General features: G+C 39.9%; 3 long non-coding RNA genes across 3 annotated transcripts; all 3 read left to right on the top strand.

Annotated features, from left to right (window-relative positions):
* Window positions 1-16,542: 16,542 nt before the first annotated feature.
* LOC118686731 (uncharacterized) lies at window positions 16,543-18,095 on the top strand. The gene is made up of 3 exons (XR_004980222.1): window positions 16,543-16,640; window positions 17,473-17,588; window positions 17,941-18,095. It is a non-coding gene; the product is annotated as an uncharacterized LOC118686731 (long non-coding RNA).
* Window positions 18,096-19,003: 908 nt separating this feature from the next.
* Window positions 19,004-124,155, top strand: LOC118686348 (uncharacterized). The gene is made up of 3 exons (XR_004980146.2): window positions 19,004-19,073; window positions 34,569-34,632; window positions 124,020-124,155. It is a non-coding gene; the product is annotated as an uncharacterized LOC118686348 (long non-coding RNA).
* A 9,455-nt stretch (window positions 124,156-133,610) lies between these two features.
* LOC129046681 (uncharacterized) lies at window positions 133,611-206,694 on the top strand. Its single transcript, XR_008508351.1, has 2 exons — window positions 133,611-133,691; window positions 206,125-206,694. It is a non-coding gene; the product is annotated as an uncharacterized LOC129046681 (long non-coding RNA).
* The last annotated feature ends 67,326 nt before the right edge of the window (window positions 206,695-274,020 follow it).

Below are 274,020 nucleotides of genomic sequence, written 5' to 3' on the forward strand. Positions count from 1 at the left end.
CTCTTGGGGTATCTTTTTTTTTTTCATTTAACTAATAACCGAAATATTTTTTTTCTTTTTTTCTTTTTTTGTAGCTAGGGTTTTTAGCACCAGAAACTTTGTGTGTCCTTCAATATAGTATTCAGCTTAGTGCAGACCAGGTTCTCCAGTTTCCAGTTTTGAATTTATAAGGAAATTCCTCAAATTGAATTAATTGTACTCTATGGAGCAGATACCTATCTGCCTACTCATGGCAGGCAGATAGAAGTACAAGGTACCATTCAAAATTCATGCAACAGGTTGCATGATAGAAAGCCTTAAAAAAGCAGATCAAAATTTGAATTTGCAGCCATTTTGAAACATCAAACAGTGTATTTTTAAAAAATACTGCCATGAAGTTAAGGCAGTTTCTTTGGGAGACTGCCAGACACCCCAGTAATGTCTATATATAATACACCCATGCATAAGAAAAACAAGAAATAGAAAATCTGATACATCAACCACTGCCAGCCAGTAATGACCAGTGGAATTCAGCTAACGTAGACAATTTAATTTCAATGCCTAGTGGGAATTTGATTAAAGCAATTAGAGAAAATTCTGAACATAGTCCAAATCATGCGTGTCTCTATTTCATTTTATTTTCTTTAAGAGCCGTCAGCATTCTTGGCCTCTGAAAATATAGGTAGTAAGTCTCCTGAAAACCTTTAAGCAGGGTTATAACTTTGTTCACATAATGGTGACATTGAAGTGAGTGAGGCTACTTGCAAAAGGGAAATTATATATGTGTTTAAGTGTTTGCAGGGTCTCACGCTAAGTGCTTGGGACAAAAAGTTCTTCCATAGCCTGCCCAAACCCTAACCCTAAATACAGCTGTTCCTTTCCAGCAAAGTGTGGAGGCAAAGACTGATCAGCCCTGAGGAACAGAGAAGTTCAGGGGCACAGCTGCAGACCCTGAGTTCAGGGTGAAGTTGATGGGGCTGAGACACTCCATTCAGCAAGAAAATTTAGTGATTTCTTAGGAACAGTCTGCTTTTGAGTGTCTGATTGTTATTATGAGATAGGTGGAAATTAAGGGGAATAAACCTCTTGTAAATATATATGGGGCTGCAGCCGTGGCTATGACATCACAGGCAGCCAATGGAGTAACTAACTCCATCTTGGTCCATCAACTTCTAGAGCCATTTAAAAATTTTTTATTATTCTACCACATGAATCTGGACTGCAGCCACTCACCATAAGACAGACTGGACTAATAAATCTTTGGCACATATAACCACCATGTTTAATATAAAACAACCCCTACACTTTTTTTAATATGATTTATAAAACAGAACACGAAGCTACCTACACGGTCTTTGCTAGCTACAGCAGATACTGTTATTTATTGCACATTTAATTACTAACAGCAATTCAGTCATGCTACCTGACCTTAAGGCCTTTTGATTACCTGATCCAACATATTTCACATGATAAAAATGTCAGGCTTGGAGAAACCCACCAGTCTGGTTTTCTGTGAAATCTAATTATAAGCAGCAATGTTAGAAAAAGGTTACCAGTTTAAATAGTCAAGGCAGTTATTCATGTTTGGTAAGAGTTAGTTTTGATTGAAATGATAGCTGAGAGGGCACTGTGCAGCTTGGTAGGATGCTATGAACTGTGCAGCCTCACCTCACCCACACTCATTTTGGCTGCTCAGCTTGAACTTGGGAAGCTCAGCTGGGACCCTGGGAACAGAGTGCCACAAATAAGAACATCCCTCTCCCTGTACAGCCAGGAGCTGGGCTTGATGATCCTCATGGGTCCATTCCAGCTCAGGATATTATGATTCTCTGATTATGGGAAAGAGGAGCCAATGAATCCATTCGTGGGAATGGGCTCATCCCTTCCCTTAACTCCACCGTGCCTTAAATGCTCTGTTAAACTGTAGGTATTGAGGTGGGAATTTGGATACAGCAGACCCTGTGGATGGCTGGGGAAACTGACAGGGTTAAATCTCATTGATACTGTGAGCTTAGAATTTGTCCCATGTCACCATGATACTTTCTGAAAAATCCTCTTTGTCCAGGATTTTCTCCTGGGAGGCTGAGAAGCCTCAGAAAGGAATGAAAACAATAATTATCTGATTGCTGCTCCTGTGTTTGCTGCTTTGGAATGTGGTCTGGACATATTTTACCAACAGGTGAATGTTTGATTGGTTCCATGTGAATTGTTTTTAATCAATGACCAATCACAGCCAGTTGTGTTGGACTCTCTGGGTCAGTCACGAGTTTTTATTATTCATTCTTGTTAAGCTTTCTGATGTATCCTTTCTCTTTCTTTGGTATAGTTTTATTATAGCATTCTTTAATATAAAAGAATATCATGAAATAGTAAATCCGCCTTCTGAGAACAAGGAGTCAGATTGTCATCTCTCTCCTCGTCCTGGGGACCTCACAAACACCACAGTCCCAGTCTAAGAATTTTGGAATGCTTTCCTGTGCCTTAGACCTTTGTCTTGCCCCATTTTTGTATTTCAGTCAAAGTGGAAAGGCTCAGGAGCACAGCAGAGGAAAGGGAGGAGCATCTGCTTGTGGGAAACTCTCCTACACTGCCAGTGACAATAATAATAACAAGAGTAATGACAATTTCTCCAATTTCTATGGTGAGTAAGAGCTTTAGCAGGAAGCCTGGATGATACTGTGTCTGTACAAGGCAGGTCTTGCATAAACAAAATTAAAGATAAAGAATTTTGGAAAAGATAAATAATTTCCTGAGAGTGTTGTTTTAAGCTATGTGACACCATGCCTTAGAATAAAGATGAGAGATGCATTTTAGCATATTCATTGTATGACTTTTCATCCAAACTGAATTTGATTTTGCTGCCTGTTATGTTGCATAAAACTGGAAAGAATGATCACATAATATGCTGGGTATTAATTCTGTAGTTATAAATCAATGCATTATATTTTTTCTCCTGAGAAATGAATAAACACAATTTTTATATATCATAATATGCCCCACATTATGAGTCTAAGTATGCTCTAAGGTACATCAATACTGCCTGTAGTACACTAGCTCTTCCCAGTCTTTCTTTTTTTGTGGGATAGCAGATGAACCAAGATGACCTCATGCTACAGCTTTGCTTCTCTGAAAAAATGAAGCTGTCAACAACAGAGGAAAAGTCTCGTAACCACAGGAAACAAAATGTTCGCAGGAGCTGGGCTGAGGCTGTGGAGCTTGCTGCCAGAAAAAATAAGAGTGACCAGCACATGTGCCACTCTAAACACTCAATGCAAGAACCCAATTATTCAGAGTAGCTTTCCCTTGATAGTCCTTTCAAGCACCCTTAGACTAAGTGCTCTTTTGGTTGTAAGACAGTGAAAAGCTCAAAAATGTTCAGAGGTTAAAAAAAAAGGCAAGCTCACACATAATTTCCCTGGAAAAAGGCTAGACATTACAGCAACAGTCTGATACAATCCTGGATAAATAGATGGTTGCTAAAAAAATAAATAAGGCAGATAATTTCTTCCTGCCTGTAGGAGTGGCAGGCAGCACTTTGAAACATTTCTAAAGCCATATATGATCTCTCAAGCCCATTATAATCCATTTATATGTATTATTATTGCTTATTACCTCTCCAGAAAATATGAATCAAATGTGCATTGGCCAGTAAACAGTGTGTCTGTAGTAACTTCATGCCATGTGTTTCTCCTAAAAAATGCTGCATATGCACACCTGCAGCTGATGATCTTCTATACCTTTAATTTTTCATACCTCTTGTATGGTTGTGTGCTAAACCCACAGCTCCAATTAAGTTAATTGAATTTAATGACCAACAGGAATATTTCCATGTATTTATATTTTAAGCTTCATGCCAATCTTCAGTAAAGTTCACTGAAGCACTGACTTGTGATGAAGATGGCCCCTAAAAAAAAAGTGTTGAAATAAACATTGAGTTTAAAAGATGCTTTTCCATTTCCCAAACTGGCTTGTGGAAACAGCTGCTAAAAGTATTCAGATAAAGATTGCTGTCATGATCCCTGTGTGGTTGATATTAGAGAGTGGAAGAGGGCTAAATCTTCCCAAGAGATGCTTTTGCCTGAAATAATCTAAACACAGGAATATCTGATTTCACTCATTCCATCGAGTGTGGAAGACATATGCTGCAAGATGTGCATGGTATTTGGATGTTAGTTTGGGGTTAGCCTAACTCTCCTTCTTCCTGAGTCTCATACCAAAACCTTTGTGTGAGCAGAAGCCTCAGAAGATGCAGACTCTGTGCTGAGGGCAATGGGAGCTGCTGGAGCCATTGATGGACAGTAGCTGACAAAGCTCCCAGCAGAGCCATTCATTTCTGGTGGAGCAGGTCTAGCTCATGCCAGCCCTGATGCTGCATCCCTGAGCAGCCCATTGATTTTTGGCTTTAGCAGCTGCTGCTGGCTCTTTTCCTTCCATGGCCAGACACTTGAATTCCTCTTCCTTTTCTTGCCAGCACAGTCTTCTGACTGGCCACGTGATTCAGCTGTTGACTTGGGCCAGTGCTTAACCATTTGTGCAGGGCCACTCTTGGTGTGTCTGCAGTTCCAGAAGGATGTAGGCTACTCCTGTGCAACTGATGACCCTGTTGGGTTTATAACTCTTTATATCTATTTTTATTATTATCATCATTTATTCTAGATGTTCTATTCCATATTCTATATTATATAATTATTATAGGCTATCTATTATAGATATCCATTTTTATCTATTCCAAGACAGATAGGGATCCAGCCAACAGAATGGTCATGTACTTTATCCTGTCAGGAAAAAGTGAGTATATTCCTTTCCTGAAACAAACTAATTGTGCTTTTTGTTGTTACCAACAAGGATATAATTGCAGCTGCACAAATCGATTTTTTCTTAAGACCAAAGAAAGCTGGCAGGGAATTCTGGAAAGTCGCTTCTGATCTGTGCAAAGCTGACCAAACCCCAGCAGTGAAGAACTTGAAGGCAAATGGCACATAATTCTGTGGTAGTCTAGACCTGGAAAGAAAGAAAGAATTGAACTTTAAAAAAATCAACTCTGACATAAACAGTGTAAAAGCGTAACTTTTAAATAAGTAATGTCTCAGTTTATTTGGTTATATACGTTTTCATTTGTCTATTTATATTTTTCCATATACACAGACACAGACACACACACACATATATATATATAGAGAGAGAGAGAGAGAGACTAATCTGAAATACCTTTGAGGACTGAAAGCTTCCTCAGTGGTGGTAGAACCAGACAGGCAGTCTCCAACTTCTGGCTCTACTTAAAATAAGAAATCTTCAAAAGATGCAGTGGTGTGAGGCAGTACAAAATATCAGGGGAAAAACATAAGTAGACGTGATATGTTTTCCAATTTGCTGGCCAGCAGACTACCTGAGGAGAGATCCCTGCTGAAAGGATCCTCAAATATTTTGTGCTCCTCCTCCTTTCGGGAGGGAATGCACAGGGACCTGAGCCGGAGTGGAGCTTTTAAGAGGCTCACCTTCATCCTGACCTGCTTTTTCCCTGGCTTCAGGCAATAAAACAGAAGAGTTCAAGTGAGCCAGAGCTTGAAATCTGGAGACCCTTAGGCACTGGATAAACTTGGGATAAACGACTGCTAATGGCACAATTATCACTCGCAGTCACAGGAGATAATCCTTGTTTAACTTTTAAAAGCCGATGCTTTGTGTTGCTCCCCACAAAAAAGGAAAAAAAAGTTAATAATTCATCTATTCAGGCCTGTATTGTAAAAACTCCAGTGTGGTTAAGCAGTGCTTACAGAGTAAAAATGGTGAACTAAAGAAAGAAGAGTTATTTAATAGCTGGGGACAAGGTTTCGGCTCCCCAGACTCCCTGTGGTAACACCAAGAGGGGAGAAAGTGATTTTTGACAACAGCAGTTCCTGAAACAGCTTGTGCAAACTAGAAACACAAAAAGAGAATTTAAGATAAAGAGAACAAAGACATCTCACAGCTACACACACACACACACACACAAAGCGTTTCCAGCTACTTCAGACCTGGAAATCAAGTGTTCTGTCTCTAAAGGTGTTAAATTGCAGCGTGAAGCAAAAAGTTAATATGAGGCAAAATTAAATGAAAGAGAGAGGCTTTTCTGGGCATTGGCTATAAAATCTGAACACTAAAAATACCCTGTTATCTTTTCCAAATCTTTCATGATTTTAAGAATGCGAGCAGCTAATTTTAATGTTGAGTTAATTTGACTAACCACATTTGAGGACTAGAATCTCAGCATTATCTGTCAATGTTTGAAGCACAGAGTTTTTATATTAATGGTGGTTTGGATTAATGAGCCTCTGATGAATTGAAGGTGTAACAATGGCAGATCAGTAGAACTGTGGTAGAGATAAGGGATTATTTGTAAGAACAAGGTGATAAAGATTTTCGGTCAGGTTCATGCAGACTAAACTGGTGTGACAATTTAACATGAAAACTTTTCACTTTGCATGTTCCAGATCTTATCCACTCTACTTTGAAAGGTGTAATAGCAGGATAGAGACATGAAGCACTGGGTTTGCTCCGGGCACTGTGGGAATACTAGCAAAGCTCATGCAGCTAATACTGGAATGTAAAGGCACATTTTACCCAAAGGATGGCTTTTAAATGGGCAAATTTGTCCCGGTTTTACTGGCACCCAAGCTAGCTGGGTTAAAACTCAGTTGTGTTGGTTCTGTCCACAGGTGTTGGAATGAGGCCTTTGCTGGCTGCACAGTGACATGTTTGAGATAAGGACAAGCCCTTTCTCTCTGCCTGTGCACAGACAGGCAAGAATTAACGTCTGTTTCTGTAGTGCACAGCAGGTATGTTTGTGGCACTGGTTCTTTATCAGATATCTGTTTGTAAATAGGATTCTTTCCATTATAACAAAATAATTCTTTCCATGATAACAATTTAAAATGCATTAAAAAATCCCAACCACGCAAACAAAGAAATCACCCAAAAAATCACGGCCCAAACCCAAACAAACTACCAAAAAATAGGACAGTTATAGAATCTGATAGAAGTGATGAATGTACTACTCAGTGTTTATCTGCTTACTGTATAGCCATTGATTTTTTTGGTGAGGACAATTATCCACTACAGTGGAGCTTTATTTAAAGACTTTTAACTTAGATTTCTGGAAACTGAGTGATATATAAATCTTGGAATCCTTCTCAATGATTTATTGTAATGTAACATTTGCTGCAATAAACTACGCCCTCAATTAGACCTGAGCAACTCCATTAACTTTAATTATATCATGGTTGTAACTGAGAGTATAATTTAGCCCTCTGGGAACAGAATATACAATTAAAGCTCCACAGTGCAGAACAGGCAGAAGAAATTTGCCCTTCAGCTGGAGCTGTCAGGGAAATTATAGGTTGTTTTGGTTATTCTCTCCAACCTTAACAAATCCCATTAATGACATAGTTGCAGTGCATGGTGGTTGGTAGAACAAGTACTGTTTGTCCTTTTTCTCTTGGTATCTTGCAGGTGAGCAGAGAGCAGGAATTTAAGCTCTTGGGCACTGACTTTTTGCTCAGGGAATAGGAGAACAGGAGCTGAGTGAAAAAGATGAGTGCCTTAACAGTTCTACAGAAATTGTCAGCTGTGGTTCAGGACCAAGCCCAGCCAGAGGATGTGGAGGGCTTGGAATTGAGGGACTAAGAAATAATATGTGGTTATTTGACATAATCCCACAGTAACAAACTTTAATGTTGCAGAGGGGAAAGCAAACCAGATCCTGTGATAAGAATGAACCAGTTTTTCATGCCAACTGCTTCAGCAGAAAGCAAAGAGTTGACAGTGTTATTAAGCTATGCTGATAGCCTGTTCAACTTCTTTCTATGTGACTGAGGAAAATTAATTTAGCTTGTAAGAATAAGAAAGGAGAATTTCTGTCTTGCATTTCTTATTTCCAAAGAGGGACGCCAGAGGGAACTTTTAGCCAACATGCAGGGTTGTTTTCCTGTTTGCTTTTGGTTCATCTTCCCAAGATAAATGGGTTTGTTTGTCAGTATTCACATCTGGTGGATTTCGAGGGCTTGAAATCAGTGCAAGATAAACCATGAGGGCATTGGAAGTTGAAGTCCCCATGGAAAGGCTACAGAACAGTTGGGGACCATCATGAAAAGCAAGCCAAAAGCACTCAGGCTATGCTAGACCCTAAATGACAGTGCCCAGGAGACATCAAAGCCCATGGTGTTCCTGCAGGCTTGGCACTTGGGTTTCATAATGCTTTCCATGGCAATCTCAGCTCAGTCTCAGTCCATGAGCCCCCAAGTTCTTGCAGTTTTCATGTCAGAAAACTCCTCAGGGAAGGCTCTTTGTTATTTCTGACAACTGGCACTGGCAGCTCAGGCAGGTCAACACAGTGTCCCCCCATTGCAGAGTGTAATCTCCCCCCACTGGAGAGTGTAATCTACACTCTCCACACCCAGATCCCACTGACATGCATTTGCAAAGGAGCATGATAAAGGATTTCCCTCTGTGCCCAAACATAGCAGCCTGGCTGCTTCAGCAGTGAAATGTTTTCAATGTTGGCACCCAACTCCTGTACTGAAAGTATTTTCTACTTTCTTTGTCAAGTGAGGAGCTACTTTCCACATCAGTGCAATTTGTGTGTACCTACCACCCTTGAGTTTAAGGCTTTCCTCAAGTAAGTTCCAAGTTTAGCTGAAGTCCTGCTAAAATGATTAACAAAACACAGCTCCTTGTGCTGTCCTCTTTTCAGTCTTCTATGACTTGGGCAAATGTGCTTCACTACTTGCATCTGAAAGTCCTGAAGAGTCAGATTGGCTCATATTGAGATCTAAGTCTTGAGAGGAAGCCTAAAATGATGAGAGGGCTGAAGAAAGCAACATCTAAGTTAAAGACAAACCTCACAAACCCATCTAAAATGTGAATATCTCCACTATATAGAAAATGTATGTGGCAATGTAATCAATAGGGAAAAAAGGATTTATTTAGGAGTAGAACTTCCACCCATTGGTTTAAATTATGTGGTGGAAAGGAAACAAGGGGAAAAGAGAAAATATTGATGAGGCAAAGAAAAACTTAAAATTTGTGAGTCTATGGAAACTTTTCAGTTATTATATTTAACGGAATTGGCCTGAAAATTTGTAATGAAAAAGGCCATTTGTAAAATTTGAAATGAGCTGTGAAAATAGCACTGTGCTGAATAACACTTAGGAAATCCAGGCTGCATTTTTTTTTCTGGAATAAGATCCAATTTATTTCTCTTTTCATACCATTAATCTTCCAATTAAAAAAAAAATACATAAAGAAAAAGTACAACAGGCATATTCAATGTTCTTGCCTATTAAACTGAGTACATAATTTCCTGCAACATATGAATTTTTACATGTTCTTAATATAATAGTTAAATGGGGAACTTGTCATTGCTAACTTCTCTTGCTTTCTTTCATGGCAGTGCATCTCTTGGTGAGGACCAACACAGAATAACTGTGCTCTGGTACAGAAGAAGAGGAGAATGGTGTGAGTATGCCTTTTAATTGCAATTTGTACCCTCTAGTTCATGTGTTGAAAGGGACAGCAGCTTCTTCATGCTACTTGTAATACTGTGAGGGTGGCTGACCACTCCAAACTGAAGTGCCAAACTGAAAGAAACCCCACAAACTTTGTAATTAGGGTAAGAATGCTTAATAGCATTTTGTGGATGGGCTTCTTCACTGCCTTGTACTTGCTGACTGTGTGAAATGCTGTAAAAGTGGAAGGGGCTGTGTCCCCTCTGTGTAAATGACTCTCCAAGCTGAAAGCCCTGCTGTTTGCATGCTGCAGCCTCACCTGCAGTGTTTAAAGACAAGGCTGGATACTGCCTTGCAGAGCCAGGCCAGGGAATGTTTGAGAGAAGAAATGTCTCTAGCAGTGTTGTGTGGCCTTGTGATCCTTGTTGTCTTTATTGTGGCTGATTGGAAAATGCCCTGTAGATGTTCCAGAGCCACTGCTAGACTGATTATCATAGAATCAAGGAATGCTTTGGGTTGGAAGGGACCTTAAAGATCATTTAATTCCAGCTTCCTGCCATGGACACCCTTTGCAGAACCAGGGTGCTCAGAGCTCCACTCAACCTGGCTTTAACACTTCCAGGAATGGGGCAAATTCTCTGGACAGCCTGTTCCAGTGCCTCACCACCCCCACAGCAAACAACTTCTGTATATCTAACCTAAATTTCCCCTCTCTCAGTTTGAAGCCGTTCTCCCTTGTCCCATCACTAAAGCTCCTGATGAAGGGTCCCTCTCCCATTTCCCTGCAGCCCCTTCAGATACCGGAATGTTCTCTGAGGTCTCCACTCAGGTTGAACACCTGTAACTTTCTTAGCCTGTCCTCACAGGGCAGGTGTTCCAGTCCTCATCAACCTTGTGGCCCTCCTCTGGACTTGCTCCAACAGTCCTGTGTCCTTCTTATGTTGGGGACACCAGAATTGTACTCAGTGCTCCAGGTGGGATCTGACCAGAACAGTACATAAGACTTTTAGGAAAGAGGCTCATTGCTGTAGATATACTCTAGATATGTTTAAAAAACCAAACAAAATCCAGAAAACAAAACCCCAAACCCTTCTTACAATAAAGTGTTGAAAGTGATCCTTTCAAACAGTGTTTGAAATAATTTCTCCTTCTAAATGTTCAAAACTTTACCTATTTTAAGATATATAATGGGAGATAAGCCCCTGTGAAAGTGAATGCTGTTTTTTTTTTTTTCCTTGGGAATTTATCTTTGTTGTTTTTTCATGACATTTTGTCTAGGTTAATGGTATCCTTGCAAGAGAGCAATGTGCATGTTCCTCAACATGGGTGGGGAGTCAGATTGCCAATTATTTAAATGGAACAACAGTTGAATTAGCAGGTTAGATGAAAACCAGATTATCATAATATATAAATTACATGACCACTTCAGAGTGCGTGATGCTGAATTGCTGTTTGGATCTGCTATCAGGTTCTGAGACATTTTGTGTAAAATGCTGATTTGTGCTTGGCTGCTGGCTATGATGCTTGCACATGGGGAGAGGAACACAGAGTACTCCCATGCTCAGAGCACTGTGCTTCTCTAATTCTGTGGTCTTTTCTTGGATGTGACACCTAGAGTGGGGCAGATTACGTTTCCACTTAATGATCTGCAGGATGATATGCTGTGCCTTTTTGGCTAGTCTCCTTTCTGATGCTTAACAACTCTATACACACAAAACTGGGACAAGAATTTAACCTACTCTTTGCCATCCATCAAAAGAACATGAATTGCATCTATTGAGGGTAGGAAGATTTGACAGGGGAAAAAGGAAATGGTAGAAATTATAAACCAGCCAGGTGCAAGCTGGCTGCCTAAATGAATGTGGCTCATGCCTAAGTGGGCATGAGAGTTTGCAGACATATTGGGTGGTCAGACCCTCACCTGAATTATATGGCTTGGAATCAGAAATATCTCCATTTTCCTCCCTGAATTTACTCCAGACTCATGCAAGTGTAACTGAGATAAAATGTTAATTATAGACTCTCAGGATCTTTCTTATTTCAGGGCATCCAGGAGCTGGGACATGGGTTTGCTCATGTTGGAAAATGAGACTGTGCTAGCAGTCTGGGCTGGTTAACAACAGTGAAAGGGCTCTGTGCTGATTTAATTAACTGGCTATTACTAAGAGAACTTAAGACTCTGTCTAGGTGGAGCAGTAAATCTGATCTGTATGAAGTCTGGAGGCAAGGCTTGTTAATTGTTTTTCCCTTGGAAATCATGTTGTCTGGCAGGTGGCATGTGCTCAACCCTCATCCTGACATGGATCCTGGGCAGAGTGGAGTCAGGATACATCTGGGACTGGTGAGTGATTCCAGGTCCTATACTTCAGACACAGACCTTCAGGAACTTCATCTTCTAATATCAGGCTTGTGATATGCTTTTGGCCTCCAAAAGTCTATTTTTGGCTGTGTCAGGTTTAGCAGCTCTCCCCTGCCCTGTTCATATGCTGTAATTCTTTTGACTTGCTAATTCAGACCAGCTGATAAAGAGGAATTTTTTGAGCATAGGGGTGGAAGCTACTATTCATGTATTCAACTTCATCTCCAAGGATACTAGTTTGATTTTAATTCTCTTAAAACATGTGAAAGCCTAAGAAGGGCCTTGTTGGATCAGATAAGAAGAGAAAGAAATTCTGCTTTGGGCAGTCATGGGGCCCTCTGAAAACCATCCCTCTCCTGTCAACATTCACAGTTGTTTCACTAGGAATTCTATGGGATACAGCCATGACATCTGTGCCAGTTGTAGTGATATTCCTTCTTGTATTTGGTAGCACAAAATGTTTCAATTATAGTTTCAAATTTGACTAGATATATCACAGTGAGTGTAGGTGGTGTTTGGGATATGCCCTTTCATTCTCAAATTCTATGCAAATTGCTTAATTTTGTGTTATAACTGTTATAAAATGTTATTTAAACACTTTATTTGGACTCTGAGCACTCACCAAATATGTCATACTCAACTCTAGACCTCTGTTAGCAAAATGCAATTGAGCTGCACTGTTGGCATTGTTAGGCAACTGTGCCTTTCTCATCTCATCCTCTTTCTCCTGTGTAACAATGCAATGGCTTTCCTTTAGGTTTATCAGCTGTGTTTCCCATGGCTCTCTCTCTCTCTCTCTCTCTCTCTCTCTCCCAGAGTCAAATGTTGCCTCCACTGAAAGATGTGAGAAGAGGGAAAAGAGGTTGACAGTTAAGAGTTCCTGAAAAGGTGAAATCTCACAGCCTGTATGAACTTTCTCTCTGTGCTGTTTTCCTTGCCTGTTCATGACAATTCTGTCTTTTCCCATAAGTACCTCCAAATGGGTGTCTGCAGTGTGTTTTGTACATCGGGTTTTGTTTGTCTGTAGCACTGACTTGTTGCTTCTCTTTTAAACAGACAGGGAAACTTCAAGAAGACTCATTGCCATATGTACACAGGCTAATTTTTGCAAGCCTTCTGATTCTTCAACCCTGCAGCTTTCTACTCCTCTCTCTAAGTAGTGATGTGCTTGATTATTTAGTTAGTTGAGGCATTTGCTTTGTTATGATTTCATCTTTTGGACCAGAGGCAGCCTGAAGCAGCAAGGCAAAACAGCTTGCTATAATTTGACCTTTTTATCTCCCAGAGGAAGAAAGTGTTGTCCATTACCAAAAATAACAGTACTGGACTTGTTCCAATCCAAAATATAGCTTTACTCCTGAATTAATGTTGAAAAAGAGTAACAGAAACATTTTTTGCAGGAACACTTCTAGTGACACAAGGAAAACTTGGTATCATAGACATGAGGGAGATTAAAACCTGAAGTGTTTCAAAATAGTTTGCAGAGGCAATTAATGCAACAGTTGCTTAAGCTTATTTAATGAATATTTCACAGGGCACACAGCATTGCAAGAAAAGAAAAGAAGCACTAATGCATTAAACTGTCTCAGGAGGTAGGTCTTGATGAAGAACCTCTGGCTCTGGCACAGAAATAAATGTTGAGGGGTAAAAGCAAAGCAAAAGGAAAGGGAAGGAATCTGTCCCAGAAAAACTGGGATTCAGCACTGAAACTGGCACTCTGTGTCCAAAGGAGGAAAAAAGAAAGGAAAAATTATCAAGAGAGAATGTTTGTGAAATAGGAATAGGAACTAGTATTGTTGTGGAGGGTGAAGAGGATTGATAAGTATTTGAAAGCATCAGTATGAATGCAAGATGCATGACAAAAACAGAGATTAGGAATACACAAAAAGCATTGGCATCATTAACTGGAACTGAGAGGGGAAACAAAAAATGTGCTAGGGATGGTTGTTTAACATAGCATATAGATCATGCAGGAGGGAAGAGATGGGAGAGAAGGTTTGGAAAGAAATAAAACTGAGGATTGTGGAAGAAGATGTCAATTGCTTGAAAAAGACGTGCATGCTTAGAAACTCTGCCTAGCTTTAGCTCCCACTGTCTGTAAGAATGTTTCCAGTTTTTTAATGGTTTTCTAGGGCATCTGAATAGGATGGCTTGGAGAATGCTTTTCCCTGTAAAAGAGCTATCTCAGAAAAGCTACAGGTGTCCTCACAAGTGCATGGTATTTCTGATCTATCAGCCCTGTTCTTTGTGTCTGCTGAGCTTCCCAGGGACTTGTGGCACCCCCAGTTTATCAGAGGGCAGGTGAGGGACTCATAAATAGCAGATCACTGACTGCTGAAGGTTTTGGTGAGGAACACACAAATGGGAAAAGCCTGGGGGCCATCATGTATCATGAGAGCTGAAGTCCACCTGAGGCCTTTAAGAGGATAAAAAGCACATGAGGGTTTCTGTCATAGCACTTGGGTGTTTTTCAGTATCCTGGTAGCATACTTCTGTGATAGTATTTCAGAATCAAAGTGGTTTTCTTCTCATGTAGTCAGCTTTTAGAAAATACTGAATCAAGTATTCAAAGAAACAGTGAACATTTCTTGGAACAAAATACAGATGAATCTAAGAGCATCCAGTCACATCAAATTATAAGGAGCTACTTCTTTTAGAAAGGATGTTTAAAGTTGATTAAGCTTAACTGACTGCTGAGCTGTGTTGCATCCTCCCCACTGGAAGCTGAAGAAGCAACTCAGTTTAAAAGCTTTTCATTTTCATCAATTCAAAGAAATGGGTGAAAGTTCCAGACAACTTTCAAAGAGCTGGACCTGAATTGTCACCAAAGGATTTATTAGTGTGGGTGGAGCACCATGCTAATGCACTTCTTGACATAGTTTTAAGTCTAAACTCTCCATCTAGTCCTTAGCTTCCCATTCCAGCTGAAACTCCTCTAAACCTGACCCTTAGCCATGTCTTCAGACTTGGAGGAATTGCCCTGTGCTGTGGGCAATTTTTACCTTTTGGGTAATAATGTAATATTTATATATTGGTATATATAAATATTACCTTACATTACCTATAATATTTATATATATTTTGGGTAAGAAGGTAATATTTACCTCCTGGGTCACCAGTGGGGCACAGACTTTCCCACTCCTTATTCCCCATCTCTGCTCCCAGCTCCTGATGTGGCCTTGTCTTATCTTCTTCACACTCAGCTTTGTGACATTTGTGGTTCTGCTTTTCCTGGAATAACTGAAATTTGGCTTTGTGGCTTTTTTTTTTTTTGTTCTTGTTTGTTTGTTTGTTGGTTTTTGTTTTGTTTTGTTTTTTTTTTAATTTATGCTCATCTTTCATGCCTGTGGTTTTGCATGCTTAGCTATGCAGAGCAGTTTCCTTTGTCTGCAGTTGCAAAGGCTTCCACCAGGTCAGAGGTTAATGAAATACTTGCTATTGATGTGGTATTTTTCTTAATGCACTGAGGAATATGTAACATGAGTCTTAAAAAGATCCAGCATTCTCTGATTGCTAAGGCTGCAACAATCATTGTAATATTTGCCACTTTTTATTTTTAACAGTGAAATAAGCATAATTGTGGCAGATGCTGCATCCTTTTGCCAAGAGAAATGGCAAACAATGTTCTCATCTTTTTGTCTCTAACTCATTTTATTTCCCTTCCGAGAAGCCATATTTAGCAAATTGTTTGAGCATTACAGCTCCAATAAGGTTTTTACCTTTTATAGGTTTTAGCTTTTCTAGTTAGACAGACTATTTTCTGGGGGATTTCAGCTGCTAGAGAATGTTTCAGGTTTTAAGCATAACAAAACAAAGACATATTTTCTATATCTTGAGAATACTGTAACTCTCCAACAATCTTAAAATAATTGTTGCACCTCATATTTTCAAGTAACTGGCAGGAACAATAATCTTCTACAGCTTAGTACACTCTATTAAAAATGAGTAATATACATATTGATCATAATGCTTCTCTTAGCTGATGAGGCATCTCTTGGGGATGAAACCACAGTACCATATGGCTTTAATGTACTCAATATAGTTCTCCAAATAACCACTATAAATTATATTTCAGAATTATGCTGGGCAGCCATAGATTTAGTCTTCCAAGCTGTCAATAATACATCATGATTGTAGGTAAGAAATTCATTATGCACAGGATGCAGTATTTAAATAATTAACAGCTAACCAATCTGTTTTGTAGCTGTGGTTTGTGACACTTGGAGTTGCACTAACTTTAACATTCCATGATAAAAATGGGTGAGTAATGCACCCAGATAATTGAAACTGATACAGGAAGCAGAATGCATTTCTCTAGAAATGTAGCTAATGTCATGCAATACAATTCCCTCCAAAAGAATGAGATCCAGCATTTTATTGCAATTTTAAATGTAAATTTTAAATGGAAACATTCTTCTGAATATGAAAGTGGTTTACTGCCCAATTCTGGCAAAGGGTGATGTAATAAATAGCTGAATTCAAATTTAAAGCAAAGCTAAAGTTGTGGTGGTGTAGTTTGCCAGGATTATATTATACATTTTTTGTCAAATGTTTATTTGTCAACAAGTTGAGTCATTAAAACAAATAAATTGAAATCCCTGTCTGGAACAAAACCCATTTCATGAAGTAAGCAGTATTACCTGTTAAACACTAACAGCAGTACTCGTGTTTCTGACATTACCAGCTGGCAGAGACCACAGTGGCCTTTTAAAATCTAAACCCGGAGGGAATAATTCTGAGACTGAGTCATCAAATTTGGAATACATGCCATATCTGGACTCAAATACCAGTTTCTGGCTCTGCTCTCTCTCGTTGAGAAGGTAAGGAAATTGGGTAAGGAGGCAGGCAAACATCTGCCTCATGATGAAAGTTCCTATGGCATTTTCCTGGGGTAGAAGTTCAGCATTTTGATGAACAAACTGCTGGCCAAAATCTCTCCTCCACCTTATTACGCACACATTGTCACAAATTGTCCCAGTCCTTTTTGTGCACATTTGCAGTATGGATGGAGCCACCACTGAAGGTGCTGCATGCCAAGTCTGGCCTGGCAACAAAAATTCAGGATGGGAGGTTGTCCTGGTTTAGGGGAGGATAGAGTAAATTTTATTCCTGGTGCTGTGTTTTGGATTTAGCATGAGAATGGCATTGGTAGCAGGTTGCTGGTTTAGTTGTTGCTGAGTCAAGGATTTTTCCAGTGCTCTGCCAGCCAGCAGGTACACAAGGACTGGGGAGGGAGCATAGCCAGGACAGCTGATCTGAGCTGCTCAAGGGGCTATTCCATAGACTGTCCCACACCATGGATCATCACACTCAGTGTGTAAACTGGGCAAGTTTGGTGGAAGTTGCTGATCAGTGCTTGGGGATGGGCTGGGCATCACTCAGCATTGTGTTGTGAATCACTTGTCTGCCTTGATTGCCCTCTTTCTTTTTGTTATTCTCCCTTTTCATGACTATTATGATGATTATTGTTGAATTTATTGCAATTATTAAACTTCTCTTTTCTCAGCCTGTGGGCTTTACTTTTTTTCCGATTTTCCTCCTCTTTGCACCAGGGGAGGGGTGGAGTTGCTGGCTGGGCTTAAACCATGACAGAGATAAAAACAAATGAAGAAAAGAAATGAAATTCATGCAGAAATTTTTTTTTCTTTCCAGGAATGTCATGGAAGCCTTTGCAGTTTTTCACAGGAAATGCAAGAGTCACTGTTTCAGTATAATCACTAGCCCAAATAACAAATATAATGATGCACTTGGAGCTTGATTTTCACAAGGTAAGTAGCTTCTGCAGTAGGCAGTCAGCTGTGCTCAGATTTTCTCTTCAGACTCCTTTGAAAAAAATTTATTTGAGTAACTATTTGGGGGGGTTCAGAGAGACAAAGTGCAGCCAGTAGAGCTATGCTTTAGTCATTACATAGGTTGTCAATCATCATTTTCTCCTAAGTGAAAGATTCAAGTGTGGCTGCTGTCAGAAGTGTGAGCCTCAGAGATTTGCTGAACTCATCCAAATAACAAGGTCTCCAAGGTCTCAGACACTTGAATAGAAAATGTAATTGCATATAGATTTAAGAAGCAGAACAAGACACAGTCAATTTGGATTAAAGCATGCTATGGTTGTCTTGACAGGGATTTTAGTTGGAGCTGTACATGATGGATGACAAGGACTATGAGTCTCTGTCATAAAAGTTTGAGCAGAAGATGATTGTGAGCTTTCGTCTCCTGGTAGGCCCCTCCTCTTAGTGGAAGTACAAAAGATGCAAGCAAATACCAAATGCAGGAATTTGAAGGTGGGTGTCCCACTTCTGCCTTTCAAGTATTTCACAAGTACAGTATACAACCCTTGCACAAGGCCTTTAAAATAACCTATGACTAAATTCAGGTGTAAAGGGAAAGTTGTCTTTCCCCCTCCTCATTGCCGTCCTTGTTGTAACTTTGCTCTCCGCAGACTACTCAGTGCCATGGTAGCAAAGAGTGGAAGCCCTCTGATGGTGCTGGCAGTGATTTAATTGCTATTTTCCAAAGGCTGCCAATTTCTGCAATATTGAAATAGAGGTATTGAGCGCCTGTTATTATAATGGAATAAATTTTGGAATTGCACCCTGGGGTGGAGAGGAAAACATGAATTCATGTGAATCCATGAAGGGAATATAAGTTTTCCCTTCCCTCAGTGAATTATGCACCTCTAAGATGATGTAAACCAAACGTGCACCTATTCATTTTCTGGCTCTTGCTTATGGCAGCTTTTTAAAATATAAGATAATGTTTTAGAAATCCATATGCATGTATGTTGGGTGGTAGTATTGCATTAGAACAGAAATACCAAGCTAAAAATAAATTATCCTTGTTCTACACATGGTCACAATCAGTATTCTCCAACTTTGCCCTCTCTAATGTTACAGTACTTGTTGTAGGAGGGTATTTAAAGTGAGTTTATAGTGTATAAATGTCATGCATTTGATGCTATGATCTGTGCTTGCTACCCTCATGGATAGTTTACTGTCTCTCCCTCCTGATATATCAAATAGACTGTGGAAGACTTGAGGCATTCAAGACTTGCTTGGCAAACCCCTGGAAAATAGCGAGTTTTACTAGACTAATGGCGTACAGACCTCTGTCTCCTCACCAGCAAAACAATATTTTACAACATCCAGCATTCATGAGATCACACATATTTTCCCCAAAGCTGATGAATTACAGGTTACTTCTTGGAGTTGGAGAGCAGAAGTGAAGAAGAGAGCCTGATCCAAATGGCACAAAAGGTAAGGAGCAGTAAGCGTTGGCAGCCGTCACTTGGCAGGCGTGGTGGTCAGCTGTGGCTGCTCTCAGGAAGGTGTGCCTCAAAGATTTGCTGAGCTCATGCAAATGACACTTCATGGGCTCAGCAAGCTGAAGCAGAGGCCTAATTACACAGATGTGAGGAAGCAGAGATAGAATCAGATATACTGACTTGAGTAAATTTGTATTCAGGCCCACTGTTCTCTGCTGTTGGTTTGGTTATCTGTGTTAGTGGGAAGAGCTGGACTAGCTGAGTGTCTGTGCCACGGGCTGGTTGTAACTTTTAATAATTTCCAGTCCTCACAAAATCTGAGTATGGGCTTGTGCTATTTGAAGCATGCCATACCCTCCTTGTCTCACATCATCCACAGACCTTCTGGCCTACGTTTGTCCCTTTCTTTCCACAGCAGCCAGGACAGGAAGGTCAGGGAAGTGATGCACCCTAGGTTTTCCCCCAGTACAAAGTCAGGAAATGGTTCTGGCTAGGTATTCATGATCCTACATTAGTCATAGCCAAAGGAATCATCCTTTTCTCACTTAAAGTGCTCCTAAAAAAGTTCCTTTTGTCCCATGGTAACAGCAATCTGCAGAACTATTAAGCAGCAAATGCACGGAACCGTGCACAAAACCAGTGTGAATGATCCCATCCCGCAGATTCCTGGTGCGTTCTGGCTCCTCTGAGTCTGGCTGATAGAGCTTACATCCCAGACTGCCTCTGTGCTTTTGCAGTGAGGAGAGCACTTTTAGGACTAATAAAGGATGGTCAAATGAATAATCCATGTATTGCAGCTACGTAAAGGACAAATGTACTGAATATAAGTCATTTGGGTAGTGTTTGGTGTACAAGTCCAAAATTCTCTCCCACCTTTTTTTCTTTATATATCTTTTTTTTTTTTTTTCCTGAGGTACTGCTAATTGCCTCTCCTATGCAGGAACATCTACAAATCTAATTCAATCTACTCGTAATTGGCATTACACTTGGCACCAGAAATATGAATGTATTTACTTAACACCTATGTCTTGGGAATCAATTACCAGCAGGTTTCAGAAGAGTGTCAATATCTCATTTGCTATTCTTGACAATATGACCATGCCTGGTAATTTTAGGGTGTTTTCCATGCTTTCTTTATCTCTAATCCTGAATTCATGTGTATCTTTCACAGACTCATGCCAGTGAACATTCTGAGTTGCTGGCATTAATTACTTTCATCACACGGCATTAGGCTGTGAGTGCACAAAAACTTTCAAGTGCCAACAAAATGGAGCAACACTCAAATAGGAATTTGTGGAATGCTATAGCACAGGCTTTTCCCAAAGCAAGTAAAGAACAACAATTTCTCCCTAGCTATTTTTTTTTTCACATGACATATGAAATTGGGAGAGTATTATTTGTGCCTGTAAATTGCAAGGCCCTGGGCACCCAGAACTAACTTTGGCATTGGCTCTGGTTTGACCAGGTGATTAGATTACATGAATTCCTGAGGACCCTTCCAGATTAAACTGCTCTAAGAATCACGAGTTCCTCAGTTGGCTTCATGCATTACCAAGTCCTCCAAGGAGATTTTCTTACTATGCTCTTTGTGAGTAAGAAACTAACTTCAAAGAAGAAGTAACACGGGGCTTAAAAAAAAAAAAAGAATGTGATTCCAGCACAATATGCTGTAATCTTTTTTTTTTATTTAACACTAGAACATGAGTGAACTCACCTCTTGAGTAGAATTTTGTAATTCCTTATAGTAATACTTCATGAAACTTAATAGGGAGGAAATGAAAGAAAATGCTGTATCCACTCCAGACTGCCAGGATATTTGTTGTATTATAATTATCTACTATGAAATTTCGCTACATGGACATCATTAATTTTCAAAATACTGTTGAGGGACTTTTAATAAGCTCTAGGAGCTAGGGTTCAAAGATTTGAGTTTCTTTCTACAGCCTCAGTCCTGTGTTGTTGGCATCATGCAAGCACCTTAGCTCAGTAGTAACTCAGACAGACAGGGACTACCAGCACTGTTTCCTTCAGCACATGCACTCAGTTTTCCTTGGAGGGTCTCCTATTTAAATTCACACTTGGCTCAGTACTGCTTAACTTGGGAGGTCTGACTGGCTCATGAGGCAAAATGATGAGGCTACAAGCCACTGTATTTATTTGGTTTCCACATATTTGGAGTCACCTTTGGTTAATCAGATATATTTGATTATAGTTCATCAGGCACCTCAAGAACATCATCTGGCACAGAAGTCATTTGAGAGCCTTCTTTATTAATTTTTTGTTGCCTATGAACTTTCTGTCTTCCATCTTCTCCCAAAGATCATGGATCTTCTTGAGGGTCCTAAGTGATTTCAGGGAGCCAGACTGCCTACAGAAGGGGTGGATATGCACACTTTTTGGTGATTGTGATGGAATTGTGCCTGCTGCAGTGCTCCCCAAACTGATTCCTGTGATGACACAGCTCTGTATGAATTTTGACATGTATAGGTGTCAGTTTCTTATATTAACCAGTGAAGCAGGCAATGTGCTATAAATTGTTGCTCATTCCTGTCAAGCATACAAGTGTGTTGGCTGCTTGAAATGAGACTTTTGCCTGGCAAGAAAGATATTTAAAATTTGTCACTCAGTGAGTAATCTCATGAGGATTCACTTCTGAAAGTTCCTGCTGAAGAGATGCCTTTTAGGCCATTGAGCAGGTGTTCTTTGCTAATGTCTGCACATGCAGAATGGTTAAAGTACACAAAGAATTTCCTGGGTGACTGTCAAATAAGTCTTTAAATGTAGAGATTAATCTGAATTTAGATTTTTTCCGTGTAAAAAGGCAAAGAATTATCAGAAAGAACACTTGGACATTTGGCTATGAAATACAGAAGAAAAAAGAGAATTGCGAGCTCTCTAGGATCTAATTACACAAAGTCCAAAGATGACAGTGATCATCTTCATTTCTTTTGTGGCAGGCTTTAGAGGGCTTCAGGTGTTCTGGGGCAGATGCAGCAGCATATTCAGGAAGTAAAGCTTTTCCAGGAAATACATGGGAAAATTCAGTGCTCTGAATTTGCTCTGAATTAAGGAAAGCTGTCTTGACATATGTTTCCTGAACCTTTAGGAGGAGTTAGCAAGAAAATGTGATAGGAACAATCTTTCCCTTTCTGAAAAGGAGCTCATGAAGACCATGCTCACACATGTTGCATAATTTCTGGTTGGCTTTTCTCTGTGTGGTTATGTGCAAAACTGCTATGGCTGTGGGAGAAGTCTCTTGATTCTGCAAATCCACTCTGACATTAATGATGAATAGTAAAGACCTCTGCGTTGCACTTTGCACGCTAATCAGTTTTTGTGCTCCTTCACATCTTGCACCATATGTACACTGTGACTTGGCTGGGATGGAAAACTGGAACTGGCAGCACTTACCCTGATTGTTCTTAGCATGATCAAACAGTAACATGGTTTGACAGGAATTTTATAAACCATCATGTCGTAAAACAAAACCAGCAGAAACTAGCTCGAGCAAAGAAGGTGTGTTTAAAAAGAAAAAAAGTTAATGAAAAGCACATGAAACTGCCCATCTGTGCAATTGTTGTACGTTTTCATGTGTATGATGGCAAATAAATGCCATAAACCTTTTGTACAGTCAATTTGAATGTCTCAAAAGAAGGTTTTTTTTGAAAGTTTAGAAGCAAATTACAGCAAGTGCTCTATAATTCACACTGTGAATCCACTGGTGGTAGTCAGGGAAGGATTTGTCAGGCAATATATACCTTGCCCTTTCTCCTTTTATATCCATAAGAATTGTCTCTTACACATCCTTGGCCTTTGCTTGTTTGCTTTTTTTATGTCAGCACATGTGAGTTACAACATGAAAAAGGAAGTTTTGCAAACTCAGGGGATCAGGCAGTGAGATACATGTCACCATTTTGCACTACAGAAGACAGCATGTCATATTGGAAATGTTTTTATTTCCAAAATTAATACCTTCCCCCATCCTTAATAAGTATTTATCCCCATCCTAAAAAAAAAAAAAGAAATGTAAATCATCAGAATCAGACAGTTCAGGGATTCAAGAAAGCCTCTCTTAGCAAGATTTGGGCTCCAGTGTTCCAGGTCTATGAAAGGAAAATAAGGACAAGGAGCCAGGAGAAAACACAAGCACTCTGGCAAGTAAACCTTAATCTCAAAAGTGACAAGAAGAGGAAGTGTCTGTAATAAATCATGGTCCTGAAAATCCAAAAGGAACCATGAAAAAATACAGGAGCAGGGTTCTAGGAATAAAATCAGATGACCTAGCATGAGTCAATTGATTGGGAAAATGTACATACAAGGCATAAAGCAATGGTTCTGTAAATAGATCAGGAGTTAGTTAAGGTAGTGGAAGTAACAGCAAAAAAAAAGTTAGGTCTAATATTTTTTATCTAATACTATGGGATACTGTAGGCACAGAGTTTGTGGTAATTGGGGTGGGGCTGTGGACAAACCTCATCCCCAATGGGCTGCAGGTGTGAGCAGCATTGAAGGTAAGGAGTGCCCAGGGGCACTGAGCAAGCACCAAAGGGAGCAGAGGGCACACAGGTGCAGGGCATCAACAGGAGGGGATAAAAGGCTGGGCTGAGCGACAAGAAGGGCAGATGCCTGCGGCCTTCTGAAGAGACAGGTGTGGGGAGATATCGCGAGGTCTCGAGATATCGCGAGGTTTCAAGATATCGCGAGGTCTCAAGATATCGCGAGGTTACGCTCAGGCGGAACCCCTCCCCTTTTACCGTTACTGACCGTTACTGACCGTTACCCCCTGTTATAAAAGACCCTCCCTATCCATTAATAAAGGCCAGTTACCGTCCACCACATTGGTGTGTGCGTGTGCTTGGCCCCTGTGGCAGAGGCGCCGCCACTGAACTGTCCTCGACCCGGGACGCCACGCCCCAAGCGGTGGCAACAGACAGGGTGTTATTCTCTGTGGGTGAATACTTGAAACCTTCTGAAGTTGTGTGGTGGTGCTCTGTGCATTGTGGTCATCTCAACTGTGACAGGACACCGAGTAAGGTAGCAAGAATTTTTTCTTGACTTTATCAGCAAGGATCAGTGTGTCCCTATGGTTAATGCAGTGATATAAATGAGGGGCAAAAGGGGGAAAAGCCAAAATGTCAGCCACGTGTCTAGATGATAATAAATGACACAAAGTGTCTCCCACCTGGATTTCTGTGGACAACTATGCATATAATTAAGCTTTTAACCAATCCTTAATGAAAGACTGTAGGATTTTACCCCTTGGAGATTTTTCAGAGGATCAGTATGTGTGAAGGGTGAACAAAATACACCTCACAGTATTCCTGAACTAAAGACTGGTTGAGTCCTTGACATTTCTGAGTCCATGACAGTGAAAGATCGTTTGGCACTTTTATGCTTCTGTTTGCCAAATTATACATGTGGTTTGTGTTGAGTCTTTGTTGTTTATTTTTCCTACTAATGTCTGCAGCAAATGCTGCTTGGTCTGTGATCTCTGTGGCTTTTTCACTGCAGGGTCACAGGTGCACTGGCCTACAGGTAGCCACTGTCAGTGTTCTGAGCAGAACTGGCTGCTGTCATTGATCCCTGGGTCATGAATTACTGTCCCATGAAAGTCAGCTAAAAGCTGCAGGAGGTCTGCTTTCAAAGCTGAGATCATATGACTGCTTTAAAATGAGCAGAAAATTCATTTTCTGTTGGCTTTCATTTTTGCTCTGTTGTTCTTGATATCGTGTCAAAACTGTCTTTTTAATTCAAGTAGGTCAGTGGCTGCATCTGATGACATTAATTCACACTTTCTGACTCACATTTCCACTGAGTTACAAAGTCCAAAATCCTCTGTTTATATGCTTTTTTTATGAACACAAGTTAAATGAATTCTCTTTCCATGTGCAAGTATTTTATTTGGGTCTTTCCACTGGGCTTGGGCACTAATTTCTTGCTTTCATTCATGCAATGAAATCTATTCACTCATTTCAAACTTTTTCCCAAATAATTCCCTCTTCTTCCTCTCAAAGCAGTCAAGAAGCAACAAAATATTTCCCATCAGTGTCTTCTGATATTTGTAATTAACTGATCTGGTCAAACTTACTGATGTTATTTTCCTCCAGGATAATTGTTGAAGTTCCTATAATTAATTTTTTTTTTTCTGGCTAAATGCATTGACTCAATGACTCCAGAATAAACTCTCATGTGGAAAGATAAGTACAAGGTATAATTTAAAAAGTGTAGATGAACAGATCAGAAAAATCCTTAAACAGCTTCATGTGATATTTCTTGAAGTGGGAGATAGAGTCATTGATGCTGGAGAGGGATGCTTAAAGGAGCTTATTTAAGCCAACCTTCAAATCTGTGTGACTGAAGTTCCTGAGTCAGGGGGAGGTGGGAGCAGGAAGGTAACCGAGGATGAGCAGGGAGGATTGCAGAGCAAAGGAAGATCTGCATTGACCTGTGGCCAATGTTTGCTTTAGCTGGCATTGTTAACCTTGAACATGACGATTTGGTCGAGCAGTACTCCCCAGATCAGTTGGGTGGTATGTGCAGGCGTGATTTAAGAGCTTGGAAAATGACTTTTCTTTGGAATGAACCATCTGAAAAGACAAACTCAATGCAGTGTTGGCAATACAGAAGGGATTTATGGGAACAGAAATGATTTCAGGGAACGTGGATGCAAATAGCAAGAGGAACGTCAAAACCAGTAAAAGCTAACAGGGCTGGAAAAAGAGAAAAGCTGAGATATTTGGATTGCTGTTATATGTGTATATGCCCCACCAGTTTTAGAGTTTGCTAACTCAAACTGGCCTTGGTGCTGCCCACCTTGGGTTTCTGTGTTTCAGAATTTACAAATACAAGCACCACGTTCCTTTGTCGTGGCCCTTGAAGCACATGGCAGCACAAAGAGCCACGGCAATCCCCCACCAGTTCTATGGCTTTTGTTTGTGGCTGCAAGTATGCAGCACACTCAGTAAAATCAGGCACATCAAAACAAAACAGTGCAAAAAAAGGAGAGAAAAAAAAAAGTCAGTTGAAATTCATGTGAACTTTGGGGAGAAACATGATTTCAAGCTAAACCAAATGTTTCAGTTTGCTCTGCTTCAAATAAATAAAATAACCCAGTGGGACTACATCCCTGTAGTGAGACACAAACTTTACCTGCCAGTGATTTGAGGCAGATGTAGGCTCAGCTGGCTTGGCTGCAGTATGATGTGAAAGAAACACAAGCTTTTCAGGGTTTTATAGCTGGAGTTTTGCTGAGTGCAGCTGCTCCCTCAGCATATTATTAACTCAAAAACATGTTCATTAAAAAAAAAAAAAAGAAAAGAAGAAGAAGAAAAAGATTCCTGGCACTTCTTTATCATGCAGGGGGATCTCTTGGGCTGTTCTGAGGGGGTGCATTTGAAAATTGCTGGAGTGGAGGATGTGATGCACTAAGATTAGCATAAACAAAATGGAATCTAAATAATCGTAGTGAGGGTAAAAAAGAAGACAAAATGGGAAATATTAGACTTGTATCCATCTGGAGATTTCCTTAATAGGCACCCAGGAGCCTATCAGGGACTCACATCCATCACAAGAAACTTATTAAAAAAACTCATCACCTCCTCTTCTCCCTTTATTTTATTTCAGTAGTGGCTGCATAGTTTCTAAAGAGATGAATAATACTGTGATGGCAATGGTTTTGTAGAAGCACAGGATAATTGACTGTAAGGCTGGAAAGTGCCTGCTGAGGTCTCTGCTGCCCCAGTGGGAGAATCAAGTGCATCTGTGTCTCTTAACACATTTGTCTTCAGGGCTTCCAGTGATGGAGGGCCCTTGCTTTCCCTGGGCCTGCCTGATAGCTTTATTAGCCTCCCCCCAGTGGACAACTCATCTTTGCTGCTGAAGTTTAATTCCATAACTTCATGGCTGTTTGCTCCTGGAAGTCCACATGGTTTAGGAGCTGTTCTCATTTCTGTTATTTGAACACTGCTCTCGCCCTCATCCTGCTTTCTTTTAATTAAGAAGCTTCAGCCTTTCCTTTCTCCCCCTCCCCTGTCTCCTCATCTCCCTCCCCTTATCACTTATTCTCACTCTCACCACCCCTTTGCAGACTCTCTAAATGGTGAACTTTGTTCCTGGTTTGGTGTTTCCAGGGCAGGCACCCAGAAGCCTCCTGGCACAGTGACAGGAAGGGCTCCATCTCCATCCTTTCTCAGGCAATATTGTAAAACACATCCCAATGTGATGCCTGCTCTCTCCACAGAGCACAACTTTGATTTATGTTCAGCTGGTGATCCATGGTGCTCCTTAAAGCCTCTTAGCAGCTGCTACTTAATCATTCTTCATTCTGGCTTTGTGCATATAATTTCCCTGATTTAAGCTAAGAATTTTGCACCTGACTTTATTTGATGCTAAGCAACTTCTGTAATTGTCTAGGTTGATACTGAATTTTTATCACACCCCAACAGACTAACAGTTCCTTCCAATTTAATATTTTCCGAATGCTTAGAAAATTTACTGGAAGTACAGGTTTCCTTCTACCAAAGTTATACTAAATGCTTTACTAGACTCTGCCTGTTATGGACTGGAAAACATTTGGAAAATGCTATTTCAGGATGATTATTGGATTTAGCTCAAAATGTACTGTCTGGGACAAATTTCTATGGAGGAAGGTGCTGCAGTGATAATATCAGCAAGTATTGGCTTGGAGTTGGCTTTGCCACAAGAATCATATTCCAGACTGCTGTTACAAAGTTTTTAGGGGCAAGGGGACATTCATATGTACTCTGTCTTAAGAGATCTGTGAAGTAAAAAATAGGTTTGTGTGCTACCTACTTGTTCTGTGTTTATTTATTTAACATGGAATAGAATAAGGCTCTGGCCTTATTCCACTGTAATGCATCAGCATGGAATGAGAAGAGTTGGAAAAAGTGTGATTTTACTGAGTAAATCTTTCTGCTGGGTGAACACTAAGCATTGTGGTACACTACAGCACATTGTGCAGTGCCTTTCAAATTTACCTAAACTAAAGTATTATGTGTTGTCAGAGAGCAAGCCTGTTTTCTCTACTATTTCCACCATTTTTTGTAACAAAAACCCAAGTCTGGCATATTTGAATAATTAAACTGACAAAACCATCTTAAAATATTCCAGGACAGATATTCTGATACATGAATGAAGACCACTGATTTACCAATGGACTCCTGAAGCACTCTTGGGATAATGTGGGTGGCTCTTGCAGCATTTCCTGTGGTAGTTTTCTCTATATCTGCTGGCAAGCTGAGTATCACTTGGAAAAAACAGTTTTCTGTGGAGTTCCCTCATGCCATGGACAGGAGAGGAAAGATGAGATTTAGGGCTTTACTTGCTTTTAATTTTCCTAAGTAAGCTGGTCATCTTTTTGTCCTGTCCATCATTTTTCTTTGATGGTGGTTCAGTGATACATTATTCTGTCTTAAGTGAGAAAATGTCCTAAATGTGAGCACTAAACAGTCTTTGATGTTTCCTGGAAACTCTTGACTGATCCACCTTGATAAACACTCATGCATTTATCTGTTACCAGTGTACTGCATCAAAACTCACCAAATATTACATGCATGTTATGCTGGCACATTTTGTGCAAGCCACATGTCCAAGGGTGTTTTACTGTGTTCTTACAAGAAGGTAGAACAAATGTCATCCTGCTTTAGGGATTTACAGGACACAGTTCAGCTGATTTCGTTCAGTCTAACACAAGCCACACTGTTCTCTCACATGAAACACCTATTCAGTACTAGAATCCACACACCTGCTTTCTAAACCAGCTTCATTCACTCTTTGATTTATTGATCCATTAAGTGAGTTTTCAGACCTTACAAATAGCCTCAGATAATCATTTCACTCCCTTTTTTCCTCTGGGACAGCAAAGGTCAGTTTCTGTTGTAAGCTCTTAACTCCAATCTGGAATTAGCTGGAGATCATTAGCACTCAATATAAATTCAGCAGAAAGCTTGAAATGAGCTGGTAGTCCAGCTGGGCTTAAACAGGACTTCCATCCTGACAGTGGAGGTAACTTGACCTCAGCTTTTTTTTTAGTGTCAGAATTATCTAATGCTATTGTTGCTGCTGTAACTTGGAGATATTCATAGAAAGTTAACACTGCTGGTTGCTTTTGGGGCTCCAAAAAAAAAAAAAAAAAGGACCATTGCCTCATGAAAATCACCCATGGTGTACTTCTGCTTTCTTCTCTGCCCATACAGACACCAGTTGTGCCTGTGCTTTGGAGGTGACTGATGAAATGAGAGCCTTATCTTTCATGCTCTGAGGTTTGTTAGCATGAAAAACCACTAAATCAATGAATAGAGTGGCAGTTCCTCAGAAATCTACAATTCATCTTAGTGACTCTGAAAAGGTTCGTGGCTTTTCCTGGCTAACCATCTGAATTTTTCAGATAACAGCATTCTCTTCTGGCAATTTTTTTTTCCCTTTTAACAAGTGATAGCTATTAATCTAAAGTTGCTTTCTAGGTATTCTGCTTATTTCATATAGTCCTGATTTCTGGGGAATACCTTCTTCCTATTGATCATCAGTGCTTTAAAATGCATTATTAAACATAGTAAAGATTATTTAAATGTAAGAAACAAAATAAGGAAAAGAAACTCTATAGCTAAAACTAAGTTTCCTGAAAGCCTAAAAGAATTAGTGAATCAATTCAATTTTAGGGCCTTAAAGGAAATTAAACAGTTGTAAAGGTGTTGCTGCCACTCCAAAGGGTGACATGCAGTCACCCATACAGGGTGTCAGGATGCAGGAAAGGCTCACTGAAGGCCATTGGAAGCAAGAACAGTTCTCCCAGCCTCTGTTTTTTGGTTGCTTACCTATCTGTGGGAGAGATGAGGAAAAGATGAAAGAATCTGATGTAGGAGCTGGTAAAAGGACAGGAGACAGAGCTTAGTGTGGCGTGGAGAAGGTGTCCCTGAGGAAACAGCTGTTGGACTAAGAGACGCTTGGAAAAGTGAGTGGAAAACCGTCTCTTGTTTCTTGATTTCATTTGTGCTCAAGAAAAGAACACCTTATACGTTTCTAAATAAAAGTAAAGAAATTAGGCAGTGTTGGAGAACACCTACCACTTTCCCTCTGGAACGGAAGGGAAAAAAGTTGTTCAGCTTTACAAAAAGTTGTTCAGCTTTTCCACCCAGTTTTGGGCACAATACCTGGTACTTGTTCTCTCCGTCACCTTCCCTGCAGTGCAAGCCATTGCTACCATAAACTCGGGGCTGCTGTGAAAGAAAATCTTACTCCAGGCAGACATTTCCTGTTGAAAGATGAAACCTTACATTTTAGCAGTGCTCTTACTTTGCTGACCCAAAAATAAGTGGCTCAGAGAACAGCTTAACCTTTTCTGATTGTAGGGATGGGAATAGAGTGCCTGTACTTTGAGAAGAAAACTCATATATTTCTTCCTAACTTCCAAGGACTTACAGAATTAGCTATATATCATTTGTAATGCCCAATAGCAACTTATTTTTTTTAATTTTTAAATGCAAGTTAGCTTTTTCAGAATCTGAAATGGTATCTGAAATGAGCCGTAGCACTAGTAAATAGTTATTTTTCTCCATCATAACATTACTCTTTTGTGAGGATTTTAAAATTTCTTCTGGAATTTGAAAATGGCTTGGCAAAAATGGAATGGATAGAACTGAATTTTGAACTCAGAGGTGGTCTTGGGCTGCAATTTGTGTCAATTTAATTCCAGGGTTTACCTGCAGATGGTATCTGCAGACTATTTCTCAAGTGTAATGACATAAGAATCAATAAGAATAATCTCATATTTGATTCCTCACTCTTTGCTGTTGGTCACTACAGAGGGCTCATTAATATGAGTATTTTACTTTATGAAAGTGCTATTCTGTTTAATGGGAAAATGGAAGCTATTTAAAAATAACTATTTTTTCCCAGCATAAGAAATGTTTTCACATTTCATAAGAAATGTGTTCTATTGATTTAGAGGCAATCCAAATGCTGAAAACTTCAGTTGAAATCTCTGTTTTGGCTGCAGTTCATGCGAGGATTGCTTAAGAGAACTGTCTGTGGTAAATGTGCTGGCCTAAATGTACTGCCACTGGTGGCCCCCTCCTGAAGGTTTCCAGTAACTTTTATTTTTCAGTGTAGCTGAGAACCTGATCCTTGGGAATACAAACCAACCAACTTAACTTACGTGGGACACCAGGACAGGTGAAAGAAAATGATGGAATATTAATGGGTTTTGCTGTTTTTTAAGAAAGCCAACGTTTTATGTGGAGAGAAAACACTGAGAACTAACATCCTTTTTATGTGAAACTTCTGTTTTATTAATAAATAACAGGAAATAGAAATGCTTGGCAATGTTAGTTCTCAGGAGTAACTCTGTGAAAAGTCATAACCTGTTTCAGAATATGAAGGTTAGCTGTGAATTAAGAGAGAAGTGATGATAAGGGTAGGAAAAGAATGTCCAAACAAATAACTTTAATTGTGCATTTTCCCAAGTCCTGTGTGATAAAGAGGTCACACTGCAGAGCACTGTGAGCTGTGCCTTCAGAAGTGAAGGGCAGACTTCTTCAAGGCAGTTTCACAGCTAGATACATCTCCATTTAGAAATGGTGACAATTTTCCAGGTCAGAACACACATCTAGGGATATAAACCAGTGATATTTGTGTGTGTCTGTGACAGCCATGGGAACTGGTTAATTGGGGAGCATGCTCATACGTGAAAATAATCTTTTATTCCTTCAGCAAATATGATGAATTGTCCATCTTGGTGTTCCTGTAAGAAAGAATATGAAAGGGAAATTATTTCACTGGCTGAGATCCTAAACATGGACAATTTCTTTGTAAGCCTCCTTGAGAAACAACATGGGCCCAAACTATTTATTTCATCATAGATGAACCTGAAAGAAGAGCAGTCTAAAAAGGCATAGCCCTCTAAACTCTGCTCTCTCACAGCTTGAATGAGTGCACTGAGCTTTCATGAATCCTGACAAGCATAACTGGGATTAGAATGAAGTAAAATATAATGGATGTTCTTTGTGTATGGGAAAGTTTCCACAACAGAGAACATAATGTGAAAGATATCCTTATAAAAATGAATGTAATTTATGTATGGTTTGCAATATTCTGTGCAAAATAGTCACATAGGGAAAAAGCCTGAGATGATGCCAGTAAGGTTTTTTGACTGAAGATATATTTTAAATCTTTTAAACTTGGTTAACTTAACTTTAATTTGTCCCTGCCACAGTCAGGGATACATTCTACTTGAGCAAACCTGATCTAGAGGAAGGTGTCCCTGCCCATGGCCAGGAGCCTAGAACTGGCTGATCTTAAAGGTGCCTTCCAACCCAAACCATTCTGTGATTCAACATGGATTATAGTAAAATCATTTTCAGATATAATGACTCATTAAGGAAACTGATGTTGAAACTTAATCACTGTGAAACTTGGAATAAGAAAACAGAGTAAGACTGCAGGATTGCAGCTCTGAAAAGGTGTTTTATGTTTCATGTGCATAAATATATTTCTAAGGGTTTCAAATACATCCTGAAAATGTTCAAGACACCAAGATAAGTGTAATCTTGGGAAAGTGAGAAGGGTCCTTCAGCATTAATTAACACAGCTTGTCATAATTACATGAATAAACACTTCCAAAACACTTTTTGAGAGTGTCAAGCCTTCTGCTTTGTCATTGCTTATTGGAGATGCCAAAATATTATCATGACACTTGAGCAGTCCTGCAGCCTGCTTGGCCACACTGCTGATATATGAGAAATAACCTGAGGGGGATTTAGCAAGAGCAAAAGGACTGACTGGTGTTCCCATGTGTTTATTTGATTTACTTTTAATAACTTAGCACATAAATCATTCAGACCCAGCTACTCAGATTTAATAGTGAGCCACAGTAGCAACTCTAAAGATTTTTTTTTTTTTCACTAAGCAAATGTTACTGAACACATATTCTGAGTTTACATTCTTTCTTCACTCAGGGATTGCTCACTTCAGAAATACTTTAAATTATGACTAGAAATTAGAGTACCTAGTACTATTTAGTCTGCTTAGTCATGATTTAAAATGTGATTTTATTCCAAAGGGAAACCTGGTATAAATATGCAAGATCTATGTTTTTGAGATTGTGATTAATTTTGGTTTAGATTTTATAAGTAAAATGATTGTTTTAAGTTGATTTTTACCACCTCTCAAAAAGGTCCATCTCTTTTTCTTTCCACTTCTCCCTTCCCTTTTCCCTTCCCCTTCTTCCTCATGCTTAACGCTATGATTTTGATTCCTTGGTTTGTGTGGTGGGTTGACCCTGAGCTAGACAACAAGTGCCCACCAAATCTGCTCTGTCACTTCCCTCCCTTAGCAGGTCAGGGGAGAGGAAATATAAGGAAAAACTCAGTCTGAGCTGAAAGAGGGAAAATTCCCTTCTTTAAGTAGAAAAATTACAAGTAGCTGATTGGGAGGAGCCCAAAATCTGGTGTATTCCACATTTTTAGGAAGAGCAGCTCTGTGCTTTAAATAGAAGGTCTTTTATTTCTGCACTGTATCAAACAGTATCCACAATCAAACCTGGATTTTTGTGATGTTTCCTTGATTTCCTGACATAGCTGTCAAAGAGAGGGGCAGTATAGAGAATAAATACTGGGACTTGGTCATATCTGAATATATACAAATTAAACTTGCAGCAGGATTTCTAACATCCCATAGGAGCACAGGGCAAGGCTGTTTCCTAAAAGCCTTTCTTGCCTCCTGAAAACATTCCCATGCCTTGGAAAAATCCATGCAGTTGCATTTATACCATCAAGCACAAACCAAGGTAGAGTTTCTAGACCCAGAGTCATGGAGCACTCTCTCCTTGAATCCAGATTGCATCAGGATTAAAATTCTCCATTCCACATTTGTCTTGAAGAGAGCTGGCTGAAAGACTCCAAAGTGGAGCCAGGGAAGGAACTAAAAACTATGTGGACAACCAGAAGGTTCAGTACTCAACTGAGACTTCTGGTCCTCTTTTCCTAAGCAGTAAAGGTAAAGATGATGATTTGTTAAGCAGCAAAGGTATGCCTTTGATTCCTGTCCCAAGCTGCCAAGGAAAATGTGGATCCCTCTAAATATATACCTGACACTCCCTACAAAGGGAGACTCGAGTTTGGCTTTCTCCACTTGTGTATTATTTTTAGCTTAAGTGAAATTAGTCCATCTGCTTGTTTTACTAGGAATTTTTTAAGAAAAGCCTTTTTAAAAAAAAGAAAAAAAGTGGTCTTTTCTCTTTCATAGTGAGCACACATTCACCCAGCCCATTTTTTCTTATTTTAAACCAAAATTAATTACATACCTTTTCCATATATAAAAGAAACATATGCATTTTATTATATTTTCATATGATTGAGGCAGTCTTTCTTCACAATATACCATGGGATGAAAAAAGAGAGCAGTGGATGCTCTTTAGACCTGCAGCCATCTTTATGAACCCTATTTATTAATTTCCTTTCCTTCTTTTCTCCAGGGAGCCTTGAAGGTGGCCAGGGTCATCACAGCAGACTGAAAACTGATTTGAAGCCTCAGAGGAGGTAGTAATACTTTCTTATTCCTCTCTTGTTTAATCCTGACAAACTAGCTGTGGCTCTCTGCAGATTAGTAACATGCAATATGGCATGGTAGGACAGACCAGGCTTCACTGTGTCCTTAAACTTCATTAAGGATCTTCCCATTTGATTACAAAGAGTTTTGTTTGGATCAGAGCTGCAGTAAAATCTGGGTCACTGGGTTAATGGACAATAAGAAACAACTAATTTATAAATCTGTCAAGTGATGATAAGGATGTGGAATAGATTTTTAAGTCTGTAAGGATTTGGAGGATGCTGTTTTCCCTTTTTGTCTCTTGCTAAGGTAGAACACACTTTGCTCGTTCCAGTTTTGGAGACATTTTAACTCCCTAAATAACCAGCCATGCTTTCACTTGCCCACATTTTGTATTTTTTTTAGCTGACTGTGTAAATCCTTTGGCTGCTCAGTGAGTATTTGTGAGCATGAGCAGCAAACCTCCCTCTGAAAGTGAGTGGCCAATTTTATGAGTGTTGAATGGGTAACCAAAACAATAATGTTTCTCTTCCACTTCTCAAGAGGGAGCAGAGGGTTTGCATTCAAGCCATTTTAATCATATCACTATCATACTGTGCCCTTTATCTAGAACTAAATATCAGCCAAAGTTTACTTGAAAACGAGCCTGGGTTTTGCTCAAATAAGCTAATGAACCTTTGTGAACTTCCAAGACTGGGCTGAATTTCAACTTTGGAACAATACTTGAAGCCAGGTGAGTTTTACTGTAAATATTTCCACTGTGGTTCCAGCAACAATCTGAACTTGTTTAACTAGTTTAACTAAATGCTTTTGTAACAGTGAGGACTGGATGACAGACTTTTTGTTATGAAAAAACCTGAAAAGTAAGAGCAGTGATAATATGCTACTGGTGAAACTGTGTGCTGCATTTCTAAAAGTGCAGATTGAAATGTTAAATATAAATGTTCTCTTTCTTCATCTGTACATATTCATATATAGGAACCAATAGAAGAAAATGTCCTCAAATTAATTGCATACCTACAAAAATACTGAATCTGCTCTCTGTAGGTATATAGATTTATAAAATCTAAGACAAAATGAATGTAACTAGTTAGACCATTTCTAGTCTCTATAAACCTCTTTTTAAGAGTTTGAACTTAAATTTAACTCCTTACAGAAAGGAAAGAGAATAAATGGGGGGATTCAGTGCAAGAACTAGATATCACCTCAGATGCAACAGCAAATTTTGTGTACTTCTGGTAAACAGACAAGAGCGTAGAAATCTGTGTCCATCCATAAATGCCCCTCTGTCCCTACCCTCCTGCCCCAAAACACTGCTTGGTTTCATAAGCAGATGGAGCTAGCATGGAGATGCCTTCACACAGCAATGCAATTGCTTCAAGATGGACCACAGTGCTTGACAAAAATAAATAATGAATAAATAACAGTATATGCTGGGCTCTTGACTAGCCTGAAACATAGGGATTTACAGAGTGATCACCCACCATTTTTCTGAAAAGCATTTGAAGTTTGTTCCAAACAGTCAAAAATGCAGTAAATACACGCAGCCAATTCCCTAATTTAAGGTCTGTGAGTATGGAGGCAAAAGAATGGAACAGTATTGGGGTAAGTACCCTCACAGTGGAGCAAAACTGGTGTGACTTGATGAAGAAACAGGTAATTATCAGAGTAACATCCACTTGGAGCTCTTACTAGGTGGTGGTGTTGTGGTATTCCAAGGGTTAAAGTTTTGTAAGCTTCTTTTAATTGTTGAGTAAAGATTGTGTAAAAGTTTTCTTTCTATAGCATTAATCTGTAGATTAATGTTTCCTGTGTTTTAATGACATGTTCCCCAGCCACAGATGAGTGGTATAAAAAATGTTTAATTAGAGTCAGTCATAGCCTGCTGGCAAGCAGTGACCTTACCTTCAACCCAACATGCTGGATAAAGAACTTGCAGTCCTTTTTGTTCTCTTCATGTCAGTTTCAAGCCTAAAAGGCATAAAGTGTATTATTTTGCATATTCTGCTGAATGTTGACCATAATAAGAGAACAGTAATATCTGTGTTTTCCAAGCAATTTTTTGTTATTTCCTGCTTGGAATTTACTGAGAGGGTTGTGTGTTTGTGGAAAGGGAGACAGAGACACAGAGGGCTGAAAGTTCAGCAGATTTTTTTGAGTTTTGGACTGCAGCTTCTGTTTTGTTGCCTGTACCTAAAAGCAAAGCTAGTCTAGGCTGATTTTAGTGTAGCCACTGCACTTAAGGCTTCCACTCACCACTAACTATTCCCTGAGGCGTTTATTAGTTCAGGCATGTATTCCATAAATTACACAGGGGGCACGATACTGTGTTTCAGTTTATCATCTAGATATGTCTGTGTTTTTAATCTCTCCTGGATGATGGAAGCAGGGGGTTTACTTCTTTTACCATGCACTCTCCTGTTTCCTAGTAAAAAACAAGCTTTCCTAGGAAAGCTTATGCTGCAGTGCAGAAAGGAAGAAAAATCTGTCTGCCATTATATGCTGATACAATTAAATACATGAGCTGGCTTGCATTGACATGGCTTGGCTGCAAGTCAAGAAGGTACCCATAAAAAACCCTAAAATCTATGTGTGCATGCATTCATCTGTGCCTGTGTATAAAAAACAACTGGGACATGCCAATTATTTTTCTCCAGGTTTTAAAATGGGACTCCACTCTCTTATCACTGCCAAAGTAAAAGAAAATAAACCAAGTGTTTCTTTCGATCCGCCTTGCAGCCTTTATCAGCTTGGTAAACATACACCGGGAAACCAAAGAGAAACTATTGGTGTTCTTTAGCAGAAAGAGTGAACCAAAACCAGACTTTCTGAGAGTTTATGAGAGCATGTAAAAAGATCATTTCCTGCCAAAGTCCCTAGATATAACTGGAAGATCAAAATGTCCTGATTGGGAGATTGTGTTAGTCACAAAATATGATATACATGTTGCATTTTGGAGCTATCATCTACTTAACACTTACTGTTGCTGGACTGGGAAAAAACAGCACATATGTTGCTACCTTACTGAGTGCAGCAATAATAATGAAAAGGGCAGAGGAGGTGGAGGGGAGAGGAAAGTTACTGCTGGAAGTAGCCAGGATTGTGCTGAGAGGACAATGCTGGGGTGTGAGTGAAATCCCCTCCAGTTACCTCTGGATCAACTCAGCCCCACTACCTATGAACTTCTGGCTCACTGACAGGAAAACAAGCCATGCACCATTCTGCTCATGCAGAGAATTAAACCAGCTCAGCCTGCCAGCACACACTGTCTTGCTCTACTGCCCTGGTGCCTCTGATGCTTTTATTTTCCAGTTGCTAGTCTCGGAAACAGGGTCTGCTGCAGCTCCTGGCTTATTTGCCAGCCTGTCTCAGCTCTCCTGCAGATGCTGAAGGTGCAGTGATGTATTTCAGTGCATGTATGATTAAGCCAGGTATAATATCAGCTCCTCAGCACGCATGGAAATCCTAAGTGTGTAATAATGAGTAGGGCAGGTTGAAAGTTGTTTATCAAGGCTGTTTTTAAATGTAAAACTGTTCGTTTCATGTTTTACTTGGATATTCAATTATCTATGGAAAGAAACCCGAAAGGTGCCCCAATGAAAAATCTGTCTGGGAGTGTGGCTATGATGAAAAGGGAAAACTACATTGGGTTTTTTATGCTCCCCTGTGGGCTAGGGCTCAGACAGCTCTCATGAAGCACCAGGTTCAACAAGAGAAGGCATTGTAAAGCAGGAAAAAAGAAGGTGCTTGATCAAGACCCCTAATCAAGAGATGATAATACAGTGACAAAAGGCATTTTTACCATGATTGGGCTAATATTGTCTCAATCAATTTTTTTAAACAAATGTCATACTTTTATTTTTTAATGCAATTTTTAATGAAATCAAAAGTTTGTCTAAGAAACATGGATTAAAACATCTGACTTTTATAAAAAAAATTCCTGACTTAATAGTAACCAACAAAGCAGAGCTTAATTTCTGTTAGAGTTTTAACTGGAAATACTAATATTTCTGCTCTGGTGCATATAAATGTGATGCATTCCTACTGTGAGGAAGACAAACTAGAGGGAGTAGGGGAGCTGCTACATTAAATCAGCCCCATCCTTGTCCTCGCAGCTGCTGCTGTTTGGTGGTAGTCCACAAAGAAGTGTGTAATATTAAGGAAGCAAAAGAATCATGAGCTACATTGAGTGTGATGCTGATAAAAGCCAAGCATTTTTAACATTACTTTCAAATCTATATTTTTTTTAATGTTCATACATCCTGCAATAACTTTTTATTATCAGGTTTTGTCTCCACATCTTCCTGTGACACTAATGTCTACAGCTGCATCTTGATGGTAGAAACAGATTTTAGTTTGCTTTCACTTTTTTTTCTTATTTTAGTTCCTGTCTTGAGTTTATCACACTTGTATTGTTGCTGATCTCATCCATCAGTGTTTTGTGTGAGAATTTCTTAGGGGTCCTGTCCAGCTTAGATGCCAATCCCTATATCTTTCTCTGCATGTATTTGCAAGTAGGGTGGTAAAATCCTCCCTTCTTTATGAAGGAAAGAGAGGGACTTGGCATGTAAAGGGCAGCTTAATATTGCCAGCCCTACAGCAAGATGTGGCTGGCTGGCTGGCAAAGGCTGTGACAGCCTTCCTCAGCCAACCCACCTTGTTCTGCTTTCAGTCTGGGTTCACTTCCCATTTTGCTTGGAAGACAGAAATGTGCTAAACTACAGGAGCCTTGAAAATCATTTTGTCAGAGATTCGTGCATGCAGACTGCTCTTTTTGCTTGCAATATTGAGAGGACAATAGAAGTGCTGACATTGTAAAACCAGAGAATCGTTTAAGTTGGAAAAGACCTTTAAGACCATCAAGTCCAACTGTTGTATCTGTTTTACTGTTTTAACTGTTTAACCACTTTATCCTTGTGTAATCTCAGTCTTAAATTTAAGGAGGACCCCAGCATTAAGGAGCAGAGCACAGGTTACAAAAGATTTGTTTCAACATAAACAGCATCTTGAGAAATGTTCTTTGTAATCTATTGGTCACTCACACTCATAGTGCAATTCTAAATAGAGTTTATCTTCTTTAATCAGTAATGTACATTTTCATGCCTTGTTCCCATTAATCCAGCTGAGATGCCCATTAATCTGGTATTCCTATTATCACCATACTTTGAAACAGACCAGATTCCCACCAGAAATCATGATATCTATGTAAGTCTTCTCTGAGTTAGGAAAAAACCCAAAACACTTTGGTGTCTATAGGTTAACTGTGTGTTCTATAAAACAAGGTTTGGTGTGGTTGAGACAAGCAGAAAACAATTTCATCAATCCATTTAAAAGGAAGTGGCTTTTTTATTCAACGTCCTTTTGATTCAAATCTGTGACTTAATGCCCTTCTTGACATGTGAGCACTGAGGAAGACAGTTTATTTGTGTGTGAACTAAGGAGTGGCTGCAGACTATTTCAGATCATGTGGCTTCATCACTGAAATGCCCACCTCTGCTTTCAGCAGGGGAAGAGGGGAGAAAAACCTACTTAGTACTGCATTTTTCTGCTCCTATGGCATTTGTTCATCATAGAAGGTACAGATTAAGAGTGTTGTTTGTGGGGCTCTGTGAAGACACTACAGGTAATGCTCTGTGCTTCCCAGTTATCCTCCAGAGTCCAGACTGTTCCCTCTCTGCCAGCCCCTGTGGGACCCTGGGGTCAAGGTGGCTGTGGTGATGGCATTGCCACAGACCACCTGTGTATTTCCTCCTGAGAGTAAGCTGCTCCCCAGGCTCTGGTGTTAAAGTCTTGGGTGCTGGATTTGCTCAAATTGACTGCCAAAGTTGTAGGCCATAGAATTATTTGGCTTGGAAGGGACCTTAAAGATCATCTTGTCCAACTTCCCTGCCATGGCCACGGATAATTTTCACTAGAGCAGCTTGTTTAGATCCCCATCCACTCTGGTCTGCAATGTTTCCAGGGATAGCATATCCACAACTTCTTTTGGCAAGCTGTTCCAGTGTTTCACCACCCTGACAGTAAAGAATTTCTTCCTAATATCTAAGCTAAGTCTACCCTCTTTCAGCTTGTAGCCATTTCCTCTTGTCCTGTCACTCTAGGCTCTTGTAAATAGTCTCTCTCCATCTTTCTTGTAGGCTCCCTGGTCCTGGAAGGCTCTGATTAGGTCACCCTGAAGCCTTCCCTTTTCCAGACCAAACAACCCCAATTCTCCCAGCCTTTGCTCACAGGAAAGGTGCTCCATCCCCCTAATTATCTTGCTGCTCTCCTCTGGACTTGCTCCATCAGGTCAGCAGAGATGGGGTGGGGGTACACAGTTTGTGGTGATCGGGAGTGGCTGATGGGCCGCAGCTGTGGGAGCAGGTGAATAATATTGAAGGTAACGAGTGCCCAGGGGCACTGACCAATCACCAAAGGGAGCAGAGGGCACACAGGTGCAGTGCATCAACAGGAGGGGATAAAAGGCTGGGCTGAAGAACGAGATGAGCAGATGCCTGCAGCCTTCTGAAGTGGTAGGATGTTGCTCTGTGTGGGCTCAAACCTTCTGGAATTTTATGGAACTCTGTGTGTTGTGGCCACCTCAACTGTGCCATGTGCCACCACTGACCAGCTGGGAATACTGGGAAGCCAAATCACCTCTTCCACCCTTGGCTGCTGTGGTTACCAGACATGTAAGTCAGAAGTGACTTGATTTGTTCCTGGGTCATTTGTGGGGAAGAGGAATGCAGAAAGGTTTGTGTTTCTAAAACTGTTACTTTATAATAGGTAATGTATAATTCAGATTAGTAAATAAGACAAAAGGAAGGAATATTGTAACTGCATTAAAGATTTTGGGTTTTTTTTCTCCACGTAGATGGATCCATTTTATGGTTTAGTGAGAGACCCAGTAGGTTTCATGTGGATTATAATCTAGATGGTTTTATCTGGTCTTGAAGACATCTGTTGGACTTTGTCAGCTGTGTGTTACAATTACTTGCTGTTTTATTTCTGTTAGCTGTTTTAAGGTACAGATATTGCTCAGATGCTCTGACTGAACTTTGGTGTAGGCACAGAGTTTGTGGTGATTGGGAGTGGCTGATGGGCCGCAGCTGTGGGAGCAGGTGAATAATATTGAAGGTAACGAGTGCCCAGGGGTACTGACCAATCACCAAAGGGAGCAGAGGGCACACAGGTGCAGGGCATCAACAGGAGGGGATAAAAGGCTGGGCTGAAGGGCAAGAAGGGCAGATACTTGAAGTTTTTTGGAATGGTATGATATTACTTTGTGTGGGTTGAAGCTTTCTGGAATTCTATGGTGATGCTCTTTCTGTGTGTCGTGGCCATCTCAACTACAACAATGGGGTTTGCTGTGAGTAATTTTGTTAGAACTTCGTAATGATTTAATTAGAGCAAAGAATTTTTTTAAGCTGCAAAATATGGGACTAAATGCAGTGCAGAGTCTTCACACCTCTGTGTGGGAAATGGTTTTCCGTGTCACACAAAAATGCTGCTGGCTGACAAAAGAAGTCTAATTCTCCACACAACCTGACACATAAATTTGCAAGATGGTTTTTTGGAAGAGGAAGGGTGGCCATGCCTCAGCGGGATGTTGCTGAGATATTGCAATAATGTTGGTGTCTGACAGTTGTGGCATTTTTGGTAGAGTCTGTATTTAGAATCTAGGGCCTTCAATATTGAGGTAATGTAGAAAGAAACTGTTGTAATTCTTTGAAAAATAGCGAGTATTTTCTGAAAATATTTTATTCCTTTATATTTTGAAATGTCAAAAGTAATTTTTAAAATACATTGTGTTAGTCAATATTTTGGTGAGGCTTTTCCAAATAACTGTGCTTTGCATTATTTTAAAATTGATAGAGTTTGCAAAACAATTCCTAAATTTATTGAAATTTGGTTTTTTATTTGCTTACTTCTTTGTTCATTGCATAGCATGCTGACAATTAACAGTTGGCACTGCAAAGTGTGTCCACTCATGTGATTCTAGCTTTGGTGCACGTATGTAGAGAGAAAGTTATAAAGACACATTCAGGGTGTTCCTATTGAAAATGTCTTCCAGGAAATATGTTTTTCAGGTAGATAATTCCAAAAGGAAACATATGATCATATTAGAATGGCATTAAAGTACTGTTATTTGCTATCAACAAAGAATGTGTTCAATCCAGATGCTCTTAACTAGAGGAAGGTCTTTTCAAAGAGAAAGTGTTTTGAGATGGAGCTGTTTCTTTTTGAGGGAAACTTCTCCTTTTCCATTAGGTGATTGGAAACTAAGGGCTATTATCATTATTGCTTTTATTTTATTCCCCAGCCATGACTGGGAGTCAGGAGCCACACCTGCAGCAACGTGAGTGCTGAAATATGTGTGTGCAAGTGACGTTTATGGCCAAAGCTTCCTTCATTAGAGCTCTTCTGCCTAAGGAGTAGCCAGTCTGGTTGGCTGACAGATTGGACATCATCAAAACTATTAAAATTCCTCTTCAGCCAGCCAAGTGGATGCGTATTCCCACTTCATCCACACCCCAAATTTCCCTGTCTTTTTCCCGGACATCAGAAACTGGTCTGTCAGAAGTGCAGCCCAGCCACATCTGCACATAACAAGGATTCAGATTAATAATAAAACACACCTCAGTTGAGGTTTTCTTCCCTAGTATAGGATTTTCTAGCCCAGTGTTTCTCTTTAGCAGCTCATTTGACACTGGTCGCCTGACCTCTGCTACCATAATAGCTGTTAATGGAAACTTCACCTCATGCAACGATAAGATGGATTTTTGGCAGCTGTGAGAGATTATGAAGAGTAAGAACAATCTTAGCTGGAATCAGAAGAAAAGAAGGCATCTGTACCTTGAGAAACACTCAGCTGGTTTTCATTACACACCAAGCCTGTATTTATTACAAAGACTAGCCAAGAGACAGAAAATGATCGGTCTCTGCGCTCAGGGCAGGGAGACAGTGTCAGCTTGATAAATTCTTCCTTTCTTCTTGCTTGTGTGACTACAAGTGACCAGAGCTGTTCAAAACTTACTGGCTTTCTGTCTCATAGGCCATCTTCTGAGGCTGCTCTTCATCATAGCTTTCTTTCAGTGTTGCCCCCTCATCTCCAGCTGAGATTTGTTTTTTCCCCTTCTAGAATGGAAAGCAAAGGAAATGAGGAAAAGCAAGAGGGGAAAGCTACTTCTTTGTTTATGCAGGAGTTTTACTACATCAGACATCAAATAAATTAATAATTCCTTTAAGGTCTTTGTCACTGGAAACCTCTTTTCCTAAGCATGAGTATATGATGAGAAGCATTGGCCACAGAGATTGATTAAAATCCAGAATTTGAAAGCTCAGTCATTAAAAGTGAAGAGCAGAAAACCTCTGTTGTAGAGAGTGTTTGGTAAAAAAAAAAAGAGGAAAAATGTCAGTGAATATAAGAAAAAAAAAGATACTTATTTTTCTGTCTTCTATCCAAGCCTGGAAAACACCAGATTGAGCTGAGCTGTCACTAAAGATTAGGAGACAACAGCTACCAACCACAAAACATTTGGATGTGTCACTAAAGGCACTGTGAAGGGAGCCAAGTGAGTGGAGTAAACAGAATGCTGTGGCAGCAAACTTTGATTTAGTTATAACTGGGTAAACATGGGGCTTAACTTCTGTAAACAAGTGTGGAGTTTTGCCACAGACCCTTTAAATCTGAAGTGAGAATTAAGTTATAGAAGGCGGAGGGGAGGGCCCTTCAGGATCCTTCTCTTTTTTCTGCTGAAATTAATTTGTAAATTGCAAGGGTGGGAGACAGGAGTTGTCTTTTTAGCCCTTCCAAAAAGGATGAGAGTTAGAGGCTCCCACTACTTGTTTGATCTGTTGCAGCTGCTCCTGGAGAAACTTGTTCCCTTGAGATGGTAGGAGATGTAGTAGTATTTTCTACATTCTTCTGCAAAAACCTGGAAAGAAAGCACAGCACGCAACATGCCTGCCACCATCACAACCCTCTCCTTTTTTTTTTTTTTTGTTTAACTGTCTGCTAAGGTTTTTGCACAAGGACTCTCTAAAATAATGAAATTTAGGTTGTGTAGAAATTAATACTGCTGTAGTTGACAGAGGTGCTGAAATTCAGTTCAGAACTTCAGGGATGATTTAAAACCGGCCTGTTCTTTAAGTGTCAGATGATGGTGTTTTAGATAGGGGACTTCATCAACAGTTTATATATAAGGTAGATATAAACTGGTGGCAGACAGAGACAGAATTTTCAGAATTTTCCCTTGTACAGCTGCAGCTGAGCTCCTCTCTTCTCTCTAGGCATATTCATGTATAGGAAATATTAATTCCTGAGATTAATTAATTCTACATGTCTTCTACCCGCTAAATGTCATGACCAGTTACCAATATTGAGAAATTTAGCCTTCCACTATATTTAAACCAGAATTTAAACCTGAAAACTTCATTTGATTAATGGTTCCATACTTAAAAACATCGCAAATCACCAAACCTGGTTTTGATAGACTGTTTTAGTCATGCTTCACAAGGGGTTTTTTTGTAACATGAGCATTGAATGAAGTAAAAGGTGTCTTGAAATGCAATCAGAGTTATAGAATTGGAGAGGACTTTAAAAGTCACCTAGTTGCAAGCCTCCTGCCCTGGGCAGGGATGCCACTCACTAGGTCAGGTTACTGATCCAACCTGGTTTTGAACACTTCCAGAGATGGGGCATCCACATATTCTCTGGACAAATAGACAGTTTTCAAATCAGTGAAAATATCTTTTGTGTTTTCACAAGAAGTGGTTGCTATAAACAATAAACAGCTTAGACACATATCTGTAAAAACACCCAATTCCTTTTAGGATGTCTTACTCCCTCTTATCCACCTATGTGGATCTGGAGTCTTGTTTGTTGAGGTTTTCTGCTGACAGCCTAGTTGGATTTTCCAGGCAGAGATATAAGGAGGAAGTTACATCTACTGGAACTGGAGCTACTTCAGAGAAGTAGCTGTGCAAGAGATGACTGCTGGCACCTGTGCTTGAAATTGCTGAAAGGAAGGAAATCCTTTACAGACTTCAAAGATTTGTTTATTTAAAATGGGACTCCATTTTGCTCTTTGGCACCCTTCTAAATTGTGTTTGGAATTCGAAGGGAGTACTTTTTGTTGTTGGGTCTACGAGAGCAGTCCAGTGTATTTTTAGAATACAAGATAAAAAGCTTTAATGGGATTTTTAAAGAAGTTTGTTCCACTGGATCAAGTGAGGAGGAAAAGTGTTGCCCTGCAATTAGTCTGGAATAATTTATGGAATAGTGATTACTCTGTTGGTAAAATGTATGTCAAAGAATGTCTCCATTATGTAAATTCTACTGGAACTGTTGAACAGTTATTTGCATGTCACAGTATAAAGAATGGTGTAGTGTGATGTCATAGCATAAGAAAAAAATCACCCAGGAAATCCTGAAATGTTTGTGTGCAAATGAGGTTTAAGAACTATATGTGATTCATAAGGATGAATTTTATCCTACACAGAGACCCAAAGTACTGCTTTAATTTGCAGTGTATTTCACGTTTTTATCCACCTAAATAGCTACTTTATAAAGGCATATATCAAATCTTGCTTTTTACTCAAAGCCAAGAGACAGACACGCTTTAGAGACCACATTGACTTCATTCAGAAACCATTTTTAAAAGGCATGAACAGCCATTGGAGGTTCCTCTCCAATCTTGCATTCCCCTCAGCCTTTCCCAAAAACATCTAGACCTAGAAGCCCTCAGAAAGATAAACCCATCCTCAAGCACAGAGGCAGTGAGGCTCAATTCTAACCTTGCTTGTGCGCAAGAGAATGAATGCAGCAAAGTAAAAAAACCCCACCTATCCATTTGCATGATGAATTCTTTGTCTCTGGACAACTTGTTTAAGAAGCTTTTATACACACCCAACAATCTCTCGTGGCCTATGGGTTTAATTTTTGGTCTGACTTGAATAGCCAGGGTGTGAGACCAGACATAACGAAAGCTTTGGAGTGGTTCAATATTTGTTATTTTTGGCTGCTAGTGATGAAAATTTCTCTGAGCAGGTGTGTGTCATGATATGGCAATCCATGTGTCAATGTCTCAAACAGAATCTAGGAACAAGACCAAACTCCTCTGTACCAATTATTCCAGCATATATTGGTTTTTATTTTTAGTTTCAAATACAGCTGCAAGTTTTTGTCCCAGCTAAGATCTGGCGAAAGCAAGAGATATTAAATTAAAAAAACAACAAGATGCTTTCCAAGGAGCAGAAGCAGAATCTCATTTGGATTATACAAATGAGACAATCCACTAAATGAAAGCAGGAGCAGTTTAAAATCAAACTTTCCATTTTGGAAGAGCAGTGTAAAAGTAGCTTTGGAAATGACTATAAACAGCTTTTGGAAAGGGTTGGTAGTGGGGGGGAAGAGGGCTGTCATTTGGTATGAACAATCCTATTAATAAGAGCATTTCTAAAGTCTTTGTAAATTTTCCTGTTCTTGTCTTCTTTCTTGTTTTCTTATATTTCATACTTGAGCAATAGAACTTGCAAGAAAAGTATAATTTTTCTTGAGCTTGAAGCTTTTATTTTGCTCCAGCTGAAGCTTATCAGTGGAAGGGAAAGATGTAAGGAAAGGTGAGGGGTTGTGACAGCTGGGTTAAATGCCCTCTCAATAATTCCTTCTGTGTCCCACGGACACAATGGATAAGAAACCTCTGTGTTACAGCAGTGAAGAAGCAGGGACAGCAACCCTGACATTACTTGTGGGGTTATGCTTGTGCCCTGTCCTGCACAAATGCAGGAATTTGTACTAACGTGTCTAGGTCATCCTCCTTATATATCTAATCTATAGTAAATATTTGTAGCTGCAGTTTGAAGTTTACATTCTTTGAATATACAGCATGCTGCTTACTGTAAATATTAGATGCTAAGAGAAGAGCTTTGTAAACCTTGTAATATCACTTTGTATTTGAAGCTTTCTCAACTAGAAACAAGCACAGATCACCTTATGTATAATCTCCAAGATTTCTTAAATGTGTTCTTTGTACTTAGGTTTTTAATGCATGTGTTTGATGTAACATAGCCCCATTGTTTAATGCTGAATAACATAAACCACCATTCACTTCGTGAAAGAGTTACATTCTAAACCAGCTGTTCAGCAGTTATATGAATTTTAGCTGAATTTATAAAGTGGTAAGGGTTTCTTAATTTTCTGATCTGTGTGGTGAGTCAAAGGGGAACTCATTATTTGAAGAACTGGTTATCTACCAGTACTGACTTTGCTAAGCCAGGAATTGTAAAGACAAAACCCCTACAAACTTTTTTTTTGCTAAGAATGCCTCTGTATTGAAACAGAAAGTATATACAGAATGCAAATAAACCAAACCTAGATTAGATTACTAGTTTAGTAATCTTCCCCCAAAAAAATACAGGATTGGAGGAAGAGTTAAGAAAGACCACAGTAACAAATGCAAGAAACCATGAGGGCATAAATTAATGATGCAGAATCAACTGCTCACAGATAATAAATATCTAGTTTAGAAGAGAAATGTCTGATAGGGGAAAAAAGAGATTTCTGATAACAAATGTCTATTGTAATACACAAAATGTCCATCTGGCAGGGTTGTCTAAAGGCAAAGTAAGAATTGAGCTAAATCTGGAGTAAAATTTAAATGTGCCAAGTAAAAGAACAAAATCTTTTAATGAGTCTTGAAATGCTTTCACAATTTAAGTGTCAGAGAACGTGTTGAGGGGAGAGGAGCCACAGAGAAGGCAGAGCTACAGATGTGTGCGTAGACATGGCTCCCTGATGCTTCAGCAGATCTGCTTTCATTCATACCAGCTGAAAATCTGACCCCTGGCACTTCCAGGCTTCCTTGTGGAGCTTTATTTGATTAGAAAACAGAATTAATGACTGTGAAGTGTTTGAAGAGAATGAGAGAAAAATTGTATTACTAATAAATGTTGTGCATAATGCAGGGTTAGAGCAGCCCTGTTGTGACAGTGCTGCACATCAAGGATGATTCCCCCAGCCTCAGTGGAACTGAGTTACCTCAGGGTAAAAGAAAAAAGAAATACTGATACATTATGGATTTGAATTTTATTCAGCTATGTAAACAACACTAGTCCACTGGGCCATGCTGTATTCATCCTTTTGGTTTCTATTTTCTTCTTAAATAGAATAAGAAAATAATTCTCCAAGGTGAGTAATTAATTGCTTTGTGGAAGACTGAGATTCTTTGCTGTCTCCTCCATCACATTTTTGTTGTCAAAAAGGTTTCTGAGGATTGAGAACTTGTAAGCAGCTTTCAAAAATAAATATAAATAGTGATTTAGAAGAGTGGCAACCAAGTAAGAGTTTGAAGTATTGTCTTTGAACATACAATGATTATTAGGATACCTGCAAGTTGGAGAAAAAAATATCTCCCATTTTAAAAACCAAGCAAACCTAATATACTGAGGAAGACAATCTGAGATTTTATTTGCACTTTTGCTTCCACAAAAGGACTTGTACAGTATTATTTCTAGTATAAGTCTCTACTCCAATTTCTGTGCTTTGGAGAGAGCACTACAGAGAAGGTGCTGCGTGTGTGTGGCTCTGAATACAGTCTTTTCCTTTAAAAGCCTAGTATAGATTTAACTGGAAAATGAAGCTCTGTTTTGTCTACTTTGGGGACATAATAGCATAATTACCTGAGCTTTGCAGCTGGCAGACTTTTCCCATGCAAATCTGGAGAGCCCTTGCAGGGCTTAATGAAGATTTTGTGCTCTGATCAATTATCTGCAGGAAATAGCCCTGCTGTACTTGGCAGCCTAAAAGGGAGTCAATTAGCACCATCTTTGTGGGACAGCAGCCCTCCTTGGTGGGCAAAGCTAAGGCAATAGCATGTTTTCTTTGGAGAACACCATTACAGATCTGATCTAGCCTTGCACTGCTTTTATCACGAGCAAAAGAAATGTAGGTGCACCAAAGAAAAAGAACAAATTACCCATAGCCACATTCCTAGGCTGAAAAATGCCTAATGGTTCCATGGGGTGAGGAGCAGACAGACCTAACCCATGGCAGAGGACACAGAGAGCTGGATGTGACAGTGATAGGGATGGCATAAAGTGAGAGCTAGGAGTGAGAGATGCAGTAGATTTTAATTTCATTGCAATTTATTGGCTGCTAGGGGTATCTCCCGTGCAATTCTTCACTGAATTTAGTGTTTTACAAGGAGGTTTGATTTGTCTCTGTAGTAAAAGCCACTGTTTAAAAGCTTCAGTAATCTTTGACTATTGCAGAGCTTTGGATGATTGCTTGTTGCATATGTGATGAAATGAAACAAAAAAGAAAAATAGTGCCAAACTGTGGCCTGTGTTCAGCTTAAACAAGTTATATTGAGAAATAAATAGGATTTAGTGTTAAAAGGCTGTTGTGGGTTTAATTTTCAGATTTCATGAGGGGTAAGTATTTGTACAAGTCTTTTTGTTTCTGTAGTGAAGTATCGAATTGGCAGTTTTCCAGGCTGCTCTCCATAACACACAAAATTGATTGTGCTGCTAAAGCACTTACTCTAATTTGTAGAAAAGAGGAGCAATAAAAACTCCACCTAAAAGTCAAAATGGGGGTGGATGGTGGGAAGATACTTGTAATATAAATAAAATAACAAGTGGGTTTTTTTTAATTGCCTTTTCATTTTAGATGATGAAAAGATGCCCATTTTCTAGAATCCATCAGGAAATGTTGAGTTACTGCATTTGTATTTACTTTGGAGAAGTAAAGCCAAAAGAAAGGAGATCAATTAAAAACTATAACACCAATCTTTAAAAGTAAATAGATGAAGAATCATCTAAAGAGTCTGGATAGCTGCTGGTTGTTATGTTAAAATCATAATTAGGTTAAATTAGTGCATCAAGTAGAAGTTTAATCATTAAACCATAAATAAATTTTGAAAAATGTCATAAAGCCACATGTAAGGAGATATCCCAGGGGATCTGTAAGAGAGCTGGTCCTTGTGGGCAGTACTGTGTAAAAGCACAAGTAGTACAGTAAATAAGAAACATTTTTGCCTATGATGTGAAATGCAGTTCTGACACATTCTGGGCAGCTCTGATGTGAGGTTTCTTTGAAAGAAGTGCTTGCTGTTTTGCAAAGCAGCTTGGATCTGACTGGATGGCAGAGAAATACCTTATTTATTTCTCTCCTAGATGAATAGCAGTTAGCATCTGAAGAGAAAACAAAGGTGGCTAGGGATTTATAAGTCCCACTGCAGATATTCTCCAGGCAAATCAACTGGCTTTGGTAAATTTGGGAGAGAACTTTTGAAGGGGTTTCTTTAGAAAGTAGATTTAAGTGGTTTTTCTTTTAATTGGGAAAAGATTTTTTTTTTTGAGGAAAGTGGAAAAAATGTCTATTTAATACATAAAGTATTTATTAGCATAAAAATGAATAATATGAAATAATAAAATTTCTTGTTTTTAAAAGAGATGATAAATTTAGAAAGTTTTGGTTTTTGGGTTGTAGCTTGGCTTATTTAGTTTGTTATTACTCTCTTTAGCTCTGGAAATGTTGTGGCCCAGGCCTGGCTTGGTGGGTCGCAGGGACAAGTTGTTGGTCTTCTTTTGGGTGTTCAGTCTCGAGTAGGTTTAAATCAGTTTAAAGAAAAAGCTATAGTCTAGGGACATTTTTGCTTTAGTTAGCTAAAAATTAATTAAAAGTAAATAAGAGCTCTGTCTTGTTGTCTGTCTGCCTGTAGATAACACAGTTTAGGAGTGGGAATGTGGCGGAGCGAGCGTAGTTTTTGATAATAAATTGTGCACTTCTTCTCCTCCTTCACTTCCAGAACCAATTCTAAAGGTGTAAAACTTATTTCTGGGCTAAGCAGACAAATGGGGATATGAGCATCCTAAAGTCACCCCAGGGCAGTAATTCCAAGCTGCCTGTGCCAAAGGAGCCTGGCAGCTCTGTACAGAGGTGCTTGGTGTGGAGGATCTCAGTGCAGGGATCCTAGAGTGGGCTCTAGGGACAAGCACAGCCAGACCTGAGGGCTGAGCCAGTCCATCACACTGGTGGGGGATGTTCCAGAATTAGGCACAGATCACTGTGGTTTCTCCTTTGGAGAAATCACGTGAAGATATTTCCATTCACCTATGCAGATCCTGAACCTTCAGGCTCAGGCACCTAGAACTCTGTCAAAAGTTAGAATTCTGTCAAATGTGCTTTTTAGGGATTGATATAACTTTTAAAGGGTGGAATCCCTGCTGGCCCCCTGTTGTTGTTTGAGCAGAGCAGGGAATGCATCTCTGTGCAAGTGCATCCAATGGGGGTCATAGCTCTGTATCTTGGTGGTTGTAGCATCCGGTTTGGGATGGGAAGGTTATGTCCCTGCTCTACTGAAGCCTGTTTCTGGGTTTAGCTGGTTGTAGACAAGGTATAAAATAGTCTTTGAGCTGATCTCCCCCATCACAGCTGCAGTCTTTCCTTTTCTCTTTGTTTTGCCACATTAGGGTAAATCCTGAACAAGAGTACTCAGAGAAACACAGAATGGTGAGGTTGGAAGAGACCTCTAAGATCATCGAGTCCAACCCATGCCCTAACACCTCAACTAGACTGTAGCACCCAGTGCCATGCCCAGGCTATTTTTAAACACACCCAGAGATGGTGATTCTACCACCTCCCTGGGAAGAGCTTTCCAGCACTTTATTCTTCTTTGGGTGAAAAATTTCTTCCTAATATCCAACCTATACCTTCTCTGACGAAGCTTGAGACTGTGTCCTCTAAGTGATACCCCTTGACATCCTTCTCCTTCATCCTTTCACTCCCTCCTTTCCATCCTGAGCTTCCAATTGCACTGAAGATGTGGAGCATCCCCCTCCCCAGGCCCCGGCATTGCACCTCTGGTGTGGCAGCATCAGCAAGAAATTTTACTTGTGGGCACTTGTATCTTGTTATTACACTATGAAAAATATATTTTGGGTGGATAAAGATCAACCCAAAGACCTTGAGAAAATATCAAGCTTATTTTCAGTGCTTTCTGGTCAAATATGCCTGTGAGTGGAGAGTTTAGATGTTTTCAGTCTGCTAGATGGCAGCCAAAGCAGTTTTGGCTTGTTGTTTGTCTCAGTGTTTGCATGCAGGTGGCCCAATTTTGCTGTAATGGCTTGATTATTTTGCTGAGCGTAACTGTAAATAATTCAGTCCATCTTCCCATAAAAAGAATGGCAGGAGCAGGAAATTGTTATCTCTTGCTCTGGGCTATAATTAAAGACAATTGAACGGCAGATGAGCAATCCCTTTTGAAAATCCTTCTTTTAGAATTCTAGAATGTTATTTTAGATATAAGCTCACTTCCAATTTGGATTGCAAAGATGAAAATGTTGTTTAAAAAAATCTATTGGAACACAAAGATGTAGTTGCTCAAAGTTCTTAAAAATTTTTAGACATTTTGGGGAAAAGCTGAATATTTCCTTTTGTCATATGTTTTTCTTCTTCCTTCTATGCTCTTACTGAAAAGCAAGAAGTGGGAAAATGAGTCTATTCCTCTTAAGCTCAGAAGATTCCCTTTCAAAATTGCTAAAATGACTTAAAACCAAAGGCCTGTATGATTTTTGGTTTTGGTAAATAGAATTTTTTTTCTGTGGGTTAAAAAAAAAACAACATGGAAAACCTGACTTGAAAGTTCGTAAACTCCTGTGTAAAGCAAGACGTGGTCTTGGCTCTAAACAGATAAATGAAAGTGACTGTTCCATCTATCACTGAATTATTTTGTTAAAAGCTGCTATGTCCTAAAGCAAGAGATAAGCATTTGCATCCTATGGAAGTCTTGTAACTCTAGGAATTTTAAATGGGTGGGATTTTTTTTTTATGTCAAAGCAATGTAAAACCTCCCGTGCACTTGTCTGTCTGTGTTTTGTCTGGAAGTGCCAAAGGCTGAAAGAGGAAAATGTCATTTGCTTGGTAGCTATTGCCACCAGAGAGGAGTCCATTGGCTTAGGGAGTAAAAAACTAATTAAAAGAAAGGCAATATTGTGTTGTGTTCTATCAGCCCAAGGCTGGGTATGTAGTAATTGATTAATAGTCTATTAACTGATGAACTGAATAGAATTACTGACAATGTATTGGGAGCTGGGACCCACACAGTGAGTGACTTCATGTCAAAGTCTAACCAGATTTCTCTCCTCATACAGTGCTAAGTCTATCTTCAGTAGCTAAAATGTTCAAAAATCTCTTCCCAAATTTAGTTCACTGATTCAGTGGCCAAAGCCAGACTTATTTTTTTTACTCTATTCCCACTTCTTGCTTTTATAAAGCATAATACACCCTGCAGAAAAATATGCTAGAAATCTTCTAATGCACTTAGACTCATTTCATGGGCTCTAAAGTTTAATCATTCATGGAGTCATATCCTACAGCTGTAGCACAACTTTGGTGCTGCATCAAATAAGGGTGAGCTAAATCAAAGTGTAGACCAAAGCATGTGCCAAAATATGGTTTGTGGGTTTTTTTGTTTTGGTTTTTTTTGGGTTTTGTTTGTTTGGTTGTTGTTGTTGTTCTTGTTTTTGGTTTTATTTTTTTTTCCTTGAATTCAAGGATGATATGAGTTCTAAAGATTAAAGGGAAAAAAGAGAAAAGAGAGAGACAGTATTTTTGCATTGGGTATAAACTGAGGACTCAAGGAGACAAAATTTATGATATGATGCTCTTTGGCTCTCTGTCTTCATCTCTCTATGACATGGTTGACAATGTCAGGAACGTGTTAAAGTGGAAGAAAATTCTCATTCATTTTTTAATTAATAAAGAGAACAATTAGTGTGTGTGGAAGGGATAAAATTAGGGGGGAAAACCTAAAAATGGTGTGAGAAAAAGGAACTGAGGTGTAGGGGTCAAGGGCTGAAGACAGTTACACACAAATGCACAGTAAATCAGGGCTCATTTTTGGATTTACCTTATTATGGAAATGTAAACTTTCATTTTACATGAAATTTCAATATTTATAGACAGTTTATAAATTATCTTGGTCACACATGCCTGCATATTTAACACACTTTGAAATTAGTCTGCTCTACAATACCAAGGAAGTTTTTTAGACCCCAGGTTTCTTTAATGTGCCAGCCTGACCCCAGCAAGGAGAGTGAGCTGTCAAGCCACAAAAGTAAAAGTTAGTGAGATTTTTCCTGCATGTCATGCATTTCCCTCCAAGGAAAAGCCTTTCCCCTTTCCTTTGGGTCTTGCTGTCCCTGTTGATGCTTGGTGCTGCCTCCCCCTGTGTTCTCCTGCACCCTCCTCCCTTTCCTTTGCTCCTGGCTTCCCTGTGCCTCCAGCAGCCATCAGGACCCCGTGTGCTGAGCTGATTTATGGACCTGTAGGTGGTGGGAGGGAAGGGGGAAGGAGAGAGAGTGTGGGAGTGGTGTGGATGGGCGGGGAAGAGGGTCCTGTGGAGAAAGGAGGGAATCTGCCATAGCTCTTGCCTGCTGCCTGGAGCCAGATGCTCCCTGCACATTTTCTGGGGGTTATCTCCTCACTGTTCTTCCAGGGGATGCTGGTTTATCCAGGGGGTGGGTGATTTATGAAAAACTGGGTAATTCGTCTTTTATCAGTTACAAGCAGTCCAAATACTTACTGCAGAAGATCAGGCTGGAAGATAATCATACTTCAGGTCATTCCAGTGTTAAAATCTATTACGTGTTGGGTTCGGTGCCTTTTTAGCTGCGAGATGATAATTTATAACATTTAGAAAACTCTCTTATGTTTTGCCATTTGCTGTCTGTGACCTTCAGCATATGTCAAGCATATGGTGAGTTTCTGAATGTTTAAATTGCATCAGCAAGGTGCTGTATTCCTATGTAATTGTTTTTAACTGCCAGCTGTGGCATGAGAGCGCTGTAGATGGGTTGCTCTCTACTCATTTAGCTTATTAAGAAAAATAAATGTTCCCTTGTGGTTTTGTTGGCATATTCACTTTGTTTCTGGAGCAGCAGCAATAGATCTGGTGACAGTAAAATAGTTGAAAACAGGTAAAATTGCTTTCTACTCAAATGAAGAACAACCCCTTCGCATTTCTAAGTAATCTAGGCAATCTGATGTAACAATACTCATAAAATACCTAGTTTACATATATAGTGGTATTTTGTCAAGGTAAAAGTTTCAGATTATAATTTTTCACACAGTGTTCTGTACTTAGATTCTTATTTCCCAGTGTTTCCTCTAAGATTGGGTAATATGCCTTGGGTGACTGCTTGAGGCGTATCAAACCTGGCTGTGACACAGCACTTTATTTGGAACTGTAAATATTCAGCTCTGAGAGCAGGCTCTGGAAGACCCAAGGCAAGCATTCAGCAATGAGATGTAGGAAAGAAATGAAGTAAAATTAAAAGAAAAACAAATTGTCTTAATAGTTTCATGAGGATCAAACAAACAGTGTCCCTTTTGTCTTTTTATTTTTTTACATATACTTTTCCATTGGTTCACCTAACCTAACTATTCCTCATTAACTTTCTCTGTATGTTCTGTGGCTGCAAAGAAGTTGATGACCTGCTAATTTACTCCTTGTGTTCTTTATGAATTTCGTAGCTTGCCAAAAATTGCCCTCAAATGAGGGTAGTCAAACAAGAGAGTTTTCACATCTCTCTTAAGCACCCTGCATGTGTTCGGCTTTAAAAAAAAAAAAAAAGAACTTTTATTTTACGAGGGTTTTCCCTAAATTCACAGAACTGTGAAGCTTACTATAATTTGCAGAAAGCTTTATGACTGGGGGTAGGTGGGAGGAAAAAGAAGGGGAAAAAAACAAGGCAAGGAAAGGTGAGAAGGTCTTTGAATGAAATAAATAAAAGGAGACTATGCCAATTCTTCCCTGATAATGCTGGGAAAAGGAGACAGAGAAGTGCTAACAACTTGTTTCCGAGGTTTCACCAAATTAAAATTAGAAACAATCTTGGCAGCAGGTAACCAGCAAAATTGCCATGTCTGTTCCCTTAAATCTGCATATTCATCTCTATAAATGGAATTCACACCTTTCATTTAATTAAGACATGAAAGTGAAAAATAAGTTTTTTTCGTCACGCATTTTTGATAAAATCTTGACTAGAAAAGAAAAAATTAAAGGGATGTTAGCTGGACCAAGAAACGTGTCTGGCGCAGAGCAGTATGTGAAGTTTTTCTCAAAATTCACATAAATGAAGAAGTGTGAATCAATTTTGGCCTTTATTTTGAGATTGTTATGTCAAGAGTTATACTGGTTGTGCTTGGTTTATCTACAGTAAGATACCAGACTAAGATATTGTTATAATTTTTATGCTAATATGACTGTGAGAGAATGTAACCTGGCAGCTATTCTCTCTAGTAAATGCAGCAATTACTTTTAAAAGTAGTGGAAAGCCTAATAATCAGGACTAACACAGATTTACAGAACATACACTTTTCCTCTAAGGAAAATTTTAGGGACTTTTGGAAAAAAAATTAATTTGAAGTAATTTTTGTCACACTGCACTTATAAACGTAAATTGCCCTCATGGCTATGGGACCAAATGTACTAAAAGGTAAGGAAAAAAGTGAGTTACTTCCAGTAGATTTTAATTTGTAATTAAGTTTTGCATCAATATTGATTGCCTTATGCCTACAAGCAAGAGCTAAAAACTTCCGAGACCTTGTACCTTTTAATCTGCCCACGAGGCATCTAAAAATGAAATTATCTGAGTTTCACTGGAGAAAAATAGGGATCTACAGCAACTCAGGAGCTGGTGCCCTGCTCTAGTACATAGAAATCTAAGGTATGGGGCGTGGGTTTGCATGTTGTAGCCAAATGTGCCCCTAGATCAGGAGAATTCCTACCAGATGTTGGTGGAAATAAGATCACGGACTGGGCCTCCTTTTATAGCTCTGGTGAGATACAAGATTGCTAAACTTACCCAAGAGACAGTGCCAGCTCAAAAATCTGCCTCTTGTTTGTTTGTTTGCTCTTTTTTGTTTGTTTTGTTGAGTTGGTTGGTTGGTTTTTGTGGTTTTTTTTCCAACAAGAAGTTGTCCACTTGGCTCATGCCAGGCCATAGACCTTCATCCCAAGAGCATGCTCAGAGGTCAGGTGTGGTTCTTTTGGCTGTAGGCACAGCAGTGGAGCATCCATGTGCTGGGGACACAGAGTGAAAGGAAAAATCAAGGATGTCTTTGGAGGAACCAAGAGCAGCTTGATTGACTCCCTGCTGGTCCACCACCAGTCTGTGAACAGCCATGGCTGTTTTCTTTCCCAACATGACACAATTTCTGCACGTTGTCCGTGGAGGTCTATGTGTGCTTTTTATGATTGGTAGAACATACTTCAAATTAATTTTGCACATTTTTGGACTGAAATGACATTTTAAAAGTACGTAATAAAATTGATGCGGGATGGAGCTTTAGTTTATGGGGAAAGGAATTGCACTCTGGGATGAAAATGGGGAAAACCTATGGGTGTTAAGTTCTGAAGCCACAAGCAAGGAGATTATTATTCATTGGGGGTCATTTTTTCAACCCAGAAAGCACTAGTTTTCTTTATGAACTGAAAACGAGGGTGCATGGAATTTTATTTTTTTCTTAAAAAGGACTCTTTTAGAAAAGTGCAGCACCTCTACATATCCACTGTGAGAACTTTTCTGTTAGATCAAAAGGGCCTGATTCTGTCCCATTGGGAGGGGTAGGGAATGAAATCAGTGGGACTCCTCGTGGGGTGAGTTACTCATGGCAGAAAGACAGACCTGGTCTCTGAGGTGTGTGGCTACCAAGAGCAGCAGTCATGGGACAGTTCCAGGAATAATAGTGGCAGCCATTTAAATAAGTGGAAAATTGTCCTCCATTTTTACAATTTCTGTCCCTCAGATGTCTGCATTTAATAATCACGTTCTAGTATTCTCATTATTACTCATGAAAATGGTACAACTTTCTGGTCTACTGAGAATGCAAGTGGGGCAATTACTTAGGTAAGAGACATCTTGACATTTTTGCTGGGACAAACTGCCTTTTGATGGAACAGAAAGTGCAGGAAATTCTCACTTCTGAAAAACCCAAGAACCGCCTCTCCCATATTATATATATATATATATATAATTTTTTTTCTTCTTTTTCTTCAGCCCTGCTGTAATTGACACCAAATGTTCCTGGCAGTGACTGCCTTCCAATTGCTTTCTGCATTTTTATCATGCAAATTGAACACTACACCTCTCTCAAACTCTGTTTTAGTATGAGGGAAGCAGTTTTGAAAAGTTTTTTCTTAAAGGTATATCTTGATGCATATCATGCTTACTTGCAGTCATTTTATGAAGGCAAGATATAGCTGCAAAACAGAATATATTTTCAAAGATGACTGAAGGAAAAAAATTTATTTTTAATAAATTGTACATTACTAGTGCTCTTAACAATTCTTATTACAAGAAAGAGTAACCTGCAATGGAAAACATCATAAATACACAATTCCACCTTAAAAATACAATTGCCCCTGGGAATTAAAATCTTGACCTCTGCAATGAAACCACAGGGAATGTACCTCAGTCAAAATTTAAGGACCTTGACATTTGTCTGGTATATAACCACATAATCTCCCAGAAATACTAAGCAGGAATGCCAATGTCAGATCACATATATCATATTAGGGCACTTTAATATGGCTGGTCTAGACCTTGAAAAGAATGAAATAAATTGGTTAAAGATGAAAAATTTCAGTTATGCCTTTTTTTTCCTTTGTTTTTGTTCATTACAATTCTTTTTAAAGGTTGGGGTAACATACTTAAAAAGCAAAGTATTCCTCAAAGCTGATTAGCACCTTAATGTAGTGTGAAAAACCAAGTAATGAAAGCTAAATGTGCTATTTTGTCTGCAGTTATTGATCACTTACTGATGGCTGGCTTTGGATATTTTTGTTATTTTGTTTGCTTCTATTCATGTGAGAAAAATCAACACAAGACCATTAAACTGAAAAGGGAAAGCTTTCTCTTTTTTATTGTTGATTGCTCTATATTTAGGTGGAACTTAAGGATATGGTACCTGATATGCTCCTGAGATGCCTGTGTCAGTTTCTTGGGTTAACCTATACCTGCCCATACCTTCATTTCTATCATCTGACCACTGCTGGAAACCAAGAGTTGGTAGCTGAATGTGTGCTTTTCTGTATCTTTTCAGTCTTTCTCTCGTCTCTTTTTTCTTCTCCTCATTTCCTTTTCTCAGAATTTTTGAGGGACATAAAATCGAACGGGCTTAGAGTTTGTTGAGTTAAATGGGCTAAACAAATGCTTTCAGAAACATTTTATGTTGATAGAATGTTGCACTAAACCTTTTGCCAAACACTGATTTTCTAAAGTTGCCAGAAAAGTCTCTCTATTTTTTGTTGGTTTTTTGTTTGTGTTTTTTTTGTTTGTTTGTTTGTTTTTGACCTCGAGGGAATATCTTGTTGGTATTTCTCCGTGTCTAACTCAGAGTACAAAACCAAAGAAACCCCTTTTAAAAGCTTCATTGAGTAAGTTTTTGGGGGCGTTGCAGTCCTTTTTAGCTGTATCTGAACTGTCAGACTGGATCACAGAATCCTAGAATAGCCTGGGTTGGAAGGGACCATGAAGACCATCTTCATGAAGACCATGTCCCTGCCATGGGCAGGGACACCTTCCACTATCCCAGTTTTCTCAGAGCTCTATCCAACCTGGCATTGAACACTTCCAGAGCTGGGGCTGCCACAGCTTCTCTGGGCAACCTGTGCCAGGGCCTCACCACCCTCACAATAATAATTTCTTCCTAATATCCAATCTGAACCTACCCTTTCCAGTTTAAAGCCATTGCCTCATGTCCTTTGGCACCATCTTGTCCCCTTATGACCACAGAGGGGAGCAAAGCAATGTTAGCTTTCTTTATACTTCTCCATGCAAAGCAGATCACTCCTCAAAGCAGGAGAGTAGGCCTGGAGTGTGTTGGAAATTTGTGAGATCAGGACCTTAATACCATTTGTGTGCAGATTAGACAGATTTGGCATAGCCCTGTTGTCACATTTTCCTTAGGAGGTAGGAACATAGATCCTTTCTGATGGTTTCTTGCTGTTCATCATCTGACAATATTTTGCATTAGCAGATGTCCTCAGCAACATGGTACTGTCAATTATACAGAAATACTGTGACTGAAAGAAAACAGCTGGAAGACATTTGAAATAACAAGGAATTCTGTGATCTGGATATTCTTAAATTTGCTTAGCCCATGTGCAGAGTTCCTTGCCAGTGAGAGCTCCTCTGCTGATTGCCAAGACTGCCTGTACCAGGTTGAGGAACTATTTTGGGGGATGCACCCAGCAAATGGGATGAGGCACACACAACAAATCCACTCTCACCTTAAGGAATCACTAGAGCCAAGTGTCCCCAGGGTCCTTCCCACCTACCTGCTGCACCAAGTGCTGATCAGTAGGTGAAAGCATCCAGTCTATCACTTCTGAACAAGATTCTCTTTCCCTGTGAACATTCTGTGAGACAACTCTGGACTTTTTCTCACTACTGGTTTGATTGAAACAGATACCTAACATCCTGCAGGAATTTTAGAGCTATGGGATTAGTGGTTAGAACATGTGTTGGTTAATTTTCTGCTTGGCTGAGTCCATTATTGAACTAGATGCATCCCAGATTTTATTCATGTCCTGTGATACTATAGGAAGTTGTTTTCCACAAGGGAAACACTCTATAGTCTCAATAGTAATTGTGGCTAATGTGACCTAGTTATTGGATATTAATGTCACTGCTGAATGAGGCTGGCTTTTGTTGCTTGACTAATCCATAGTTAAATTAATTAGGAATAATTTCTCCTGTTGCTATCTAGCTGGTGATGAGCAAAAATATAGGAAAAATGCTAAAAGAAGTCTTCAACATAAACTTTGAAGGTACCTCATCTCCATCTTTGCTCTCACTGGCAAAGCACTCAAGCCCAACTCAGTCTTCTACTCCCTCACAGAAAGCTCCTGGTGAATGGATATGGCTGTTATGGCTACTTCTTGTATTGTGGCACTGAATTCTAAACTGACTTTGCAACAAGAAGAATGAAAGGATTGCTTGTATCAAATCAGATAGTCAAGTATCTATTTTGCCTTTAATTTTTTTTTAAAAACCTTGAATCTTCAATTAGTTTTCAACCAAATGCATTACAAATGCATGCTATTTGCACATATTACTTTAGCTTCCTCTGGAAAATGTTAATCCTTCTTTTTCCCAGCACCTTTGGGCACAAACCACAGCAGCTCTTTAAAATGGCCTTCTGAAACAATAAACAATGTTTTTTCCTTCTAAGTCAGTAGATCTCAGTTATGTCAAGTAAAACAGAAACCTTGAGGTCTTCAGGCACTTGTTTGGATTTCAAAACCTCCATTTATAAATTTGATCTTTAGTTTTATGGTTTCTCTAACACAGGATCAATGACAATTTGTGGTTACCTTTTCATTATAAATGTTAAAATAATCTTTTTACCCCACCTCACTGAAGATACTTGCAGCAAACTGTTTAACAGGCATTGACAATGGCACGTCTAAAGAGTTAATACAAATATTGAGTTCACTTATGTAACTCTCCTATAGTTTCTGATGTTTTTATTCATTCAAGAAGTAGCTCTAGATTCATAACTGGATTACACTGACCTTTCCCCAACCCCCATGCATAAAATTGTCTTTATCAGGTTTCCTCAAAAAACAGAGGAGATGTGGAGATATCTCATTTCCATGTCTCCTGAACCTTTTTGTGTTTCTTTCTTAAGAGCTCTTTTGAATGTTGTGAGCTACTCAACATTTAAAGCTTCTCAAAACCATCTCTTCAACACTTTCCCATTTCTTTTTCCACAATAGCTATAAAAAACCAAGTAAGTAAATAGCAACGGTTTTATGGCTGCAATTACTACCTACCAGGCTGTTTATAATAATTTTGTTGCTTTTACTGCTCCCTTCTTGTGCTTATTGAAGCCACCTTTTCTCCTGCTGTAAGTTCACTTTCTGGCAGATGACAGGAGCTTTCCTGGCACACATTCAGAAGGCCACAACTTTCTGTTTGTTTCTCATTTCAATGAAAAAATAAATATTTTTAGGGATTTCTGTGAGTACAGATTTGGGATTAATTTCTTAGAAGTTTAGTTTTGTGGTTTTATCCTGTGGAGGAAAGGTGTTCTTGGGTTTTGGTGGGTTTTAGGATTTTTTTCTGGCGGGAAGTAGATGCCCTATCCCTAAAAACATTGAAAGTCAGGTTGAACAGGACTCCGAGCAACCTGATCTAGGTGAAGATATCCCTGCTTATGGCAGGGGGTTAGACTAGATGGCCTTTAAAGGCCCTTTCCAACCCAAACCATTCTTTATTCTATGATTACTGTTTCTCACTAGTTCTGCTCTAGGGTATTTCAGTTGGTGTCAAGGCATCAACTCGGGTACTTAAAATTCAGTATATATTTAAGTGTTCTGTTGGATTAGAACCCTCCATTAACTGCTAGAAATAAATTCTTCTAGCTTTGTTAGAAAAATTAGCAGAACACATAAACCCATGAATTTATTAGGATGAAAATTGTGTAAGTAGGTTAACAAGCACAGTTTGGTTCACTTCTTTCTCTTGTAATACTGTTATGGGCACAAACAAAAGGAAAAATGGTTAAATTTGCAATCTGGACAATAATGCGTTTAAAATACAATAACCAAACCCTCCAAACTCCAGGCTGATTTTATTAAAGGGACTGTAGCAGGATGTAAAAATCAACACATTAAACTATTCTTGTTTCTGGTGGAAAAAATTATATTTTGTGGCTACACAGCCAGAGTATTATTCTGGTTTGCATTATCCTATTTTACTGAAAGTGAGAGCATATCATTACATTCAGGTAACACTTTCTTAGTTAACCCATAGGCAGAGCCCTCCCTTGTTAACTCCCTACCCATAAAAAATTCAGAGCAGCCGTTCAGTATTGTGTGTTTTGTGGTAAGTACACACCATCCCTATTCTCCCAGCTGCAGGGAGATTCTCCTGAACAGGCTGCATCTAAAGGCCTCTTATGCTGTTCAGAGTTGCACAGATCAAAAAAAGAGACCAAAAGAGCTCAAGAATGCAGAGATATTCCAGCATATTTGTTCCCATTGTATATTATTTTTGTTAGGGTTTTTTGGGTCCTTTTTAACTGTTACGGTGATCAAAGTCAATTCACCTACTAAATGGTTCAGGTACAAATTAAGTGTTGGCATTCCTTGTCAGGGCTGGTATTTCCAAACATAAAACAGCAGTGGTCCTTCAAGGGCAACTTTCATTGCCAATTACTGCAAGCATACCAGTTCTCTAGTCAGAGCACAGTGTTAGACAGATATAACAAGTACAAAATTACAGCGAGTGGGACTAAGGAAGGAGGAATTCCAGCAAGAAGGAAACCTGAGGTTCACATCCCAAGCACTGAAAGAGTTGGTTATGCACAAACTGGATGGAAGAAACTGGAAGGAGAAGTCAGAGGAGTGAGTTAGTAAGCCAGGAGAATAAATGTGTGTGGGTTGGAGTTTCCCACTGTCAGCCAAGTCCTTGCTAAGTGAGAGTTGTTAGTCCATGGAACTGGCAGAGCAATTCCTCTCCATCCAACAGAAAGCTCAGGGATGATGCTGGACATCAATTACTGATGGAGTTTTTTTTTTTGTTTTTGTTGTAGAGGAAGCTGAGGTAAATTGATGTAGCTGCATACAAGATAGGGTGATCTGCAAGCCTTCCTTAAAAAAAAGTCAGTTTGCTCTGAAACTGGTGCCATCCATCTAAAAATAGCCATTACAGCTCCACTTGTTCATCATGTGTTTATGACAGTCTGTTTAAAAGGCAGCATCCATTTATGCACTGTGGTTTTGCAGGGTTGGGGTCACTGAACATTTTCAAGACAGATTTTGGGAGCTAGAGGCAGAAGCAATAGGAGAGCTGGTTTTCCTGGTTGCTTGTTCTGCAAACTCAGCTCAAAATGAATGTGAACTTTGATGTTTCATGGCTTGCACAGTAGTAAAAGTTGCAAGGACTCAGTAAAAGGAGCTCAGTTAATAATTGTACAGCCCTGATGTTGGTTCTGACTGACAAATGACACTGCTAAGGTGAAATTAAAGGCAGGTAATTGAAATTCATCCATCCCCACTTTTTGGCTCCTTTTGTAGTAGCAAGGAGAAGGAATTCTTGACAGCTTTGCTTTGTAGAACTGTAAATTGGAGGACTTTGTTTCAGAAAGGTCGTTTTTCTTAAAAATGACCTTTCTCAAAAATTCCATGTTGTTTTCACTTTTCACCTTAAAAATCTCATCTGACTTGTCCCATGTTTTCTTTGGGATATATCTAATATGTAATTTTTAGAGCAAGCTGAAAACTGACATCTCAAAGCATTTAAAAATATTTTAGAGATGGATCCACATCCATGGTGTGCTTAATAAGAATATTTATTAGACAATGAGAATAACTTTATTCAGAATCAATTTATTCAGATGCAGTTTTCTTTAGCTATGTTGGCTTTCAGGGAAAATATGTGTAAAAGTATGAAGATGTTCACGACTAATATTAAAAGTCAATTTTAATAGAATCATGTATGAATACACACTCAGCTTGTTTGGCTAATAATGTTACAGAACACTTTAGGGAAAACCCCAAGCTGACTGTCTCTGACCTGTCTTTGAGATCATCCAAAGATGTTTCTTTGGGGAAATCTGTTTTTGAGGCAAATGACACTGAAATCCTGCAGAGTGTGTGGACTGGCCACAAGCATTTCTTGAGCAGACCAAACCAGGGATATTGTCTACTTACAGATGTTACATGAAGGGGACTGAGAATTCAGAAACACATTTTAAGGTTCCAGGCAGGAGGAATGGGAATGTTTTGTGCTGGAACGTTTGGCTAGGGCTTATTATTGGGAATTTGGCAACACCTTGGTACACCTATGTGAGCAAACCACAGTCTGGGTGCTCAGTGAATCAGTTCTCACATGAAATAGAAACTCATTTAACTTCCAACAAAATGCACCTTTTTCTAACCTTAAAGGTATATAAGGCTGGTTTGTTGTGGGTTTTTTTTGTTTTGTTTCTTTTTCTTTTTTTTTTTTTTTCAGGGGTCTGTTATTTCTGTTTCTAAAAAAAAAGATCAGAAATCTAAATGCTACTGTAGCATCAGAAAGGAAAAATTTTGGACATACTTCTAAGGCCTAGACTCACAGATAAAGGACACAGTGGAAATCTTACCAGGAAGGTCACTCCTGAGATTCAGTCCAGTTCTTCATTCTCAGGGTGATTACGTACTTTGGACAAGTCTAACATAAACATCCACTCACTGGAGTTGCTATTCAAACCAAAACTCTGAACCTTTGTGTTTTTTTCATCAGCAGATCTCTTCTTGAAGTTTCCTACCCCATTAATTACAGCCAGACATGTTTTTTGCATAGCACTTGATATAATGAGATATAATCCCCATCTGGGCACTTGCAAAGAGTAATTGCACTTGCAAGATACTACAAGATTTATAGTAGCATCTCCTAATATCTTGCAACATGAATAACTCTATCTTACTGTGAGAGGTAAATTGGCACAATCACACAATACAGCAAAGTTTTGCAAAATATCATATGTTATCTCACATGAAAACTATGAAATTATTGCCTGTCACATTTGTATGTTTATTACTGATTATTCTGCAAGGCTGTATTTCAAATCCATTGCTTGTGAACATGAACAAATCCAGATTTAACAGAGTATGGTTAGGAATGAAATATTGTGTTTGCTGAGATATCAGCATGGAGACCTCAGTAATATTTTAAATGGGGACATTGAATTATAGGTGCCAAGGGCTTAGAAGCCAGAAGTAAATGTAGTAATATAACCTACATCTTAAGAGAAAAAATGGTCTCGCTGAAGATAATGATGCCTCAGAATCTGAAAACTATGCACCTTTCAGTGAATATGAGAAGAGTTTTCCTGTCCATTCTCATTTATGTCTTTGCCAGATGCTGAGGCTTTATGTAGCTTCCAGGAATCCAATATGTCCATAAATGCCTTTCAGTTGGTTACAGAAGACTGCTACCATCTGTGTCCAATGAGAGAACCATGCCCATTGATCCTGCAGCCCTGTGAGGCACCTGGTGAGCCCAGGAAACCAGGGCAAGGGTGGCTGGCTACAGCAGGAACACCACTGGGCTCAGCCAGCAGCCCATAGCAAGGTTAAACTCTATTATATTTACACTGCTCTGGTTTACAGGGGCAAGAGAACCTGTCTGGTTATCCATGATACTCCACAGCCAGGAAACTCACATCTAGCCCATGCAGAAGAGGGCTATATTACTTTATCTTCCATGAGCCTCAATGTCTGTTGGTTTTTACTCCATCTTCATGTTCTGTGATTGGGCCCAGTCTCGTATCTTTATTGAAGACTGCTTTGGTCCTATTTTCTTCCCAAGATTTAGTGCAAGAAGGAAAGGTTGGTCTCATTGCACATCTCATCCCCTCCCATGTGTGGGCCACAGCTCTTCGAGCACCTCTTGCCTCCTGGCTGGCTGCATGCATCAAGGATGCAGCCTGCACACTGCAGATGTGGCTTTAGGAGGATCTGCTGCCCTTTCCCCACCACTTCCCCCCAGAGATGCCACTCTGCTTGAGAAGGACTTTGAAGCTATTACAGCTTGCTTATTAGGGAAAAGAAGTCATCTGGCAGAATGAGAGAACTCATGCCCTCAGTGATATGACTGCAAATAACCACACTTAAAATGGAATCAAAGACTGTATCTTGGGACAAGTATGCCAGCTTCCAAGGGAAGATGGAATTTTTTTCATGGCAGACTTATCACTGGTTTCCTAAATGTACCAAGATAAACAGAATAAACCCTTTCATGTGGTTGCTGTGATTAAAGCAAGGTCCTCAAGCTGGCAGCCTATGATGGGTGGGTTCAAAGTGGAAATGGGAGCTGGCTTTTTTCTTCCTTTCAGAAGATCCTGCTGCTGTTTGTACATAGTCCATCTTGGTGACTGGCATAGGCTGGAAATACATGCCTCTGTGGGCTTGGAAATCTCATGGCAGTAATCAGGAGCGCTCTGGTCCTTATGGCAGGCATCAAATGGGCTACTGCCAGGTCTTTGAACTACAAAAATAAATAGAGAATAGAACTGCATTGTTTTGGCGAGGCCCGGTCGTCTGTCTTGGAGCATGCTTTGGTGAGAGTGTTTAACTTGGATTTTGTCCATCACATGTGGTAGCTGCAAGAGTGGAAGAATAGAACAATGTCAGACCATACATTTAATGGTGTGCTGGCTTAGAGGTCCTCAGGAAACTGTTACTCCCATTTTCTCTCCTAGGTCTCAGAGCTTTTCCCTTTCTGCTGAGCTTCTGTGTAAGTGAATGAGTAGTGAAGCAACATTGCAACTTTTATGTATTGCTATCTTATTTCTTCAGTAAAAGTTTGGTAATGTTGTTTTGTTGGGGTTTTTTTGTTTGCTTTTTTGTTGGTTTTTTTTTGTTGTTTGTTTGGGGGGGGTTTTAGTTTTTGTTGGTTTTTTTTTTTTTGTGTAGTAGTTATTTGAAATACAGGCATGAGAAGAGTACTTAAGAAAGGATTAATTCCCTGGTACAACCAACTCATTTTCTGCCACTTTGGGAATGTAAAGAAGCTGTGAACTCAATTCCTGACTATTCCAAGTTATCAGAATGGCACAAACCACTGGAAAGGCTGCTTTGCATTCCGGATCTTTGCAAAGTAATTCAAAGTAATTGTGTTCATGATTGAGGTACATTTCCTGCTTTTTTTTTTAATGAGCAGGCCATGTTCTGAAGTGGAAAGATTGGTTTGAAAACTGAATTCTCAACCAAGCCCTTGGCCATATTAAAAACATTTTATTTAGATTTAAAGCAGTGAAATTTGATTTGTTGTGAAAATCAGTTTGTCATGAGTGTCCAAAGCAGGACACAGCAGTGTGCACATTCTTTCAGGCTGTTAATTACAAAACAAAAAGGAGGATACTGTAGGCTTTGTTGAAAAAAAGTTACGGTGGAGAGGGGTAACTCATGATGTTGCTTGCTTGGCATAGTGTCTGACTTCTCCATACAACAAGTGATCCATATTTTGGTAAAAAAAACATTAACTTAGGCAAAATGCAGGTCAATGCCACAAATTGTGCCATTTAGATATTTGTATCAGAGAGCTTTAAGTAGAACTCACAACTCTGTCTTTACTAAGGTCCATGGCATTGGGAAGAGCTTCAGACAGAGCTGATGCTATTTCCCATTTGCAATAACAGTTCACTGGGCTGGGTTTTTGCATTTAGCATTAAAAGAAAGCATGCTGATCACATCTGATTAAAGTTACATTTACATAAATACTCATTGAAATGGAAGAAGTAACTCACTCTTGTTTATGCTCCAGATGCTTATTGTACTGCTGTGCTCTGTTTCTCTGCTATGGTTTACTTCTGAGGTACAATGGCAAGAGAAATACATGGGAAAATACATTTAAAAAGCTATGTTTTTGTGATTTCTCTCCTAACTGAAACCAGGAAATACTAAAAATATCATGTGTATGAGGTGGTGTTGGAAAGCCTGACTCCTAGAAGAAATCACTGCAGATGTCTGTGGCTGCAGAGGGCGACTTTTGGGATTTCATCTTCAATTACTCACCCTTTACACATAAATCAAAGTTACATGCATGGAGTGAAACTCCATGGGCTGGGAGGCAGAATGCTCATCCTCTGAACTTCTGTTGCTTTTTTTTTTTTTGTTCTCTTTGTGTGTAACAGTTACAAAAGCCATCTCCCTGTTGGAGTATATGAGGTGAAGGAGCAGAATACTTGACATGAGCCTTCAGGCTCATAAACAGATGTTGAATGACAAAACTTTAAATCCTTCCTTAAGGAGGTGGATTTATGTGGCTGGTATGATGCATAGCTCTGTTTCTGGCAGTTTTCTATGATATTTAAATGATAAAAAGCAGTCTGCTGGTATCAGGCTGGGGCCTTGCTGATGAAATACTCTGGCACACTTCCTTCTTTTTCTTCTTAAACTCCCTCAAATAAGTTGGTTTCTTCTAAAATCCAGAACACGATTTCTAAACTGAAATGTTTTTACCTCCTTCTAGAGTTTATAGTGTGCAGATGCAATATCCATCCTCCATTATTTTGATTTGCACACTATCTTCTCTTAAAAAGCTTTACCCTCAGAACCTGGTGCATCTTGATAGTATTCATACCCAAAGAGTCATTTTTATGTATCTGAGTGGTTTGTGTTGGCTTATTAAATAGCTTGTTAAATAGCTTTTTCAGTAAACGAGATAATTTTTTTACCACCCATATATTCCGTTTTCTGTGAATCCACCGTGCCAGCTAGTCCAGAGATTTCCTCAGATATTCGAGTTTGCAAGCAGCCACTTGGTTAATTAATATTACTCAGCTGCACAGGAGGAGTAATTTAGAGCAATCACTTTGCCTAGCTAGAGGAAAATTATGTGGCACAAGATTTACCTTGGCTTGTGAGGGCACAAGGTTACTGTTGTAGCATCTTTGGAAAATAGAAATAAACTGCGTAAGTTTAAAAATCTTTATTCCATGTAAGAAAGGTTGAAGTGACGTGATTTCATTTTAAATAGTAGGCCACTGTGTGTTATCACAAGATGATCTGAGTTGCTTTATATTTTATATTTAATTCCCCTCAATGCAAAGGATTGTAGTGAAGGAAGAGACTGGACTGGAATATTAATATCCACCCTGTTCTTACTTCAGATAAAAAGCATCTTTAGAATAAATTTGAAGAGAAAATGTAATTAAAATCTCAAATATAGACATAAATGTTTTCAGCAAATCACAGATCCACCCCTCACAGTCTCTGCCTGTATTTTCCCAGGAACTCATGTACTGTATTATTAAATAACCCAAAATATACTTCTTGGAACTCATAGGAGGCTTGTTAGTTCAAAGACCACTACAGAGCCAACATGCACACTTTGTTGTTTCATGTTTTTCAATCTCAGGAAATGAAAATTAATAACTGAGAATAAATTAAGTTACTAATAAATCTTCAAAGCATCTCCACTCTTCTGATTTTAATTATGTAATTGATAATTGTGCAGATCAAAGATTCCCTCGGTACTGATGTAGTTTCTACAAACTAGTGTTGGGATAAGATATGCATTTGTGTAAAGAAGAAGTAAAGATTTGTTTAAAAATGGATGCAAAAGAGGTTTACATTACATTTTCAATCTATTTCCTAAATCATGTTATTGACAGTGGAGTGCAAATATTTGTAGTTAAACATAATTTATTCTGCCAGCTACCTGATGATGTTTTAATTCTTGAAGAGAGTGATTTGTAATTTTTTAATATTAGACAATGTTAATTAGACAATTAATTTTAGACAATTAGTTTAAGGAATTTATTAGACAATTTTAGACAATTTGCATAAGGAATTAGATTCCATTACCTCATTTTGGGATTAAGAAAGTGTCCTTTACATAAGGTACATCTATGAAAGTTTACCAGGCCACTGAAACTCAGAGCTAACTGAAAAAGCGAGAGATGTAGGTAGTGAGGTTGAGAGAATTATTTGCTCGTGTTAGGAAGGTCAAAGAAAAGAGACATGTAAAAGACTCAGATTTGCAGATGCAGAGACAGGGAGGGTTGTGTCACATACAAACCCTTTTTAACAGCACATGCCAGCCCTAAACCATGTTGTTATTGGAACATTTAACTTGATGTGCTGTAAAAGAGAACACTTAGACATACCAGATAAGTCCGGTATCTTAAGTCTTACTTCACTTGGTTTTCATTGTTGTTAAAATAGTTTAATGGTTGTAGATAGCTTTCTCTGCAAATTATAGAACTTAGAAGTTGAGATTCATAGCTCTCACTGGTTTTGGGGTGCTTTGAGATTGATGTGGGGATCTAGGAGATCCCATTAAAAGAGTGCCCGTCATAGCATAATGCCTTGCAGCCAAGAAAGAAATTGTTTGGAAACTGGGAGCAGAAATTATGTAACATTGAGCATATAAACCCCTGAAGATCAGTTTACTTAGGATTGTTAATGGTGTATCTAAAGGGAGGGGAAAGAAAATTTCAGAGATAGGAAGGAGAATGATGAGAATTGCTCGAGCAGAAACCAGACTTGGAACATGAAAGAGTGAAGTGCTGTGCCAAAGTAATTAGATGATATAAGCATAAGGCAGGAAAGTCAGCCAGCACTTATCGTCATTTATAAATAATGCTTCTGAACACTTCTTCCCATCCCTTTTGGAGATGAATATTGTGCTGTAAACCAGACCTGCTCCAAACATCAGAGTCTCACTTAGCCTGGATTAACCTGGTGGTTCTCAGCAGGATGTGACGAGGTCAGAGCAGCACAGAATGTCTCTCTGGTTTGGATACATCAGGTGTCAGTGCTCTGGGGTTACACTCTTTGATAAAGTTTGAACAGAGAACAATAGGAAGACATGAATCCTGGTTAGTCCCCTCTCATGAAGGAAACTAATCCTGCTGAAGTGAACACAAAATCTGGTTTTACTCAACTGAGGCAGAAGAGACCCTCTAAAAATGAAACAGGAATTTGAACAAATACCCCTCATCAACTTTGAAATTTTCAAAGCTAATGTGGGGTCTGGATGCCTTAAAACCTAATAATGGGAAAGGGGTTATCTGTGGTCCTTATGAGGCTCTGGAAATGTCTCCTGCAGTGTGTAACTTGACAGAAATCACTTGTATTTGATGCAACATTTCAGCATGACGCAATACTTCATTTTGCAAAGTAGCTTAATTTTTTCCTAAAGAATTAATACCACAGACGTGATTCTTTATTTTTCAGACGAAAATTGGTTGGTGGGGTTTTTTGTGTTTGTTTTTTTGATTGATTGGGTTGGGGTTTTTTTCCCAAAGAATTAATACCACAGCCCTGATGTGGTTCAGAGATTCCCACATTGTGTTGAGATGACTGCTTGCTGGGAACTCAGCCTGCTAACCTGTGGAGAAATTGTCTGGAGCAGCAGGATTTTCTAGAATTCCCTTCTGATTGCAATGACACAGACTATGGAAGTGGGTCTACCTGTTCTTTATCAGCTACCCCAGCTGACATCTTCCCCTGTATTTACCTTTGATTGGCATTCATGGCAGACATAATCTTCTGTCTGAGGTGTTATTGAATGTTTTATACCTTTCATTTACTTTAATTAATTTATTTTGCCTTTATATTACTTTAAAACTAGCAATAGGAAGGAATCCCATGATCTAGAAAAATTTCTCTCTAATGGGAGGTAGCTAAGGAAGCGTGAGGCCTCCTCAGCTTTTGTTTAATAAAGAATTTTTTTATTTCAATCTAGCAAGATATCTTTACTCAGAATGTGCACAAAGTATTGTAGCAGGGCATTTAATTTCTTATAATGAAATAAGAAATTCACAGAAATTCCATGTTACTTGTATCTTGTTTTTGATCTTCAAATTCACTCCGAATGCTGCAAAGTGCTCAATATTCAGGCAGGGCATTTTTCTTAATGAACTGAATATCACAAAAAATGCAAGCTGATAAAAGGACTGTATCTATATACACATATATATAATATATTCCTGCCTAAATGCTTGGTTACTGAAAGACATAATTTTAAACCACTAAAGAGATTATCCCAATAATTAATTCTGCTATGAGAGAAGAATTTTCATCTCAATTTAGAAGGGGAATGAGAAAGATATAGAATTGTAATATGAGGCTACTTTTCAAACAAATGGAAGACTTTGTTTTTTTTTTTAATCAGCCCTTTGCCCTGTTTAATTCCATCTGATTTTAACCAGAGGGTTCTCCTGGGATGTGACAGCTTGAAGTCCATGAATTGGAAAGATGCAGGAGTTTCTAAAAGGCCTTCTAAAGAAATACAAGTTGTCTGAATCACCATAAGAAGGTGCTTGGAGTGGCTTGTCTTCCAATACAAGTGCTTCATCTGAGGTGGGAAAAGGAGGGATAAACTTTGTGCAAACTCTGTGCAAACGTTATCTGATGTTTTATAGAAATGCAGCCATGAGTCCTTGAACGATTTATTGTCATGGGATTATCCAAGTGTGTAATCCTGCAGATGCATAAAAAGAGTTGAAACAATCACTGAGCAGTATGTGACAAAATATCAGCTCCTTGCAACAGTCCTGGTCAACCTTTACTTCCTTCATTCAACAATTAAGGACTATTCTGAGAATATGACAGATTTTTAATTTAAACTAATATTGATCTTTAAACCACAATGAACTCTGCTCATAACCAAATAATTGGAAGATCAAGCTGAGAATCTCAGCAGCATTTCATTAAGAAAGGCCTAATGCAAAGAATTGGGTTTTTAGAATGGCTATGACAAAAGCCATATTATATGCTTAAATACTTGATTTGATTTCAGAAGTGGAAAGAAGCCAATACTGTTTCGTGATAGTAGCATTTATTTAGAATGCAATTTTGCAGGCAGATTCTTCTAAGTCTTACTTGCAAATGTTATCCTTTTTATTTTCTGGAGAAGATAACATAGAAGTTGCTGTTTTCATTTTGACCTGTAGATGTTACCATAATTGTCATAATTTCTCTTGTTATTTAAAAGGAACAGTAATTTCTAATGGTAAAGAAGTTGGATTTATTCTGTATCTCTTTTTAAAGGAAACTTACAACTTGAATTGTGTACCTCAGGCTGTTTTTCCTTACTTTTCTTCTCTACTAGTGTTCTTTTTGATTGCTCGGATACCATATGGTACTGTAGCCCCTTTATCTTTTATATGACTATCACCTGCAGGCAGTTGCATCTGAGCTCCTGATCCCTGACCACAGCTTCTCCTAAACCTCTGTGGAGCATCAAAAAAATTTAACAGAAGGCCAGAGAAATGAACTATTTTTTTTTTCTTTTATTCTTGGTAAAGGATCTTAGTTGACTGTCCAGGTTATCACCCTGCTCATAAATGAAAAATGTATTTACTGAATTTTGTCTAGTCTCTTGGGCTTGTGCTCCTTATACAGTAATAAATGTCCTCTGGATCAGACCACCGTGGTAGGCTTTCAGTTGGATATCACTGATTCCAGCAACTCTCTCAGGTTCCATAATCTCAGTTTAGCTGCAGTCATTTTCTTTCTTTTGTTATATCCAGCAGCATGTACTGTACCATGGTGCCTTGCAAGTTGAACTTGATGTGAACTCAGGGGTGATATCCTGCTTCTTCATGGTGGAATTCTGTTTGAAATAGTGAAATTCTAGTAAATGTGAGCCATTAGCTATGTTGGGACTTTGACAACTAATTAATGTTCAGTAATTCTCCTGTGTTCTTCAGTCATTAATGAAAGAGGGTGCAAGGGCTATCAATGGAACAATTTGCTATGACTCCATGACTTTGACTATTTTTGGTTGACCACCTGACACCTTTGTGCCACTGAGCAAGTTTAAGTTAAAGTGGTATCTTAACAATGCTTGTTTTACCAAAAATATCCAAGAGTGGTGTAACAGCCCTGGTGTTTAATCCTCTCATGCCTGTTGGATCCAGTTCCAAGCTCAGAACTCTTGCTCCCTAGCTGATCTTCAGGAGCAATTCAGCAATGGCTTGGTGTGATCAGAATTGTCTCTCACCTCCCTGGGGCAGTTCCCTGGCATCCCTGCTCTGCTGGCTGAGAGGTCAGAGCATCAAAGCCCATACAACTGCAATTTTTGTACATTTGGGATATGGACCAGCACAGAGGGGTCCATCTTTTTTCGTGGAGAGAAGTTTTGAAATGCAATGACTAACAAATATGGGCAATCTGGGATGAGTGATGAAAGCATTACTTAGACCTGCCTATCCTGTTCATGAGTTAGACCTGTTTGATCTGCTTGCGTATTCCAGTCACAAGCATGTAACTTCGTCCAGTTTGTTTTGCCTCCAAACATTTGTCCTAAAACACACTACAAACTGCAACAATTTTGGAATCTGCATATCTGGCAGCTTAGACCAATGCCATGGAGTCAGGAATGAATTCTTGTTAGTTGGGTCCCCACCTGGGTGCTTGGTCCTACTATTGCTGGTTTGCGTCTTCACCACCTAAGGCTACTTTGGGAATTATCATTTTAAGTGGCAAATTTAACTGCAAACCCAGAGGTGGTTGCATTGAATGGAAAATTTTATGTTAATGAAAAATATGCTTCTAAAAAGCTTTCCCATTGTATTTAATGTTGGAACATTCAGCATCAGGGAAAAATGAAAATAGATGTATTATTCTTACCCTAATCCTTCCATATATTGCAAGGAATCTGTTGCTTTTTCCACTTGTTCTTGGACTATATTTATAAAACTATCATGGTAAGGTACCACAATAAAACACTCTCCAGCTGACAACAAAATCTTTCGCAGTATTATTGGAGATTTACTCTGATATGTTGAACTTTGACAAGACTATAACTGAATAATACTGGTGACATTTCATTCTTCATCTACTAAAAGAAACAGAAGAGAAAGAGGGCCAAGTAATTATTTTATCTTGTGTATTGAAACAATACATATTTTTATATGAGAGGCTCACTGGTGTGACTTTCTGCTTTGTATTATCAGAAGCATTGAATCATTTCCCTGGCTTTTCCTCTGCAGAGCATTCTTGTTTTCTTGTTTAGACCATTCTCAGAACAGTCTCTCAGGCTGGAGATTCGTCTTGGCTGGTATCAGTCCAGTTTTAAAGCTGTGTGTCAAGGAAAGTGTCCTGGTTTGTTTGCTATAAACACTTGAGCATGTCCTTGGCAGAGCAGGTATTTCAAGAAACCAAAACCCTCTCACGTTGCAAAGCTCTGTTTAGTTAATGGCAATCCTCTCTTTGCTTCCTCTTCTGAACCTCCACCAGACACCAAACATAAATAAAGCTCTTAACTGAAGTTTATAATGTGGTGGTGGCCAAAGATAAGAGAGGCAGCTTTGAGTCCATCCCGTGTGTGCCTGGTTATCTGAATCCAATGTGGAATGCATGCCGAAATGGAAGAGACTTCACAAAAATTATGTTACTTGTCTCACAAAAGGGTGGGAAAAAAAATCCTTCAGTTTTTAGTTTTTTTCTTCATCTGATTTAATGGGATAGTATAATGATTATTTATTTGGTATTTCTAATACTGTACTTTTCCCTGAAAAATGCATACCTAGACGTTTCCAATGGTGCTTTCTTTTTCAAATCACCGCTATTCCAGTGGATAAAAACCTGCTCCCTATTGAAGTTACTATCATAACTTTAAATAGTTTAATTCCAAGTGTCATGGGGAAAAAAACTTTTCCAGCCTAAAATTTGATTTTGTAAAATGGCTGAAGTCTTCATTTTAATGTCCGGAGTAAACAGTCTTCACATACTTCAGGCCACAGTCATTCTTCCAGAAAACAAAAGTAAATGTACAACAGAACATGTAATACTGTAATTGTTTACAGTCATTAAAGAAAATAAAATCAAAATTGAACTTCACCTTTTGAAGGAGGCTCACTGACCTGAAGCTAATGCTGGAAAGTCATCACATAGACAGGACAGCGTTAATGTGTCTGTGTAGGCAATACTGTACATCTATCTGTCTGGATATATGATCATGAGCTGGAGATTGTTTATTGTCAGAGGCTGAGTGGCTAATAAATGCTGGCAATGGCTTGGATTCACTGGAATGCTGCACAGCTGCAGCATTAGTCAGACTTTCCCTTTTCTGAATTCTGTAATCCCTTCAATATTGCATTAAATATGTTTTCAATATTTATCTGGATAGAAATGTGCTGAATATTGCAACTGTTTAATTCTGATGTTCGTCACGTAGCAAATCTATGTAAGGCAGAAGGTAACAAGGTTTTTATTGCTAAAACCTAATGCAGCTGCTTCTTGTGTCCTTTGCTCACTCAGAGCCTTGTGCTTGGGCTATTTATGGTGCTTGGTAAACCTTTGCAATCCCTTGGAGGTGGAGGCATGTCAGAAATCCCAAAGCCAAATTCAGACCTTAGTGCTTGGCTGAACTCACTGAACTGACCCGTCACCCTATACAAGAATCAAGAGTTCCTATAGATTTCAGTGTCAGTAGAATTTAGCAGATGGATTTTGGATTTGTTGTAGTTTATAGACCAAATACTTGATGAGCCAGGAGTCTGAATGGTTTATTAATATGTCACTATTATTTTATTAGTTTTCCTAAATGATTAGCCAGTCTATTGTTAGCTGATCTATGGTCTTTCTTCCAACGTTTTTTTGAAACAGTTTTTATCTATGAACCAGATTATTTGGATAACAGTGATTGCAAATAATGATGTGGGAGCAGGGGAATATGCTCCCCTTATGTTGTGGGTTCAGAATTAAGACAGGGAATCCAAACCCATGCAGCTCCAGTTAACCACATGGCCTAATGCAGTCCTGGCGGTGCTGAAGCTCACTGTGTCCATGTGTTCCCACCAGCAATTGCTTTCCCAGCTGCCGTTGGGGAAAAAAAAAGGGAAGCTCACCGTGTGGAAAGGTTTGTAGGTACCAAAGATAACCCATTGCTGCTTGGGAGTATTGCTTTAGACATTAGTCTGACCTGGAAGCAAGTGGGCTGAAGGCATTAGGAATAGAGGAGATCGTTAAAAGATCCTATATGTATTTAAACTATTTTTTGTACTTTTTTTTTTTGCCCATCTGTGTTAGTAATTGCATGGTCAGACTGGAGCAGAAGGGCTATTGAATGCATTAGCTGTAGGTCACTGATTCAGGCAGATTAACTGCAGCAGGAATGTGCACTAAGAGTGGGGTGAATTCCTGGTGTCCCTCTGTCTGCTCCTGGCCTTTGCCTGGCACTTAAAGCCCACGTCTGTCACTTTTTGGCAGTCACAGTGGCACCACTGAACGAGGGGGTCATGGAGACTAAACCATCCATTCATCCCAAATTGCTCCCTTAAGGAAAAGGTGGGAGTATGTCGAGCAGGCTTGAAAGAAAGTTGCTTCCATTCTGTGGAAATGCAGGAAGCTTCAGGAAAAAGAACTGCTAACACCATTTGGGACATAGAAAAAAAGCCCATGTTTGACAGAATTATTGTGAGCAGACATTGCAAAAGAGTCCTAGTATGTTGAAATTCCTACATAATAATCTGCAACGTAAACTTGCATTGCTTTGTTGCATTATCTCTTGATGATTAAGGTTTTTCATCTAGTCTCTTGACAGTGACTCATTGGCGAAACATTTTATGTGATTCAAATAAGCAGAAAAATTGAATACTAGTTTCTTTGTTCAAGAAGGAACCCACAAAAAAAAAGACAGAAAGGACCTAAACTTTGTAATCTGTGTTTGAATTTTGGCTTTCCAGTACTTTCAAGTACAAAAAGCAGTTTCTCATTGCATGCTTTACAAAATATTTATATATAGTGTGTTCTACCCACCCAGTTTTTGATCAGCGTGTCAATATCTGGTCTTTTTAGACAAACCAGTAATTTTTTGTTTTAGTAATACCTCAAAAAGCATATAGAAACAGGTGAAGCCCATTCCATTGCAGGCACTTCATATTCCTGCAAAAGAGAAGACTGGTGGCAGTAGATGTGCTCTCAATAGTAAAAAGGTACAGATATTTTATTCAATTCTTGCAGAATTGAAAATCATAGCACAGTCAATCTAACACTTTCCTTGTCTGTCAGAATTAATTGCATATCAGTGGTTTGGGGTTCTTTTGTTTTGTTGTGGTTTTTTTTCTTTGTGGTTTTGGTTTTTTTTTTTGGTTATGTGGTTTGATTGGGGTTTTTTTAAAGATTGGTGTAAAGAAGAACAAGAAGAAATCCAGGGAATGGAGACTATTAGATAAATATCAGGTGAGAGTGGCTAGATGTGTTTTTAACTTACCCTCATAGCATGAGATGTCTGATCAACTGGAAATCTGAGAGATTTAATGAATTATTGTAATAATTATAAAAGGACGATGCACAGAATCTGAGGAATACAGATATTTCCCCCCACCCTTGACAGGACCCCTGTGCTGCCGTCACAGTTAGAGCTCAGTGAGGCAGTTGTACATCCCTGTCCCCTCTGGTAACGTCACAGACCCAAATCCACACGGACTCTTTTGCTGCCATGTCACATTTACTTAATTGGTTTTCGACTGTCGCACCACAGCTGCTTTTGATATTGCCCAAGCAACTTTTTTCTCACTCAGCAAACATGTTTCACATTATGTTTGCTCCAGATCAACAGGCATTCATTTTCTTCTATCAGATGGAACTTTCAGCCCCTAGTCTCAAGTGCTGTAGGCTCCTTTCTCTCAGCTCTTGCTTTCTGGCTGCATGATATTTTTCCAAGCAAGCCTTGCTTCCGGCCTTTATTCAGAAGCTAAGTGCAAGTCACTGTGAGATATGGGAAATGAAGTTTAGGTTCTTACTGAGCATCATAGCTTTCCTTGAGGCATCCCTTCCCTTCCCCATACAAATTTACATGTTAATATCAATCATTATCATTTGTTTACGGTCAAGGAGACGCTGACCTCCGCTGGGATTTACAATCCTTGTCTCAAGCAGCCTGTTTTGTTTGGCAGGATTTGCTGCTTTTCTATCTGTGCTGCTATTGTATGGCTCTGTCAGCACGTAGCAGGGGCTGGGAGGGGGCTCCCTCTATCCCAGGATGGTCCATGGGCCTGGGAAGGAGCAGTCTGCACTCCCTGCCTTGCCAGGCTGGCCCTGTGGAGGCTCTGCTCAGGCAGACACCCATGGTTTGACCTCAGCAGAGGAGCCCACCAATTATCCAGCAATGGAAAAACATTGTGCAAGGGTAACGTGGAGGAATGGTGTGTCACAGAAATGCTGTTATTCCGAGATAGGTATCTGCAATGTTTTTGTTCAGTTTGAGGCCACTTTCACAGATACACAAAGCAGCTGGTCTGCACCTGGTTTGCATCTAAAAAAACCCGTTGCTCGTGAATAACTACACAACTAAAAATAACATTGCAGGTCTAATCTACTTACACTCATAAAACCTCAGCCTTGCTATAGGTGCCCTGGAATAAGCAATGAAGCAATTTTGTCAAGTTTTAATGCAGAATAATTGTATATTTACATTATTAAAAGCAGAAAATAAGGCCAAGAATGTGTATAGCCAGACATTGTTTGAGGGGTTTGAAAACACAATTTCATGTTTATTTTTCTGTCTGGAAGGTCGTTGATAATCCTGACAATCACCACACATTCTGGCTGTTGGGTTTGCAGTGGTAGCTGTTCTTATTGCCAATCTGGATGTTCATTAACTAGATTCAAGCTTCAATTAAGAAAAAACAGGAGATGTTCAACAGCAGGAAGAGGGTTCCAGAAAAATAAAGCCATTAGGGTTAGATACCTCCTCACAGAGCTGGTTTTCTGGTGTCTTATTTTTGGGTTTGTGTGTCTTCTGCTTTTCTGAAAGACAGAAGCCACAAGTTTACGGTCACTCTACTCAGTAATGTAGTCCTTCAACAATTCTATTTGCTGTGACAGTAGTCAGAAATGAAACGCCTTTTTATTGGAGTCCATCTGCTTTATTTAAAATACTGATAGCAATTTGGGTTTTTTTTTTTATTTTTTGCTCAATCCTCAAAAATATCTCTTCCATCCTGGGTATGAGAAGGAAATTATGGACTTAAGCAGAGGTCTTTAATAGGAAAAGTACATTTTACTTAGGAGAATAACATCATGTGGCAGGGCTATGGCAACAATAACACCTCTACAGCCAGAAAACACTTAACCTGGGTGGCTCAGATGGCCCCAAATATTTAAGAGCATTTTTCTTATACTGTAAATTCCCTGTGGTACATTATTTTCTACTGAGAGCTAATAACTACCCTCTCTGTAAAGCAACTGGTCTTAAGTTTATTAGCTTGCAAGACAGAAAAATAACAGACACATATCACTGACATTTAACAAAGATATCTTTCATGGGTTTCTGTATTTTTTCATATGCTCCACACATTTCTCTTTAGTTAGAAAAACACATTTTGAACCACATTCTGAGTAACTTCTTACGAAGCAAAGCACATTTTCCAAAGAGTCCTTAATGCTTCACCAAATACTGAGTTCCTTTGCAGAAAGTCCTGAGGGTTTTTGCAAAAGAAATAACACGTCAGCTTCCCCTGGGAAAGCTGTTTCAACCTTGCCACAGCAGCCATTCTCTTCCTTGGCATCATGGGGGGACATCACCCTGTTCCTGCACTGAAGAGGAAATGGTTGAACAAAGAACTTTTGTCTGAAAGTGACTTTTCCAGGCAGCATAAATCCCCATCCAAACTTCTTTAAATGTATCCTCTTGTGATAACAGCAAGTTACACCTGAACCTTCCCAGGTCACAGTAAAGTGCAGGTACCATGGAAAAAATGGAAGAAAAAAGCACGGCATGTTTGGCAAAATTATTTCTATTTTAAACTGGCCTCTACAATTTTTGGAATGTGCATTTCAGCATGCAAAGATTCAAGAAATTGCTCCTTCCCAGCAACTCGACTTTTGGGTTGAGCCCTGTGGAACTTCAAAAGCTGAAGCTGGATGTTGAGAAAGTTCCCCTTGAGGGCCTGGCACTCTCCCGAAGTCATGGCAAATGTTTTGTTAGCTTGAATGAGAATGGGAATGAGCTTGGGATTGTTCTTTTTTTAAAGTCCATGCAGAAGTCCAAATACCAGTTGCCCTGGCAAATAATAAGAAAAATCCAAAGGAGAACAATAGTTTTACATCCTGGAATATAAAGATTAAAAGCATGGACTGCAGTCCCAAGATCTCAATAAGATGAAAAGCAGAGGGTCTAATTTTCTTTTTGTGTGACCCAAACACACACAAGGTTGCCCAAAAGCCTGAATTGGTGGTACCTTAGAGGACAAGGAACTGGGATAAAAAAATCGAGAAATTATCCAAACTTCACACTGAAGGGAAGCTTTGACATATCAAAATGTTAACTTTATTTTTTTGGATGAGTGGCTTTTGCTAATTTGTAAAGGGCTTTTGCTAATTTATTTGGCTGCCATACTTGTGGAAAAAAGCACAGAACATTGTGAAGTGTTTGCAAAATGTGGATGGTACAATCTCGGGTTTTATTTGGAGAGTTTCCCAGGCATTCCAGAAATGAAAGCTTTTATATCTTGAATTTGAAATGAGATGGCTTTTAATGAGCCTATTTCCAAGTGCCACATCTAGAATTTAGCATTCAGGGCGCTTAGGAAAATTTGCTTGTCCCTTACAATCTGCCACTAGACCAAAGTTTCCAAACAGCAAAAAAGATTTCCTAAGATGTTGCGAATATTCATGTAAGAAATGCAAAGTAGAATTGTACGTAGAATTAACCCACTGAAGGTGTTCCAGGCAGCCTTATAGGATTTATCTGCCATTCTCCATTCTTTAATTGCTGCCAGATAACACAGTGGATCCTGCATTTCCCTAGTTTTGGGTTATTTTATGACTACACCAATTTCAGTGTGTCTTGCATGAGTTTAGAGTGTCTTTTGTCGTAGATTCTCTTTTATCTTAAAACCATCAAGGACTGTGGTGATGTAAACTGTTGTAATGAATAAACACTGCTGCTATTTACAGTATTTTATCTCTGAATATGACCCTTAAATTAAGAATTACTGTCTGAGTTTGTCCCAAGGACAAACATGTAGAAATTTATAAATTTTGATAAAAGAGCACATTGGATGTTGAAAGCTTTTGCGTTGTTTTTCCACAGAGAAAAATAACAGCAACAAAACAGTGGTGGCTGTTAAACAGGGTGGGGATGTGTTCCCAGGTTCACGTGCATTTTGTCCCCATCCACTTTGCATTAGCTGCTTCAATCAGGGGAGGGTTCTTTTCTCTAGCATTGCAGGGTCATTTCCATCTAGCTCCTGATTCTGCTGCAGACAATGACAGGAGAAGAAAAAAGGATATTTGGGTGTATAATGTAAAAAGCTTCTGCCCTCCTTTCTTGCCAGTTTCTGAAGAATTTCTTTTTTTGTGGTTTTTCATGGGCTTTCAACAATAATTTGGAAGGTCTATTGATTTAGAATTAAATGTAACTGGTACTTTTTCCACAGTGCTTTGAGTTTATGGTGCCAAGTTTCTTCTGCTTTATGTAGTCACTAAATGAACACAGAAAATTTTGCGTCCTTTGGCCCACTCAGGCAGCAGTAAGATCAACACAGCTGGGAAGGAGAAGGTGTCAAAAACAGCTTAAAAAATCTGGGGAGCTGGTTCTTTAGTATTGAGAGTCGATCTGCCCTTCCATCTCTTTGTGCTCTTGTGTGGTTGACTGGAGAAAATTTACAGATCGTGGAGGTAAAACTTGGGGCTTGCAGTCAGCCCCGGCTCTGTCTGCACGTCCCGCTCGCACGTGATTCATGTGTGCTCCATTAACTGTGGGTAAACACTCCTGGATGTGTGGTTCACCAAACAGCTCTGCTTTAACCAGTACACATCCTAGGCCAATAAAAAAATAACTTAATACTGCCACCAAGCACAGTGGTTTCCTGTAAAAGCTAGAGAATGCAGTTCTGTAATCTGAAACTGTTGTGCAAACACAGACATGAATTTGTTGAAGGGTTTTCCCGTATCATCTGAAGGGGAAGAAAAATGCATTTTTTTTTGATGTTTCCCTGTTTGTTTTAAAAATCATGTCATAGTCTTACAGTCAAAATTATGAACTTTAAAGAAAATACAATTCAGAGTTCATAAATATATTTCTGCTTTCATTTTTTAATTTGCTTCATTTATCCCTTTTCAAACATAAATTGATCTTTACTAAAATGCCAATTATGCTATGTTTAGTGTATAAACATAAGGAATATGGGCTTTAGTTTCAAAATTCTGAAGTTTTAAATATTTATTCAGTTGAGTCTCTTTAGCAGAACATATTTTTAATTAACTTTTTGAAATGTTAAAATATGGCAAAATCTACCTGTTGAAGGTCAGCAATCTACTTCAAATCCTTTTTCACTCTCTGGGAAATGAAAAGACATTTAAAAGACATTTAAACTGTTATTGAGATATATTTATGCCATTCCTGGCCTCTGAGATGGGCCAAAATTCATGCAGTGCTGAGTGAGTAATCTATATGGAAAAAAACATAGAAAAAAGTCTCTGCACTTGAAAAAGGCAGAAAAAAGACCTAAAATTTTTAGCATTTCTGTCTTTTGGTGTCATTAAGCATAAGATTTTACACATAAAACCTTCCTGTGAGGAATCAGTTTTAAACTTTTAACAAGGCAATGAAAAATGGTGTGGGCTACAGTAAAGTAATATTTACTTTACCGTCTCTATTTGATGACATTTAAAGCATATTTGACTGGTTCTACAGGAGTCTGGATTCCCTTAATTTTATCATTAGAGGAAAATAATTGTTTCCTAAAATTGGAAAAGTTTCAATATCCAAAGACTCCTGTCTTGACTCTACTTGCAGCAAAAAGATTTATAAAAATATGTCATTACAGTTTTCTTTTCCTGCAGAATTGTCCCATAAATGACATTATCACTATACTTGGAACTGCAATTTGCACATTATATCAGCCTAAAACAATTTGGGACATTCATTTTCCCTCACTATTGTAGTCTGTAAATGGAGTGACACCATGAATGGAAGATCCTATAAATGACTACTAATTATGTGACCAGACTGAGTCAGAAGAGATGAGTTCTCATTTTACTTTAATTGATAACTTCACTTAGCCAACAGGAACAAATAATTCATGATGACAGCAACAGTTAATAATTTGGAAATACGCATTTTAAATGATACTTCCTGGGTTTATACATGTGATACAAATTTACAGTGTGATAAATCATTTCTAGGGAAAATGATTTCTTTAAGTTTTTGTTCTATTTTTAAATAAACTCTTTAGTTAAATTGGACTGGGTTTGAATTTAATGATACCTATAATGGAATATTATTATATATTTAAACTAAAAATGGAATAAACACGTCATAACCTGTACTTAAGCTGAAAAGTCATCTATAAATGTTACTCAATGCAGTTCAGTTTGATACTGATGTAAAAGTCAAGTTGCTAATTTGAAAAGAAGAAAAAAACTTTGCATATTTTTGGATTTAATACGGTTTCAGGAACTGCAGGCTTCTTTATGATTTGTTTTTGTCTGATAGAAAATGAAAGTATGAAAGAGGATAAAACTTTGTCATACAAAAGACTTCATTTAGAGGTCTTGTGTAGGCTGCACCAAGATGAACTTAGAACTGAGCTTTTTCTGATGATCAGGAAGATGCAATATTTGAAAGGTTTAACATGAAAACAAGATGAGCAAAGCAAACCTAATAGACCCCTCAACTTCTACATCCCTTGTCTCCTGCTTCACCAGTTCTGTCTGTTCTCATTTAGGTGAGCTTCATCCCAGGAAAAGAGTCTGTCTCACCAGGGATTTTAAGATGCTATGAGTGCTATCATCAGATGTACATGCAGGCAACACAAAATAACTGAGAGAAGAGCAATAACTTTCAAAAACTGATAGCAATTTTTATTCCAGTAATAGTCACTTATTTTTAGGAGCCATTTAATACAGATATTTACAGTATAAAGATATTACAAATTACAATGAATCACTGGTAAAAGCTGTTTATATTTTTTCTCAAGGAAAGGGTTCTCACAGTAAATAGAGATAAATATGTGTATGCAAAGATATTTTGGAGGAATTGTAAGCTGGATAAAGTCTGTACCAGAGAAATTAGACTCTTCTTCCTGTCTAGGAATAATAGAGCAAATCCCTTGAGGCTTTGTTTGAACAAATTCATCTCTTGTAATGACTCTGAAAGTGAAATCTCATGAAGTATAGGAAAAACACCACAGACACCACTGAGCTCTTTAGTCCCTTCACTGTTAGTCCTTTCTTGATTTACTGCTGGACTAAACTCATTAACTACTGGCTCTTAATAGTCCCCAGACCAAATTTTACAGCTTCCATTTCAGCTTCTGTTCCTCAGCTCGGTGTTTGACCCGCTGTCCTTGTGAAACCCTTACAGGAGTGCTGGCTCAATTTCAGGGGGAACACTGGGGCGTTTGATCTGGGGAAGATGGGGAGACTTTTGCAGTATTTCATGAGCCTTACATCCATCGTCCACAAGTATTAAAGCAAAATCTTAGAAACAACAGATTCTTTGAAAACAAGAGTAATGCTCTTCTGTCAAAAATCTAATCCATACCCAGTATTTAAATAACCCAGTTTCTGAAATTAGGCTCCTCTTATTAAAAAACTGCAGCACCAGATTCCTTGGCAATCAGTCTCTCTTCCACAAACCAGTTTCTTTCACTCTTGCCTCTGCCTATGCTGCCACACCAGTGCAAATTTTCATGATGACATTCTCTAAACTACATCTCAGAATGGCACTTGTAGCTTAGGAAAGGGAAACTTAATGGGAAAATAATTATGGTATGTTTATATGAAAATGGTCTGCAAAAATAACTATAAGCAAAATCTTTGGATGTGGGTGACAGAATCAGAATGATTTATACTCAATTTATTTTTTTTTTCTTTTTTTTGTAAATGGATACATTGATATTTCCAGCTAACTGAAAATACGTTATTTTGAAAGTTATCTGACAGTTAGGAGTAGGTTTGCCCAACAAGTCAAGCTTTGGCAATAAGATGTAAAAATGCTTTGTTATTTGTATTTAAAATTTCATTGTTAGTATTGAGTACCAGGACTTTGATAATGGATTTGGCTTGCAGAAAATGATTGTAACTTTTGCTACAGAAACCATGAAACAAGATTACTTTGACCTGTATAGTTCAATTTGTTGTATCCTAACCCAATGTTAGGAAATAAAGACATGGTGTTTTATATCATTAAGTTTGCTGTATAATAGAACTCCAAGGTAAAAACTTATATCTTAAAAATATCTTCACAGATTTTGACCAGAAGTTGTTTTTTTTTTACTGGTGGAAGCGTGGTACAGAAAGGATGAATGTAAGGGATGAGTAAAGCACTGTTTTGTTTTATACATTATTATATGTCAGTTTTAGCTGCTCATAGGTAGACCTGAGGAATATAGTTGAAAAATTGCCAGAAAGAGAGAGCAAAAAGCAAAAACTCTAGATGTAACCAGTGTGTCTATCTGCATCAAGACAATTGGTAACATTTAATAACATCAAATGTTTCTACTTCTGTGCAGTAACAGCACAGGCTGACTCTCAGCCCCCCTGCACGTGCACAGGGATGCTTTGTGTTAGAAAAACCTTTCCTCCCCTTGGGAACAGTCAGGGTCTAATTACAGTTTCATTACAGGATTGCAGGGTTTATGTCCTTTCAGTGCTAGTCCCAAGCATTTTGTGCAGCTGGTACCAAGAGACCTGTTTGACTAGGAATTGTTACTGCTTTATGGATTTTTTTTTTTTTTGCCCCCACAAATGGATAAAACTGATTCCGTGAAATTTACTAAATATTAAATAAGTGGTAAATAAGCTGGTAATTTTCAATGATATTTATACAATACTTAATGATACCAAAATCTCTTCTATCTAAGGTATTATAATTACTAAGAAAAATTTGGGAACATTTATACATAAATAAAAACATTTTTACCAATCTCACCTTGACTATTCAGAAAGAACTTTGAAGCAGAGTTTGATTTATGAGCTTAAACTTTTTGGGGACTTTTGTCACAGATTGGTGAGGATAATAATCCTCAGCAATGTTTTTTTTTTTGCTTTTCAACAACAGCAAGGCCTCTGGGGATCTATTATAGAAGTGAGGGTATTATACTGCATTTCAGTCCATTTCTATATCTGTTTGTGTTATTAGCCTTGTTGTACTTTAGTTTGTGGCTCAACAGATTTAAACTTTAGAGAGCTTGAATTAGGGTTTTCTCTGGAAAAAGTTCTCACCAAAATACACAACTTGGCTCCTTTAGACCTTTGGTTGCTTTGGTAGAGGTACAAGTACAAGAAGAAGAGATCACCAAAGCTGAAAAATAGCCACCAGTCCTCTCAATGCTCCTTCTTTAGAGAAGTAGGAAAAATAAGAAAAAGCTCTGAAAGTGGAAGATCAAATTGTTGTGTTTTTAGGTCTGTCTGCTCACTGGCAGTAGCTTAGGCAACACAGAGTCCTGTAATACTTTCCAAACATCACTTTGTATGTCATCCACCCCACTCCTTCTCAAATAGTTGGTGGGGAAGTGGGTTCTACAGTCAATTTATATGATGGCCATTAAGAAACACATCTGTTAAATTATCATATTTTCAAGGAACCAAAGCATGTCTGTCCAAAAACATAGGCAGACTACTTCATACAAAACCTGACCAAGAAAATATTATTCTTAAATTATGAATTGTAAAATGGAACAATGAACATTGTGTATGAAAGAAGATCTTGTCCAAGGTAGAAAATTTTGTGGAGCTGGATACAGATATAATTTTTTGCTCCAGTTCTATGCTGTCTCTGTACCTACCAACATCTCTCCTACCTATCTTTCATGGTATAATGGACATAAAATAAATGCATTCCATCTTTCAATGGAATGCATTTATTTTATGTCCTAGACTTGGATGGTTGTTTAACCCCCCCCCCCCCCCATGATTCCTCAAGAAATTTGCACTCCAAATGAAGCCACCACAGGACATGAGACTAACAAACAAATGGAAGGGTAGGAAATTAGGTACAGGAGGTAAAGTGAATTAAAAATGTAGAACCAGAACTCCAGCTGCTGGAAATTAGTGTAGTCCTATTGAAGCCTATGCAATTACTAACTGAGCAATTGCTTCATTATTTTTTACTTATTTTACCCTTTGTTCCCTCCCTCTGTTTGAGCTTTGAGTCAACTGAGCTGAATTAACATCAGCTGAGTGTGCACCCTGTTATGGGTCTGTGGGGAGGGGGAAGGGGCAGGCTGGGGAGCTTCTGAGGAAGCCCTGCAGAGAGAAGAGGCAGTGTGTACCAAGACTGTAGCTGTGCAGGCTCTCAGGTTTGGTTTGTGTTTGTCTCCTTTTCACCTTTCCCCCCCTGCACAAGACTCATTGTTGGTGTGGGTAAGAGGGCGCCACATCTTCAGGGCAGGCAAGGAAGCCATCAAATAAAGTATTAGAATGGGTGATAGGGTCATAGCCACACTCCATAAAAACACAAAAAATCAAGTGGCTTTCCCTTCCCTGTGAATTTCTCAACCCTGCCTGCAGTGAGCCTCAGAGCAGGACTCGAGTGTGCATCACTGTGCAGGGTGGGTAGTGGGTGAAACAGATCTGAACTCTGCCATCAGGACATCACCAAGAGGAAAAGGGAGAGGAACCCAGAGGGAATGCATGTTGAGGGGTGGCAGCTGTGTAAATTATCACAGTAGTGGGGAAATAACGATGGCTGCAAAGCTACAGTTTGTAATAAATGGAATTTTTGACTGAGTTGGTTAGAGTGGGTTTAAGGTAATGGTGAGGATTGTTGTTTTTTTTAATAATGACTTTTCTAATTTTAACTTGGAAAGCAAAATTTATCCTTTTCATTAGAGCTCCATGAATAAATTGATGACTGTTTTGAAATTAATTTCCAGTACAAATGACATTTCTCTTCCAGATTTTATTTCCTGTAGTTGTTACACAGTAAATCTCTCCTGAGTCAGACTTGATCCATTGCTCATTCAATACTTAACTATATATAGGCTTGTACATCATTGCTCATAAATACATTAAAAGTACATTAATCTGTGAAGTTCTATGAAGCAAGGAGTGTTAACACTAAGTGGATTTACAGTTCTAATTCATCTGCCTTTTGCATTAAGGTGCAGTCTTTAATTACGTGTTCACACGTACTCCAGACAGCTTCCAACTTTTGTCCTTCTTTTCATTATTCACTGCAGAGTCCTTTCTGTTTTTAAGGCTGGAATTAAATGTGGAATTGTCCATTTACTTTTAGCCTCATTTAGGACATCCATCAATGTAACAGCAAAGTACCTGGAGAATATTAAGGCATTTATCTCCTCTTGACGTACAGGGCTGCTATTTCCATCTTACAGAGGGAGAATTTTAAGAGAGGAAGGAGAGATGTTTAATGATATCAAGGTGGATTTAACCTGACTAAAAAAAAAATAGGGAGAGGGCACTTAGAGAGTAGTATCTTAAATTCAGGACTGATCTTGATTTCATGGGATGACACAGCATCTATTTAGAAGTGTGTAGTTTTGAGTAGAAAAAAAACAACTCAGGCTGGACAAAATGCCGTTATCTGCAAATGTAACAATGTCACTATAAATCTTGTGAGGGATTTTCCTGTGAAGAATTTTTGCAAAGATGTTAACCAACTGATCTGTAAAGCTGCCCTTTCTAAGGCTCAGTCCCAGGGGATGTGGCTGTTGCTGAGGTTGGCTGTGAGACCGAGGAGCTCATTGCCCTCCTGCTGATGAGCACTAGAACTTGTGGGCTTCCTGACTGAGGTCACAGCCCCATGAGCTCAGGGATTTTTTTCAGACCCAAATGAAATTTCACAGTAGAGGGGAAAGACACTTTTGTGACCTGTTGACTCTCTGTATGCCAAAGTTACAGTGAACAATGAAGGTGTTGAACTTGAAATAATTTTGTATGATGTCTTAATAGCCTTCATTTGATATCAGGTGCCTGATTCAAAATGCATTTTGTTATCAGGACAACACAAGCAAAATTAAATATAATAAAGAATACTAGGAAGTAAAGCAAGATAATATTAATCACTAGATTTTCTCAATGACCTATGGTCTTTTTTAACTCTTCAGGTATTTGATGAAGTAGGTAATAAGCAGGTATTTATTTTATGCATCAAACATCTAAATTTGATTGGAAAACCTAGATAAGCTGTTACAGTAAAAGGTGCTGCTTGGTGAGGTTTCTACACATACTGAAATATGAATTGCAAACATCCCTCTTTAAATATATTGTCTCAAGGCTTTCTATTCTTATTCGTCTTCTTATGCTACTCAACCTACCATGTTTCTGTGAAGAGGTTGGCATTGAAAATCATGTCACTGGTAGAGGGTTCAGATTTTTCATTATTCATTCTCACTTTGTCTCTGGAATTATAGCCAGATACTTTTGTTGCCTCCATGAAAGTGGAGAGATTTTTAGCAAATATTGTTTTCCTGTGATGTACATCTCTTGCAGAGAAAACCACCAACTTGATTGCATGTAGGATAATTTAATAGAAGATGCAACAAATAGTAGCTATCATGTGTGATGATTATCAACACAACCTGCCAGCAGCTGGGGAAAGAAAAGAGTGCCTTAATTAATGAAATAAGTAAGTAAAACATTGGGCTGTATTTTACATATGGATCCCATTCACATATTTTTCCCATTCTGTTGAAAACCATGATTATATCTGATATGTACTAACGAGAAAGAAATGCATAATCTAACTGGAAAGCAGGTGGAGACATGAGTTTTTCACATGTGTGGCATAAAGTAGAGAAGAAAGCAGTGCAGTGGTAAAAATCCTAGAATGACAAAATTGTTAAGTTTGGAAAAGACCTCTGAGATCATTGAGTCCAACCATAAGTGTGAGGCTTTGGTGAGGAATGGAGTGAGAGAAAGAGAAAAAAGATGAGGGAAGGAGCCCAGGAGGGAACTCAGGAAGGGAAAGTGAAAGATGTTATCAGATTTTTATTGGTCTAAGTGTCCCTTTACTTCAAAGCCCTTTTTGAAGCTGGCAGTGATTTTTCATGGGCCAGCGACTGCCGTCAGTGACAGCCTCGTGCTTCTGCAGAGGATTTTCTTTAGTGTGACCAGGGGAAAGTGGTCCTGGAGAGCCAGGTGTCAGCTACAGCAGGGCTCTGCTTTCATCCCACGTGCAGACCTGCAGCTCCCACTCCTTGCAGCCAGCCCACGGGCTGCCCTAATTGCTACCATGCTCCGGTAGCTGCGCGCGGAGGGCCAGGAGCAAAACCCTGCCTGGGATCCCAGAAAGATAAAGTGCAAGGGGGCAGATGCATGAAGTAAAGCTTCAGGAATTCTAGTAAAACCAGGTGAAAACTAAGAAAAGATGAAATGAGAGCTGAAGTGAAATTGTGCCTAAACCTGAAACGTTGAGACACGTGAAAATGTGTTTCTTCTCTCTCAAAAGCAGAGGTATGTGGAAGAATACTCGGAGTTCCTCCTCTTATTAGCTTTATTATTTTCCAATCAGAATTACAAGTAAGTGGTAGTCCTCCTGATTCAGCCTGGAAATTGGGAGGGTTAAACTTTGGTTCTTTGTGTAGAATTATTTTAAAATCCCTAGAGGAACATGCAGCAAATCTGATGAGCAGGATTCATGGAGCAGCTGCAGAAAAGTGCACTGCAGGCTTGCTGTATCCCCAGCACACATAAAATGCAGACCTCATTTCACACTTGGATCAGCAGTGTGAGTACCTGGTGCATCAATCTGTCCAGGATCAAATCCTGCCCATTGACTTGTATCACTTGGAAAAGAAATATTCTGTAAAAGTCAATATTAGTTCTCATGTGAGACTGAGTTCCTTAATTCCCTGATGTGGTACGGGTTGGATCGTGTCCTGAGACTTCTGGTTCCTTTTATAGCCCTAGCCAAATTTGGTTTTTTTTCTCATTCATTATGAAGGTGACTCTTGGTGTCTTTTAACTCTCCAGTCCTGTCTGACTGACTCTCTTAAGAGCATTTTCTGGAATGCTCTTAAATTCTTAGTTTTGATGCTATCTGGCTGCAAATAAAGACTGTTTGTGCACTGCTTTAAGAAGTGTTTACTTTTGTCTGTAAAGCTCCATCATATGGGCAGTCTAATAAAGTTCTGTCTCCAAAACAGTTTGATTTGGAAAAAAAGAGAAGTTATTGGGTTTTTGGTTGATTTTGCTCTTTTACGATCTGGAGGAAAATAGCTAAGAAAAAAGTTATGGAAGCACATAGGGGAATTGCTTAGGAAATTCTATACTGTGACTCGTATTTTTAATGTATCAACCTCAAAACATAGTAAAAAATCAGATTTATTGGTAGGTGTTGATATTTGCATCTCTAATTCCAGTTTGTTTCTTTGCTTGTCTCCTCCTGGAGCTCATGGTGGCCCAGAACACCATTTCTGAACCCTGTGGCTTCCCTGGGAAGGAATTAGAAGACCAGAAGTTTGATTACCTCACTCCAGCTTATTCGGAAAATTTTATTTTAAATTTTTGTGTTTCATTTTGGAGCATTATGGAAAGAAAATCAGCTTCCCTTGGCCCCTCCTCACCTTTACTGCCAGCATAGTGAAACATTGCCGTTACTTAGGGTTAACATAGTAGTTGTGTAGGAAAGGGACATGGCCTTTGTACCTAAAATAAAGTTCAAATTATTGAAATCATGTTTCTTCTTGCAAAAAAAAAAGTGAATGTATTGTTGAATAGCTCTCATATATTTTTAAAGAATTAAACCTCTCATAATTGTCCTCAAGAACATTAAGCTAGAGCATTATTTTTGTAATTAAGTGGCAAACCCCACTTTTAATATAATTTTTATTAACTTTTTTAAAGTTAAAGCTTAGATAGTCCTAAGGGCACTTGCAATGGGTTAATGCAGAGGATAAATGTACATTGCTTTTAAAGCATAAAATTAAAACTATTTTTCATTTAATAGCAAAGAAGAATTATATGGCTTTTTCCAACTGATACAGCTGGAGAGAGAAATTATAGAGAAGAAAAGAAAGAAGAGCACACTTCCTGCTATCTTACCTGTATTGTGTTCTGGATTCCCCTAAATGCTCAGTAGCCAGAGATAGCTTTGTAACAAAGGCAGCTTTCATATTCACTAATATGATTGTAATCATCATCACTTAATTGAGATAGCTGCAGGATGAGTGGAGTCAGGGAAACTGTGTGTGTGACAGATAGCAGGGCGGTTTCTGTGGTGCAGAGTTAGTTGAGTATTAAAATATAGCATGTCTCTCTAGAAAGGCTTCTGCTAGTGTTGCATGATACAACAACTTCAGAGCAGTATTTTTTGTATTATTATATTATTACACTTGAAAACAGTACATGCTCCAGAAAATTTTATATAGGGTAAAGTTTGGCTGTTGAGTTCTGCCTTTCTGTCTGATGTAAGCACATTTTATCCCATGGATTAATTATTTATGGTCTGGCCTTTCTATAAAACTACTGTTGTATTTATATTTACTGGTTTTAAAACCCTGTCTATGTGGGTGGGCAAAGTGATACTGCAATGCTTACCTCCCGTGCCAGCTGGCCACCTAAATGTCTGTCTGTGTGTGTTCAGCTTTGCTCACAAGTTGTCACATGACATGAAGCAGGGCTGTGACCCCGCTGGTACTCCTGCTTGTAAATGTAAGCTCAGCCATAAAAATTGCTGTGATTCCGTCAACAGTAGGTTCCTCTGTGATGTTTGCTGAGCTCCTCTGTTTGCTGAGACTAGTGGAAATAAAGGGTTTTTTTGCATCTAGAAAAACACAATGCGTTTGGAACGGGACCAAAAATTGCCGTGGTTAGACCTGAATGTGAAAACTTTTATGTCCTGCATATGGTCTGCCTAAAGGGATAACAGCTACTGGAGACAACAGCTGATCTCAGGGATTGGCTCAAGGTGTTCAGGAGTAATTTATGCCACCTGAGGTTGTGCTTGTTCCCAGTTGGTGCAACAAACAAAGGATGGAAGTCACATGGTATTTATACATAGAATTACTGATCCTTCTCATAAAACAGTTTTTACTTACATCACTACGGAATTTCTGTTCTTCTTGTCAATGTGGTTTTTTTCCTAGAATCAGTGGAGGACATTCTGTATTGATTTCTAAGAAGTCAGGGATGTACAGTGCACATCTTAATAGGTATTCCTCTTTATACTTATACACTTTTACATATATTACATATATACTTTTAAAATGTGGAAAATCATCGGTGGTGAAAAAATATTTCTGGGGAAGCCTTGATATTGAGGTGGTACTCTATCTCTTCTTTCTGTGTCTGAATCTTCTTGTTGCTGTATAGACATGTCAAGAGCATTAACTGAGGCATCTGTGCACCGATGTCTTTGCACACTTGCATAAGAAATTCTACCACGGCATAAGAAAATGTGTACAATATTAGGAAAGAAACAAGATTCCCATCCTGTGGAAGCCCATTACTGTTTCCTGTTCCCAGGAGTAACAGAGAGAGAAAACTCCATGTCTTTAAGTAGTAATCAGTGTCTCAGGGTCAAGTAGGAAACCTTTTGAAGTGTACTCAGAGAGGTCTTCCTCTCTTTTTTGGATCTTCTGGCATTTGCTTTATTTTACTTGTGTTTTCTGTTTCTCTTGTTTGGGAAGACAACCAGACCCAAACTGCCTAGGCGAGGTGACTCCTCGTCCATACTCTATGTTCTCCATCTCTCTTCCCTGCCCTTCCCAGCTCTCCTTGCATCCCAGGACAGGCTGCCATGCTTTAGAGCAGTTTGGTTTATGTCAATTCAGTGTCAGATCTGGGCAATCAGTGTGTGACATTCCGGTGACATTCCGGCGGCGCCCGAGGGATCGATGGCGGCTGCCCAGTGCCATCCTGATGAGTTTCTCATCTGTCAGTCTGTTCAGACCCTCCTTCAGAGCTCAGGTCCTGATCCCAATTAGTCTCAGCAATCCTAAACACTCGGGGCTGGCTGATGATTGCTGCAGCACGGGAATTAGGGGTGGTGCTGGGGCTTTGTGGCGCTGCTGTGCGTGTCTTTAAACTCCTGTGGGACATTAGACATGGAAGAGTGGGTGACTGCAACACAGCCAAAAAAACCCTAAAGCTCTATCCAGCTTTAGTGGGTTTAGAGTCTCCTCCATGACTTTTAAATGCTGCTTGACATTAGAGATTCTATACCCTTTTGGATCCATAGCTCCTCTCCCTGCCTGAAATCTGCCTGTGTTCAGTCACTCAGAGTTTGATGTGAATTAATCACTATTACCTAACTATTGAGAAATTTAAATGTTTAAATTAATGCTTAATATTAATTAAATTATTATTATTAAATTATTATTAAAGACAAATAAATGTATAATTTAAATTTTAATGTTTAAATTAAAAGTTTGATGTGAATTAATCACTATTACCTAACTATTGAGAAATTTAAATGCAGACCCATTTAGCTGCATTGTTGTCACTGGGGTGTTATTCCATTTTGATTTCTGAAACACAAAGAGGCAACTGCCCAATCAGACTGCTGAGGAAATAAAAATACCCTAATTGAACATAGATTTCAGGAAAGCTTCTACTTGTATTTCTTGACATGAGATCTTCCTCAGTGCTTAGCTTTACTGCACTCTACTGCTGAGCAACGATCAATCTTCTGTGGCTTTCTTTAAAAATGAATCTTTCCTATATGAGGCTTGAAAACAGCTTTGAAATCTTTTGAGAAAGCAGCAAGTAAGCATGAATATATTCAGGCATTGGAAATTGACATAAAATGGAGTTTCACCATGTGTTCACAAGAATAAAATGGCTGAATTGGAAAGTATTACAGTTGAATATAGCAGAAATGATAATGAAAGAAAAAAGAATATTTAGGGTCTTCTTAGATTATTAATGTGGCACTTGGTGTGAGCTGAAGGAGGTATGTTCTTAAAGAGTTTAGGGGAAGTATATGTCCCACCAGAGATTGCAGAGAATTCGGCATTTCATTCTGGACCTCACAAGTTTTGTAAAATTACAGATTTAATAAACAAACCATTTTATGTCTCTGTAAGGAACTTAGAGGGGATTTGGAAAGTCAAACACTGAAGACCCTTGCTTTGACTGTGGTGGTAAAAGTAACATCTGCCTCAGACATTTTAACAGCAGACTGTGCAGATCATTTTTTTCAGCTATGGTAGGAGACTTGACAGACATAAGCCATCCTACCCCTCTTTTCTGCACTTCTATCTCTCAGCTAAACTAAACATTACATCAAAGCACTCCTACCAAGGACATTCAGATTCAATTTTACCTTTCTCTTTCAGATGTCCAGTTGTCCTAATTAAAACAATAACAATGAAATAAAAGAAAAACAATGATTATTTTTGGTGGCATCCCTGGGATGCCACAAAATCTTTTTTGTTCTCCAAGTCTGAGACAAAAGCCCTGTCAGAAATTCATGCCACAGTCATGCACATTTACCAGTGCTGACCCAGGGCCCTGTGAGATGAGGCTCTGAGTGGTACCCACAAGTAAATTATCCCAGTGATTCTGGTGCGTGTGCTGCGTCTTCTTGTGAAGACTCTGCAAATCATCAAGTAAAAAGTATTTACCCCCAGGATGGGTAGTCAACATGAGGTCATAGAAAAGCCTTTTCTTTTAAAAACATGGGGTTATATGTCCATAATGACATAAGCCTGGGGTAAATGCAAATTAAAAGAACCAAGAGTCTTCTGTGCTGCTTCAGCCAGTGAGGCTCCTTCACCCATTGCTCTATTTCTTTGTCTTCTCTTGGGCATGCAGCTCTGCCCAGTGTTAACCCAACACCAGAGACCTGCCAATTCCTCCAGGTTTGCTGATGCCCTTGGTGCCAGGCATGTTTGTAGGATTCTTCTGATTCCCAAAATGTACAGGAACATTAGCTTCATGTCATCTTTCAGTTTAAAATTTTGTTAAAGGTTTCACGTTCACGGTTGCGAGAGTTTTGTGAAAGCTCTACTCTACAAGATTTCCTGAGGAAAGTTAATAGACAAGTCTCGGAAAAGGCACTCAAAGTAAAAAGCCAAGCAAGGAAAAGGCAGAAACAGCTTGAGGAGCATTGAAACCTGTGTTTCTCTCTTTAGTATAAGAGATAATAAACAATAGCCTTCAGTCAGGGTCTTATCACTATGTATTGCGTCTATTTCAACACATGGTCTTTGTAAAGTGGACAAAACTGGTTTTATTAAAACATCAGTGACAACAATTAATGCATTTCCTCAAATCATCTCTTCCCTTTGCCAGAATTCCTTGTGCCTGCCAGGTGTAGCCCATTTACTGCAACAAAATGTGAAAGGTTTTGTGTTGTGATTGCAGAATCTTGGGGAGACAGCACTCAGCTGAGCACTCTTACTCTGAAAATCTGAGAAAGTTTTCCTTGCAATCTGCTTCCCAGATTTTGCATCCACAGCTTTATTTAGCATTATGGTGGCTCATGACCCTGTTTCATGTGGAAAATATCTACTCCACCACAAAGAGGTGAAGTAAAGAGTTTCTTTACTGTGGGGTCCCTTGAAGTTCCAACCATGGGTGTATTTGTTTAGTAACTTTTAAACCTCATGTTTGATCCACAGATGCAGATGCCTATGCTCTGTCCATTTTAGTTTATTAGAGAGACAGGCATATACTCTGAAAAGGTCTCTAATCTTTGATGTAGTTGATAAAATATTTATCTTGGTACCCAAAGTTGTTAGTGATATTATTTCCAAGTCCCAGGGCATATATTTAGTGAAGCATCATGAATTTGGTCCAAGAAAATGATTAATTCTGGTCCTAAGGTAGTGCATAAAACCCACCATAAGAGTTAATTTAAACTGGAGTCACAAAACCCCATCCATGATCAGCAAGAGACTCCCTACAGATAAAGAGAATAATAAGAATATTAAGAGGGTGATACTCTTAATATGATTCCACTCTGGAGCTTAGGTTCCCTAAGCTGGATCCCAAAAACATCTTCTGTTGTTCAACTCCTCTTTAAAAACCTCAGCAGCTTATTCACTCTTCCTTCTTAAGGCTATGAACTGGGTGATGCTGTGCTGTGTGACCAGCAAATTGTTGACCAGTGCATCCACAGTCCTGGGCTCCTGAACTGAGCCTCATGGAAGGGCTTCACAGCTCCCTGCTTCCCTGACCCAGCGGCACTGTGGCAGCTGTGCTTTCCCTGTCCTTCTCCTCTTCTTCTTCCCGTCTCAGTCCGCATTTCAAGTACAGGTAGCTGCAGTATTTTGTTTCTATTCCTCCATACTAGTTCAGCTCCTGCAATTGTTGTCATTTGTACTGTCTCCCCAGTTCTTGGGATTACATGTTTGGCAGCCATCCATACGCAGGACATTGCAAGTGATGCCCTTGCTTTCTCATCAGGCTCGTGTCCAGTCCTGATAAAAGAAAGGCAGGTGATCTGTGTGCCAGTTATTCAGGCTCCTGACACCTCCTGAGGTCCAGAGAGGAGTGAAAAGCATCCTACAGTGATTCATAAAGTTTTTTCCTCAGAACCACTGACTCCGGGGAAAATCAGGTATTATTGCAGACATCTACCAGGTCATTTTCTACAAGTGATGCAAAGCCACAAAGAAAAGATTTTTTAGTGACTCAAGGAGGTTTGATGGGTGACATAAGCCTGCTGAGGGTTTTTGCTGCTGGCCATCCTGACAGTGGTTTCACTTGATACCACAGTTCCTCACAAATATCCTCAGTGCTGGAGGGGGGGTCAGGACCAAATGACTCACACAGCAGAGAGGGGAGCTCAGCCTGGGAAAGGGTAAGGGGCTTTCTCTGCTGATGTGGCATTTTAAGCTTCATCCTATACTTTTAATTCTTTATTTCATGCTTTCACACTCTTTTGTTTCTGGCATATCCAGTGATCTTGGGACAATATTTTCTTTATGCAAATTTCTTTCAGTACGGAATATTAATCTCTGCCATTGGCACTGATGGACAAGAGTTAAAGTTTCATTTTAAATATAAAGCTCTGGCAGAGCACACTTAATTCTCTGCTGTGTTTATAAGATAGTTTTACCTAATGGCATTTCACTGTAAAAGTTGCAAACTCTAGGCATGCTGGTCTCTTCCATGGTGTTGGCCTAAGAGAACAACCATGTAGGAATAATAACCTTTCTTCCCAAAATACTTTAGTAGCAGATATTTTGCTGCAAGGTTGTTTTACCTTATTGGATTTCAGCTTGAAACTGGAGTCTGTTATTATCTCAGAAGAAAGTAGTTATTTGTTACCATAACCAAAATGAACCTCCTACAAACAGTAGCTGCCAGCTGGTACAGGGTTTAAAAACTCTTATAAATTGAGATTTCCAATTATTTTGGCAAAAGCTCAGGAGAGTCTTATTTTTTTATATGCTACTGTGCCTGTGGGAATTCACAGGAAGGCATTCCACCCCCAGTAGAATTTTACATTTGGTCACAGGTGTAGAGCAGACACAACCAATTTAAAAAAAATAAAAATCAAAGCCTCACAGCTTTCAGGCATTGTCCATTTTTCATGGCTTTCAGTGCTGGCAGGGAGGGTATGTTTTAGACCAGCATTGGGCAAGATGTCCAGTTCACTTCCATAGGAAGAAGTGATCAGTTTTAGCTGATAAGCACAGATAGATTATCTATTCTCCAATTGCTTGGAGGGAGATGCTGCATCACTGCACAGGTTAAAAGGGCACTGGGAGTCAACCCAACAGGCTCATCTCCAGAACCATCCAGCCAAGTCCCACAGAGAAATAAATCTCTGCACAAGCAGCAGATACAGGCTTGGTGTTTCCTAAGGGGCTGAGGCTGTGATTCCAGCTCTCCTCACCCCGGGAGAGGGCTGAGCACAATTTCTGCTAAAGGTTATGGCTATCTGAATACTTCCTAGCTCCAGAGCTAGATAGTGAAAAGGGCTCCCCACTCCCGCTTTGCTGTCTTGAGAGAAAGGGTGTTACCTTAGTGAATTTTTACTTTCTGTGCTGCTCTTTCCTCCTCTCAGTTTCCACATGGAATACCAAAAGAGGGGCAGGCATTAGCTTTCAACAGCTTTATAAAAACAGGGCAGCATATATTATTTATAAATTGTTCAGTGAGAAGCTGTAAATTAGCCAGAATTTTAAAAAAGGAGATTGACAGGGTACCTAGATTTAGTGTTTGACTAAGTGCACAAAATTGGAATTAAAATTGCCCGTGAGTAGAAAAGAACCAACATTCACTTGACTGCCAGCTATTCAATGTTTGCTTTTTCCAAATTTCTTGTTTTCTTTAGATTTCCATTAATTGCTTCGTTAACGTGAGCCACTTCTAAGGAAATAATTGGTCAAGAATTCCCCAACAAGGGCTTTCCAGGTATTTTTTGCAGGGTTTTGGGCTTTAACATAGTTCATACTTTTTAGCAAATCACAGGAGAGAGAAGCACAGCTGCTTTCTCCCAGGAAATGTCACACCAGTAAATTAAGCAGGGCTCTAAAAGGAGCTGTGCTCTTAAAAGAGTATTTCCATTACCCTTCATGGAAACCCCAGGCCTCAGCACCAGGGAGGCACAGCCTGTGAGTCATGGGGAGCTGCAAGGAGATTTTCATGTTGAAAATGCTCTCTCTCTCTCTCTCTCTCTCTCTCTAAGAAAACTCCCTCCATCTCAGCAGGGTGGAGCCTGGGAACTGATAAGAGTGGCAAGGGAAAAAACAGCCTCCAGAGTCTGGGGAGGAAAAGGGAAAGGAGGGGCAGGATTGGTGACTTTCACCTTTTGAAAAACAGCATGTCGAGATTGCATTGGACCTCTCTTTCTTTTCCCTCCAGTTGCAAATCCACACACAAGAGATTTTTTTCCCTACTCTGAAGTTTACCCTCCTTCATTAGCATGGTGAGGTGATCATTGTTCAATCTGTCAAGGACACAGAGCCAAATCTAAAGCATTTGATAGTGGTGCTCTTGTAAAATACATGATTTACCAGCAGCTGCAGCGATTCTACAACAAACATGCTAGTGTGTCAGAGGCCTGGGACACAAGTTTGTTTAAACAAATCCAATGAAGTTATCATGGAAAAATGATAGAAGGGGGGTCACCATTTTCCTGATAACAGTTACAATCCGTAGATAAGAGGACTGAGAAGAAGACCCCTCTTACCTCCATAGTTTATCACACAGTTAATGCAGAAAGAAAAATTGTTGCAGGATAAACTCTGATGTGGTGTAGGATAAACTCTGATGTGATACACTAGTTTTGTCATTCAGACTGTGCTGAAACATGCATAATGGTGTGGAATTTGGGGCAAACACATGATGTGTAAGATTCTGAAGGAAAGAAGCAAGGAGAAGGATACATTTATGCAACATGCATTCCGAAGGCAGAAGGGAACTTGTGAACAAAGAGCTTTGTACTCTCAGACCTAAGAATTATTTGATGTAGCTCCTCTGGCTCAAATGTGCAGAACCATCAGGCAATTGAATTCAAGGTCTGAAACAAAGACAGCCCTGATGGTTCTGGACTTTGAAATGCTCTATGTACTTTACTGTGAACACAAGTGGTGTAGGTGCCTTCAGCAGAAAAAATGTCAGTTTTGAGGAGAAGTACTTCTCATGCCAAATGTTAATTTTAAAAAGAAGTAGCACTGATGCCAACAGCAATAGAGACTGACATTAACAGTGGTGATTTTCTCCTCCTTTTCATATATGCAGCCTTGTGCAGAAGTGTTGGGCCATGAGCGAGCAGCATACACACCCCATTATGCACCACACAGAATCTGGGAAGCCTAGGAACAATTTTAATGAAATAACAATAGTGTCTAAGCTACTAAAAGTACAAATTTTTGCTTCCCTAATGGAAATGAGCTATGGGCTGGGAAGTAGATGGCTCCAGTTTTTCCTGGCTTCCAGTTCCTTCCGTGTTCCTATGGCAAGGTGACACAAACTGTGCACTTACCTTATTTTTGGTTAGCAACGTAAACAGGCACAGCTACTGCTCAGCTCAGTGGGTATGTCTTAGAAAGACAATCTCAGATGTGTCTAATTTAATGATAGCAAAGGTTAATTAGGGGATAGAAAGGCCCTGCTGGAATTTGATCTACCTATTATTCTGCGTTTAAATAATGCAAATTTAATCAGCTGGAGTTAGAGAGATGGTATAATGAGCAGTGCCCCATGGTGAGGGTAAATGGGTTTGAACTGCAAATACAATTTTTTTGGTCTCCAGGCCTAGGGAGACTAGTGGTGGCCTCTCTGTGGAGAAGGACACTGTGTCATTTTTAAGGAATACACAGAGAAAAAGTAGGACATGAGCCTTGTGTAGATTTCATTTTTGTTAACCCTTGTCTGCTGTAAGTTTTCGTGAGTCTCCACATGGCTTTGATTTCAGATCTTCAAAACATATTTTGAGCTCCTTCCCTGGGCTCCTTTGCAAGACTTTGTTATGCAAAACAGAAAATATTTCCTGAGTTGATGTCTTTGTCAGTAGCTTGAAGTGAGGAAGGTCCTTTTCAAAAAGCTCGGCACTTGTAGGAAGGACAGCTCATTTCTGATTGTTTTCCATGACAGGGTGTCTCTCCTCTCTGCTTGTGGCCCAGAAAGTCTCACACTTTTGTCTGTGTTAATTGTTTGCTTTCATTGCTCTCTTTCTTTGTTTAAACCCTTAATCAATGCTGAAGTTGCATCCATCAACAGAGGCCTTGTTTAGCCCATGCTAAAGGGCTTTGTGCAGAGCTGGCTTAGTGCTGTCACACACTTCAGGCATGAGGAGGACCTGCTCCCAAGCCTTCTTCTGGCCACTGGAAACCTCCTGGCCACAAAGCAGTGCCTGCCCTGTCCAGAAGAAAATTTTCCTGACTGAGGAAAATTGTGTCATAAAACCAATTTTATTTCTCTCGGCCTTCTCAGGCCTTGCGTGGCGGAGCAGGCAATGTGGTGGGAAACCAGAAATCTCCCAGGGCCTCTCCGTACGAGCTGTTCTTGGCTGCCAGAGCTGTCCCTGTGGCTGCCCTTGGTCAAGCTGAGGCATAAAGCAGTTCTTGAGTCACCTGGGGTTTGAGAAGCAGCAGAGTTTGTGTAAAGCCCCCCATCTCCCCTCTGTTCCACACTGTGGAAAGTGGAGTGGACCAGAAATAAGTGCCAGGTTGGTTGTTGGTGTGTCTCCATCAGGTCTCCAAGCGAGCTATTGCGAAGTCAGGCACCCAAAATTTATTGCTTTAGCACTCCTACATGACAATACACTTGGGGTAACTTTGCAGCCCTGTTTCAGTGTTGAAGAAAACCTGGAGGAGGCTGCAGTAATCTGAAAACTGCCCACGGGTGTGCTGCAGGGAGGAGAGGAGAAGCTAAGGTTTGGAAGAGAGAAAAAAAAATGATGAAAGCAAACATGAGCCAAGACCTAAAGTCTCATTTTGCTCCCATGTGCTAGTGCTTGAGCAGACTATTGTTCTGGACTCAGAGATTGGTTCTTAATTATGCTGAGCAGTGAATGGTTCAAATTACAGGCGCATAGTTTGAGGAGCACAGAGCTGTTAAGAATTTTGGCTGGAGAGCAGCTGCAGGGCTGCTCTGAGATCTCAGGAGGTGGCTGTAGCTGGAGGTGTTCTCCAGAGTTAGGAGGTCTGCACGCTGCCACCTGAAGTCCCATGCTTGAATGCTTTATCTAAATCTGCCCTCGTCTTTATTCTGCTATTTCAAGCTAAAATAAAACATCTTGTATTTATTGTATCATCACATTTAGACACTACCATTTTGGAATCTCCTGTGGACATCATCAGATCCAGATGTTTGCAAATGTCATCATCCATACACTAAAATGATTACAAATGGAGATATATTTCTGTAAGCTGTTGCTGCTCGGTGGAGATTGCCAGCTTCCACTGGCTTGGAGGAGACTTTTCTTTTTAATGGGGTAGGGATGGCCCCAAGTTCAATATTGCAGATTTTTAAATTACACATATTGTTACATGAAGCACAAGTGGTTGCAGTCTCTATTCACTCATAAATTTGGACTGATTTCCTAAGAGATTACTAATTTTAACATGTGGAGGATGATTTTAATATTGGGATTACAAAATCTGATTACCTGTCTTTATCTGTAAAGAGTGTGATGTGAGTTCATTATGCTCTCTGATCAAAATATTAAAAATAAAATTAATTTCCAGAGAAGGACTGCTTTTCCTTCAACACACTCCCTTTGCCTAAATTGTCTGACAACTGCACTGGTAGTTATATGTACTGTACACAGCTCTGTCTGGCTTGTGAATGAATACTACTGCCCTCTACTGCAATGAACACACTCTCCATTCTAAATGTACACTAAATATGAGGAAATTATTTGTATGGAAGCTCAGAGACAAGCGGAGACACACCCAACACCTCACAAGGGGCAAGGGTTTCTGCTGGCCTCCTTGGTGTTGCTCTGGATGTCAGGGTAAGATTGAAGGTTCTACAGGAGGGAAAAGAAATCACATGCCATAACTTGCTCTTATTGTGCCCTAATTAGTAAAGTCAGGCTACATTTAAGATTTTCCCATCCTTTTACTGATTTGGGAACTATAGTAACAAGTTAGAGATTTAAAATTCATAGCTTTGGCTGTGAGAATGATAGCACAGAGCTAAAACTTTTGATACTCTCTTTTGAAAATGGCAACTCTGTGTTAGGTAGCACAGCTTTCAGACACAATTAATAAAGTTAATTATGCACTCAAGAGCGAGACTCTTAATCCAGGATTCTGGGGGAAAGATTTCCTGGTTTGACTCTTGGGAACACAAAAGAAATGGTGTTTCCAAACAACAGGAGAGCTCTGTCTTTCATAAAGTTTTGTGCTATGTGCAAATTGCATTGTGGGAAAACCCTTATATTTGCTATGAAATTATACTCCTGTAGTTTCACTGGGAGGAATATGTCTTGCTCTTTCTCCATTAAAAAAAAAAAAAAGTAATTATTTTCAGGAAATAGAATGAGAAATGGTAATGTATGTTAGACTTTGTTTTGGAATTTAAAGAAGTGGTGCTTCAATTCTATTGAGTGGAATGGAAGTTTGATTTGGTAGTCTGGCTGATGTTAATAGTTTCAATACCTCAATGTATTAAATTTTTTTAATGGCTGAAAAATGAAAGTCAGAATAGATCCAGATAAAGTTAATATGTAGTTAGATTTTTTTACTAGCACATATTATGTACTATTTCCAGTGTATTTTCTTATGGCTCTTGTGATGAATCTATGGCAAACTTGTGCAACTTCAACAACTAAAAATCTCAGAAATATGAGGAGCTGCCAGATTCCAAAAGCAACTGATCCTTCTAAATTGCAAGAAATTGGAAATGGGGTGTAATTGTTATCACAATTATATGTGCCATAAAGATATTGTTTTCATGAGTAGTTACTGCCAGGTCGGCTAAACTACGCTCAATAAACCCTGGGCCCAGGGGACTCATGAAATTGTTCTTCATGAGTGGTCTTGGTGTTGTTATTGGACAAGGTATTAAAGCTCTTTGGGAGGAATGGCTGTTGATACTGAGAAAAAGATTTCTTTCAGCATCCTATGTATGCATCATACAGTGCTGTGAGAAAAGAGTTTGTGTCAATATATTAGTGAAGTAATACTGTGGATATGTTGAAAATCATATTCAAGGTTAATTGCAATTAGGATGTTAAGAAACATCCCTTGCTGAATTAGACCTGAAGTAAGAGAAACAGAGGTTTTCTCTGGAATAATTGACTAAGTCATCTTTTGGGGAGTATTCATCATGTGACAAAATGAAATTACCCGTCATGTCTTTGCTGGAGATTAGATTTCTTTCAGTTGGTCTTGGGTAGCAATGAATAAAAACAAGAAACTGTTTGCTGAATCTCTTTGTAAACTCTCAAGCTTAAAGACTCAAGCTAAAACCTGACTTGGGTTTTCTGTTAATGCGGCACATGATTTATTTACTATAAACAATCCTGAAGCATGGGAAATGACTTCCAGAGAACAGAACATGGGTTTTCTGGACAACTTGAAAAATCTTTTTCTAATGAAACCTGTGGATTGAAATTGTTAAAGGATATTTTGTTTCCAATTTAGGTATCTGGCTTGATGGGATCAGTCGCTCTTCTCAATCCAGTCCAAAAACACGAATCACTGAGCAGACATACATTAATCAAAGCTTATGTGTTTAGTAGCTCATAAGGCTGTAAAAGGAACATTTCTTTCCTTTTTGGACACTGAAGCACAAAAAGTAGGTGAACTGTGGTTTCCTCTCACCAGCCATGAGCTTCCTGTGTTCCAGCCATAGTGATGGTGAATTGGGTACTGCCAAATTTAGCAGCATCATTCTGGCTACACAGGTCAGGCAAGCTGTAGAATTTGGTAGGTGATTAAAGAAAAGAAAATTCAAATGCCTTTGATTCCCCTGCTTTCTTTGAAAAATGTCATCTGAACAAAGCACTTGAAGAATGCTCTAAAAAAGACTAGGATGACTTTCTTTTGTAGTCATGCATTCAAGTTTTAACTGGGGAAGTAATAATTTAACCAGTAGGCTCAATGACTAACACAGAAACAGACATGGATATTTGGAAAATTATCTTAGTGACAATTAGATGGAGACATCACTTCCTGTGGCATTGAAAATTGTAGTAAAAGCCATATTCTGCAAGACACACTGGGATTGCACTCCAGGAGATGATACAGTAGATTGTAAACATTGCTTTCAAGAATGAAATACTCAGTCTATGCTGATCAAAGTAAGATAAACAATGTACAGCTTAATAATTTGTTTTTAGTGAAAATATCTTAATTGAGAAAGACTTTTAAGATCTAGAGCTCTGCTAGACAGGCTGAATGACCATTATAACAAGGCAGCCACAGTGGTTTCTGAAACAGATGATAACATTTTTAAACATCTCTTCTGTTGATACAATAGTACTGTTTCTCTGCTCTAGTATTATAACTGAAATTTTTCTGGATATATTTCCACAAGAATCAATGGTTTATTGTCATTATTAGGCAATGTAGAATTTTCAGTCTTCTCTGCTTTCTCTCTCTTTCAAATGCTGCCCTCCCAGTTATTTTGGACCATTTCTTACACATAAATGCATGATTAGAAAAAACATCCAAGGCTGTGTACTTGTGCATAATCTGCTCAGTAGAATCATAATCCTGTTCCTTCCATTTCTTGACCTGTGTTGTTTCATTTCTTCCTGGGAGTTCATTGCCTAGCTCTGAAGAGAGCGGTTAGGAATGTTGATGTAAAGTGAGTTTGATGTTTAATGGACCTTTCTTCTTTCTCTTTAAGCAACTGCTTCCTTAGAATTTTGAACAGATTGCAGCTTATCTGGCTAACGAATGTGTGAAACTGAGCTTAGAGCACGGCACCAAAATTCAGCAGTGATGTCCTCACCCGTGTGGGTCAGTCAGTGTGACATGAAACAGAACATTGTGTGTCACCTGCAAGGCGTTTGGTACCTCAGGTGGCTTTTAGACAGCTCTAGGAAAAATGTGTAAAGTTTGCACTGGCACACGTATGTGACTCTAAATAAGTATCCAGACCAAAACTAGGTAGAAGAACTTGAGCTGTTCTGATAGTGGCATGGAGCAGAGAAATCTTGGCAGTCCCACCACTCTGGACCCGCCCAAGGCATGTGGATGCTCATGGAGGATCAGTTCCGACTTGAGCTCCTTTTGTGATGCCAACTGTTACACAAATGCTACAACCCCCATGTAAGCATAAGGCATAAAAGTGATAGATTCAGTTTTGAATTAAGGCTGTAAGGGGGATTTCAGCTTAATATTTAAGATGAAGTCAAGTATTTGTACAGGAAGCTGGCCATTTACCTTCCTCTGTTTATCCCTCCTTACTGCCTGGTTGTGTGCAGCACACATGGAGTTGGCAAACTGCAGTTTTTCAGAATTTTTAAGTGAACTTACTTTGGCACTAAAATGCTATATTGCTTCATTTTGCATGCTTGAGTTGTACAATTCCTGGCGGTAAAAATTGCACTTTGGGTTTTTTTTGGGTTTTTTTTTTTTGTATTCATTCTACTTAAGAAACTGAAATCTTAAGTGGTTATGTCTCGCCTGGAAAAGTGTAAGCCAAGTGCCTGATTTCCTGTCTTTCATACACCACCAGAAGGTCTCCACTGACCTCCAATTAATAGGATTCTGTTGATGTAAAAGTGGTGCAAGAATGGATTGAATCTCAGATGTATTTGTGAGTTTCATTGAGATTCATCAGACTTGGGTCTAATGAACAAAAATAATTATGTGTATGTTTGGCAACATTTGTCTCCTGATTAATATTTTTACATTGAGATGTTAGATTACTTACAGATGCTTTCTTTTTGCTTGTTTAGCAGATTTCCATTTTTAAGCGATTTTGTGCAATTTTGCAAATATTTACTGAACATTACAGTACTGTGATTTTACAAGTGGGGCAAAACTAAAATTGCTCACTTAAGTTAAAATCTTACTGCACTGTAAAGTGCCCTACTCCTCGTTGTTTTTAATTAGCATAATGTCCTTCAATTTAATGCAATTAGGTATTTTCTTGCAGATAAATTACACAGAAAAAGCACTGCTAAGTTCTTTGCTTCCATTATGGTTTACAAGATTATTCCTAGTGCCATAGGGTAAATATTTCAACTTTGTGTTCAGAAAAAATGAAATAGTAATCATCACTCAATCTTATACAAATATTTGGATTTGTCCATTGTAATACCCTACAAAGTTTTACTAATCTCAGTATGTAAATGCAGGTTGTTAATTTATTAAGAACTGTGGCAGCCTGGTTGTTTAGCCGGTGGTTTTGTTAAGACACATTGTGTGTATCTGAGTGATTAAACCAGCACTAAAATCACATCTCTCTCTATCAAGACTTTCAGGTTGAGTGCATTTGGGATTCATTCTCAACTCTACCATGGTTTTTTCACTTGAGCATTAACATGTCAGATAAGAAGAAAATAATTCACAGCTGTCTTGGGGCTCAATTCACCCGTCCCTGACATCAAATTTACGCCAGCGTAACTCTATTGAAAACCATGATATTGCTCTGGTGCTACACTGGTTTAATAGAGTCACAAATCGGGCCTTAGGGGGATTTCTTGGTTACTTCTAATTTTCTGATTAAAGCAGAGTTATTGAAACTCATAAAATCCATGGAACATTGTTGCTCCACTGTGGGCTATCTGCATCAGAAACCTCACTTCATTCCGGGCCTTAAGCAAATTCCCAGCTGGCCTCAGCTCAGTGAAGGTACATTCAGTCAAATGTTTCAGCAGGAATTTATTTTTCAATTTGCATACTATTTCAACCACATTCCAGAGCCTTGCAACCACAGAAGTTCAAAATATTCCATAGATTTTGGATTCTTAGGCAGATGTGAGGCACCATCTCCAAATTCATGCTTCTCTTCCCTACCTCATCATTCCTCGTCATACAGCCAACAAAACTGCAGATTGCTACCCAAAATATGTTCAGGATCAACCCTTTGGGCAGGAGAATTTCCTATTCCCTCACTGTCTATGGTCTGTAGGGCTCAGCTTTCCAGCAAAGCATCCAAACCTCCAGTACAGCAAGGAGAGAAAGGAATGGAGAGAAACAGAAGTGGAGAAATGACGAGCGGAATGATCACAGGGCGTCATTTCACATCTCAGAGGAGGTGCAGTCAGGTCTGGTCTGACTCACTGCTGTGGTTTGCAGCCCTCTCTGTGCCATTTGGCAGAGGAAAGGGGTCTGAGGGCTTGGTTCAGCTTGCAGGCAGTTTGAAAGATGCTGATGGCCTCGAGTTCTGTAGATTAGTGTAGTGACAGGACCCAAGGAAACGGCAGGAAGCTGAGTCAGGGGAGGTTTAGGTTGGACATCAGGAAAAGATTTTCACCCAGATGGTGGCTGACACTGGAACAGGCTCCTCAGGGCAGTGGTCACAGCAGCAAGCCTGACAGAGCTCAAGAAGTGTTTAGAAAATGCTCTCAGGCACAGGGTGTGACTCTTGGGGATGGTCCTGTGCAGGGCCAGGAGTTTGGCTCCTCAATGGTTGCTTCCCACTCAGGATATTCCTTAAGAAAAGAAATTGTGAGAACTGCTACCTTTGCTGCAGGGCTATAGAGGTTGTCTGCTTCAGGAAAACAGTCTAAAAGAGCCCTTGAAGTGTGCAGTGCAGGAACAATATCATGCATAACTAAAATGGGGTTTTTTTGATTACTCCTTACTCTTTACATACAATCCAAATGGCAGTCAGAGAGTTCTTTTATTTCCTAAGAGGTTAAAATTTAGCAGTGCAGAGACCAAGGAAATACAGAAAAAAGCCCCTCCAAACAAAACACTTAGGGGAGAAAGTAATAGAAGAAAGAAAAAAGCTTATTTAATTTCAGAATAGTTCTTGGTATTCTTAAAGCCCTGAATGAAGATTTATGTTGGTCTTTCTTGATCCAAACGGGTTACCTCTCTTTAATAACAAAGATTTCTTTGAGAATGTTTAATACTTATTGCTGCTGCCAGATACAACCTCCTACTTTTTCAAGGTTTTGAAATATACTGGGCAGTTCCTAAGCTTTCTTTGGCATGTGGAGATAATTCATGTGCTGGACTACAAACCAACTGCTCACCCAAAAGCACAGGAGGCCCGGATGATGTAGATTAGGAATAAACAAAAGGAACTGGAAAATTCTGTAGAGGTAACATTTGAAAAACTGTGCTCCCACATTATATGGTGGAAAATAGCTTGTGAACATGAATGGTCTGCAGAGGATCCTCTGCCTTTTGCTATAAAAAGGTTTGTTCTCTTGTCCCCTTACATGTGTACTCAGCAGATAACACAGAAAATGCTAATCCCAGTTGTAGGCTGGTGAGAGGGGAAGAAAAGGAGCGAGACTAAAGCAATAAATCTGGATCACATACTCAGAGAGCATTGGCACAGTGATGGCAGCAGATGCCCAGGAGAGAGGGTGTTCAATCTGTATTGCATCACACAGAAAATAGCACACATGGTGGGTTTTTCCAGAACTTAGCAGTCCTTCTGGAGTGCCAGGGGCTGCAGTGCCCCAGAAATACCCTCTACAAGTCCCAGGCATCATTGCTGCTCTCAAAGCATTGTGCCAGTGCTGATGTGAATGGAAGAGATTCCAGCAATATGCCCATTTCCATGGAGTAGGTCAAAGAACAATGGAGCAGAAGACAGAACTTGGATGAAGCTACCCCTGTCAAGAAAGCTTTGGTTTTGTTTGAAAACTGAGACAAAGTGTACCTAAATGGATAAACTGAAATGGCTGTAAATAGCCTCTGAAGGCGTGCTACAATAAAGTAGTGCAGAACTCTTCTTCATTATCCCACTTCACATTCGAGGGGATGACTGGAAAAGAAGATCCTGTGTTTTTTTAAGAAATCCACAGGCCTTACAGCAAACGAGCATGTTTTCCAGTTCAAATATTATGAGTATTCTTTAGTGTTTGCACAGGCTCGGGGTTTCTGAGCCCATGTAATAATCTGCAAAAAAGTCCCACTTTTTTTTGTGCTGCTGAGGCTCCCACATGGCACGGAGTGGAAAACACTTTGCTGTGGCATGTTTAATGGGTTGCAGAGTAGGCAGTGTGTGGTTCCTTGGAGCAACTGGGATGAGAGAAGATAAAATATGTCCTGCTTTCCCAAAGCAGATTGTATGGCTCTGTGGCTACCTGAAAGGAAAGACCACTTCCAGTTTAGCCACACAGACGTAATCCGTGTGTATTCTTAGATTTATGAGTGGCTGCATTACCCTGCAATTAGTCTGGATTACCAAAATGTGGGATAAGAAGGGGGGAAAAAAGGTTTGCTTCTCATTATTTTTTCCTCTGAGTATTCATCTGCTTTACTCAGAGTTTCCTATACCTGATTCTTCGGTGTCTGTGGCCACCAACAGAGTTTCCCCCAGCCCTAGCAGTCTGGTTTAAATGTGTGTGCTGTACATTCTCCTTGTCCTGAGGGCTCTGCTAAAGGCATTTATCTGTTGAATGACGTGCAGACTGCCAGATTCAACAGATGACAGCTTAAGCACAGCACTAGTGACCACCAATGGTGAGGTTTTTATTTTGGGATCCTGCTTTTTCTTAAAAAAAAAATGTTGCCATTATTGACTTTTTTTTAAATTCCTTTTTTCAAGCTGTTTCTTGTGTTTTGATGTATTCTTCTGCTCTGTCCCATATTAAGGACTGATCTTGATTTCATGTGCCCTAATTTTGTGCTGCCCCTCCTCTAGCCTTCAGCAGTTGCTTGTGGTTTGTGCAGGAGTTTGGGAACAGATGCGAACAAACAGGCACAGACACAAATAGATGGTACTGACTCCCTCCCTCCCTCCCTCTCTCTCTCTCACCTGTTGGCCATTTGCTGTCCTCTGATAAATTGAAGGCATAAGGCAGTTCAGAAAACACACAGATCATGACTCTTTTTTGTTTTTCTTACCCTTTTTTTTTTCAAGTAGAGGTTTGTACAAAGGCAAGACAGGGACATAAAACAGGCAGAGGGAAAGCACAATCCTGAGTCTTCCAACTTTGGTTAACTTTGCTATCAGCAGCAACCTGATCATGAGGGTCCTGCCTATGTGTGCACTGCTCTGGGACCTGCTTGGCAGTGTTGTTTTGGGATGAACACTGTCCTATACTGGTGAAATGGAATGTAGTTCAAGGTCATTTCTTCAGGGGTGTCACACCATTCCCCAAGGAAGGGTTTAGAGACCCAGGAAATTAAAAAGTCAGATGGATGCCAATGGGTAGAGGGCAAATGCATCCTAATGCAATTCTGCATACCACCACAATGGTCCTTAACAGGGATTTTCTTAGGAAACAACATATGCAAAGATAATAACCTCCCTGCTGGTCCTGGCAGATATCTGCCTTTCTGGCCGACTGAGATCCATTCATATGCACAACAGGGGGGAAAGGATTATTTTAGCCTACTTATTTTCTTTCCTAGTTCACATCATTCCCTGAGTATGTACAAATAGGAAGGATGCCAAGTTGTTTACAAGAAGATCAGCGATGATTTGAGCCAAAACTATCAGTCCAAGTGCCCTCAAACTGTAGGGATTTTCTCATGTGGCTGTGACTCCAAAAGCTGTGACTCAGCTCCATCTCTGCACTGGAGTGAATGTCAAAATGAATATCTAAGCAAAAGCCCCATTCTGAGCTCTACTGAGAGCTCCCACTGAGTGTCAGACATGAGAAATCACCCTGACTCTGTCAGTATAAAACTTCCAAGACACAGGTAATGTACATCATAAATTTGAGCTGAGAAATTCTCTTTTAAGCGGTTTTCCTTTGAAAATCTTACTGAGCTCCTATCTCCTTCCCCTTGCAGACCACCCGCAGATACCACCCACAGACCAGTCACCCCATGGTCTTGAGGGGTCATCTGTCATTCTCACTATCTTAATCCTGAGAGCATAGGTGCTCAATCAGAAAAATAACTTTAAACAGGTGCTTGTTGTCAAAACCACAGTTCATATCCTCAGAATATGATTAGAATGAATATTGACATCTAAGTGTTTGCTTCCTGCTAAGTGTTTGGATGTTGAATATGTGTGTAATAACAAAGGAATGACTGCAGAGAGGTATGGAGATTGGACATTTGAGAGGAGGAGTTCTTGCTGTAAAGAAATCAACAGGAGGTACAGCATCAGCTCTGAAACACCAGTGTGGTACCAGGAATGTTTATATTAAGCAGTCAGACCAGAATCATCCTCGAAAATGATGCTGTGAATCATTTTGTATTTTGTACTATATACAGGGTATTTTGTAACAACATTTTCAGTTCTTCTTGTTTTCTTTTCTCTTTTTAAATCTTCCCTTCAGATATTATATGTTGATTGAAACTGCAAAGTAGATGAGTGGCAAGGAAGAATTTTCCACTCAATCAAAGTGAAAGAAGAGATTTTGGCGATTTCTAATTATATTCATCCTCAGTCTTACACTGCTGTATTTGTTTCCAAGTTTTTTGGGTGTTTTGTGTTTTTTTGTGTGAAGTGTTTTGAGGTACTCTTGGGTGTGATACTTCTGTGCTGAGAGAGCTGAGAAGTTCATCTATGCCCTTACTGTCTGTGGCATTGACAATGGGCACCCCTGATCTCTAATGCTCATTCAGATACAGATGCCATGGGTGGCCCTCCTTCCTTCACTGTGGTTAAGGTCACCTCCCCGCTGCATCCACACATGGGATCTTCATTGCAGCCCTGGGGCAGCTTGCTGCTTGTCCTGTTTCAAGAGACAAATTCACATTCACCTCTTCTCGATTGTTTGGTCATCTCTCATACAACTCCTCTTTACTTTCTTAACACCTTTGCTATGGAGCTGCTAAAATTTTGAGTTGTTATTTCTGTATTTTGTAGTGAGCATGATCTTTGAAGGGTTATTTTTCAACAGCTTTTCTAAAAGCCTGCTTTCTCCTCATTTGACTCCATCCTTAAGGCTTAGCCCCTGTGCATTGAGGTATCCCACTCTAAGAAGAGAAAATGATTTTTTTATTTGGAATACATTGTTATTTTAATTTTTTAAATTTCAGATGCAATGTAATGATGGTCATGATACACACGTGTCTGAGGTTGACTTCATGACATTATTGCTGTTTATTGCTCCTGTCATCTTTGATTTCCCCTTCTCTTGCAGTTTTCACTTCTTTGAAGCTTGTCTTAATTTCAGACCCGAATCCCCAAGTTCCACATCTGCTTACCTTTAGTCATCTGCCTATTCCCATTGATTCCACTGAGAATACACACACACTTTAAATTAGGCACATGTGCAAGATTTTTGGAATTAAATCATGGGAAATGTAGTCTACTTGTTGTTATTTTTCCCAATTTCAACAGCTAGTGGCTTCTGCAGGTGGTCAGACCTGCAGAGATTTAAACACCATGATTAGTAAAGAAAAGGCAGTTGGCCAGAAATCTGTAGGAAAAAAAAGGTTTTGACAATATTAAGAAGAGATTTTTTTTTTTTTTTGCAGCAATAATAATGGTGTGAGCTTTCATAGCAAGGGTTGCTCCAAGACAGTAGAGCTGGCAAAGACCCAGGATTTTATTTTTATTTCTTGAGGCGATTCTCAGATGAGAGACAGTTTTCATCAGACACAATTTTGCTCCTTTCCTTAAGTAAATCAGTGTCATCACATCATGGGGCAGGAGGGATAGGGAAGTGGTAATTTGTAATTTCTGTTGGGGAAACACCTCCAGTATAACTGATGTTGTGTTGTTTAGCAGTTGGGAACAACAGGAAAAAAAAAAACAAAAAACAAAAAGAACCAAAACACCAGAAGGATCACAGAAGTTTCTGGGAAAAACTGAGGAGGAAAACCAGACTGAAGGAAAATCTGTACTGTCAAGATTGACTACACTCTTACAATTTGGTTTTCTTATTTTGTTTTTTTTTTTTTTTTTTATATTTAAACTGTTGCAACAAGAGCTGAAAATAACTCCTATTTCAGTTTGCATTAAGTAGTACTGTAAATGCAATTTCATTAAAAAAAAGAGAAGCTGTGGTGTTCTAAATCACATGCCTTATGATATCTGAAATTATTAGAATGAATTTAAACCATTAAAATAATTGCATTTATTTGAAAAAAATCTGTATTTTTACTTTTACTTCCATTGATGATACAGACTAGTTTTGGCAGAGAAAAAATGAGAGAAAATGAAAACTGTAGGAAGACAATAAAATGACAGCTTAATTTTCATTTAAAAATTCATTCCTCTAGAAATGCAACTTTCAAAACATTATTGAAGATGTGTGGAGGATCAAAATGATTGTTTAACTCCAGCACACCTTAAACACAAGTCTAAAAATAACACCATTCCCAAAAGGCAGAAATTCGGAGCTGCCACCATCTCTGCAGCTCTGTTGCCAATATCTGCATTGTTTATTTACCCTGGGACAAAAACCTCCGTGGATCAGGAGCAGGATCTCAGGGCAGCTCAGATGGAGCCAGATGGGAGGAGGTGGGAGGTCAAGCTTTGGCTCCAGCTCATCCCTCCTGGCTTTCCCCTGGAGGCTGCTCTTGTGATGGAAAGGTCCCTGTAGGGAGGAGGAACCCAAAAGACAGAGAAAAAGTGAGATAAGGAGAAAAGCAGGCAGAGCAAAGAGTGTAACCTAGTGCTTCCTGGCATTGCCTCCTGAAAAGAGCCCCTCAGTCTCCATCTTCTGCTGCACAGAAGGGCATGAGGTGATCTCATCTTTGGAAATGACATAATTAGATAAGCTAATTCATTTTTCTGCTGATTTAGAATCATTTTTGCCCGTGTTTCATTTGCCAGTTTTATTCTTATAATCTATTGGTAACTTGATACCTTTATGTTTTAAGAAAAAAAAAAATCCTCCCTTTCTACATTTCAGCTGTTAAATAAAAAAGCAGCAATTCATAAGGAGCACAAAATCCTACAGAGGTGAATGCACTGGAGATCCAGAGCAAAATTTTTTCACAGTTAAATTTTTGGCCTCTTCCCTGCTATCTTGCAGGCAGGGCAAAAGTGATCAGGATGATCTGTTCTTTCTTCAGAGTATATTTATGTTTCCTCTGCAGCAATACACATCTTTTCATTATTCTTTGGACTCAGAACTATCTGCAAATCATGATTGTTCTGCCTGATATTTGCTAAATATTGACAGAGAAACAAAGAAAATATGTGTGTTGAAACGAGCTGACCTCTAGTACAAGCAGAGCAAACAAGTGAATGCCCTGGGATGTGTCTTTTATTATTGCTATTTTTTTTTTAATAAATAAATAAATCCATGAAGAGATGAGTCAGGCTAGGATAGCAGCTCAGGTTTTACTGGAGCTGATGGCTTTTGGAGGGTTTTCTTCTACCCAGCATCACTCATCCATATCATGTGTCAGGGAGAGCTGACTATGTACTCAGATATGAGGTAGTACCTGAAAGTATTCAGCTGGTTTGGATGGTCTCTGGAACCTGCCTCTTCATAAAAATCATCTTCAACCAGGCCAAAGAATCTTCCTGTATGGTGTATCCAGAAACTGCCCATGAGCCAAGAAGTTCAGAACACCCTACAGCATCAAATATAATTAAAAGTGCACATGGATGCTGTACAGGAAGGGTCTCAGGAATTGTGAGGCTGACAGGAACATAAGCATCTTGCCCCATGTTCAGGGCATTTGGAAGGTTTGTTTGACCTTCATCCTGGCTATTTGCACACAATTCCTTGTTATTATTTACAATAGCATTGAATCAAAATGTGAATTTGCCATGGCAACCCAGGATTCAAATGGGGCCAACATTGCTTCCCCAAATTACAACACCTCCTTAAAAAAGGAGTAAAGAAGAGTGCACCATGTAATCTGAACTCTTGCAAAATGCTATAAGAAAAGCATGGCTTTAATAAACAACACATTTTCTGCAATTCTTAGAAAGCATTTTAGAAGAAAAAAATCACAATTACAAAAAAACCCATAAATATGTACATGCAAAATGAGCTATTTCAGCTTAATCAATTTTTCAGGAAAATATTAACTCTGGGAACGTACTGGCAACAGTAAGACCAGTGTAGGACATTGACATGATGTGGGTGAGGAATTCTGTGTCACTGCCTTGTTTTTTTACTGTAAGGAAAACAAAACAGTGACAAGCTGTATGTTCATTCATGCATTTTACTTTCCATTTCTTTGGCCCTTTTGCCAGAAAAATAACGAAGCATCCAGCAGATGACATAGCTGTACATAAATAAATATTTATTCAAATCCCCTGCTTGCAGTCACTACCCACTAACAAAATACCAGAGTCAGCTGGACTTCTGGAAAGCAGAATGCATCCAGAAATTTTGCTTAGGTTATTCAAAATAATGCTCGTTTAACTGCAGCTTTGAAAGTCCCATGTGGTTGTAAATGTTTTTGTGTGAGTACCTGTGTGTCTGATGATGTTATGTGATAATCCTGGTGCGTACATATATATATATGTATGTATAAAATATATGTATTATATATTATATATTAGTATATATATAATATATATACACACTATATATATTATATATACTAATATGTCTGTTGATGTTATGTGATAATCTTGGTATATATATTTATATATGTACAAAAATATACATTATGTATGTATTGTATAATATATATGTGTTATATATAATATATAGTATATATTGTATATAATTATATTATATAGTATAGTTATTTTATCTGCATTATTATATATATATTATTTGTAATTATTTTTAATATATATAAAATATGATATCTTGGACTAATATATATAAAATATCTTGGACTTCTCCCATCCATTTCACTTTTCTTCCTGTTATTCTCAGGTGCATATTACTGACAAGATTTGCCCTAAGCACACCTGAGGTTTTCTATTGTACATATCAGTTTTATAGGACTGATGCACATCTTTTTTATTTTTCCTAATCAGAGTTTGAAGAGGTTCAGCCACTGTGTCTGGCTTGAGAAAAACTTTATTAATAGGACAATCTTCTCACCTTTATAAATTATTCAAGTGACTATGAAAATAAGAAAAAAAACAGTTATTTGTTACTATTTTTTAAAGCAAGTCCAAAACCCAAGCCCTGTAGCTAACAAGGAGTACAACAGGTGAGACAATCCATGTCTTTCCACACATTTCTACAGATGTTTAAGAGTTGGTTTTCCTTAGGAGATAAGTGGGAGCTACCTAACAGAAGCAGCAGCCCCAAATCTCTATTTTTTAAAAAATTTTTATCCTACTTTCACAGCACAGGCGCCATTAACTTATGGTGGACACACCAGCCCTGCTGGATATCCACAGAGACTTTGTCTGGTCCAAGTCATTTGCTTTCAAGATTTTTGTTCCTTGTGAACAGACTCCTGGAAATCTGGGCACAGTATTCTTGCAGATAATCCCTGTCTTTGCCACTTTATTGCTAGTTGTCTCTTTCAGGACCTTTCAGCCTTGAATATCAGCTTTCCATTTGCAGTTCATGATACTAGCTGGAAATTTCACAGGACAAAAGCAGATCCTATGCATTGGCTTAGTTCCACTATCCTTATTTTAGATTCTTGTGAATTAAGGAAAACCACAGCAGGTTTGAATTTTGTTTTGCTTTTTAATCTAAAGATACTGTTTGTTTTGGCTCAAAGGGAATTGTGAGAAATACCAATATATTTAAAGGGAGCACATTTAAGTGCTTTCTGAGGACAGCAAGTGAACCCTAGCAGTGAAATCCTGCTGTATGTGAGGTTCTAAAATTGCAATGTGCAAATGCTTTACTGGGATGTAAATGTACAAGTATGTGTAGTCCAGGATGATATCCAGTCAAAAAATGGCTAATGTATAAGCAGAAATTATTCTCAAAATTTAAAGGAATCGGTTTATACTCACATCCAAAATTTCTAGTGACCTCACACACCATGAAACAATGAAATCTAATAAGCTGTTCTCTTCAACAGAAGTTTTAAAATATGTTCAGAAAGACTTTACCTCACCTCTGCTGCCTGACTTCAGCCTTAAAATCTTAAATCTGACAGTTGGCCACTTCTCTTTTACTTCTTTTTCTACCACAGAACAGCATCTTGGCTTCGCCTTCCCGGCCTGCATCAGCCCTACCAACACTCTGAAATGCTTCATATGGAGCATGCCCTGTATTCACTGGGAAATACTAGAAGTCCTGATGTAATTTCTCAATAAAATAATGAAATTAGATCCTAGTGAGCTAGGGACACTGGACATTTGATTTCAGAGCTCCACACTGCCATGGCTGCAGGCAGTATAATTTCATAGTTCTTGGAATATGTGTAACTCAGGAGTTACTCAGAAACATAAACTGCAATTCCTGGAGGTAAAGTGAAATATCCATTAGTTTCATATATTCAGATTTGTCTACTCTAAAAGAATATACTTTACAGACAGATACCCCTGATACCTGACACGTGGTTTTCTTTTGGGCAATCAGTGCTGTGTAATTATTAAAAAAACTGTTCCATTCTCAGCCTTATGCAAAGACTGAGTCTATTATTTGCCTTGGTCTTCACAGAGAAAATTCATTAGTTTGAATTGTGTTTTTATTAATCTTAAAAGTCAGGGAAAAGAAAAAAAAAGCTAAGGCTAAACTCCATAATGCCTTGTTGTACCCCTTGGAAAAATTTGCTTGTCTGTACTTTAAGCTCCCTGTGACAAAGTCTGTCTTTCCAGTGGTTTCAGACTGTGTACAAGACAATAGAAACAATGTGGGAATATAACAAATTCTTAGTGATATTAACAGTGCCAGGGGATGCAGTTCCAGTCCATGGAATTGCAAAGTGTGTCCAGATGCTGCAAGGATGCGTATATTATATGCATCCTTGTTTATCAACATCCTTGTTTATTAGCATTTACAATGCTTATAATGTTAAACAGATAATAAAAGGTTGAATTAAACAAGTCAGTGGTTTTGGCCTTACTGACTGCAGGTTCTGGAGTGTACATGAAATAAATCCTCTCCACAATAAGCACTGGTTGGCTCTATACCAGCTCCAAGGACATTCAGGATACTGACTCTCCCTTCTGGGAATAGTTCCTCTGGGGCTGCTTTTCAAAAACTGACAAGTTGGAGCAAGTTTCAATGTGTAGTGCCCAAATCTTATATGATTTGACAATTTCATCTTTGGTAGGTGGCAGTTCAGCCCTCTTTTTTCAAAATGTAGAGGAGAGAAGGGTTTGTTTGAATGGTTTTGTCAGAAAATAATTGCAGAAGGGTGGCCAGTTCCAACACAAACCCCAGGGACAGCTCTGCTAGGTACTTTACAGGAGATATTGATCATCCTCCTAATTTACCATCAATGTGTTTACTTATTGCATGGTGTCCAACATCTCAGGCACTGCTTAGACCAGCTTCTAAGATATCAACCCTGGAGAAAGCTTTTAAACTCTATTCAATTACAATTCATTTATAAAAACCAGTTTAGCTTGAAGGAAAGAAATGTAAGGTAACTGCACGGTAGGAATTATTTTGGCTGTGCCAAAGGATTTCCTGTCTGTTTCTCAACTCTTCATATTTTGAATTTCTTCTGTCAGAAAATTTGTCTGTTACTCTGAAACTATAGAGGACAGGGTTTCCTTCAAGGTGTATCAGTACCTACATAATGTTAAAGATGACCATCAGTGTTTTGTGAGCATGTAATGCACTCGATCCATGCACTTTATTGATGTTCCTAATGAGGTCCAAAGATCCTGTGATGGAAGGTGTGATGACATTTCAAGGTATTAGTGATAATCACTTGGCAGTATTCCCAATGTCCCAATATTTCCAATTTTCCCAATCTTTGAATTCCAGCAAATGAAGGTCTATTTGAAATTAAATTCTGATATGGGAGCGTGCTTTCCTCCTAAGGCTGGGCATTGATGGGTGGGAATCTGTTACCATAAAGGGAGCTAGAAGGCAGCTGAATGAAACCTTAGACAAAAAGGAAGGGGTTTTTTGTGCTAAATGACTAAAACTAAGGCACGTGGCCAAGGCATGCATGCATCATAACCCACTACTTATTTGGGTGAAGAAATGCCCCAGCATTCCCACTTGCAGCACACTGACAGCTCAGCCCTGAGCCATCAATTATCCACAGCAGCGTGCCCAGGACTGGTGCTGCCACATGCACAGTAAAGCCTGCTGCCCACAGAGGCCCAGCTTTGGATCTGGATGCTGCTTTCTCCCAGAATTCTGTATTTGGATGTGTGTTGCTCAACAAACTGCATGGCAATGACTGCACGCTTCATAAATTGGCACCGATGGCCGCTCTTCTTCCAAAGTCAAGTGTAAAGTCTTAGGGACTTGTTGATGAAAAAGCCATCTGATCTGGCTGGATCACAGAAAAAGGAGGGCCCCAAATTATGAGCAGGATCTGTTCTAAAAAGCCCATGTGCTCATGTAAAAATGTGATGGAATATGGGCACGGAAAGTTCCGTGTGGATTTCACTAGATGCACAGGGATTCCTGGTGTGCACATAAATTTATATGTTGTACTCAGAGACATGATGCAAAGGGCCAGGAGGTTGTAAATATGTTTCCTTGCTGCATAAAGTAGGGTGATAAACAGTGACATGTCAGAAGCCCTGGGAAAAAAAAAAGATATCATGGGGTCAAGCATGATATCTAACAAGTCTCACTTTTCTTTGCCCTGCCTACATGTTTTTATTTCTACAGTGTGAAACCAGTAACTCTTGTTTGACATAGCAACTGTGCTCCCTGAACAACCTGGGAAACTCTTAATGGCTGTACCTGTCTGAGTATTTGACATAAGCTGCAGGAGTAGTAGTCAGCACCTGTTATTTGTAGAAAAGGCAGTGAAACAGTCCTAAAATACAGGAGTAAAAAGCATACTAGGAGTATATTATAGTTCTCAGAAAAAATAGTTGTTTTCAAATTATTTCAGTCAGTTGACATGCTTACTTTTATTTATTTTTACTGTTTGTAATCAAAGTGTTCAGGAAAAGATAAAGCTGAATAATTTTCCACCAGAAAATATCTCTGTATTATTATTAGCCAGTTTATGCAAAGCAGACTCTATTCCTTTTTGCAATATGCTTAATTTCCCGTAGACTTGGATTACAATAATTTTTTTGAAGTTTTGTCAGGTTTTGCTGTATTTCTTTAAATAAAAATGCAGGCTGCATTCATGCTGCTCACTTTCTGCAGGTTGTACTTGCAGTTTAACTGCCTTAGCTCCTTTCTCTCACAGCTGCTTGTGTGCAAAGGCTTTGCTCACCATTAATCCCAAGTGTGATGGGCTTTGTAAAAGTGGCTGTGCAGAAGCCTTGAGAGGGCTCTCTGGGAAGATTTGGCTTTTGTAAGGCTGCCTTCAGGCCAGTTCCTTCTCCTTAGGAAGTTCATCATCCTGTCAGGAAGGCATGGAGAGGAGTGAGGCCAGGTCCTTTGGCAGTTCTGGATTAAAGCTTTAATCTTTGGACTACTTGAATGTGCCCTAATTTATGCCATACCAAAGCTCCTAAATTATGTCTAAAGCAGCTCTATCCTCTTAGGTTCTCTTTAGTTTTAATGTTTCTCATTAAAAATGATGAAACATGAACCACTGTTACTGAATACTCATCTTTCTCACCAACAGAAAAACCTCAGCTCTTCTGGACATGAGACACATGGTGGCAGGTTTTGGCTTTTTCCAGCATGAGCAGGGCATGGCTGATTCAAGCAAGGACATCCAGGATCTACACAGATCTCCATCATTGCTGATGCTGCTTAGATTTTACAGGTGAGTATGAGGACAAATTTCAGAGGCAGAGCTTCACATTGTGTCATGGCAGCTCTGCAGCCAAATGCTGCTGGTAAAAAATCAATTTAATGCTATGGAATTGTTTGTGTCCAAGTATAAAGGCCTTCAAGAAAGGAAAATGGTAAAAAAAGCACCTTTGCTCAGATTTTACTTACATATTCTTTCAACAGCATGTGTGAAGGAAAAATCTTGGGAGCTGAGAAATATTGGGCATAGAAACAGTTGTCATAGTAATTGTCTTCCATATATATAGAGTTCATTAAGTGGCCTATTAATTGCTGATGCCAGTATAACAGGCAAGTGAATGAAAAACTGTCAGTCTGTCTAAAAGGGCAGTCAAAGAGAAGGAAAATAAATACCTCCAAAGAATCACAAAATGTTCAGAAAAAGTAAGTTTCCAGGGGAGGAGAAGGTTTCAATAAAATTATGACTTTAGCTCTGGAAAATAATTCAGTTAGAGCACAAGTGGTTGTCATAAAATATGTGTATATTAGGAAAAAAAGCACTGTTGTCTCTTTCAAAATAGAAATAATACCTTCTAAGCATCTCAAATGTCAGCTTTTATTTAATAAACTTGGGTAAGAAATACACTGTATTTCTTGGGTAAGTTATACATGGTATAACCACATGATGTTTGTGGAATGTTACTTTACATGTAAAAGATGCTGTAAACATAAGGGGCTTTGTGTGTGTGTTACTCTGTGAGAAACCCACTCCATTCTCTGAGAAAGCTTATCATTGAAAAGACAAGATAGGTTACAACAGAGTGACATAAAGTCAGTTCTGCAAGCTGTCACAGAGCATTCTATTTTGCTATCATAGGGACTGCAAATTCCCTGTAAAAGTCACTTAAGCACTTTGCAGGAGATAAGTGTTCCTTACATCCTTAGAAAGATTTCAGAAAAGAGAAATGAGCATGTATTTCCATGGACAAATGGCTCAGACAACATAGCTAATGGTGTTTGGGGTTTGTGTGGGACAGCAGGATAGATGAGTTCCCTTCATAGAAAAGCTAGGAAAAATGTAAAGTTGGTGAGGGGCTCATCTTGAATAGGAGATAAGAGTGAGCAGTTGGTGCTGTTGGGCTTTTCTGCTAAATGCAACTGCAGGCAGGCTGGAAAACTGCTGCTTTTTCATGTGCATTGATGAACACATGTGCACATTTTTGCCTCACTTACTAGGTAGGTGCTAACAAAGCAGCTGAACCGTGTACAGGATTGGTTTTGGTCTATTTTTAGTTCTGCCTTGCACAAGGTCTGGACATTCTGTTCTGCACGCTGCCGACGTTTCAGCCACGGCACAGCTCACACTTCTCTTCTGAAAGCTGCTCCAACATTGTGCCATTGCTGCCAGGAGGTCCTAAATGGGAAACAAAACCAAACCAATAAATCAACTGTGATAAAAAACAACAACAACAAAACAAGCAAGAGCGCTCTGCTCTTTCCATCTTGCAAAACAAAATCCTTCAGGCATGATTTATTAGTAAAGCCAGCTATGGACAGTGAATAATGTACATCTGGATCTAATGAACAAATGCACAGCCAAAATATCCTCCTTTTTTTAATTTTTTTTTCCAGAGTTTAAGTGAAGTAATTCATCTGTACTTTAACAAAAGCTTTTATTTCCACATGAAGAGGAGGGCAGCCATTCAATCAGACATGACTGAGATTGTTTCAGTCAGTTCAACTGCCCAATATTTTCACATTACCTTGAAAAAAGAATAATAAAGAAGGACACGTGTGTGCTATTTGGACCTAAGAAAGTCTCTACCTACAAGATGTCTAATATATATAAATCTATGTACAAATATTTATGGTTCTATTATACACAGGAAAAGTAATACCTTTGCATTAACATGAAACATCACAACAAATTAGGATCATAAATAATAGAAAGTGCATGTGAAACAAAAAGTCTGGGAAATTCTTTACTCATCTCCGTAGCCTTCTGGGCAGAAAAGTTCGTTTTGAAAGCAGATGCCCCTGAATTGAAGTTTTGCAGTGGGTGTTCACTGCTTTCAGCTGGCAGTGAGGGTTTTTAGCAATGCCTCCAATTCTGAAATGCCCAGATTGTGATCCACGAGCAAGTGCAGAAATGGGTGGGCACATTCTTGAGGAAAAAGCTCAGTAAGGCTTTCTCTCAAGCATGTGTACAACACTTCAGTACCTCTAAGTGATGCAAGCCAATAGAACTACTGGCACATTTAAAGAAAAACATAACATGTGTGTGATTGCCTGGAGAACTGGAGTCCATGATTTTAATTCTGTTTAACAGTGGTTTAACTCTTAGTGTCATGCAGCTATCAGGCTGCTTTTCTTTTACTCCTGTTTTCTTATATTGGAAGCAGGTCTTGATCCTTTTCAAGGAGCTTTTGATTTAGTTTAAAATCACTGCTAAGCAGCAGAGCAGGAAAACAAGCAGCGTTGTGGGGTTTTTCCAATTAATTTGGGATTTGCAGTTAAATATAGGTGTCACAATTTAACATATGAATAATTCATAAACCATCAAACAGCACTATTTCAGTGGAGGAGTTTTCTTGAAAAAATAAGAAAAAGAGTCAAACATATGCCAAACATTTGCAGGATTGTTAGCAGCAAGTGGCTGAAGGAAAGTTGAAAAAACTGCAAATAAAGCAACCTAGCTGATGGGTTGTTTAAATTCTCAGATAGCAGCTGATGACTTCTTCCTATTCAGGGGGAATTTCCTGACTTACAGCTTTGCGTTCATTTTTGTTTCTGAAAATCCTTTACAATAGGAAAGCAATTATCTCTGAAGGAGATGGACTGAATTGGTTTCTTGTTCGGGAACTTAATCTGACATATTTTTCCATGCAAGAAAATCTGTTAGAGCTTGCAACTGTATGGGGAAAATAAGACATATTTGTGTTGGTAATTGGCATGACTCTTCTTGCATGTTATTAATTTTCTGTAAAGAATAAATCTTTAGGTTAAGAAAAGCTAGTTGAAAGTCCTTTCATCATTTTAGTTTAGCTTCCACACTTTGTGAAGTGACCAGATATGGTGACAATTGAAATTAAGAGAAGTGGCAACATAATGAGGTATTTGTATCCATCTGCATAATAAGATAAATGGGTTAAATACTGACTTCACTGTCTTTATTCTGTCTAAATCATCCCCAGAGGTGACACACAAGACCAAGAATGATTCAGTGGTCTGATAAGGGGAGTTCTGCATGCCTCCAGCCAGTCTCCCTTTGTGAGCCAGTAACTAAAATGGATTGCATTTGGGCACTATATTTAGTTTTGCCCATAATTTATTATCTGATCTTGGCTGGCACCCCAAATCTATTTTTTTGTTAGCACAGTTTTTATGGTATATTGAAAAAGCCTGCAATGTAGCTTTCCCTGCCACTCAAAATGAAATTAAACCTAAGAGTAGTATTTAAGAGGAGCTACTACCACTCAGATGACTGTGGATGGAGAAGCCTTCCTTGTTCCCAGACTGACATTGTACAGAATTTCCTTAGGTTATATTTTACTTCCTTTATCATACAGCTCAGTAGCTGAGATGTGAATCTCTCAGGTATATGAAATATCCGATCCACATCTTATTTGAAACACATGAAGGTCCTCAAATGCTGCAGTAGGTAGGATGTGGTAACTGCTTCTGGCCACTGCTCAGGCATCCAGTGATCATGAAATCATCCAGTGCTCTCATGGAAGTTCATTTATAATGAATCCCCAAAATTATGCAACATAATTTATTTTACTCTTTATTTATATTATATATTTATATTACTCTTTATTTAATAATGAGAAAGAAAAATATCAATGATTTTATAGATCAATGGGCTTTATTTTTTTCTCCTTTTTTTCTCCTTTTTTAAAAAAAAAGAATCTTTTGCATCATTTTCAGTTCTGATTGCTTGAAGGGCTAAATTAAGCATGGCAGGTATTTTAGCGGGGGCTCAGCTCATGGTCTATCTGGAGATGTAATGAAGCACTGACATACTTTTTCCCCTGGGAGGTGAGAGTGCTGGCTGTTACAATACCTCACTTCTCTCCTGCTTGACAGTTGAATGCCTACTTTAAATAATGGCAGGAAGTCCAGAGCTTTTCTACATTCTCCTTTCCTTTCAGTGTGCCGGATGCCCTGGCACCAGAGAGCCTTTGAAACCTTCTCCTGTTTCTTCCACACCTGATGGTGATTGTTTGACTGGAGATTTATAGCTGGCCTGAAACTCAAGGCTTCCAAGGAGCTGAAGTTACAGGAGCTTGCAGTGATGCTGGATTCCCTGGAGGGGTGGTGCTGCAGTCATCTGATGGCTGCCAAGCAGTAAAATGAGATGGTAATTTCTGCATTCCAGTGGTCCAGAGCTTCTACCACCAAAACCACCAGCAGGACTCAAAGAAAAAGCAGTTTAGAGATCTTATCTTCTGGTCATGTTTTGTGTGTGCTCGGGCTCTAACCACATCAGTGGCATCGCTGGCATCAATGGAATATCTCCTCTGATAGTTTATCCCAGGCATAAGGACTTCCAGGGTGGAGACTCAGTTACTTATCTCTGTGAGGAAGCCACCAAGAAACCATGCTCAGGCAGGAAAAGTGACTTCCACACCTGCTCCCGTCCCATCAGCACTGAGAAGAACTAATAAAGCCAATAGCTTCATGGGGGCATTTCTAAAACACGTCTGTGGCCCGAGTAGTGATTTCTTCCACAGAATGTCAGAATCACAGAGTAGCTGAGGGTGTGTAGTCTGGTCTCTTGCTCAAGCAGAGCCAGCTAGAGCAGATTGCTGAGGACCTTGTCCACTTGTTTTGAATATCTCCAAGGATGGAGACCCTACCAACTCACTGGAAAATCTGTGCCACTGTTCAGTCACCCTGACTGCAGGGCAGATTTTTCTCATGTTCAGAAGGAACCTTCTGTGCTTCAGTTTGTGCCCATTGCCCCTTGGCCTGTCACTGGGCACCAGAGAGAAGATTCTGGATCTGTCTTCTTTGCTCCATTAGATATTGATCAGATCCCTTGAGCCCTCTCTCCTCCAGGCCGATCAGTTCCAGCTCTCTCAGCCTCTCACAGGAAAGATGTTCCAACCCCTTCATCATCCCTGTCCTTTGGAGGCTGTGCTTGCTCCAGCACTATGAAGGTCTGAAATCACACACAAAACTCTAAAACACCCCCTTCTCTGCCCCCTTGTTGCCTCCTTCTTAAGAAACAAGCAGTATGGGAGAGCCAAGAAAAAAAATGCAAGTTCTTTATAGGAATTTGAGGGAATTGAAGCAATTGAAGGTTTCGTTCCTGCTTGCTCCTTTCCAACCACAACACAACATTTAAAATGACACTGCAAAATTACAAAACAAGTGTTCCTGCCAATGTAAATAAAAGGGGAGATAAAGTTGGAGATGATTGATGGCTGTGAGAAGGAGAAGCTACTAGAGATACCTGAAAGGAGAGCCATCAAGCTTTATTAACCAAGACATAAAAATATCTCGCCAGGGATAAAGCTCCCTGATGTAATAACAGTGAAAAAGAGAAATTTATTCCAGAGATGAAATTAGTTCAACATCTGAACAATATTTTCAAACTGTGGAATACTCCCTCAGTAGTGATTCTTCCTCTCATTAGCCTTTTGCTCATTCTTCTTTCTCTTACTGTCATCATCAGTGTCTCTGTTTAGAGGTAAACCTGTACTGATAGTAATTCTCAGACAAGTAAGAAAAGGATTTATGTGGAAAAGGGAGGAATTAGGAAAATCCTTTGGCAGCAAATGTCTTCTATTTTTTCCTTAAGAATAGAAAAAAAGGAGAATAGTGGAATTACACTGTCAAACAACCAGCCCAAATCTGAGCAAAGATAGAGTATAATTTATTTTGTAAAATGCTAATAAGGAATAAGCTAGAGGAAAAAGAGATTAGGAATGTCTTTGACAATATTAAATTACATTATTAGGTATTGAATGATCTCCTTGAAATTGTTAGGAACAGTACATATGCACATTAGCTTTTGGGTGCCTTATATCCTGGAAAAATAGAATGTTCTAGCATAGCCTTATACATAAAAGTTTTCCTGTTCTTCTTTGGTTTTTTTCACTAAGACACCCAACCCAAACCTTACAAATTATTTTCACTTTAAAGCTTTTTGCAGTTTAGCAGATTGTACTGAGAGGAATGTTTTTACTGCTATTTTATGAGTCCCTAAAAGAGTTTTATAAGACAATTTTGAACTAAAGCATCTTCAATAAAGTATAAAATAACGACTTTGTAGGATCAAAAACTCTATAAATAATGGCTACTTCTACAATGGCTGTGAACAGGTGTAATGTATCAATTGTGAACATAGACAGGCCAGTCAGTAAAAGAGGGAGCCTTTTACTTTTTCATGCTCAAAAATTGTAAATGTTGCTTTTTCATAGCATTTGACTCTTAATTTCTCTCCTCACTCCTGTTTAAGGGATAGAAGCTGCTTTATTAATTGCTCTTAGAAGAACAGAGTAGGGCTGTCATAAATGACTCACTCAAAGATCTATTGAAACAATAATTTGTGACTAATATATCCAATTATTTGCTCAGCTATAGCCATGACAGTTCCAACCTCCTGTGTTGCTTAAAATTTATGACTTTAATAGCGCTACAGATTAAACTTAAATATTCATTGTAATACCAATTCTATCTATTCTATCAAAAATGTCATTAGATCACAGCAGTGAATTAAAAAGCAGATATAATTCTAAGAAAGTCCTACATAATTCCTTAAAAATTTTTAAAAATGTAAAAAGAATGTAAAAAAATACTTTAACAATTAACCAAGCAACAAATTACTTCTTTTGTCTTCTTTTGATGACCTTCATATAGAATGTAATAAGTTGCTGAATATCTATGGTAAGATTCTGAAGAATGACTCAAAAAAAAAAACACAGAAAAAAAATATTCACCATTATAACTATTTGCACATTTTACAAGAATATCTATGAAACTCTAAAGACTTTTTCTCCTTTACATTCTACAGAAACTTATTGATAATGGATATTAGATTTGATACATGTATTTATATGTGTTTGTTCATACACATATTTGTGTGTTTATGTGTATTTATGCATTGCCTTGTGGATTTACACTGGAACATGTTTGCTTTAAGAGATTAAATACTTACACAGGAGTCATGAAAGCCTTATCATGGACTCACTCACCATCTGTTCAGTGCAACTGACTTCCAAGAGAAAGCAGAGGGCAGCATGGAAAAGGTTTATTGCAAAGAAATCTTGCATTTCATTAATCATATGAGCAGTGTTCCTTTGTTTAGAGCTTTAGTGTAGTACACAAAATAAAGGGTTAGTTGAGTATAGAAGCTATTACTGAGCTACAAGATAAAGTAGCTGGTTTTCTCATTTTGTTCTCTGTAGACAGTTGCACTTTTTCATACTTGAAGAAGAACACTTTCCTCTGGCATCCTGACACTATAGAAACTTCCTTCAAGCATGTGGAACCTTGTTTTTCTATTTCATCTCTCTGCTCCATGAAAAAAAGAGTAATTTTTCATTCCAAGGAGAGCTTTTCTTTGGAGAAGGAAGTTTTCTGTCTGCTCATCTGAGCAGATAGAAAACTCATAATGCAAGAGATTTGTATGATAAACAGTATTTGGAATGAAAAATTTAATGAGCACAGATATTATCAGAGTTGTTCTTTAGCCCCAAGTGAAGATTAATGACATGTGTTTTGCATTTCATGATACACTTTTGGAGAACTCCTAATTAATGGAAAATACTTCCATTCTCAGAAATTCACAGTCCTTGCTGTTGAGTAAGGTTTTTCTGTAAAACTAACAAGATTGAATAATTATTTCTTGGCTGTCACTTTGTAGTTATTTAGATGACCTCAGCTGGTTACTTCATGCATTCAGTCCTTATTGTTTCAAAGCTTTTCCTGTCTTCAGGCAGCCTTCCATATCTAAGGACACCTTAAAAAATGAGGTGAAAAGCAAGAAACATGAACAAACAGGAATGTTTTGCTGTCAATATCTAATAACCCTACTTTTATTGGATGTTGAGTTCAAAACAGGCTCTAATACTCTATTTGCTAAGTAAGCTCAAGTTCATCAAATGGTCCTCCAGTCATGCATTCCTCTAGGAACAGTTTGCTTTTGTTCACTGTTGGGTTGTTTTCCCCTTACAGCCAGAGTCATGTTTTTATAGATCATATCTATTTTCTGAATAAGCACAGCATTACCAAATGCTTCTCTTTACTATGGGTTCTGAGAACGTGTAGATTGCAATAACAAATAAGAGGGTTTTTTAAACACAACAGCAGAGAGTGATGAAGGGGTGGGATGAGTTGGAACAAATCTGTGCCACTGACAGCACAAATAAGGATGTGGGAGCTCAACTCAGGCAGACACTGTGACAGCAAGAGAGAACAAAGGTGTTATAAAGGCCCTCTCCTAATCAATGGATCACTTTGCTTTTGAATAAAATCTGTGAAAGAAATGGGAAAAAAAGGCCACAAACTACACCTAGAAACATATTTTATGACAAAGCAACAGGTCAAGATTCCTTTTTTTTTTTCTTTCATGTTTGAAGAAAATTATTTTCCTTAATTACTTTCAATAGAGATCTTAAAATCTCTACTTACATTTTAAATAAGATAGCTTCTATTGCTTCAACATGAAAAATACATCTAGGATTAATCAGAGTGGTGCAGTTCATAGCATTAAAGTGGGGTTTATCTATTTCCCTGGTTTTGCAGTACAACGTTGTGAAGATCCATGAGCTTCTCCTTGCCTTGACTGGTGTTTTAGTACATTCAACAAACTCCACTAAAAAAGTTCATCTAACTCACTTTCTGAATTCCCTCTTACTTGTCATTGGTGGTGAGGAAGTTCAGAAAAGTTACTCTAAAACATTCTTGCCTATTTCTAGGTTTTTCAAACTAATTTGGCAAAACATAACCAGAAGGTATCGAGGCCAAAATGACTCACATTAAACAAACCTTATTCCACAGTGCCTGACTCATTTTGAAAAGTCCTTCCACCACAGGGAACTCCACAGAAGGGAAGTGCTTTGTCAGGAATTATGTCTGCTCAAGACAGCTGCAACCCTGACTTTTGATAACAGGGGCACAACAGCACTCTCTACCTGGATACCAGATAACCAGGACTGTCCCCAAATCCAAGCACAGCAAATTAAATTGGTGTGTGTGCATGCACACATGAACACACAAAAATGGGCAATAGTTCACCCCAAACAGTTTAAAAATTAACACTTTTCTCCCTGGTTTACTTTCCATTCAAATTATGTTAAAGTTTCTTAGTTAAATCATTATCTGTGGCTCCTGTACTTGGGCAACTCAACCTCTGCAAGCTGCCCAAAGACAATTAGAAAATGCTAAACCTGTACACCATTTTCCTTTATTTATTCTGCACTATACTCTTTTACAGATGCACCAAACCCAGACTTCAGTGAGAAAAGATGGTGTGAGTGAACACATACAAAGTTTTCAGGCAGATTCTGTGGTGGCAGACTGTCACATCCCTTAGTGGCCACAATTCCACGTAAGTAAAGTATGATAGACAAGTTGCCAGTGTGTATCTGCTGGAGAACCATGCTAAGTTTTATATTCTATTCCTAAGGCACTGCCTGTAAAATAGCAGCAGCAGCACAGAGAGCCATTAAACTAGAGCAGTGTGACAAGAATTTCTTTCATGAAGATGAAAGGGTGATGCTATCTGTATCATTCATCAAACAATAGCTCTCTGTAGTCAATTATAATAGATACTCCCAGACTAGTAGAAGAAGTAGAGGGTTGGAAAGTAAGATAGGATTGAAATGCCTTTATCCTCACATTTTCAGAAGGAAAATTTGGAGGTCTCTCAATCCTCAAATGGAATTAAATTGATGATTGAAAAACAGAGTTTTCTTTTTTAGGGAAGAAGTATTCAGTTTCCTAACCATACACCTATTGGAAACTAAAACTGGAAAAGGCCTCCTAGATGTCAGCCTCCTCTTTGGTGCAAAAAGAGAGGCAGCCAAGCTGTGGCCATGGCCTGCCCCTTGGCATCCTGCTGGCTGGCTTTGCAGTGGTGCTTTTGGAAGAGACTGATCATTGCCTGGTGTCTGCCCTGGGGCTCTGTGCTGCCTCAGGCTGCGCATGGGGGATGAATCAAAGTTAAACAGAGCGTCTAGCAGGAGGCAGACCCCACAGTGGAGCTGCTCCTGGCCACCAGTCCCTGCAGTGTGACAGCAGGAGCAGAGGAAGCTTGGGAAGCTGTGAACTGCCCCTCAGAGACCCAAAAACACCTTTATAATAGCTCTGGTTTTCTACCATCCCCTGCTGTGCAGGCTAATGGAGGCTGCTCAAACAAACAGAAATATTTTTATGGGCTGTGAAGTTAGACTTGTGCTACAAGGAGGAGAAATGGGGGAATATTCCAGAAACGGGGAGGTTTCAAGAAGCTGCAGCTGATTATCTGTTCATTATCACATTTTCCAGCGGTTTCTCTCCATAAGTGTGAAAATGTCTGAAGGGTTGTGGCTCTTCCAGCTCCTAGATACTGAAGCTCATGATAAACTGCATGGCTTCTCCCTCACTTTCCCAAATTTTCTCTCCACATTTACACCAGCCAATTTGAGGGCCATTCTTTGTTTGCAGCAAAGACTCTAAAGCTCCAGGTTATGTTTGTGGAGTGCAGCCAGGAATAGAGAGCAAGGAAAGACAACATTCATGCCTGGGAGTTTTTTGCTTTCGAAGTCTTACACAGGCACAAAAATTAAAGTACTGATAGATATTTAATTTTTTTTTTAAAGATGCTGTAAGCATACCAATGGCATTTTATCATCAAAACACAAAGATGTATGTTGCAGCAGTGATATAAAAATGCTGACATATGTAAGAAATCCTTTACTGTTTGTACCAATCCAAAAGTCAAAACTTTTGAAGTTTCTTTATGTTAATACTTAGAGTAGTTGAAATTCAACAGGTTCAGTCACACCAGTGAAAGTGCTGGGTGATTTCTCTTATGCAATTTTAAAACTGATTATTGGAATATAACTAAGCCTCAAAGTGTAGAATGTCTGAGCAGTTGGAGTACATAATACAGGGTGTGTATATATATAGTCTTTGGCTATATCACTACAGCTTTTTGCAGTTCTGAGATGACAGAAGGAAAAGACTCTGTAAAGCAACCACTGATGAAAAGTCTACATTAACATTACTTGGAACACATACACAAAAAAAAGAATTTTTAAAAGTGATATGAAGAAGAAGAAGTTAATGCAGCATTTTTTTTCTGAATACACAACTCTGAGGGATGTCTTTGCTAATCAAAGCTCCTTCCCACTTCTCTCACACACAAAATTCCACTCCTATAACCCTTCATTTGGGCCAGATTGACACTAGACGAATGCAGAATTACCTCTTGAATTTACTGAGAGACAGCAGAACTTGCTGATTGAATCATCTTCACCCAGTCTCGCACCTCTGCGTGGCAGATACTGCTGCAAACTCAAAAATGTTCCTCAGGGTATCCCTTGTGCAAGATGCTGTGCTAAAGGAGCTGAGGAATTAGCACAGGGTGTGTTAGGCAGTACATGGTTGGTGTAGCACACATTTTTCAGACTCTCAGTACTTTTCCCTGTAAGCCTCATGCCACATTACTCGTGTGCTCCTGCTGAGACAGACAGGCTGGGGGATTTTTCCCTCCTCCACCCCCTACCTGGCAAGATATTCTTTGCTGAGCTTTGTGTCATGTGGCATTAGGAGAGCTTTGTTCTCAGAGCTTAATTCTCTTCTCCAAGTCTGCACTGGGGTGACATTTACAAGCTAATGCACTTGCCCTTTAGGTAGCCCCCAACAGACATCTCACGTCCAGCAGGAATTACAGATCATTTTGCTCTGAGAAGGAGCTTCAGCTGGGCTCAAGGAAATTCAGGAATAAACATGCACCACAAGACTTAGTCCCTTTTTCAGGGAGAGCTGAGTCCTTTTTTCAGCAACAGCTTTCTCCATGTATGCAACATTTCACCTCTTCCTACTAATGTGTATGTTCAACATAGAATTTAGACTTTAGCTGAGGAGTAAAGGGTTTTTTCTGTCTTCTAGTTACAGATTGTGTTTAAAAAGTTTTATAATAAAATTGATAAGATATTTCTGTATGTCAAGGCCAACAACAGGCTCATCCAATCAAGCTTCTGTAAAAAATATTTTAATTTCACTACTAACAACTACTCACTTTCCCCACCTGAGTTCTTTTATACTTCTCTGAACAACATGGTTATAATATGCTACTGGTATTTATTTAGTTTGTACCAGTGTAACTTCCTATTTAAAACAAGAGCCCTTAAATAGCAGTAATTAATGAAAAAATTTCTCACACAAACTTTCACTTGGCTATTCTGACGATATTACTTACATGTATGACATAATGCTTTGTGTCATTAGAAATTAAGAAATGAAAGGGTGAAGCATGTACAATACCATAGCCAGAGAGAAATTCCTAACACTGTTCCCTTCCACATAATGTCATTCCCATAACTAGAAAAACAAAAAAGAAAGAAGTGTTTTATTTTAAAAATATACAGAAATAGGATAGAGGAGTGAATCATTGTACAAACAAATGGAAATGCTTCTTGGAAATTAAACACTCTGGCTGCATTTGAAACCTGATTGTTTGAAAGAAGAAGCAAACTGTGTTTAACAAATGTTTATCCACAAAGCCATGGTGAGTCTCCTCAAACATGATATTAAATAGCAGGACAGCTATTAAAGATTGATAAATTGCTGTAAGTACATTTTTTTCATTTGAGAGTTTGGATTTATTCCTCCTTGTAAATGTCTCCTAGAGAGATCACTGTAGAATAAGTAGTTTATATCTGATTCTTATAACCCACAATGCACAATGACGACTTGTGATACAACTTACAAGTAACCTCCATATGGAAATCTTCCTTTGATGTTTTCCACTGATTTTTTGCTGAAAAAGCAATTGGAATTTTTTTCCTCTTTTCTGCTGTTACAGTAGAAACTCGACAATAGGTAACTACAGAGATTTTTCCTGCTGTGGAAAATGCACAGCTTCAAAAGAAAATAACAAAGGTCTCATAAAAGTGGTCTGTTCAAATAAATCACTAGATCAAGACCCCATAGCATTTCTAGGTCATTTGTGAATAGCAATGTTAATCAAGCAATATTGAAAAAAAATAAATTGTTCAACTTAAAGAGAGCCTCCCCAAAGCCATCACCAGGCTTGGAAACACTGGTGCCTCCAGCAGAAAAGACCTGCTACTTCCAGAGCTGTTATGACATTAAAATCCCCTTCCATGATTTGTTGTAGCCACCTATGAGTGGAGTTAGACTGCTGAGGCACAAAGCTGAGCCCTGTCCCGTGACAGATCACTGGTGTAAAGAGGCTCTCTGGCCATGCAGGGATGGATGGCAGCTCACAGCCAGTCTCAGGTTCCACCAGCTGAAATGGACAGCTTGGACAGAGGCACAGCTACTGTGGGAGGAGGACAGGGCTCAGCTGAGCTGCTGGTTAGGATTTAAACACCTAAAAGTTGAACCAGCATGTGCCACATCAGCCTGAGTGTCCCTGAGGCTGGAGTTGCTGTCACCATGCCTGGGAATGTGACTCTGGTTTGCTGAGACCAGGCTCCTGTGAGCAGAGAGGGAGGCAGTGAATGGGGATCTAGGGCTGCTCAGTTTGGTTTATTTTTGTTGGTACCCCGACCTTCCTGAGGTTCTCCTTGCATCTGTGTTTGCTGCTGCTTTTATCAGAGGGTTTAATGTCACAGACTAAGTCAGGAGTAGGCTGCCCAGGGAAATGCTGAAATTGCCATCCCTGGAAATGTTCAAAGGTCCTGTGGATGTGGCACTTTGAGACAGGGTCAGTGGTGAGCACACTGGTGATGAGTGAATGATTGCAATCAATGATCACAGAGGTCTTTAATAACCTTAGTAACTCAATGATTCTGTATTTGTGCATGCTTGGTTTTATAAAGGTGCATTTTTCAATGGAGGTAAGAACTTCTAGTCATGACACAGAGAGTGCTAAAAGTAGCATTAAAGATCTGCTCAGTGTTTACCTCTCAATTCTGTCACCTTCGCTAAATTTCTAAATATTTTTCTTTACTGCTGTGTCCAATTCTTTTTCTGGTTCAGTCCTGGTGACCCCAATGGGAAAGAGAACAGGGACAATGTGAGAAAACCTTGTACCCTGACTCAGTTATTCTGATTTATACTCTGTGAAAATGAGTAAGGGATGCAGAACCCTCAAAGGGTGTCATGAGGCTTTTGGTGTGACTTTTGGAGAAAGAGGAGACCTAAAGCACAGTACTGATGCGGGTGTTATTTAATGTTGCAAGTATGAGTTTCTGATCAGTTTTATTTGTTTCTATAAAGACAAAAACCCCAGTAACTTCCTAATAATTAGCATTCACTAATTATTTCCTCCATATAAATATAGTGTCCTTCAGAAAGTCTCTGCTCCCACGCTTGAGATGATGACTATTTTCCGCTCTGATAATGCTGCTTCCATTCTCTCACTCATTCATATGCACATGCCATTTGGTATCAGTTTTCCATTTGACTGCACAATAAAAGTCACCTAATTAGGTAACAACAACTTAATGTATTAACTACATCCTTGTAAAACCACGAGAAATTTGCGGGACAGGTTTACTGCTGATGTTTTACTACCGTGTGCTCCCATTTCCTTCAGTTGTGTTTTGACCCTGAGCAGCACTAAAGGTGAAACTCTGATCCACTGTGGAAATCAGTTGTGAACCTGAAATGAATTTAAGAGCCTTGGGATTCCTCATCCAGATCTCCCCAGGGCCATAACAGGAGTAGTTCTCATGAGAAAGCCTGGCTAAAGCAGCCCTCTGTGGGCAGTAATATTTTATACACAGGATGTGTGGATACACTCCTCTTTTAAACAAATTTGGAAGAACAATAGCAGCCTAACTCAAGGACTCAGAATATGGGAAATGCCAGAAAGGAGATTCTCCATATAACTTCATTTCAGCCCCCTTGTATGCTTTGGTAGTCAAACCTGTTGGCTCCTGGGATATTTTTGTTTTCCCTCAGACCTCAGTGAATCACAGGAACTCTGACAGAATGGCAAGTTGTTCAGTATATCACTGAGTGGACTCCAGTGTCCCTCCCATCTCTAATGCTATTTAAACACAGTTGAGAGAACTATTTCTTTCCTCAGATATTGTATCATGGCACTAGTCATTTTTTTCAGTGTATTTATTCTCACAGGACCCATTATTCTCAATTTGCTCTCAGAATCTGGACATGCAGAATTAAGAATGTCAGGGGTGATAATTTAGGGCGTAGGCTCTGAAATACCTATTCCAAGATATCAAGGCCCTGGTTATTAGAGTTCAACAGCACATGGCAAAAAAAACCCCAAAACAACCCAAAACCAAAACAAAAACAAACAAAAACCCCAACAAAACAACAACAAAACCAACAAACCCCCCCCCCCCCCCAAAAAAAACCCAACAAAACCAACCAACCAAAAACCCACCAGCTCTCAATTAACAGGTTCAGTGACTTCTGATGTGAATAAGGTCCCTGATACTCTACACTGTATAGCTGAGCTCAGTTGAAATAATTAATATCATACTAGAAGCCAGTTAATAAGTAGGATAGAGTGCAGCAGCTTCTGTGTTATTCTTAGTAAATTTTACAATCTGTCTTTTGAGTAAAATGGTAGAAATGAAAGTTTTGTGCAAGCAGATCTGTAGAACCAGACACCTTGTAAATATGTCCTTATAGAGACAGTAATTCTTGAGGAAGAATGAAGCATCAGTAGGAGAGAAAAACCCTCTCAAGAGTTCTCAGTAATTCTTGTGACTCATTATGTCTTCTTGTGGGGATGTTTTGACTCTCTAGAGTGCCTCTCTAGCAATTAGAATGTGTTTCCCTTACCCATCCATTTGTCAAGCTGTTGTGCTTGATGAATATCAGACATGGCATTGGCTGGATATGTGATGGATATCTAAGCGTTGGCAGTTCCTCCTCCAGCACACTGGGATGTGGAGATGGCAACAAAAGTGTTCTATTTGCCTTGGGAGAGGTCAGAGGGGTCAGCCAGGCTGCTGATGGGGAAGGACAGCTCTGTGTGAGCTCAGTGTCCTGAGGATGTTCAGCCTTAAATGTGCCTTTTGTGAAGATCCAAGAGCATTTCAGACACCTGCAATGGATACTCTCAGGTCCTAATGTAGGACCACAAGAAAAGATGGATTTTCTAAGGGGTATTGCCTATAAATATCTCTGGTATTTCACATATAATGATATATTTAACATTTAAATGTAAAGTTGTAGGATTTTTTATTTTCTATAAACATTGCAGTCAAGTTTTGGAATGAAAGATCTACAGCAAGAACCGAAAATAAAACAAAATGAACTTTAGTAAAGTACTTTCCTGAGTAATAAAGCCAAGTGAATTACAGAGAATAAACATGTCATAAGTAGCATGAAGTAAATTAGATTATAATAGGATTACTGATATCATTTATGGACAAGAAAGATTTTTTTTTTATGTTTACCAGAAATACAAGGAAAAGGAATGCAAGAATGAAGACCAAAACCCCAGTCACTGTATAAATATAGTTTAACATTCATTTAACTCTCACACAACTGGATGGTCCCTTGGTTTGCCATTTGGTTTCAGGTCTTCAGCACATCTGAATGCTATTTAGTTGAATGCTGTGCAAGGGTGGGAAGGAGGAGGATTTCAAGGCACTTATAATGAATATGATCTTCATGTTAAAAGAGTTCACTTAAGGGCAGATTGAGTGGGAACCTGAGTCCATTCCCACGGAAATCTCAGCCTACATCCCTCTGACATTAGGAGCAGAGAAGTGACCTGGTAGCCATCCTGCAGAATTCAAATATACCTGTACACCTTGGATCCTGTTTATCATAACCTCTTTTTATTTTGGGTTACCAGCGCTCCACTTTCTCAGATCTGACATTCTCAGCACAAAGGATGGCATCATAAGGCCTGAAGATGCTGAAGACAGAGTAGCTTCCTTAAAACATAGTTTATCACAGATGCCTTCAACATGTTACCCCTTCAATCCACTGATAAATTCCTACTGAGTTTTCCCTGAACCTTGAATGTAGTCTGGCCACTCATTTCAGGCATCTGGGTAAAATAAATCTTAAATTGAAAGTTGACCTCATCAGCAAATGTCATTTGTTTACATTGGATCCCATCCGTTCAAGTGGCCTCTCTGTACGTATTAGAGGATGAACAATTAAAGCCTTTGGTTCAGGGAAAGGAAGGGCATTGGAGGTCTCCAGCACTGTGTATCAGATTTTAGCCAAGAAAACTTCTTTAAGCATGTTATTAAATCACAAAAATTACAGATTAATGCTCCACTAAGCAGGCAAAAAAAAAAAATGCTGAGCTTGCTTCTGGACTGTTCTCTGATGCAGGGGAAGTAAGGCTGGAGAATGGAGACAATCTTGGGAGTGAAATTTAAGGGAAAATATTTATGTGAAGGACCCTTAAGACACATTTCTCTAGGTCTTTTTTTAACTCCTCCAGAAGTTCTTGTAATACTCAGAAAAGTCTTTAAAAATGATCTTTCTTGTCTTATACAGCTGTAAAATTATTTTGTTCCTCTTGGACTGCATAGAGGAAAAGTGTCTTCAGCATCAATAAGAATTTGATTACAGGGCTATTGTATAAAATTGCCCTTCCCAAACTTCTTTCCATTCAGTGAATTCTCTAATCTTTAGGGAGAAAATAATGCAGATAATCTTACAGGGTACTATTTCTGCTCAGTAGATGAGCTGCAGGATTGGGGTGGTGAATGACCAACACATTTGACAATTACACTGAACGTTTTTTCCACACTGTCACAAGTGAAGTTCCAAAAACCTTAGGACAAGCCTTGGAGCCATGAGGAACTGGCTCCCAACTCAGCCTACAGGTACTCAAACCACTGGGTGGGAATAAATGTCTGCTTGCAGCATTTAGATTTTTATTTGCTGCTGACCATGGCTGAGGAGGCCACCTGTGGAGCTCCTGGAACACGCTGCTGTGGGTAGAAAATGTTAACTGAGCGTGGTGATGAGCATGGTTTCACAGCTCACTGGCATTCTGCATTATGACAATGAAAGAAATTAACATCCCACCAGTCAGAAGTCAAACTTCACAGGGAACAAGTGGGCACGCTGCCTCAGGACACAAGAGACTCTGCTGTAAGACATATGTGATGTCTCTTGAGGACTGGAGAATGACCTTTACACATCAATGAGTTGTGCAAAGAGACATATCCTAGGGGTAGGGCTCATTAGCAGAACAAGGAATTGAACCCAAATCTGATTTGTCTCGCTTTTGATGACTTGCTACGCACAGAAAGCCAACAGAAAAGGGAAGGCTGGAAAATTTAGCTGATTTTCAACCACAAGGACTTGTTCTTCAGGACCATAATTATGGTAAACTTGGCCTCATGTGAGTAGATTTAAACAGCTAAGTACTCACCTCTGAGCTGTCATAAGCTGTTTTGCTTCTGAGCCTCTTCATCTTTGTCATATACAAGTCAGAGAGGCTGTGCAACTATTTCACTACAGGAAAAATAGACATATTCAGATAATCCTATCAAATAATATTGAGAACAATGTTTTTCCTGAAGGTCCTTCTTGTTCTATTATTTCTAGAGTTCCATATTGTTGTTCTATCAGATTTCTAAAGTCCATACCTCCTTGGTGTATTCTCATGGCTGCAGATCCTCACAGCACAGACTCCTGCATGCTGTTCTCTCTCAGCTCAGGGCTCCTCCAAGGCTCTCCCTGCCTGGCTAACCCACCCCCTTTTATCCCAGTTATCGTCATTGGTCACAGCTGCAGCCCAGTGAAGGATATCACAGCTGCAGCCCAGTGAAGGATAACCAGGACCTCTGGGGCAAAGCCTCTATGCAGATATTCAAATACATTTCCTCTACTATATTTCCCCCTTTTCTTTTACATGAGTTAACAGTTGTACAGATGTTCAATTACAATACATACATTTCCCCATGGCTCACAGGCCATGTACAACCCCCATATTTTCCCATGACTCACGGGCCATGTACAACCCCCATAGCTCCTTGCTCAAAGGCCATACTCTTTCACAGCTCCTTGACCCAAAGGCTATGTTCTGTCACAGCTCTCAGCTGTCTTATCTTCCACCAAATATCACTACAGCTCTTGGCTGCCTCATCTTCTGCTAACTATCACATCGGGATCACCAATTGTTGTCATTCTATTATTTCTCGAGTCCCATATTGTTGTTATCATATTTCTAAAGTCCATACCTCCTCAGTGTGTTCTCATGGCTGCAGATCTTCACAGCACAGACTCCTTCTGCATGCTGTTCTCTCTCAGGTCAAGGCTCCTCCAAGGCCTTCCCTGCCTGGCTAACCCACCCCCTTTTATCCCAGTTATCCTCATTGGTCACAGCTAATTAGCAGCCCAATTAGAACATCACAGCTGCAGCCCATCAAAGACAACCAGGACCTCCCAGGGCAAAGCCTCTATACAGATATTCAAATACAATACATTTCCTCTACTACACCTTCTGGTACTGGAATACTTTTGATAGACAATATATTAGTTTATTGTGTAGCCCTGTTAGTCCTTTTAGGCACTGTGGCAGCGAAACAGCTTACTTTCTAAACTTGAAAAAGTGTGTTAAAAAAATGTTATACTTGGTGAAAATGATCACTCAGAACCTGAGTGCAGAGACTGTGCCTTCAGTTTATGTAAGTCACCAGCTACTAAACCATTCTCTTCCCTGTCCAAATGTGCAAGGTCTTCAATAAATAATAACAACTTGCTCTTTGTTCTTCCTAGACTGGTAAAAAAAAATTAAAAAAAAAAATCTTCCAGTCTTTATAAAATAGACACATTGCTGGCAGAAATCCTGACTGTCTTATACTGAACTCTGCTCCAGGACCTAACCTTAAAATGATAAAAAATAGGAGAAAAAAAGACTTAAAGGTTTCTTTATATCAACTTAAACAAACAAATCCTCATAACTGACTTGTGGAGGAATATGTAAAGGACTCCTGTGCATGTCAACTAGACACAAAATTGCTGTCAGCACTAGACAATCTCTTGGACTTTATACATAATGATGTAGATGTACATGAAAGCCACTTGAAAATCGAAGGAGTTTGAGAACGGTACAGTTTGTCCATATAAATGTAGCTGATGTGAAGCTAAAGCTGAGAATGTACTTTTGGACTGAATCTGTGCTCAAGCTTTCGAAGAAAACAAAAAAAAGCAGTGAAGAGCTTCAGAGAATTATTGTAGTTATTCAAGGCTTGAAGCCAACTCATCTTTAAAGTGGCCTAAAACCTGATCTGTCTCTCATGAGATAAGAGTTTTCAGAACTCTGCTGTGGCTTTTAGATGACATGAAGTCAACTTTTTTAACAGTGAAAGGAATTACCAGGCTGATTACATCTCTAATTAGGACCCAGCACATGGAGGTACCACATGGGATCTCTCTGTCCCTGCACAACCAATTTAATGCACTTAACTGAGCCCCAGTGTGTACCAAACCAAAGAGGAATACAGAATTTAGTGGCTGCAGATTGTCTGTCCACAACATTTGTATAATGGCCAGAATTAAGCAGCAAATAACTAAGGCATTATGTGTGTTAAAGCTGCCACAGGCAGATCCTATTTCAGTTTAAGCACTGCTCACATCTCACATGAGCAGGTCTGAGTGTTCAGTGGAAAACTGAAGGTGTGGAGTCCTGGCCCCACAGACATACTGGGAAATTTGCCATTGCTTTAGTGGAGCCTTTATCTCGCCCCAGATCTTGAAAGCATTTGCTAGACACTGTATTTCCCAATGTGTTCTTTGGGGCCAGGCAGCACACTGAAACATTCCACAGCTTTAGCAGGAATAGATAGCTCTTGTGGGGCAGCTGCTCCTTCAGACTCACTGGAACAGCCTGAAGCTCCACCAGAATGGAGCTACAAATGGCTGCTCCGGTAATGGGCAAGATCCATTTTCTGGTGATAAAGATCCATTTTTACCAGGCAGAGTGTACCATACTCTCATACTTCTCATGTTTTGACTGCTGTGAAGAGAGCACTCAGAATGATGATGCAGCTACATGGTTGTAGCTTAAAGGAGGAATGAGTGAGAAATGCCACTTTCTCCTTCACAGAATATCAGAATGGTTTGGGTTAGAAGGGACCTTGAAGATCATGCAGTTCCAAGCCCCCTGCCATGGGCAGGAACACCTCATATGTCTCTACTGGGATAAAGGGGGGCATTCATTTGGTTTTTCTCCTTTTACTCCAAAGGTAGCAATTTATAAATCACAGTTCTTAGCTGAATAACTTATTTTCCTGAATTCTTATAAATAACATATGAATCGATATGAACAGATAAGTAAAGCAAAAGGAGAATGTAAACCTTACTTCCTCCTTGGCAATTTAGATTTTACAGCTATTTTTACTTAACAATGTGCAGTTCCCTATTTTAACATTGATTGGCATATCCCATTCATCATCAGAACTTTATTACAAACAACACAAATGTCCCTGGATACCTGGGAAAAGTTGTGATCTGTTGGTCCCTTCAGTTCTCCAGCATGAGCAAAAATATACCAAACTCCTCCAATGCTCATGGCAGTGGCTCTTGGAGCAGCTGTTAAACAGCACTTAATTAAAACAAAATACTAACTCTGCTCATCCCCCAACCCTCCATGCCCCTTTTCCCCCTTAGGAAAATTCAGTTAACAGGACAATCAGACACATGAAAAAACTGCCATGCAAAAGCAGCTGCAGCTGCAGAAGGGAATGTAAGTGTGCCTTGCCTGTCAGTCCTGCACAGCCTCAGACTCGATTTATGCACTGACCCTCTGAGTATTATCCAGAGAATCCTACTTTTTTGGGCATCCAGCCTTGATTTCACTTGATTGACAGAATATAGATTTCTAAGATATTCCTGGATCCACGGAGGATCTGTGGCTGCAGCACGTGCAGAGGGAGGGGGAGGTATGAGGTAATTAGAGACAGGGAAAGCCACTTTCTCCTTCCTCATGCCTGTGATGGGATCAGTGAGCACAGCACTGAGATGTTTCTTGTTTCTCCCAAAGCTTCAACTTTCTCCCTCTGTGCATGGCTGTGCACTAGGATTTATGGGTGTCCATGGAGCTCTGCTCCTCTAGAGGAACATGAATTCCCTATTTTTTCTGTCTGCTCAATGTGCACATCTGGGAAGCTTGAGTTTTCTGAGCTGGTGGCTAAGAATGGAAGCAGAGACCAAGGAAATAATGTTAGGAATTGGGAGTGGATTTAAGGAAACACAGACTTGATCTGCTGTGCTCCCACATACCAGTAGTGAGAGAGAGAAATGTGAGAATTATTTGTTGAAAGGAAAAGAGCAGTTTTTAACTATAATTTATTCATTTTAGTCTAATAGTTTTCTGGGTCAGAACACATGCCTTGAGGAAAGTGGGCAAGTTCACACATCTCATGGAGCAATCTTCCAAAGTGCTGGGCAATTCTCTCCTGGGGGTTTCTGCAAGATAAACGTGGGGAAGTTATCAAATCCCTGCCTGGAGACATTTTGAGGCAGGACACCTCAAGACAAACCCATCATTCTTAAGGTGCACACATGCTGCCAGCGAATTCACTGCTGGAGAAAAGGTCTTAACCCAAATCTCGAAACAGGCCTGAAGGTTTGTCCAACACTTACTCAGGATAACAAATGACTCCTCTGGGAGGGAAATGCTTATCGTAGAATCAAACTCACAGTGTTGTGTGCCAGATTTACTGATCAGCCCTTCTGCTCTCTCAGGTACAGAGGGAAAAGTGTGTGTGAAAGTCTGTTTATAGCCAAACTTGGGAATGCAAGAGATACCACAAGGAAAGTGCTTGATAATGAGATTCATTCTGATAATGAGGCTGTAAATTCAATATATATTTTCTTAATTCACTCTTCATTCCAAAGGAGTCAACTGACCATTCAGAGTTAAAACAACAAACTAGGGAAAAAATCCCATGATTTTTTAATTCAGCATGGCTTAAGACTATTGTTTGAGTTAAAATTTGTGATTTGGGCTGGGTTTTCATTTCTTAATTTCCAACAGGAAGCTGAAAACAACCTCACCCCCATATTGTTACTTTGGCTATGTAACAACAAAGGACTTGAATTGCTCCATCTTGGTGCTGAAAAATGGGTGTAGGCTCTGATGTTACCACAGGCATCATTTTCAATACTTTCAAAGAAAACAGATCTGGATTTTAGTTGAAACTTGGGTCAATCTGACAAAAGACAGGTAATCTTTGTGGCTTTAATACATACCTTTGGCCTACATTTCAAACAAATATGAGGCAGCTCAAGGTTTGCATTTAAGTGGTTTCATATGTCTCTCAAGTGCAGGTCATTTTCCTCAAATTTCAGTTGAGAGTCTGAGTTTTCTCAATTCTGAAAGTCAAAGTTAAATTTAGGGGTGTGAACCCATCTGGACTAAAACCGAAGGAAATATTGGCACAAAACCTCAGCAAAATGAAACTGCCAAAATTGAAACATCTCTGATATATACATATATATATATATATATATATATATATATATATATACACTCAGAAAGAGTTTTTAAAAAGTCAGTGGTTTGTCAGAATAATAATCAATTTAATCTGGTTTATTCAATTTTTGAGGCAAAGGAAGTAAATATAAGTTGCTTGTGGCTTTAGGAATACTTCAACAAATTTAAGGAAAGCAGAAATTAAAAAATTTAAATTTTTGCTAAGGTTTCCTATGCACTAATCAACCTCAGATGAGGTCAGGGAAAATTAAGAAGCATTTGCTCAGGGAATAGAAAGCAGAGAGAAGAGAGGAGAGGAAAGAAAAGGACAAAAGACAGAGGAAAGAAGAAAAGAAGCCTAACGTTAAACAGACTTTAAAATCCATTAAAATACAGGTCATGAATGTCTGAACTGGAAGAATTTTGATGGGCATTGTTAAGTTTGAAGGAATTTTATGTCTTGCATAGGTTAATTTGCTTGTCATTTGAACTGTGAGCTCAACCCATGGAAAACATGAGACCGAACTGGGTTATTAATGTCACGAATTCTTTCTACTTCAAATTTCTTTGTAGGGGTTAGGGAGCATTACCCATAATATAATAATGCATTAAATAATACTATTTATCAACCAATAGTGCTATTTATCAACAACACAGTGGTTGATAAAGTGATCTAAATAACTGTTTAAAACTAAAATGGATTGCAGAGACTGAATAGACTGTCTGATAAAGCAGTGTAGGTAACAAACAGCTCTAACTGAGCTTTTTTACCCAAAAAACCCCCCACCATCCTCCTTGCAGAAATGTCTGTGTTATAATGTGATCATTGTTTCTCTGGCTAATTACTGCTGTCTATGCCAGTGGGAAGCCTTGCTGTAAAGCAGCAGGAGCATGCACCTCCCATCTGCACTAACTATTTAGAGATTGTAGAACAAAAAAAAAAAAAAAAAGAGCAGGGAAAAAATACCAAACCAACAAATGAAAACAGAGGTCTAAGTTTATTTTTCTAGGGAAAAAAAAATCAGTGGAGTACACTGATTTTTTTCTGTGTGCGTGTTGAGTTGCAGTGACACACGAGTCACTGATCATGGGCAGCAGTGCCCATGTGATAACCAATGTGCCTGGTGCCACTCAAAATAGCCCCTCTGAACCCTGGGCCATTTCCAGAATGCTCAAACACAAACATGTTGTAACTCAGGCCATTTTCATCCTATGCTTTAAAAGTTTTGTTCCATTTCAGAGCTGAGCCAGTCACATGAAGTTTACAGATAGGTAGAGGAGAAAGTGAGCAAAACCTCAATGAAGCACAAAGAAAAAATACACACGGGGAAAAATTCAATTCACATCACTGGAAACAGGAATATTTTAGAGATTTAAATGTGTTTGTTAGAACTTGGAAAGATATTTCCACATAGCAACAGAAAGATCACACACTTCTTGCTCTTCAAGCAGCAGCAGAGCTTTCCAATTTTACCTTTGGTATATTTATGGTGTTTGCTCTCTACTGCAGCTCTACAATAGCACTGGCAAAATGGCAAAAATAACTCCTCAGAATGAGCATTTCCCTGAATAGGCTTCATTGCAGTTGGAATTTGAGAGAAACTTTCCATGGAAAAATAGGGGGTGAGACTGAATCCTTTTAAAATGCAAACCCCACAGTAGTGAAATAAAACAAGCTTTAAAGGCTTTAAAATGAAAATGACAGAAAAGCCTGATCATTGAAATATAAACCCTGTTTTTATGTTACTTGTATTCATTAAATTATGTATGAAATATAATTTTGAGGGGAAAACCAAGAAGTTAATAATATTACAAGACCATAGATTCCAAAAGCTGCCAATTAGGGGAGACACAAATCATCAGCTTTACCAATTTATTTTGATCCCTTCCTGCTGACATCAACATAAATGTTGACATAAACTCTGCTGGGAAAAGGAATAGGACACACACAGAAGTACAGAAGTTTAGCAAAATTCCTGAAGACCACAGAACATATTTGTTTTAGAACTTAGCACATTTTTCTTGAGCATGCATTAAAAACATATTTTATAGTTCATTATTAATTCAATCAGCTCACTATTTATTTTTGCAATGGAATCTTCTGCAGTGCTCTTTGTCATAAACTCTACAATTTTGCTGCTTTTTGCTCCATAAGGAAAATGTTACTTTTGAAAAAGTGCTGCAAGTTAATAACAACTAAAAAATCTCTTCAAAGTTTAAAAGTGCTACTTCAAACCTGCTAAAACTTTAAGCAAATCAAGTTTAGCAACCTAGTGATGTTGATAAGAGAAGGGCTGGTTGATTTGATTCTCAGAGGATCATCTTTGAAATCCCACTGTAGGCAAACTTAGAAAAAATTGCCCCATTTTTATCATTACAATCCCCTAGCTAAAAGCTTAACGTAAATTTTAATGAAATAATTTGTAAAGGCAGAGATAGAGAGAAAATTTGTCCAAGACACTTAGTAATTTGGGCCTTGGTATATTTTTTTCCCCAAAAGTAAGCTATCCTTATTTCATCCCAAGCAGTAAGAAGGAATAACCCTCACAACACTATTTTTTATGATTATCACAGCAGTGAAGAATTGTCATGAATATATATCCTCTTATAAAAAGTCCACTTGCCAGAAGATTAGCACCAGTTTTTGGAATTTAATGCCTGGTCACCCTGCACTAGCAGCATTTTTCAAGGCCAAAATATTTGTCCAACAATTATGGTGTACATAAGCCATACAAGATGACATGTTCCCTGAATATAAGTTCCCTGTTTAAGGGATGAATAAGAATGCAATCAATAAATCAGTTTCCTGTGTAGCTTGGTGAGGTTGGATTAACAGAAGACAATTTTGAAAAGTTAACCGAAAGAGCTGTAGTCCAATACTTGGTGCATGAAGGAGTTTCTAAAGCACAGCAGAAGAAAAAATAGAATAAAAAAGATGGAGAGGAGATGAAATACATATTTATAGCAAAGTGACAAAGAAGAAATTAGATAATTACCAAACAAGAGAAGAACTTGAGAGCCTTGAGAGGCAAGAGTAACAATAGGAAAACTGTAGGAAAGAAAGAAGAAAGTGAAATAATCAGAGTTGGGTTTTTTTTTACTGAAATGCAGAGTGAAAATTGCAGTCCATCTAAATAGAAGAGTACTAAATGTGGCAATAATTCTGATAACAATGAATAAATACCACAGCCACAAGTGTAATTGTCTGTCAGACCCCTGCTGTCGTGCTCAGCCTAGGTTAGATGTCTCAGAAAACTCTTTAAAGCCATGTGAAACTCTATTTGCAGTTAATATACTGATATAGATGTGTGTTTATTTTAAACTGATCAAAAATGCCCTTAAAAAGAAAAGTATCTTTTTAACCTCAGTGCCTGGTTGGCAATGGCACTGTTGTAGCACACGGTGGTGTCTGCTGGTTGCTTTCTCTCCAGCACTAGCAGAAATTATTTCAGGAGTAAGGGCTCTGATCATGCAGTTCCCAGCCTTTCTCCTCTGGCATGGCCCAGAATAATCTAAAAGCTCTAATCCAAACAGCCTGACCACACAAAGCAAGTGTGCATTTCAGCTCACACTCAAGGAATAGCAGAAATCCATCCATTCACTGCTGGAGGCTTTCAAACACTTTGGGGTGTCCCCCCAGAGATTCTGTAAATAAGCCCTGGAGCTGTGTTTTACATGGAAAATATTATGGAGACTTGCTTTTCACACCAAAGGAAAGAGGCTGGGCTTTATGGGCTCCTGTGGCAGTTGAATTTTACTGAAACACACACATGAATAAAGATATGAAATCTTTAATAAGTCTAATACCCTTAAAATATACTTTTTTCTTCCTTGGTATTTTACTTTCTGCATGTCTTCACAATGGGCAGAAATTATCTCATCCTTAAAACTCTTGTTTGTTTGTGTATGAAAATATTTTAGGCCTATTCCAACAGTATCTCAGCATGTAAAACTGCAAATAAAATCATGTATACCATTTAAATTTGATCAAAAGTGGGAACAGTGTGCTTGAGGATGTGCTGAAAACCTAAATCAACACCAGGCTTTGCCATATTGCTTCTCGTTATTTTTAAACCATTTTGCCCCTTTTTCATTTATGATTTTATAAACCATCAGCTCAGATATATGATCAGTTATGGAATTAACCCCAAATCCACTGGTGTGCTTAGCAAAACTGTGTAATTTGAATTAATTTAAGTGGTATTGTAACTCAGTAAGGGTGCAACTAATATTTGTGTCAATTTCTGTGGCTACTGGTAATATAAACCTTGTCATCTTTGTTGGTAGATTATGCTGTTGTATACACAAAAGGAATGGGAAATACAAATTTTCCCCAAGGGAGCACAAGTAAATCCCCCCTATTTCTGTGTTTTGTTTTTCAAGGTGTTTCTTTAGATGGAGAATATGTTCATTTTCTCAAACCATAATAAGGAAAGTGGGGGGGGGAGAAATATAAATTTATTATTATTATTATTATTATTATTATTATTATTATTATTATTATTATTATTATTATTATTATTATTATTATTATTATTATTGTTATTATTATTATTATCATCATCATCATCATCATCATCATCATCATCATCATCATTATTTTATTTATTTATTTATTTATTTATTTATTTATTTATTTATGTAAATAGGTATAACTGATTTTTAAGAAAGGTATCAAGTATTTATGGCTGACATTCATACACCAAGGCAAAAAAACCCCACAATAACAACAAAATCAACCCACACCAGTGGCAGATCTCAAATAAGCATTGTACATGAAGATTACCATGTATTTCTAGATTAATCCTCTTGTTTCACTGTGTTTTGTCCCATGTCCTTTAATCATTCAGGGAATGTAATGCTAAGATTTTTAGGCATCATATTGTTGACATAATCAGATGAAATTATGCTCAAAAATATTAGTGACCTTTCCTTCTTTGATACAAAGAAGATGCTTTTAACAGTTGCATAGGAAGGTGGAATAACTGACAAATAATTGCTGAGAAATGAAATTCAAAGAATACAGAGTTTACAAATCTCCTGCTGAGCTCTCTCTGGGCATCCAAGGGCAGCAACTATAGCAACTTTAAACCATATATTTAATGATATGCAGGAATTTTGGCTGATTCAACCAAGGTAGCTTATTCCATTTTATTTTCTTCTCTAGTGTTGCTTTGTTATCCCACATGCAATGTGTATTTTTCTTCTCCTCCAGCATTTGATATTCCAGTTAAAATGAAAAATAAATTAATTCCCACTGTGCCTAATTTTCAAAATGAAATTGAAGAAAAGTGCTCTCATTCCACACCCCCATCACACTAATGGTGACTTTGGGGAATCGCCACAGCAAAAGTTGGGAAGTTTGTGTGGAAAACAGCAAATCCCTTGCCAAGTGTGTGGGGTATGAAGGAATGCTCACAGGTGAGAAGAGCTGAGCAGAGATAACAACTATTTTTCACTGAAGGGATTCTTGCTGCTCCTTCAGCAGGAGAGGATGATCAGCTTAGGTATGGGAAAGCAGGGAGTGGAAAAATATCTCATATAGCTTTCAAACCTAGGCACTTCCTCTTCTTCCCCATCTGTTCTTTTCCACAAGAGGATTCCATTCTCAATTACGAAAAGCAGCTAATATCCAGAAACTGAGCATCTTGACAGAACTCATTAATGTACAGACTTCTATCACACAGCCCTGCTTTGTTTCCTCTTTCTCAGCAGAATTCCATTTCACTGTTTTCCTCTGAATATTATTCATTTTGCTTAGAACCTAGTTACCTTACAAAACTTTCTTTTGTGGAAGACATTTTTGGGTTTGGTCATAGCTGTTATCTTCTTTATGCCTTCCTAGCTTTACTAGAGCATTTTGGACATAGGATTCCAGAGCCTGAAGTTTCACGCTTAAATTCATTCATAAATTTTATTCATGTTTTGGCTTTTTTTTATTTCCTTTTCATAATTAAAAAATAATTATTTCCTCACATTTTCCTTTCAGAAAAAAGTATAAAGGATATCTTTGAGCATCTGAGAACCTCTAGAAAATCAGCTTTTATAGCAAGGTGACATCCAAAAAAGCTTTACCTTTTCTATGGCTTCTTCCGTCATTCTTGTATTTGCTGGTTTCAATGGATCAACTCTTTCTGCTACCACAACCTGGGAAAAATTTAGACATAAAGTCTCTTCATTGGTTAAAATAGTTCTTCAGGTGGGTCTGTTTTTTGGAGACTCAGCCAAGTGGCATGAATTTAGCAGATTTTCTTCCTAACTTGTAGTGTAATTCCATTTCAAGGAAGTTGTACAGGAAAATTCAGTTGACATCTGCTTTATTAGTACAGCAAAAGAGTTTCAGCTACAGCACTATTAATCCTCACTATCGGGATTAATTTAAGTAATTCCATTAGTTCCTCTATCAAGATACAACTGAAGAGAGACAGAAGCAAAGCATTCCTTTTTCCAAGTTTTAAACTGAAGCTTTTTACTGCTGTGATCTTAGCCACTGATCTGACAGCTGCTGATAACCAGCCTGTCATTGAAGCATGCAAAAATTCTGATCTAAATCACAAAATCACAGAAGGGATCAGGCTGGAAGGGAGCCCAGGATGTCCCTGGCCTTCCTGGCCACCAGGCCACTGCTGGCCTAAAAATGGTTGACTAAAGCACATATGTGTTGAAAAGTAGCAACTTTTCAACATATAGAAATAGAAATCATTTTTCTGTAAGTAGAAAAATTAGAAATGAAGTAACCTGGAGTTTATTGCTTTTTTTGGGCTGGATTTGAATTTGGAATCCAGATCAGAGAATAATTCAATCTGAGTTTCATTTCATTTGAGCAAAAGTTTCATGATCAGGAGACAAGATAAACATCTTATGGTTTTTGCTCATCCCTATGTAGTGAAAGATAGCAAACAAACAAAAAAAAAAAACCAAACACAAGACAGAACCCCAAGGTCCCCCTTTTAGTTGTCAGATTGCACATTCCAGAATTGTTGGCCCTGTCTGAATTGATCCAGTTGCTTTTTAATGCCTCATATTCAAAAGAAATGAGAGAAAAATGGATCTCCCTGCCTTGATAAAATCTCAGAGGCCATTTGTGCCAACTACTGAAGTGCATCTCATCAGGTTTAAATTATTTTATTTTAATCTCCCCAGCTCAGCTTCACAAATAAATCTCTGATTCTTTTATTCTAAAGAAGGAATTGAAAAAAAAAATAAAGAATAGGGGGAAAAAAACCCCAACAACAAAGAATCTCAACAATTCATCCCATAAGGCTCTTTGTCAAAGCTTCTGTGTCCTGTAAACTTATGTAAGAATGGTACACAGTCATCAATTCATAGTCCAGAAGCAAAAAATTTAAAAAAAACCCCAAACCTTGGGAAGGTTTGGAAAAAGACATAATAAACTTAGGACAAAGGAAAAAAAAACAACAACTCATGCTAAGTTAAGGGCATTAAAAACCTTTTACTTGAATATGTTATAATTACTATCAGTTAAAGCCTCACATGGTATTTTATCTTCCATGGAGAAAAGTATTCTTTCATTTTATGCTCTCTTTCTTTTTTTTTTATTTATTTTAATCTCCAAACCATGATCAAAAGCTGTGTATCTGTCAACTTCAAACCATATCTATGAATTAGAATAAGAGAATAGAAGTCATCACCCCTGGGAGTTTTTCAATGAGAAAGAGCAGATCAGAGAAGTAAGATGGGAATACATGCACATACTTTCCAGGATCTCTGGCTTTAAATCTGCATGATAATTTAAATTATTAAATGCACAGAGAGTATTAAATCATGGTGGTTTACTTAGGAGTGTTTTTAACTTTGAATTCATGGGAATACAAGGCCTGATACCTTCGTTTATCTGCAGATGCTGATAATTCTCAAGATGTGCAAGGAAAATGGAATAATTGTTTGATTTTAAAAGAGTCTTTAGCAGTCCATCCTAGTAAATCAATTCTGTGCAGTGAGAGGAAAATGACAGCACTTGAATTTACTTCCCAAATATTCCATTCCAGCTTGGTATCTCAGAAGGGAGGATATTTCAGTGTGGCTTTGCAGATGTAAGTTACTCACATTTTTCATATGTACTTTGTTTGTGGTTGGAAACTTCCTTCCCTAGGAATGGCTAGAAAAGGCCATAAAGAGTTTTCACTGGAAGCTAGACATCCCTAATGTAGCTCTGTGGCTACAAAGAGAACAGAACTTTTTTCTTCAAAAGTTGCCACGTAGATAAAAAGATTTTATGGTAGGTTTTGCTCTTTGGAAAGATGTGACTGATTTTGAACCTTTCCTTAGGATGTTCAGCGCTGAGATTCAACACCCCAGGTTGATTCCCTGGGCAGATTGATTGTGCAGAGGAAAAAAATACCTCTAAGAAGGTTTTCCTCTTCCTTAAAACCAAATCCCAGTTACACCTTAATTCTAATATATCTTCCTGTTTATTATGAGTTAAATTTATGAGATTAAGAAAATAACAGAGGATTTTCTCTTTTTTTCCTCACAATTTACCCCTATTAAAGCGAAAACCTCCTGATTTTTCACACCTTCTGAAGGAGCTTGATTTAGCAGACAGATTGCTATAAAATTATTTGAACCCAGTAATTCCTCCAAGTAACAGAAGTGATCTTTGAATTATTTTGAGTAGAAAGGTTGAGGCTTGACCACGGACACAGTGAGGGTGGTAGATGGTTTTTTTCATTAAATGATAAAAAGTGAAATGCATAAGGAACAGTACTGAAATGCTCCAACATCAGGTAACACTGATATTGTTTTGAAGAAACACAAAGAGGCTTAACAAGCATGTGGCAAAGATATGCAGATTTTTATAAAATTTTTATAAAGAAATCAGGAAAAAATGCTGCAACATTTAAAAAAATTAAACCAATGAATCTTTACAGACAACTGAACCAAACCCTGCCTGCCCATTGTAAAATATAAAATATATATTCATGTTTTAGCAAATTCATGTCTACACTTGCATGCATTATCTGTAGCAGATGTTGCCCGTGTGACTGACCATACTGCTGGTATTTGGCTGGAGTGAACATTCACAAAAGTTTCCTTGTGCCACGTCAGAAATGCCATACATGCACATTTTGAGCTACTCAGAGTAGACAATCAGGGTAATCATGAAATTAAGGTAGAAGGCAGGAAAAAAGTAGTGACTGGGAGAGAAATGTGGGTAATTAAAATGTGGTTATCACTGCAGAGGCCTCCCAGTCAAGCATCTCAAATGTGATCAGATGATGGCTTAGAACTTGCATTGGGTTCATGTTTGCCACCTTCCTTGGGTTGGTGGCTCCTTCAGATCCCTGCCTCTTACAAGGAGTGCATAACTTAAAATGGTATCTCAGTGACAACAGGCTGTGGGCTCAGTAAAAAGCCAAGTGGTAACAGGGTCTCCTCCAAGCAGTGTCAGGGCAGAACCAAACTCTGGGTGATATCTGGACCAAATATCACTGACTTTGTAAAATAAAAGAGCAGACAAGAAACCAAGTGTGTTGTTCTGAAGTGATGCAGTTGCCTGTAAAAGAGTTACAAGTTTTTCATTATCACGCAGTCATCATCAAAATATGTGCCTTGGCTTGGAAAAGCAGCCCACCAGCAAAATAAATTTTAAAAAAAGGGAAGGGGAGAAAAAAACCCTCTCCATTCCTCAAATTCAGTGTCTTTGTGGTTGTGTCCCTGGCTGTCAACACTTTCCTTCCCTATTGAAAGGCGATTAGAAAAGCAGTGTTCTGCCAGTGCCAGTGGCCTCAAGAGCCTCATTATAGCACAAGGATAACCCCAGGGTGAGCAGAAAGCCTCAGCACAGAGTGGCCATTGAGTCCTTCATAGCCAGGCTAGGCACACATGCTCCAGCCAGGCTTACCAGCAGATGAAGCTCACGTAGCAGCACACAGGCAGAATTAAGAAAAGAATAAGAAATTTGGCAGCTTTAATCAGTTTCTCTACAAAAACAAAGCTGAGCGCAGGCAGCAGAAAGGATCTGGACCCAAATTCACTCCCTGTGTTCCCTTTTTCTTCTGGAAGGGGGGAATTGAGACCCATGAGAGGTGAAAAATGGGGATGAGGATGGACTCACTGGAAGCTTTCCTCATGAGATAATGAAAGGTCTTGTGGTCGTATCTTAACCCCATCCCTTTGGAGGAAAAAAGCTTAGAATGCTTTTATGGTTTTTTACTCTTGGACTAAAAGACTACAGCTGTTTTGAAGCCTGACATAGTTCTAGCATATAATTAATACCATTTCCATTTAACTCACCAGCTAAATCTTAAACAGAAAGCACAAGCTGTGACATATTACTGAGAAGAAGCAATGCACATTGGACAATTGACTTGGTGGTGGCCTTTAATGCTGTGCCCCGTTGGTGGGGTGTCTGTGGTTATCATTTTTCATTGGAGAAATGTCAAACAGTTCATGGGCCTGGTAAACATAACTATCACAGGCAGTCCTGCCTCTGCTGGCTTTCATCTTGTGAAGCAGTTGCATTTCCTGGCAGAGCATCCATGGATTTATAGGCATACATGCAACTTACACTCTGCATACATCCATATCTATTTTTATAGAAATATACATTAGGATATAGATCAGGTCTGGGATATCACAGAATCATGGAATGGTTGGGGTTGGAAGGGACCTTAAAGAGGATCCCATTCCAACTCCTCTGCAGTAGGCAGGGACATCTTCCCCTAGACCAGGTGGCTCAGAGCCCCATCCAACCTGGCCTTGGACACTCCAGGGATTTGTAGTTTATCCCTACTAGACAGCCAAAAAAGAAGTGAATTAGTGTGCTCCAAAACCAGTTATTTTTTACCTCCCTTGGCTACCTGCATTACTGGAAGTCACTGCAGCGTTGCCACACTCTACAAGTGACAGATTCATTGTGAGCACTGGTTCACAAATGTGCAACTTTATGTCTTACACAAATCTGTCTCTATTTGGCAAAATTGTTTCTGTGATCACTTCTGTCTCTCAGTTGTTTGGGGTTTTTTTTGTGTATTAATGGCAAACAGTCATGAAAAGCAAAACAAGCACAAGGAAAATGTTGAGTAAATAGTGCAACTTTTGGGGTTTGTTGTTTCCACAACTCTAGACTACCAAATTTACTGTAAATTGCCCTATGTATTTGAATCACAATTAAGGTTTCTCCAGTGAAAGCTGCTCCTTGCAGAATTCCTGGTTGGTGCAGGTTAGAAGTACCACTTAATGTCATTAATCAATTCTCACTAACACCAAGCAAACAGCTGGCACAGCCTATATCACTGGTAGGCAAATTTGTAACTCCTGTGCTGAAAGCAGCAGCAAACCAGAACCTCCCAGGCAAAACAGGAGGGATGAAAAATGCATCAGCAATACCTTCCACCACAGGGAAACCTTAAGAAACCTAATGAGGAAAGTTTGTTGATTCCCACTGTTTCTTTTGGCACTTTTTATTGTGAGTGTACTGTTTGAGAGAGCTTTTCCTCTCCCCAAACCTTTGATGGGGGTATGTCAGCGACTGGAATGGAATCAGCGTGCAAGTGCTGCTCTGAGCCACTGTAACCACATTATGCTCCCCTTATGTTCTTTCCATCAGCCTGCTGCAGTGTGGCTGCTTGGCTTTCAATTGGGATTATTAGTTTTGAAAGCCTTGAAGGTGTTGGGCCTGGCTGGGTTTTAGACAGGGGGTAACACAATACCTGCTCTTTCAAGAATCTGCTATCACTTCTGAAATTGGCAGGTGATGGTATTTATAACTGTGGGGGGCACTACAATCCCCCTAAAAACTGATTTTACTTATTCCCTTCTAACTTTCTAAAACCTACCTCTACATCTTTTCTTTAATTTCCAAAGGTGTTCTCAGATTGACTACTGTTGGCTCTACATTATTACTCCCCTCTCCAGTAGTTTTTTATTATTTTTCTTACTGGATCTCACACTGTTTTTCATGTTTCTGTCTGGAGAACCTGGCATTATATTTTCCTTTTACTGTTTATAAATTTATACGATTTTTGTTCTGTTGTGCACTATCACGAGGGCTGAGTAAATGTGGTATGCTGAAAATAATGTTGGGATTAGGTAATTAGGGACTTTCCAATATTACCTTCTCTGTTGGGTTCCAATATAAATCTATGTATTGTTTCAAACATGAATTATTTAACATATCCAGACACAAATCCATGTGTAGGGGCTTGAGAATTGTCCCTCTTTACCTCTATGCTGCCACAGCCAGAAAATGCCTCTCTGAACAACCCAGCCCACATAACTGCATTATTTTAAATGTTTATTGGTCTTTAGTGTGAGGCCAATACTGAAACAATGACAAATGTCCTTCAATCTGTTTATGCATGCCTGCTGCACACAACAGAGCTGGCACTGCTGGCTTTGTTTTTTAAGTGGTTGAACTCCTGAGCTCCAAGTGGATGGTTTTGGTTGGTTCTGGGTGCAAGCTGGAGTAGGATTTGAAACAAATGGTTTCCCACAAAGAAATGAATTGAGAAAAGCAGTGTTTGTCAAGGAAGCCCCAACATCTGGGAAAATACACACTGGTTAGCTAGTTTTACTTGAAATGGGGAATTCATAGCTTTTGGGGCTTTTCTCCCTTTGGCAGAAGGCCCAATCACAATTTTTGTGTTGAGAAGTTTCTTATTACATGATAAAAATGTTCAAATTCAGCATAAAATTAATGTGTCATAGAAATATTGCTCGGAAGGGACTTCTGGTCACCATCTACTCCAGCCTTCTCTCCTAAACAGGATTAAAACCAACCTTAAACTGAGTCAGTGGTGGCTTTGTCCAGAAAAGCCTTGTAAACCTCAGAGGAAAGGGTGTGTGTGAGCAGCCATGAGTGGGGACAGTAGATATCACCCACAAAAAAAAAAACCCCACAAAAACCCAAAACCCAACTCAAAACCACCCAACAACTTATAGAACACTATGAGAAAATCAGCCCTTTCCTACAACCTTGTTCTCTCCACCCCCTCAGCCTCTGGGAAATGCTTTTTCTACTGAAAACCACAGATTTTTTCTTCTGGTGTGCCACCATTTTGCCACCAAGAAAAGAATGCAGCAGCAGCACAAAGTGGTTACTACTGTTTTATTAAATAGAGGTCTTCATAAATTCCAGCTGCTGACCATGTGTTCCATCTTTTTATGCCCAAACTCACACTCATTTTAAGAAATTCTGAGCACTCATGTGAGTAAATGCTCTTGCAAGGCCCCAGGCTTGATACCTGTGTTGCACATAAACCCTCAATGTGTGGCTTTAGCTTGAAAAGTCTGTTTAGATCTGTTGAACATGCCCCTTCCACTTCATAATTGCTCTATGTTTTTTTTTCTCTGAGGATGAATCTGACTTTAGAAACTGATCAGATGATCATTAGACTATTTTACCCAAGCTTTATCTGGCATGGATAATCTGTGGAGATAAAATGAGGAGCTAGAGATTTCAGCCTGTAATCATAGCAATTTGAAGGGGAAGGGATTTTGCCCTGACATCTGTGGCAGTGCAGGATTGGAACTCAGAGGGAATGGTGGAGGGAAAGTAGAGCTTTGTTAAGAAAAGCCATCAAGCTTTTCACAGGGCTTGTGGAGTGATGGTTAAAACCCAGCAGGCATGGCATTAAACCTAATATCTAGCTAGTATTGCTTGTGAATGCTAACAACTGTTATCCCTCAGGAGTCACACAGGAATTTTTTTCCTAGTTAACTTCAGTGGAATTTGGAGGAGATCTTTTGTAAGGGGATTTGATTCATTTATTAGTTTAACATTTCTAAATCCACCTAAAGTCACAAAATCCCGTATTTGGATATTGCCTCCCCCGTGAGAACAGGGAGAGCACTTTGGGAGTTGTGTTGTTTTGACTCCTGTGTTGATATTGGGCTGTAGACAACTGTGATATCTTAAAGGCAACCTGGAGGAAGTGGCAATGAACAACTGAGGTATGAGAGCCTCAGTCTGAGGAGCTGGACTGCAATTCAGAGAAATTGTTGAATCAGAGTGAAACAGATTAAATCAGAGAAACTGTTCATTTTATTCCTCCACCTATTGCTAGGAAAAGAAAGCCTGCTTCAATCTTATCCTTGCACTCACTCAGAGAAGTCATGTGTGTTAGAGGACATCAAAGAAAGAAGGGAGACACTGAGATAGGGAATCATCTGCAGGCCTCCATGGCTGGAGCAGACACAGCCACAAGCAGCTCCAATGCCAAAATAAACTGCTGCTTTTAGTACCCCAAAGAATACAGATGGAATATGAGTGTGTATAAGGAAGGGAAAATGTTGCAACTCTTGTGTAAGCCATTAAATTATTGCTTGCCAGCTTTCTAATTCAGTATCAAACAACCCATATGATCAGAACATGATTAAACCAGACACTCAGTACTAGCAGGGCTTCTAAAAGAAGGGAGATAAAATTAGACTTCTCCTGGGAATAGACCAGAAAATTTAGAACGAAAGCTACATTCATATAAGTGACAACCTGACAGAGAGAATTTGCTGTTTGTCTCATGAAAATTATTTAAAAGTAAGGGCAGTATTCTTCTTGAAGGTTGCAATACTGACATTGAGAAAGTGTTGGATAGTAAAATGCAGCAAATTTCTCAGAAAGCTATTTAAAGATCTGCTCCTGTACTACTGATACCTTGTTTATATCCCAAAGACCAAGGCATTGTGGTTAAATTAACCTCTACAAAAGAAATATTGAAATACTTCAGACTGCATAACTTTCAACAGGACTTATTTAGGATAAGGTGGAGTGTTGGTTCTTACAAGGAAAATATATTTCAAGAAGAAAAAAAGAGGTAGAGACACCCTTCTGATTAATACTAGTAGAACTGAAGCTAGGCCAAAGTTCTGTCATTCTGTGATAGTAGCAGGGTTAGACAGGATTGAAATACAATCTTTTCTGAGGAGAAAAACAAAACATTTATACAAAAAGCTGGTTTTGGTTTTCAGTCTTAGAGTGGGGTTTCAAGCAAGGGTATTTTCTGTGCAGCATGACCCTGTTGGTTGTCGGACCCCCAAGGGACAATGTTGTGGGACCCAGGATATTTCTCATTTCTTGTGGAAAGGTGTATCCACCAGCCCTTTTTTGACTCCTAACTGTAGTGGGGCAAGGTCAGCAGTACACAGGGAGCAGGAGAGCAGCACAAAGGCCTGAAGGGAGTGGATTAGGGCACGTCCCAGCCACTCCACAGGGACCAGCTACACTGGGGACTCACCAGTCCTGCTCAATGTACCCAAAGCTTTAAGCAAACTTAGCTCTTAACACCTGCGGAGTAGAAATATTTTAATTAATACTTGAAGGAATTAAATATTCCTTCATTCATTAATTAATTAATGCCTGAAGAAATAGGTAAGATCCCACATAGTGACCAGCCTAGGTGAGGTCAGCTTTGGATAAGGAGTAACAAAGTCCAGCCATTTAAAGCAGCTCCTTCTGCTCCATCCTGAATTATTGCTCTGTTCTGGAAAGGGAGGTGATTTTCTGGCTCTTCAGAGTGGCGAGGTCAGAAGTCCAAGGAAAAGAAACAATATCTAACTGCAGTGTAAACTTTTGGCATGTAAACCAGAGCTGAAATAATTTAACGCGGATGCGATGCGAGGGCTTTTCTTCTTCTCATTATTTGCCAGAGAGATTTGTACAATCTGTGACTCTTTGTCTGCCAAAACCATGTGCATCTGTGACAGAAATCACATTGTGTTGTGCCTTTCACATGGACTCACAAATATAACCTTCCTCATTGCTTTTTCTATAATAAAAAATTAAGTTGATCAGTATTTTTTAAAAACCTGAGACAGCCCCATATCTGTTTTCATATTAAAAAAAAATTGCAGACAGATTTTTTTTTTTACAAATGTATTTTTTCCTTCTCACCAATTATGTGTGATTTCACTAATTAGCTCTTATTTTTACAGAAGTGCAAAGGAAACCTCAGTAACTTCTACACCTGTGCTGACTTTTAAGCATGGTTATTTCTGTCCTTTAACTTATAAGCTGAGGTAAATATTTTTGTTTAAAAAAGAGGAGAATCTTAGACAATTTCTAAAATTTTAAGTGTAAATTTCCTAGAGAAATCTATGTCTGAAAAACATACAACTCAACCAAATAGTTTTGGGTTTTTTTAATCAATGAAATAAAGAAACAAAACTAATATGAGGGGATTCCCTTTTCCATATTTCTCCTTTCAAATATGGTTGGACAACAAAACATTACTGTCCTACTTTGCTCCTGTTAAACTAAATCAGAGTTCAGGCTTGTTATCTCTTTGCTTTTATTTCTCTTAAAAACATGAAAGTTTTCAACAACTTGCTTTGGAGACTGAGGTATCTTTTGCATTAATTTTTCAATCTTGAGGCATTGTAAGCATGAGCACCACTGGCATTTGTTTCTCAGACTGAGCTCCCCTTACAGATTTGTGCAAACTTGTTTAGCCTTGAAATGGGAGTGCTAATTTAGCCTGAGTGCTAATTCCTTTTGCTTTCCTGATATGCCCTGAAGAAGAGCCTGATTAATGAACAATTCCTTAGGTCTCTAGAAGGGAAATCCCTCTAAAACAGATCATATCAGAAAACACAGCTAGAACTGCTGTTAACCCCCAGCAAATTCCCCGAGACTTGGCTGACATCCTCACATTCCAAAAATCTTTAAGAAATTTGTTCTCTCTTCCCCTGCAGAGTACTAACTTGTTTAGGAGACCCCTCATATGAACCAGAATAATAAAAACAATAGACAGATCTTTATTTACTGGAAAAACTGAAAAACACAGGAAAAGAGGTGCCAATATAAAAGAAAGCTTAGAAAACATGAAAAAAAAATTGAAATAAATGTGCATCCTGTTAACCCTCCCTTATTCTAGAATAACATGATTTCCCTTTGTAGGAATTTTGCTGAGAAAGAAAAGGTTAGTATAGCACAGCTGGGCACTCTATAGGGTTGTGAAGGCTCAGGACTCAGGATGTTTTTAGCTGAACTTAGAACAGGTAATTTCCAAACAGTGATCAGTAAATAATATTAATAAGTACATAAAAACATAGCTTGTTTTATGTATAGTTTAATAAAAACATAGCTTGCATGTGTGTGTTGCTACCAAGGCAGCTTCTAAAATTTTGGGGTTGTCACATATTCTGATTACTGAAGCAAACCCATCATGTCCATGGATCTTTTTGTAAGAAATGACATCTCTGTACAGGGGTTGTTTTTCATCAAAGCTGCACTTTTGTATTGCCATCAATAATGGTACAATTGACTTCAGAATTTCAGGAGACCTTGAAGTGAGGGTTCCTATCTTGCCTCAAAATGGAAATCTCACTCCAGTTACTGAGATTTGGTTTAAAGTTTTGAGAAGATCACCTGGACATCCAAAAGATGCAACAAAATGTGGCTTGACAAGAAAGAGGGAAAGTGTATGAAAACACACACATGTAATTTATACTGGGAGAGGAAATATTCCTGTAGTGCACATAAGACATCTGATTGCATCTTTCAAACTTATTGCACTATCTTAATTTCCAAGATTCTAGCTTGAAGAAACTGGGAGAGGTATCATCATCTTTTTTATTTATTACTTCTTTAATTGGGAACCACTTCTCTGTTCCTTTTTTAAAGTGATTTAGTGCTCAAATGACAGCAGAGACTAAGCATAGTCTTGAAGAGAAAAGTACTGACAATCAGTTGTTGTTGGCATCATTCTTCCTGCTGTACAGGAGTTTAACTAATGAATCCAGTTCTCCTGCTCTTGGAATAACAAATTCAACTTGAAAAAATTACTGGGGGAACTTACGAGCCAGAGTTACAACATACAAGGCAAAAGACTAGGAGGAATCTAAATGAAGATGGTAATCATTAAATGATCCCTTCTTTGAGGGTTTACATTGGAAAGCCTTAACTGGCTCAGATATTTGAGCCAAGCCCCTTCAGCATAAAACTCTCTGGTGGCTGTGAGGAAGCTGCTGTTTTACCCTGGAGTCCCTTGAGAGAAAGTAGAATATAAAGCAAAGTGTTTTTTGGTTTGGTTTTTTTTTCAAATATTCCTGAAGTAAGTTCCATAACAGACCTGAAGAGGTAGCAAGGTTATTGTTCCCACTTGGCAGATTTGGAACCTAAACCACTAAGCAATGAGATCATTTGTGTGAGATCAGGCTGCAAGCAACAGCCCTTGCCATCTTACCGTGGAGCCCTAGCAAACAACTTCAACCCCACAATTATTCTTCAAGGCAAGATGATATCATCCCCTGCTTTATAGCCGGAGAACCCATGCCCAAAAGACTTAGCAGCTTGTTGGAGATAGTACAAAAGTTCTTTGACAGGTTTGGAAACTGAAACCAGATCTGCCAAGCCTCAGTCTGATACCTTAAACACCTGCCCATCCTGGTTCCTGCCCCTTTGTCTGTTACTTGGACCAATTTTGCCTGATTTGACTTTAAAATATTGACATGCAGAACACAGTCTGCTCCTTGCATTCATTTTAAGGTAAGGAGCAGTAATGTGGCTGGATGGATAGCAGCAGCAAAGGCTGTGACAGTCCAGGGCACAGTTGGCATGAAGAAGCAGAATTTTGGAAGAGGCATGAGATTCCACCAAAGGCGTGTGCTATATACAGCTTCTCTTATCAGACAGGCCTGATTGCTGCTGCAAAAGTGAAAAGGACTTTTGATGTCAAAGAAAATCTCTGTAGCACACCTTGTAGATCTCATCCTACAAGCAAACAAACAAGAAAATCCAGCAAACAAACAAAAAGCCAGAAAGGGGTTCTTGGGTTTGGTTTGTGTGTCTGTCACAGTGAAACAACATGCTGGAGGAAACAATCTCTTTTTCTCCCTCTGCCCACCCTGTCCTCACCCCAGCTTCTCAAAGGTTTTCTGGGAACTTGCCTTCATCGACCAGTCAACAAATGTAGAAAATCAGAAAGAAGTTTTAATTGAAAAAAATAAATTATTCACAGCCACTCTGGACTATCTCAATCCAAACAGCAAAGCAGTTCAGTTTATTTAGGGAAGATGGATTGGTGGAGAAAATTGTTATCAAACCACAAAATGACAAACTAGGGACATCCCTGCTAAGAGATTTACTTTCCTAACACAATGGCCTGCACTGCTTGTTCTGGTCTTTATGCTCACAGACCAGTGTGAGAGAGGGTGTGCAAAGTTAGGATAAGGCACTTAAATTCCCTTATAATTCTGGTGCCAGTCAAGTCATCCTTTGTGTATTGCCAGGGAGCTCTCTGCATATTCCCTGTGCCACTGCAGCACCCAGGCTGACCGAGGAGTCAGAATTCTCTGGGCACACCTCCTCCTTTCCTGGTCACATTCCTGGTACTGTAGCAGTGATGAAAAACATCTGCTGAGATTGTTTCCCTAAGACCAGAAAAGACCCACTGAACCATGGCTGAGCTGGATGAATAAACCCTGTTTGTGCAATTGTTTTATAAACTTTCGAAAGCAGTGAAGGATTTTTTTTTTTGTCGTCTTGCTTGAAAACTGGAAAAACCAAAAGAAAACAAAACAAAAGGAACAAGAAGAGGGTACAAGTGGATGTAATCAGAAATCCCTCTGACTTTTTGATGTGCACCTTTTCTTGCTTTCTGAGATCAGTGAATAGCTATTATTCTGCAAAAAAAGAATACAGTCCCTGGAGGAATGATTTTGGAACTCACTTTATTCTTTTATGGTTTCACATCTGGAATTTGGTGGCCAGCATTTCTTACCAATAAATGAAATGCAACTAATCTTATGAAATGCTGCGGAATTATCATTTTTATTTACTGAATAGTCTCAGTAAAATACTGTGAGTAACAAAATAAAACCTGGGAAAAATTATGTAATTTGAATAGAGCCTATATTGCAATCTGTGGTAAATTCACATCAAGCCTTAATCGAACTTGCAGATTCATTACCAGTTCATCATGGAAAAATACCCCCAAACTCTACAAAGATGTGCTGTCCTTTTACTGCACTTCACAAAATATGTGATGAAAAGCACAGGGTAAAAATATGTTTATGAAACTGCTCCACTTAATCCACATGAGCAACTAATACAAGTATCCATAAAAATGAAGGTCAGAAGAGAATTGTTTCCCAGAGTAATTTGTCTGGCATGAACTGATCCAGGACAACAGATGACTATTCAGTGTGCTGCTTCATGTAAAATTCAACTATTTCCCAAAACATGAGAGGAAAAAAAAATAAATAAAAACAATATGAGGAAGCAATTGATATTATCATTCCCCCATTGTTCTCTACCCTGCAAACCAAAATAACTCCAAGGACAGTATGAAATGCCCTGATAAAATATCAAGAAGACACAAGCCTCCAAGAAGCATTTTGCTACAAAAAGATAAAAACTAGAAAACATCCAGACTACCACACAGTTTATTTTCCCAGAGACAATTCTGGCACTTAGGAGAATGCCTTTGGTGGCAAGCTTCATTTCATACACTGGCTGTATCAAAAACACACAGGCAAGAAGGAATTCTTCTAAGCCCAGCTGGGCTCTGAACTTACATCAGGATGAGATTTGCCCACAAATATTTCTTCTTTGCCTGTGCCTTGCCTTCCCTGGGAAGGAAACCCAGGAATGCAGGAGGGAGGTGTGGAGCTGGGGTTAGACCTCTAGCATCAGGCAAGACCTCAGGACATCAAGGGACAGGTACCCAGCACGTGCTCCGAATTTGGCACCAGCCTCTCAAAAACAGTCACAGTTGACTCACAAAAACAGAGGATTAGACCATCTTGCTGTAGCACCTCATTTGGCCCTCAGTTTACCCCTGAAATAATGAACTTTTTGGTCTCTAAAGGGAAAATTAAACAGGTTCCAGGGCAGCTGGGGGAGAGCCAAACCCGAACCTTAAATAGGCACGTGTGATGCCCTCGGTGCAGCAAAGGGTGCGGATGCGCTACGGCCAAAACCACAGAGCCTGCATCCTGCCAGGGCAAGCAGGATTTCTGACAAGATTTATCATTTCTTCTGCTATGATCTAGTCCTGGAGGCATTTCATTTTAATACAAAGTAAGCACTTGTGATGATTAAGGGAAACGTGGAGTTGGATGGCTTTGTTGTTCGGTGGCCAGTCATAACACAAAATCTGCTGCTCAGTGCAGAAATTCCGTGTTCCAGGCTATGTGTGGTTACCGTCTGCTCCAGCATCTGGGCTGATGCAGGGAGCTCTTTGACACAGACCAACAGAGCTGCTCTCTGCCTTCATCAGCTCCCTTCTTGCTGCTGCCACCAGCTCTGCACGTTTCTCTCACAGAAGGGGTTTATTTGCTGGAAGGAAACCAAGAGTTTATCGAGAAAGTTCACATGGGTCACTCCTTGTCTCGGGATCTCTCGCTGGTCAGAGTGACCCCAAGAGATGTTGAAAGTCTCTTTTCCCAGTCAGGGCTCTTCAGTTCTCAGTCTCAAGGTTGTTTATTGTTCCTTATCTATAAAATATTTTCTCCTGTCCAGCTGAGGTCCACTCAGCAAGACAGTCCAGGGCACTCTGCCTGCCCCCGGGGCAGTGTTATGTCTTTATACTAAAAACTATGTGTACAATGTTTACAATTGCTTCCCAATACCCATCACCTGTGTTAGACAGTGAGCTGCTACTCTAAACCCATCTAAAAGTGCCAACATCACAGCAGAAGATGGAGGCCAAGAAGAAGAAGGAGGAAGGCTGGACATGCCCAGATGCCTCCATCTTGCCTCCTGAACCCCCATACCAGAAACCCCAAAATCTAATTTTTCACCCCGTGATAACTTCACTATTATTCTACCTAAACTGTTGTGGCTTGCTGTTCTTCACATAAGGTTGGTAATTTGCTTCATGGGTCATAATCAAACCCACAGGTGTTTTGGGCTCTGTGCCAGGGCTTCTGAGCCCCCTGGCAGGGGTCTTGGCCTCTCTGGACAGCCAGAGAGATGTTCTGGGTTCCAACAACTCCTGTCTGTTCAGGGCACAAACTCCTTCAGACGCTGCAGTGGGATTTCACACCTGAGCTCTCTCCAATCTGACCATAAAAATCCTTGCTCCTGCCCTTTTGAGGCTGGTATCCATACATGAAGGGCTCTGTGCTGCTTGTTTAGCCTTCCCCCTAGAGCCGAGGCAAGCTGCAGGACCCACAGTACAGACATCTGATTTAAATAAGAGTCCAGAAAGGAGGCTGGAAAACTGGCACAGCCGTGCACACAACAGCGAGCTCCTCCTAGGCAGGAGACAGGCAATGGCAGTGGTTTCAGCCTGTGCTGCCTAATCAAAAGCAGGGAACAGGGAACGGGAGCGAGCGCTGCTCTGCACGCTGTCCTCTGCACCCCCTCTGCTCCTTTCTGAGCTGGTGCCAGTGGCATGCCCAAACCCACTTAACCAGCAACACTGCCCTGAGCAGTGACATCCCAGTGACTTTTTTCCAGAACAAGTCGGCCCTTGGCTTGTTTCACAACCTCCTAATGACACGTAAATGGCTCCTCTGGCTGTTTCCATTTGTGATGCAGCTGGCAAGAAAAGCCCAGCACAGCACTTGAACAGGGAAGGGGATGATGAAAGGAAACATTTCCCCTTAGCAGTGTAATTAATACCTAATTGGATTCAGAGCTATAATTTCCCTTTGTATAGATGAAAATAAATAAATAAATAAATTAATTAATAATACTTGGGAGCACGTAGGTAGACAGAGGGGAAAAAGAAAGATTTGAGAGGCACTTAAAAAGTAACTTTTAACACTTCTGGGAATTCAAATAGGAATTCACTTCTGGAAAAACAATAGGAGGGATTCCTACAGCTCACAGTTGACAAATGGATTTTTTAGACTGAATTAATGCTCTGCTTTTCTATTCACTGTGTCCACAGCCTCCAGGAAAAATACAAAAAGGACAGAACTCCAAATTCTGCTATGATAACCCCAACATGATTCTTCTGTTTTTCCCCTGCTTTCCCTTTTATATTTTTAAGGGCTTTTTCATTGTTATTGCTCTGATCTTCCTGCTCCTGGTTTGGATCCCACTCCACAGTTCTTCCTCTTATTTCCCTTCCTGGCATTTTCAATGAAAACACACTCGTTTCTCTGCTGCCACTTTGAAATTAGGAGAGATGGTTTGGGTTAGCCTGAAATACAGGTGCTCCTGTAAATACAGAATGAAATCCCCCTGAGGTGTTTCAGTCCTTAATTATGCTCCTACCTCCTGCTATCTTCTCCTTACAGGTATTCCTGGGTATGACAAAAAATTCCTACAATACCTGGCAGCGCTGTAATGCAAAAAGGCAACCGATTCCTCAGCTGCCCGGGGGCTGGGTGAAGGTGTTAGGTGCTACCCATGTGCAATAAATGTGAAGTAGTTTGGATAGATCAAATGCACACCATCTGATTTTCCTCTCTGTGGCTGGTGAAGTGATTTAAGCCTTATGTAACACCTTGTTTCATTGAAACGGGAGCTAACACTTTGAGATGGTGATAGATGATAACCTTATACATGTAAATGTACACTTAAAAATAAAACCCCAAACTGTGTGTTTTTATACCATTTCCCCCATGGGAAGAGTTTTCTCTCAGTAAAAGCTTTTCTTATTGAAAAAAAAAAAAAAAGGTATTTGGAAAGCATTGGGTCATTTTTACTTTAGAAATACCTGGCCAGTGAAGGTGTTGATGATGCCCAGGAGTTAAGAAGTATGTGTTAATATCACTGAACTTGCAAGATCCTGCAAGGTACTTTTGTGAGCAGGAGAGGAGCTCTGATTTAAGAAGTAGACAGCCCTGTGTGGGCAGCACTTGGCTGAGATTCATGATGGCGTGGCAGCACCAAGGAACCCCCCTTTTTCCTTCCTGAGTGTGTCCAAATAAACTGTAGGGCTTTGGTTCTCATCTGGCACCGTTAGGGATAGATTTGTCCTTTCTTCTCATTCTTGGAAGCCAAGCTAACACAGACAGGCTGAAGAGATTTCCAGGTTCACTAATGACCTCACAGGAATTGAATAATGAAATCATATCTGCCTCTTTGCTGAAGAGAGACAGCCCAAGCTTACACAGATCTAATTATTGTATTTCTTGAAGATAAATTGCAGCCTTGAAGGCGTCTTGCAATCAGTTATCAGGCAGAGCTCCATGGGCACCAACTTTCATTTTTCTCCAGTACAGTGATGTACTGCCAGTATTTAACAAGGGGCTCCCACTAAAATTTCCCTATTAATGTGTTCTGTACCCTTGTGTCCCTGAGGCACACATTCTTGCAGGGAAAGAAAATAGTAATGAAGAAAATCTATTCATTTATTTTTACATTGCTATTTAAACATTTTCTGAGAGTCACAGCCAAGGAGGAAAATAAAACCACTTGGCAAACAAACCTCTATTATATGTACTTTTGCAGGAAATGTTTATACTTCACATCATTCCTGTTTAAGGGAAGAAAAAAAAAGAAGGAAAATGAAAAAAAAAAAGCTGGAGCACTTATAAAGTGGTGTTTGACTTGTGGTATCAGAGTTGGTAGCAGCAAAGATATGCAGTTACCTTTCTGTGAAAACTCAGGAGAAGCACTCCTTGAGAAGCACTCTGAGAACTCAGGAAAAGCACCCTTTTAAAAAGTCTGAAAAGCAACAAAACTGGTGTTCTCAAGTGTGGCAAGAACGGCAATTGGCTGGGTGGAGGGGAAAAGGCTCTTCAGGCAACAAAGCAGACACCACCTGACTGTGCTGAGCAATTCCATCCATTCCAGTGGAGTGGAGCAGCATAGAACCAAGAAACAATAAAAGACTCTGGACCAGTCTGTATTTTTAAATGAAAATAATTCTGCTCTTGATTTCGTACCCGGGCTGGTCGCTAGATAATATAGTTACAAGAGGATGAAAAGAAATAAACTGATTTAACAAGTACCTAAGGGGTGCCACAGCTCCAGTAGTGCTAGAAAACCGCCCCAATATTCCTTTCAGTTTGGCTGCAAAGCCTTAACAAGGCTCTCTAGGAACACCAGGGATTTGCTCCAATGATGTTCACTTTTCTCCTGTTTTTGAACCAAATCTCACTGTGTTTTCAAATTGGCTAATCTTTTCCTTGTATTTGCCTTAACAAGTGACTGGAGATATGTTTTTAAGTTTTAACAGATTGATTCCAAATGTGAAACAATTGCTACTTTATTTTTATTGTTGCTGTAACTGGTAGAAGTGTTAATGTCCTTATACAGATTATGCAGGAAAAAGAAATTTTAATTCTTTTGCGATTAAAAGAAAGATTTCTTTTCTTACTCTGAAGTGAAAAAATACTTATTTCACTTGAAAGTTCAGAGCTTGCATGAACTTTCTTGTTTTTGTTCACGTCTTAATTGACTTTTTCAAAGAACTGATGTGAAAAATATTGGGATGACGTGAGTACTCATCCCAATAATGAGCCCACCTTCCCCACCCCAATAATTAACAAGTAGCCACCCGTTATTAAGCAGACCAAATATTTCAATAAAAGGTCCTGCTGAGCTGTGTCTGCTCTGAAACAGATTTCACTTGAAAATTGCAATAATGAGGTTCCCCATAACTGATAAGCAGCCCAATCAAGCCCACTGCACTGGGTTCATAAATCTTAAGCAGAATTTAATTACGAGCAGAGTTTTCCTGACAGAGCCAATAATGGGGCCTTTTCCTCTCGCCTGCTGACTGGTTGTGGTTCCCATGATTCCAGTAAATCTCTGTAGACCTGCCTGCAAGGAAAACAGTTTGAAGTTTAGACATCACTTGAAAGGGAATTTGAGGGAGCTGCAAAAACAATGCCCTGATGATGATGGCTGTTGAACACTGGGGACAGACAGCTGAAAATAAAACACCCAAGCAAGTAATTAGCAAGACCAAATCACTTCCAATTAGGCATCTCAACACCAATTTTATGTGGTCTCAGAGGGCCATTCCCTTTGGAAGAAGATCACCTCTAAAAATGTACCCTTCCCCTCACCCAGAGGAAAATTTGAGCAAGTGGAAGGGTGTAGGAAGAGCAGACTGTGATAAGGTCTTTTCCAGCCTTAACCATTCTATGATTCTGTGTTCTCCTGATCCCATCTGGGGATACTAAGAGCAAGATTTAGTATGTGAGAGAAAAAGTCATGCTGAAATAAATGGGATTAGCCAGTATTTCTTCTTAGCAAAATCATAACTCTGACTGAGTTGGCACTTCTGTATGACTGCTCAAACACAGCAGTGAATTGGCTTCAAAACTTTTGGACTAGGGAGACTGGTAACTGAAGCACTTTGTGGATCAGAAAAAACTCAGAAATGTAGAAATTCAAGTCAGACAACCACTCAATGCTGAGGTCTTTGCCTCTTCTTCTCTGTTAAGTAGGAAATAATGTTGGATGTTACTGATGTCTAACTGAAACATCCTACACCTACTATCACAGCCAAACCATTAAGTTGTTCCCATGCTATTCAAAGGGGAAAAAACCCCAAGAGACAAGTTCTTCTAAAAGAATTCAGACCCAACAAACCATTTAAATACAGTTTACAGTGAGATACAGCAGAGGTTTTGCTCTTTTCTGTCCTATCACCATGGTTTTAGAGCTACGGGAGTCTGGAAAACAAAGCTCAGTGAAAGCAGTAGAAATGCAGCTAAAGATATCTGAAGACTTTGGAAGTTTTACTGTGTATTAGGTTGAAGACTTAAGATTAATCTGTGCCTCTTACAAAAAACAAATATGGTACATTCCATTTTAGCAGCCAGCATATTAGATTTTAGCTGATTTATTGTTGTGCTGCATGGATTTGAGGGAAATCGCTGTGCTGTGGTGTTTCACAGATCAGGCAGGGCACAAGCCAAAATACTTGTTATGAAAGCAATCCTTTGCTAAATTTGCAAATCTTTATAGGCCCTTTGTTGGCAAAAAGCAAATTCAGCCCTACTGGAAGCATTCCTGCTGTACACAAAGGGGCTGGAGCACAAAGGTGCACACTCTGAACTATGAGCCTTGCACCACAGACCTTCAGCACTCAAAGCTGGTGCATGTCTGACACATACCAAACTCATTTTGGGAACTCATGTTTTACTGGGTGGGATTCCAGTGACCTCAAATGAGCCGTGAAAAAAAAAAAAAAGCAAACATTATGGAAAGGCTTCCAGTTTCACTAGGAATGTAAATTGTTTACATCTTCCCTTTCAGATCTCCTGACTAACCTATTTGTTTAATAACCAAGCCCCCAATTTCAGCCTCTGTTTGTAGTCTCAGAATATGAGTCTCTTTCTTCCCGAAAGCATTAGGACTCTTGTCAATAATTTGAGTATGAATAAGAACAGTGAGGATGCTGGGAGGAAGTTCATGTCATGTGTGTGTGGCTTGGTCTCCACTTCGTGAGTTTTACAAAGAATTTTAGTTTCATTTTAATTTCCACAAGCCATTTCCAGGTTATTCCTGAATATGACGAAAAAGTTATTTTGTGTGTCCATTTCAGACTTTTAAAGTGTCCCTGGAGTGCTTACCAAGGTGTGGTATGTGCTTGTGCAACCTTCCTACCTTTCATTTTAAGAGCAACTCAAATTTTCTTCAAGATTTTTTGTATGGAATAAACATGAAATACAGAAGGCAGGGTTTGTTTTAATGGCTCTTGACAGTTGGCTAAAGGGGAGGCATGTGTTGAATCCATCCATTCATACACCTTTCATCTCCAATGAGACAGAATTTTTTCTAGCAACACCGAACGTTATTAAGATTTCTCCAAAACTTTTGTTGATGGCACAAATTAAAAAAATCCATTGTGAGTTTACTGAGTGTCCTCTCAGCAGTGGAAAAGAAGTCCTACTGTCTGTGATTTCTGTGGTGGCTATGAATCTGCAGCAATATCTTTGTGCTTTCTGAAGACTAAACGTGCCTTTGGTTTGAGACCGTACTCAAGCCTGAAGCTCTCTGACTTTTGGTGAAAGATGAACATGTAAAGGGAAGAGCATGAAGGACCCAGCTTTTGATAAGAGGGTAAAAAAGGGTTGTGTTGGGCATGTTAAGAGAACATCCAGAGTAAAACTCTCCCAACTTTGTATTTAAATCCTCCAATGTGCACAGGAATGAAAGCATTAACCAATCTACCTTGTGCGAATTTAACATAAAAATTAACTGCAAAAAGGACCCAAACTCATTGGTGATTGCCATCTTAGACCACAAGCCAGAGCATGCAGCAGCAGGGTGGTATTCCAGCACTCCAGAATGGCATCTCTGGCTCTGCCTTCCCCAGAAAAGGCCACCAAGCTGCCCTCAGTCACACTCTGTGACCAGGCTGGTGTTTGCACACACACGCTCTGCTGCCCCTCTGAGCGTAATGGCAGCAGACAGGCTTAGCTGCTTAATGCCAGCAGATAATTTAGCTGTGTTCATTATTTTGATGTGGTGTTCCAAGTTGTGAAAAGCTCATGACCATCAGAAGGAAATCTCACGACATCAGGAAGAAATTTATGAAGTAAAATGAATTTTAGCACCTGAGCCAAGAAATCAAAATATTAAAACTCTGCACTAAGAAAAACTGTTTTTCTTTTCCCCTAAACAAAAGTATTTTCAGCGTAGCTGTAGGTATTGCAAAAAAAAAAGTGAAAAGGACATGAAATAAATCTGATATGTCATTTTGCAATTTCTTCTAGTTTTGACTGCACAATGAAAAAAATTCCTCTGTCACTTGCCCCATTACATTCATGTGATATCAGAGCCACCTTAAATCATATCTAACACCTGAATTTCCCATAAAGTATAACACTTATATATATGCAAAGGATTTCCTCATCTTTACTTAATTCTGGCCAGCTAGCCATGTTTTCTTCCAGGATGAAAACATTTAATCTGTCACAGAGTCATCCAGTTGAATTATAAATGTTTTCTTAAATGGCAGTTCTGTCTTCTTCTTGCTGCTTTGCAAACCACAAATATTTGCAATATGATTCAGAAGCTTTATTTTTTAGTCAGCTTCTGCTACAGTATTTAACTTTGCCATTTGCTTTTCAAACATTGTGCCATTATCAGTATGTAAAGCCTCACTGCCATCCTGGCATAATAGGGAATAAAGAATGGACAATCTGATTAATCCAGGCTAAATTCTGTGCAGATTGCAGAAAGCAGTGGTGCAGTAGCTGGCACAAGTGGACATCAGTCTCAGAGGAGATCTCCCCAAGATGTGGTGCATCACTTAACAGGAGGCAACCTGAGACTCATTTGGCAGGGGAAAGCTTATACCAACACTCTCCTGACCCCTCAGCAGATGAAGGAAGACCTTGAGATGTTCACAGCACTGCTTGAGTTCACCTTATAAAGCAAACTCCTCAGGAGCTGAGTCTGGAAATCGACACCCTCCTTCACAGGAGCTTTCCCAGAGCACAGAGAAGTGGTAATAAATTAAAGATGTAACATAGTTTTAAAAGAGAGAGGGAGTTTTAGCTGACAAAGCACAGCATTTTGACCATACAGCTTTGCCTACAGTCACTTGGCACACCACTTAAGTGGGGCAGCACAGCATTTAATTTAAAAAAAGCAAGGAGAGAGAGCCACAACCACAATTCTCCGTGCCTGGATGATGCAAATTATTTATATATTCTTTTGTGGAACCTGACATCCTCAGCCTGCAAAGAGAACACTTAACTGACTTGATTTGTTGAAACAGTGTAGTGTTAGTAGAGCATTACATAAATATGAAGCAAGTAGCTCTCCTAAACTGAGTGTATCTTGAAAGAGAGAATTAAACTGAGGATTGCCAATTCCCAGCTGAACTGCAAACCATTTCTCACTTCAGCTGATGAAGTTCAGTTCCATTCCTTACTGTTTCAACCCAGCAGGAAAGAAATGTAATTTCAGACAATAGGGACAAATTCACAGTTGAGGAAAATAAGTATGCAGCATCATGGATGCTCTGCTCTGCCTTTCTAAGTATCCACTAAGATGAGTTGTTCTAAATACAGTGGAACAAATAAAGAGCCCTTCTTGCTTTCTGCCTTCTGAACAGTGGAAGGTCTGGCTTCCACATGTTCCTGTATCACAGTCCACTGGGAAAAATTGTAGGTTGTTTTGTTTGTGGTTTTTGGGTTTTTTTTGTGGGACAAAAACTGCACTCCAAAAAGAGTGCTTTAGAAACAGTTATTGTCTCTGTCTGTCTCAAAGAGGTCCAAAAGATGAAATAAAACTTCCATGAGGTGAGCAAGAGCACCTTTTTATTATTGCTCTTGGCAAATTGCCTCTTCCAACCCAACTTGCTGTTTCAAGCATGGGTCCTGCAGACCCTTCCTGAGCTGTGAGCCCTCCCAGTGAGGGTGTTCCCTGCAACTCTCTGGAAAGCTGGAGTCCTTATAACTGAGAGGAAAAGGCTGTGCCTGCTCAGCCTGCCATTTCACAGGATGCTTTCTGAGTGTGTTGGAAGCAGCCCCACAGAGGGAACCCCATTCCCATTGTGCAGGTGAAATCCTTCCCATTTTCCCCCCTCCTCTGATTACACATTTTCTGTCCTGTATCCCTTCTACAACGTCAAGCCCATCCTCCTTACTAAAACCACTCCTCTGATCCTCAGCAAGCTCTGTCATTACCAAATCAATCTTCCTAATCCAAAATAGTTTTCCCAAGCTCATTTTGTGTATCCACAGAATGCTTCCTGATCTCTGCAAAAAGCTGATTTAAAGAACACACAGAGAACAGAGGCATTTTTTCATGAGAAAATTTTGACCATACTTCAAAACCTAAGAAATTTGTTGCCTGACCTTAAGCAATGTCCCTTCCATTACTCACACAGGTTTAGTTTAACAATTCCCAACACTCACCATGACTTTCTCAGTCAAGACTATTTGATTTTGCCCCAACTGATCATAAGGAGGACTTTGGTGTTTAGTGTCACAGCCTTTGAATTTTCAAGGACGCCTCAGTGTTATTAGCAATTCTGAAGAAATACCTTTTTAGGCAGCAATTTTCTTTGCAGTGTTTCTTAATTTGCTTTATTGGCACCTCTGGTAACTTTATTTCAATTTCTGAACAATGATTTGTGCCACTTCTGGACAATGATTTGTGTAACTTATTTGAGCATTAGATCTCACCCCTAATAAAATGAAAACAATAATTAATTTAATAATTAAATAATTAATGCTAATTAAATAATTATTAATTATTTAATAATTAAATAATTATTTATTTTATTTTATTAGGGGTGAGATCTAATGCTCTCACCTAAATAAAATGCAAATAGAAACATTCCAAGAAATGTTTCTATTTGAAGTGTTGTACATACTGTCTCCATATTAAAAATAAAGAAAGTATTACAAGAAATATTAATTCTTCAAATAAGATTTTGGAAGCCTTAAGAGCATTTAAGAAGTTCAGGGCTCTTAACTGCAGGAAGAATAATTTCAGTTTTATCTCTCCATTCTTTCTAAAGAATGCTGTTTAATTTTTAAGCCTGGGATGCTTCCAAGCATTGGTACCCATTCATTTTCCTGAACTTCCTTCTATGCAGTGTATTCTTTCAGTGGAGACTATGTCAACAGATTTCTGTTGTCCTTACTTTATCCTGCAGAACAGGAAATACTATTTTTTTCCTCTTTTGTATTCTATTCTGAAGGTTTCAGCATTTTAAGCACAGCTTCAATGTTCAATGTGCTGAACCAGTAACAAAGGAGAGATGTTAACATTTTAAATACTGCAGGTTGGGTACAGGAAGATAAAGAGGCTATCAGAGTTTGCAGTGCCTGGTGGACTAAGAGTAATGACTACAACTACAAAAGATAAATTGGGCTCTGTCATAAATGGCCTTGAAATCTGGGGCTGTACACAACTGGTCAAAAGTAATTTCAGGGGGTTGGTGGTTTAAATGCATTAGCAGAATATTCAATGCTGGTTATTTTCTTTATATTTACTGTTCAGTACAGCTAATGCAAAACACTGCTAGAGTCACAGTGGGGGGATTTGGCAGCCAGAGAAACTTGGAGAGTCCAGCAATTACAGCTTAGGAATGTGCCATGCACACAAAAAGAAAAAATGCTGTCCTGTATACACATACAGGAGCATGAACCCAATCAAGAATTACTATTCCATCACCCCCATCTGCTCTGAGCCAGTGTGTTTGTGTTCTAGAGACAGCAGCACTTACTGGATAGTTGGATAGTCTGATAATATTTCCAGCTGATAACCAACACAAAGCTGAACTCTATTCCCTAAATTTCCCAGGTGAATCTATTTTCCATACATCCACCTCTGCCATTCACACAGACCTCATTTCCCATGTCAGTTGAAGACCATCCAGGTGCAGAATTTGCTTGAGTATCAGTACAGGTAATATTTCAGTAAAGTTTTAGGAATTTCCAAGCTAAGTCAAGCTATGCTTGGGTAACAAGGCTTGGGCACAAGGTACTTCTGATATTTAGCATCTTTATAAGAAGTGAATGAAAGAAGAAGGTAAAAAATGAGAGAAAGCCCACATATTCTACCTATCATTTGATGGGTATAAAATCTGAATGTCTCCCACAGTTTCTTGAGACCACAGTTTCTTTCAGGAACAGATACTTCACAAGGCGAATAACAACATGAATAAAATTCAAAAAGTCATTTTCCCAGCAGGGAGTGGAAGAACACAATCCAGGAAAGATATTGGCTGTTGAATGATGGCAATGACAGTGATGGTGAAAGCCCTGGATATTGGTACCAGCCTAGAAAAGCATGTGGCACTCACAGCACATTTTGAAAAGAAAACAAAAAATAAATAAATCCAGATAGCAGTGCTGTGAAGGCATGGCCATTTGAAGGATTACCTGTTTGCTGTTAACTTCACAAGCTCAGTGAATCACAGATACATTTTGGGAGTAAGCTCTGCTGCTCTGTCCCACACTTCATCACACCAGTGATGAGAATTTCTTCACTGGCAGCTCTGTGGTACCACCAAAAAAGACATGAGCAATTCAGGATGCCTGAGGACAGTGGTAACAGTTGGGTTGGTGAGACCTGGAGAGGTCATGACTCCCAAAGGGCCTGAGCTTTAACCTCTGACCTTTTTTTTTTTATTTTGTATATCTATTCCATCTAGTTGGATGAAAGCACAGCTTGGAACTGCATAGACATTATTTTGGGAATTTTATGCACAGAAGTGGAGAAGCCAAAAAAGAGGGAAAAAGAGCCTAAAAGGGATTTTAACATTTACCAGCATCACACTTTTAAAAGAAATTGTCTGAGTCAATAAAATACATAGATAACCCATGGAAGACAAATAGTTTCCCTGTGGAAGGGGACTTCATTGGCAAGATCATTCTGTGAAAATGCACTAAGAAAAAAATAAACTAAGATACAAAATCTCAACGGGATTACATTAGAAGAGAGCATAATTTACAATTTGCCAGCTGGTAACTGCATGTATGATTTGAAAGATGGTTTCTTATTTGGGAAGTCAGGGCTGCAGAGAATCCATGTATTTATTTAATGCAGAGCCCTCCCCTTTACCTGACCTGCAAGACATGAGACTGCTCAAGGCCCTTCCACCAAAAAAAAAAAAAAAAATTCTTCTATGAAGTGACACAGAGAACCCAGTTTCTTTTGGATATCATATACCATTCATGTTTCCTGAGCTTTACACTTGGAAGTGCTCTCATACAAAAATCACTCACCCTTGAGTGACTGCATGGTGCTGCATGGTGGGGGCTGCTGTAAACCCTGTTCTGTGTCACAGACAAAGCCCACACAGATAAGGGAAAGAGTGCTAATTGTGGAACACTTTGTCTAAATAGCCGGAGAAGTTCCTTTCTCCCTTTCTCATGCACAGCTTTGTCCCCAGTGCATAAGTGCTGATGATTCAATGGATTCTGCATAGTAACTTTGCCACACTCAGAGCAGTGGCAAGAAACACAGGATCAATTTTAATACTTACTGGAAATGCACACTTCACACATTCATTGATTGAAGGATCATAAAGTCTTACAAGAAAAAAAAAATACCCAAACTGGGCTTCTGCTTGTTTTTGCTGTTTTTTTTTTTAATTGTGCTCAGAAAGTCATCCTTTATTTTAAATTTCAGGTGTATCTTGAGTATATGGGCCAAGATTTGTGCCATTTAACCATGCCTTTAACTATAGGAGGGAAAGTCTGTTGTATAACAGAATAAAGAAGTTGTGTCTTCTCCTCAGGGAAAACGGTGGATGAGCCTGTTCTTGCTGTTCATAAAGTGAGCACAAGACATTGATCTATCTGTGAACAGCTGATTTGGCTGAGAAGGACAGAGAGGATCAAGTAATGTTTTAGATCAGGCTTTCAGGCACTTGGAGAAGGTAACAGGAGGGTTTATTCACTCAGAGAAATCTGTGCTTATTCAAGTAACCGAAAGCATTTAAGGCAGGAATGCCACACAAAAGAGGAACATTAATTAGGCCGATCATAGCACTGTAGATCTATTTTTACAAAGCCCAAACACATTTATACATAGCTGTTCCTTTGAAGCATTTGAAGGCACCATTCCTTTCTTCCTTATCAGTGTAATTGACGTCTTCATTCAACCCCAGCCAGCTGTTGTGCGAATTTTTAATCATTTGATTTCTTTCGGGGAAAGGCTTAGTCTTTTGAACTCTAGGAATAATTATTATTGCAAAGCAGTTTTCCCTTTCCAAAGGGACTGCTTTGGGGTCACCACAGCTTCCAGGCTCTCTGGGCAGGAGAACAATGAGGCTTTGTTGGTGCTGGAACGCTGTCCCTTCCAAGGGGGCTGGCGCTCTTTCTCTCCGCATGTTGAAATGAGTTGTGCCAAATCAAAAGGCTTTAAATTAGCACTTCACTGCTGGCAAAGTGTCTGGAAGTTAATGCTGAATCCTAGGGGGCTAAGAACCTGCCCTTATGCCCAGGTATACCCTTCAGAGTGTAAGGTGGCTTAGGAACCTGAACAATGCACTTATGGTTATTTTCTCTCCTCATTAAACAAAATTTTTAAAAAGAATAGTTTGCAACTTTCAGCTAATCACCAAAAATATTATGTATTATTGCACTTTGTGAGAGAAGAGCAGCTATATTTCTTTGTGGGAAAAGGCTAATTTCCAATGACAGGACCAAGGATTATTATGGAAGAGGGATGGAAACTGCAGGAAAAAAAAGGGAAGTGCTGCTGCCTGTAGTAATCTTGCCAGTAAATGATCCTACTGACTCTCAGACATGTAAATAGATTTAGCAAACCCAAAAAATTCTATAAGCCTGACAATTAGCATAAAAAAATAGGTTTTAACTTTGTATCTTCATTGCAGGTTCAAAAGCTTGGCATGTAATCTTAAGTCATACAGAATCTCTCTTTATCCAATCTCTTAGTAGAAACAATAATTAATTAAAACTTAGAGTTTAAAAGACTCTTCTTGACTCAGTAAACAAGGAAATTTTGTTTCAAAAGTTAAAGGAATTGTATTTTCATGATTTAACTTCACATGAACATGTGTTTTTACATGACACTTTTATACAAAGCCAGGCAGAATCTGCTTGCAAGAGACCAGAATTGACACCTGCTTTGCTGTGCCCTTTTCTGCTGTAGATTGGAGAACAAATATAGATTAGGGCAGCCTTGAGACTCACTCCTAATTTCAATCCTAGCTCTGATGAGCAGAATTGGCTCACCCAGTGACTGCAGCAGGGCATTTCAGAGCAGAACTTCTAGGATGAGTGACCTCCTCTGATCGGCCAACACCCAGGTCAAAACCTGTCTCATAAGGGTCTGAGTGAGGAGTGAGTGCTGCTCACATCTCTGAAGATCAGCAGAGGTTCCCACACCATGGACAGCTATAGGTAATTGAGAGTGGGGCTGCAGCTGAGCCCATCCCCAAAGGGCTGCATGTGTGAGCAGCATTGAAGGTAAGGAGTGCCCAGGGGCACTGAGCAAGCACCAAAGGGAGCAGAGGGCACACAGGTGCAGGGCATCAACAGGAGGGGATAAAAGGCTGCGCTGAAGGGCAAGAAGGGCAGATGGCTTGTAGCTTCTGAAATGGTGTGGTATTACTCTGTGTGGGTTGAAGCCTTCTGCAATTGTATGGTCATGCTCAGTGTATCGTGGCCATCTATACTGCAACATGTGCTGCAGCAGACAACACCAGCTAAGTCCTAGTCAGCAACACTGGAAAGGAGCCTTGTGGTTTTCTTACTGGTACAGAAGACCTTGTGAAACACATAAATCATGTTTGCATCCCCAGCTGTGCCTTTAAAGGATATGAATAGTGAACGTGATAACACGGTGGGGTGGAAGGAATGGCTGAGAGGCAGCATCAGAGAAAACACTGCAAGGAGCAACAAAAGGTCACAGAAACCACACGATTCCTTGTGCTCCACAGCTGTCTAGGGAACACATAAGTAGGCTCCTAGAAACTAATTAAATTCAGAAGTGCAGTTTGAAGAACATGGTGTTGGGCCAGAGACAGAGACACTGCTCTCATTCATTAGCGCCCAGCCCAGCCCTGTAAACGTGACTTCAGTGGGGAATTCTGCCATGTCCAGGCACAGATGTCTCTATTTTCCCCTTGGTCAGTTTACCTGACAGTCACAGCTGGTGAAAGGAAGCCCAGTCAGATGCTAATTCCAGTCAGGCCCTAGGGAATATGAAGTTGGTGGGATTGCTGGATTGTTGGCTTCTCCACTCTTTTCTGAGTAGAGGGCAGTTACCATTCTCGGGATTCCTCTTCTGTCTTGTAGCACTTTTTTTGTTGTTGTTTGGTTTTTTCTGAAAAGCCTGACCTGCTCTTGTCCTCAACAGCTTCTTGGAGAATGCTATAAACCCCCAGTTACACATCTCCTCTGTGCAGCAATGATAATAACTGCTGTTAAATTTTGCTACCCCGCTGCACAAAACACACCAGCCCTGATGAACTGCAGACATAAAAGTAACTCTCACAATCCCAGTGCTGGACACAAGCAAAAGAACAAAATGGGGTTTTAAAGGGTGAAAGCACTCCCTTGCCTCAGGCTGTGGATTTGTGGAAGCTGGAAGCCCAGGCAAAACTGAGCAGCAGGAGATGCTCTGAGGTGCCTCAGCTGTGGGAGCCAATGTGTTCCTGCTTGTGTGCCTGATCAAGGTTTTTGTGGCCAGACTGCTAATTCATTAGATATTCTTAATTAAAGCTACATATAAATTGACAAAACACAGCATGATTCAAATAAGTCTTTTCCAATGTTTTTTTCCAAGACAAGAGGGTTAAGCCTAAAATACAAGGTAAATTCAGTTCAAAATTTTTTGTAATTTTAAGAGTATTCAAGACCAAAGTTTAAGGTTAGATAATTAATATCATTTTTCAATTTTTTTTTCTGACAAGAATAAAATGGAAAAAAATGGGTTTTGAGCACCTTGGTCAAGTGGAAGGTGTGCCTGCACATGACAGGAGAGTTGGAAAGACATAATCTTTAAGGTTCCTTCCAATTTAAACCATGATTCTATGATAAAAAAGTTTAAACTATGAGTGAGACCTACTATAAAGAAAGACCCAAAACTTCTTCCATGTAAAAACAGCAGCATGTGGACAAATATGGATTTCTCTGCAGGCAGGTTAAAAAGATTATAAAACATTACAGTTATTTTTAGTCAAATAGGGTCCAGGTTTGAGAGACACCAACCCAGCATGACACTGGTTTTATCTCTTGGGCAAGACTCCCTGTACTGACAAATCTTTCTGGCTCCCAGCTGGCTTTCTAGGTACCTTCACAGTAGGAGATGGGAATGTGAGCACCCAATTTTTCTTACCCATTCAACAATGATTGATGCTCAAAATAAGCTGTAGGTGCATGGCACAGTGTTGTGGTATTTGGTTGGTTTTGGGATGGTTTGAATCCTTAGTGCAGGAGTCACTTGCCTCTCAACTAGGTTCTCAATCTGCACCCTTGAAAGTGGGTACAATCCAAATTTTTGAGAAGAGTCCTAATTTTAAGTAGGTAGGTGAAAAGTGGGAAGGAAATGCTAAATGTCAATGAAATCCAATACCCTGCAAACTGTCTAAAGTAGCACTGATGTACATGTGACATGCTCTGAGGAAAAAAAACAATTAAAGGAGAGCAAAGAGGGTGATCCACAAAGGCTCATTTTTATAACCATCGTATAAGATTTCTGTTTGAGACTGAAAGTACATTAAACAGTCATGGTCTGTCAGTGACCTTATATTTAAGAGCAGAGAGGTAATATGGGATTATTGGTAACACATTATTTTACAGGGCATCAATAACCATGTGTAAGAAATTACCATAGAATTACAATGTTATTACATGGTTATTTGTGGCTTTGCCAAATGCAATGTTACTTGATCATCCTTGGATTAATGGGGTGTTGATCGGGTTTGGCCATTTACCTCCATCCTGGGTCATAAACCTGATGTTAGCTGAACTAAGCTCCCAGGCCAGCAGTCCTAGCATTTAACATTTCTTTCCCTCTGCAAAAAAAAAAGTTGCTGTTGGGAGGTCAAATCACAAAAAACTCTGGTACTTAAATGCAGAGGCTTTCAAAAAGGCTTCATCAAGGCCTTTTCAATAAATACATGTTATTTTATATTCCCCACGGTCTGTTAACAGATCTCAAAGTTTGGAGATTCGTATTTTCCCAAACTGTTTGGATTTCTCCATCAAGAAAGAGCTGCTTGCCACCAACTTTCTTTGCATTGTAAATGGCCCACAGACTCAGAGAATAGAACTGGAGAGGTTTGAAACAACCCTGAAGATCATGGAGTCAAACTAACCCAGCACTGCCAAACCCACAACTAAAGCATGTCCCCAGCATGATGAACGCTTCCAGGGATGGCCACTCCACCATTTCTCTGTTCCATTGCCTGACCACCCTTCCACTGAAGAATTTTTTTTCCTAATATCCAATCTAAACCTCCCCAGCACAGCTTGTAGCTGTTTCCTCTCACCCTGTCCCTTGTTACCTGGGAGGCTGCACCCTCCCTGCAGGTGCATGCAGAGAGTGAGAACATTCCCCTGAGTCTCCTCCAGGCTAAACACCCCCAGGTCCCTCAGCTGCTCTTCATCAGACCTGTGCTCCAGACCCTCCATTTGCTGGTGGATGCTATAAGAAACTGTAGGTGACCCAGAAATTTAGACCAATGCACTGCCTTTGTCTGTTTAGAATTTTTTGAAATAAACAACGATCTGTGGATGTGAGGTTTGGGCAGAGAGGCTGACTGTAACCTCTGCACTTTCAATACTGACAGCAACAGGCTTTTCCTTCACTGCATTTCTGTTTTCCTAGTCTTCCTCCTAAGGTTAAGGCACCAGCTATTTCCTTCTCTTTAAATGTAGAGATCAGCTGCAGAGCCCTTTGCTGACCAAGCTTGAGAGAAGCCTAATAGTATCCTACAACAGTCTAGAGTTCACTTTGGTGTGGGCTTTCTGTTCCTTATGAGTGAGAGTTTCAAGGAAATTTAAATATTTTCGGGTAGAGGCAGAGCTGAAATTCCTATGTGCTTAGACTGGCTTTATTGGTATCTCTCACAGCAGCAATAAAAATAAAACAATTTCTAAAAAAATGACTGCAATTCTAAAAGCCTGACCTTGTCTTCCACCTCTTTGAGTAATAAGAGAACATATTGTGGTCACAGTGCCTTATGCTCACTTTGTACTCACTGTACAAAGTTGTAAATTGAATATATTGCACAGTCATGGTCATTCATAGCCCTTGTCTGCTGGTCAGCAAGAGTCACCCCATGCCTCACATGACCCTTACTGCAGTCTGACTTGTGAGAAAGTTGTTTTTGTTTGTTTATTTTTAAATCAGAGATGTGCTGTGAAAGAATAAGAAAGGATAAGCAGCAAGAGTTCAGGAACACGGGCACAGTCCTCACAGCTCTGCCACTGATTCCCCCTGCCATCTTGAACAAACTAACTCGTAGGTATCTCAATCTTCCCCAAATCCCAAATGCAATAATGGTGCTTCCTGTCTCCATAAGTGACAGAGGGAATTTGTTAATATCTTCAAGCCACTTCAGCCTCTCAGCTGAAAAGTGCTATTCATGCTCAGATTATTATATTTGGAGCTGGGGATAATGGGGATATTCAGCTGTCTGTAACTCAGGTACTTTTTTATTCCTTGCTTGAAATGTAGAGCTCTGAGCTAACTGAACACCTTCCATCAAAGTGACTGTCACTTCTCATATTGATGCAGCTGTAATTCATCATTTCTTTCCCATAATCCTACAAGGAGCCAGAGGGGGTAGAGGAATACCCACAGCCTCCTTCCCTGCTTGCTGCTGTCTCCTCAGCCAGGAGGCTGCTGTGGAGGGCAGGAGCTCTGGTAGGACTGGCAGTGAAAGCTCTCATCACCAGCTCTTGATCAAGCCCTCCTGTAAGGGGACTGTCTGTCAGCAGCTCTGGCAATCCAGTGCCGAAAGTGCTCCTTGCTCTGTAGCCTAATTCAGGAAACAGCTCTTCTTTGGGAGTGTTAACATTGGCATCCACTGCCTCATTCCAGCTCAGACTTTAGCAAATAATTTCTCTTTCCTTTCACCAAATTCATCCACAGTGGAAATTAGAAATATATATTGCCATACTCTTGAAAATTCCTGAATAAATCAAGGGCTGGGTGATTTGAATTTATAACAGCACTATCCATCACTCCTTGAGCTGCATAACACTTATATGTAAATGCTATGTCTTTCTTCCATCTGAAAGTAGCCTTGGGGATTAAGTACTACTGGGTATAAAATCACCTCACCTTTCCTACCAAAACTATTCACAACATGACAATTTCACCTGCATGAATTTGTCATTCCAGACACAGAATATTTCTACCCATTATTTGCATTGTGCAGATTTTGAGACTGTAACACAAAAGAAAATATGCAGTTTCCACAGCCTCTCACTCCTCCCAGAATTCCCTGTCTTAACGATTTTGGTTTTGAAATTGCAAACCTCAAAATGTTAAGGCACTGATTACTGAAGTCACCTGAGTAAAAGGCATGGGGATTGGAATGTGACCCACGAAGATTTAAACCCCAAATGCAGAAAGTGTTTGATTTTATATCGCAATTAAAAACAGGAAAAAAATTAAAATAAAAAAAGAAAACAATAGTTTTGTAGTAGAATTCTATCTTGATAATTAGCTGTCAAATATAAGAATTTAAAAAGAAAGGGAAAAAGGCTAAGAGCTTTTTTTTTTGAGATCAAGTAAAATAAAATTTTTTAAAACTGAAACCCTAAATTGTTAGTGTTTAACCAAGCTCCTTAAACATAAATGTGGCCATAAACAACAAAAAACCCTGTTATTCTCCCAGACCCCCTGTGAGGGAAGGACCACCTGCTTGTGCTCTTTGCCATGGTGTAAACTCTAAAATGGCCTCAAAATGGCTCAGCAGACCCTAATTTATATTTAATAATAGCCATGTATTGAGTGCAAAATTCACCAATATTATTGTGAGTAAAACTATAAGCAGAATTATATGCAGAATTAGGGCTCCAGCCTGGATGAAGTCTGTTGAAGTCTCTGCTTATGTTATTTTCTTTTTTGGGGCAAAATCTTCGTCTGGAAAAGGAATTAAAAACTTCATGTCTTGTAATGTAAAAATGGAATAAACATCAGAACATAAGAGGAAATTAAGCAAGAGAAATGCACAGAACTTTGAGTTTTTCATGGAATTCCCTGTAACTTCACATAACAATAATTATACTTCATAATTTTGTAAAGTGATAAATATTTTCCCCAGAAAAAGCAAATATTATCATTTCTTGAACTCTATGCAAAAGAAAGAGGGAAATATCCAAAATGAAAGCCAGACATATTTTATGTTGATTGCAGTAATAAAATCTCAACCTCTGCAACCATCAGAATCAATGTTACTGTAGGGGTCTGACCCAGAATTCACTGGAGTCTAGGGAGAGATTTGTCCTGACTTCAATGGGCTTTGGATTAGGTTCTGCAAGAACAGCCAAACCCTGCAAAAAATTTGTCCTGCCAAGTTCAAAACCAGATCTTTGAATACAAATAAAACTGAACCTCAATATCATCTCTTCTTGCAATAAATTCTTCTAAGTTCATTGGGTAGAAGGAGCTGAGATTTCACAATACCTAAAAGCTCAGTTTCCCACATTCCAGCAGAAATAAAGAAACCTGATGGGGTTTTACTGGTTCCATCTTTTCTGTTCTCCAGGGAATGCTGAAGACAAGGCTCCTCACTGGTTGGTGGAACTCGCTCTCCATTCCCACGTGAAAGTGGGGAGGAACCTCCACCACAATTGCAGTTCTCAGGGTGGGAGAGGGATGAAAAATGCATCCTTCTCTTATTTGGTTTCCTCAGAGATTATGGATATAAATCCCATGCCCAGATGGAAGGGATGCCTTTCCTTTTTTTCTTTTTACCCTCTCCACAACTTCTTGGCTCCCATCTCTGACTTGGAAGTCACTTTTATTTATTTGGGGGAAGGTGTAGGCTGGACAGTTGCAGTCATATTTCATGACTTTAATTGCTCCGGTTTTTTTCCACTCATCATTTCCCTACTGCATCCACTCGTCACTGCAAAGCCAATAAATCCTAAAATTATTCCCTTGGCTCTGTAGCACATTGAATGCACTCAGAGTCCTCCAGGAGAGGACTGGCCAGCCATCACACCTCCCTGACTGCTTGCTCGGCTTCATTCCCATCTGGCATTTGCAGCCCTAGTGCTGCACTGATGGTGCCTTGTGAAGGCTGACCTAGAACAGAGGCTGGATGGAGTTAAAGAATAAAGCAGGGATTAATTAAAAGGCCTTAAGGAATCCACCTTGGGCTGTGCAAGAGCCCAGCCAGGGCTACACCCAAGATGAACCCAAAATGGTCACACAAAATGGAAGAGCAGTCACAGGGTCTCACACTTTTAGAAGTTCTGGTCCATTTGCATATTGGAGTTAATTGTCTAATTATAGCTCTAGCCCAGGAAGTCCCATCCTTCTTGTTTTTCTCTCTTCAGTCCACATTGTTTATGCTCTTAGGCCTGAGATTTGGATCAGTTGCCCTTGGTCCCCAGCTAGAGAAGGAATTGTTTTGTCTACCTGCTTTGTGAAGAGAGCTCACCATCCCTTAATACAGAGCTCAGACCCACACACTAAAACAGCACAGAATCTGAAAAATATAAAAGCTAAAACCTGAGGCATCACTGACACAGCCATGGAGATGGGCTCTGGCATGGCTGGCAGGCCTTCAAATGCAGGCTTATTTAAATATTACAGCCCTGATCAATAATGTGGGCCAAGGGATTCTCTGGGGTTTCTTGCTGGTCTCTCTGTTGCTGCTGGTGCAAGGTTTAGGGCTGGGTTGGAAAAATAGTGACCTTCAGCTTTTAATAGCTTTCTCATTAGTTGAAGGCTAATAAATATCATTGCACCACGTAGCTTCTTCTAAACAGCTTTTCCTGTGGTATTCCTCCACCAATAATACTTTAAATTAAATAACATCATGAGAAGTCTGACACCTGGCTCACCATGATATGCAAACAGTTTTCTTTAACCAAAATAGAGATTTCTTCCGTTCCATGTGCCACAGTTAAGCCTGAGCATCATCTGTTCTCTTATCACATATGAAAACCTCTGCAAAGCAGCAAACTGCAACAAAATCTTTCTGTTTTCAGGAGAACCCAATACTCACTTTTCTCCACTTATATCTAACAACATAATGTTTTGATTGTCTCTAAAAATTTAAATATGTGAAGAAATTATGGAAAAGCAACGCTTGGTTTCTTCCCCCTCCTCTTCATTCATTAGACAAAGCTAAGACTCATAGCTCACATTCATTCGGAATAAATTCTTTTTTGGGGAAAAAAATGTGTGAGCAGGAGATGATCTAGATAAGGTTTGTGCATCATTTGGTAACAGAAATATGTCAGGAGCATGACAAGTCAGTTTTTGTGGGAAAACCCACTGTCATGATTATTATTTTAGTTGACTTCAGAACCATGTATAAAAAAAAATCCCACACAGGTTCTCTTAAATTTATGTATTGCTGCAGGTCCATAAACCAATAAGATACCTGAATTTAGCAGTCATAATCCCTACATATTTTTCTATGTAATATATGCATATAAATACATACACACATGATTTGGCTGTTATAAACACAGGCCATATTTAAGCTTCCTTTTTGTGTTTCAAGACAGATGGGTTTAAGTCACAGCAACACTAAATATAATGTAAATATAATGCAAATATGATGTAAATATAATGCAAATATAATGTAAATATAATATATAATGTTTCTGTCTGGTTAACATGAACAAATATCTCTGCGTGCAACGTTCATGAGTTGACTTCAATACACTCAGCAGAGCAGCTCAACAATTTTACCAGCTCTGATGTAACACAAATTTAAAATATATGGCCACTTGCTAAAGAGCTACAGAACAGATGACTCTCCCCAGCTAATGTATTCACTGTCAGCTTCCTCCAGTTTAGTTGCCAGCTAGTTTCTCCTATCCATCAAAGATGTTTTCATTAAAAATGATTAGCTGCTGAAAACAGAGTGAAAGGGGACATCAATGGTTTTTATTCTAAAATTAGCTGCTTTTTTATTTCCACTTATGTGTCATGTGTGTGATTTCACTCACAACTCTTTACTTCCATTTCAAAAGCAGAACCTAGCGATTATGTATAAGCCAAAAAAGGTGGAAATAGTGGGAGAAGAATTCTGATTATGGGCATAGCTCTTTACTTTCCCAATACATCTGTAGTAAATTTCTGTTGCTTCCAAATTGTAATTAAGAACTTTTTCTCCCAAGACCTACACATCTATTAGCAAGCATTAAAAAGCACTGGAGAGTTTTTATATTTTTTTTTCCTGGGCAAATCTTTCTTAGGAGAATATATAACCATCAGTTTGAAGACACTTTTCAGACAATGTTCAGGAGAACACTGAGGTACCCAGGCCTGCTCCTGGCTAAAGCTGCCAATGGTCACTGCCTGAACCCTTGCTCTTCCCTCATTGACTTGCAGACAATTCCTGCAATAGAAAGAAGATAATTTCTACAGGAAAAGCCATTTATTTGGTTAAATTATGCTGTTTGGGGGTGAGTAAGTGGCAGGGAAGTGTTGCACTTTTCAGAAACTCAAGCTTTTTTGTTCAAACAGCCAGAGAAGAGGATCCTCTTGACAGCAGCTTGCTGCTTCCCTGTCTATGTCAGGCTGGTGCAGTTCTGGTCTATCCTGGCTGCAGCTGCTGCTCAGCACTGCCTCTGACACATGGAAGTAGCTCCATGCAGTAATTTGCACAGAATTAGAAAGGGGAAACTCAAAAAGACAAAGCAGACAGAGATGATGTCCAAATGTTTGGAGAAAGAGAGCTTCTTGTGGGGATTGAACTTTCTGTAACTTGGTTTGCTGCGAAGATTGCTGATTCACTGACTTTTATTATTTTAATATGTCTCTGTAAAACTAACAATTTATTGGGAGCCAAATCTGCTGATAAATTGTCTGATTTATCAGCCTACCTTCATGACACCCTTTTTGCTCTGGCCTTTAGTATTAAATCCCACTTCAGCCTCACCAGCAAAAGCCTTTCCCAAGTTTAAGTGCTGGAGGTACAGAGAGGAAAAGCTTTTTCCTGTTGTTGCTGATACTGCTCAGAGGCTTAGCATGGATTTTTCAGGCTAAGGATTTAATTGCAATGTCTAATCTGGGTTCTCTTTAAGACTTGGATGCTGTTCATTAGACAGATATTTTCTGCTTCTTTTTCCCCAAAACTTAAGCATCACAAAAACAAGGCTGTATAAGGCTGGAGCCTCGAAAACCCTCTCTAGGCAGCTCAGGGGGACACAGCTGCTCCTAGAGGGGACCTTTAAAACCTGAAAACAGGATTGCCAAAGCACTTTGGAACTTCTTCCTGCAATTGTGACAAACAGGAGGATGTGACTGAAAGAGATTGAGAAATAAAAGGTTCAGGACATGAGATGCTTTTACCCCAAACAGCCTGACCAATTAGCAAAGTATAAAACAGTTAAAACTGGTTAAAACAGTTTTGTCTCTATTTCATTCCTTTTTATGCTTCAAATACTTATAAAAAGTGGGAGCAATAATGCTTATAAAAAATGTGACCATTATTGTACATAAAAAAAATGTTGCCTAACACATAAGAGGGCAATTGCACTATTCTGTATGAAGGTGTATTTGGAATTTCCTCCATTTCTTTTAATCATTATTTTATATAACAAAATGCAATAAAACATCTGTTTATTTTTAATTCTTTTTTTTAATAACAAGAAAAAATTAACTTGATAAACTTATTTCTCTGTCTGGACTGGGAAACTGCATATATTCAAGAATTATTTGGCAGACAGTAAAATCCCTTGCAGAAAATCACATTTTTTTCTAATTTGCTTCAAAAATATGATATCGAGTTCTTTCCATAGCTGTTTTATGCAGTGGAACACATCACTAATTCCAGATGAGTCTCACAGGTATTTGTGGCATACTGAGTGTACTTTTAATCAATGGGTACGTACTGAGGTATTTGACATTTCAAATTATCCAACACAGAGGCTTTATTTCCTAACTTTTTTCCAACATAAAGCCCTTTACATCTCTCTTTTGGTGCCCTTTCCCTGACATTTTTCCTCCCACAGTTTCATAGTTTTTTGAAGATGGTGTATCTCTCTGCATTTGAGAGAAAATCACAATTCCTGTGGATTTACTGTGGTATAAATGGTGGGAATGTCAGGTTTAGAGCATCACCATCTCTTCTCAAGCTATTGCCCTTCATCCTCCCTAATACTTTGGAAATTATACTATTTTCTGTGGTTAAGTCCTATCCATGTTCCCTTTTGAGGCAGAAACAAACAAACCCCAGATATCTCTGGTGAAACCTCACAAATTACAACCTTCCAGCCCAAAATGATAACTTAATCTTGCAGGAAACAGCACAGACAGACAGCATTTAAGCTTTGGGGGAATAGTAGCTCGCTATGGCATGGGAAGCCAGAGCTTCATCCCTTCACATGTCCTGGACCAAAAGATATGGGAAGGGACGCAAGGGCTGAATCATTTTGCTTCTGATTTTCACATTGATTGGCACAGAGGGGTCTCAATGCATCTGGCCTCAGATTTTCAGTCTTGAAGAACTCTCTGACATGGAGGTGGGGTTATTTTTCCACTTCCAGTGCAATAAGGATGTTGGATTATAACAGTGGTGAAGCAGGTGTTGGTAGCAGCTCGAAGAGGCTGCAGTGGGGATCTGTTTGTTCCTATGCCGTGGAGGAGCAGCTTTCTGTTCCTGTTCCTCTGGCTGTTCAAAAACAATGCATCCCAGACCTGAGGGAGGGAAATTGCAGGCATTCAGCCGGCCCTTCCTGGTGCACAATGGCAGGAAGGCGCTGCTATGGTTTCTTTGAGGCCTGCATGACCTGATAGAATTCTGCCAAAGAAATACAGCGAGCGCGCGAGGCAAATCCACGTTCAGTACGTGAGCTCTGTGTTAAAGGACACATCATGCTGGAGACATCAGCAGCTGTGCTGTGAAAATGTCTTAAATACTGGTACTAAATGCTGATTAATCCTCACCATCTTCATGCATGAAAGCCATTTACCTTTAGCAAATGACCATTAGGTATTGGTGATTTTTTCTTCCATCATCTGTCATCATACTGAACTACTCTGCCTGCTTCTGAGAGAGCACACACCATGGGCTAAGAGAGATGGGGGTGGTAATCCTGGAGAGGAGAAGGCTCCAGGGAAACCTTCTCCTTGGAGTCCTTGGAGAGGGACTTTTTACAAGGGCCTGGATTGGCAGGACAAAGGGGAATGGCTTTAACCTGACAGACAGCAGATGTAGATTGGATATTAAGAAGAAATTCTTCATTGTGAGGATGGTGAGGCCCTGGCACAGGCTGCCCAGACAAGATGCCCCATCCCTGGGAACATTCAAGGGCAGGTTGGATGGGGCTCTGAGCAACCTGGTCTAGTGGAAGGGGTCCCTGCCCATGGCAGGGGGTTGGAACTAAACAATCCCTGATGTCCCTCCCTGTAGCCATGATATTTTCTGAAAAATCCCTTTGCCAGGATTTTTTCTCCTGAAAAGCTGAGAGACCTTAGGAACAAAATGTAAACAATGATTATCTGCTGCTGTGGAATTCAACAGGTGCATCTGTGATTGGTCTCATGTGGTTGTTTCTAATTAGTGGCCAATCACAGTCCAGCTGTTTTCAGGACTGTCTCAGTCAGTCACAGGATTTTGTTATCATTCTTTTTCTATTCTTAGCTAGCCTTCTGATGAAATCCTTTCTTCTATTCTTTTAGTATAGTTTTAGTGTATCATTTTAATATAATATATATCACAAAATAATAAATCAGCCTTCTGAAACATGGAGTCAGATTCTTGTCTCTTCCCATGTCGGGACTGCCTGCAAACTTCCACACCTCCCAGCCCAAACCATCCTATGATTCGTGCTGTCCATTTGAGAGCTCATAACACTTCAGATAACAGATGCAAGAGATTTTGGGGACAGTCAAAAAACATCACTGAAACACCCAGAACAAGACAAATTATTCCAAATCCTTTCAAGTCTCAGCCCCCTGCTCTTTCTGACACTCAGAGACAAATAGTATGTGGTCCTGTAATTAAAATTACTGCAGAGACAAAGCAAACAAAGCCCGGAGCAGATTAAAAACATCTAATCACGACAGAAAAATTGCACCACAGAAGTATGCTAAACAAAACACTTATTATGAATACCTCAAAAAACAATGACAAATGCAAGATTGCAAAGATCAACAATAAAAATTAAATGTAAAAAAAACCCTCAAAACAAATGTCTCCTAAATTAATGACAATATTTATAGAACAGATCTAAGCACAGACCTAATATTTAGCTTTATTTAAAATTTGGCTCCCAAGAGAATTAAAAAACCAGCTGGTATTGTTGATCTAATAGCGCCATGTCGTCCCAAGCAGACGGTGTAAGGACTGTGTGAGGTTCAGTGTCAACAAGCCATAGACCCAGAAAGATTGAGCTTACTATTTTATTTTATGTTTAAATGTTGTGCTGCAGCGCGAGTGGAATTAGATGAAATTCTAGAGCAAATATACAGTTTGAACCCTAATTCATTTAGTCAGCTTAAGGAAAGGGAGAAATAAATATCAGCCCACTCAGTACAGCAGGCTGAACTGTACAGTTCAACAACCACAGAGAGCATCAGCTGGCTGGGGAACCCTATCCTGTGGAGTTCACTTTGGTTTTCAGAAGGGACCTGCAAAACGAAATTAAGAGCAACACAGCAATCCTGATTCAGGTCTCTGTTAGTTACCTAGAGGGCTGAAGCAGTTTGTTGTTTGATTTTTGAAAACCTGACAAAAATCGGGCTGTCTAGGTGTTTGTTTGTGGATTACAATGTCTAACGTGTGGCAATGGAAATATCACTTGGGATCCTTTCTCTTCTAAATAAACATAATTCATCAACAAAAAACAAACTCAGGAAGGCATTTTGACCAAAATGATGATTATCTCCAGGGTGACAGCATGCTCTATGAAAGAGGCTGCTCAGTCACAGCCTTGCACTATCTTTGCTGTACATTTATTCAGTGGTCCTGAGGAAATTGTTCTGAGAAGATATCTGGGGCTTGTTCAGCATGAAAAGACCTGGGTGAGAGCAATCTGATCTAGCTGGAGATGTCCCTGCTTATTCCAGTGGGGTAGGACTAGATGACCTCCAGTGGTTCCTTCCAACCCAAACCATTCTGTGGTCAGAGAGAGAACAAATGAGGACTCTGCAATTGCCTGAGGCAGCTTCACAAACTGCCAATACATCCTTATATTTCTAAATTTATTTCTAAATTTACACACATGCATGTATTAACATGATGCTGCTGACAAACTAAAACCTATTTGTTGCTGCCCAAGCTGATTCCATACTGCACGTACAGAGTTACACAAACCACTCACACATCCAGGAGTCAATGTGGAATGTGTAGGAAGGCAGGAGAGCAGCCAGCTCCCACACCCAGCCCAGCACACATGCAAAAAACACCCAAGGGACTCTTTGATTTGCACATTGCCCAGGCAACAAATACTGAATTAGGGTGACAAATGGGATGAGTGGGTCTGAGTTGTCCCCCCTCCTTCTCATGTTAGGGGAACAAAGCAAAGCACAGCGAGGGCAGCCTCTGCACCACCCCAAATGCCTCCTGCCTGGAAGGATGTTTCTTCCTCCAGCTTTTCCAGCCTGGCCCTTTTCCATCTCACGTGGAACAAATGTCAGAATAATCCTTACACGGAAATCTCTTAACCATGCTCTAAAAATCTGTCTGCACATGGGTGCAAATATCCGATACATGCATCAATCTGGGTGTTCCCTAATTGACAGAAATCTGTGTGTCAATGCTCTTCCCTGCCAAGAGTGCCCAGCCCAACCCTTTGCTACTGCTGTGACACTCTGCCTGCTATCAAAATCTGCCTAACATGTCCCTTTTCCCTCTTTATATTTATTCATACTGAGAGCCCATAATCTTTTACTAAGAAGAATTTTTGTAAGAAATAACAGAAAAGTGCTTCCTAAGCCCATTTTATAGGGAAACTTACTTTTTTGTTTCCAATCATTGCATATCTTTATCCCCTCTGGAATGATTTCTCAGTGATATATGGTGCTAGATGCTCTTTACCATCAGTTTCTTGGCATAGAATTGCACTCAGTCTAGTTCCTGACACATCCGGTTGAACAATAAAGTTTTTGGAAAAATTTGAGCCCTGACACACAGGAGCTGTACATAAATTTCCTTTAAAGTTCCTAATGGTATCTTTTGCATTCAGGAGACCATATAATATCAACAGACTTTTTTTTTTACTCTTCTGCCTTCTCCTTTTTTGGACCAGGTCGGCAAGAGGAGCAGAAAACATGGAAAATCTCTAGGTTACATTTCCTATTACCCTTGCAAACCAAAAACTTAAGTTTTTTTGTTATCTGAATGGGGAAATGGCCTCTAAAATAGCTTAGAAACCTGGGTTTAGCCTTCATCCTTCAGCTTAAATGTCATGGATTTAGTTCTATTTTAGGAACAGTTGCTGATTCATATAACCTTGGGAATGACTTGAAATTTCACTCTAAGTTATTTTTTCAGGTCTGATAATAATTTCAGTGTACCTCTCTCTAGAATCTGCCATATTTGCTGAAATATGACAGAGAAATTAATTAGGGTAACCCAAGCACTTGACCTTACAGCCCAGGGCAAGCCTCTGAGCCAGATGCAGCTCCCACCTGGAATCATGGAAGACATTCCCACATGACATTTTGCTCTTCTCTGGACAGCTGGCACCATGCCTGTCCCCTGCACACTGAATATTTTTAACATCAAAGGTCTCCTCCTCCTCCTTGTGTTGGACCACGCAGAAGCCTCCATTTGCTACGCACACTTCCAATGCATAATTTAAAAAGGATAAGCTAGCATGTTGCCCCTGAGCTGTAATTAAATCAGCAATTCCTTGTGGAGTTTTCATTAACTAGTAACAGTAGGAACAGTCATAGCCTGAGGTAGTCCTTCCTGCCTGCAGTTTTATTTTGTTTTTCTGCACATCTGCTTCCTATTGTGCTTTTTAGTACTAACACCTTGAGCATGAATGGTTCCCCTAGGCTTTCTGGCTGGCCACCTTGCAATTGTTTTCCTCTTTTAAAAAATAATAGTGAAAAAAAAAAAAAAAGTCCCCTGACCTAAATGATTCAGTTCTCCACAGAGCACTACTGTCTTCACTGAATCTCTTTGATAGGTCATATTTACATAGCTAATCCTTAATGATGGACTTCAGTGTTTTACTTGTGGGTATTGCTGCACATCACACAAGAAATACAACACAAGATTTTACTTTTTTTGATGTATAAACTATAAATTTTCTTGTCTGAGGTCCTCAGTGTGTATAAAGGCAGGAAGGCCCAGCCCTATAAGCTGATTTCCAGAGATCCAGGCTCAGTTCTCTGCCCCAACACAGATTTTACAGGAAAGCAGAATGGTAGAATTTGCCTTTTTCATATGTTTAGGTCTGTATTCCCTGGGAAGGGCTAACCTGAGTTTTGTCACCGGTGACTCAGCAAAGAGAAGATGGAGAGTTTGGTGCTTCCCAGGGCATGCACAGGGACCCATCCCTTGGGGCTGGCCAAGAAGGAGATGATGAGCAAGGACACACCTGAGCAGCTTCCTCCAACACTGGTGTCTGCACTGGACTGCAGGGAGGTGTTCAATGTGTTAAATCAATTTCTATCAGAGATTCCCAACCTACTTGACCACCCACACTCTTCAGCAATGTGTAAGAAAATAGTTCTGAATGAAGGTGGGAACATTTCAAGGCAAAACCCTCAGCAATTGCCCAGCAGGAAGATCCTCTGGCTGTCCAAGCTCTTATCAGATGTCCAAATGTTTTTTCTAGCACCAATAAATTGGCTGCTGGGCTTTCTTCATCTTGCTGTTGAGCAGTTTTTCATCATAAGACAGGTTTGTACCCAGGAAAGAGAGTAAGACTTAAGAGGGCCTCCAAGCACACTCACTGAACAGTAGTTGTCACCCTAAGAAGTGTTTACATTTTAACTGAGCATTTAATGGAAAAATACAGTGACCTTGTTTAAGTGCTTCTGCACCCATGTGCTGGGAAAAAAAAATATGGCAACTTTGTATGTCCTATCCCTTCTGCAGGCATTTATGGCTTCCTTGTTAAGAAAAAAAAAATTAAAATTATCTCAGGTCCCTCCTTACATTTCTAGCTTTGGCGGAGTCTGCACTACAGACAGAGAACTTTCAGAACCTGCATAGAGCATTTTATATCACCAACCAAAGCCAAAAATGCTTTGGACTGTTCAGAAACTATTTCTATTTTACAGATATGGTTTTCACACACTTACTACTTAATTGCATTATAAAAGGATTCCTCTTCTGTCAGGGCTGGTTGAAAAGCAGGCAGCACCCAGATGTTCTGCTCTCTGCCAGACTGTGAGTGAAGCAGAGAAGCACTTCACTTCCAGACAGGCACAAATTGCATCTGTCTTGTCTTTGTTTTTATGAGGTCTGCTATATCAAACAGGATATGTCAGAGGCCCCAATTCAAGTACACAACTCACTTTATGCAAATGTTTATGAGCATGACTGAATAGGAATGGCTTTGCTATATTAGGAGCTAGGAAAAGGGAATAGTTCGAAAAGTATATGTCCAAAATAATGAAGATTTAACTGCAGATGGCTCAGCAAAACTCTTGAAAGGAAAAGCAAAAGTGCAGATAGGAGCAACGTTGTTTATCGATAAAGTTCATGAACTCATTTGTCCTTTAAAGGGAAGCAAAAGAAAAAAAAAGGGTCAAAATATATTTATAAGGGGTAGAAAGGGGAAAGCCTTTCACTTTAAGAGCACAGTTGTCAGATTATGTGAAGTTTAACAAACTATGCTCACTCAAAAATGCTTTTCATAAAAGGATGGAGTCTTTCTGACAAAGTGTCTCCTGTAGTAGCTTGTTTCTTTTTCTGTCATAAATTCCTGGTAAATTTAAGCAGGAAAGATCTTACAGATAGTGTGGCTGCCCAATACAAGGCTTTCAAAATGATGCCAAACCTGCACAGCTTTCAAGGCTCCATTTCCCCTTTGTTTGCCACTTCCTGCACCACTGTCCTCTTCCATCTCCACGAGGTGCCAGAGCTTTGTGCATTCCATGCCAGCAATGCTGTGAGAAGATGGATAAAGCACAGACCCATGGAAGCAGCTCTCAGCTGTTTTATAACTTTTTTGTGGGAAACATTACTTGGTCAAGAAAGAACTTTTCCTTAGCTAAACAGAGAAGGACGACAGGCTGTAAAACAGAATTCAAAATACACCTCACTTTCTAGAAGAATATCTTCTGCTGGTCCCTCCTTCTGTCCAAAGAACAGACAAAGTGCCAAGATTATGAAACCTTTGTTCAGAACACCTTGAGTCTGGCTGGTTTCCATTTGCAAATCACAATAACCTTGCATAAAAGAAAGGGCTAACAGGCTGAAAATTAGAGCTGGAACCTGCCAGGCAGGGAGTTCTGGTCCCAGTGCTTTGTGAGCACTGATTCAATAGTTCTTCCTTTACTTTCTACTCCATTCCCAATTGCTTACTGCTTCCTCCCATCTGTTTAGCTTTGAAAATTAAACATCACCCATCATGTCTACCAATTTAGCCCTCAACACTTTCTGCCTAACAGGCCATTCCTCAAATTCTCCATGCTTTTGCAAATTCTCCAAAGTTCTTTATCTGACCAACTATTCCAGATTCTTACAAAATATCTTCTAAGAGATATTTGGCCTCTTAGATGCTGCCAGATCTTGTTTATCTGAAGCTATTTTATTTAGTTTGATTTCCAATGCACTTCTTGAAAGCTTTTAGTTACAGAGAGTTCAGAGCTTTTCCCATTATGTTTGGTATTCGAGCCCCCAGGCCTGCAAATAAAAACAATACATGAAGACATATTCAGATGTTTCCAGACTTAAATTCTTGTACAATTTCCTTCAGTTTAGAGCAAAATATTATTTTAAATAGTTTTCTTCGCTAATTTCTTGTATCAACAGCCTGGCTACTCTCTGTTTCCCAACAGTCTAATTTGCTTCATCACTTAAACTTGGTGAGTTACTCATATAATTCTCTATGAAATTAAGTAAAAAGAAACCTGCTCTGTAAATATGGCCCATAATGTGCACCTTGTTCTTCAGGAATCTCACAAACATTAATTATTCTGCATGGACCATACCACGCTGGAGAAACAAAAACATTGTTCCAAGACTTTATTCCCAAGGCTTTCTGATTTTTTTTTTGGCATACACAAATCATGTGACAGCTCTGAAGTCCTTCAAAGTCTCTCAAAAAGACATGTTAAAAGAACTGTAAAAAGTGAGGCTTCAGAAAACATCTCATTCCATGTCTTTTCATTTCACTCCTTATTCTTCAACTGAGCATGACATCCTTAAAGGATAAAAACAGAAGATCAACCCCTTTTTCTTCCTCAGACTCTTTTCCAAAAACAGTGTTATAGTGTAAGCAATTTGGGGATGTTGCACATGCTTTCCTTAAACTTTCTGCCAGAAAATAAATTTAGAAGTTATAAATAGCACATGTGTATATGAAAAGGAGTTTACCCTATGGGCTTCATGTTATGTACAATTTCAGTCGTTTTCTGTGTTTTGTGTGGGGTAGAAAGCAAGTTCCACACAGCTTATGGTTGATATTCTCAGTTCTGATAATGCATGAGGAAACAGCACTAAATCATTTTTATTTGCTGAAATATCAAAAGGGCCCTAGCTGACATAACATCAGGGAAGAAATGTCACTCTCTTTTTTTAAGTTTTTCTAAGCCTTCTGATGTTTACATTCTTGTAATGAATTTTCTCACACACTTTATGTGAATAACTTATTGTTTTGAATTCTTTTATAGTGAAAGAAGAATTTGATAGACCGTTGGTTTGTCCAGTGTCATTGGAGAGGTGGCACTGTCACCCTCCAATCCACTGGCACTTTTGGAAATCTATAAACATTGGAGTCAGAAATTAAACACCCTCTTTTTTACCTTGGAAAGTCCAAGGTAAAAGTCTGCATCGTTTTATTTCATGTCCTAGAATGACAAAGAAAGGCTGTGACTCTCAGTGAGCTGAAAGGCGCCATTTTCATGGAAGGATGGCAGAGATGAGAAACCCTTTGCCTCCCTCACACCGCTTTCATTTCCCTCAGCTGCCTGACAAGGCGCTTTTGTTCAGCTGGATGTGGACGGGGAAAACTTGCAGGCTTGCAAGCTTTCAGCAGGGATCAAGCAGCAGCCAGTGCTCAGCAGCACACACGACTGGATGCTGACCTCAATCAAGCTGCCTCTTCACAGGCAGCCCCCAGAATTTGGCAAGCCCTGCTCGCAGGCGCTAATTAAAAAGGAGCCGAGCCAAATGTGTTTGCACAAATGTCACGGTCACACTTCTGTCTTCACGCTCGTTATGTGATCAGCATCAGAGCTGCTCATTAGAAAGGCTTCTCCAAATGCTCCAGGAACCAGCCCAGTTCTGTTCTGGCAGTTTGGGTGACAGCTACTTCAGCTGTCTGTGCAATTAGGGGATGCACAAACGAGTGGGCGGCTGATTAATTTTCTCCATGCCTGTGGAAGCAACGTTAGCCAGGCACATAAGGGATGCTGAAGGAAAGGGACACTCTCTGTTTATGTATTTCTGTCAGAATGACAGATAACACTTCACAACTGCCATGACAGCTCTTGTCTTGAAAATCAGTCCTTAATTATGTTCCTGGTGCTACAAACAACCTCAGATTGAGGCAATGTGCTGTACAAGAAGAGATCCTTCATGGGGAAGGTATTGAAGATGTTGCTTCAATACCTACCTTGTGAAGACTTTATAGGGGTTAAGGCCCAGCAGGAATGGTCTTGGCTATGCTAAATATGCACACCAGTAAAAGAAAATGCCTCTGGATCTGGTTTAGTAGCAGAAGAGTGGAGGTTCAGGTTGTAAGAAAGGTTTCTTAGGTCCCCCTGCCTGTCCCAGGTAATTTCACCTAACAGATGCAGCGTGAAATAAATGCCTAAATTATAAAGGGCATTATAAAATGCCACATCATTCTTATTTTCAGAATGATTATGACTGGACTTGAATTTTAGTCACAGAAATAATGAATTTCACTTACATTTCTTTACTAGTGTCTGCAACTTCTGCCTTTGTGCAGGGTATGTTGAGCAATTCCATTTTAAAAAAGGTATTTCTGTGAATCACAAAAATCAAACCTTTGTGACAGGCTTGTAAAGATCTGACACCAAGCTGTGTGAGGAGGCTTGAAACAAGCTCACTTCTTGCCACTGAAAAATGTGGAAAGGTGGATGGGTGACTGGTTGTCCAGTCCCATCTGACACCTCTTACATTAAAGCACATTGCAAGCAAAAACTGTCTTTGGTACCAAGATTTAAAAGCTGAAGGTCAATGTGTTGTACTTTAATCTGTGGGAGATCAGGTCCCAGTTACACCCTGTTTAGAGGAAGCTTGATACGCAACCCAAAACTGGAAGCAATACTCATATATGTTAGTATTTAAAAAAAGAGAGAGAGAGAGAGAGAGAGAGAGAAAACTACATGATAAATGCTTATTTTTGCTACACTAACAGTGCAGACAGTTTCCTGATGGTCCTTGGTCCTTCCAAAGGGGAAAAATTGACTTCTACAACTCATCAATTCTAATTAAGAAACAATTAGGACACTGACCACCAGATAGCTTCAGGAAGAACAAACACACCATCCATCCATCCTTGCATTTAGAACTGCTTATTATTACACCATCAGAGATGGATAATTGACAATTGGAAATAATGGGGGAGACCATAAAGATAAGAGTGATGAAAAGACAAAACAGCTCAAGGTTTTGAATTCCTTGCAGTGAATTTTGTGATTCTGTGTATCTCCTGGGCAAAAAAAAATTACTTTGATCTTCACCTGAACCCCATACTTTTGAATAGCCAGATTTTTGAAAAGCTTTCCAGTAAGAGTTTCTGTTGTCTCAAAGTAACCTCAGCATGGATACTTTATGCACCAAAAATGCTTTCTGGTAGAATCTGTGAAGCTACCCTGAAGAGTAGACATCCAGAAGGAGTTTGTACAAACTGGCTAAAACAACTGCCAGTAAAACTGAAAGCAAATGAGATCACTCTGTCTTCTGTATATGGCACTTCTTTTATAGAACCCTTATTTTGGATGCTCCTTGGAGACTCAAAATACATTTTATAGGCTCCTGCTCTCCATCCTTCTTTTGTGAAGTCCTGCACCACAAAACCACATGAACAGGCTTCAGAAAAACACGCAGAGCCGACATGAACGAGCCTCCTTTCCAAGAAGCGCTCAGTAATTAGGAGTGCACAGACCATGGGAACGATGACTGAGATTGCAAAGGACCATCATGGAGAGACCCAAACGGTGTGGATGGGAACCAGGTCAGGATGTAACACATTCCTAGCACTGAAAGCAATGGCTTGTTGGATCTGAAACCTGTAATAAACCCAGCGCCGACTGCTGCAGCAGACTCCAATCTGGAGCAATACATTTATCTTAAATAAATACCTTGTGTGGGAGGGGGCAATTCATGTGTTTTGCTTATTTTTCCAAGGCAGCTGTTGTTAGACAGAGACTCACAGTGCCCTGAGAAGTATCCTGGTGCAAAAATATTTTGTAGGTGAAGAGGTCAAAAGTGGGGTGCCCTTTAACAGAGGAGGGCTCAGTTTATCAAGTGACCCTGCAATTTGTCAAAGTGACATCGTTACCCCACTACATCTGTTTCAAACCCTGTCATACTGCATATAACACATCTATATGCAGTGATTTTTTCCCCCAGTATTTGTACTGTATGTCCATGTTTATAAACTTAAAGACAGACTCACAAGGAGGACTCTGCTCTTTTCCTGTTTCATTCTCTATAATCCCTTTCATCAAGCACACAACAGGCACCGGCAATGTTTGTGTATATATCCAGCTGGAACATCAAGAAATTAAGTAAATTGATTGTTATTTCACAGTATTCTTAGATTGCCTGAGGCCATACACGTTTCTCCTGGTTTGTATTAAAGCATCTGTGTCCACAAGCATAACTGGAACTGAGATTCTCCTTTTGGTTCTTTGTTTCAGGCCTCCAAGACTGAGAAGCCAATTTTCTCCATAAAATATCTCAGATCATCACAGAATGGGTTGAAAGGGACCTTGAAGATCACCTAGTTCCAACCCCCTGCCATGGGCAGAGACACCTTCTGCTGGACCAGGTTGCTCAGAGCTCCATCCAATTTTGCCTTAAACACTTCCAGGATGTGCAGTTGTGGATTGATAATGCCAGTTTAACCCCAGGACATTCCAAGAGATGGAATTTTGAGAGGAAAATGGGTGCTCCTCTTCCAGCTCTTAATCATTATTCTGACTTGCTGAATGTGCTTTTCTTTTACAAAGCAATTGGACAATAATGATAAGAAAATACCAGATGCCACTGAGTCATATAAAACCCACTAACCCAAAGAAACATTGGAAGACATTATTTTCATTCCATCTGATTACAGGGTGAACTTTAAGATGTGATCTGCACAGAGAAATGTCGTCGCTGCCCAGACTATCACAGACAAATGTGATAGTTTGCTTCAGAAATCTGAACCAAGCAGAGCTCTCTGAGAGGACATTTTGGCCTTTAAATAAATGTAATTTTTGTATTGATGATAAGTAGGCCCAGTACTGACATGAGCTCCCAGACACTGCTAGACAATAGGAAAGTACAGGAAATCCGTAAGTCCGATCTCTCTCCTTGGGGGATACACTTTGTCTGACCTGGAAACCACACACTCAGCCCTGTCCAAAAAGGAAAATATTAGTCACTGGTAGGTGGGCTCTGAACCCTACCTTGCAGGAGCCTGATGACAGCCTGTCAAGGATGGCTCCTTGTCTAGAGGGACTTGGCTTCAAAACAAAATATTACAGTGGGAACATTACCATTTGATCTCCCTCATACTTTCTGTCTAAAAGCAAGACCACATACTCAGGCAGGACGCAGAACTGGCATCAGTGGAAGCAACATTCCCCCCTTTAACCATTAGTATGTGACTGCAAATTTGATGATCCTCTTAGTAATCTATATCTCATCACATTCTCATTAACATTGAACCTGAGAAATCAGGAAATAATAACTGGCCATGAAATTACTGTGAACTCCTAAGTGCTTTGCATTTGTAGTGTCTACTTTGTCTCTTCCAAGCTTCCTCTTAATGGAGAAGAAAATCCATCAATACATTAACTGGATCAGCACAGTCCCCAGATTTTTTCACTTTGACTGTGTTTGGGTAACATCATTTGGAGTTAATAAAAATAGTTATTCTCTAAATTTCTGGTTATCTCTGTATGCTGGGTACATACCAGCGGCCTCAAGAACTTCCAGTATCACTGCTTGAGTTTCATTGTGCAAAAGAAGCACTCAAACTATTTTTAAGTAGTTTTTTTCACTACACAAGGTTTCTCAGCTCCTCACCTATATTTCCCAGCTATTCCCTCTGCTCATACACATTCTCCATCCCACAGCAGAGTAGTCCCAACTCTGCATAGCCAAGCAAACAGGCCATTGGGGTCAGAATAATGTGCAAGAGAATTGAATTGCAGAGACAGCAGTGAAAGCTCCAGCACAAAGGAGCCGTGACAAGCAGTGCTGTCTCCTGTGACACCCCTCCTTCTGAGGTCACTCACCCATGACCCACCTGTGTGGCATCCAAAGGCATGGATAAAATAAAGTTATATAAGTTAATAAAGTTAATTACCAGCCCATGTCCCCGTACAAGTGGCTCCTTATCCAAAATTCTCTCATCGAGCAGGGTTAAGACAACTACTGAGACCTTAAAATGGCAACTTGGGTTTCTCCTCTGAGATGTTCATGGATTTTATAGCAGTTTTCAGCCACCACTTCTTTACTGGAGCTTTCCTGTTTCTCACTGCTGGCTTTCACACTTTCTCCTGTGCTTTGGCCCACGAGCTCTTTTAAAGGGACTGAATAACGTTTCCCACATGACAAATTGGCAGCACTGGATCATTATTATTCTTTAGGTTAAACAAACAGTTTGGGTAGGGAACAGGTCTAGGTTAGCCGAGGTAACAAGAGGAAGGAACAGAGCTGCTGCTGAGCCCAGACACTTGGTGGGTGGCATTTGCTTGATTCCCTGTTGCTGCCCCAAATTGCACGGAATTGGCAACCCAAGTGTTTTGCAATCAGGAATCAGGACCAAAATTCTGTGCAGTTTTGGCATCGAGGCCACAAGTTAGAGTTTGGTTTGTTGGTTTTTTGTGTTTGTTTTGTTTTGGTTTTTTTTATTGCTTTCCTCCTTAGATAGGACATCTAGCAATTTACTGTTGCTTTTTACTTTTCTTTCTTAAGCGGATCTGCTTTTCCCACAAACATTTGGCTTTGCAAGTCAAGGCCTGGGTAGAAACACCCAGTGCAGAGGACCTGTGATGCCACCAAATGTCTCAAGCTGCTCTGAAGGGGACTTTCCACTTGCACCTTGGATAGATCTCCATGGAAAGATGAGGCATTGGCTTGTTTTCAGGACTGCTCTGATCTCACCATCTGCTTTATTGGGGGAATCTCACAGGATTTATCCCAGTTATTGCTTTGCACAGGGACAAGCTAATAAAAGGTACAGCTTTCATATTAAGCAAATCTTGGTGTGTGGTATGAGACCTGCTGCAGTGTCTGGACCAGAAGGCAAAATTTCACCATAGTCAAGTTTTTCCAAGCGACAGGTAAGTCCTTGGTGACTGCAAGGAGGAATGGTTGAATTTCATTGTTTGTACAGAAGCCCATACCCACACTTTCAAAGTAAACCAACCTAGATCTCCATAGGGTCTCTCAGACTGTTTACTTTTAAACTCCTGGAAAATTTGGGGTGGTAGTTTAATTGACTTGTTACCTTACTCTCCTGGCAGCTCCTTCAGTACCTTGCTCACCTTTGCAGCACTATAGTGCTGCAAAAAGGAAAACTGGAAAGAGGAAAAAAAAAGAAAAATTAAAATCCCATAAAGATAACACAATAAATGTTGCATCAGCAGTTTTCTGAAAGGATTTTGTTGTTATCAAAACTGGCAGACATTAAACAGACAGTCTCAGAATAATTGATATGGGCAAGGGGGTGAGCATTTAGTCTCCCGTTAGGCCAGCCACCTGTGCAAACAGCACTTCCAACTTCTATTTCAGCTGCTGGCTCCTGAACAGTCAATTATTTAGGGCTTTGCTGAGATTTCAGTGGTGGAGAAAAAAAATATCCAGGCCTGTGTTTGAAAGGTAGCTTTATCAGCATAGCTCAGTGGTGCAGTTCCAGCCTGCCTTTGTTCCTCTGTAGGTGACCGCAGGTTGCAGCCAGACCACTCTCTTTTGTTTAACTTTTGGGGAGCAGTGATAGCACCATTCATAATGTTCCCATGTCCCTCCTGCCCTGCACAGGCCTTTCTACCTGCAGGGAGAACAGGATGGATTCAGTGAGACACAGAGAGTTCTATCCCTTCCTTTCCTCCCAAGAAGAGATAAAACATTCCTGAATAACTTATGGGTGGTTTCAGTGATGACTAAATACCATGGAAAATAAACTACTTGGAAAGACCTTTTCCTGTAGCTGAAGCTTTCCTGAGCCATCCTTCAACAATGCACAATTAAAGAGTGAAAAAAGATGAACAGGTTTATCTCGCTCATCTGGATTAGACATTGGTGTACATTATAAATATTTTTAGGTAAGGCTAATAATAACAAAAATAATAAGGAAAAAAAGACAGACTAAAAGGAGCTATATTGTCTCCTGTTTTGGAGAGAAGTAGATTTAGTAACTGCTAAATTATACATTGGTTAACCTGGTTGATGATTTCCTAAGTGTCTGTTGTAAGGTTTCTTGTACACATGGTAAAGGAGCATATTTGATTTCAGAAACCTTTGATGATCTACATCATGCCTTGTTCTGCACTCCCACGGGGACTTCAGAAGAAACTGTGCTACTTTTATTTAATGAAATGAACCCTTTTGCACAAACATAAAATAATTCATGTGGGAAAACACATTCCTAGAGTGATGTATAAAATGTTTGGCTCTGATCTGCTCATTAACACCCAGGAACAAGGTTTAACAGTCAGTGCTGACAGCTCAGTTTTCAGTAGCGCTCAGGAGATGAAACATCAAATCATCAAATACTCTCATGCAGGCAAATATTTTTCCCTCTGTATTCTTCTCCTTCAAGGATTGTTTACAAGTCATGTATTTGTAATTCTACCTTCACATTTTTATTTGTGAGCTGCTCCAAATTCTTCAAGCTGTTCAAACACTGATGCCCGGGACCCACCAGTGCTTGTTTCCTTCCCATTTTATTTGCCCAGTAAGGCGCATGCACAGCCCCTTTATGTCCTACAAGGTTAATATTTTCTTGCCAAGTTTTTGACTGCAATCCCAAGGTTGCCTTAATGAGTGTTTTGGGATCAAAATTGATGCCAGTTTTGACCAGCCAGCATCCTATTACCTTTCCACTATATTCCTTAGCAGATTATTCGCAGCTCACTTAACAAAACAGATTTATCATTTTGTCTTTCTGTTAGGCTCCATATCCTATTCCTTATTTCATCCTGCTATTCCCAGTTACATTTCTGTAAAAGGGCTATGTGCCATGTTCTTCTGGCAATGGGGCATTTACAAGTTTGGTTTTAAGCATCTCCTGTTATCCCCAATGAAAGAGATTGCACTGCATTGTGCAAGCACAGAGTTTAAACAATAATGCAAAGTTTAAGCATCTTTTAGCCACCTGAAATTTGCTTGGTTTTCTTCACTGAAGTGTTTTCCCTTTGAAGCACTGAATCCCTGCCAGCCTAAGGAGGTTTCTGCACCCACAGCACCCTGGATGCATTTCCCAGTCTCCAGGAGTCCTACCCAGAGCTCTGCTGGGATGTCCTCCTCACTCCTGGAGATCTTAGATTCCTACATAAACAGTGCACACAAAAGCTGTGTGGTTCTCCAGCTTTCCAAACTGTTCCCCCCTTCAGGAGGTCTGTGCTTCCCACTGTGGCTGCTCTTCCCGAGGCCATCAGGCCCAAGTGAAGTGCTGATGGACACACAGCCACGGCCAAAGAGCTGTGAAACACCACCAGGGACCTCAGCTCTGCCTTTCTGCTTAAACTCAGCACAGTTGTTTTCAATAGGCAAGGAAAACATCAGCTGAAATATCTGTTTTCTGCTAAGAGAGTAAACTAAGATAAAACTTTGCCAGCAAAACTAACCATTATCCACAAAGGTAAAGGGAGGTCAAAGAACACTGCTTTTGTTTGCTTCATATGTCTTTTTTGGGGGGGGGAATTGGAACATCAGGAAAATGCTAAAATATCCACAAAGCCCAGTGTTAATAGGCATTTGGCATTCATCCTGCATCAGCTGGACTTGTAATCACCAAAGAGATTTACATGGGCCAATCTGCCTTGCTTTGGTCATCATCAATCTTAATACAGGGTGCTGGTTTCTAAAAAGTGTCACTCATCCCTAAAGTCCATGGTTCTAGGAAAAATCACTGTAAGATGAAGATTGGAAATGCTAATTTAAAAAAAAAATCACCACAGCAATGAGATTCAGGCTCATTTCTATTCTTCATCTCATCACTGCTATTGCCCCTCATAAAAGAAGAGATATTTTAATCACTTTATTGCTGATGTTTCTGCGGTGCTTTGAGTTTGTCTGGTGGGTAAACAAGTACTCCCCTGTTCACTCCCTGATGTTTTTGTGAGGGCCTTTTTATGCACTGATGTATGTTGTAAACTTAACACAGCCTGACCCATTCTAAACTGTATAGTGAAAATACCATGAGCCCATTTCAGAGGTTACCAAGTGGAAAGTACAGCTTTACAGCAGATTTTATCTTACACTCTACCTCTTTTTTTTTACCCTCTCTTAAAATTTTATTTTAATTTCTAGCCTTTGTGTCCCTTTATTGATTTTAGAAGGCATGGTGTGTCTACACCTCCCTCTCACTCAAAACTCGCTTTCATGAAGGTCCAAAATAATGTTTGCCATCATACAGTTTTGTTTTCCTTTCTACCACCAAAACAATCACAAAAAAAAAAAAAAAAATTAAAGCCTGATGAGCCAGCTTTGCATCTGCCTTGTCAACGGCAAAACCGGGAAATTTGTATCAGTGATTCATACAATTTTCCTATTACTGGAAAATAAAATGGTCAAAAGGATGAGAAAGAAGGTTCACATGTGGAAAGATTAATTTCTATATGTACCAAAGTGTTTGATTACACAAAATTGCAGATATGCTGCTCCATATAACACTGGCAGATGATAAAAGCTTGTGTTTGATGCAGTAAATGGGACCCTTCATCTCAGGTGTACAAGACTTCCAGCCCTTTTTCCAAAAAATGGAATGGAGGACCTTAAAGGACCTTTGGGATATTTGCTCTCAAGCTCTTCATGTCTTATGTGAATGCTGACTGGGAGCTAATGTTCCCAATTCAATCAGAGTCCTCCTCAGAGGACTCCAAGTGCATGTGCAGAAGCCTTTGTGTCTCCAATAATTATACAGAGAGACCAGGCATTTAAATTAGACTCTGAGAATGAGACTTCATGGAAATCCTTAGCTCCCAGATAAATATCACAAAAGAAACAGATTTCTACCCACCTCCCCCACCACCCCAGCTGCAAAATTTGTTAATTCATCTTCTTCCATTTGTGAGGCAGGACTCACTCTTCCAGCCTCACACACATTCCTCTGCCACATCAAGAGAAAAAGACATTAGAAGCAATGTTCTGTCATGATTTCCTGTGAAAGATATTTTAATTGGATTGAATTGTCACAGTGTATTTGCTGTGTCCCCACTCTGCAAAGGGGTAGCTAGAGTTAATAAAATAAGCAATCATTTTCTGCATCCTCATCTGCCATCTGGGCATTGCTAGGGTCAGTAATTCCCTGTACCAGTGGAAGCACAGATGGATTTGGGGAATTAGGGCTTCACACAGATTGTGATGTAGATTCCCTGGAAATGGGAGCTTTTGTTTTTAAACAAATTAAGTACCTCCTCCTCTGCTTGGTTACAAAGGCCCTTTCCCAATATCCAATCACATATCCCTGTAATCCTTTTGTTATTGCAGCCTCAGTAACTACCTCACAGGGAGAAATTAAAGCCAACCTCTGCCTAGAAATGCGGGGGCAGCTTCACCAGCTCACCCAGACACAGGCTGGGAGCCTTTTGTGCACTGTCTCACTTGACACACGACTCCCTAAAGGGCCACAGATGCAGAATTTGCACTATTTTTGCCTTTCTCCCATTACTTCCTCATCATTTGCTCCACTTTGCCTCCTTCCCTGAGTCTCTGGAAAGTGCTCGAGCCTGGGAAGGGCTTTTGGAGCAAGATAACCACGACAGAAAAGGAATCCTTTGCCAACCCTCCAGCAGGCAGCTGTTTGTGCCATCAGTCCTGCTTGGACACCAAACTCCTTCCAATGGGCTTTTCCTCCATGTCTCTTTACCATGGAGCTCCTGAGTCCAGGGAATGTCATAGGGCACGTTGTGTTTTTAAGGAGCTGACTTCAGCCAGTGTGTGATGTTTGCATGGTGGTTTCCAGAAAACACATGGAACAGAAAATTAGCCATATTTATCCTGATGATTTAGAGTTGCTATTAAATTCTACTTCCATTCTAATGAATGCTGAAAAAAAAGGTCAGCTTTTTTTTTTCCTAATTGTTATTTATGACATCCATGGAACAGTAAGTAAGCCCACTAGACCAGAAACAATCTCATAGTCTTCATTCAAGTTACATGCTTAATAGCCAAAATGTATTAAAGCCATTAGAAAGCTCAGTAAACTGTTTTTACAGTAAGCTAAAAAAGGTTACAGTCCCCAAAGTTTGTCTTGTTTAAACTACATTCATCACCAGTTTGGAGACAAACATGCATTTAGACACTTTGTCTGGCTGCAGAAGTATTTTCCAGCATCTATTATTTTCTGTCAGCTGACAGCACTGAATCTTCCAAGTATTGAATTTAATGCTGAAAGTAGAAACACTATTCCTGCTTTGCTTTTGCTGTCTCAGGGCACCCTCCAGGCTCCAGCCTTGCTGCCAATCCTGGTCTCGGATTCCAGCTGGTGTCCTGGGCAGTGCTGGGGCCCCAGGGAAGGGAAGGTGGCCACCTCACATGGTTCCCTCCACCCCTGCTTTTCTAAATAACACTGGTCTACTGCCCCAGCTGGTTCCTCCATTGGCATAAAAGTAAATTTAATTTTCACCAGGCCCCAGTGAGGCAAGGAGGTGAGCAAAGAGGTCACCTGAGATGTTCTGGCCTTGAGCTCTGCTGGCATTCAGATCTGGGTGAACATTGTTATGGTGATCCAATTGCAACTGATGAAGTTAAAGGCTGCAAATTATTTAACCCTACTGCTTGATCTATTCCTAGAAATCTTATTCAGTATTCTGGGAAGCAGGTTTGGGGTTTTTGTTTTCCCTTTTATGCTTTTCCATTACCTGCTGAGTAAGGAAAGGCATTACAGTAATGTCAAATTCCTTGCATTCTTTCTATTGCTGAAGGCTCAGAGAAAAGTCACCAAAGGTTTTTAAGAAAAGAATCCTGAAAAATACCTGTAAAGCAGAACTCCAATCTTCAGCAATGGGAAAAGAAAATTTTTTGTCCTGCTGCTATATTTGAAATGTTTTTGTGTAACTGAAAGCCCTTGATTGAGAATGCAAGGCTGAAATTCTGGTTATCCTGACAGACATCCCCTTTAAGAGGTGGGGAAGCATACCTATACAGGCATTCCCAAAGAGGGGTGTTTAAGGTGATGGCAAACTGGAAATTTAAAGGATGGTACCTCTCTTGTTTGTGCAGCAACTGTGACTGAATCTTCTTCATGAGAGCTCCCTGCTGAGGCTGAGAACTGTTTTTACTTGAGAAATGAGCCTGCTTTGTCCTTCCTTGCCCAGCAGCAGGAGATGAGGTGTGGGGCCCAGGGGACAGGGTGCCCTGCCATCACAGACGAATCCCCTGGCTCCACATTCAGCGCCTCTTTCTCAGGACCCCACCTGTTTGGGGATGGCATTCACATTTCTCTGAACAGAGACAGACATCATTCTCTCTCACAGGATTTTTCCTGGAGAAGCACAGAGAGAAGAAGATAAAACAATTCTTATCTCTCCTTGCTGCTCCTGTTGTTTTTGCACATGTAAAATGCGTTAGGAAGATTGTTTACCTGAAGTGATTTTCAATTGGATTCTACTAAGGATTGTTTTATTTCCTTAGCCACTTGGGTCAAAGCTGAGACCTGACTGTCTGGAGACAGTCATGGATTTTGCTTTAGTATGTATCTTTTGTACAGTGTAGTATTAATGTAATATAATGTAGTTTTAATAAAGCACTTGCTCAGCATTCTGAATCGACAGATACCAATCATTCCCTGCATCAGGGGCTCCCTGCATGCTATACTTGGGGCAGAAGGAACTTTCCACCAGACATGGGGAAAGATTTCTGGCTTTTGGGTTTCTCTACAGCACAAGGGTGGAAGAAAACCCTGCAGAGGATCCCTGTAGCCACCCAGTCACCCTCCCTGCAGGCCTTTGCCTGCAGAGTCACGTTTTGCACTTTGGGCACTAACATACAGGCTGACTGAAGTCTGTAGTCTTGACACAGAATATTTGACAGATGCACAATGGTGTGTTTTACAAGCCTGTGCAAGGTGATCTTTTGATCTCTCCTTAGCCTAAGGAGCAAATATTTAGGTATGAAAACCCACTGACTCCTCAACCATATCACCTCCAGGAACCTAATGCTGTGAGCAGAAATACCCCAGGCACTCACCCTTCATGAGCCTTGGAGCAATTTGAAAACATCACCTACACAGTTTTTCCAATTTTCACAAAGAGTTTGAACCCAAAAAAAGAGGCCAGGGGATCATTACTAAAAACTAGAACAGGCGGCGCTTTATGTAACCGCACGGTAAACGGCGCCTCTGCTCTTCAGCTGCAGGGTAACTGCTGCCTGCTCAGGCTCAGGAGAAATGTTTAAAGCCAACTTGCATGAACATCTCGTGGTTTTAAAAGGCATACATGCAGGACTTTCATTTGCTCTACAGCAACATGGCTGTTATAGCATGATCTCCTGTGCTTCAGTGGCAACCCCAGCGGAGAAGCACTGCAGGTTTAAAAACAGTCTTCAAAGTGGAAGGCAAATTCACATGGAATCCGTTTCAAACACTGAAATAGGATGCCTTTTACACTTTTTTGTGTGGAAGGAACTTTGATTTTAAGGGATTAGGGTGCAGCAAATATATTAATCAACTCAACCATTTGATTGGGCTCCTCACATGATCACCAAGTGTGCTTTCTCTATGAATAATAACAGAAAAAACACTTTTAAAGTGAGCAGTGTATCTAGCATAGACCTCAGGATGTGAAGTCTGTTTCCCCAGGTTTTAAGGTGCAATGAATTTCCCTTTTCTCTTTGGAAATTTTTAATAATTTGTCTTTCCCCCTCTCCCACTAAGCTAACTTGATTTGAAAACTCCTAATATCCTCTCTTTTTCACAATGATGCCCAAAAAATTACAGGAGTTATTCCTAACTACTCAGTGCCCTCAAATGATTTCTATTTGATTCCTGTAAGCAGTTTCAGCTCACATTTTTTACTGTGTAAATATTATTTACTTTATTATATCACATTATTTACTGTGTAAATATCCACCCTTTCAGTCAGAGCAGAGGGAGAACAGTGCAAGTAGAAATTATGTTTGAGGACTGTATGGTTTTCTCTACTACCAAAGGAGCAAAGAGAAACAAGAACTGCAATATTTTGATGCTCATGGATCATTCAAATGCTTCAATATTTTGTTTCAGACCAGGTTCACTACACGCTGATGCAGTCTAACAATGAACTCGAAAAGGAAGGCATATTAATCATATGCCTTGTTTCAGCTTAAAAACTACTTGATTTAATATGAAAAATCCACAGAGAGAGGCCCATGCTTTCAGAAACAGCATCTAATTTTAGATTTACATGGGTATAATTTAGCAGATTTTAACCAGGAATTGTAGTATTTGAATGCAGAGTCACAATTCATTTACCTCCTCTATGCCCACAAACACTCTTTGTCTGCTACAAACACTTGATTTTTGACCTAAGTGTAGAGGCTGGATGGTGTTTGGGAGGTGAACTGATAATTTTTTCAGTCTTTTCACCCAGCTGACGTGGGTGACATTTCAAGATGATACAGATGACCTCTTCAGTGAACTGCAGGAAGTTTTTTTTCAGGTTAGGTTTCAGATACTGTGTGAAATGCTGGTCTGGAGCCATTTTCTGTATCTGACACAGCTCAAGCCCATGAAGAAAGGTCAAGTAACTTGCCCTAAAGTGACAGAGTGACTGAGTGGCTCCTAGACCTCTGCTCCCAGCTCCTAGACCTCCCGTGCTCCTCAGCCACCTCACACAGAAATTGAACAGCCTCCACCTAAAGCGTTACTGCCTCAAGTCATGTCTTGCTGAAACCATGTCTGGAGGGGGAATCAGTATCTGAAGGTGTAGAAAAGCATGACTTTTGCCCTCATCAACAAGCCTGCAAATGCCTGGTTTCCCCCTCTTTTCCTGCTGTCCCACCTGGTCCAACATCCACCAGTGCATCTCCCCTCGCTGGCAGCCTGCCCCTGCATCAGCACCTCTCCAAAGAGGGCAGATTGCAAAACACACTTCTGCTGAGGGGCTTATTTATTTCTCCTCAGCCATAACCCCCTGGCTCATTTAATAGCCCAAGTATCTGGGATGGAGCCCAAATCTTTGTGGCTGGATTCTGTTCTCTGTCCCTTAGGGCAATTCAGTCCTCCCAGCAGTGTGAGCTTGAGACCCCTCTGTAGTGTTCCCTGCTTGATCCAAGCAAGGACACTGAAAATGAAAGAAAAAACCCAGTCTGTCTAACCTAGCTTGTGTTCCCAGCAAAATATTGCTGCTTTGTTTTTAAAATGCTCTTAAAAGACCTGAAGATATAAAATAAAGCAGTGAGCTATGCAGCCCCAGACTTGAAGTGTGTTAGACAGGTTGGCCACATCGACTTTAATGGGAGTTTTGATATAAGATCTATTTGCAGGGTATTGGTAATCTGTACATTCACTGCCACTAGAGAAAGTTTTAGAGAAGTAAAATGTCTTGGGGGGGTTCAAGCTAATGGAAAAACTCTGTGATGTCATGACAGCATGGCTCAGATCTTATTTTACTCTTGAGTGTCTGAGTGGATTGGTGATGCCATGATTCCAGAGCTCTGGTATGAAGTTTTACATGCTGTCTTATTTCCACATGTCTGAAGAGTCCTGAAGTTTCCCCCTGCAGTATATCACAAGTCTTTGTAAATATGAGGATACAAGAGAAAAATTCTTTCTTCTTTCTGAAGGTAAAATGCTATACTCACTTTTTAAATTAAAGCTTTCTTTGAGGGGATTTTAACTTTTAATACTGGATTGCCACACATAGATAGAGGCTGTTATTTTTCTAACCCCACTGAATATTTAGCATTCCACCAGAGGTATTTTTTTTTATTGGCTTGTGCCATAAATCTCAGTGTCATGGGTCTTTTGTGCATACTAAAAAGTTAAAGAGGTTCACCAACTCAGCAAAACCATGCATAACTGCAAAGCTACAAAAACAGATTGTTTCTGAGATTTTAGGAAGAAAAATTAATGCCCAGAACTGTGGCTTGATGGGATAAATCTGCAAGGAAACAACTGCATTAGCAGTGAATATTTATAAGTGATTGGGTATGCCTGTTAGAATGATCCTTTGGAAGCCAAATACATTGCAGTACATGTCTTTTTCTCTCAAGGGATTTGTATCTTAATTTTGGACTGGACACTTTAGTGTGTGAGTGGATCAGCTCAAAGAGCACGTCACTTCTCTCACTGAGAACATTTCAGCAGCACCACTGCTCTTCCTAGTGCCCCCACTGCCTCTGATTTTGGAGATGCTACAAAAGCAGTAAGTTTTTCTGTCAGTGCCCTTAAAAGAGAGGGGAATCAGCGAGTGAACTGAATTTAGAAATCACTTCAAGCAGTCTGTCACCCTCAGATGATTATGAAGAGGTTGCTGTACAAGGAAGGCAGGCAGCTATACCATGTCAGTCTAGATTGCATAAGAGACAACAGAGGTAGCTGAAATCTGATAGTGTGTGAAAAAAGAGCTGCTAGATTTATTCAAAATGTGGAGCAAAGTGGCAACACAAAAGTAGGGAGAATAATTTTAACAGATGGTTCTTCAGGAAGGCTCAGAAAAGAGAAGGTCACAAATACCAGAGTGGGAGATGCCCAAGAGATAAACAGATTAAATGGAAAGAGAATATGGATTTTGCTGCTCTATATAAAAAGCAGTGACAAAATATTCTGTGTCATGCAGGAGGGGTGAACAAAAAAAAGGCAGATGTCAAAAGGGATCAGCTGGGGAGAGCAGAGTCCGTTCTAAACACTTGAGAGAAAATAAAAACCAATAATTTTGGTTTATATGTCTGTGTCTAAACTGATATAAGGAGCAGACTTCTCCAAGATTCTGTTCACTGATTATCTGGACAGGAGACCCGGCCAACATGTACTGCGCTGAGGCTCCTTTTTGGCCAGCACTCCTGCACTTAGTTCCATGGAAACTATGGAACGGACAGGTAGGAGGAAAAGACCTCAAGTGCACATCCAGATCCCATCCCAGCAGAGATCTGGGATGTGTCCAGGAGCTGCACTTGGAGCCAGAAGCTGGGGAGCACTCACTGCCAAATCCCCCAATGTTCGCATCGCCTTAGCAGAGCGCGGGAGGATCGTGAAACCATCACTGTGCTGCAGCTGTGAGAGAGGAAAATGCTCTCCTGGGATGGAGCAGGGCAGGGATTTCCAGTGGAGATAAGGAAGCATTAATGCCTTAGAAGGCCCTTGTCTGGCACAGTGTGCTTAGTGTCCTCCACTTTGGAGGAAAACTGGCTTGTGCAGGAAGATGTGGAGTCAGGAGCTGCCTGGGGAAAGGAGAGACTCACACTGAATAAATCAGGGAAAGACAGAGCTGGGTGGTTTAGTTTCCCCATAAAGGAGAAATAATCACTATATTTTGACACTTGGGGACATAAATGGCAGCTAATTCCCATCCACTTACTCCTCAGAGCTTTCCACCTTTGCCCATCTGGAGGGTGACAGCATCACCACCAGTGCCACAGCTGCTGCTAAGGTGGAGGAGAACTTTAAGTTTTCCCCAGGTGGAAGCATTGCTGTTTGTCCAGAATAGCTGTGCTGTTCAGGCCCATATTGCTTGCTCTCTCCATAAATTCAGCTACTTGACCGTGGTTTTGGTTTTAATTTTTTTTCTGGCACATGGCATTTGGTCCCACAACACACCCAGTGGCTCAGGCCAAGAATGACACTTAATTTTCGAGCAGCCTTATTGATGGTATTATAGCTAATATAAATTATACTGAAATATTTAAAATAGTTCATTCTTTTGCCCAAAAATAGTACATGAAGGACTCTGTATTTTCTTTTCATCATTTTCATTCAACAGATAAACACTTTGCAAGCAATTGTTTCTAATGCAAAGCCAAGGCAGGTATTAGATAGCAGGGGTTATTAAATATTTGAGTTTGGGAACACTGAAACACCAAGAAATGCTATTTTTTCACTCAAAAAAAAAAAAGAGGCAAACTAGCCAAAACCACCCCTCTCTAATGAGCCTGACAAGAGGTAGACACTTTTGAGAAGGAGGCACATCTGGGGCAAGATCATCAACTTGGGCACCCAGCCCAGACTCACTCGGGGGCCACCAAATTTGCCCATCTGCGCATACGCTCTGTGAAGCATTTGCTCTGCACAGAGAGCCTCCAGCACAGAAACCACCATCCAAATTCCACTTAAATCCTCAAAACACAGCCCAAAAACAGACTTAAGTGACACAGATCCATGTGCAAACCCTTTGTGGGGGAGTAAACTGGGTCGTTTTTCAAGCATTGACACCTGTGTGCGCAGCTGATAGATTCTCACACCTGGCTAAACAGATGATTGGACTTGCACCTGGAAAATCCATTTTAGAAATGATTTTTGCATGTATAAACTGATGTTACAGCCTCTATAGGAGTTTCAGCTTAGAAAAGACCATGTGCAAGGCTGATAATTGAGGTAAACGTTGCCTCTCAATGCAGAGAACAAAAGAGAAAAAAAATGGGGATAAGAAGGAGAACTCTTATCCTGTGCTCCTCAACTATTATTTAAAAAAATAACCACCTGGAAGCATGTTTACCCTCCTTAATTCCATCAATACTTGAAAACCACTTAAGGCTACAGCCTAGCACAGGAATGTATTAACTTCTCTGTCTTTTCCAGGCTTTGCCAAACTTTTTAAAGTCTTTGCACCCTACAGTTTTGTATCTCAGGTTTCTCAGTCTGAGTGGAGCAGACAAAGTTACAAGCACTCTGGTCCCTTGCATCCTTCCTCTGACTGAGCAGCCCCAATTCTCCCCCCCCCCAGATCAATGAGCAAAAGTCAAAAGGAGGGCTAGGCAGCAGCCCTGAGGCTTGCCTTCCCTGCTGCTGCTGGCAGCAGAGGGCTGTGATGGGATACACAGGCACATCCCCAAAGGGGCTGAGCTGCTGGGATGGAAAATTAATCTCACAAACACCAATCCCAAAGATCCTAACTTAACAATTATCATCCATGTGCTGTGCCCATGGGCCCCTGGTGAGGAGCTATGCCTGCTCCAAACTTGGATCAGAGCAGACAGAAAATCCTCCTCCTATTTTGGAGCCATTTTTTGTCATGGGCATATTTTATGAAAAATCCTTCTGCTAGGATGTTGTCTTACATATCAAGGATTTTCTTATCGTTATAGTGCAAGGATTCTATATCACCAGAGTTTCATACCTCTTTAATGTTTCTCACAGGCAGCTCCTCTAAGCACTGACTGTCCCTGGTCCTTGCAGCAACCAACTGACTCCAGCTGCCACCAATCCACTCTTTTATAGCACTGCTCTTATTGGCTACAGGTGTGGCTCCAGAGCCCACCAATCCACTCTTTTATAGCACTGCTCTTATTGGCTACAGGTGTGTGGCCTGTTAACATCACACCTGCTCCTGATCTTCAGTAATTGGTTCAGCTGCAACTCATTGGGGGATAAGATTACATTCTATACCACCTTCATTTACCCATACTGTATCCCTCTGCATTAGGATCTTTTCTCCTGAGAAGCTGAGAGACCTCAGAAACAAAATGCAAACAATAATTATCTGCTGCTGTGGAATGAAACAGGTGCATCCTTGATTGGTCTCATTAGTTGTTTTTAATTAATAGCCAATCACAGTCCAGCTGTCTCAGACTCTCTGGTCAAACACAAGATTTTATTATCATTCCTTTCCTTTCAAGCCTTCTGATGAAATTCTTTCTTCTATTCTTTTGGTATACTTTTAGTATATAATTTTCTTTTGTTATAGTACATATTATAAAATAATAAATCAGCCTTCTGAAACACGTAGTCAAGATTGTCATCTCTTCCCTCATCCTGGGATCCCTGTGAACACCACCACAATTCTTTTCCTCACCTTCAATATAAATTTAATTTATATTTTCATCTGTCAACAATACAGTGCAGATAATACCACAGGCCTCCAGGTCTTGCACTGAGTAACTTTTGATCTTGAAAACACTACCCAAAACGTGCTGCTGGAGCAATGCCTGGAAACAGCCCATGCAGGAGGTCCTTCTTCCAAATAAAGAAGAAAGAAGGAAAGTCAGAAGAAAGACTCAATGTGTTTCTGCCATTGCTGTAAGAACAGCAGGAATTAAACAGAAATGAAACAGAGCAGTCAAAGGCTATGGGAGAGGAGAATAAATAGGCAAAGGAGGCATAGGAGGAGAATAAATAAAACAGACAAGGAGCACTGGAATTGCCTGGAAAGGCGGCAAGAAGCGCCAAGAATAATTGGTGAGTGAGACTATGCCACACTGGAGAGCCATCAGCATCCAGCACCTTGCTCAGCAAGCTAGGAAATGCCTGGGTGCAGGCATCAGTTTGGAAATGCTGATGGAATTTTGCTCCAGCAAGACAAACCAGGAGTGACCCGTTAGGTGTGAGAATTGGCAGCCCAGGCGCACGGAAAATGCGGAGCTGGTGGAGGCCGCGCATGGAACAGAAGTTTCTCTGCAGCGCCAATCAATCATTTCACACCTTTGTCACTTTGTGCTGCCCACAGAGCTTTGGTGGGATATTCCAGCTAAATATACATTTACAGGAAAATGTGATGCCACGTTCAGCGATGGCTCACTTGGGTCGGAATAGGTCCTGCGTTTCCAAGCTCTTCCATCCAGTTACTTCCCAAAATAACTGATCACAACAAGGGATGAAATAGCAGAGTAGCTGGTAGAAGTGAAAGAACACAGAAGAAGAAAAAGAAACATCCTTTGTCATTTCTCTGTCCAGGAAAATGGATAGAGCCACACCTGTGAGCCTGATGTCCAGATTCTTAGAGGCAGCAAGAAGTACAGTGAAAGACTGCAAGAAAGAGATGGAAAGGAGTTTGATTCCTTTCATTTCACTACCTGAAATCATTGTACAGATCTGTGGTTTGAAGAAAAGCAGGAAAACAAAGGAACCACCATATCCAGGTCTGATACAAAAACAAAATATGTATTGCTCTGAAAAGGAGTAATGCTAATTGTGTGTCATGCAAGTAAGCATTGCACTCAAAACTGCCTATCTGCCATTCATTACTGTGTCAAAATTGCTGATTTCTGGAGCAGTGCTTCCTGTCAGTCCTGAGATGCATCCAGAAATTTCAAAGTAAAGCTGAGTTTGTTTTCTCTAGTGAGTGCAGCAGACTAAATTAAGTCTCCAGTGGATTTGCAGGAGAATAGCTTACTCAACATCTGTAAGTGGCTTTGCTGGTATTCAGAAGAATTAGAATCATCTCCTCTGCTTTTCAGCAAAATCCACAAGGCTATAGGGGAATAAATGTCACACCTCCCTCCCCCAAAAGCCAGCAGACTTTGAGCAAAACCCAGGAGCAAATCTGCTGACAAAAATCTCAATAAAGCTCAGGATGTTTACATTTGTAACCAGATTTTTGTCTGAAAACAGTAGTTACACTTCACTGAGGTGCACTCTCCATGCCCTATCCCATGGACACTGAGCTTTCCACACGAGATCTGCACCACATCTGCATCAACTCAGACCTGATTCCTCTCTGGGGCAGGGGAGACCATCACAGTCTTGCCCAAACAGCCCCTCATTCTGAGGGATTTTATGACTCCATAGTCTCAGTGTTTGCTTTATGTAAAGAGAGGAGCAGCACTGGCTTTGCCAATGACACCAGGCAGGAGGCTGGGAACATTTTTCTCCCACCCTTTTTTACCCTTCCCCAGTACCTCACTGGGTTTTGGCATCAGAGAATCAAACTGCATCATCAGCTTATTCCACCTGACCCCTTGAGTTCTAAAAGTTCACAAACACAGAGGGCTGCTGAAGTTTTCCCAGCTTAGCATCTGTGCCCATCAGCTCCTGTGTTTCTCTGTCATAAAGTTATTAAAACTCTGTGTTTTGGTTCTGTGGATATATTACTTGGATGTTTTTCAAAGCCTTAATCTTGGGGGGTTTTTTTGAGACCTTAAAATGTTAGAGAGTTTGGGTTAATCTTTTTGCTTTTCATATTCTCATCATTTTGGTGCACTAAAAACAAAGTATAAATAACTGGCTTTACTCCTATCTGCTCTGCCTAAAGTTTTGATAACTTAAATGCAGGCAAATTCTTCTTTGAAGCCAATTAAACTAAAGACTTTTGTAAAGAACAGGACGTGAAGTGGAAAAAACCAGATATCATATATAAAATAATGTAGGATTCCATTCCTTTTACCACAATAATACCCTTGAAGGGTTTGCTTTCACAAATAATTCAAGTCCAGTGAAAGTGATCTAAGTCAGCTGAAATCAGAGGAGCAGCCCTGAACTTTGATTCACTGTTTTGCTCAAGTAGTTTAAACTTTCAGCGACGTGTGATTTAATAAAGACAAAATGGAACTGTCTACCCTAGCTGCTACCAAGTAATTTAATACACCCTCTTCTCAGCTGCAGATAAACAGAAAATACCATGACAGGGCTACATCAGCTATGGAAATATTCACTTGAGAAGGAAACTGATCTTGGAAGTCCTTCTAAAACAAAGTGAGTGCTGTAGCTGCCATGAGCTCATCCTGAGCAGCTGCAGGGCCAGGAGGAGGGGCAGGATCAGCAGTGGGGACCTGGGGACACCGCCAGGACACAGTGGCAGTGCCAGGACACTGAGCTGTGTGACAGGGCTGGCATGCCAGCCAGGAGGGTGCCACCACTTCCACTGGAAGGGTCTATGGCTTAAGCATGCAGCTCAAAACATAGGAGGAGAATAAATAAAACAGTATAAGAGCTGAAGGAGCTGAAATAGTAATATTTAGATATTTCCGAATTATTGATATGCAGCTTATCCCTCTGTGTTTATTTGAAGCTCAGCAGGCTGCTAAAGAGCAAACTGACATGCCTTATTCCCAGGTTATATACCCAAGGCTGGCTTACATGGCAGTTGTGGTGCCTCTCAGTCCTTCTGCCCAGTCAGCTACAGGCTGGTGCAGAAAAACCTGGAATAAATACAATTTTTCCTTCTTCAGTGCTGGTATGGCTTTCAGAGGTGCACAACAGTTATTTCTGTGCCTTTTCCATGACTGCCACTTCAGGGAGTTATAAGTTTATATTTGATATTCTAGGTATAAAACACTGCCTTCTTGCCTACCCACTGTTAGAAATCAGACCTTAGGTGTTAATAATAAAAGAGCCAACACCTTGGGGCAAAGCAGACATTAACAGGAATAAGACATGAACTTTCTAGGAATTTTCAATTTGAAAATGCCAGCAGTAACAGAGGGACTGTTAAATACACCACACTTTCTCCCTTGCTGCTGCTTTTACTCAAAGAGAAATTCTAGAGGAATATGGAGAAATGACATTTATTTTTAGGTTTTGAAAATTAAATTTGCATGCTAGTTATAAAAATGTGCATACACAGGCATTTTGGTCAGCAACTCCAATGATCAGTCATTTTATATTTCATTCAAAAGCATACCTTCCATATCAGAAATATTAAAAGCAAGAAATAAATTATTATTTTTATTCTGGACTCAGTGAAATTAATTGATTGATTCTGATGGACTTATGGTTGGTACAGGAAACATCAGAATCAACCCTTAATTTTTATTTCTTTTTCAGAATATACCTTTATTGAACAGAACAGAATTTACCTTTATTGGCAAAACTACGTATCTATAGTCATTTATTAAAAAATGTCAGAACTCATGAGGCAATTCCTAGGAAATAGCTTAGGAGAGATGAGAGCTCTTCAAAGGATGGCTAAAAATAGCAAGTGAGCAATCCCAACTTAAAAATTGTACAGAAGATTCTTCAAAGGACAGCGTTATGAAAGGTTTCTCCTAAATGACCAGAAGCAAGACCTGGCCATTAAGATTGCAGTTATTAGTGCTGAGATAATTAGCTCCTAGAAAACTTCTTGGAGTGTATGTAACTTCCTTTCTTCTAAGGAGAAATAACATTATTTCCTCTCAGAAATTAACTTCATTTGCCTTCTTTACACGAGGGCCAAAGTAAATATACAGGAAACCTTGGGGCCGAATAATATTTCATATTTCAAAAGATTACAAAAGCAAAAAAGGACCCCTATACTTTAATGGGCTTTTTTTACATTTAAGACCATGCAATTCATCATGTTCTCCTTGTGGAGGAAGAGGTTCCAGCTAAGCAGAGGGGGTAGAAGTTGCAGAACCATATTTACTATTGCTTCTTCAAGAAGACATATTCAAAGACATTCTTCAGCCCTGAGGTTAAATTAAAACCTCCCTTTCATTAAAGGGCTGAGTCAGCAAGAAAGAAAAGAAGTTTTACTTGGTTATTAGGACACTACCTGGGATAGAGAAATTCCTGCTCAGCCTCAATCCCTATTTTAAGTTCAGTTTGTCCCTTTTACCCACGAAATGTGGAAGATATGTTGGCACATATTTGCACACCCAATCAGGCACGATAATTTAAGGAAGAGAGGTTGCAAATACTTGCAAGGTGAAATCAGAACAGCAGCCTCTAAAACCAAAGTACATCTGGATTGCAGAGGTTTAAAGGACAGTTGAGCAGTCAAGTCTGCTTTTGGAAGGCTGGGATTTCAGGATTGGCTACTAAGGCATGGTTTTATCTGGATGCACACATCTCTCTACCTGGAAATGATACTTCAGCACCTAGGTGTTAAGCTGGCACTCAAACCTTAAGAGAGACATTGTATTTGAGTCCTTTATTTAATTTTCCTTGTCCTTGTGTGAGGATATTTCTGCATTTCAATCCCTCTAGGGCTGGCTCACCCAGAGTTTATTTATTATTGCCCTCCAATATCTCTGCCTGGAGAAGGTTGTCCAAGTCCCTGTCTCTGGCACACCCCACTTCCCTGCAGTTCAGGAAGCTGAAATCAAGGAGAAACTTTTTGCCTGGATGTCACCAGAGAACAAGTGAAAAATGATGTAGATGTCAAGGAGGAGGAAAGGCAAAAACACTGTGGGAAGAGGAGCTGATTCAAACTTCAGAGTGGTGAGCAATGCAAGGCAATCAGCCTGGCCACTCTGCTTTTCCTATGGTGAGCCCCACATGGTGCTTGAGGCTCTTCAGAGCAAGAACAAGCCTCAGTTTGTCCTTAATTTTCATTTCTCACCTCTCTCATATCTTTTAAAATCTATATTTATAATGTTTTTGTAAAGGGTGAGAGCAAGGAATAGGCAACCAATTGATCATTAATCTCCCATCTTAGTGTCAGGAAGGAAAACAGTCTTTCGACAGAGTTAATTTAATTATTTTTATGGGAGATTTAAATATTATTAAGAGCATTATTTAGTAACAGGAAATCCCCAGGAGTGGAGGCACTGCAAGGCAAAACTAAGACTTTTTTCACATGAACATTCCTGACCCTATCTGAACAGGACTTGCACAGCCATTGCCCTTCACTTCCAGGGACAAAAACCACACCAATATGAAGGAAAAGAGAATGGAAAAGTGCTTGGAAACAAAGCAGCAGAAAGTGGACCATGTTACAAGTTTTTCTGCCTGAAATTAAGTTAATTTGCTTCAGCTGGGTGAATCCATGGGCTCGTTTGTGTGGGTCTTGCAGGTGCTACAACTCCTGTCCAAAAGCTCAGGTGCCTGTTGAGGTTCACCTGTGTGCTGAAGACAACAAAGAATCTGCAAATTCTGGGTTGCTGGGAGTCCTGGAAATGCAGAAGCGATGACATCCTCCAGTCTGCCAAGGGAGTCTTGCCATGGACACCCATACCTACATCCTCTGGACATTTGGACAGTGAGGATGAAGAGTGTGGGGAAGGCACGAGGGCAGTGGGGAGGCACATCTGCATCCTGTGAGGATCTGGTGGCCAAGCACTGAAAAGCAGAGCCATAAAACAGGGAGTAACGTGCATGAACAAACCCTTCTGGAGGAACAAAGAAACCTCTGCCTGGAATCCGGCCCTTCTGACAAATCTTTAATCCATAATGCTTGCCTCAGCCCCGTTCCAGAGCTGGGTTTATTGACCTCAAATTCTAGGCACATGCGAGAGCGTTTAAGAGAGGCATGTGCTTCATGTCACACTTATCTTTCAGAGCAGGAAAAGGAGGACAATTGGTTTTCCTCCATGGTTCAGTTTCAGCCAAAACCTGAAAGGAATAACAGGCTAGTCTCGAGGTCTGCGCCTTTAGGCAGCTTTTATGCTAGATAAAATTCAAACCAGAAACTGTCCTACCATAGAAACAAATGCAGAAAGATAAAAACTTTGTAGCTGAAGGTGGAAAATGAGGGTAATATACTGGATTTTCCTGTAGCTGTTTGAGTATCAGTAGGAAAGACATGAACAGAAAGAAATTGAGCTGTAACATTTGGATCTGGATCGGCTGCACTGAAAGTTTTGATTTGGGCCCTGAAATTCTGGGTTGTTAATAAAGGATGTTTTGAGACTGAGAAAATCTCACACTGAAAGAATGTGAGATCAGGTCAGTGGGGGAACATTTCCTCACATGGCACAAAAGGTTGAATCTGGAGGCATTAACCAGTTCAAACACAGAGCTGAAGTGGGGCTGCAGTAACATCAAAGCCAAATGTGTCCCCTTCAAAACCAGTTGCCCTGCAGAAGCTTTCTGTTTGCTATTTTAATATGAAGAAACTGAGCTGAAATCCAGAGCTGTGATGTTTGGTTTATCAATTTACTCTGCTTTACTCAACCTCATATGTCAGGAATCTCAGAGCATCACCAGGAGTACAGATGTCAGCAGTTGGCAGCCAGTGATTTCTGGCTGCTCAGAGGTCATTTTTCTCTTGGATTCCCCCTGTGAAAGGTTTCAAATTCACCATTAAACAATATCACATTTCATGCCTGCTTGCTACTTCAGGTCCAGGAACTAAATTTCTTCTGAACAGTGTAACAGTAAAAGCCAGTTCTCTTTTTGATGTTGGATGTTTCTAGCTATGACTGCAGTGCCATAAACTGTTTGTACCTGTGATCACATCACACATTGTAAAATAGCCAACACACACTTCTATCCACAAATGCATCAGAAAAAGGAAAAAAAAAATGCAACAACATGGTTAATTTCTTATCAAAATAGGAGAAAAATTAAAAAATATTTACTGATTTTAGGTTTCATTTCACCACAATGTTTTGTGGTGATTTTATTTTTGCTAGCAAACACAGAGGGTTGCTGGATATTCTCAACGAAATATTTTTCATCCCTGTATTATCACTTCATTACATTTATGTACTTGGAGCTTAGCTTGATGGGCAGGATTGAACAGCAATAATGGTACTCTCTGCTCCACATCTCAACTTAGCTATAAAGTTGGGACATTCTGGATTTGAAGGGAGTGAATGTGGTCTTTGAGAAAAAAAACAAAAGGAAAGTTGGGCCAAAAAAATAGTTATTTTGCTACACATTGACTAATTTGCAAAAGATGAGCAGTTCATGCCAAAGACATGGAAAGAAAAATCCCTCAGAAAGCTGAAAGGTCTTGCTTGTGCTGCTTTAAGGCAAGAACATGTACAAAAATTGTTAAAATTTGTTTTACAAAGGAAAAAGTAAATCATGCTTCTAGCAGAAGATCTACTGCCTTTCCTAAAGCACTGCTACTGGAAAATCCAACCTTTTTTGAGAAGATGCATGTCAGTACCACAAAACCAAGAAATATAAAATAAAAATATATACATTAAGATACACATTAAGTAGGTGTGTGTGTCTAAATATCAGGAATGACCCTCAGCTCCTGATATAAAGTTCTTTTCACTCTGAAAATTAACTCTGAAATTGGTAACTGTGTTAACAAACATGCATTGAGTGTACCAGAGGTCTGTGATGTCACCCAGACAGAAATGGAATGGACACTTTTCATCTGTTCTGGAGGCATGTTGTAAAAGAGCCACATAATAATTGTTAATTTTTTAATTTTTTTTCAAAAGGTGGGATAACCCACAGTCACTTCTCTGACATTTAACCAATGAGTTCACCATGCAGCTGAACTTGATAGTATGGGTCGAAGAGCTGATCATCTGAGTTATTATTGCTGATGAGCATATTCTGCAATCAACAGTAATTAATCAGTTTCATTAAGAGAGTTAGTATACAGTTAGTTAGTATACAGTGGGTTTCACCTCCAATAAATCAAGCTGTATGAAAGCATAAACAGGCAAGAGAATGTTTACAGATGGAAACTCTGACCTAAGGCTTTAAACAGCCTCAGACCACCGGGGTTTTGTCCTCTTGGGGCTCACGTGCCCCATGCAAAGAGTTCCCTGCATGGCACTTGGGACTCCAAAGGCAAATCCCAGGCAGAGCCCCTTGGGTCAGGAATCTCTAGCCAGGAGGATGACATTCCACCTGGCAATCATGTGCCTCATGTCAGCAATGAGCAAAATTTTGGACTCCAAAGGGCCGTGATGCTCAGTAGGTGCAGCGGTTACACAGACAATGCCCACAATTCATTTCTCAGCAGCAGCACTCATGCCAGCAAATGTTTTCAACTGAAACAACGACAAAAAAAGCAATGGAGCATTTTTTCCTGCAGCTATTTTTTGGGTATTAGGGATGAATGGAGGAGGAAAATTAGGGTAAGGCCTGTAGCAATCAGCTAAACTGAGCTGCTGAAGTCAGAATAGACATTATTGCAGTGGGGAAAGAGCTTCCATCCAAGCAACACAAAACCAGTTTGCAATTTAAGGAACACAAAATGCACAAAAGAGCAACAAAATGTGATGATTTACACTATTATTTGTTTCCTCAACTTCCTTTGCAGGGGAACAATTAATCCCCCTGCAGGAGATGACAAGCTCAGCATATCAGACCTTAAACATTGCATTAATGGGAAGAGAGAGGGAAGAAGAGGTGAGGCAAAGATGATGTGTCCATTTGCAACTTTACTTCAAAATGCCACCAGTGCATTTTAAGAAGGTATATATTTGCATTTCTCACTGGAGAATGGCTCATGCAGCAAGTTTCAAGACACAGTACCATCACGACAAATCAAATATACAAATACATAAGTGTAAAATAAAATAAAACAAAATAAAATGAGCTATATATTTAAAATATTGTCAGAAAGAAACGGAATGGAAATTCCACAGATAACAGGCTATCTCATGGCAAAGTGAAAGTATTCTATATTCATTCATGACGTAGTGAGTGATTCTATATGATCTTATGTTTTCTCAATGGGCCTTCTAACATAATCTGTATTACACAGGCTTTCTAATAATCATCTATATTATCATATACTCTAATAATAATGTATGGGCTTTCTAATAATCACCTGTTTTATTAATTCATTGTAGAATCATTCCATGATTCCATAATATGTTTTCTCAATGGGCCTTTCAGCCCGTTAATGCAAATTTTCACATCAAGCGTCTCACCGCGCTGCCGAGTTCACAAAAACCATTCCCACCAATTTTGGCTTAGGGTGGAAGCTGACCCAGGCTTGTTGGATGAGCAGCACTCCAGGAGGGCATGGCTGCATCCAGGGGAGCCTCCATGGGCTCTTGGAGCAGAGTGACACCAGCCATCACCTCCCTGCCCGCCCACACACACCTGGCTGCAGTGCCAGAGGCTGTCCAAATCACCAGCTAATTATTTTCCCCCGGCCCATTTGTAGAAACATAGATAGGTGATTACAGGGCCAGTTAAAGCTGTTTGTATGGCTTTCATGACTTTGGTTTTTGATGGAAATGGTATATTCTGTCGTTTCGGCCGAGAAAGCTCAAACATTTACTTTGGACAGAAATCATAAAGAGTCAGAGCTGCCTCTGAAATGCAACAAAGATAAACATTATTTTATGGTAATTAATTGATAAGGCAGATTAAAAAAAGTTTAAAACAAAACAAAAAACAAAAGTCTTGCAAGCCTGAGGTAATTTTTACTCATTTCTCTGCCATGAATTACCTCTTTATCCTTTGCACAGAGAGAGAGAAAAAGGATTCTTTTTGGTCTCTGGCACAACACACATGTTATAAACACTACTTTTTTATAGTCTCTTTAGCTCATTAAGGTATCAAAAGTCTCCCTCAGCTTCCTTCTGTGTAGGATGCTGGGCACTGTTGGACATGGGGTGCTTGGCAGAGGATTCAAGTGTTTTACTTGCCAAACCTCCAATGCCAAGTTTGCCTTTGAAGTCTTTGCCTACTTGCCAAAGGACCACTCTGTCCCGTGGTAATCCCATTTCCAACCAAAAAGCTTAACCATGAAAAGGTTCTTTGACCCATCTAATTCTTGGAGGCAGAGATTTTGTAGGGATATGTCAAGGAAAAATAGTCCCCAACAAGTTTTTGATTAATCTGATACCTGTGTCGGGGAACGGGTGGGTTGCAGCTCTTCCAGCAGCTGTGGAAAACAGTTCTAAATCAGTCACTGACATGAATTCCTTTGCTCCTGCTGATCTGAAAAAGGAGAGAGAGCCAGGCTCAGAGCTACACCCTAGAAAAATCTAGCAAGACATCCATCATAGGGAGGCATCTTTCTGCAGTCATGACAGAGCATTGAAATGATGATCTTGTGATCATGCTCAGTGGACAAATACGGATTAAAATTTCGAAATTTATTTTTTCTATTTTTCAAGAAAAATCTTTTATGTTAACAACAAATATTTGAATACTGGAAATGAGTAGTGGTGCTTCATACTTTGTCAAAAGCTGGGGGAAAGCAGTTGGTCTTTGCATGTACTGTGAAGACATCCAGGAAGACAAGGCTCTTGAAAAGGTTTGTGCTTGAAACTCAACAGGATACCCTTTGGTGATCTGTACTAGGGACTAAAACACCAAAATGTTGCCTGAACAAAGCTCACATGCCAGCTCATTCCAAGGAAATTCATGTCAGGTGTGTCTACTGACTCACCCACGTTAAGAATGGGTTGGTTTGTGCTGGAGATCTGGGCCACTGCTCATGTCAGACCCAAGGGATTGCAGTCTAGGAAGAGTAGACTGCAGTTATCCAAGGGAAAAGAAAGAAATTGCTATCCTGTGGGACCATCTGAAAGCCCTTAAACAGCATAATTGAACTTTTAACTAAAAACTGTTAAATTGAATTTATGAACTGATTATTCCTTCTCTATTCTGGTTGGCCTTCCACAGAAATTTTACCTGTTCTCCTTTAATCATCTCTACTTCTTTTTTCTATTGACCCCCTTTCAATTCCTTATAAAGCCATTTCATTATTTTTTTTTTTAATTTTTCCAAATGCTTTAGAGCCCATTCTTTCTGCAACATACAAGCCTGGTTTGATTTACTGAATATGAATATCCACTTATTTTTATGCTTCTGGATAATCTCATGCTGAAGCTTACTAAGATCCACCCTGCTGCTGTGCGAGATTGTTGCACCTTTATTTATGATTTTTACTTTCACAGGATTTGAAGGCCAAAAAATCACATTTGTAAGAAAAAGGAGTTATTCAGAATTCCTGAACAATGGAGGGTAAAGGTTCCACTGTTTTAAATCAGGAGATTTCCCTTGAATAAGCAATGTGCACTGCACCTTGAGAGAGTTTGCCATGATTTTTTTCCCCAGGTGTTGAGTGTGGAGCCTTTGGGTATTTGCTTTTTGAACATACTCTGCCTCTAAAAATTTCTCTTTTAAAGACTGAAACCTAAAGCTCCTGCTGTCCTGACCACTGTCTTTCAGAAGAGAGCAAGCATTAGCAAACTTCTCTTTAAAGTTTTATGTCAGTGAAACCTGAAGACATTGATTTAAATCATATTCATGGGAAAGACGTATTGCAAAAGGAATTTCACCAAATTAAAGGCCAAACGTTAATAAAAGTCACATGAAACTGCATGAATTGAGAACATTTTGTTCTCCCATTCATAGATGGGATAACAGAAAGAAATTTTCAATAATAATAGAAAAATAAAGGTTAAAATAAAAAAGTCAGATGTTTTGTTTGCTCCAACATTTGTGCATAGATTGATGCACACATTTATATGAAAGCATGACTACCTATGTATATACATCTATATATATCTATACATAGTGTCCTTAAAAGCTATGGGGAAGCTGCACTATAATAATTATGTTTCTCATGTAGCAGTTAACCTTTTTGTGTTTCACAGACAGTTAAACATGCAGTTACTTCTCAGTCATCACATTAACATCACTGTTCCTTCAGAGCTTTTTCTCTGGCTCCATACACTTCATGCTCTAGATACTGCAGCTCCCAGTACTTACAAATGATTTACACAGATTACACACTGCTTCATTTATGTATAAAAATTATACAAATGCACTAGAGTATGAATTGGCAAAACAGAGTCAGCTTTATGCAGTACATTTTCCAGTTTCCATCGTATTTTCCTAATTCTGTCAAGTTAATTCATGAAATGTTAGACACTTGACTTTAAAACAGGCTCTGATTGTTGCTTCAAGAGCATTATAATGAATGTTATTTGTTCCCCTTCATTATTATGCATTTGTAAACTCCAATAGTCATGTTCCACCACAGGAAAATAGTTCCCTACCATAGGAGAACCCTGGTTCTTCCCCTCAAATCTGTTTGTTTTCCTTCATGAAGACAAGCCTCATAAAACTTAACCATGAGATGGCACCAAGACATACCATGGAATTTCTGACACTGATCCCGATACACCTATTTGTTCTCCAGTCAAATGTTTTGTACCAATCCTTCCCTACTTTTCCATTTCACCCCCTACCAGACTGGGTTTTATATTGCTGCCAGATGGTATTTCAGTTTAAATCACTGAACTAGCCAAAGATTTGACCATCCAGGTCATGCTGAAAAATACTGGAGGCTTTGGTTCGCTGGGGTAAATAATCACTGAGAGCTGCACCCCAGAATGCAAAGCAACAACCAGCAAAGGCCTTGGCAGCTGCCAGCCCTGAAAAGAAAAAAAAAAAAAAATTGGAAGCCTATCCAAACTATTGTTAACAGAATCTGAATATTTTCCAGCTTTTCCTGAGCAATTATAATAAAACTGAATGTTCTCCTGAGTGATTATTATAGAACTGACACGTCCCTGGGTATTTCTACCCCCTCTTTCTCCTCTGGTACAGCCAGGAGCAGCAGGATGCTCACCTGGACACCAAAGCACCACACCCTGAACACCATCAGGACCAGAATATTCCTCTTTTCTCCAAAAGTTTGGCATTTCCTGGCTGCTAAAGACCAGTGAAGCTCAGGGCTGGCGGTTTCACTGCAGCTTTTGCCCCTTTTTGTCATTAGCTGCCCTCTCCATTGGTCATTACTCCTTAATGATGTGCAGTGGCTCCATCTGTGAAAAGCACCCTGGGTGCATTTTAAAGCATTACAGGAGTATTTCAATGAAAACATTAACAATGACCTTTCTTTCTCTCCCTCTCTAATGGGTGCTGTATGCTATTTGCACTTTTAGAGCAAAGGCTATTTCAACTTTTTTCCATTATATAATTCTCCCCCCGCCCCCCCTGCCAATGGTTTATAACTATGCAATAAAAATTCACTCAGTTTGAATCTTGGCAAACAAGGTTTTAAGTTGGAAAAAATGTCACTAAAGCCAAGTTGGAGTTTAAAGAGTGTAAAATATGAAGGGGACTGAATTTTCTTAAATACATTTTTGTGCTTACACAAATGAAAAACAGATTAATTTTTTATATTTATTGAACTTTGATTGCCATACACAATCAAAGGGTTGTGTTGTTGAGGGTGTTTTGGTCCAAAAATACAGGCATGTTAGGTACATTATTTATTGTCAGGCTATGAAAAGGAGAAAGGTGGTACCTAGGAAAGAAAAATAATCATATGAATAATTAACTTAAGCTTGAAATAAAGCTCATAACATGAGGATTGTCTACTTACTTAAGTAATGAGGCAAAGCATTCATTTAAATGAAATGCAAACTATCTACCAGTCTCAACAACTCTGGGGCCCATTTTAATGCACCATGGATGATGCATCATATTTTTATCTGATTTTTATTCATCACTAGGATGCCTTCAAGGAATCTACTGGAAGAAAATGCTCTGATACATCTCTTGGTTGCATTAGGAAGACTTTTGTGAGTGGTGACACAGATTGAAAACCTCCAAGAGCTCAGGATGAGTGCAGCAGAACAGTCAGAACAGCACTGTGACTAAAAGGAAACCTGAAATACTACATGCTGCTCACAAAACCTTCCTTTGTTGTGACTAAACAAACCCCTTATCGATGCCATGAAAGGCAGATTAATTATTTTCTCATTTTGGTCTCAGTGAGGGAAGGTGCTGTTACCAGAAAAGCATCTCAGAGTGCCCAGAATTTTGTCATTCAGCTGTGTGAAACAGGTGAAGGATGTTTTCAAAGCCAAGTAGATAAAAAAGAGTCTCGCCAGTTTGAAAGCACATGAAAGGTGTCTCATTTGATGTCCTCACACAGTGTTCTATGGACTTTTCTTGTTTCAGCACAAGGAGCTATGAGCTCTGGAATCATACCTGAAAGGATTTTAGCAGCAATCATTGTAAAGAAAGTGCCAGAGCAAGGCTTAATTAGAGATGAAAAAATTATAAAGTGTTTATTTCTATTAATAACCTTCATATACGGAAATAAACATGCCTGAGAAGGAAGATGAGGAGGAAGGAAACAGGAGCAGAAAGCCAAGATCCAATAGTGAATGGTCCTTACTGAGCTCCAGAAATATTTCTCTTGTGAAAGATGCTCTGACCTCTCCTCTGAGTGCAACAAATTCTCCTCTGCCCAGTCAAATGCCAAAGACAGAAAAGATTCCCCACCAATTTCTTGCCTTTATCAACTAGTTATATATGGATATGGTAATTATATGATTCCTTCAATCAAAATACCTCAGACTTGGGAAGCTGAAAAAGACTTCCTCAATGCAGTTTTATTATGTATTTCCTCCCCAAACCAGTGTCCTTGTAGAATTGAAAACTAGTGCTTAATGGTTAGAATAAAGGTCCAAGAGTCACAGTTTCTGATTTTTATTGCTAATGATTCCACACAGTTGTTCTCTGGCTTTGGCAAGTCATTTAATTAGCTTCTCCTGATTTCTAACATTACATTGATGTAAGATGTATGATACATCTAATATATATTATGAAGCATGTATTATACACTTTAATAGCATAAACAAACACACAAGGTAGACACTGTAAAAATGCTGAAGACCTTCAGTAGAGATGCATAAATGACATATTTAACAGCCATAATTTCAATAGCTCATCCCTGTATTTAAATGCATTTTGTGCCATGGAGAACAGAGAATTAAAGGAGTACAGTAACATTTCTCAAGAGCTGTAATCTCACCTAGAGATCTCATAGGTTTGGTTTAGTGTTGCACCAAGAATAAACTGGTGGAATAGTCTGTGCTTCTCTTCAGAGATTAATATTCATGAGAAACTAAGAAATGTATTCCATTTTGTGCTGTTTCCCACAACAGTCTGACACAAAATATATTAGGAGAACTTTGGCAGGCATCTGATATAATAAAATATTTGGTTTACAAAGCAGAAAGTGTGCCCTGCGCTCTTCCATAAATCTACTATAATAGGCACTTGTGGCAAAAAATACATTTCTGAACACACAGAAAACACAGATTACAGCATAATCATGATGTAATTGGTTGAAAGCCACCAGGGCTGTTTTCTGCTGCGAGCCATATAAAAGCTTTCTGACTATTTTAAGTTCAGGGGAGAATGAAGTGAGAGGAAGCCTCCGCAGATTTGACTTTGCTGGAAGTCACATGAGCAAATGAAATGAGATCAACTTGTAAAGCACAGGCAAGCTGTGGCTGGAAAGATTTCCTCATGGCTGCTGTGTTTGTAAGCTCAGAGGAGAGCTAAAGCCATGTAGACCATTGCTGTGGAGTCAGTGAGCACACCCTCCTTGTTTTCTACCACGTTTTCTACCCTTACATCAAGTCAATGAGGTATACATGGGGCTCCTTCACTCACCAGCACAGCAAAGGTCAGCCTGAAATGTCCAAAATGCCAATGCACGAGTTCCCAACGAGTTCCTGCACATCTGGCTGTTTCTGTGAGCAAACAGGGGGATTTTTTTTCCAGGTAGAAGTATTGGAAATCACTCACAAACGTGCTGCATCAGTCCAAAACATTTATAATCATTTGACTTTGGGTTTTGGGCACATGATTCACATTTGCACTTGCACACAGGCAGACAGATCCTCCCCGTCTCTCTCTCTCTCATGCTTCCCTATAAAAGCAGTTGCTATTTCCTGACTGGCTTCCTTCCAAATTTGTGAACTAATTTAATTTGGCACCTTTTAACTCGTTCCATTATGCCCACCACAAACCTTGCCTAGGAAAAAAAAGAGAGAGAAAAAACCCATGGGATCAAAGAAAGGAGGTGGACAGGGAAGAAAACTGAATGACCAGGGAACTGAATGACTCTTGGCTAAGAGTGTCAATGCTGGTGTATAAAACAGATGGAACCACCACCAAAATTGGGCATCCTCTGTGCCAGGTGCTTCTGTGAAGCCAAAGGTGAGCTGGGAGGGATAAACTCTGCAAGTTTCCCAGTCTGAGCCCAATGTGACATTACTGATTTAGAGCCCCAAATCAGCATCTGCACAAAAGCTTCTCCAGAGCTGCCTCCAACCTGTCCAAGCAGGTTAATGTGGGGTGGATAAATCCCTAGCAGGACACTGCACATGCCATTGCAGGATACTGCCAGACTCCTGCGTGAATGGGTGGGAAATCCTGGGACTTCCTGGAGATTTCCCAGGTGCTGTGGGGAGGCAGAGGCACCCCCAGCTCTCTGCCAGGTGACAGCATCTCCCCTGGGAGCAGTGAGGAAAGGACAAGCAAAGTGTGACTGTCACAGCTGGGCTCTGGTGCTGGTGTGGAGTCAGCACAGCTGTGTGTGCTCCCCTCCCCACAGCCCAGCTGGGGAGTGAAATGTCCCAGCACCACCAGCATCAGGAAATGTGTGTGTTCCTGCACTGAGCAGACACTGTGCTCCTTCCCCAGGAGCTCTCAGAGCAGTCCTTCAAAAGGTCTAAGACATTTGGTAACTGGTATGAACAGTACCATTTTTTTCCCCCTGCTACCAGAAGGAAAATAACTCAGCTTCTAAGTCTGGACCGTGTAAAAGCACCTCAAGAGAAAGACTCAGAATTCCTAAATTAGATCAACCCAACTGCATCCTCTCCAGCTAGTGAAGGATCATGCAGCAGATGTACAGTTTCTGTGGCACATCCAGAGATCCATTAATCACCTCCAGGGCTGCTGACACCAGCTCCTTCCCTGGGCAGCCTGTTCCAATGCTTGGCAACCCTTTCAGTGAAGAGGTTTTCCCTAATATCCAATCTCAACCTTCCTGGTGCAGTTAGAGGCTGTTTCCTCTTGTCACTTGTTACTTGGAGGAAGAGCCTGGTCCTCTCCTCTCAGAGAAGTCTGGATCCTAATTAAAAGGACCATATTTGATTTCTCAGAGCTACCAGAGCTCTGCACTGAGTCTTCTGCACAGTTAATGATTTTGGGGTCAGGAGTGGTGTTACTTTAGGGTGCCACATGACAAATTCAGGATTTTCAGCTGAAGTGGCAAAAGTAACTGATCCACCCAGCAGAAAGTGAGGCTCACATGAAATTAATCACCAGGACAAGGCTGGGAAGGTGTGCATGCTGCAGAGGGGGTAACAAGTGCTCTGGTGGCCTGCAATGAGATTATCTTGTGTAAACACTCACTTGGGATTCCTCTCTGCATGTTATCACTGTTAGTCCTGTCACAAGCAGTGTCTGAGCCACTACAGTGATGTTACACAGGACTTGCACATTTTCACAGTTCCAAAAATCCCCCTTTTTCCCACAAGGACAACTCCCAAAGGAACTGAGATTGTTGTCACAGTAAACCAGTAAGAAACCTAAACCAAACTCCCCAGATTGCTGCTGCCTTGTAACCAGAATTTCCCAGCATTGCCTATCAACATTGGGGATGGAAAAACATGAAAGTTTTTTTTTTCTTTTTCTTCTCCATATGGTGCTAAAGAAAGCCGGGAATGGTCCCACCTCACCTGCTGAGCATACAGCCATCTTACCTCCCATCTGCATCAGCCTGACAAGCCTGTTTATCCTTCTTAAAATGAGGTTCTCTTCTGTGAATTATCTTTATGAATTCAGACTAACAGACAGGAGAGGCAAAACGTCTCAGGAAAGACAATGCAGCCTATCTGAGAACATATTTTCCTGTTCAGAATACTGGAGAGTTGGAGCACTTTAGTGACAGTAGGAGTACAGGAAAATAGTTTGCCACTCAGGAGAAAATAAATGAAGCTCCAGTCAAATACAATACTGACACCACAATAACTAAAAGCTAAAGCTTTGCTAATTGTCGACTGTATTTTTTCAAAATCTTGATTAAGCTTTATTCTCAGCTATCATCATCCACTGAATCCTAAGCCTGTGTAGGTTGTCTAAGAAGGGAATTTCATACCCACTTGCAGGAAAACAAAAACAAGTGGAAATCTCACGACATGTGGGCTGCCTCACTAACAAAGATGTACAAATCATATCTTTTTCATTGTCTATCTGTAAATTTTAAACTCACTTAAAAGAGATCCTCTTTAGGGAAGTCATCTGAAGCTTGCATAATTTTCTGATTTGCTTTCATCTGGAATGCCTGTCTGGAAAACAGACTAAATAGAAGCTCAGTAGAACCTCTAAATAATGTGTTGGTTGGATACACTTGTTGGATAACTTTGCTAATTAACCTCACTGACACTTTTGTCAGAAGAGTTATCTCTTTCTTACCTACACTGAAATCCCTCTGCTTTAGCACCATTCTTAAACTTGGAAAAGAAACCCCAATTCTAAAATTTCTCTTCAATAAAGCAAAACCCACATATGTCTTAGGCATCTTTTCTAGTCACCAGCTCACCGTTGTCTGAATCCACTGTAACCAAATATTTCCATTAACCCAGTGGTCCTAGTTTAAGTGTCATTATTAGGAAAACTCTGATTTTTGTCCTTGGGAGGAAATTTTAGAAACTAAATAATTACAAAAAATATACTGTTAAATATGTTACTACAGCACTATCATCTAATAATTTCAAATTGTATCTTGCACAACTGTGATATACAGAGGCACCTCCTGATAAATTTGTTAGAGGTTATTAGTAATCATAACTGAATGCCCATCTGTACTGAAGTACACAAGCCAGACAACATTCTCCTTTCCCTCCACTTGCCAATGCCTTTTCCATACCTTGTCTCCAAAGGAAAGCCTCCACACACAGTATCTTCGTATTGCTGTGTGACTAATGAACCCTTTCTGCCAATGTTCACATGTAAATAAATCTAAACTAGATTTCACACATGTATGTCTCTCTTTGAAATGAAAACTGAAATTTATTCCTCTCCACTTTATGTTAAAACTGGCTTATTTTTTTTAATTTTTTTTTTGTTGTGTCTAGAAACATCTCTGCTTGAAACATTCAAAGCACAAGGCTGTTTTCAATAGATAGACAGAGGCTTTGGGGGGAAGTCTCTGCCTTTGCTGAAGCCTGGTAGGGCTGGCAAAAGAAATTAGGAGCAGCTGCAAAAACTACTAATGCAAAAACATCCTAAAATATAAGTCCAATACCCCCCTCAACTTGTTGAAGTTGAGAAGAGGCAGGAATTTACCCTCACCTCCTCCAGACCAGCTCTGAGAAAGGTGTGAGGGCATCACAGTCACACGGACACAAGGGAGATGGGATTCAGGAGGTTATAAAAGGGAAGCATGATCACTTTTCTCTCTAGCCTGAGCACAGTCTCAAGGTGTTTGGTTACAGCAAAAAACGTGCCAAATCATCACAGGGAACAGACTATGATGAGAGCCATAAATCTATTTAGATTAACTGAGTTTTTCACCATTTGGCTTCAAGTAGAAGAGCTAAATATTTTTTTGCAACTAATCTGTTTTGACTCTATGAAAAACATTTTCATTGCAATGAAGTTATTAAAGTCTTAGCACTTACTGTTTTGTAGTTAATATAGGAACTTTTTTCTACCTGCCTGCTAGTTTCTCTTCAATAAATTTCTCTGCACAGGTTGGCTCTTCACTCTACTTCTCTTATTACTTCATTTAAGAGAATGATTTATTTTAAACCCCAAACCAAACACAGGATCGAAGAGTAGAGGTTAAGAAATGAAATAAAAAGAAAACAGACCTTCACCTTTCATTATGCTTGTCTTAAGTATCTGCTTTATTAAACTTACTCAGTGTTTAAGTCTGGTTTATTAAAAACCATCAATGTTTAGCTTATGCTATTTTTGAAGCAGTCTGCACTGTGTAGTGTTTAATAGGCTGCCCCAAATCAGATTTTTTTGCTGTTGTTGTTTGAAAAGCAAACACAGAATGCTCCAAGATATCCATTTGTAAATGCAGTTAGCAGTCACAAAAGCTTGACCAATATCATATCATTAATTTTATAAACCAAAACCTGAAGTGTGTTTATTACATCTTATAGGGCTACTCATTAAAGATATAATCTGATTCCCTATTGGAAATCTCAGCACAGATTGACACATCAGTGTTTAACCAGGCTCTTTACCCATATGAAAATCTCTTTACACTCTCAAGAACATGCAAAGAATCACTTGTCAATAGGAACCTGATTTTGTGTTCCACCCCTCAAATCTCAGCTGATGCATCAAGAATCACTTAGAATCAGCTGCACTTTACTATTTATAATATATATAAAATATAATTATGTATTTATTGTACCTGGTGCAATCAGTAGGAGCCCTGTTAAGGATTTAGATGAGAGGACAGTTGATATTTAGATTATTGATATCTAGTGAATTTAGAAGCAGGATCCAGTTGAAGACACTACATTTAAAATGTTACCTCTGAGCCATTGCTCCCATGATGTCCCCAGGGAATTCTGTCAAAATAAGGGACGAGATTTTGCTTATCAAGTGTTATTAGCAGTGTAATTGTACCATCATCAGAAACTGAGAATTTGGTATGAATCATGTGCATGTCTTCTCTAGTATTTTTTTTCCCCCTATTTCTTTGTATGACACAGTTTGGAAAGCTACAGCAAGAAACATCTCCATCCAGCTGGGAAAGTCCCATTTTCTCTGGTCCTTTTTAAATTGAGAAGACTGCTTAACACATGATAAGAGCAGCTCTGTATGATACAAGCAAAGTCAGTCACAGCTGAAACCTTTACCAGCTCCTCCTGCCCTGACACAAGTCCCTCTTCAGCCACAAGAGAGGGCCACCAGTGTCACCAAGGACAGCATGGTCCATGTCCAGGCAAGGCCATGATGCCCTGTCCTTTCCTGTAAGGAATGAAGCACATTGAAAGCACATTTCCACGCTGAAAGGCCGTTTCCAGCACCCTGTAAAAATATATCGGCGTTTGGCGAAAGCAAACAAAAAGCCCCAAACTTTGCTCCGTGTCAGAATGAAAAGTGGACATTTTTAAATTCCCAGTAGATAAGGCCGTGTTTGAGCAAACCCAAATTGCTGGACCTCACAAGTTGCCACACAGCAGAGCTGTTGTTGCCCTTCAGTCAGCTCTAATTTTGAATTAATTGAATGAGTTTTTGCCGCAGACGTTTCTGCGAACAGCCTCGAACTACAGAGTCACAGCCAAACATCTTCATTTAAAAAGCTGCTCCTGCCTCTAAACTCAGACATATTGCACACTCCTTTGGAATGCCCTGGAAAGCAGGTAAATAACTCAAAATTTGTCTAGCACCTTATAGAAATAACAGTGAAGGGAAATAAATGCAAGAGAGAGAGAGAAGACATAAAACAAAGCTAGAGGAGGTTCCCATGTAAGGTCACCAGAAGAGTTGAGAGGGTTGTTTTTCTTCTCCCTAATAGAGGAGCCTAAATTTAATTTCTCTTCTCATTTTCTACTTTACTCTGCTCTTTTCCTCACAATCTCCATCCTACTCCTCCTCCTTTCTTCTCCTCCAGTCTGAAATTCCATTCCCAGCCATATGTTTCTCATTGTGATCCACCTTCCATTTTTGGTCATACAGCAGAATGTGGTTTGAAGATCCAAGAAAGTCAGAGCGTGTTGACACAAGGACATTGGATTCTAGGTTTTGTCAACACTGAGCTGAAGAGCTTTGGGCCTTGAATCAATTTTAGCCTCCTTGACCAAGGAAACCCTGCAGAGAGTCAGACAAAGATCAACGAGAACAGATTTCCGAGTGAACAGAGCCATATAAGTATATCTTGCATTACAGGGGAGTGGTTTTTATTTTCCTTATGATCTGCCCTTGCTCCAATATTAAAGTCAAACACTACTCAATTTTGCTTGGCATGCAGCTTTTTTTGCAGTGAGACTTAAAGTTTTCTTGTAGGTGATATCCAGTAATGAGAATCCTAAGACAAACTTGAATTTCAAACATCAGATGGATTCCTTCTAGAAACTGAGATAAATAATAAACCCAAAACTACTCCAAGGTCTCACTGTGATCTATTCCAAAAGCAAGTGATGAAGAGTCACAGTCTTTTCCCAGATGACCTGGGGGATTTCCTGCTAAATTGCTGTGCTCCCAGACGTCTGGGCATGTGAAGTGGGTCCACCAGCTAAAAGTCCGTTCCCGACCTTGGGCTTCAACTAAAAACATGTGTATAAGGCTGGGTAATGGAAGAGAGTGTAAGGGAAGGAGAATTAAACTGATGTTGACATTATTTGAAATGTGCTTTAATTCATGCTCTGCCAGATAGCTGAAGATTAATCTCAAACTGTTTATTTTAATGTATCATATTTCTGACTTGCAGCTAGCTATCAGCTGGTGTAATATAAGCTTTAATTTTGGCACCATCGAGTCGTCATTGTGTTTACATTTTCACTCACACTTTCTTTGGTTATATCATAAGCAATTTCATGATTTAATGGCACTTACTTTCCTGAATAAGAACTGGTTTAGCTAATTTTTTGGTGATGGAAGAGAGACTTTTTACAAACTACCTATTTTCTTTGTGTAGTTGCTTGTAACAACGAGGTCTTGAAAGATCCCTTAGTTACACTGCCATTTCTGGGGGAAAATGAAAATGAAACAGAGGAGAATCTGTTTTTAAATTCTGGATTGAGGATCAGGCTGATCTGGAAAATCAGAAAAGTTTTAGTCATTTTTCTAGCTACCACTCCAAACTCCACATTGAAAATATCACTGCTTCACTGAGCTCAAACAGAGCTATATTGTAATCCAGAAATAACCAGGGAAATGCTGTCAATATAAAATCATAGGAACTAGAAAAAACAACTAGGTATTTTGCTGAGCAGAGTTACTCTAGCACAACCCAGTCTGGGAAAGAGCTTGGATTAATTGATTGGATCCAAATATTTTTAACCACTTAAAAATGTGGCTTCTTTAAATTAATGTAAAGTTGGACAGGCAGACACTTGCAGATCCTGATGGCCATAGACAGGAAGTGCTCCCTGGATGTGTAGTCAAGAGCTGCATCCCCATCTTCCTCAGGACAGGACTGGGTTCTTGCTCCTGCCAAAGGACAAGCTCAGCTCCATACTAAATTTACAGCTGCTAGTCTGGTTTTAGGATCTGTGGCAGGTTTCCAAGATGACATAGTGGGGTGCTCAGATGCCTCCAATGAGCAGCAGTGACATGTCTGAGAGGAATTTTTATAAAACACATGGATGTAAAGCTCAGGGATTCATGTTTTACACGAAGCAGCGCTGTCTGAAGAGTCAGCCTTTATAATTGAGTAATGCCAAACAGTCCCAAGTTATGCTCCAAGCATTACAACTTGCAAAACACTGCAGGACCTCACAAGTGTGGAGACACACAAGCAGGAGGCAAAATACATCATGACTTCTAGCCAGATTTCTTGGCTTGGGAAAATTTCCCAGCGACAGAAAGTTGCTCTGATTCTGGACCACGCTAGAGAAATTCAAGTAGGAACCATACATCTCAAAGAGGCATAAAACTGTGAAAGTAAAGACAAGATTTTTGCACCTATATCTGCAGATTTTGTCCTCCTGGGATTTGCATATAGCCTCTCTGGGAGAAAATGAACTGTGGAGGGGTAGCAAAAACAGAGAATGAGAAATTATAAAGAAGGCAATAAAAAGAGAAGAATAGGAGACGACTCCTAGACCTCACACAGCCTCTGTTAAACAATGGGGAGCAAATCTTCCAGGAATTCAGTAAGACCTGAGAAGAAATAGAGGGACTGCTGGAACAAATGGCTGCTGGCTCCAGTTCCACTCAATGACCTTGACTGTGCACATTAGAGCTAGCTGTTACATCAGGCACTGAAATAGAGAACAGACCATAAAAAACTCTGAACATTTCCTCCCATAAGATTCCTTTGTTATAGGACTCTTTTGTAGCATTTAGTAATAATTTCCTCTCTGACAAATGTTCTTGTGCAAATTATAATGCCATTATGCTCTGATGTGAGCTTTTCCCTCGTTTCTTAGTTAATTTGTCTTTATGGAAGTTCTTCAGCTGCCAGCCAGTACTGGAAAGTTATTAATTCCAAGTGACTTTAATAATGCATGGGAGCTGACGAGAAGTTTAGCAAACTCCCCAAATATTTCTTTACCAACATTTAACTGAATATTCTATTTGCCCTCTAATTTCTTCACCTGGATCTCTGCCATGGCTCATGGTTTTATTCAGCTCTGACAAAGGTGGGTTGCCAGTATGAAGCACAGGAAAGATGGGGAGCAAATCATCTCTCTATCCCCCCTTTACATGGTAGGTTGATCATGGAGTTTCTGTAAAACCTCCTCTCTGTTCCTTTCTGCAGAAAATGCAAATTTTGTTGCACACAGAGCAGAGCCAGGAGGTCAGACAGGGCAAGTGAGAAACAGAGTTGCTCTGACTATTCCTTCCTCAGTGGCTTTTCCACCAAGGCAAAGGTGCTTCAAGGCAGCATGGACTTATTGCTCAACCATTAATCCTCTTCTGACTGTCCACATTTTCTTCCCCTACACTCAGGCATGTCCAGAAGCTCTAACACACCCCCTAAGCTGCACTTCAGTGGTGCCTAAACCTTCATAAATTATTATTCTCTCTGCTCCCCTAGCAAGTTAGCTTCACTGACTTGTGCTCAGTCCCATTAAAAACTTGGCAAAAGATGGAAAATGACTGATGCACCAGAAAGATTGACCTTGGGAACTCATCTAATGCTCACACAAAAAGGTGGTAAAAAGACGTTCATAAAGTAATTTGTAGGAAACTCAGATTGCAGGAGGAGGCACATTTTTGCTTTAGTGACATTCAGTACCTGGCAGCCACTCCAGTGATCAAGAAGAAAGATACTCTCTTGTCCTGAGCAACCTCAGAGGAACCCCACAAATGGGAGCTTACTCATACTAAAGAATTTTTCTGGGGAAGGGAATATTTCAACCTTTTGTAAGTCTCCAAAAGGATTCTTCTGACTGGCTGTGAAAATCAGCATGATCTCTCTTCTGTTTAGCTTTGTTCAAGTTTAACACAAACAGCTTAAATTCTGTGTGGTTACTGGAACAAAATATACTGCCAAGGACTGAAACTATTAAATCTTTTCTTTTATCTGTTCCTCATGGATATCATATGCCCAGACAAATTAGATTGTTCATAACAGTCTGAGCTTAATAATATTTTCCCCATTAAAAGGGAAATCCTTGTGATAACATATGCAGAGATGAACCTCTCCAAAGTGATTTTATAGGGGTGGTTTTTTTTTTCTCAATGAGGCTCATGAAACAGATTCATAAAGCTGAATACTTTCAGTGCTGCAAGACACAGGCATTTGCAGTGATGCTGTGTTTGGAAACTTGCTCATGGTCTTCATGATGTATCTTCTTTTTAAGAAGCTAATTACACCATTGGGACAGTTTTGGTAAAATTCAGGTAAAAATACAGTATCTAAATGATGAGTTTTGATGAGGAAACCAGGAAGGAAGAGGGAGGAAACTGAAATGAGAAAGTTTGAAATAAAATTGGTGCAAGCCACTGAAAAACATTACGAGAAGTTCATATGGAATACCAAAAGCTCAAAGTTTGCCTCTCAGCTGAATTACAGTTCAGCCTGACTGACTAAAGACACCTTCTGCACACAATTACTCCTTGACTACTGTTTGTAAGACATTAACACATCTTGAAAACATAAAGGAAAAATAATTGCCTTTAACTTTATTTTTCTATTAAACAAGCTTACTATTCAGATTCTTTTTAATACCCATCACCCCAGCCAAGCAGCTTGTTTGTTTTTGCTGTGTTATTTGTGCAGACGTGAAAGCCATCATATAGCCTCACAAAAAGCTATTGCCCTTGACCATGTCACACCACAGCTGAGTAACAGCCTGACACACTGATCTCTTCATTCCTTGCTCCAAACTGTGATAAGAAAGGAACATCTTGCTGTTTCCCTTTTTGTCCCAGAAAAAAGTCCTGCCATCTAACCTGCTCTCTGTTGGCAACCCAAGAGTGGGACAGACATCTTCCTAGCAGGAGAGCTGTCTTTTTTAACAATGAACAATTAAAGTGCAAATCTGACTGCTCTGAACCCCCAGCCAAACAGAAAGTCTGTCTATGCTATTTTCTGTGTTAATAAGAGAATTCAGGCAAAGCTCAAATGTATTTGCAAGTACCCTGAAACCTTGTGTCACCCAAGGCTTGTCTGTCATAGTGGTGTCAGCTCTTGTGCTTGGGTTCCTCTGAATTTTATCATGTCACTGCAGTGCCAGAAAATCATTCCAGCATGCTGAGCCATCCCTCCATGAGGTCAGGGCAAAAAAAAAAAATAAAAAAATTGGGTTTGGCCACCCAGATGAGGGAGGGATGCAGCAAATCTGCTGATGGGGAAGAGACAAAACAGCCCCATCTTACCCCAAATCACACCAGCATCTGGAGCCCTGCCTGTGCTAAACATATTTTGACACATTTTGAAAACCTGAGCTCTTTGATATTTTGAAAACCTGCCTTTCAATGGTGAAGCTGCCTACTTGGATCATCTTAGACTGAGCTTTAGGATATGTGGAGCAGAGAGAATATCTGCTGCCCTTGTTTAATTTTGTAGCATTTGGGTTTTTTGTATTAAAGCTTTAACTTTATAGAGCTTAAGATTTATAACTTGATATTTATAGGGTGTTTCTTTAACATTTCTTAAAGGCCACCTAGATTTGCTTGCATAAATTAGTATGAAACTCATTAGCCTTTCTCTTAAAATGGTGAAAAAAATCAAAGAGTTAAATTGCATGAAATAACAATTTAAGTTACTACCCTCCCACAGAATTACACTTTCCTAAAGAAAAGGAATTTCCTAATTCCTTTTGAGAAAAACTAGTAAGAACAACAAAAGCTATTGATGTAAATAGTTCAACAGCAGCAGTATTGTTGCAGCTGTAAGAGTCCAAAGGCACAGGAATCACTAGTAAGAAGATGCAATATTTTTTATTAGACTGACTGACACAGCTTGAAAACACTGGAGAACAATGGGCAAAGCTGAGAAGAAAAGGAAACCCCAGAAATGCAGTAAATCAAACATGGATGTCCCCATGCCACACCTTCAGACAGAGCTCCACTGGGGCTTCCAACACCATAAGGTTTCACCCCTGCTGGGTTCAGACACTGCACAGAACATGGGACAGCAGCTAAATACAGCTGTACCTGGGCATGCTTATCAGCTGGAAAGAAACATATTGGCATGTCTGTTAGAGGAGGTTATACATCACCAGAGGCAGGACAATGAGCTCCAGGGAACAGGCTAAGAGATGCCACTCAACGTGATTTGTTCTCCTGGAATTTTATTTATGAATGCTGCACTTAAAAGCACACTGAAGTGCTGGCCAAAGCAAGACTTAAATTTAAATTTGGATTAACCCTGACTGAAGTTTATCCTGAAGAGGATGAATTTGTATTTATATCCAAGGCTCAAGTAAACTGTTTTCTCTCTCATCCTATTACTGCACTTGAGCCACGTGGAAAAAAAAAAAAGACATTTACTCCCCTACTAAGGAAGGAAAAAGATTTGCAATGATTTACAATCAGACAGTCCTGTAAACTTGTAATGAAATGTAGGTGCTTATTACTGACATAAAATTTAAAACCTGAAACTGAGATAAAAAACAGTTATGGGCATATCCAACAGCTCAAGCAGTTTGTACATTAAATCAAGTTGGCATGCTGCAAAACAGTGGCCAAAATCAGGATTCACTGTGGAAGAAAAATGTGATGAGGGACCCCTAGTCCATCAATTCTGTCTAACATTACAAAGAGTCTATCTTTGAGCTCAGTTGGCCTTTCCTTCCTATGCATGACTCCAGCAGGACTCAGCTTCCAGCTCCCAGGAGTTTTCCAGTCAGTTCCACATATGTAAACCTAACCACTTACAGGATCAAATCAGAAGAGTGTAAACATAAAAACCCCGTTTTTCAGTCAGTCACATATTCAAAAAATCTGTTCATTTCACTGTCTCTACATGTATACACAGACTCAAAACCCCTGCCCCACTCAACGAAATGATACAGGCACAGATCCACTGGAGCTTCTATATCCCTGCCTTTAGTTCTGGCAAAGATGACAGAAGAAACAGAAGAAGATAAAAGAGCATTCTCCTTTCCAAGAGCCAAATGAAAGAAATACCTCTGAATTCCAGGATTAATTTAACCCTAATTGTTTGAAATGCTCTTCCCAAGCATCACGTTGTCCCCAAAGAAACAAAGGGAACTGGGATGCTGCCCTGAAGCACAATTGTTTTTCAGTTTACAAAACCAGAAGTTATTGAATGCAATTGAATGTGTAACTGGTCACCAGGAAGACAATGGAAACCTAAAACCAGGCTAGAAATGGGAGATTCAGCTGGGAATTCACCAACCACCCGTTTCCATACAAGAAGGGTGGCTTCAGAAAGGCTTTTACTAGAATATAGGCTGGATTTGGCCTCAGTGTAAAGAATTCTTTTAAAAACATATTCCTACACTTCTTGTTGAATCTGTGAAGACTGTGTTGAATAAGAGCAGTGCTCAGGAATTTACCATACCTTTAGGAATACCAGGTGCTAAAAAGTATTAAGACCAAGGCATCTTTTCAGACTATTTTACACCATGAGTGCTGAGAAATGGTAGAATATTAAGTTTCTGATTCTTTTTATAGTTTTGGTTTTGTTTGTGGGTTTTTTTTGTGTTTTTTTGAGCTGAACAGAGAGAATAGAAAAAAATATTGTTAGAGATGAAAATAAAACATTTCCCTCTGACCAAGAATATTCAAGCAGCAAATCTGATTGAAGAATTTAGATTCACATTTATTTTGTGTGTTGCAGTGGCCACTCCATGGAAGAAAAATGAGTTTTGTGTTTTGTCAGATCATCACAAGTTTTGAAATTCTTCTCAAAAAGGAGCGTGTCACAATAAGAAATTTTGTTCTTTTCTCTCCCTTGTCTTAAAAAGCTTAAGTAAATCACAAATTTTCTTGTTTTATTATAGCCTCCCCCTATGTCAAGGGAGGGAAAACAACAAAGGATAAACAAAAAAAATCTCCTTTTTGTAGACACAGGTGGGTTTATGCTTCAGCTGCAATAGACATTAATGTAGTTTCTGTGGAGCCACATATTAGCAGAACTTTTTTAGCAGTCTTTTCTGTCAAATAGCTACAGCTGTAGCAACTTCAGGTTTTATTGTTCATGACTATGCAAAATATGACTGACCATCCGATAAATCTTCCCTTCTAAACTTGTGAGTTACAAAAGAAATGGTTTAACTCTGTTACCTTCCTCTGTCCTACTGAATGTGTTGTAAAATGCTTAAAAATGAATTACTGTGTAAATTCTCAAGCTGAAGTTTTTATGTAAATAGTCCACACACAATTTATAGCATTCTTGTTTGTGTAACATTCTAGCTTATTGGCATTTGTCCTATGAATATACTGTTTTGGAAATTAGGCACTAGGGTTATAAAACATTGTTTTCCCAATACACCATTTCAAGAAAAAAGAAATAATAAAAATCAGCCTTGAAAGGCTTGTCTGGTAAAATATTTTAAATTTAAAGATCAGGGTGAATATGTACTTTCATGAGGTAAGGACAGAGTAGCTCATTATTAGAATAATGACCTCTGCAATTGTTCACGCGGCTTTGGGACAGGAATGGATATCACTTATACCACAGAGACCTTGGAAGTGCTGACCAGCTCATACTGACAGCAAGAATAGCCATGGCTTGAATAAACAGATTCCAAGGCAGAAAAAATGGGTGGGATTGAAGGAAGCATCCTCAGGGTGCTCTCTGTGAGAAGCAAAAAGCTTCTTCATTTGACATAATGACAATTTTTTTGTTTGTTGTTTAATCCCTCAATCATTCTTTCTTTGTGTTCCCTCAAGTGTATCCCAGGCCCCAGAGAGATGGAAAATACCAGCAGACAGCCACACCTTCACTCAGGAGGAGAAGTTGAAAGGGGGAAAAAAAAGAGAAGCGCTTATACTAACTCAAACCTGGACAAAAAGTGATAAGAATGAAATAATTCCATATACACAGAATAACAGGGACTCCTTTTTGTTCTGTAAGGTTGAGATTTGGCCACAGACTCCAACTGGACTGACAAGAGGTAATGTTTTATCTTCCCAGTATATTAAAAACACATGTATCAGACTTAAAAGCACACAAATCAACTCCAAAAACAAGCTAAATAATGGATGAAAAAGAAGTAAATGAAGGAGAACAGAACAACAAAGGCTAAAATAATTTTACAGTAATTATAAGGGTCATGGCTATATAAAAATAATTTGTCAAAGTCATATCAATCTCATGATTATGAATACAAAGTTTAAAAATATCAATGATGTAGTATCTATAATTTCCATTTGTTGGCTGTTTATTATCTTGCTTTTGACTTCTGCTTTAAGAGCTCAGTATAGTCTTGATCATGCAGCAACAACAGCAAAATAAGCAGAGAGGCTCTCATTCTTTGCTGGTTCCCTCCCATCTCTGCCCTCCACTGGAGATGGAAGATGACAATTTGGATAAGGTGTTTTCCCCCAGAGAATATAAACTTCACCACAACACCAGAGAACCCTATCAAACAATGAAACCATTTTCCAGATCCTCACTGATGCCACGGAACTTAAACAACCCAGGCAGAACCTGAGTGCTGCCTCAAGAGGGTTCCTAAACCCCTTTGGCTCCACCACCATCTGCACGAGGCTGGGAGGGGGCAGGGTTCAATCAGGAGCGCAGCAGCCACGGGGCTGGCATTACAAAGGCATCCAGGCCCCAGGCTTCCTTCAATCACCTTTTCCCCCTCCAAATCTAAGCCTTATGTCTTGAACTTCCCAAGTCCTGACACTGCATTTTCCACATCCCATGGCCTGCTGTGGGCTCTTCACACAATTGCTTACCTGGGGTTGGTGAGGGAGAGCTGCCAGCAGGAATTCTCCCAAAAGAGAATTCCATGATCTTGTAATGAATTAATGGATTATTACAGACAGGCATAGCAGGGAGAGTGGGGTTTAGATCATTACCCCAGAATAGCAATTTGTGTTTCCTCCCAGGTTTCACACTGCAGTTGAGAAAGAAAACCTTGAAAACACCAACAGATTACACGTAAACAAGGAAGACTTGGAAAATCAAGTTGACTCCCCTTGACAGAATAACAGCCTGCTTCTGATCCCAATAGTGAGGGAAAAATGTTTCTTCTTGCACCCCAAATCAGCATTTCTTTGGGATTAGGTCTGCAGTTTAGGGAAGAACTTTCAGTTTTGATCCCAGCCTAGCCTAGCCTGCTGCATCCATTTGCTGCATTCAAAATGGATGGTACTTGGTGCTCTTAAACATTTTCTCAAACTTCTCCAGTTTCTATTGATCAACCATTTAATGCATCATTACTGGCTGGGATTTGGCATCCATCTGATATTTTGAGTGGTGAAACATTGACTCTACCTCCTGAGCAAACCAGAGCCATCCGTGTCCCCAGCACTAAATTACTCTAGGAAGTCTATTTAAAGTATCACCATCAGATCCCTTTTTGCAGTCTACCATATCCATAAATTCCCATTCATCCCTGGATCTCCTGGATTTCCTCCTACACTGTGACCATCACTTCCCACCACTTTCAGTGTGGCCCTGTGCCTGTGGCATGGAGCAATTGCCATGGAGGATTCATCCCTGGATCTCCTAGATTTTGTCTTACACTGTGACCATCACTTCCCACCACTTTCAGTGTGCCTGTAGCATGGAGTAATTGGCATGGAGCATTCATCCCTGGATTTTCTCCTACACTGTGACCATCACCTCCCACCACTTTCAGTGTGGCCCTGTGCCTGTAGCAAGGAGCAATCGGCTCTCAGCTTTGGGAAGAAATTATCTCCTGCTCTGAGATAATCCTCACCTTGAGCTAAGCCTGACCTACTGTGGCCTGACTTTCTTGTTTCTGCCTTCACCTTCCTGAGTAAAACACATTCTTCAGCTCTACAATACTCTTTATAATTATCAAGAAATGAATATCTTTATAAATATCTTTATATTTAGAATGGTTTGGGTTGGAAGGGACCTTAAAGGTCGTCTCATTGCACACCCCTGCCCTGGGCAGGGATACCAGGCCAGGTTCCACAGGGCCCCATCCAGCCTGGCCTTGGATACTGCCAGGGCTGGGGCATGCACAGCTTCTCTGGGCATTCTTTCAGTTGTGCACTTGGAAGAAGGACTGGCTTTACAAACCCCTCCCCAGCAGGCTGAGGATGAGGCAGGGGAGGAAGGCAGGCATGGCACAGCACAGCTTTCTGCTCCCCTGTTACAGACAGCTGCTCAAAGGCTCCAGCCTGAAAAAGAGAGCCACAAATTGGTTTTTCTCTCTATCAGAGTCAGCTGTTCTCACTGAATCCAGACTGCATGGCCTTATGCTCTTGGTGAGTTTTCTGACTGATGTGATGAGGCAATGGGGTGCCTTCTGTGTTCACCTCTCAGAGCCTCACGTCTGAATAAGCAAACTGAAGAAGGCTTCATTCTTCCCAGACATCAGACAAAATGATATCACCTCCAGCCCATGGATAAACAGATTTCTTCCATCTTCTCAGAAATTAATCAGCATCAGCAAACACTTAATTTCCTTCCTCTAGAAAAGCCCTCTATCTCAGACTATGCTATTTGCAAGAGGAAAGGCAGCCAAACATTTTCTTGGGTTTAGTTTTTTGTGCTATTTTGGCTGCCCAAAGGGTATCTGGATGGTTTGCTCTCTCCCAGCTCAGGAGCAGCAGCTCTGGCAAGCAGCACAGCCCTCAGCAGCAGATTAGACACAGCCAGTGCTCCTGCTACAGCAGCACTTTGCTGCCTCCCTGGCCTGATTCCTCAAGGTGATGGCTTTGGGGACAGTGTCTGATGGGCTTCTAAACCCCTGCCCCAGAGATTCCAGTGCAGAGCCTCATCAGCACCTCTGCTTGAGTTGATAAAGACACACCAACCTTGATTAAAAACAACCTTAGCTTACTTAAGTCAGACACCATGAAAGATGACATTTATGCTCCCCTTCAAATACCCCCTTGTCCAAGTTACAGAGGTAAAACTGCTCTTATCTTAGGCTGCTATAAAAAAAAAATAAAAAAAACAAAAAAAAAACCACAAAAAAACCCACAAAAACACAAACCTGCAAAAAAAAAAAAAAAAAAGAAGCCAAAAGGAATTCTTGAAGAGAAGAAAGAAATGAGGAGCAAAAGTGCTGGAGTTCAAGAAAATCCCTAAAGTAGAAATAAGCAAGAGACAAATATACATAAGGAAGAAATAATAATAATAATTTAGCAGTGATAATAATAATAATAACATTATAAGGCCTCATTCTTTATAAAACCTTAAGCATGAGGACCTTTCTAGGTCCTCCTGGCTCAGCTTCAGCATTTCCATGGAGGTGCAGCTTTTTGACACTTCTCAGAAGAGCCACTGTCCTTCATCCCCCCCTCCCCTCCCATGCTGATGGGCTGCAGGTGGCTCTTCTCCCTGCAACAGGCTCTTGTCCAAGGGGAATCTTCCTGGGAAACACTCATTTTTTAACCCTCCCATTGCCAGATCCTTCTGCAAAGGAATTTTTACCCACCACTTTCCTTAGAAGCCACGTACAGCACTTAAAGGGGAGGCAGAAACTGCAGTCAAGCACTTTTCTGTGTTTGTGCTGCTCTCCTCAGCAGCTAGGCCACAAAATGATAAAATTACCAAAAAGAATTGGCTTTTAGCTGAAAGGGGGTGGGTTTAGATTAGATATTAGGAAGAAATTTTTTATTGTGAGGTGCTGGAACAGTTTGTCCAGAGAAGCTGGGGATGCCTCACCCCTGGAAGCATTCAAAGCCAAGGTTGGAACAGCAGGGTCTGCTCCCTTGGGACACTCAGGGATGGCAGGGTCCAGCTGCTGGTGGTGTCAGCAGGAGTTATTTCTGCCCACCCCTAACCTTATGGACTGGTGAGAAATTGAGCCATGCCACGTATCACCATCACTTGGGCATATCTGAGCAGGACTCAGAACCCTTTATTCCTTAAGGTGCAAAGCTGTTTCCATCCTGTTACAATTCCTAGGTTTGGGCTGGCTCCTACAGGGGTGAATAAAGCCAAGGTATTTTTAATTTAGAGAAATAAGGCAGCTGTGCCCACTTTCCCTTTCCTTAATTAACTGAGGAGCTCCCATCCAGCTTATGAAACACCTAGACAAATTTATTCTTCTCCTTTCCTGATTCTGGAAACAGCCTTTTTGGTAACACACAGCACTTCAAATCTGGTTCCTCACAGTCAGCAGCAATGGTACAATTGATAACAAGTAATCAAGAGTCAGCTGAACATGTACATCACCAGGCATCTCAGGTCATGCACCCCAACATTCTTCCCATAAATTCAGCAGCAAAAGCTTATCTGACAGCAGTGCTATCACACTGAGCCACTGGAAACCAGAATAGAACAAGGCCCTTCTGCTTTAAATGAAGTTAATTATACCACCAGAGGATGGAGTACAGCTCCATGAGGACAGGAGGATAGATAATGCAATTCAATCCTGTAATCCAGTGATTTTTAATTTTTTTTTTCATATTATTCAAAATTCATAGGGAGAACTATGCTGAAACAGCAGTTCCTGACTGGACATAAGAGAAAATCAGTGTGTGTTCTTTAGGACTGGAGCTGACTGGTCATGCTTGTGAGCATAATTTCAAATATATTTGGAATTTAGGCCTGGAGTCTTGGCTAAGTACAAACCAATGCAATTTACAGTCTCTGAAAATCAAATGAAATTTTCAAAACTCTACTCAGGGTGGGTTAATATTGTCTCCTATATCAACAGTTCTATCATCATTATAGTGCAAGGAATCCATATCACCAGAGTTTCATACCTCCTCCATGTTTCTCACAGGCAGCTCCTCTAAGCACTGACTGCTCCTGGTCCTTGCAGCAGCCAACTGACTCCAGCTGCCACCAATCCACTCTTTTATAGCACTGCTCTTATTGGCTACAGGTGTGGCTCCAGAGCCCACCAATCCACTCTTTTATAGCACTGCTCTTATTGGCTACAGGTGTGGCTCCAGAGCCCACCAATCCACTCTTTTATAGCACTGCTCTTATTGGCTACAGGTGTGGCTCCAGAGCCCACCAATCCACTCTTTTATAGCACTGCTCTTATTGGCTACAGGTGTGTGGCCTGTTAACATCACACCTGCTCCTGATCTTCAGTAATTGGTTCAGCTGCAACTCATTGGGGGATACAATTACATTCTATACCACCTTCATTTACCCATACTGTATCCCCCTACAGGTTAAAAGTCCACAGTGATTTTTTTTTTAAATAAAAGAAGTGTTTGCTTTTACAGAAGCGGGCTCTTGGCAATGGTATTTCTCTGCAGGTTTGGCATGTGTTTAGTCTGAAGTAATTTCGGGGATCATGCAGCCCACAGCAAAGTCCCTGTCACTTGTTTGCACCTTTGCTGTGCTGTACAAGTGCTCCAGGGCAAATGCAGAAGGAGGGTTCATGAAAATCAGTGTTTCTTTGAGGGGTCTGCTCAGGCTGTGGCATTCATTCCTAATAAAAACCCCAATGCCTTTGAAATTTTAGGGAATGACACCAAACTCTGGGAACTTTGGCTAGAGCTGATTCTTCGTGTAGGTTCCTCCCACTCTTGTCCAAATCTGGAGAGTGGGAGAAACATCTGAAATATAAGCAGAGAAATTTCCACATTCATTCAGAGTAGTGATCCACTTTATCCTTTCTCTCAGAAGAGAGATCTCAAAAGGAGAATAAAAGTGGAAAACAGGTCCCCATGGAAAACACTGTGAATAGCTGGTTTGTCTCACAAAGCATGAAGATATCTTGCTCTTTTTCTCCTTTCATTCCCACAGCACAGTTTAATCCTGCACATTACAGATAGGAATTTAAATAAATGTCTCAGTTCCTGTTAGATCCTTTATGTTGGGTAATGACTTCTGAGAATGACATTCACACATTTCTTACAACCTGCCAATACACATAAGAGTGTGCTTGTGTGTGCATATTTTCTAAGTTTTTAAAGTGCTGTCATTGTGTTCTGTAGATTCTGTCAAATAAGCCAAGAGAAACAGAAATAGCAGCAACCAACTATTTAAGGACAGAATAAGAAAATACACCATTGATATATAAATCTGGGAAAAGGGGGGAAAGGATTTCTAGTTTTATGCTGCCATTTACAGAGCCATACACCTTGGAGGGAATATAAATATTAATACCATTCTTTCAGCAGTAAAGTATCTCTACCATTCCTCTGGTGACTGATCAGCCACCCCTTCTCCCTGCACTCTTTTAAAACTTGGGTACAGTTTTGGACACAGCCAGAGCTACAGAAAATTACCTGCATTTACTTTTCACCTCTCAAATTCTGAAGAAGAGGAGTAGAAATTGAGCTGGGTTCTTTCTCAACACCCAGATCTCTATTTCTGAATAGATATCCCTGGCTGGAGAGAATTCTTGCCTGCTATTCCTGAGCAGTGGCACATCAGCATATTATCACTTTTAAAGTATTTCAAGGCCTACTTTCTCTAAGGCTTTTGGGGGATTGTGACTGAAAAATCCTTTGCCAGGTTAAATATTTGTGTTTGGCTTTGTGAGGCCAGAGACCCAATTTGCTAATGTTTTATACTGATCCAACTCCCATAATCAAACAGAGATTAGATTAGGACACTCTCACAGAAATATCACAAAAATTTTCTGGTGCTCTATTTTCTTCTGTTATCTTTGAGGATCACTTTTCCCATACAAATGAGAGCTACCAAAAAAAAAAAAAAAAAAAAAAAAGAAAACCCAAAAACACCCCACTTGAATTTGATGTGCTTGAATAATTCCTATAGAATGAGCATCTATCAGAGAGCTCTGATGGGACTGGCAACAGTCACTGCTCTCCTCCCACTGGGAAGTTAATGCCAGATGAAAACTTCTCCTTATCCAAAACTCAGATGTTCAGTTAAATCATTACATATGTACTTTATGTTACCTATTACACACGACACAAAATATTCGCCTGATTTTAATTAGACCGACATTATTTGACCATCAGGGGGGAAGCAGAATGAGATCAGAGGACAAAAAAAGAACAGGTAGCATTTGAGCAATATCAGAGTGGGGCTGTGCTGTGGCTAAACTGTCTGTCACACTGTAAAGGTGCACCCTTCATATTTGCCAGTAATTTTTACATTAAATTTACTTGCTATAAAGAAGCAACAGTTTAAAAAAAGAAAAAAAAAACAACAAAAACCCCAACAAACCAAACTACTAAAATGGAGCTGGACATGCTCCATAAAGATATATTGATAACCCAACCTTATGACAGCCCATCCCACAGTGTGAGGAGGTCCCATGGCCTGGCTTTGCCAAAATCAATGGGCTTACTAAAGTCACAGCAGGGGAAAAATTTGCCACATCCTTTTTCTAATTGCCAGGTGTTCAAACCATCCAGCAGCAACTTTGTTTCTGGAATCAGGCAGTGGTTATTGAAATTTATTAAGATATTTTTATGTTGTGAATTAATTACTTTTTCAGTGTCTTCCATGAGGGAAGAACCTTTCTTTTTGTTTGCACTGCTCCAGTGCCTTGTCTTCCAAACCAGGAGGACACAGCTAGAATGAATTTACTTGACAGTAAGCAATTTTCAGTGGAATCTCAGCCTATTCTGAAGTTGACAAGCACAGAGACTTTCATCCAACGATTGCCAAATTTATCTCACGCAATAATTGCAAAATTCTGATTTTCAATTTCCAGAAAAATATGTTCCCAGATCTTCCTGTGTACTTCAGTGATTCCTCCTAGACTGGATGTAGGATGTGTAGGAAGTGCTTTCCTTTTTCCCTACAGGTCACAGTCACTTTTATTCTGTTTAAAATTGAAGTGATGACCTGCAATTAAATGCTAAACAATAAAGGATTATTTTTGTTGGGCTTGAGATCCACAGATAATTGTTTTACACCAATCTGTGGAAAGCCTTAATGGAAGATGAGCCGACTGGGAAGGAAGTGCATCAGCATGAGGAGAATTTGGGCTGTTGACAGCTTTTGTCTCTTCTCTCCTCCTTTCTCACTCCTCTTCCACTTGCTTTAAAGCTCCTTCTGCAGAAGATCATTAACTGATGTTAATGGGTTGGGCACAATTTAAAAAAAACCCTGAAAACTTCACTTTGTTTGTTTAGTTGGTTTTTCTTCTCAGAAGAGTGCTCAGCTGAAAATGCATTCAACACTATTAGCAGAAATTCCATCTGCCTTCCTAGCAAATCCACTTTATTATTTGTGAAATGGCCCCCAAACACCTCATTACACAATATCCTTGATCCCATTGCAAAGTAGGTATTCAAAAGCAGGGACTCTCCACAGGATTAAAGTAATATTGGAGACATAAGGAGTTGGTATCCAAATCCATCTGTAACCCTCCAGCACCAGAGCCCCTCCGCCAGGGACAGCCAGACCAAACCCTAGCTCCGATTTCCTGCCTTTGTTTCTTCACTCCTTTTTAGGCTGTAAAGTCATCAGGTGATGTTTCTCATGCCTAATTTTGATGGACAAAGCCAAGAAAAAAGGCTCTTCTTTCCTCTTCTGGAAAGAGAAACAGAGCAGGGAGAGCACTCGGGGCTGTAGAATTTGCAGGGCAGCCCCGACGAAGGGGAGAGAAAGATGCATCTGGCTCCATCTTACCAGAAGGCTAATTAATTACTTGATTACACCATATTATTCTATACTATATTACACTGTATTACATTGCATCTAAACTGACTCTGCCAAGCACTCAGCTCTGCTCACCTGCCCAGAATCTCACGACTCTCAGCCCACAGTCCCGACACACACACACACAAAACCCCATCACTGCGGGTAAACAGTCTCCACCTTGCATTCTACTTTGGCACAACAAATAAGATAAGAATTGTCTTTCCCTTCTCTGATGTTCAGAGAATGTGAAACCCCAGCAATATTCTTGGGAAGATCTGTGCCTTGCTTTCCTCTGTGAGGAGAAACGTGGCGGCACGAGGTCATGGCGCGTACGGGGAGCAGCTGGATCGCACACGCTAAGGGCAGGCTGAGAGTGAGCTCATGCAGCTGAGCCTGGGGAAAGGCAGCTCTGAGGCTGCCCAAAATGCCACTGCAAACAAACCCTCCTCTCCAGGCCCAGCTGAAGCACAGCTGTGTGCGTGGAGAACGGCGATAGAAATACAGGAATACAAGGGAAAGCACCAAAATGGGTGAGTTTGGTCCTGAAATCACCGCAGCACCTCTGCATTCGCCCTCCGGGGCAAGGCAGCTCAGCACTGCATCCAGATCTATTGCACATAAAACCAAATAGCTGTACATTTACCTATGGGTAAAACCTTCCAGTGATTTGTCAAAGGTTTAGGGTTTACATTTGTTTATAGAAATGGGTAAATGCTGGGAAGTTGGAAATTCTTTCCAGTCTTATCTGAAACATCATGAACTTCCTTAAAAGGTAAGTTTGGAACTACACTTTCATGATGGATTCCTGGGACTCTGAAGATCTTATTCTGCTTGGAAAGGTCCAACAGCCTTCAGGCTTTACTGAAACATAGCTTTTCTCATTGTATTTAGAACTATTTTCAGTACGTTCAAGTAATTTCAAGTAATGCTGTCGTGCCAGAATCTTAAATAACTACAAATGGTCAAGAAGAAAACCCATGCTTGTTCAGTGTAAATGTACAGGTCATTCATAGGTAAATGTACAGTTATTTGGTTTTATAACATGTCTGCCTATTTAGCAAAAGCAGATTTTCAAAATAAAATAATAACTTTTGGTATTCTGATTTTCAAACATCTGTCACTTCTTATTTCCTTCAAATTACCTGTTTTCTTCTGATGACATTGAATGAGCACAAATTGAATGAGCAAAACAGCACAAATTTTACCTGTAGCCTAACGAAAGGTTTTTGAATTACAGCCATAGCTCCACTGCTGTAACTCTATTTTTATTTCACTCATAATTTTTAGATCAGATTCTGCTCCTGAGCATGTCTGAGATAGCACAGCCTGAGATAGAACTACAGAGGAACAGATTTAAACCCAGCAAAGCCCACATTGAAAATCTGGCTGCCAGCTGAGAGATTTTGGAGCTGCCAGGCTTGCTGTGACACACTGACTCTATCAGGTTACAGTTCTTCTGCCTCCTCAGATTCTGCTGATTTTCTCTCTGATTAAAATGCAATCAGTGTAACTGAGGTATCAGAAAAAAAACAAGAAAAAAAATAAGGAATGGCAAAACCTCAGTAATGTTTGGTCATGTTTAGCTGGAACTGACTGAGAGGAGTCAATGCATCACTGCAGTGTAAATGCTGTAGGGAGAAAGAAACATTGTAGAGAGAAACTGAGCTTCTGTCACTTTAAATGTAATTAATGATGAGCCCAAGCTTGGCTGCTGAGTGAAGGTGCCATTTGGAGGAATGGCAGGAAGGGCTTGCAGAAGCAGCAGAGCAGTTTGTGCAGGACAGATCAACTGAAACAAGTACAAACAACCACGGCAGTGCTGGCCTTCAGCACCTTCATCACAAACTATTCAGCAGCAAACTGCATTTCGCTGAATGAGCAGCTTTTCTGGTGGGTAGAAGACCTCTCCAAGGACAGATGAATTCTGCTGATGGACCTTCCTCACCTCTGTGGAAAAGGCATTGTGTGCTTGATGGTGATGCCCAGCAAACCAGGGGGGTTTGGGATGATGCCAAATGTGTGAGTGGGCAGGGTACCATGGTGGTGCTGGATGGTGCTGCCAGGCAGCCCAGCAGAGCACAGCATTTTCCAGGCTGTTTTCACAGGATGCCACACAACTGTACCCAAAAAAAAAGGTTTCAATACCTCTTGCATCTGATTCTGAGCTCAGCTATCTGAGCCTCAATCAGAAATAACTCCCATGAAGCCAATTTAAAACTAATGAGAACAGAGACTCGAGCTGAGTTCTCCCTCTGCCTTATTTTCTGCCAATTACTGCCTTCTGTTGGGGCATATTTTTCCTTATGAGGCTACAAGCCTGAGGTGGATTTCATACACCAGCACTGCTGGGTTCTGTCTCTGTCCCTGAGAGCACCAGTGTGGGGCTCTGCAGCCATGGCCTCACCACTCCTGCCCCCTGCACCAAGGTGCTCTCAGCAAGGGGACACCTGGAAATCGATACCACCTCACACCATCCAGATAACTCACCCTAAGAAGAAAACCTGCACACATGTTCCAAAGCACTGAGGTCTGGGTAGGCAGGAGGTTGTTGCCTTCACTCAGTGCCAATGTCAGTTTTTGTCTCTCTGAAAAGGATTTTTTTCACTTCTGTTTGCGTTTTAAGACTCTAGAAATGCAAGGAACTTTGGGGTGATTTTAGCTTGATCATCTTCCTCCCGCCCGAAAAATGCAACCAAGCGTTCTGTGACCTGAAATGATGCCAACAGATGCAAGATGGGTTTAAAAAATAAGAAAAGGACATAGGAGAGGAGAAAGTCACAAAAAACAAGGGAAAATGGGAAAGAAAGGGACCATCTGAAAACAAACTGCAGTTTGTTAGTTCCTCAAGAGACAAAAACAGCTTCAGCAAATGCTATTTTGGATGGTTCAGTGCTGTTTTCTCTCACCGGCATTTTGTGGAATGACTCTGGCAGAGTTTTACTGGTCAGGCTGTCAATATATACAATGCTAATACAATAATAAACATCCAGAGTCATGACTCCAGAGCCAGGCTGTTGATAAAAGAAAGCTTTGGAAACACAATGGTGTACTGAGGGTAGTCCCCATTCCCCCCAGTCCCAGCAAGCTTATTTATTTTTTCAGGGTCTTCTTATCATGGAATATTAAAAACAACCCTTCCCCTCCAAATAAAAGAACCACCCAGCAGCACAAAGAGGAGTGTTCTTGTAAAGACAATGTGCAGATAGCAAGAATAATATTGCTATTTTTTCCTGCTTTAAGGCTGAGTGTTTGCTCCCACTTAATCCATAATAAGCCTGCCTTTATTTCAATGAACTCATTCACCATGTAAATGCCAGCAGACTCTTCCAAGAGTATTTATGGAAATAAGCCACTTTGACAGTGCTCTGCTACACTTCCTGTTAGTATGAGAGCAAACTTAAAGCAATTAGGTCTTGATAACTCTGGAATCACTGGATGCCGAGTTAGGTTTTTTTGATTTTATAGAAGAAAAAGCTTAGCCAGGAACAATATAATGGGTAAGCCATGGAAGGTCTCTGCTTGATGCACAAAGCTGTGGATGCCCCACCCCTGGAAGTGTCCAAGGCCAGCTTGGATGGAGCTCTGAGCAGCCTGGTCTGGTGAATGCCATCCCTTCTCATGGCAGGGAGCTGGAATGAGATGATCTTTAGGGTCCCTTCCAACCCAAACCCTCCTGTGATTCTTTGCAGGGCCCACGTGGACAGAGCACGGGGTTCACGTGGGGCTGCACTGAGAGGGTCACATTTTAGTTTGGCTGTCCCTGCATCAGCACTTTGGTAAGTGCTACATGTTCCCTGAAGTTTTTCCTAGGTTTACAGCTTCTGGCTATATTTGATCATCCATATATAGAGCACATAAACTGCTCAAAGAAGTGTGATATTAACACAGGGGGAAAAGCCATCCCAGGCCAGGAAAGACTGAACAACAAAATGTAGATCAACTACCCCAGCTCTTTGCAGACTGTGGAACTAGGAAATGGGCCTAAATGCTACTCACATATCACTGCTTATATCCATGATTTGGAGGATAATTCTTTAATTTGAAGAGAAACCAGAAGGATATCCCAAAAGGGCCCCATAGCCTGAGTTCTTCTGGACAAGACTTGCTCTGGCAAAGGCTGCTACATCCTCCTGATGCATTACTAAGATGAGACTCAAGTGAGAAAGCTTTTTTTAAGTGTCAGGAACTAGTCATTCCCTTTGCTTTGGGAAAGGAGTTTTCAGCAAGAATGTGGCACTTTTTAAATAGGGAGAGGAGAGGAGGAGAGGAAAAACCACAGCTGGTGTCCTCAGAGAAAAAAAAAACAAACCAGAGAATGGCAAGTCTGCAATGGGGAACTCCTTAAAAGGGTCTTTCATGTGGTTCTGCATCAGACAAACTCATTTACTGAGCTATTTCAGCATTTTTGGTTAGTGGGTGACCAGGTCATTATGGTGTAAAACATAGCTTATATATATGTTTCTCTTTGTTCTTTATTCTTGACCCCAAATCCCCACGGGCCCTGGGGAAAGCTAATTAGAAATATTGACGAAGGTTACTGCAGTAGTTTTGTGCAGAACTTGAGGAGGGGAAAGCTTCAGTGCTATAAGCTGCATCCCACTGCTTAACCCATTACCATTTCTCATGTGCTATGAACTTTTGCAGGTTCTCTTATCCCAGGGAGGATGTCTCAGCACCTATATTCACCTGTAAACACTGTCAGGGGAATGCATCTCTGTTTTCTGTGCCCAGGAGCCTGGCTTTGTGATGGGGGTTAGAGCTGCCACCCACTGCAAAGCCCCCCAGCCCCTGCAGCACACCCCAGAGAGGCAGACCCCAGAGAGGTAGAGCAAGGTTTCCACTGCTTTACCTGATTATTCACTGATTATTCCACTAACCAGCCCCTGCTTTACCAAGGTCTGCCTGTGATTATTCCACTGGTTTGTGGAATAATCACAGGCAGACCTTGGTAAAGCAGGGGCTGGTTAGTGGAATAATCAGAATTTCCATTAAGGTAAAAGGCACTGGTATCTGGGTTTTTTAAGAAAACAAAAACACAAGTTCTCCTCTGCCTGCTTTGCACGTGCATGTTGCCTTCACACACACAAACCTGGAGCACAGCCTTTGACTGAGCTCTTTTTATTGCAGCTGCTCATGGAGGAATAGCACCAAATGAAAAGCAGCACTCAAAGCCACCCATCAGCCTGCTCTGCAGGGCTGAGAGTCCAAAGGAGACATTTGCTAAGCGTGGTGTGTCTTTCAGCACAGGCCTGGTGGAAACACTCAAACCAGGATCAGGCACTGCCATAAACACGTGTTCCTTACAGCGTCCCAGGACAAGCAGCATGTTTGCTGTCACTCCCAATGCTTGAAGTCCTTCCACAGACACCATTTTTGGGACTCAGAGAACTCATGACTTCAGGGACACTGTGTGGTGTCTTGTACTGAAGGAGATCCCCATGGAGTCTGGGTGTTACCTTTAATATTATTACCTTTATTTATAATAGTAATATTATTACTATTAATATACCATTAATATATAACAGTAATATTATTACTATTACCTTTAATATTATTACCTTTATTTCTGTGGTGAGCAAGTAGGTTTGGAGTGCTAGTGCAACATGGCCAGCTGAAGAGCTGCAAGGTGATCCCTGAGCCCCAGGAGCACCCAGTCACCCTCTGAAGGGCCATTTCCTCCCTAGAACTACCAGAAATGAGGAATAAAGAGGAAGGAATTTGTTCCACCGCAGCCACTCCCAGGGCAGCAATCCTCAGCGATGTATGGAGTGGAAAATATGTCAGAGCAGTTCAGCAGGAACCAAAAAAAAAAAAAAATCATGATGAAGAGAAGGGTGGCTGAGTGACAAAAGAGTCATGAAACAAACATCCAACCACAAATAATTTGTTGGTTTCACTGGTTCCCATTCTCCTGCTGACATGGCATGTTTTCCCCCAGTGACTGTGCTTGCCCTATCAGACTGAGGCCTGGCAAACCTGGGGCTGCTTGCTCCAGAACAAAAATGAACATAATCCATAGGCAAATCCTTGTGTGTCCCTCGTGTCTGCACGTGAGATCAGCACAACCAAGGAAAAGGGACCCCAGGATGAAGTAAGAAGATGAAACAGAGGAGATCTGTGTGATGGTTGACCATCTTAGCACCCAATCCGGCCTGGAAGAGAGGGAAGCACAAGGAAAGGCTCTTGCTGGAAGCTGCAAACACCCTGGTGCTTTCTCAAAGGTGGACAGGGATTTCTCTCCTCCATGTGTGTTCTGTCAGTATGGAAGGTCATCTGCAAGTCATGAGTCACCCTCCCAATCACTTCTGAGTCCTCAAAAAGCAGAGGAAAGAGCCCACTAGAACCAAAAGAAAGTAAAGCACAATAGAGCAGTTAAGATCCTAAAGGGCCACTTGGAAGGAACCTTAAAAGTCTTGTTCCACAGCACCCTTAAGAGTTTAGGAAAACATAAAGGACCCCTTGAAAACATTGGGTTGGTTGCCTGCTGCTTTTTGTTTAGGAATCGCCAATCAGCCGTCACAGGAAAGATACACAGGCTCTTGGACACTTCCCTAACAGTTCTCATTTTAGGTAATGTAAATAACATTTTTTACATTAACATCTTATTTATGTAGGATCTTCTGTCTCAGCAGATGTCCTACAGCTGTAGGTGTATAAAATACAAAGCAGGGCTGGGGGCACTGGGGGAGGATTGGTCTCTTGCCTGTACTCAGGCAGCTCAGGAGGCAATCCAGTGGTGCCATGGAAGTGTTATCAGCCAATATCACACGAGCTGGATATCAGGCCACAGCTGACTAAAACTCAGTTTGTCTCATCCCTTGATGCCCCACATATAATCTTTTTAAGTCAAAGATGTAGAAGTGGTATCCTTTTAGAGAAGCCATTTCTATTTTTAGGTAGAAGTAGGTGGAATAGAATCACAGGAGAGTTTGGGTTGGAAGGGGCCTTGAAGCCCAACTCATTCCAACCTCCACCTTCCCCTATCCCAGTCTGCTCAAAGCCCCATCCAGGCTGGCCTTGGACACTTCCAGGGCTGGGGCAGCCACAGCTGCTCTGGGCACCCTGTGCCAGGGCCTCACCACCCTCACAGGGGAGAATTTTTTCAACTAATGCATATTTCCCCCGCTGCAACTACTCACAGATGTCTGTGGAGCTGTGCTGCTGTCCTTAAGTAACCGCAGAGCACCAGCTCCTCAGCTGCTACAGACCAGCCAAGTGCCCCTGCTTTCAGCAAAAAGAGGCCAGATTTGCACCAGGACTTAAAAACCCTTCAGAGCAAAAAAACCACCATGAGGTAGTAGCTAGACCCAGGAATCTGCACTATTTAATCCTATTTAAACCATTTCTCAAAGGCAGATTTTAGCTTCCCAACCTGTTGCTTGTTGCTGAGGAACCCCACAGTTCTGCCCCTTGCCTTTGTTTTCCAGGCACTGTAAAGTCTGCAGATTTGTTTTCCACAAAGTGAATGTCTCCTGCCAAAGGGCAGGGAAGTGCTGATCAGACAAGTTGGAAAAGGTTCTCTTAGTTGTCATACCACAGCTTTTCTCTTGTCACTGACATTTTCCAGATTAAAAACTCTCAGTGCTCTACAAGATTCATTTGTAAGTGTAAAAAAACCACCAAAAAACCCCATTTCAAAACATTTGCTACAGAGAAACCCTATTAAAAATCCAGGACATGGTGTACTGCATGAGCAGAACTGTTAGATATGTACATGCCTGGCTATTTCATGGATGGAAAAAGAAAAATTGACCCAATTACAGACCTGTCATACTCCACTTCTCTCTTCAGAGTATTGAATGTCACTTAAACCAAAGCAAACAGCCAAACTCATTTCCCATGACAAACATCCAGGGACATCTTAAAATCAAAACAGGAGCAACCAAAATGAGAAGGCAGAGGAAACTTTGACAAAGCTTCAGAACCTCGTCAGATGCAATTATTCAGTGAGTGCACTCAAATCAATGAAAAGAAGGGCCCCCTTTGCCAGAGAAGGCATTGAAAAGTTTCAAGGTGATGGTATTTGCAGCATTAGCTTCATAAAAAGCTGCCCTTGGTTTTAATGCTAAGAACAAGTGAATAAAACCAACCCTGAGAAAACAAATGGAATACAGAACAACAACAACAACAGAATTTCTGGTAGCAGCAAAAAAAAGGATCAAAATGAACACAATATAATATCCCTCATAATAAACTCCCACCTCACTGTAATTAAAAACTTCAATCAAAAATCAGTTCTGTAGAAGTAACAACAATATTTCTTACCTCTTTCATGCAACTCAAGCTGCAATCTAGTTTGGAGAAAAAAATGGACCAAATCCCTAAACATAACAGGATTAGAAAAGCTCCAAGTGACACCCATAGCTAGGGCGTGATTTGCCCCAGCTGGAAAGAATTTCCTAATAAACCTCAGGCTACAAGTTTCAAGCATCACTGGCACTTACTAGGAATGACCTCCCTCAGGAGCAGTAGAGAGCAATTGTCATCCTCAGGGACCTATTTGTTCCATCAGGATCTCTCTCCTACTTGTGCTTTGAGTGATTGGATGGTGCTGTAAATGCAGCCAGGGCACTGGAGACTCTGTGGGTAATTTTAATAGAAGTGTATTTGACATGGATAAAATAATCTGGTTACTTGGATTTTCTGTGGCATTTCTGGGAAGCCAGAGTTTAATGCAATTCCATAAAACAATTGTTGAAATGTTGGGGTGCTCCAGTAGATTAGATACACAAATTTTTGGCTTTCAAAGGATTGCATTCTTACACCCTGCTACCTTTGAGTGCTTTCAGCTTTGATTAAATCTCAAAAAAGTCCCCTTAGTTTCCAGCCTATTTTGTCTATATAGACTCAAAACCAGATCTATATGAAACTATACAGATTCAAAACCAGAACATGATGAAACCATTCAGGGGTGATGCTGTGGATGTCCCAACCCTGGAAGCCAGGTTGGATGGGGCTAGAAGCAGCCTGGTCTACTGTAAAGTGTCCCTGCCCATGGCAGGGGTGTTGGAACTGGGTGATTTTTAAGGCCCCTCCTAAACTAAAGCTTTTGCTGTCCTTTTTCCTGCTGGCAGTAACAGGCTCAGACTGAAATACCAATTTCCCCTCACAAAAGCATTTTCTCCCTTGTAAAAGAGCATTTAGGCAGAAATTCACAGGCAGTTAGGAATGTTGTCCTGGCAGTATCAAAAGCCATGGCTGCCTTGGGACACCAGCGTGCTCCAAGCATTCCAAGGCTGAGGGTGGGTTTTCTTTATCAGAACTCGCTGCTCTTTCTCCAAACGAGCAGGCTGCCCCTGGCAGGAGCTCAGAATAACATGTCATGTTGATTACAGCCCCTCCTGCAAAGCAGGGAGGCGTCACCCTCACAGCAAAGGCATTCCCTGCCACACGGGGTTACGCAGCTCCCAGTTCTAATGATTGTGATAAATTCTACAGGTGTAAAAAAAAAATATATATATATATATAAACATTATTCATTTTCCTTTTTGACATGCTTAACATCAGTTGTTTTAAGAGAGACAAACCATTCCAGCTCTCCCTTAGCTTTCTACGAACTACAAGGAATTCTTGTAAAATGATGCTGTCACATAGTTTCTCTGCCAAGGTTTAACAAATTGTTTTAATAAAGGCTTGCATTATTGAAAAAGAGCTGTATTTTAAAGGAAATTACAATGCTTATTTGTAAGGATTCTAGATTATTGCACCAAAATGTGCTTTTTGAGTGATTCATCAATATCCATTCCTCATCCCCTATGTTCTTCTATATTAATGTTTGTTTTCTATATTAATGTTTATCTCTTATTCCCTAATTTGCTGTTCTAGCTAATTGCACAAGATATGCAAGGAGAAACACTAATTACTAAATCAGACTCTGGCTTTTAAAAGGCTCAGGGGAAATAAACCAACAAATGGGAAGACAGGGACCTGTTTATTTTCCCTGTTCCCTGTCTGACGGGCTGCACAAAGAGCCACAGGGCTTTAGGGGAACACATGGAATCACAGGGAACAGTGGCTTGGGTTTTTATGGCTGGGGGCAGGCAGGTTGCTGATCTGTTTTCCAAACCTGGAGTCCTGGCAGGGAATTTGCAGGGCCTCAATTGCCATGTGGAATGAACATCCACAGGTGTGCCTTGCCACACATACGTGTCACAGAATCACTCAGCCTGGAAAAGACTTCCAAGATCACAGAGTCCAACCACTGACCCAGCACTGCCAAGTCCACCACTAAACCACCTCCCCAGGTGACACATCCTTGTCTGAGCATTTCCAGGGATGATGATTCCACCACTTCCCTCCAAAGCCTGTTCCAATGTCTGCTCCACTTTGTTCTCCCGACCGATGACACCACCTGTGAGTTACCCAAGATACCACACATCATCCTTGGGGCTCACCCTACAAAGACTGAAATGGTTTTAACCCCTTTGCTGTTGATTTGTCCCGACTGACACAAACTTTCTGATGTGGGGCTTTCATCTTTATTTTCTTCCAGCTAACACTGTTTGGTGACTCCCTGAAAATGCTCCCTCTGAGAGGACATAAATTAAAGTTAAATGAATGTAGTTTAGCATTGCTGTTTCCCAGAGGTTAGGAGGAGCCATTTCCACTCATTCTCCATCTCTTGCCAGGTGTAAAAGAGGAAGGAAAGCAATGCCTTGCTGGACCCTCACTTTGCCCCACACTGGAAGCAGAGGCATGGGAAGATTGTGGAAGATCAGGATGAAGCCAAGCTCCAAGCAGGCACAGTGTGATCCCTACGGATGCCAATGGAATGCTGACATTTGAGTGCCTCAGGGCACCATGCAGGGTCTTCCCTTTGAGGGCTTCTCATCAGAAAATGGGCTTGGTGCAAGCCACTTCTGAAAACTGAAAAAAAGCTGTTTAACATTTCTGAAAATAGTTCCTGACAGGTGGAATGTCTTCTTCTTCCCCACCAGTAAATGACAACTCAGAAGAATAGATATTGATCATTCATGTGGGGAATTACTTTTATTTTTTTTTGTACATGCTCACAAATTAAATACATGCGGCCCTAAAATTGAAGAGCGAGTCTCTTGAGGATTTACTTTGTGAAGCCCAGAGATAAAGGTCCTTTAAACTCAAAGTGCAACTTAGAAAGACTCTACTCACTGCTCATCCTTTCAATACAGGATGATGAAACCTCAAAGCCACTGGAAAAAGGCTGTAAAAATTACTAAGAATCCAACCATATTTTATTGATGGAAAAAGCTCTTGTAAGATAGCTGAATGTGAGGTTTATGCAAAATGTAGAAAAGGTCAGATGAGTGTAAATATCTAAATTTAAAAAAAGACAAGTTGTGGTGTTGACAACCTAAACACAAGCTGTCAGTCATCCTCATTAAGTGCTCTTTATAGAAAACCAAAGTGAGTAGATTGGGATGAACAAAGCACTAATTTCACAGAGCAGAGGAAAGGATGGTGGAATTAATACATAGATGGTCATAGAAAAGGCTAAAATGGTGAACAGTAAAATGCTAGGATGATAAAGCAGAGAGATCAACATTTGCACTTTCTTCCCTCAATCCTACTTAATAAAATAGCAACTTATTCCCTTCATCATCTTCTCCTAATTGTCCTTCCCAATTTCAAAGGATCCATAATTACAAGTCTCTTCTAGAATCCAGTTAAGAAAATACCATTTACACATCCTAACACTGAAGGAGAATAATACTATCACTTGAATTTTCAGCTTCAAAATCACAGTGTACAATAAAAACAGAGTACTCTCAAAGAGCTTCCACCACATGTAATTTACCTTATGAACACTGGCAGCTCGAGTCCTTTGGCTGGCTCCATCTCCTGCTTTTGAAGACATCAGTGAGATCCTGCACCTCCTTCCAGCCCCAAGCCTTCTCATCCCCAGACTGGAGTCGTGTGGCTGCAGCTGGATTTTGCACTGCTAACCGATACTCCCTGACACAGGTTGTGGTCGGCAGCACAGACTCACAGTCTGATCCTGATGGGGGATGTTTTCACCAAAACGCGGGACTTTTCATTACTTTTCAGTGCTGCGCGCTTTACTTTTAATTTCGTGGTTTTGAAGTTACAAAACGTTGATGAAAAATGCTGAGAAGTCTTGGATTGGATAAATCTAGATTTCAGTCCTTTTATTCCTTTATTCATCTACCACAAATCACGGCATTTTGTATTTCCTTTCGTATTTTCCTTTTCATATTTTCCTTTTCATATTTTCCTTTTCATTCTCTAAACAAGAGAATGCCAAGTAAATCTACCATTTCTCTGTCCATTTTCATCTAATTAGTAGCATCATCAGGAGAAAACATCTCCACCTGAGCTGGCAAAGACCCTTCTAGCATTTTACCAGCAGAAAGACAGGTCAGAGACAAATTGCTGACAAGAGAT

Source organism: Molothrus ater, chromosome 4 (assembly GCF_012460135.2).
Source record: "Molothrus ater isolate BHLD 08-10-18 breed brown headed cowbird chromosome 4, BPBGC_Mater_1.1, whole genome shotgun sequence".
NCBI lineage: Eukaryota > Metazoa > Chordata > Aves > Passeriformes > Icteridae > Molothrus > Molothrus ater.